We start from the raw sequence: 234,058 nt of genomic DNA on the forward strand, positions 1-234,058 counted from the left end.
TTATTAGCTATATTGTCATTTCTCCATTTTGCCACACTGAATACTGTAAAACATCTGACTTCTACTGCTGGTTTCTGTGTTTTCTTTCTTTCTGTGAGGGTTTAGTGTATTTGATGGAAGAGACCCAGTTTGGACTGGCTGATTTACTGATCACATTCTAGCTTTCATATGATATTCCAGTAAAACACCTCCTTATGCCATATGAAACAGATGTTCTTTCAGAGAATGTATTTTTTACTCATTTTTAATTTTAATTTATTTATCTATATATATCAAAAGTACATTAGAGAATAACTATACTTTTAAGAGCAAACCATACAACAGACAAAAAACAAACAAACAACAAAACAAAAATGTAATGAAAATGCTGTTCCCTACTTAGGTTTATGATAAACCTCTGACTTCTGAAAGTCCTTTGTATTCATTCCAGCATGATCAAAAAAGCATTCAGTGGCACACATATCAAATATGTCAGGCTCAATTTTGAGGAAATGTTATCAAAATGGTACACACATTTTTTCCAACCCTTAAGTGAGACTATTTAACTCTTCAAAGAGGAAATAACACAGTCTTCTTCTTACAAATGAAAAGTTGAATTCACAAGCAATAAAACATATCCTTGTTCAATTTAATACACACAGCTGATACAGACCAGCTTGGCTGAACTGTTATGACCAGCAAACTTTACATAGATAATGCAATGTAACTGACATTACTGAGTCCTCTCCTACTGTTATGCTACATTTTAGCATTGAACATCATTTTGTTATTGTTACATGGGCACAGTATCTGTGTCCACAGGTGTGACTATAAAATATTTAAAAACAATAGGTGAGACTATTTAAAAGGTACTTAAGTGGACATAAAAGGGGAAAACTGGATATTGTGTTCACTGTTCTTGCTGTAGAAAATTCCCTATTTACCACCACCTTTACATCCACAATCTAAGACAAAGATCCCAGCTAGTATACTCAATCAATACATTGGTTACATAGTTGTTTTTATAGAATAACATATATGTGCTTATTGCAAATTAACAACAACCTTCACCTTTGAAATGTTGTCTACCGTAAGTTGGGTATATGTAACTTAAAACATCCGAAGTAGGAAAATATTTTGGGACCACAAACTGGAAAAAAATTCAATAGAAAATATTAGGAGCAGGACTACTTCAGTAAGTAACATGGTTTACAGAGCAAAAGAAAGTATATTTACTGATTTTGGGGTGTATTTCCATCATTCAACCTTTATTTATACAGGGTGGTCCAATGAGAGCACTAACACTCTTTTGCATGGGCACCCTCTTTACAAAGGACAAAAATGTCACCAGAAATAACAAACATTAAGACATCTATTGAAATTTAGAATGCAAATAAGAGATAGGAATACTGTGGTAAAGTATAAGAACAGGAGTAATCCAATTCAATTCAATTTCAATTCAATTTTATTTATATAGTGCCAAATCATAACAAAAGTTATCTCAGGGCACTTTTCACATAGAGCAGGTCTAGACTGTGCTCTTTAATTTACAGAGACCCAGCAATTCCCCCATGAGCAAGCACTTAGCAACAGCAGCAAGGAAAAATTCCCCTTTAACGGGAAGAAACCTCAAGCAGAACTGGGCTCTAGGTGTGCGGCCATCTGCCTTGACCGGTTGGGTTGAGAGAGAAAGAAAGAGGGAGGGGGAGATGGGGGAGAGAGACACAGAGAAGCATAATAACAACAATAATAACAAGAACAATGATAATAATAATAGAGATATGGCTAGTAATAATAATAGCAACAATAACAGGAGAAAGTGTCAAGGCAGGACACCCACAGGACCACACCACCATCCCCGCACCATCCCCGCACCATCCCCACACCATCCCCGCAGCCATGGCCCTCAATGTCCCCAACCTGGACTCCGGATTTTCCTGTAAGTTGTGAAAGCACAAAAACTCCAGGGAAGAAGGCGAGTTAGTAACATGCATTATTGGTTTATGAATGAGGAGGAGGAGGAGAGAGGAGCTCAGTGCATCATGGGAAGTCCCCCGGCAGTCTAGGCCTATAGCAGTATAACTAAGGGCTGGTCCAATGCAAGCCTGGCCAGCCCTAGCTATAAGCTTTCTCAAAAAGGAAAGTTTTAAGCCTACTCTCAAATACTCAATACTACCATACTTTTCATTATACTATATTTACCTTGTTATTTGAAATCAAGGTCAAATAATTCCTGCTAACACCAGGGGATTGTTCAGTATAATGTTTTATTTAGTAAATAATCAGCACAGAGTTTTTATATTTGAGTCCATCATGCATGTTGCATTTCATCCCTCAGCCTTCCTGTCAAGGCGTTGGTGTACAGTACTTGTGTACTCTGTTACTTAGCAGAGGCTGAAAAAAAGTGAATTTACTCCAGAGTCACGTAACTCTTCCCTTCACCTCCTCCTCCTACCTCTTCCTCCTTCCTCCCTTCTTATCAGTGTTTCTTATTTTCCCCACCCCTTTCTGCCTCTCTTCACCCAGCTCTCTTTGAAGGGAGGAAATCTGCACTTTTGCACAAGCAGCAACAGCAGCAGCAGGCAGGGGATGAAGTGATTCACTGTATGGTGAGAGAGAGAGTGAGAGAGAGACAGAGAGAGAGAGACAGAGAGAGAGATTGAAGAGTTTTACACCTCTGCACTGTTTCCTTTCTCATCAGTTTTTCTGTTGTTGGCGTCTTGATCTGATTTGTGTCATCTGCTCTCTTGTCTGTCTATTTACTTCCTCCACTGGTTCTTCATTACTTCTGTGATGGATCTCAGGACTGTTGTGACCATCTCCACACTTTTACTCATGACTGTTGGTGAGTACACATTATTTTTTGGGATAATTATAAAATAGAAAAATAGAGGACCCAGATGCTTGTTTGGCACAGTGTTAACGTTCACCCACTGACATACAGCATTGGGACATCCCAAAGGCCTTAACTGAAAGGTCATAAAATCTTAAAGTATGCAAAATGCCAGTAGCACTACTTAGAAAAAAATGCTCAATATGTATGAGAATACAGAAAAAATCATAATATATCCAATTCAGTACAAATCAGACGAATGAACAAACGGTATGAGGCAAAACAATATAGAATGTGAGGAACGTGCCATTCTCACATTAAGAACTGTTCATTTTGGAGTCAAGGTCTTCCCTTGATAGCGAAATATCATCACAATAGTAATTTAAATTTATCACACCTGGTTACCAGACGCCAAACTCCTGATGAATGATGCACCAGACTCAGCCCTCAAATGCTGGTTTGATTCTGGGTGCCGACAACACAAGCCTAAAGCTACCTAACATTAAAGCTGCTTGCTAGTGCTGACTCACCTTCATGATAATTATAAAGTAAAATGTTGTCATTCTACCAATCATTTCCTGTTTGGTTGGAAAATCACCTGAAGGGTTAGCTAAATTTAATTTGGGTTTTATTCACATGCTGCTCAGTTCAGGAAATACTGTGGGTTTAGCAATTTAGCATGACAGAAGTTTCTTTTCACTGTAAAAAGCGCAAACTACAATAAGGTAGTGAGTTGTTTCTTTCATAAAAGAACTATACATTTAACATTTTCTAATAATTCAAGCTGAAAAATAGGCTGTGTATTTGCTTTAAGGTTTAAATAATAGTATGCTAATAAACTAGCTCTGCATCATTCTTGAAAACCATCACTTCCACAGCTTTCTTCATCCATTTAAAACTACATAATTCACACTGCAATATTTGATTATTCTACTGACATGACAAGGCTTTTCATGTTGTCCTGAATTTTTCTCATTGGTGTTGAATTTATTTTCACCTCATACTGGCAGAGGCCTCAAGTCTCAGCCTCAGTCAGCTGTTTGTGTCCCAGCACTTACAGAACATTTTCACAGCAGACATTTGGACTTGCCAAACACAGACAGGATTGATAATAATGTCTGCATTCCATATATATGTTCCAGTTCTAGGGTCAGTACTGTACATAATGGCTCAATGGCATGACTTAGTAGTAGTAGCAGTTTGGTACAGAAAATGTAAATAAAAAAACTGTACAAAAGGTAACATGATTTAGTAATGAGTATACTTCCTAACAGTGGAACAGAGAGGTGACTTCACTTCATTTGCCTACTTAAGGACCTAGGGCTGTCACATTTTATTTCTCAAGCTTAGGAAAAGATTAAATGCCAGTATTCATTAACTGATAAGCTGTCCAAACTCAAATATCATAGTAAAGCGCAACAGGTTGTGCCTCATACTCCAGCGTGGGTGTTCTTCACTGATCTTTTTAGTCCTGTTGCTCTATCAATAAGCGAAGCAACTGCCGTTCTCTTTGCTAACACAAAACAGAGGAAACTACTGAGCAAAACTCAGTATATAATAATCACACCAAACCATCTGATGTGTGGAAGCCTTTTATATTTTGTCCATATAGTTGGAAAAATCATGGATAAAAGTATGGCTGTTTGTCGCCTTTTAAAAGTGCAAATGCCTTACAGTTACATTACCTCGACAACAAGTCTGAAGTCACCTGTACATAAAGTGAGGTAACTGAAATAAATTCCACCATGTAAGCTCTAGCCCATGTTTGTTGCATTCAAATTCATTCACATGAATTACATTTTATGGTCATTCTTATTCATTCAAACTTGTGACAGATGGCCTTATAAGACCATCTTGGTAGTTATGGCCCTAAGCAGCTGCCTCATGTGCTTCTACTACTCTAACGCCATTTTGAGCATCATAGCAGCATACATATCTAAATATGCCAGCGTTATGATTGTTATAACCTAAGTAACATCATGCAGAAAATATAGAAAGTTCAATACTTTATAGAACTGAAATCTTAATGATGTTAAAAAAAAATGAATTTGACTTTCATTTGAAATTAAAAGTAATTTTGTTTAATGATTCATTCCTCTCGGAGTTGTTGATCTGCTTTATATGGAATTTGTTACCACGGAAATCAGAATTCTGCTCATATAAAATAGTGAGCATTAATTTTTCACTGTAAATTGAAACCAAATATCAGCTCATTGGCTCTCCTCCCTCTCTCCCATCTCCCCCTCCCTCCTTCTTTCTCTCTCAACCCACCGGTCAAGGCAGATGGCCGCCCACCTAGAACCCTGTTCTGTCTGAAGTTTCTTCCTGTTAAAGGGGAATTTTTCCTTGTCACTGTTGCCAAGTGCTTGCTCATGGGGGAATTACTGGGTCTCTGTAAATTAAAGAATACAAAGTTTCAACTTTGTTACAACTGTGCTTGTTGTACTGCACAGCTAAGATTCTGCCATAGGGAATCAAACCCCAGATCTCTGCAGCATTGAACACTAACTTTACTAATTATAACCTATTATTCCTGATGAATTTCAACCTGTTTAAGAAATACTAGGACACAAACACAAATACACACACACACACACGGAGTATGTAAAATGTTTTAGCCTGGGATTGTGCTGTTAATTCATTAAGACACAAATGTAATTGGAATAATTGATGTGGAGAAAAAGTGTTAACAATTAGTAATTTTAGTAATAGAAATGATATGATTGTTTTGTGGGTGCGATGGAAAAGCATGCTAACCAGTGATATACTGTAATATACTGCATAGTATGAGACAGACTGGACACCTACATTACAAAAACTATATAACTAAGTAAGTGGTATGATTTTATATTTGGATTTAATATTTAGTTGGATTTGTTTTGAGTATAAAAATAATATCTAGCAAGACATCTGACTTCATTCAATGTCACTTGTAAATGTCGCTTGTTCTGTCACAATTACATAATTTACTTTTGCATAATTTTAGATACTACCACTGAAAAAAAAACCTACCTTAAGCCAATAGAAAGAAGTCCTAGAAGTATTGCTTTCCTAAAGTTAGTAAGAAAATGGCCGTATCTTATTTCAACCTGTTTCCAGTGCAAAATGTTTTGTAAGAAATAAGGCAGATCAGAATAAGACAGATCGCTGCATTCATAAAACAAACTGAGTGTGCCTTCTTAAGCAAGGAACTTGTTTATCGTGGAAGTTTTCAGAATTTAATAAGCAACAATTAGTGCAGGGGAGACACACTCACAAACATCTTGAGATCTGGGCCTCTGGCCTCCAGCCAAAAACAGAACACATCCTCATAATTAAACAACGGCAAAGGTTGATTGTACCAGCAGTCCAGAACGACCCATAGAGCTCTACCTCTATCAGTGCTTTCTAAAACGTTACAAACCACTATTAAAAAACATTGATTTTTTATGGTGTGACAATGCTGTGGTTAAAGCTGGAGTAGGGGACTTTGGTCTTGGTTAGATTCAGAGAAAGATCATGTTTTGGGTTAATATATATATATGTATATACATATAATATTTATATAGACATCATCTGAACACTTCTGCGGGTCATAATTACTATGGCCACTAGATGGTGTCTGTCACTCAAACGTAACTATATGTAGTTTTTGCCGACTGAATTTACAACCTACCCTGTCATTTTTCTTGTGAGGACGGGCTGCAAACTGTCAGTGTTCATAGGCTGGTGAAGGATCATGTTGCTTCAGTAGTGACTCCTCTTGCTTTATGTTTTTGTTCTTCTTTTAGATTCATATTTTATTGTATTTATTTGACGTTTTATGGGTGAAATTTCATTTCACATGTAGCCTATTGAAAAAAATAAAATATTGAGGACTCTTGTTGAGGCAGGGTGAGATTTGGAGGAGGTAGTTACATCTTCCTCGTTAAGCTCATGTCTGTCTTCACAATTGAAGCATCTTTAACTTCTATTCTAAAATGTCTTATAATCAAAAATCAAGTCTGTTTTATCTGTGTGAAGAACATATAAAAGTGGCTGGTCTTATTAAAATATCAGTAGCTTAGCCTAGTCACCCAAGTGGCAGATTTTTAGCTCGATACGATCTCAAATCTTAAATTTCAGAATACATTTCAGAGCATTTCATATTGTGTATACATATTCTAGGTGCTCAGAGGGTTATTGTTTTATTTAGGCTGTTACAAAAAATGACAGAGGCATATTCAGTGCATTGAATTCTGAGAATTTCAGCTCAACATGAAGAAAAGAAACTAGCTTCATTTCTCTTTTTAGGAAACTATTAGTTTGAAACTCATTAGTTTGAAATTAGAGAAACAGGATCAATACTGTGCTGGTGTCAAATCCAGCCTGAACTGATGAATATAATGTAGTCTGATTAATGACCCAGGAACAGCAGAGAGCCATAGAGCAACTAAGACAAAGACACAGTTCATTGTTTCCACTGAGCCAGCGCTCCAAAAACAAACAAAAGAACAAACACAGTTAACCTTCCTTTCCAGTGGTTTATAAAACTTGTAATAGAAGTTTTATGCATTTGGTTCAAAATGTATAACCAAATGTATAAATTTATCCGTAGTGGTATCCAGGCATGTTGATAGTTTCAGTTTTGTTTGCAGAGGCTTTGAAATACATGCAGCTGAAACTTCTGCTGCCACCCCAAAACTGCGGAGCTGAATACAAACAGGTTTGTGGTGTTCAGAGCATCAAACGGTGACATTTGAAGAACTCTCAGAGCTCACTGTTTTAGTGAGAACCAGCCTTTGTAGATATAGGGTCGCGGTTATGTGCGTATGGCACGTGTGAATTACAAACCACCCTATATAGACAGCTATTTATTAATATAGAAGCTGATGGACGACCGAAAAACTTTTTTGTTTGTTGGTTTGTTTGCTTTTTATGTATTGGCCAATTTGGGTGAACTTGTCCTTAAGTAAATTAAAAAGTGGAAAATAATCACAGACAGATTTAAACACATGTAATGTATTATATGTTTATATATATATACACACACACACACACACACACACACACACACACACACACACACATAATAATTTCTCATCCAATTTGTCAAATCTAATTTTTAGTTCCAATGATTCATTCAGTTCCTCCTTTATAGCGCTAAAATGTGGTGTACCTTAAGGACCAGTTCTTGGCCATATCGTCTGATATTATAACATCTCCTTTCACTGTTATGTAGAAGACGGGCCACACATGGTCATGTGGACTGGATGTTTCTGCAGCTGAACTCTATCGGCTAGGATCACCTCTTTAAACTAAATGCACTTATTATGGCTAATCGTAAGTGTGTTTCTAAGAACTTTTGACAGGGGCCCTGAACAACACACAAAAAAAGAACAAAGAAAGAGCTCGATCTGAGGCCTGTTTACCAAATTTCTCATCTCATCATCTACTCTTGCACATTTCACTAATTAAAAACCAAGATGCCATACTTGCGGCCCATGCTCATGCATGGGCCGCAAGTATGGCTTCTTGGTTTTGCAAGAGCCCTGTGGGACCTGCAAATTTACTTTCAACTTGCAAGCGACATTCATCTGTGAAACATGACGCTGCTACCATTTGTGATCTGCATGTAAGCAATGTTTGCAAATCGCTTTTGTGAAACAGCCCTCATCACCCTGATTTTAATCTTTTTGCACTGGTTGCCAATTTGTATTAGAATCCGTATTAAAATCTTACTAATTAACATAGAAGGCTTTACATGGCTTTAAACTTCTCATTGTTCCAAGAGGACTCTTTGATCTGCTGGTTTAGGCCTTTCAGCTATTCCAGTCCGGGTTCAAATCAAGTTGTGATGATATTTTGCTGTATTGACTCCCTGGCTTTGAAACAGTCGTCTGTTTAGTATTGAGTCTGAGAGTGGGTCTGTTGTCTTACCAACAGCTGTTTCGTTGCTCCATGTGCATAGTCAGGGGGGTCAGCTGGAAAGGGCCCTGCACACATCACAATGCACACACAATCGTGCACATACACACACACACTGGAATGTGTGCGTGCAAAAACACACACAGGTAATGTTATAGACAGGTTTATTATACAAACATTTTCTGACTGTATGACTACTTAGCTGTGATTAAGGTTTAATCCAGACTTTCACAGGATTTAAATGTAGTAATTTCAATTATAAAGGCAATTATTAACCAAAATTAATTTAATTTCTAATTGGTTCAAAAGAAATGCGAGAATACTGTCACTGGCAAAACATAAAAGCTGACAAACACGAACAACACAATGAAGATACTACAATATTATTTTTCCTCACATTTGATACATGACTGCCATATTTCACATTTTTAAATACATGCGAGGCAAGCATTGACCTGAGTCAAACAGCAGATTATAACAGGTCAGCACAGCAGGTGATCTGAAAGCACCGACGCCCCTACCTCCAAAATGGCCTACTCACCTAATGTACCGTATTTCTAAAAAACTTGACAAATTAAGAGGCAGAAACAGACTGTGTGCATAATTGAGACATTTATGTTTTGCATTCACTTTTATCTCTTTCATTTTATTTTTAATCTGATGACTTTGTATGATTATTGAACAGTTTTTGTCTTATTTTAGAGATACTTTGTTGATTGTTTTTATGGGTTTTGAATTGTTGTTGGTGGTGGGGTTTTTTTTGTTGTTTTTTTTTTTTTTTTACTTTTTTCCATTCTATATTTTGTTCTTGCACTTTATTTTACTTTCTTCAGTAAAGGATGTTGGGCTCTTCACTTGAAAAGCGCTTTATATCATATCATATCATATAATAAAACTCATTTAATAATAATCAAATAAATATAATTTTAGATGATCATTAAAAGGATTATCATACTGTTCTAGAGACGTTATTATGAAATTCTGGGAAATTTTTTTTTTTTTTAGAATTTGTTAACACAAAAGTGGTCAAATGTAAACATCCTGAATATCAGGAGAAACAGTTACCTTGTTTAACATGAAACCCATGTTGTTCTCTGTGTTCTCCATACTAACTAATGTCTGTCCCCTATAATCAGACCAAACAGACTCAACCACCACCATGGCTCCGGCCAACAACACCACAAACAACACCACCAACAACAGCAACAGCAACAGCAACAGCAGTAACTGTAACTGCCATAGTACTACTGCTCGCCCCAACACCAGTAGCTCTACATTTGCCCTGGGCTATATCACAATCAAATGGATAAAGACATGTCAAGGAGAAGTCCACATGATCCTCAATAATGCCTCCAACTCCTCCTTACCATTCTGCAACAGCAGAAAGACAAACGTCCAGAGTCTTCTTAGTAATGTGTGTGAGAGCAAGAAAGGTTGTGAAAACGTCCTGCGCTGGGAGGAAATCAGAAAGACGCTGGGTTATAACATAACTGAAAGTGGAGTGAAAATGGAGAAAACCGACTGTAAGACACTGAGGGTCCAATGCAAAGGTTTGGTCTTCTGTCTGTGTGTCATTTCTCTATGAATGTGTGTGTAAGTGAGCTAATTTCATGTCCTGATGTAGTTTGACATTTTATACTCAGAAGCCTTTTAGAGGCTTACAATGATGCAGTATATAACCACAAGAGATACACTCCCTGATTTTGTTATACTGTGCAACAATACAAACTAACACTTTAATATTAGGTCTTGGTATTGTTTGGACATTTTAGTACTGGAGCTGGTGGTTGGTTCCAACACCAAAGACATCTTTTTTTCAGTATCTGACCATTTCAATATCTTTTTCTATAAAGATATCCTCCAGACATGTTTTAAGACATATAAAGGTACTCTGCTTTGAATAATAATTTTTGCCAAATATGTTTTTTCTGTGAAAAAAGTTCAATTATTCTCTTGTGTTTTTCTTCTTGTTCCTTAAGTTGGATGTTGTTCTCTGTGCAGAATGATGCTTGTGCAGTTTGTTTTCATATTAATTTGCTGAAGATGAAGATCTTTCAGCTAATCACTAACTACATTCTTTGCAGTTAGCTTAGACTTGCCTTCTGTCTTTCAAATCTATACGCAGAGTATGTGTGTGTTTTCACAGCAGATGGTTTTACCTAATGTGTACGTTTGTGTGTGTGTGTGTCCAGTTGAAGTTGTCCCAGATGTACAGGGGCAGCTGCAGGGCTACAAAGTAGTGACAGCTTTGCTCTGTTGTGTGCTGATGGTCCTTTTACTAATGCGCTTCACCAGACCCACTATCAAAGCCCTGCAGAGGAGATGTGAGTACACACACACACGCACACACGCACATGCATGTACACATATGCACTTGTTTGCATGCAATCAGGAGTATTTACTGAACACTCTGATATTTTCAGATTAAGACTTGTCAGATTAAAGATAATCCAAGAAAGAGTTTTCTTGAATCAAAAGGATTCTGACAAACAATACAATAGAATGTGTGCTGTTTTTAATCAACCCGTAACAGGTTTGAAATATTTTTATTTGGGTTTTTTGTATAGAAAATCGTGAATTCTTACATTTTCATGGTGTGGTTTGGCTAATTTGGTCTGAAGGTCATGAACCATTGAGTTGCTCTTGAAGGCATTTGGCTCACACACATGTCACTTTTGGTCATTATCAGTGGGTGACTGGCATCGGTTATGTCTTGTCATAAGCAGTGTGTATAACGGAACAATCTGGTTCTGCTCCAAAGGCCTCTTCCAGGAGGAAACTATCTTTGTGTGAGAAGTGCAAAATCAGTGTAAATGATGATGACAATCATTCACATTGCAATCACATGGATAGAAGTACAATTAAAATGCTATTTTTTTATGCTTTTTTTCCTGCTTAAAGGGCAAATTTACCCAAATGTGAAAAAATACTGCTTTCACCCACCCCTTATGGTCTGTCACCACAAAGATAGCTTTGATTTAATGAATTCTGAAAAAATAATTCTTTCATCCCAGGATGATGGAGATAAATGGAAATTCTGCTGTGCTGCTCACACTTCTATGAAATGATGAGAGGGACTTTGGAATATTTTTTGACCTGTGGCAGGTCAGTGTTTGGCCACTGCGCACAGTAGAATAGTGGCGCTGTTTTCTGCCCTTCCAGTGACTCACAAGTCACAAAAAGTGACCCATATGTGTGTTTTGTGGTCTCTAGGCAAGCGGCATACAGGACGTGGAGTCAGTTGAGCAAGAGAGGAAAAAAATCACTCTTAGTGGAATAAGTGGGCTCAGTGGAATAATATGTATTTTTTGTTATTTGGGTGAAATTACCCTTTAAATGAATTATATCAACATATCCTCCAGAAAAAAGAAACTGGAACCATTTTGAGGAGGTGCACATCATTTGATGTATATGCAATATTCACATGCATGTTCAGTGCTTGTTGTGTTGTTTTATTCTCAGTATCAGACAGGAGGCAGAATCGCTGGATTGGCCCAACGCAGAGTCACAGCGGTGAGTCTTACACACACACAAACACACAATAAATTCTTCTACTAACAAGTATTTTTTGTGTATCCAAAGTCTGATATATCTTGTTCCTCTGTGCCATAGACCTCCATTGTCATTCAAAAACTATTAACCCTTTGAATCCTAGACTTTTTTTGCTCACTTTGCAGTCCCTTTATTTACAGGCTTTATAGCACTAGAGCACAAAATGTGCATTAGTCCACCACTGAAAATAGACCCCAACAAATGCACTATTTCCTTCTGTTTGAGTAACGTTTGTGAAAAACTACAGTGACCAGCTGTTTCAGAAAATTACTGAGCCTTTAAAAAAATAAACTATACATTTAAGATTTACATCTTCAGTAGGAACCAGTGAGCTTATGGCATCCTTTTAATGTCTGTCCTTCTTTTTATGTTTCTGTCTGTCTCAGTGTCTTACCACCGAGGGAAAACTGCAGTGAAAAACAATGACGGAGAGAAGAGACTGTCCTACCCTGGTAACATTCACACACACACACACACATGTACACACACACACACACACAATGAGAATGTTGTTAGCAGTCATTCTATTGGTTTAAATCTGCCTGCTCTTCCTATGTGTCAAATCAGCTCTGGAGCGTCTGACAGTCAGTGACAGCAGAGAGCCTTCATCCAACAGGAACAGTGGCTACAACTTCTGACACACCTTCTCCTCCTCCACCATCAACATCATCATCCTCTATATGTGGGCTGAACATGTTTTCATTAGTGATTACTTCTGGATTGTAACTTAATGCAGGAATATCACTTCTGTTTGCAGAGGAATTACTCACCACATTTTTCAAGATCATGTAAAAGTGATAATTGATCTCTTGATACACCTACATTAGCTGTATCACATTCAAATTTCTGTCATGACCGATAGTCAGTACTTAAAACAATCAAAGGGTAGAGTCCAAACCAACCTAAACCATCCTTTTAGGCTAGCCTAAATATGTATAAATGAGACTGGAAAAATACGTCAGAACAAGTTATACTGTAAATATGAAGTTAAATCAAGATGTGATTTTTTGAAGACAATCTTACAATATTTTGGGAAACATACTTACTGTATTTGCCATCATTGTGCTCATTATGTTTTGGTAGCAGCAGTTAGCATTGGCTAACAAGCTAGCTGCTTGTTAGCCAATGCTAACAAGCTGCTGTTGGGTGCAGTGACTGCGCTGGAAATGGAGTTTCCAGTTTTGAGCTCTGCCCAGGTGATTCTTGGATGTATCCATGACTAGCTCTTTTATTAACAAGCTAAAACATGTAAATCACACAGCTTTGGAGTTAAAAGGTGTATTTTCCCTTTTAGCTACTAGCAGTTTCCCCCTTTTTCCAGTCTTGGTGCTAAGCTAGGCTAAACACTTTCAGGATCTCTCCCTCTACTAGACAATAAAACTGAGAAACTGAGAACTGACCAGCAAGAGGATTTAAAGATAATTTCCCAAAATGTCTGGATCCTTTAATCAGAAAAAACATAAAACATCTCATTCACTGACACTGTAACATACTGACATTTATTGTATTATTTCTTTTGTTGATTATCGTTTATGATTTTTGATTAAAGTTGTCAATCTTTAATGTTCAGTATGATGATCTTTGTGTTTGACCTGATTTGTTGTCTTTGAAGTAGGTGAATGGAAAAATTGTGTAGTTTTTGGAGAAGACAGAAAGACAAAGAGAAGTGGAGGAGAGAGTGAGAGACGAAGGTGGTTACTAAGTGCAGAGATGTGGTTTCCTCTGCCGTTGACACCAACTTCCTGTTTGTGTTATTTCTGTCGCAAACTGTATATGTTTCCCCCTCTCTCCATTTCTCTTCCTTGTTTCTTTCAGTCCCTCCTCATTCTTTTCTTCCTTTTTTGTCTTTTTGTTTTATTCTTTGTCTGCTTCCTTTTTTTCTTCCTCCCACTCTCTTTTTGTCTTCTGGCTGTGTGGTGAAGTCAGAGTTGAGGTTAATTCTGCCCCTCTTCATTCATCTCATTCAAACTTTGGGGAAAGCTGCATCTGAACAGTGTTAATGGAAAATCAAGTCAAGTCAGTCTACAATGTACTGCATTCAACATCCTCTATCCTTACATGCTTGATTCTGATAAAAAAAAAATAAATGGGGGAAAAATGTAAGAAACCTAAGGAGAGCAACAGAGGAGGACAGACATGCAATAGATGCCGTGTGTACAGAACAGAGCAAGGTAGCAAAATTGTAGTATGTCAAAACAGAATGACAAAATTCTAGATAAATTGATAACATATATCACAAAGTACTTTGAGGAACTTCCAGGTGTCGCCAAATAGATAGAACCTGAGCCAACATATTCTTTAATGGCAGCGTAGAAAAAGTGAGACTCGTCATCATTCTGATGATTTACTTAAAACAGTCGAGCTTGTTTCTTTGGTCACACTGTGTCTACTCTGTCTAAACGTCACTTGTCTGTCAGTGATGTCACTATGTATTCTCTGTTTAGGGTCAAATTTGAACTAACGTTGAGATTAACCAGTTATTGTGTCTTGGGTTGGCTGAAATGAAATGAGGATTGTTCTGAATTTGTAATTTGTGGCATCAACATCAGCTGGTATCTTGACACTGTAGAGCTTTGTAGGTGCTATGAAGTTTAAATCACTATTAAATCACACTGGGGCTATGTTATGACTGGATTTGTATCAGATAGGGTGTGAAAGACATAAAACAGCTCAGTTGGATAATTAGGGAGTACTGGCCATGTAACGCCCTGCAAAAGACTTGTGGTGACACTGAATAACCTTTAATGATTAAATGATGTGGTGTGTGTTGTAGAGGCGTACAGTAGTAATAGACATGCATCACAAAACAACCAGTTCTCTGTAAAATCTCAGCTGTGCCTTAAAGCTGATTTGCAATCTGCATTTTTAGCAATGCTAGCAGCATGGTGCTAGGGATGGAAATGTCTGTCTCTCAGTCCACCTCTTTGGTTCAGATTGAAATATCTCAACAACTGCTGTATAGATTGCTATGAAGTGTGTTACAAACATTGATGTTCCCATCAGGGTGAGTTGTAATATCTTAGCTAATCCCTTAACTTTTCCATCAGGTAAAATTTGAATGTGTCCAACACTTTGGTTTATGACCAAATACCTGCAAACCTGATGCCATCAGCCTTAGCTGTACTTTGTCTTTAGTACTAATAAGTAAAGTCGATAAAGTGAGTTGGTCCTGTTTTGTTTTTCTTGTACAAGCGAATGAGGACACACATACATGTGAGCATGCACACAGTCCTGCAAATGGTTTCACACTATTTCATTGATCTACAGGTGGCTGTAATGTGCCAAAATGCAGGGAAGATGAAGAATGCAAGCTAGTAAACACTGATGTAAACAATGCAGGATTTAAAATACTTTGCAAATATTTTCTGAGGAGATGTATTAAATAAGTTTGTTGGACCTCATGGATACACACAATGAGTTTTGGTGAGCATGTATGCAAATATCACTTTTGCTTATTCACAAGAAAATCCCAGAAGACCCCTTTAAATGCATGTGCAATGAGGAAAGATACATTCTTTGCAGACAGTCACACAAAAGACACACAAACTGTGACTCTAGCCTGCTGCGTCTGTTTGATAAACACAGCATATGTTTGGGGCAGAATGTGTCACATCTGCACCTGGAAATCAGGTGCAAAAGATGCAATAAATCTGGCCCTTAGTCTTAGGCACAGAGAATTATCACCAACACTGCAGTTAAACTCAGCTCTGCAGAGTATTTTAGTGTCTTTCAAGTCACTGTTTTGGTTTTACAGCTCACAACTTTACTGTTTGGATTCAGTCTCATCAGTTTTAATATGCAGCAGGCAGCTGTTTTCATTGAAAAAGCTCTTATAAATCAGAAACAGACACAGTTAACCAGTAGCTGGTGAACATAGTGGAGCATTTATCAGCTAAACAGCCAGATATTTCCTTCTGGAGTTGGTGTGGAGCAAACCTGAGCTAAAAGGAGAATGAATATTGAATTTACATTCAGCAGGTGGCCAGAAACATGACTCCAAATGTAAGGCAACTGACACTGTTGATCCCCAAAACATCTATCTCAGGTTAAACTGTGGTTCACCGGCCTGCACAAGCCCCTCCCCCTTCACTTGTCGACTGTTCACACACACACACACACACACACAAACACACACATGCACACACACGCACACACACACGGGAAATGTGTTTGTCCTCTTTGTGCCTGTATGTAGCCTAAAGTACATAGTCACATTTCTGTGTGTAAAGTGTGTGTCCATCTGTGTGTGAGTGGGTGTATTTTGCCTTGTCCTCTCCTGGTCAGGTCATGGTATGAGAAGATAATCTGGCCTCATTGCAAATGTCCCATCCAGAGAAACAATGACAGATGACTACAGATTACAGCTGCAGATTATCCCGCAGGGGATTGACATGGGGGGAGGGGGGGGGGGGGGGGGGGGGGGGGGGGGGGGGGAGGGGGGAGTAGGAGAAGAAAGAGAAATATGGAAGAGTATGTGACATATATGAAAACATGTCAAAAAAGGATGAGAGTCACCAAAAGAGGAAACAGGACAAAGAGGCAGTTTGGGCAGGACAGCTTCATTGTAGATCACATTTTTAAATAATAACATGATGTTACATTTTCTAAGAAACAAATATTTGAAAAAAATGAAAAATAATAGTGATTTAATAGTGTTCATACACTGTAGCATCCTGAAAAACATGGATGTTGACATGAACTGACTGTGAACAGATTTCATATCCTCATATCATCAAAAGGTGCATAGTAGTGGTCACAGTTTGATTGACAGGTGATCTACAAATAGGACCCCACAAGACAGTCCACTGTCCTGCTGGGACAGAAATCACCAGTGTTTGTGCCTACTATACTGTATCTGTATACAGATATCATTTGCTTTGACCAACAAGCTGACTTAGAAAATAATAAGGGGGGTCAGATGTTATGTAGCAGGTCACTGAGCAAATGAAATGATAACCTAAGTTGGGCCAACATGACTCAGGTAAATAATAACAGACAGTCAGGAGATACAACTGGATGTAGTTAGAAGCACTGAGGGCATAGAAGAGTGTTATAGCCTCTATAGAATATGAAATATGAGTGATAACTTGATAAGTTACAGGGATTCATTATGAAATGGTGTGGAGGCCCATAGTATGTTAGCAGTGTAGATCTTAGTACTGAAAACATGTAGTTCTAGTTTAACACTGGAGCTGACATTCTATCCAGCATAATTTCCACTAAACACTTGAAATGTGGTGTGATGTAGAGAAACATCTGGACACGTGAAAAGGAACTTGTACTTGTAGAATGCTATTGGAAACAAATCACTTCATTTGAAGTCACAGAGAAACTGTTGCTGGATTCAGGGTGAAATTAGCCCATTAGGCTTCCGCGCTGCTGAAATGAGCTATGGGCTACTGTGTTTGCATTAATTTGTTCATTTGTTCATCTTTCACAATATTGTTTGGTTTTTATTTGTTGGAAATTTAGTACATTGTATCATAGTACTCATTTTCAAAGTACTTTTATTTAGTTGTAGGCTCGTTTATGTCTTGAATAAAAGATTGTCAATTGTCATAGCTTTTGTTGATGAAATTATTGCTCTGTGTATGGACACAAAAAAGGGCCCACAGGGGGCCTTAGGATGATTGCCAACATGGGGCCTGTACAGAGCCTATTGATGCATTTTTATGGAAGTCAAATGGAGCCCACATGTCAGTCAGTGCTGGGGACAACAGGGACATGCTGTTGCTTTTATAATCACTCACTCAAATGTGCAATTAGTGAAATTATCACAAAGCCATTGATACACCTGGACCTGGTGTGCTCGAGGGTCCTGGCCCCAAGACAGTTGCTGTCGTTACCTGATTCCTAAGCCATTCTCACCTGGAGGTACAGTATATTGTATATTTAGAGTAAAAAGAGCAGTGGGGAGAGCACACATTCCTGATAAAGGGGAGTGGTGCAATTTACACCTCTTCCTAACATACAACAAGTGAGAGGACTGTAGCATGTGCACAGGAAATATTGTCTAGATATACCACAAGTGATGTTGTAGCGCAGAGTGTAAGTGTGTGTGGAGGACCAGACGGAGCGGAGGGACAGAGACACTGCTCGCCGACAGAGCACCAGGGATCTCTGGAGGAGAGAGCCGGGGCCAGAGCCAGAGCCTCTGGAGGAATAACACCCAGAGTCACTCCAGATTCTGTTCTAATCCAGAGCCGTTTACTGGCGGGAGTAGAGCTTTTTTAAACTTTTGGGATTAAAAAGTGGATTTATCTTAATTTACTTACTTTCTCTTCACCCATGTTGACTGCTGACTGGAGGGGAAACAGAAATGTCAAGGACATCAGTGTTGATTTTGACCAATGAAAACAGAGTTAGGTGCGCGAAACTTCACAAAAATAGAGCCAGGATGAGGGGTTTTTCAAACAAGCGACACATCGCTCAGCCTGTTCGCTGACACACAGAGCAGGTTAAGACATCTTCACTGGGAAACACTGAAATAATCTGATGTTCGCTCACTCATTTGCATCGCGTCCAGTTAGGTATCAGTATTATAGTCAAGATCCATTAGATCTTCTGTGTCTCGGCTCCAGTTGGTCTAAAATGCTGCTGCCAGACTGCTAACTAATATACAACGTAGGGCACACATCACACCAGTGTTGGCCAACCTACATTGGTTACCAATAGAATGCAGAATTGATTTTAAAATTCTACACAGGCTGGCCCCACTCTATATCTCTGAATTATTGTGTCCCCTGGCTGCAGTGAGATCACTGAGGTCTACTGACCAATGCCTTCTGGCTGTCCCGAAATCTGGGCTTAAGAACAAGGGTGACCGTGCTTATGCGGTTGTCGCCTCTGGAATTGTCTTCCCCTAGTAAAAAAAAAAAGCCAAGTCAGTCAATAATTTTAAGAAGCTCTTTAAAACTCATCTGTCTCGTAAGCACTTTATCTCGTAATGTGTGATTGCTCTCTGTGTTGCTTTCACTGTTTTTATTGTTGTATCTGACTTCCGTGTAGTTTTTCTGGTTCTATTGTTTTTATATTGATTGATTATATTGTTAAACTTTTTATTTATTTATCTATTTTTTTCTTTTTATTCTATTTTATTTTCCTCCCAATTGTTTGTATTGTGCAGCACTTTGTAACTCTGGTTTTGAAAGGCGCTTTATAAGTAAAGTTTACTTACTTACTTACTTACTTACTTATACACTGGATAAAAATTGTAGACTTGGAGATATTTTGCCAATGCAACTGTCAGCAACTGTCATGTGACACTGTGTCACTGTACTTACTCAATACTGCTGCAATCTCAGAATGCAGTGACCTATGACGATCAGTCAAACTGCAAACAAACAAAGCCAGGTTAGCTGAATTCATTTGGGGGAAAAAAAAGTGAACATTAAAATGTCCACGATTAAGATCCATCACAGTTTACAGACTGACATCTTGGTTCATCTTTGAACTACTCACATTTCCGAACACTCACAGTTTTCGTGTGCAATGAGATATTATTACCAAATTTCAGATGTGCTAACTCTCAGTTTTACCTCCAAAGTGTTCTTCAAATGCATATTTGGTTAAACTGTCACCTGGTTAAAAACCTGTACAATTGTATTGTCGTCACATTTTTTTGTCCCTTTCGACTGATATTTACTAATGCTGCCAAAAATAGAACCCAAGTAGTAATGAAACATAGTTCCCTTTAAATACCTGGGACTCCAGTGAAACTTTTTTATCTTAACACTGAGGTCCACAAACTGGATCCTTTATAATTCCTAGAGTAGTTAAAGTGTAGGAAGGTGATATCCTTCAACCTTTGTCAACACAGTCTCTCATAGAACCTGATGGGCACAGACACCAGGGCCACAGGCCTGCATACCCCTGCTCAAGTTCCTGCGATGAGGGCTCACTTCTAATCTGGCTAATATACAGTATATCAGTTTATTTTCAGCATGCAAGACTTCCCACCATTGCATCTGAAAATGCAAAATGTCTAACTTTGAGTCTAATTTTCCCAACAGACGACATATAGTCTTGTCTTATTGAGAATACAACTATGTGTAATACAAGTTTGGTTAAAAGACATCACACCATTTGTTTCTTATGTAATCTATTATTTGCTGCTGTAATATTCTGATTGGCCCACATTGATTTTAATGTAATCTAAGTAAGTAATATATTGCAAATAGAACACAATGCTTTTATTAGAAATACGGAGTGCACTGTAAGTAGGTAGGGTTTGTTAGGGAAATTTCTATGCTGTTTTCGATGATGTTTTTCTTTTTTTCTCTCTCCTCGGTCAAGCTCCTCTCTCAGTGTCAGATTCATTGTACTCTAAGCCCCTTCTGCTGCTCTATTACCTTTCTCTCTCTCTCTCTCTCTCTCTCACACACACACACACACACAGACACGCACGCACACACACACACACACACACACACACACAGGATGAGAAAGAGTGAGAGAAATATAAATACACTGAAAGGGTGCATGTGAGATGGGACTGAGGGAAGATAGAATTGACAAATGAAGGAGAATTGAGGCAGATATGAGACATCGCAGAAAGCAGGATAATACCAATTAAATTAATATAATGTCTCCCACAGTCAAATATACAGCCTTCCTCCTTCAATCTCATCCTTTTCCTGTCCAGGGTAATAGCTCCACTTCAATTATTAACCATTTTGCTTTTGTTTTTTTGGCAGTGGATATAAAGCAAAACAGAGAACTCCATCTGCTGATAGAAGCACATATAAGCTAGGCTGAAGCATCATCTAAGCATTAAATGACTGGCAGAATTATCGAGCCAGATGTCCTGTCAGAGTGGTTTGGATTGGTCAGAAGCAGAGGGTCTAGTTCTCTCTCTTGAAGATACATTTTTCTTTAATGAAGCTATTGGTAAAAAAAAATTTTAAAAAGTGAAATAAAATGTAGTAAACATATCAACAGCAAGTGAGGAGATGTACACACATCCACACATGTACAAACCTGTAAAAACACATTTTATAAGCACAAACCTATCAGATCCAAAATTAGTCAAAACAAGCTTGTAGGCTGAACAGTAAAATATACATTTTGAAAAACTACATTAACAATTACAGGGACACCTAAAATGTTGAAACCAAATGCACTAACCAGCAATATACTACATTTACAAGTATTAATCACATTTTACTAAATTCTTTTTCTGGAATGAGAAACAGAAGATATGTATGTAAAGCTGTATGGCTAAAGTCTGTTATAATGTTAGCCTAATGATTACTATGCTAGATACAGTTCAGCAGAATATTTCTGTTTTCTGAATTTTGGAGGGCACAAATCTGCTTGCAAAATCACATATAAAATAATCAGTTGTGTTAAATGCAATGATAATATAATGATATTATTGCCCAAGATACAAGTGGCATAAATGCACTATTGAAATTTAACATGCTGACAACAAGTCCTCCAAACTAAACAAAAAAAAAACCCATTATTTATCATTGCCTTTCAAAATACAGCATATTAGTGGTTAAAAGAAAGCAACATTGAGCAGTGGTCGGATATGTGAAACAAGCAACAATCAGTCACATGCTTTATTCACCTCTCCGTAATAAAATATATACAAATGTCATGTAACAATGGTCTTTGCTTCTGACAGACCACAGTCATAATTCACATGGTAGACATATTTTCTTCTTCTTTGTCATTACTTAAAGTCCCCCTCCACCACACAGAAATGTGTTTTTCTTCTTGTTCCTTCAGTTGGATGTTTGAGCTTCACTGTGCAGAATGAGGTATGTCCAGAGTTTGACCCCAGAAGGCTGTTTTCACATTCATCTGCTGAAAGTGGAAAGTTTCTCTGAACTCATTGAAAATCTGATTTTAAGGGGCGGGACTCCAAGAATTACTTGTGACATCACAACAAGTTTTGGAAGCCAATCCTGGTCCAGTATGCAACTTACACAAGTGTGATGTGGAAACTTGAAGCCTCCAGTGCACATACACTTAAAATGGACTTTTCATTACAATAGGAGACATCTTGTATCCAGCAGTTCAACTTTTGAAATGAAATATATTTGCATATTCAAAGACTCTGGATTTTTCAATGAGGGAGAAGGATTTTAATGATGTAATTGGACTTTTTTTTGTGGGAAAACCACATCAGACATATTATTCTAAGCGAAGTATGCCTGGAAGGGATCATCAAATGTGGGCCATAATAACCTAAGACCATTATCTCTCCATTTACAAACAATGTCAATGTTGCCGTCTCATACATATAATGTGACACGTGACAGACAGTGAAGTAAAGCACTAATGTGGAGCCGTCATGCTTGTCCGAGTCCAGCTGACAGTGTTAAATATAGGATTTGCAGTCTAGAGCATTTACATGAGACTGCTCTGACAAGCACTTGGCTTTAACTGCTAAGCTTGAAATTGAACATTATCATTTAATGCACAGCCACTGTACAATGTCTGAGGCTTTCTCTAAGCCAGGGAGACAGTTTATTTCTAATTACAGCACACACTACATACACATTCCCAACTTTAGTGTACAATTACAGTTGGTGTGTGATGGAGAAACCCACATACTCCACCATCTAGAAATTCTTTCCAAATACTAGACTTAGTGTTTGGAAAGCATTTCATTTCGAAAGGGTGACCTTTTTGTTGGCAAAACTGATTGAAGAAGAGAGGATGTAGGGACAAAAGATAAGTAATTCAGAGGGGAAGGGGGAGTAAGGGGAGGGAGAGAGTAAGAGGCAAAACCTACAAGAAAAAAAAATTAGATTGTAAAGAAAGAGGGAGGAGGGATATAACAGAAGGGGGGTTGAGGGGGATTATTTACCGTTTTAAACAAATAAATCCGTATTGTGTGAATCTGGCCCAGAGTGGGAGGGAAGAGAAAGAGAGAGCGGAGGTTTAAAGCAGTAGCAGACCAGCAAAGAAGAGCAAGAGAGACAAAAAAGAAGTATATATATATATATATATATATATATATATATTTGTTTTTTTTAAATTAATTTTAACTTGATTTTTTTTATTGGTTTTGTTGTGAAGTATGTATTAAATTCTTGTTGGAAGCAGTGATACAGCTGTTAGTGAGGACGGAGGGATCAACACACTTAAGATACTCGAGGAAAAGATGTAATCTGGAGCTGAAATAGATACAGGTGGGTAAAAGAACGGGAGTGTATGTGTATGACTGTGAGAAAGGAATGGCAGAGAGTAAGAGAGACTGAAGGAGTGAAGAAAAGGAAATGATTTGTGTGAGCATGTGAAACTATATTGTGTTTATGTGTAAGGAGGAGTGAGGTGAAGGGTGAGACGTGTGTGTTGTGTAGAACCTCATGGTAATGTGTCATCTGACCTGTCCTGAGTGATTGCTGTCATGTGGGACCATGCGTATAACACACACATTTTATATATTTAGCTGTATGTTCTGCTGCACTGTCTTTGATCTTGTGCAGAACATGGTGTGTGAATTTAATCTAATTCCACCCAGCTGAGGTGTTTGAGTGTGTGTGTTTGTGTGTGTGTGTGTTCACAGGACACACTGGCTTGTAAAATATTGGTTAAGTCTATTTAGAGTCTCTCTGTGATGCTACATGTGGAGGCTTTGATTGGTGTCCTGTAAAATTCTATTCACCTACAGGTGTTGCATTCCAACACTGGGCTTATAAACAGAGCTGGCCTGAGCTTTCTGGGACCTTTATCACATTTTGACAGCCTCCACCCTATATATTTTTAACTTATAAAACAACTTTGTTTTTAACACTGACATACAGAGCACCCACTTTTGACCTGCTCTTTGTAGGACCCATCAATCAATAAACTAATCACAACTCTTGTTTTTCAAAAAGAAATGGGTTCTGTTTGAAACTATTTTGAACATACCAGTGGAAATGAACATCAGGTAGGTACTGTTGCTTGTAACACAATAAAATGACTTCCTTTTGTCAGGCCCCTGCATCCAGGGCATGTTAACTGTATATCCATCCATAGCTAGCTAACCATAGTAGGCTATGCAGTCATCCATCCATTATAGTATTGATAACAATAGATTTTTACTTAGCTAATGCATCTTGAGCAAGTTAGCAAAACTAACTGGACGCTTCATTTTAACATTAAGGCAGCTTGTTTTGTAACACTCCTTCTCTGTTGGCAATCTGTTGGCTAGTTGGTCAGTGTTTCAGGATAAAAATCAGAGCTATAGTATAGGCAGACAGTTTACTGTCTTACAGTAACTTTCTAATAGTATTTCTAAACACCTTAAGAATATTACTGGATCTATAACATGAACACCATTTCAGCTAACACTGTTTCTAGCTAATTGCTGGAAATCAGTTATTTAGCTAAGCAAAGTGGTTAGGAGAATTAGGAGAAACAGTGTATAGTGGTTTCTGTATGTGCATGTTGTGTTGCCTCATAAGGATTATTGGTGACTCACATTCAACACACTGACAAATTAAATTCATGTGTACAGTAGGCTATACAACTGTTTTGCATGAGCAGAACCTGATTTTGGAAGAAAAAGAGATGCTATACTTGTTATGGCTTTTTTAACACATTGGAATATTCATATTGAAGCTTGATGCAATATACTCAATGATGAAATTTTTCAATATCCACACATGGCAGACAGTATTGGTAAGGTTGGGTAAAATAATAACTTGAAGTTACACTAAAAGATGAAAGCCATGAAGACAAAAGTATGATTAAGGTCTGGTAGGCGACTGAAATGAGATGGCTAATTTTAGGGAAATATGGTCATAGTTGGACATGGTCAACTATGACCCTATTTCTGGTGCTCGGTGTTGCTTCTGGGTGAATATTACAAATGCAGAACTTTTTAATATTGCCTTGATTCACAGCAGTGGTCACATAAAACTGTGTTGCATTAGGTCTGCAGTGATGGGAGATGTCAGCTGGTCTGGTGTGTGGTGGGGCAAAGGAAGAGTTAGGATGCTGTTGCTCTTTTGGATTTTCATAGTAGGTAAGTCTTTACAATGGCAATTAGATTTTTTGTCTGTGTTACATTAGAAAATCAAAGAAGGGTTCAATAGCTCATATTTCTGTTTTCAGAAATCTTTCATGTTCATTCCATCTTTAGTGCTATTGGCTCCTTGTTGTTTTGATTCTTCTGCCCTTTCAGCTATTCGGCAAACATGAATTGTCACATAATTTTCCCTTTTCACTGTTTTCCTTAAATATTAAAATCACCTTCAAAAAGTAGGATAATTGTGCCTATTTTTTGAGGTAGATTTCTGTTTTCTGAACACATCTCAGTTTCTAATCTTTTTGTTTACTCCTCCTCCCTCATCTTCCTCTTTGTTTCCTTCAGTCCCTCCATCTTTTCTCCAGCCTCCTCTCCCTCTGTCTTTGCCGGTCCACATGTCAGTCGTCCCTCCATCCTGGCAGTTCCTCCCTCTGTCCCAGGCAGAGCTGGGCCCTCTCTTCTCCAACTTTAGCCCTTTCTCCTTCTCCCAGAGCCTGTTCATGTTGCCCCCACCTGGCCGGGCCTCAAGACCGGGCCTTCAGGCCTCATTTGGCTCTTACTCGGTCACACAGGTAAGAGGAAAAGGAGAGGACAGATGAGATTTGTAGGTGACTTGAATGAGGATGGCACTGCATGCAAATTCCACTACAACTGCTAAAGCTAACTAGCTAAACACCTCTCTGTCTCTTTCCATAGCTCATATCAGAGCCTGTCCTCCCTCTCTCTCCTCCTCTGTCTGCCTCCCTCCTCTCAGAATATGTGGAGAGAGAGAGGGATGAGGGAGGGCAGGAGAGATTCAGGGTGAGGGCTCTGTTCCACAAGCGTGGTGACGCTAGCACCAAAGGGACCTGCATTACCCTGCATGCATTCAAGGAGACAGAGGTGCACAAGGCCTCCTGTACTACACAGGTGAGGCCCAGTTTCTCTCTCAACCTAGTGTTTCTCTTGTTCTTTCTGTCTTTCTTGCTCATCCCTTTGACCATTTTCCTTTCCTTCCTTTTATCTCCATCACCTTGCTGTTTCCTAGCCTCCTCTAGGACTTTGCGTGGTAGCTCTGACGCTGCCCAGTGACTGGTTCAAAGATCAACACTCTAACCAGTCAAATCAAGATTTGGACAAGTGGCTCAGTAACATTCAACCCCATCGGCGGGTGCAGAAGCGGGAGCGGGACGGACATCATCACGTCAACTTTGTCGACCGTCGGCGTGCGTCTTCTCCTTCACTGAGGTGAGGTTTAAAAGACATTTAGTTAGTTTAACATGAACTTCCCACAAGGTCAGCACAGCAGGGAGTGGGGAGTGACAATAGTTGTTCTTATTTACATATTCTTCTATTCCTCAGTTGTCAGACAACTGACAAGTATGAAATGGTAATTTAATTGCAGCTCATAAATACTACATTTTAAGCAGCAGTCATTCTCAAGATGTTGTGCTGTGGTAACAAAATCAGTGACACAAACTCTACTACCACACAGCCCCCGTCTCTCACTGGGCAGCACTGACATCATTTTGAAAAAAGCTCAGATCTCCACATACACACTCAAACACCAAGCTGGCATTTTAAGATTTATACACTCAGAAGTTGTTTTGGAAAAGCTCTTTTTTGTGGGGAGAAAAACGCAGTTTTAGTCTGGACAGAGGGCTGAAAAACGTGTGTTTACAGTTTTAACTGGCAAACTCTCAGAGCTTACAGGTGGATGTTGGGATGGAGGTGGGGCTTATTAAAATGCTTATGCTATGAACAGCAGCAGTAGCAGCATTAGCAGCAAGTGTCAGCACATCTTTCAGGTCAGTGATGTGGCAGCAGGCCAGGCAACAAATGAGTGGCCAGAGCACTGACGGCTTAGTACTCCACCATGATTAAAAGGGTGCATTGGATATAGTGTATGTTGCAGTGAGAAGAGGATGTCAAGTGAGTGTTCAGTCATTTATCATTGATTTTTTTCCCCTTTAGCAGGCTTTTCTTTATTTTATTGGCATGAGTATTCTGACATGTCAATTTTCATTCCAGTAGATAGTTAGTTGCTAGGAAAATTCTTACACTCAAACAGCTTCCACAGGGTGTTAATATGGGTGGCTGTCCACTTCCCACTTTTGTCATTGACTGCTTTGCTTTAGGCAAGATGTTTTTCAATGTCTAACTTCTCCTGGTCAAACCATTCCTTCTTTATCTCTATCACAACAATGACATGGCAATGACAGCTGTAGTCATTTTGTCTTGTTTTTCTGGTTCTTTAATATGACTACTGACACTGTATTGACACTGATTTGTTATGCTTTTGCTGATTTCTGACAACAGGACTTGAGGCTCCACAGTGTGAAGCTGGGTAACATTTTTGTGAATGAAACTTGTAAGGCATGGATTATGCTAATAATCAAATCTCAATGTGCACCTCCTCATGAATAGGTGGCCTTCATGAAACATATCTGACACTGGTTAAGAGTTTTCCAAATCCAACTTCAAACACTCATGGACAACGGTAAAGAATGTTTGAGATTAGAATACGAAAATGTTCTTGCATGAAGCAAACTGTCTTCAGCCAAAAGAAATAGATCCAGTTTTGACAGGGAAATTGTACATGTACCAATCTGTTTCAAGCAGTTTCCATAGAACCTTCTTCTCCTCCTATAAATTTTAGGCAATGCTGACTCATTTATCAGTTGCCTGTGTGTCAGATTAATTTATCCCTTCATTCAGATACCATCCAGATGTTGATGGGAGCACCCAAGGGGATGTTCCACAGGCCCTCAGACCATACCAACGTGGCCCCATGAGAAACCAAATACAGCTTTACTACTCTTCCTTTGACACAGTGGCCAACATAAAGCTTACACAATCTGGGTATGTTGAGGAAAATATGAGACTCCTTGAGCCTTTAATTCTCTCTTTGCTGCTCTCAAATTTATTTCAGTGTGTTTGTCATTTGCCAACATCTGTCAGTGTCCCTCTTCCCATTGATCATCCATCCAGATGTATGGAGGACAGAGTGGCTCAGTCTCAGAGGCAGCTTTTCCATATCAAAGCAGTGACACTGAGGGATGTGGAGGAGGAAGAGAAGGAAAAGGAGCAGAGCAGGACCAAAGAAGAAGAAGCCTGTTTGAATGAGCAGGAGGAGGAAGAGTTTAGCTTGGATCCACATGTCTTGATTCGTTATCACAGGGGGCCAGTCCTGATAGGACAGCCAATCAGGGTGTCTGTGAATCTGAGAGCTAACTTCAGTGCTGAGTTTGTTGTCATAAGGTAAATGCGAAATGACGTATATAAGCCCAATGACTTCTGTTTTGTATGTGTTTTTTGTTACTAATAATGTGTGCTGTCACAACTGCCATCAATTGATCCACAGGCTGAAAGTGAAAAAGGGACTGGTGTCGATGGTGGCCCAGCGAACTCTGACGTCTGAGCTGTGGGCAGTGACCCTGGAAAGAAGCCAAGGCTCAAAACATGATGTGGTGTCCATCCTCTGCCACAAACACAGCACAATAAAACACACACACAAGTAGGTCAAGAGTTTAATTCCATCTCAATTCATAGTGTCCATGAAACTTTGCAGACAAAAATGTTGACAGTTCCTTTAGCGAATCTTTTCATAACTGAGAACAACACCTCCATCCATACTGACAGTAAAACCAAAAGATAGAAATACAGTGCAGACACCCAAACGTGTTCATTTAAACAAAAACCACTCTCAAATGCTGAAGTTAATAACATTTAAGCACTTTGTGTTGAATGCAGCATTTAGGGTCATCTTTAAGTTCTCACTATGCTTCCAACAAAGTGCTTGTTGGATTGTCTAACCACAACTGAAACACCCTCCCAACACAGCGAAATTATGGGAGGCTGCATCCAGCAGTTTTTGTAAACAACAATCACACAGTGATTGGCCAGGTGTAAGGAGGGGGGATCATATGCTTCTCTCTTTAGCTCTCTTTTTTTATTCTTCACCCAACTACGTCTGCCACTTTTTGAGTGTACAATTGAGTGCAACATCATGAATGTCTTCTAGAACAGACTGGCTGAAAGTGTGCATTGTTATCCTCAATTGTATGATTCAACACGTCTCACCTTTTGTAGAAATACTTTTGTCTTTAGACGTGGTTAGACCACACTTTGTAAGACTTAGTTAGTTTGAAGCATACTGATACCTTTAGACTGTATATGCAGGGTCACCAAAAGAATTGCTTTTCACTGGTTTGAGCCATTTTTATACTATTGGGAGAGCAATGACGGCAAACTTTGCGCAGCACTATCTTGGGAATTGCACACTGCTCTGATTTTACACTTCACTGCTGCGCTCATAGTTGAAATGCTTTGAATTTGAACCCTGGTAGCTACACTAGATTTAGAGCTATGAGTTACAAATAAATGTGTATCGGCTTTTCTTCAGCATAACTTCAGATTCCATACACGCTCCATGCAAGTACATGAAAACACGCTTCGAGCTATGCAAGATCGATTTCACATGTTCTTGCGTTCTGTGGGTATGGATGTGAGAATTCTTAACACAACGCAAGCACAGTCTCAGCTTTGCAACTGGGGCTGCTATAGCATGAAACAAGAGAGGGCTGAACTATTTTGTTTGGGTTCACTTCCGCTAAAAATAATCATGCTGACCAGTTGGACAAAGCTCTAACTGAACTTCGTCTCCTCTTCATTCAAACAGGAATCCTCTGTCCGTCCTCCGTGAGTGAAAGGTTGCACATCACATCTTCTGTGTTTTCTTTTTTTTTGTCTTTGGAGCAGCAAACACAGCAGTATACATTCCTCCACTGACACCATGTTTGTTTACTACTGTGGATATTACTGTGGTCATGGAAATGCTCTGATAAGCCTGAACTAGCCTATATCACTGACATTGAGGACTGAGATTGATCACTTCCACTGGTGCGCAAGAGTGCATGACACGATTATTGAGTATGTTTACCAGAGTCTCATGTTTGTTTTCAGGCCTCTCATTTAGGAGGAAAATGCCAGTTTGCGTTATATAAGGAATCATTTAACTCAAACTAACTGAAATGATTCCTTCATGTTTTGAAAATAAATAATTTATGCTTCAAAATGACTGAAGGTGAATGACATCCTTTTAATGTGAATTCCCTTAAACCCTTAAATTGGAGAATAGTTTGCCAGCAAATTAGGTAGTTTTGCTCACACAAAGATTTGGATCAAAATCAAAATGGTTCATTTGTAGGGAATATGAGACTGTAAAATACACTGATCAGATTTACTTTCAAAACATTTTAAAAACAACATTTCTAGCAGCGGTGAGCCCATGTTCAATCATGTTAACTAACTTTGAAACCATTTTGATGGCTGTAGTTTGAGTAAAATCTGTCTGTCCCCCTGCAGTCCCGCTGTCCTCCAGCAGGTGGTGTGTCTGTCAGTCGACGGCCTCAGGCGAAGTTTTGGTGTTGCCATGACGGTGTCAGCTAATTGGTGGGTGGAGTACTCTGGACGTAGTAACCCTACATTGTCACATGGAGCAGCAGTGAGCATCTTCTCATTCACTGATCGACACATTTTTGGCATCACTCCCGTCACAGAGGTACTTCATTCATTCAGTCCCAACCCAGAGACTAGCATTCATCTAATCTAATTTGTTTAAACATTTTGATTATGTGTTTTCTGATTCTTTGTCCCCAGAGCAACACAATCATCAACACAGCAATACTAACCAACCAGCCTGTGTCACTTCCTGTCATTGTGCTGTCCATAAGCCATGATGGGAAGGTGTCAGATGTCACCTCTGCAGTCATGTGTCACTCAACCAACACGAACATTGTCAAGGTACACATTTTACTAAAAAGATCAGTCTGACATTTCAAAAAATATAGGTATACTTGTTTATCACATCACTCAGATTCAGAAGAATCTGAGGAACATGATAAAGAATCATCAGGACAATTTTAGCCTAGTTTTTACAAAAAAAAGAGTTAACTCAAGGTCCTATTACTAGCTTTTTCCACTAGTAAACATTCAACTCTCAACATCTCACAGTCTTCCTCGGCTGATGGAGTTTGCTGATTTTAGCCTAGCATAGCACAAAGACTGAAATGTGAAATATGGAGCAAAAATTCAATGTCAAACTAGATAGTTAACAATGTACTCATAGTTAGTAATGGTCATTTATTTAAAAATGAACTAATGCTATGATATGCTAATGCTAATATTATACTGCGACCTCTCCTGCGAACAGAGGGAATGTTGAATGTGTAGTTACCTGACTTGGTATCAAGGATAAATTTGACAGTTGTTTAAAGCTGCATTCATTGATTTTTTGACCACTTGGAAGCAGTGCAGTAAGCTATAAACACAAGTCTGACATTATCTTATCACCTAAAGTTTATAAGGTGAACATGTTAGCAAACAGTTGACTATTTACAAATCCAGCAGTCACAAAGAAAAGTTAGCATTCATATTGAGCCAGATAACATTGGCATTTATTTCATTTGAGTCATGTCTGTGTCCCTCTAATGACCTATTCACTCTCCTTTTAGCTCTAGTTTGGTCCCCACCAACACCTATGAAAAATATTTATCAGCTAAATCTCTTTAGCTGATAAATGCTCCATTATGTTCACCAGCTAGTTGCTAACTTGGTGCAGGTGGTTTATTTGATAATGATGGTTCATCCAATCACCTGCCAAGTATTTTTTGAAAGTGCCTGCCTTTTTCCAAACAGTTGCCAAGGACAACTTCTCAGGTTAGGTTAGGTCTGTAGTGATCTGAGCAGTTCCCATACCGGACCAGGATGAAGCCTGTCAGCAAGCTCTCAATGGTGCACCTGTAGAAGCTCGTAAGGATGCTGGCATTCATGCCAAACTTCCTCAGTCTCCTAAGGAAATAGAGCTGCTGGCAAGCTTTCTTGACCATGGCGTCCGTGTGTAGTGACCAGGAGAGGTCCTCGATGATGTGCACACCGAGGAACTTGAAGCTGCTGACCCTTTCGACCTCAGCATCACCAATGTCAATGTGGAGGTGTCCACCCCCCTGCCATCTCCTGTAGTATACAATCATCTCTTTAGGTTTACTGACATTGAGAGAGAGACACTAACTGCTGGTTAGTGTCTTCGCCTCCTCTCTGTAGTCATCGTCATCAATGTCCATGATGAGACATGTTTGTGCGCTGCTGCGCGTCCTGTGTGTGTAACAAGCAGAGTGTATGTTGTGCACCCACCTGTGTAGGCGCACATTACTGTCTTGATAATGCGCCCTTAAACAGTGAAACATTGCGCCATTGACTTAAGACCAGGATTTTGTTGGTCAATAGCGCAATCGCTCTCTGCTGCCTCAAGATAGCAATGCGCCAACAATGCGCCTGACCACACCTTACTTTTAGACCAACATGCCCATGGGCACAAGTGCCATTGCTATTTTAACAACGTGGGCGCTGGACGGGAAACTGCTTCAGTCTTGAAATAGCAAAGAGACTTGTGCTGCACTTAGCGTCGCACTGCGCCGGGCGTAAGATAGGGCCCCTTATCTATGTGCAAGACATACAAAATATAGTCTACAAAGCTGACATGTTAACAGTATGGGTGCAACGGATCACAAACCTCACAATGCGGATCGTATCACGGATCGGATCATTTTTAGGATCAGCAAAAAAAAAAAAATTCTGTAACACACTTACAGCAAGGAACAGCAAGGAACTTTTGCCCATGGTCTTAAATGAAAACAACATTTAAGAAAATAACATTCCAGATGTCCAATGTTGAAATAAAATAAAATATATAAAATATTCAATGCTCAATTATTGTTAAATTAAATTGCAATATGAAGCATGATACCTTCCTCTTTTAAACACGGTAGTGAATGAAACAGCCTGTGTCCACATCATCAAAACCTGGTGATAACTTAGGAACATGAACACGTCTTGTCCTGCAGCTTGTTGAATGAGCCACCAAACAAACATTAACCGGAAAAGTACACTGCTAACGTCAGTTAGCAGCTACATAGCTAATTAAAGCTGCAAGCAGTGTATGTAGATGTCTTCAGACCCGGGCTGTTCTCAGACAGTGCAAGAAGGAGATAAACATCACTTTCTTTGTCCACTATTTTGCCCGCCGTTGGGGCTGCTTTACTGAAATTTCGTAGGGGGCGCTATTCAGCCAGTTTGCATCACTGATGAAACATTGTCATGTACACGTGTTCAGGCCGGGAGTCTTATCAAACATGTAAAGTTTGGTGCAGACTGGAGCATTTACAATAAAGTTATAGCAACTTCCTCTGTCATGGCGAAACATCAAATCTCAATTGTGTGAGGATGAGAATTTTCTGCAGGGTGAGACATGGCTGCCTTGCTCACACCTGTGTCATAAAAATCATGCAAGTTTTGTGCCCATTCACTTGAATTTCAATTAGTAAATTGAAAACCCTTGATGAGTTTGTGTGTAAAACAAATTAATTTCCTAATTTTCATCAAGTCTATTTTTAGGAATGTAAAGACTTTTAACTAGGGATGCACGACATTAGATTTTTTCCGATATCCAATATGCTGATATTTCCAACTCATTGTGGCTGATTGCTGATGCCGATATATGCACATATTTTTACCAGCTGGCTGAGGAGGCTATTATGCATGCGAGCATAGATTATACAATGATCAAGAAAGACAATATATGAAGGAAGAACTTAAGAAGACTGGAGTTCAGTAGCTCAGCATTAAAGTTCTTCCCTCATATAGGCTATAGTCTTTCTTGATCAGTAGTACAATATATGATTGCATGTGTAATAGTCTCCTCAGCCAAGTGGAAAAAATATGTGCATATATCAACATCGGCAACTGGCAAAAATGACAGTCAAAAAGTGATCATGTTAAATAATCATGATCTCAATATTGAACAAAAATGATTGTGATTATGATTTTTGCCATAATCAAGCACCCCTAAAAACAGCAAATTGTGATTTACATACACGCGCACACACACACACACACACACACACACACACACACACAGAGTTTAAATATGTATGTGATAAATTGTAAATATGTATGTAATGAATTGTTTTCTTTAAGAAACTGTTACTTGAACATTTTTCGGTGTGCTCCTAAAGTTATATGTATGCTCCTAATTTCTTTCATTTAGGAGCACATGTACTCCTTGAAAAAAAGTAAGGATTGAACACTGCTGTCAGATGTTACACTAAGTAACTGGAGTGTGGTGCAGTCCAAGGGCTTCTGTCACAGGCATTTAGATGTTTTCAGACCTGGGCTGATAGGCCTGACTTCACCCATCCCCCCCTCCCATTCTCTCTCTCTCCCTCTCAGCTGGAGAGAAGGATTTCAGAGTACTCTTCTTGTGAAATATCCTCATAAATCCCATGACTTTGGCCAAATCCTACATAAAAATCACATTTTTTGTAGGAATTTTCATCACAAATCCATTGATACAGGTTTGAAATTGGTCGGACTTATAGTTTAGATGTAAGACAACCCAGTTTGGCACATAGTCCATGCCCAGAGATTGCCTCCCCATTGGTTTACATGTAAGGTGTAATGTCACACTCCAACTTTCAGGGCTTACTAGATCTAAACCATTTGAGTTATTGCAAAGTTTTTAATAACTTTTGTTCAGCACAGTGTGATAAGTCATGTATTAAAGTTTGAAGCCAATACCATTAACGCCTTAGGAGGAGATAGCATTTATTCAAGGTCCAAAATTGGCACAAAATCGTACTTTGAAATTGAGATTACAGACTTCCTGTTGGATTTAGGTCAGGGATGTCACTATATGATTTGTAGGTCTTGATGAGACGAATAATTGAGTTTTGATTCGATCTCTCTACGACATTCCTACGGGCCGTGGCGGCCTTTTTAGATACATAGGTGGCGCTCTCGAGCACATATTGGCACTTTAGGGGTTAATATTTACATTTTATCAAATTTTTCACCAGACCTGATGTGCGTGCCAAATTTGGTGAGTTTTTGAGCATGTTTAGGGGGGTCAAATTTAGAGTTAAAGTGGCGGATTAATAAAGAAAGAATAATAAGAAAGAAACAAACACACGAAAAACAATAGGGTCTTCGCCCTTTGGGCTCAGGCCCTAATGAGAAAGAAACAAACACACGAAATACAATAGGGTCTTCGCCCTTTGGGCTCAGGCCCTAATAAGAAAGAAACAAACACACAAAATACAATAGGGTCTTTGCCCTTTGGGCTCAGGCCCTAATAATAATAAGAAACAAACAAACACACAAAATACAATAGGGTCTTCACCCTTTGGACTCAGGCCCTAATAATAATAAGAAACAAACAAACACACAAAATATAATAGGGTCTTCACCCTTTGGACTCAGGCCCTAATTAGCTGCTCAGCTGCAGCACATTAAACAGCAGGTAAACGTACCTGCAAATGTCACCTCGGACCCGTTAGATGCTGGTTTGATCATCGCTCTTCAAAATCCCTGTTAGCAACATGCTGTCTGTCCATGACCTGTACTTACAGCAGTTTGTTTAATTTGTCTTAAATGAGACATTAAATTTTGCAATTAATCCGCAGTTCACATGCGTGCCGAACCGTGGGGGGCGATCTGTACGGATCACGGATCAACTATGATGTGTTACACCACTAGTTAGGGACCGAGCCCAAAAGGCAAAGGCCTTACCTAAGGGCGAGGGCCCTATTGTTTTTCGTGTGTTTGTTTCTTTCTTTCTTTCGTTATTATTAAGGGACATCACACCTAGATTTGACCCCCTAAACATGCTCAAAAACTCACCACATTTGGCACGCACATCAGGTCTGGTAAAAAATTTGATAAAATGTAAATATTAATCCCTAAAGTGCCAAAACGTGCTCTTTAGCGCCACCTATGTAACTAAAATGGCCGCAATGGCCTGTAGGAATGTCGTAGAGAGATCAAACCAAAACTCAATTATTCATCTCATCAAGACCTACAAATCATACACTGACACCCTTGACCTAAATACAACAGGAAGTCTGCAATTAGCCTTTCAAAATAAGACGAACAAATGTTATCTCCTCCGAGGGCGTTAATGGTATTGGCTTAAAACTTAAATAGGTGACTTATGACATTATGCTGAAAAAAAGTTGTTAAAAACTTTGTAATAACTCGAGCAGTTTGCCTGAAAGTTGCATTGCCACATCACACCTTACAATGTAAAACAATGAGGAGGCAATCTATGGGCATGAACTTTGTGTCAAACAGAGGCTTCTGACGTCTAAATTATATGTCTGACCACTTTCAAACCTGTATCAATGGATTCGCCACAAAATTTCCTACTAAAAAATATGATTTTTAATGTAAGATTTGGCCAAAGTAATGGGATTTATGAGGATATTTCACAAGAAGTGTACTCTAAAATCCTCCTCTCAAACTGCTCCTGGTGATGTCACTCCCTCAGTGCTGTGAAACATTCCACAATACACACTCATTATAAAATCACAGGAGGAGCATCAAAAGACTTTAAAAGTCAAACTCTAATATCTCAAAAACAGTTTGACATAGAAAAAACATGTAAATTCAAGATTTGTAAGTCAAAGTCTGGTGACTCATTTAACGTTCAAATGAAGTTTGTATCTAAAACTATGTGGAAGCAGTTTTAGAGTTTTCAATTTACCAATTGAAATTCAAGTGAATGGGCCCAAAACTTGCATCATTTTGATAACACAGGTGTGAGCAAGACAGACATGTCTCACCCTGCAGAAAATTCTCATCCTGTCAATCAAACTTTCAAAATAAAAGCACACTATACTTGTAAGAATGTCCCTCATTTTTAAAAAGCAAAATGATCTGATCCCGACGGGCCACACTGCGAGGTCCTGACCAATGCTGCTTGCAGCTTTAATTACACTTGTTATTCTAGTAACTTTAAGCTTATTACTCAATATACAACTCAGCTTAAAAACGAACTGAAGAAATTGTCACAAGCAAGCAGCCAGACCTCCTGCACACTCATTCACTAGTCACACAATATCAACAGGTGACTGAACAACCACTCAATTTAAAACTGGATCAATTCTAAATAAATGAGTGAGTCCAGACAGCTCACAGTAACTTCAACAAGCAAAGTACCTACAGCACATTATATGATCTCTGCTGCATTCTTGTTAAGGAGATAAATTCACACAACAACCACAGAGACATTTAACAATCAGAGATGAAATTAGCAACCAAAGAGACAGAAAGAGAGAAGCTGTATCTGACTCACATTAGTCTATCTGATGTCTTCTTTTTTCTATCATGGAGATGAAGAATCCATGTCATAACGTCCATTTGTGGCTGTTGGTCATCTTGTTAGTTAGTTAACAGAACTTTATGGCTGCTGGTTAACCAGTCTGATATCATTAGCAACAATAACAAACAAGCTAACTCTCCTGGTTGTTTCTCCGGTTGCTTCTCTCTCCAGCCGCTCCCCGGTGGCGTCCTGCTGCTGCTGCGCCACACAGTCCAAATCCATTCTCCGGTTAGCTTAACAAAAGTCCTTAACAGTCCTTCATGGATGTATAAAGACTCCTTGCTACAACTGCTGCTACAACAAGCTAACTGTTGCATTGGCTAATGCAAGAGCTATCTACTGCTCGTTATCTACTGCTGCTACTCTGCTTTACAGTGGAGAGAATTGAAGATGAAATCTGGAAACTATCATTGGACCAACGCAATGTCAATATTGCATTCTGGTTGTTGATTGGTTAGGGAGGACGTCCTCCCTTGGAGCGTCATTTTATATGTCTTGGCCAGTCATAGATTAGCATGAAAAAAATGTACATTAAATTGATGGAAGAGATCCTGCCCTGAGGAGGACAGCAGGCACCCATCCTCCTCTACCCTCCACTCCTCCCCACTCTCCCCCACTACCCTCCATCACCACTTCACACACACTGCTCTTTCTCCTCCTTTCCTGCAGGTGTCGTTGTTGAAATTTCAATGATGGATTGTTTCCAAAGAAGAGATTTTTTTTTTTATAAATGATACTGAGATTTGGTAATGGTTTATTTCAATCAAATATTCTTTTTAATATTTTGATCTCTCTCTTGTCTCTCAAAAAATAGAGGAGCAACATCCTCTGCCTCTATGGATCAGCCTCCACTGATATACATACTGTGCAATGGCAGTTTAATTTTGTCTGTCTTTAATAATCTTTTTTGCTTGTCCTCTGTTCATCCTAACCACAGGTGTCCAGTGATTGCTCCACCCTCTTTGTTGACGGCAGCGAATCAGGTTTGGGCAGCACCTGTGTAGTGGTGGAGTTTCTACTTGGCGCACTCAGTGGCTCTGTGTGTCTGGAGGTGTGGGCTCCCTCAGTGCCCCTGCGTGTCTCCTTGGCAGACCCTGTTCTTAATGCCATTGATGGCTGGAACCACTTCACAGAGAAAGGGTATGAGACAGCTTTGATTCCCTACACTTTGTTTATATGAGTTTCTCTATATAAAGAGGTTCACCCCAGACATGATTATATGAAAGGGTTTAAGGGTTACATTTATGGGTTAATTTGACAGTATGTTTCTTATTTAAGACAGAAATGACCTGAAAGTCCCTGTTAGCCCCAGTGATTCCTTAATGTGTTTAATTCAATATGTTTTCAAGGCTGCCATGTTTGTTTTCTTTCATGTAAAGGCCGTGAAACCTTATCAACCAATGTCAAGCACTTTTTGGCCAAAAGAAGGAAACTGTATATCTGCATATACTGTATCTCAGAATAATCCCCTGTTTTGTGCCTTTTCACCAAAAAGACTATAAATAAAAAGCTACTTCAAATGAATTTAAGGTTACATCCATGATGCCAATCAATCTAGACCACAGTATTAGCTAATGTTGGAACAATGTGAATGTCCATTGGAGAGTTCTGAATTAATCCCCTTGTCATCACAGTTCTCATTTCTTAGAGACCCCAGTCTGCAAATATAGTTTAGCGAGTGGTTATAAGGTCCAAAAATGGTTAATGGCTACATTTATATAGCATTTTTGTCCAAAGCCGATGATGCTACTTACTCATACACACTCACCGCAGCAAGTTAGGAGCAATTTGTGGTTATCATCATCATTGTATCATCAGTTCATTATCACATGGTATAATTGAACCCTGAACCTTGTGATTACAGATGACCTGCTCTACCTCCTGAACCACAGCCACCACCCCTATAAGTAGACTAGTCAATCCACAAGTGGTTTATATAGATGTGCAGACATATTGGGGTGGCTGTGGCTCAGGAGGGAGACCGGGTCGTCCACTAATCAGAAGATCGGTGGTTCGATTCCCGGCTCCTCCAGTCCACATGCTGATGTGGCAAGATACTTAGCCCCAAATTGCTCCTGCTTCCTCTGATGGGTTGTGACCTTGCATGGTAGCCCCTGTATGAATGTGATTTGTAGTGTAAAACTGCTTTGAGTGGTTGGAAGACTAGAAAGGCGTTATACAAGTACAGTCCATTTACCATATGCACAAGTTGGATTTGACCAAGATGCATGTAAAGGCTATTGAGGCCGAGAGCTTTAACTATACTCAGAAATCCAAGGTTACTTTTGGAACTTTTGCTACATTCATAGATAAGACTGGTACTGCAGAGTTGTTCATTTGCACTTTGTTTAGTCCTTGATTCCTCCCGTGTGTCCATTTTCCTCAGGTGTGTGCCAGTGTATCAACGCTCCTCAGTCCAGGTTCTGACTCAATTCACAGCTCAGGACTCCCAGAGCAGAACTACACAACTCCTGGGCTCATCCGATTGGTTTGTGGATGTGACAGAGCTGGTCCGTAACTGGCTGAGAGTAGAGGACCCTCGGGTAGCTTCCCTTGGCACCCAAAACAACCTGATTGGTTTACAGCCTGGAAAGACATCTCTCCATGTAGGTGGTGATTATAGATCAAATCAGCTCAACATCTTAACCTACTGAGTATTATCATCATCAACATCATCTCTCTCAGGTTGTCTCTGAGCAATGGGATGGTGTTTTGGGCAGCTGTGACATCACTGTGACCTCTGACACTGTTACCCCTGGCGACCTGTCTGTGCAGGTGGTCAGCGGCCTTGGCATGTCAGTCAAGACCAGCCCTGCCCACCCCTCTGTCATCACAACAACAGTGACAGCCTACAACATCCTATTCAACCATCACCAGGTGAGAGACAGGTGATTTATGATATCCCTCATGAGCAAGTGGATAGGAAATATTTTAGTGCAGACACTAAAAATTTCCAAAGAAAGCCATTCCTCAAATATTAGCATTGAGTTGTGGCCAGCACAATGCAGGTTGCTGGTAAAGGCTGGCTATAAAGGTGGTTAAAGTAACATTCACTACATTGGCTAACATGGTTAACTAAGCATAATGTATTGTTGTACTGTACATTTTCACAACATTTTTTCCATCAGTTCAACAATAGAGTCGTGTCATACCCACCACTCTGCTGCTCTCAGTTACCATCTTTTGCAACACTAGCAGTATGGTTATAGGAATGGCATTGTCGGTTGGTCAGGCCATCACTTTGCTCCAGACCAAGTGGCAACAACCACGGCTTGAAATTGAAGCCAATGTGGAAGTTCCTTAAGTTCCTCCTTTCCTTTTTAAAACTGTGCTTTTACTTTGTATTCAAGTATTTTTTGGGCCAGTAATCTACTTTTAACTTTGCTACATTTGCCATTTATTCCTTCATTACAACTAGTCTGTTATCTACTTACATTAACCGAAATGAGCTGTCTTCAGAGCTGTGCACACGTGGTTACACAGGAGAGCTTTAACCAGTCTCCAGTGCGGTACAGACATGCACTTGTGCCAGATATTAATGAGCTGGGCAAATGCAAAATTTGAGAAAATCAGGAAAATACCTTTTCAGTTCAAGGTTTGGTTGTTCTACTAATGTAACTCAAGTCCAGTAACGGCACACTATGCCACTGGTGGCTGTGTTGGAAAGCAGCTTGCATCACCCTTTCACAAGCCAGCAGAAATACCTTCAATTTCCATTAATGGCATATTAAAAGCGTATTTAGTTGATGCAGAACAAATGTTAGCTACACACTGTATAAACATCTAAGTCAGATGATCACTGGAGTGATTCTGATATATAAACAGAATCCTCTCATTGCACAGAGCATGGCATTCTTTTTTATGGAAATGAGCTTATTTCTTTTCTCTAATTTGCATTGGTTGCTATTTGTTTTACAGTGATGCCCGCTGGTGAATTCAGTAAATGGAATGTCGCCGGTGATCTTGGCTTTCACTCAGTAGGCCACCAGTTGTTATTTATTCAGGAAATTTTTGAGAAGCATAGGAAGAGAGCAAATATGGGTGAATAGTCACAGGTCTCCCTAGTTCATTCAACAATGGCTGCTCCCGTTTTATTGCCACAATAATTATTTACATTATAAAGATTATGTTCATAGATGCTTTAGGAATGATCATATTGTATTAGGTACCTGTGCTATTGGAAAAGGCAAATCATATGCAGCACCCTTCATATCAAAGAAAGTGCTTTGATTGGCTACATATCCTTATCTAGATAACAACAGATAGGCTACAGGCTACAAAAATAGACTACGCAGCTAGCTAGTATGATATTAAGTGATCTTATCAATACTTTCATGTAGATAAAAAAAAAAAGCAAAACAATTGTCTTAAACAGAAATAGCTAAATCAGAAATAATCAACATGCAAAAGCAAAGTGCATTCCCTAGAAATAACCATGTTGCACAGTGGCTATTTCTAACCTGATGCGCAGCGTATGTAACACTTATTATTCCAAAAAGAGACTTAAGACTGGACTCAGACTCCTGATCAAAGACTTGAGACTTGGCTTGGACTATAACTCAAAGACTTGAAACTTCATGTGGACTTGTATAAATGACTTGTGAAGACACACTAAACACACTAAACAATATTAAGACACAAAGTAACTTGTACTTTGTGGTGATACGATTCAATTTTTATTTATATAGCACCAAATCACAACAAAAGTCATCTCAGGGCACTTTTCACATAGAGCAGGTCTAGACCGTACTCTTTAATTTACAGAGACCTAGCAATTCCCCCATGAGCAAGCATTTGGCGACAGTGATAAGGAAAAACTCCCCTTTAAGGGGAAATAACCTCAACCATCTGCCTTGACCGGTTGGGTTTCATATTGCTTTTTGTGGAACATTGAACTGCAGCGCTAATTCAGCTAGCTTTGTTGTTACATGTTAGCCTGTTTTCCTCCGTGATCCTTTCTGGTATGTGTGTGTTGCTGCTGTAAATTATGTAAATGTATTTGATAGACATGCCATGAAGGTAACAAAACACATGTGAAAAAGAAATGGTCAAACTGCAGGAATTAGTTTGCTTTGCAACATTGTGTGACTGATTGGCACCCAGCAGCTAACTTGCTCAGACAATAAAGCTGTAGTAGCCCACTACAGTATGTAAAGTGTGTGTAAAGTCAAGCCGGGGCTAGTCCATTCTGGTCCACAGATAACACTTAGCAATACTGTAATACTAGTATTAGTGATGCTGCTGCAGCTCTGTTGCAGTTCCACTATGAATATGAATACTGTCAACAGCCCTCGGTCTCTCCTGTTGCAGTCATATAATCTCACATTGTATCACAGCCCGAAAGTCACACTCAGGTCCGGAGTGGAGCATGGGGAGCTGCAGCTCATTTGCATAGACACAGAAACAGCCCATCCAGAACAGGACAGAAACAGAGGGGTATAGAAGCATGCTAGAATGCATAATCTCAGCTGTATTTTCAGCAAAAAATTTAAAAGACATGTTTTGGGGACCTCAGAGACTTATATTAACTTGTTGAAAAGGAGTATAATAAGTCACCTTTAATGTTGCTCGATACCTGCCATGTTAGTTAGCGTGCAGCGCTCAGTGTTCCCAGTAAGCTATCGTTAGCTTCGGTCTGAGGTAGCGGGGTGTGTTTCCAGAGTGTGAAAGGCAACACACAGCACTCCTTGTTTGGAGGGTCCTGGCTCCAAACAGGAAAGATGGCGTTGACTGTAAGCAGCTCCAATGCAAATCAACAGATGACGTCACACATTGCTACGTCCATCTTTACATACAGTCTATGTTCCAGACTGAAATAACTCAACAAATATTAGATGCATTGCTAGGAAATGTGGTACAGACATCTGTGGTCCCCATGGTTCATATAGCACCATTTAAGTTTTTGATTCCAGTGAAATATCTTGGTATCTCAGGGCTCTACAGTGCAAGTATTTCACTCATATTTTCCTCTAAAAACCTGCTGCCAATTGTTTAAAAACTAGTAGGCCTATTTAAACCTGCAGTGCCGAACTTTAACATATAAATGAACATCCGTGACATTCAAGTCCTTGCCAAGCAAGTTCACACATTTCTGATTAAGCCTATCACCGCCAGATAAATCTCTCTGTATTTCACAGTATACAAAGATTTTAAATCTGGTGTCAGGTTTGACATTCCTGTGCTGGCCGGAAGAATGCATACTGGGTGTGCTTTATGGATAGAGCATGTGCACTAGAAACTTCCGCTGGCCTAGCAGCTAACTTCCGGTTAGATCTCTGCTAACTTGAATGGGGATAAAATAATTTAATTATGCAGCTCTTCTGGGGGAAGGCTGTGGCTCAGGAGGTAGAGCAGGTCGCCCACTAATTGGAAGATTGGCAGTTCGATTCACGGCTCCTCCAGTCCATATGTCGATGTGTCCTTGGGCAAGATACTTAACCCCAAATTGCTCTTGATGGCTGTGCCATCAGTGTGTGAATGTATGTGAATGATTAGATTTCCTCTGATGGGCAGGAAATCCATTGCATGGTAACCCCTGTACCCATTCATCGTATGAATGTTGTGAATGGGTGAATGTGATTCGTAGTGTAGAAGCACTCTGAGTGGTTAGAAAACGAGAAAGGCGCTATACAAGTACAGTCCATTTACCATTTACCATTCTAGACTTTACAAATGTTATCAGACTGAATGGATCAAATTCTGATAGTGAAACAAGTCATTTCGCGTTAGCTGTGTGACACTCAAAAGTATTTATCCTCTGTTTCACAGCCACAACTGTAGCGATGGAGTAGGCTACGGCAGAGCCTACGACGTATACAGGTCAACAGCAGGGATAGACGCTAATATTTTTAAGCACTGGCCCCATGGGCCACCAAGCCCCTAAATTTGGTGGCAAAAGTACATTTTTGGTGGCCGAAATGTAAACTTATGTAAAAACAATAAAGAAAAGGCAATTTAATGCAACTTAACACAACCTTCCTTAACTGTGACACATGAATATACCATATAAATAAAAGAGTTTGACAAAGAAATAGTTTTGAAGAACAACATCTTTATTTATATATTTCTTTATATTTATATTTTAAAGCCATATTTAACAGGTGAACACTGGCTGCAAGTTGAATTACTTGAATGAGCCTCTGATGAGTAGATCAAATCCACCTGAGTGTCATCTGAATGCATGCTTCAATGGGAGGGGTACAACTCAAGGAAATCTGACCTTTTGTACAAAGGAGTTAAGTTGATCAATGCCACAAATTTGCATAAATTTGATTGCCGACCTAGGAATAGTGCAGAATCTTAAATATATCTTCTTTATTTTACACGTCATAACTTCTTGTGTTTCCGAAGTTTCTGAATCCTCAAACTTTCTGATTATTTCAAGGTTTACATAAAAATATTATTTATTTTTATTTATGATTTTTATTGAATGGGACAGTGTACAGTTTGAAACATTAAAGATGCACTGCACCAGAGTTAGCTTAAAGCTAATTTGCATCTGTAGTCCCTGACAAAAAACATACAACAGCACAACAACAAACAGTAAAAAGCAAAAAAAATAAATAAATACACCCAAATAAAATTTGCGAAGTTGTACTTTATGGTTTTAACCGTTTTTTAACATGTTTCTTGAAGTTCAAATTTGGATCCAGTGTCACACTAAGATATTTAAAATCAAATTTAATGTACCTTTGATGAAAATATCAGCATTAGGAGGTTGTACCATAGTTTTAGAGAAAAACACACCTTTTGTCTTGTTTACATTTAGACTCAGACATGATGTCAATGTGTGTCAATGTGTGACCCTTTCCAATGTTATTGCTATTGTTCGCTTAGCAGCAGCTAACTCAGCTGTAGTTCTACATCATGACACTGTTGAGGGAGATCATTAATATATAGGCTAAATAATAGGGGCCCTAACACTGACCCTTGTGGAAAACCCATTGTGCACTTCATGTTACTGGACAGTGTGTCACCAACTTTAACACATTGTATCCTATTGGATAAATAACATTAAATCTTTCCCTCACAGAGTTGATTATTTGAGTAAAAGTATCACAGCCATAGTCCAGATCATCAGAGGACAGTACATCATCCCAGTTCAAGTTGTTAATTTCATTGGTAAATTCTTCTTGCTTAGCTCTGAGTATGCATTGAAGGATCATTGTCTTAGTTGCTGTGGTCTTAAATCTACTTTTAGTCAATTTTCTCGCACATAGGATTAGCTTATGATCTGATAAGCCAGTGACTAAATTATAACTTTTAGTTATTCTTTCTGGTTTGTTAGTAAATATGAGATCGATTTGTGTACTGGAGCATTTTGCAATCCTAGTTGGGCCTTTTACTAGTTGTTCTAGTTGGAATTTCTCTGTGATCATTTTTAATTTTTTCCTCTTAGTTTTATCCTCCCAGTTCACATTAAAATCACCCATAAGTAATAACTCTTTGTTGAGATTGCACTCTTTCAAGACTTCTGTGAGTTGATCATAGAAAGTGTCATCTGCAGAGGGGGACCTATAGACACCTATGATGTTAAAAGACATTTGTTGGGATAACATTATTTTCATCCCAACATATTCTAACGTGTTACCCGCATTATAAACCACACGATGATGTGATTTGATGTTGTCTCTCACATAAAAAAGCACCCCTCCTCCTCTTCCATCAGGTCTGTCTCTTCTGAAACACTGGTATCCGGGTACTGTGAACACACTTGCAGGAGTTGTTTGTTTCAACCATGTTTCAGTCAGACAGAGAAAATCCAGATTTGAGTCAGACACAAGATGAGTTAGCTGATTGCTCTTTGCAGTAATGCTTCTGATGTTAAAATGTCCACCGAATAGCCCCTTTGGTTTCAGCTTCAGGTCCCATAAGACTTTTGCACGATTGACAGTTTGGAAGGTTTAGAATAACCTCTGCCTCCTCACTGCAGGGTTTCAACACGCAGCAGGTTTTGTGAGAGAGACACTGTACCTATCAAGATTTCCACAGCCCAGTAGTGAAAAGTTATTCATGGAGCCATCATGCCTGGTGTTAACAAAGTTTAGTCTGTTAAGGAAGAAGCCCGGCTCAGAAAGTTGCTGCTCATTCTTCACTGGCACCAGAGGAGTCCCAGACACACTCAGGCACAAATCAGCATTGAGGTTCTGCAGCACTCCAGGTGTCACTGGTCCAGGATTTAGCTGAACATCTCCAGAAAGCAGGATCAGCATGAAGAGGAGACCTGCTATTCTCCAAAATGGGGTGGCAGATGACCAGTCCACTGGATCGGTGATTCACTCTGGTACCTGGGCTCGTCTGTGCCGCAGGACAGAGGAATAGATTGCAAAATATCCCAGTAAGTTATGTTAAAAACTCACTGTAGGAGCATCAACTGGCCATGAGCCCCTCAGCACCGGCCCGGTGTACCTGGAACCTCCTCTCGGCCTCAGTGGGGAGAAAAGGCCGCCATCCGGGCGGTTAGGAACCCCAGAAGATCCATGTGGCCAGGACCGTTTCCTTCAATGTTGAGATGGATGTACAGATGGTCTTACTTGATGTTTAATCTGATGTTTATGTTTGAAAACCTGGACTGGCCTGGTAGCAGAGTCGGCAGGGGGGTGAGCTGACCATCTCCCCATCCCGTTGAGTGACCCCCAGTCATATGCCATTGCTTCTTGAGTCCAGGATGCATAGAGAGGTTCCAGCATGCGTGGATTACATTTACCAGCAAGGATCCTTCAAGTTTTCCTCGTTTTAAAAAAAACAACAAAAAAAAACAAACGAAAAACAAAACTCTTCTGTTTCTTTCTTCTGTTTCTGCTTCTTTAGTTCTGTGTCTCCTTTGGAATATTGGTAACAGGTAGCAGTTAGCAGTTGACAGCTAGCTAGTTGTTTTGATTTGAAATACATATCCAAAGATGATGTTTTCTCTTCTGTTCTTGCTGATCAATGCTATTCTTCTATAGAGTCCTTTCTTTCTGAAGATTTTTTAGTGTTAATTTGCAAAATGTTCCACTTTTTTGGGTCCAAGTTTGAGATGTAATCAGGAGCTCACTCCCAGTGCAGCCACTCCTCCGGAATGTTAGATCTTAGAGATTAGAGATTTTAGAGATTTTCAATGTGATCTCAGACTTTTGGAGCTCACTGTATATTATTGGTTTTATAAGGATATAATGTTAAATGATAATTGATCATAAGATCATGCAGATAAGCTTCCGCTGATAACATTTTACTTTTTAGACTGAGACTTGCAGCTTTTGTATGATGAAATCTCTGACAGTGCTACAGCGCCACCAGTAGGGGGACCGAGGTGCCAACTTTTCCTGCTCTATCTGCCTACAAGCCCTTACGGAGGGCACACATTACCTGGCTACAAATATGGATGTATAATAAGAGCTGGATAGGGTGCCGCCCATGGATGTATAATAAGAGCTGGATAGGGCGCCACCGCTCAGCATTGCAGCCAGTTCAGCATTGCATCAGGCTGCCCTCAGTGTATTTAAATTTGAGTCTGTTTGCCAAAGACCTGAGCACACCCACTCACAGCAGAAACAGCAGCATTGTTGACAATGGGCTAAAGACAGTAAGACACAGTAATGATTTAGTGTGAAAGATAAACTGCAGAGATGTTGGCCCATTTCTGAGTTAATAAACTGTGTTACTTGAACATTTTTCACTGTGTTCCTAAATTTCTTTGTGTGCTCCTATGTTTTTCATTTTGGAGCACATGTACTCCTTGGGGGAAAAAGCTAGTGTGGGCCCTGTATATCTACATGATGGATTGGCAAAGAATTGGTGCAGGTGTTCAAGTTTCCCCACAGGTTGAACTGTAAAACTTTTGGGATCTCCTTACATTCCCTCCGAAGCCATTGCCTGGTCAAAAATCGTGTTTGTTCGGGCTCTGAAGGGCAGTGAAGTACTCTTTGCATTAGTTAAATGGCATCAGCTGTTTCATTCATGTTTCACTATGAGTGGCCCATTCATCAGCCGTTTGGCTACCAGCTAACTCATGAATAGCTGAATAGTCAAATTCATGCAGGTGGCCATTTATTACTTGACACTTCTCACTATTATTATGTTTGCTGCCACAGCTCCCTCCACCACCCCAACCTCCTCCTTATGTACTGTTTTTTTATATTGTTCATTTAACTAAGATTTCACTAAGGCTCCACTCTTTTCCTTCAAATGTAACTGTCTCAAATGTCTCTTATGAATTTGACATGACATTTCCATGAGCCTCAGCTGTACTCTAAGAGCTTAGAAGCAAATATTAGCATACTCACATGCTGTTGAGTATTATACCTGTTAGTATGCTCACATTTAACTCAAAGCATCACTGTGCCTCATCAAAGCATCACAGAGCTGCTAGCGTTGCAGTAGACTATAAGTCTTGTTACAGAAATACAGAAATTCCATTCACTTCATTCGTTTAATGTTAAGGTTTCAGTATGCTTCAAACTAAATTTGCTCTCTTTTTTCATTCATCACACATCTATTTTTGTCACTTCTCATGCATACAACCACATGCAACACCAGGAATGCGAGGAGAGACTGTCCAGTATGTTTCAAGCATACTGACACCTTTAAACTATGGTCAATATAACTCAACAGTCCATGCAGATGTTTCCCATGAAACAACTACAAGGAAAGGGAGGGATTATGCACTTTTAGCCACTGGAATACTTTTAGTGTGAAACATCTGTGCAGGAAGTGTTGAGTATCATTGACAGTAGCTTAACTCTGAATGAAAAAAAACAGCAAAGTAGACTCAAAGACAGTATTTCTGTTAGAAAGTATGATGCTGTTGTTGTTTTGATTGGTTGTCTTACTCACCATTCTGCTGCTCTGAGTTTCTCTGTTTACCACTAATAGCCTACTGTTCTCATTCAATAATCATTGCTGATCATTTTTACTATGCCTTCTTTTTATAATCGACAGTTAAACATCTGTTGATGAAATTCTTCATTACACAGATGTTTCACATTAAAAACCTACCAGGAATGGGAGGGTTTATACTATTTCAGCCACTATAAAGCTTTTATGAAATGTCTCTGCAGGGAACGTTGGTTTCTTTTTGACAATAGCTTTACAGCAATCAAAAAACATCACAAGTTAAAGTGGTTGCAAATAATTAGCAAGCATTAGCAGCAAACAGCAGATTAAAACAGGAGTGTATTACAGGAGACACAGCTTTTTAAGATATGATCAGAAATATATATAACAACAAATACATTAGAAATAAAGGCCTGTGCCAAATAAGGGTCTCTCTCTGCTGTTGAGATAAATAAAGGCCTTGCAACCATTATATAACTTATAGTAGGCTGAGACTGATAATGGGACACCTGGCTAATCTTTATAAAAGTAACAATGTAAGTATGCAGTTTGCAAAGTATGCAACATGAAACTGTGCAGTATGCGGTCTACTAAATGTTTTCCTCCTCATTCTCTCTCTCTCTCTCTGTCTCTCTCTCTCTCTCTTTCCAGGAGGCGTCCATCAGTGTTTGGCTCCAGTTCAGCGATGACACCGCCTCCCTCCTCTCCTCCTTCAGTGACCTTCCCTTTTTCTTGCATCTCTCCTCATTGGCTGAGACTGTTGTTGTGGTGACGCCTGGCCCAAGCCAACGCATCTTTGCCCAGGGCGATGGAGGTGGGCCTCTACTGCGTGCAGAGCTTCTGGTTTCATCATGCATTGATCAGTCAATCACCTCAAACTCTATCAGTGAGGGCCATGTGTATGTGACAGACACCAGTGGAGGAGGTGGGACGAGGAGGCTGGCAAGGGGATCTGGTTGGATAAGAGTCAACCTGGACTTGGACTTCCTGCAGCCAGTAGAAAACAAGGATGAGGAAGGCGAGGAGTTTGAGTTTGATATTTCAGACACACTGATTGAGTCAGACAGTGATATCTACTCATCTAACTTTGGCGAGGGTGGAGAAAATGTAGAGAGTGAAAATGTGAACACCAGTAGTGACTACTATGACAAAATTAGCGGGAGGATGACTAATGGAATTTGGAACAAGGTCGGAAACAGAGGGATGGTGAGTCAGAACAATCTGGAAAGAGCTGTGCTGATGCCAAGCCAGGAGGAGGGCACTGTGTACTTCTCTCCAAGCCAGGAGAAAGAAGGAGAGAGAGAAGAGGAAGATGGGCAGGGAGCTCTAGAGCTGGAGGTCGGTGTGAGCACCATCCTCTCTCTGCTCTGTCTCTCTGCCGTCCTCTTCCTGGCAAACTGCCTCCCCTGTGCCCTCCGTGACAGGAGGAGGAAAACAATGGAGGAGAAAAGGGAAGAACAACTTGAGGCAGTCACAAAGGAAAAAGAGGAAGAGGAGCAGAAGGAGAAAGAGGTAGCGAACAAGAAGCTCGAGGAGAGGAAGGAGACCGAAGGTGAAGACAAGCTAAACCGGGAGCAGGAAGAGATCAATAAAGAAGATCTGAAAGAAGTAGAGATCGTTTGCTGATACAGTGGAAACCACTTATAGTGATCACGGTTACAGTGATCAACCACTTATATGGATCAAAAAACGTGGGACAGAATCATTCCTATACAAATGCTGTTTAAGTAATTTGCTAATAGTAATCAATTTTGGGTCTTTTCATACATGAAAACACATAGAATTTTTTAAAAAAATAATTAACTAATTATTTAACTAATTACTAACAGTAGTTCTATTTTACTCCCATGATACACGTATGATACGCAATTATTGGCTGCAGCACCATTACCAGGCGTTGCGGCGCCATCCGCAGGGTTGTGTGGAGGTGTAGGGTGCAGTTGAGGGCTTGTTTATTTGTAACCACTGTGAAACAATTAGAAAATAACGTTTTATTCCTCTCATTCACCGGCTTTCTCGCTACCACTGCATGCTAACTTTACTTTTAACGTTATCAAACGAAGAGAAATGTCCTCCCCTCTTCCTAGTAATGTTTTTGTCCTCCCTCATGACAGGGTTATAGCTCTGATCAGTCTTATCACCAGCTGTGATTGGCCACCGCAGCATTACAGGTTGCATTTCTCCAAAAGTTGATTCTGGTTCAACTTTCTCGCTGGCCGCTCTTGCAACTTTCTCGTAAACACACATCCTGCCTGCTTCTGGCTGTTCTGTATTTTGAAACAGTCCATAAAATTCAGTAAATAGCAAAGCTGTCCATTTCATTACTTTATATTCATGTAATAAATATACAAATGTCAATTAGATGGTAATCTGCATTAGAAAAAAAAAATTGGTTTTAATAATCATCCGCATATAGTGATCACTTTGACCTGGACAGATGTAATCACTATAAATGGTTTCCACTGTATATTCAAGAGCCAAGCTAGATTTCAGCTTAAATCTAATTTTCATTTTGACAGGCCCAGAACATTAAGCTGCATTTGAAACATTTGAAAAATATAAACTGAAGTCAAAAAGTAAGTGAAAAGTTCACTAGTATGCCTGACATGACGGTATAGCTAAAGAATTTAAACTTTTGGGCACTATTGGGAAACAAAAGTCTAAAGTGTTTGAATTCTGAAGGGTAAAGGTGCAGTCCCTGTGAATATTCACTCTGTCTCCATTGACTTCAGCAGAAGACTGTACAACTGATTAACTGAAGAATGCGTTTCCTGTTTCGGTGTGATCTCTTGGGCAGCCTTGGCACACTCGTGTTCACCTTTGTTCATTGTGGCCCTGTGAATCGCCACAGTCGGGCTGTTTTTAAAAGGACAACTCATTATTGTAACAGTGTGCTATCACAGAGTTTCACAGCATCACTCTTTAAGACTGGTTACTCCTCTGCTTTGTATTTATTTGTTACCCAATGGAACAGGGACATTACATTGTTTTTGGGTGGTGGGATGGAATTCCTATTGCTTTCTATGTTAGCCAACACGCCAGCAGTGACATCTGGATGCATGTCATCATGGATTGAGTCACAGCGTGTAAATGTCAGGTCACATCACTGTCCTATCTGCAACCATCAATGCTCATCAGTTCCTCAGGAACAGCAGTTTTATCACACTCACACCCCAGATCAGCACATCACAGCCACCATACATTCATCACTTGCTCTGACCACATGTTGTGTCAGCTATGTGCTACGTGTGCATCACTCATGTCAAATGATGCAGCTCTATGTGCTGTGGCTGCTGTTACACTTCAGTCAGGAAATTTTCATTTCAGTGCCAAGCTCAGTGTTTTGGAAGAACCAGAAAATGTGTGTGATCTGGATTCTGGGTTCCATTTTGCATCCTGAAGTACACTTTCATTAAAGTTTGTCTTTCTGTCATTCTTTTATGTGACTGTGAGACTATGGCTATGGAGGTGGGGTGTTTGTCTCAGTGATAAAGCTTTTTTAAACTGTTATAGCACAGATGCAGGGAGTTCACCAAACTCCTAAAAATAATGAGCAGGTCAGACCTAGCTTTGAGACCCCTACATTTGCAAAGGGGCAATACACCAATTTTCATTGTAAAAGTCAGTAAAAATCATTTTAGCAGAAACATCTTTACTATTCCATACATTCGTCTTCCTTATCAAAACCTGAGGCTCTTCTCATTTCTCTATTTTGTGCCTCCTCGTCTCCTCTCTCATCAGTCCTCCTGCCCATGACCTGGAAATCGATCTCAGTGCGTCATGTTTAAGGATATCTCGATTCCAAAATGCATCTGGAGGAGAGAGGAGCGAGGAGAGAGGAGGTTTGCCGGAGGAGCTATGAGCGAGGATACACAGGTAGTCTTTTTCGGCACCGTATGGCACTGTATGACAGAGGCATGACACATAGCTGGAATATACAAACCATTTGTAGTGCTTCACTCAATAAAATATATAAGGGATATATATGTGTGTGTGTGTGTGTGTGCACGCATATGTTAAATAAAATATAACAATGTATGACATCCGTACATTCTTGTCATATTATGCCACGTTGTGATTTGAATTAAAAGTAAATATATACATTGTCATGAACACTGTTATGCTCATCTGTCAGAGATCATAAAATACAGTGGTAGGCTATAACAAAATAATAGATGGGTGATGCAGCTCTGCTGCACGTTATATTTAATTGACATGACGGATCCGAAGCAAGGATGTCTCATTTTGCTAAATGCCTGTTGCCTTGACTCCTCTCTCCTTGTGTCTCTTCCTTGCCTCCTCCGCTTGCATCTCAGGTGGGAGGGACTAAGAAGTGAGGAGAGGAGGTAAGGAAAGAAATCGAGGATGTACAAATTGAGAGATGAGAAGAGGGGTTGGTGTCTACATTACCCACAATGCAACTCAACTGTTGACAGTTCAGTTGGAGACCGGGGTGTGTTATGCTAGTAGTGGCTAGTAGCCTGGAGCTGCTAGCCTCCAGCAGAGAAGAGGAGTGGGCTACAAAGGTACGCTAACCTCACTTTTTAGTTTTCAAACTTGTGGTCTTCAGTCCCAACTGATGTTGACTCAAGTGATATCACTTAAGCAGTTTATCAGATTTCACACAGCTTCCTCTGGAGACACATTATTGAATTTCTCTTTGGGGATCAATAAAGTTATATCTGTCTATCTATCTATCTATCTATCTATCTATCTATCTATCTATTTATCTACAAATGGCTTTGTACAACTTTTAACACACTGGTACACACTGATGTGGAAAATCTGTGGAGTTCCTCTTTAATAAGATACTGTATGTTTTTCCTTTTAGATATCTTTCCTAGACATATTGGCCACATTTTGACAGTATTTTTATATTTACTAAGAGATTGGTTACCACTGATCTAATGATTGTGTACCTGAGAAAGAAAGAAAAACATGAAGTTATCCATAGCAACCATAGCGCTTAGCTGTAAATTTTTCTCCATTCCATTACAACTGTTACTTCCTAGCTTTATGACATCTCAAAATAAAACTCTTAGTTAAGAACTCTCAGCCTCATTTTTGATAACTGTTATGATAAAATACAGTCTCTGGTATTTAACATGGCAGGTAGACTGGCACGGATATGCTTCAAATCAGCAAAATCTAGGGCACTAGTGTTGAAGTGGGGGAAGGTAATAGATAAGCTCTGCTTCTCCCTAGGAGGCATCTTGGTTCTGGCAAGTTAGATGAAGCATCTCTCCCCTGCATTTCCATTTGGTAGACTGATATATGTCCTCTTGTACAGCACATATAATGTTGAAAATCATCAATCAAGAAACACTTGTTTAAGTGTTGTGGTACAGATATTTGAAGTCTTAGTATTTTTCAACAACTACACACATCACTGATGGAGAATAGATTAATTCACATTTAACACTTACAGGCCTCACTGACCTGTACTGTCTCCACTACTATACTAACACTGTAATAGAACAAAAACCACAACATTGAAATGAGAGTTTTTTGGTGGACTCATTACACACCTGATACACTATGCAGTGTGAAAAATCAGTCTGTGTTGGGCAGCTGATGTAGCATACATAAATATATTGAATAATGACTTTGGCAATGTCTAAAGCTAAATTGCTTTTCAGAATACATAATGTGTCATTTTATCAGTTGCCTTTATTTCTGGTTTCATGTGAGTATGTTTAAAATAAAGTGTTCTTTATGAAGCTTTCCACTTCTTAAAGGGTTGCTGGTCAAGGAAACTTCAATGAAGTGGAGCTGTTCACCACCCAAACAGTCACAAGTGAACAGTGAGAAGTAATAAATACTAAGATTTAATAACCCAAATTACCCATTTTAATAACTTAAGAGTTAACAAACATTCATAATTCAAAACTCCAAGACAAATGTAGTGACAGCTTATCCCTATATAATGTTTAACTAGATATGTTTTATGTGCGCTCTGCCTGCCACAAACACCACAGACTGTACCTTCTGCTTAATGCATCCATGGACTATACCAATAAAAAGATATTAACACGCCATGCCCTCTAGCGGTGTGAAGATGGAACTAAATGTAAAATCGACAGCAAGCAGCTCAGACTGGATATTACAGGATATTTGGAAAATATGTTGGTAATATATGCTCATCCACATGATAGTCTGCTCTGCTGGAAGATATTTAAAGCAGTGGATACAGATGTGAGCTCAAACTCTGGAAGTAGTTAACGTTGGCGTTATGTTGTTTATCTCATGATGCAGCAATACTTGCTTCTGAAATGCTGTCAGAAATGGGGTCAGAATGTAATGAAATTGTTACTGTTGTGTATTCAAGTCAAGACTTTCGATAATTCATAGTATCAATCTATCATTCTTCGACCCTTGCCAAAGATCAATATGAAGGTCTCACATATTTTACTTTGTCGTTGAGCAGAGTGGCGCAGCGGAAGCGTGCTGGGCCCATAACCCAGAGGTCGATGGATCGAAACCATCCTCTGCTATCTGTTTTCCTTTCACGTGTTTCGTTACACATTGTTAGACGTGTGCTCTGCAACTGCTGCTCGAAAAACGTAAGTTAACTGGCGCAAAAGGTTTTCCGCGATATTATAAGTCATTGCCCACGTGATGTTAGCCTAACATATCCAAAACATCAACGTGTTTATATAGCCTTTGCACTTGGAAATAGGACGATTTCGTTGAAGACGGGAACGTTATTATACAGAACACAGTCATTAAATTAAAACTTCACCAAAATCTACAGTTTATGGGAACGTCATTAATTACGTGTCATTGACCAGCTGGAATCCCCCCATTAAACTGTCTTGCTGAAAGACTATTCCTGACTTTAATTTTTATCAGGAGGCAGAGCTGCAGTCCTACACGCTTCTCTGCGCTTCTATTAGAGCAGTTACCTACTCTAAACCACATAGAGACTGCGTCTGTCCCCGACCATTTAAATCAATTAAATCCAAAGTAATCAGAAGAGGATTCATTCATAAAAATCTAATAAAAATTAAAACCACTACTGCAATAGTACAACAAAATAAGAGAATTAAATGTGGACTCCTGAACATTAGATCTCTATCATCTAAAGCCATATTAGTAAACAATTTAATCTCAGATCATCATATTGACTTATTTTCTCTTACTGAAACCTGGCTGTCTCATGAAGAATATGTCAGTCTGAATTAATCCACTCCCCCCAGTCATATTAATACTCACATTCCTCAAGACACTGGCCAAGGAGGTGGAGTTGCAGCCATTTTCAACTCAAGCCTAACCATCAACCCTAGATCTAAATTTAATCATAACTCATTCGGAAGTCTTGTTCTTAGTCTCTCTCACCCAACCTGGAAAACTTTACAGCCAGTTCTATTTGTTATAGTGTACCGTCCTCCTGGTCCATACTCTGAATTCTTATCTGAATTCTCAGAGTTTTTATCAAACTTAGTCCGTAGTACAGATAAAGTAATTATAGTAGATGATTTTAATATTCATGTGGACGTCGATAATGATAGTCTCAGCACTACCTTTATCTCATTGTTAGACTCAATTGGCTTCTCTCAGTGTGTAAATAATCCCACTCACTGTCTTAACCATACCCTCGACCTTGTTCTGACTTATGAGATTGAAATTGAACATTTAATTATTTTTCCACAAAATCCTATTTTATCAGATCATTACTTAATAACTTTTGAATTCCTATTACACATCATTAGACAAAAATGTCTTCACTAGATGTCTACCTGATAGTGCCATAGCTAAATCTAAGGAAGCAATTCCATCAGTACTGAATTCAATGCCATGTCTCAATAGTACAGAGGACTCTCATGTTAAGTTTAGTCCCTCCCAAATTGATAATCTTGTTGATAGTGCCGCAGGCTCATTGCGAATAACACTCGACTCCATCGCCCTTTTAAAAAGGAAGATAATAAAATATAAGAGGTTAGCTCCATGGTATGACTCTAAAAACCCGCAAATTAAGGCAAACATCGCGAAAATTTGTAAGGATTTGGCGTTCCACCAAACTGGAAGAATCTCGCTTAGTCTGGCAGGATAGTCTTAAAACATATAGGAAGATCCTCTGTCATGCTAGAGCTACCTGTTACTCAGCATTGATAGAAGAGAATAAAAACAGCCCTAGGCTCCTTTTCAGCACTTTGGCCAGGCTGACAAGGAATCATAACTCTATTGATCCATGTATTCCTATAGCTCTCAATAGTAACAACTTCATGAGCTTCTTTAATGAAAAAATTCTAACTATTAGAGAGAAAATTCATCACCTCCTGCCCTCAACAGGCACCGATTTCTCCCCAAACACAGGCACCTTAGAAACAGCTGTAAATCCCAACATATATTTGGACTGTTTTTCTCCAGTCGACTTTTCTGAACTAACTTCAGTGATTTGTTCAGCTAAACCATCAACCTGTCTCTTAGACTCCATCCCAACTAGGCTGCTTAGGGAAGCCTTACCCTTAGTTGGCGCTTCTTTACCAGATATGCTCAATCTATCTTTAGTGACAGGCTATGTACCACAGTCTTTTAAAGTAGCTGTAATTAAACCTCTTCTTCAGAAGCCTACTCTTGATTGAGGTGTTTTAGCTAATTATAGAATTATCTAACCTTCCATTCCTCTCTAAGATCCTTGAGAAAGCAGTCTCTAATCAGTTAAGTGACTTTCTACATAACAATAGTTTATTTTAGGTTTTTCAGTCAGGATTTAGAGCGCATCATAGCACAGAGACAGCACTGGTGAAAGTCACAAACGACCTCCTAACTGCATCGAACTGCATTCTCTCCATTCTTGTCCTTTTAGAGCTTAGTGCCGCATTCGACACAATTGACCATCAAATCCTATTACAGAGGCTGGAACATTTAATTGGCATTACAGGAACTGCATTAAGCTGGTTTAAATCCTATTTATCAGACCGATTTCATTTAGTACATGTTAAGGATGAATCCTCCATGAAGGCAAAAGTTAGACACGGAGTTCCATAAAGTTCTGTGCTTGGACCAATACTATTCACCTTATATATGCTTCCCTTAAGTAATATTATTAGGAAACACTCCATAAATTTTCATTGTTATGCAGATGATACCCAATTATATTTATAAATTGAGCCTTATGAAACCAATCAGTTAAACAAACTCCAAGCATGCCTTGAGGACATAAAGACCTGGATGACCTGCAATTTTCTACTACTAAACTCAGATAAAACAGAAGTTACTATGCTTGGCCCTAAACACCTTAGAAACACATTATTTAATGATATAGCTACTCTGAATGGTATTACCCAGGCCTTCAGCTCCACCGTAAATAATCTGGGAGTTATCTTTGATCAGGATATGTCATTTAACTCCCACATAAATCAAATTTCAAGGACTATCTTTTTTCACTTACATAATATAGCAAAAATCAGACACATCGTGTCCCAAAAAGATGCAGAAAAACTAGTCTGCGCATTTGTTACTTTATGGTCTAGACCTGCTGTATGTGAAAAGTGCCCTGAGATGACTTTTTGTTGTGATTTGGTGCTATATAAATAAAAATTGATTGATTGATTGATTGATCCATAATAACAGTTAAACACATATATTTTACATCGTCATTTCCATTCAGTCACATGTGAAGTTGAAAATTCCTGAGTGTGGGGTTTGATATGAGTAACATAATTTCCATTTTTTCTTGAAACATTTAGCCAAATAGATATTTTCCAGTGTTCAAAAGACCTGAAACCTGACCCTGAAATTAGAATTATGACTGGTAAGAATTGGATTATTGATATCTGAAATGAGTTTCTCCTAGTAAGAATTCTATTGTAGATATCCAAAATGTTCATTCTAGATATCAAAAATGCAATTGTGGATATCTGATATTGAAAGCCCAATACACATGAATGGCAAAAGTAACATCATTTGTTCTAGGAAGAATGATGTCGTAGATATTTCAAGTGACAATTGTGGATAGGAAGAATGTCATCGTGGATATCTGAAATGTTCATTTTGACTTGAATTGAATTATGGATATCTGCAATGAATATCCAGTCTAGCTATTAAATGTTAAAACGGCTTGCCATAGTCGCTATCAAGTCCATTTGCACTAACCTCAATGGTCTGTAGAGGGGGGCAAGGAGGAGGAAAGAAGGGGAAGGAGGGGGCAGGATGAATATGAATTGAGAAAACTGAGTGAAAATTAAGTGAATTGAAAATTACTATCGACTATGCTGCCCCTTCAGAAGTTATATGACACACCTTTGATCCTGTTAGTTTGAGAAATATGTTTATACATGACACTTAAGAATGGCATGGGGAGCTGTGGATCAAAAGGTCACCAGTCCGATCCCCTACCAGAACATGTCTGTCTTAGCCCAAACTCTTTATGTGTTAGTAATCATTCAAATATCACTTAATAAGTGATACAAATAGAACACAGCTACAGCCAAATAGTAAAACTTTGTGTTGTTTAATGTTCACATAATGTAGAAATGTGATTGTTACTAATGTGAGAAACATTTGTAACAAGCACTGGTCACACCTACACACACATGTAACTTTTATCTTTATTTTTGACTAGAATGTATAAATGAATTATTTTATATTCATATATTTTATGTTTGCATTAGCAAAACAACCCAATTCATTAATACAATTTAATTAACAATGAATTGAATAAGTATTGAGAGCACTGCAACAATGTAATTATCTCTGAATGAATGATGAGTTTGCATGTTTGCATGCAGTGTGGAACTGTTTTTAATACTGTTCTGTTGGCATACATTTTCTTGTCATTTCAATATCTGCTTGAGGTTGCAAAAAGCTAACCTTTGCCTGACTCCCATTTTTACAAATATTTATTAAATATAGTGCAAATTTATTGCATAATGTACAATAAATAATAATAATACATATAATAAATAAACTAAATACAAAAGATAATAAATAAAGCTAGGAAACGCTGCTCTACTGATAATAAAAAAAACATACTAAAAAACGAATTCAGCACACTTTGCAAGGCTCACACAACATTTGTCAGTATGGTGTTAGTCTGTGGGGGAGGAAGGGGGCTGCAAGGACTTGTAGGGTCAAAAACACGAGTGGGCCAATGACAGGACTGTGGTTGGGGAAAACAGGCAAAGGGACAGAGGTAGGTGGAGTTACCTGCTGAGGGAACAACTGCCTCTGAGCTGGCAACCTTGGGTGGACAGACTGTGGAGGATGGGGGTGTTGGGCCAGAGCTGCAGACTTCCTCTTGACCACTGCCTGTCCTGCTGTACTTTGAGGCAAGTGGTACTGATGTTGAGAGCCAGGCTGTGGGGGTGCAAATTCCGGTTTCTTTTTAAGACTACCTGAAGCGTCCCTGTTGTCAGACGCACATGGTGCTGTTCAGCATATCCCACTTGCCACTGGTCGTATGGCAGAAGGTTCTGCCACAGCGCTATAGTGGTACTGGCCCGCTGGTAGTTAAGTGTTTGGCCGGTTGCAGTCCTCAGCCCCACCAAGTACTCTGCCAGGCTGTCTACTCGGTCCACCCCTGGGACACTGCGTGTATCCACATCCTGGTAAATATAGAAGTACATCAAAATCAAAAACACAATAAGCAGAAAAATAACATAGTGTAACTTGTCACAAAAAACAGTCACTACTTACCAGTTGTTGCTCAGGTGTTGCTGGGGTGATGGCTGGTGATCCAGAGGGAGCAGTAGCTGCAGCAGCAGAGACAGTGATTGTGGTGGTCGTGGGGAGAGGAAGGGCGGAAGCTGAGCTAGTGATGACAGCTATACCTATTAGCTCCCCTGGGACAGACAAGAGAATAGCTTTCTGCAAATTCATAAAAAAGACAATTGTATTTTATGAATATGTAAAATAACCTCATCATTAGGGCTGTAGTCTCCTGGTCAACTGGTTGATTAGTTGGTCGATATGCTCTTGTCCGATCAAATTCTCATTGGTCGAATAATCGCCATGTTACTTTCATAAGGAGAAAAGTGCTACATCAATATCCTCCCGGCACTAATCCATTTGCTGCGGCAGGAGGGACAGAGTAACAAATTACCTGTGAAATTGTTAGTTGTTTTCACAACTTTGAACTAAACCCAACCTAATGGAGACTGCCAGGTCCACAAGGCGGTCCCCTTGGCAAGGCCTGTTTATTTTATATGTGTGATGTTAGTATAATAGTACTGTGTTTCTTTTTTTAAACCTTTCATTTCATATTTCACATGTCTGTGCTACTAACGTTATATTTTAGACTACTTTTGTTTGTAATATAGTATTTTAACACTTAAAAATATTTTCCTTTTTGTGGGGGCTCTGGTGGATCATACTACAGTTTCAGTTCAGTGCTCTGCCACTGGTGCTTCCACAGAGCAGAGCAGAGAGAACATCCATTTCTGATCCTGAGGTGGTATGGTCTTCATCATCTTTGCGGGCAGCCAGCCAGGATTTGAACCAGGAGCAGTCTCCACATGTTCAGCCAATGGCAGAGTCAGGAGCAGGGTGGGCTGAGAGACCAGCCACAGATGGGGCAGCAGAGGAGACACAAACAGAAGTTGCAGAGGCAGATGCAGAGGTCACAGGGGTGAGAGGAACAGAGGAGGTAACAGAGGAGGTGGCAGCTGATGCTTCCTAATTTATAAATAAAAAAAGGCAAATATATAGACATGATTACAAGCCACTCATAAGGGATGCTTGTTTGAAGTTTAGTAAAATATTAGTGTGAAGAAAACAATGCTGGACATAGCAGAGGAGTCGGAAGTGCTACTGACGGGCTGAGAGAATAAGAGCACAGTTTACAACATTTTAGATAAAATAATCTATCAATATTAGGTATCACAGTAATGAAGACTAGATCATTATCTTTATGGAAGGAAAATCCCACTATAGTTAACCAGGCATAAAAAGAATAAAGGTGCATATATTGTAAAATCAAATTCAAGATGTGTCATTCTCCTTACATTACCTTGCTTGCATGCTTCCAAGTCAAACTCAAGTTTGACTTTAAAGCAGCACCATGAGATCTGCTGAACCATGGCTTTGTAAAATGTCAAAAAGAAAGAAGTAATTTTAAGTGGAGCCTTGTATTTTTATATAAACTTAGCACAAAAAGTAAGGGAATTTGTGTTTGGTAGATTATTTCTTACAATGCTTCTTGGCAATAAATCTTATACCGTTGGAAAGCCTGTTTATTTCCCTTTTAAATGGTGCCACATTTGTAAGGAACATGCATTTGTGGGATGAGCAGTAGAGCTGAGTATGTGGGTTGCGCCCATGAAAAATTTGCCAAATATTCTCTGCCATTGCCAAAGAGCTTATTCTGCCATTGACTCTTGTTTGGTGTTTGGTAGACTGGATGATTGAAGTTTGAAGAAACAAGACCTATTGGCAATTTAACAATTTCTTCATTTAACAAACAGGAGCCTCAGTAGCATGTGGAAGAACCATACGCAGCCACAACAGCCTGGCACCTTCTCCTCATGCTGGTCACCAGCCTGATCACACACTGCTGTGGGATGGCATCCCATTCTTCAACCAGCATTTGTCACAAGTCAGCCAACGTGGTTGTGTTGGTCACTCTGGCACCAACAGCACGCCCAAGCTGATCCCACAAGAGTTCAATGGTGTTGAGGTCAGGACTGCTGGCAGGCCATTCCATCCTCTCCACTCCCAAATTCTGGAGGTAGCCTCTGATAAACCCCGCTCTGTGGGGGTGAGCGTTGTCATCTTGGAGGATAGAGTTCGGTCTCAGACTGTGGAGATATGGGATTGCCACTGGTTGCAGAATCTCATCTCGATATCTCTCTGCATTGAGATTGACTCCAATGATGACAAGCTTCGTTTTACCAGTGAGGGAGATGCTGCCCCATACCATCACACTACCTCCACCAAAAATGTCACTCTATAGGTGCAACAATCAGCATAGCGCTCTCCGCATCCTCTCCACACTTTGACCCTATGATCATCATAACGAACATGACGTTCCTCCACATGTTAAGGTTCCAGTGCATGTGTTGCCAACACCAGTGCAAACAGGCCTGACGGTGAAGGGCAGTCATGGCAGGCCTCCTGGCAGCCCTATGAGACTGGAGATTGGCTGCGTGCAGTCTGTGTATGGGCAGAGAGCCGTCAGACATATCGTCCTGCAAACTTTGACTGCAAATCTGTAGAAGACAGCCTATGGTACCTAAGTGCTGACAGGGTGAGGAAACGGTCCTCTTGGGACGCCCACTGCACAGCCTGTCTCTGACATCCCCTGTTATATGGAACTTGACCTTCACTTTGGAAATGGTACTAGGGCTCACTCCAAATAATGTTGCAACTTGGTTTTGCGGAACACCAGCTTGAAGTTGCCCTATCGCACGGGCCCTATCCAGATCAGTCAAACGTGGCATGCCGATTCTTGGAGCAGACACCTACTGACCACTGTAGCAGGGCCCATGCTCACAGGTGCTGCCATCACTTGGCGAGTAATCCCTGTATGGATGTTAAAAACTCCTGAAGTAGATACGGAATTGCTGCAAATTAAGCCAAGAAATAAAAATGCAGATTTAGTGAGTGAGTTCTATGGGTATACAGATAACAAATACTCAGAGTATGTGCATATATTTTTTTGATGTTTACACAGTTGAATTGTACGCCATTTTTATGGCTCTAGAATGGATTGACCAATACGGACCAAACAAAGCCCTTATTTGCAGTGATTCTGTAAATAAGGCTATCTAGTCTTAAGTCAAGTATGTCCAATAGTCATCAGGATTTGTTAGTCAAAATAATGACAATTCACTCAAGAGCAATAGAACAAGGCATGGAGATCATATTCTTATGGGTTCCAGCTCACATAGGTGTCAGAGGAAATGAAAAAGTGGACAAACTAGCTAAACAAGCACTTAGGAAAGAAAACATAGACATTTGCATTAAACCATCCAAACAAGAAGAAAAGAGCATTGTATGGGGAAATATCAACATGCCAGAAGATCAAAGAGTATAGAAGCACAAGAGACGAAACTCTGGTGCTTTTTTGACAACTGCCACTAGATGGCGCTTCTGTAGCACTGATGCCATTTTGGACTGAAAACACTGACAAACACCATCATATTCATTCAAATTCATCACATCTTACGTGCCCAAAATCGGCATATCTCACAGCCAAACCAGAAGCGCAATAGAAAATTTTTCAAAATAAGTCATCAGTAAATTGTATGACTCTTATACTAGTTACCTCACCATACTACAATTACCTCTGAAGTTCCACTACTTTCAATACCTGATTTGATACCATGGCAAAACCAGAGATCCCATTCAGGACACACTTCTTTATTTAAAAACTTTTTTATAAACATTAACAATTGAATAGAAACTTTGTGTGTTACGTTATTTACATCATTTATTCACGTTATTTTACAGTCTGCATTAGAATAAGAGTCACAAATTAAATATTGGCCTGTATCCTTCAAGTAGAAAGCAAAGCAGCCCAAAAAAACATAATTTCAAATTAGAGGAACTGTATGAAATGTGATGCTGTAACAACAAATACAGCTGTGTGATTATGTGCTCTCATTTTGGTTTGCAATCTTGTAGGTATGACTGAAACTTTAACGTGTTTCAGCAATAAACAAACACACTCAAGCTACATTAGAATAATAACACTGAGTTATAGAGTGAGGTGTTGATACCAGTGATAACTAAAAACACTGGTATTAGTATTAATTTCTGAATGCTGGTATTGATTTGGTATCTATGTGTCTATGGTAACCATGCTTTGATTCTTGTGACATCCCTAATTATATCCACTTTGTAATGTGGTTTTCAAGTTGTTTAAAAGAATGATTCCCAAACTGGGATCCTTGAAAGGGCTGCAGGGGTTCCCAGCAAAAGCACAAATAGATTAATTTCACTTGAATTACACCAACTTCCAGGAAATGTATCTTCCTAGAGGGGATTTTTCCAGACAAAATCCTCTCAAACATGGGTCTGTGGTCTATTGTGCACCTATTTTGGAGGTCCTTAACATGAAAAAGATTGATATTGCCTGGTTTCTCAAAATCCCAACAGTGCTGTATTTTTCTAGCTTCCATTTATGTCCATTGCTCACTTTTTGCTCCTCTGAAGTGGGGCAAAAAGTTGTTATATGTCATGTTATGTCATGTCTTCCTATTTGGATAGGCACTCAGAATTTGTAAATCTGAACCCATGATTTGAAAGTTTTTGTTTTGTAATAAATTAAATTCTGAATGAGTGTTTCATAAATTTCTGCTTTGATAATACGTTTGTCACCTTCAGACCAATATGGCGGAGGCGGAGCTCTGCTGCTGCTGATGTTGCAATGGAGCGACCAATTAGCTTTCACTTATCAATGTAAGTTCTTTGAAAAGATGGCAGTAATGTGATTACATGGATGCAAGAAGTAGAAGTAGAAGAAGAAGAACAAGCAGAAGCAGCAGCAGCAGCTCTTAAAGTGTATTTTAAGTTAGTTGACTAAATAAAACAACATTGCCTGCATCTTACCTTCATATCTCGGTGGAATAGATTCCAAAGTAACAAAATTCAACAGTGAATTTACTGCAGCTTTTTAAAAAACAACTTTATTGAAACAATACGCAATACTGCGGCTGCTCCATCAAAGATTTTCAGTAGTCTGATTGCAGCCACGGAGGGCATAGATAGCAACGTGGACACCTCATCGGCCGCTGCTATATGTTGCTGTGCGTCTGAGTGTCCGCCATATTGGGGCGGTTAAGATCCGCTGATAAACAAACACAATGCGTACTGAGAGAATCAGACCTCAACACAAAAATGGACCAGAGCTTGCTTAATTTTGAACCGATTTTTATGAAATTTGGTTTGTTATAAACATGAGAAATTGAACGTGATGCTGGTTACTGCTGGAATAAATTCAGTTACTGGGGGCAGATATAATCAGTGCTGTGCCAAAACATTAACCTTCTGAATACCCACAACTTCCTCTGGGATATCGCTGATCTATGAACAGGCAACATCAAGGGCCCTATTTTAACGATCTAATGTACATGGTCTGAAGCGCACGGTGCAAGTGCAGTTAGGGTGTGTCCAAATCTACTTTTGCTATTTTAATGGCGGAAAAAACGGTTGATGCGCCAGGTGCATGGTTCAAAGGGGTTGTCCTTCATCTCTTAATTAATCATAGGTGTGTTTTTAAAAGCCAGGTGTGCTTGCAGCTGCAGCCACACATTTCTCTGTTCTGTATTTCTCTGCTAGAGAAAATAATTTTTGACTGCTTCCAAGAGCCTGGGAGAAGAGTGTGTGAGAAGGCAACTATACTATGATGTAAGTTATATTCAAAAAGTAACATCATTTTTCTGAAAACAGCTGTTGGAAAGGGGGGGGTCTTCTTATAATTAGGGTCGCCTTATATTCATATTATTATTTATATTCATATCTCAAGCCTGACGTTATGCCATCGAGAGCTACTGTGACTAAATGCATTGAAAAACGCTTTGAGGAGAAGAAGGATGAGCTAAAAGTCAAGCTAGCTCTGACCACCAACTGCTGGACAGCTCTCACAAACGAGAGCTGCATCACAACTTTTTCTCAAAAATGAACAGTTAGTTACTGGTCAATGAGATTTAACTGACATCCCTAGCTCAGATATACAGTTCAGTCATATGTAAACATAAAATAATTGGGCTCTAGAGCAACTAGGTAAGAGTTAAAGTAATTCCCTGTCTTGGACAAACTCAATTCCTCTCCATCTCACATTTTTCAGCAATATGTGAACACCTTTTGTTCCAAGGATTAATATCCTTGAAACAGTATATTTTTACAGAGCTTCTTTCTAAAGCTACCACTGCAGAGTGAAGTTTGGCAAGGTGGTAGTGCCTCAACTTGTGGAAACTGCTCACAACTAATGACAGGATGCAAAAGTGATAACTGTAGATGCAATCCTGAGTTCCATTAATATGGTCACCAAGATTGAACACATCCTCAGCTGCTGCTGAAATGTTTGTGGTCTGTCAAATGCAGCGCTCTTCTGAGCACATCATCCTGACAGTACCTACAGATGGAATCATCAGGCCTCCATTGTTCTTCAAGATCAACAAGTGTTAACTTTCAGAAAATGATGCTGGTACAGCATCAGACACCAAACTGTTTCGGCACACATTGCATCAAAGCTGCTTCATCACCTATCAAACAACAAACACTCCATCCAACAAACACACTATATACACCAGTGCATTCTATGTTAGACCCCCGATGTGAGTTGGCAGGTAACTGTGGTCCAGTATCACACCACAGATGTCCTCAGATGGAGAGGAGGCAGTGTCAGAGTCATCAGCCGGCACTACAGATGACATGTTCACAGCAGACAATGAGACTGCATCATCCTGGGCTGTCATATTGCCAGTGTCCCCCAAAAGAAACCCCACAGTGGACCATTAGACAGCAGAAAATGCTCTGGAACTGAACCAAACTCAGGTTGTTGTTCCAGCCACCCATAATTTGCACATTAAGTGACATTATAGTTCTGTATTCGATCATCTAATAAAAAAAGTCCCTTATCCCTCTGAGTTATGAACAGCATTGTGTATTGAAAATGTAATTCCCACCTGATGCCCTGATGGAATTGAACAGGAGCTGTAAATGGTTCTGGCTGAAGCAATATGTGCAGACATAACACTGTGACTGAAGCAGCTCTGGAATCATCAAAGTTAGGGTGTCGATGTTAAAAATGAAGCCAGTCACGGATAAGTACCTTTAAAATTTGAAAATAAATCAAATAAAATTAGTGAAAATTGGCAATAGTGTAAATACTTACTCAATACTCACCATTACCTCAGCCGAATGTCCCCATTTCACTATGAGGATATCATGTAAACAGAACACATTTTGCTGTCACATGAGAGGACAGAAATTACATTTGCTCTCATTGAAAAACTGCATTGATGCAGCTTACTGTATATGTAATGTTTATTTATAATTTTGACAAAATTATACCTGAAACAATGAAACTTTTTTATTCAACAAATCAAATTTCCGTATCACTTGTTTCAATGAGAGGGAATGGCATTTATCCCTTTCCATTTGATAGTCTATTTATTTTATTTAATCTAAAAATGTGATTTTGACTATAACTATATATAGAAAAAAGGACTTAGAAAAAATGACCCTGCTCACAACAGTGTTTTGGTAATAACCAAAAAATTGTGCTCCTGCAAAGGTTCAACAGAGATATTTTAACATACCAATGATGAGACAGGTATGTTGCTTGATGAACATTTTAAACACATCAACTTCATATGACACCCACTCATACCTCTAATTTCAAGTGTCTCCAATTTTTCTGGGGATAGAAAGGATAAAAGGCAACAAAAAAAGGACCAAACTGGAACATCAAACACATTTCATAGAACTGAACATCGAACTTCATTCAACATAGAACTGAACATCAAACAGTAAAAACTTTTAAGTACAGCTTAAGGACAATGAGAGACAAGAGTCAAAATGACTGTACAGTTAAATAAATAAGTATTTTTAAATAAACAAATTTGCTGATGTTGCAAATGAGAAATCAGCATATGCCTGCAGCAACACCTCCATTAAGACCCTGTACTCTAATCCACCTGCATATACAGTATGTTATACATTTTTCAATAGTACACAATAATAAATTAAGTATCATGGGCCAATCAATGCATTTATGAACAGTAGTTTTATATTTGTTATGAAATATGAATCTTTACGTTTACTTTCAATATAAGGCTTGATAATTCCAGTTGTGTTAGCAAGAGATCATTTTTATGCTCATCATTCCAATCAGTTTCCACTATATTGACACTGTTTACCACAAAGAACACTATAATCTTATGACTTGAAAATACACTTAAGTTGTTCAGATGGTCTGGAAAGAATGCAAAGACTGAAGGGATCACACATTCCTTCATGCACAGTTTGCCCAGTTCTGTCAAAATCATCTGCCTTGAAATGACAGCTACAGGGAATTGTAGTGTCATTAGGCTTAAAATCCTTCCGTCTGAAAGCTATGGCCCAAGCCTTCCATAGTCCAGAATATTTAGGGAACCTTTGACAAAACAAGGCCATCTTAAAATTACTTCTGGCATGCAGCTTCATGGTGCTGGTGTGTATTATCTCATGAGCACAAACACATTCCAGCTAATAATTTTCTATTAGGTAAATTATACAAATAATGAAGTCACTGTTAAGTAGTAGTGTAACGGAACATGGTTGAGCCATGATCTGTACGGATTGCCCCCACGGTTCAGCACGCATGTGAACCACGCGGCAACCTCCGGGGCTGAAAAATGAAGCCAGTGTGGAAGTGCCAAAAACCTGCATTCTAGCTAATGGCCAGCAGGGGGCGACTCCACTGGCTGCAAAAAGAAGTCTGATTATATGGCAGTCTATGAGAAAATGACCCCACTTCTCTCATGATTTATTACCTCAGTAAACTGTTTCCTAATGAGTTTATGGTCTCAATCGTTAGTTTCAAGTCTTAGTCAATACAGCATGATGTTTATTTTGTAATTTATGGCCCCATTTAGAGTAAAATAGATGATAAAGCAGCGTATGCTTTAGGGCGTAGCTATGTTGTGATTGACAAGTCGCTACCACAGTGGCAACATTGCTTACGTAATGTAACCATGGCGTATAGGCGTAGCTGCTGCTATTTCATGGTGTGTTAATTGTGACATTGTGGTCGCCTACATAAAATCTTGTTCAGCATTTGGTTGTCGTAAAAGACCCATCAATGACTCAGATGATCAGTTTTTCCAGTGAGTACATTTTGTTTTAACGGTTTTAGGCCTGTTTTTTGCTAGCGACAATTGGCATTAGCATTAGCATTATCACTGTTAACCATAGACTGTAAATCATGGATGTATTATAAGAGCTGGATACCGGACTAAAAATGGCGCCCATTCAGTCCTATAGGAATTGCTTGCCTGGCACATACGCCAAATGAAGTTTCTAGCTTCTGGGTTTGCTTCTGCGTTGTGTGGCCCACTAAATATTCACAGTAGTGTTTCCCCCACTGGCCTCGCCCGCGAGCTCCTGCTTGGCCCATAGACTTAACAATGTGATGACGTCATGGATTTTTAAATCACTTTTCTCAGCTTGAGGAAAGTTTTACAAATATAAAACCTCCATGGATCAAAAGTTCATAATAGAAAGAGTCATAATTGACGTTGTTTGCAGTTCAAGGTGTCCTGTCAACAGTTTTACAGGCGTCTTTTTTACAATGGTGGTCTATGGGGAAAATCCTTTTTGGGCCGTAGGGGGATTTTTCGCTGCAATACCACAAGTGGCCCCTGGGAAAAATTTGCTGCAAGGCTGAGCGGCGGCGCCCTATCCAGCTCTTATTATATATCCATGATCGCTACACTCAAGGCTTCAAAACGGCAGTTCGCAAACCAATGGGTTAGTCTATGAAGTGAACCGCGGATTAATTGCAAAATATAATGTCTTGTTTAAGACAAAGTAAACAAACTGCTGTAAGTACAAGTCATGGACAGACAGCGTTTCACTAACAGGGAGCAACGACTAAACAAGCATCTAACAGGTCCGTAGTGACATCTGCAGGTATGTTTAAATGCTGTTTAATGTGCTGCAGCTTAGCAGCTAATTAGCTGTCTAACTGCTAACTGACGTTAGTGGTGCACTTTTCCCTGGCGAATGTTTGTTTGGTGGCTCATTCAACAAACTAAACTGCAGGACAAGACAGTGTGTTCATGTTTGTAAGTTATCATCAAGTTTTGATGATGTGGACACAGGCTGTTTTTTCATTCCCTACCATGTTTAAAGGAGAAAGGTACCATGCCTCATATTGCAATTTAATTTAACAATTGAGCATTGAATATTTTATATATTTTAAGATTTGATTTAAACAATGGACATCTGGAATGTTATTTGTATTTAAGACCATAGGCAAAAGTTCTTTGCTGTTTTACTGAATGTTGTCTCCCCCCTTTTCCTTTTTTTTTCTTTCTAATCTGAAAAATGACCTGATCCGTGACTCAAATCCGTGAGTTTTGTGAGCCAATGCACCCCTACGGTTAAGTAAATATTACCTTTAGCCCTGGTTACGTTGTGCTTCAATAATTATTCAGTAACGTCATGTTTTCATCAGGTAGCCATCATCATGATGGTGTCAGGTCATTTTCAGGATAGTCTGACGTGATATTTCACATTTATTAACTTAACGGTAAAATACAATAAAATTGCCACTTAACGTTACTTGTGAGAAATTATCCTGCAATGCCTGTTTTGAATGTTTCATCTCTTTGTACAGCCAAAGCATGTCTGCAGCAGTTTTCCAAGCGGTCGCCTCTCTCTGACTCCTGACTGTTGACCGCCCCAATATGGTGACTGCCCACGCAGACACACGTCAAATTTCCATGGATGTATCCATGCAAATCTTGAACACGGCACTGCTTTGATTGGTTTGTGTGAGACAAGAATGTCCACTTTTTCTTCTTCTCTACTTTGCATTCTTCCTTCTTCCACTGAGACAACTTTTCTGCAGATTTATTTATGTGCAAAAGTTCAATAATTATAATTATTGTAACCTCAAACGTGATTTTTTCACACTCATTTGGGTCACAACAATCTAGAAATATTGGAGGCTTTCTTATAAAAATCAATTAAAGAAACACCCAAGAACTGATGTTTATTTACACTGTATAACTCTGTTTAATTAAGTTAATTTAATATTTTCAGTTTAATTAGAAATCTTGATTGGTGGGGAACATACATTATACACATACACAACCACACACATGCTAGAGTGGCTCTCCCAGCTTGTCTGGGAGCACCTGGGGATCACCTGGGAGGAACTTGAGCAAGTTGCTTGGTAAGTAAGTTGCTGCTCCACTTGCCTTTTTACCACCATGAATCTCATCTTGATAAGCAGGTAGAAAATGGATGGCTGGATCTTATTATGTGACTTAATCATTAGGAATATCAACTATTTTACTTCAACAAACAATGATATTGTTTGAGGAGGAGTCATAGTATTAGCATATAGACTGAAATAAAATTAAATTCTCAGTTGTTCAATTTGTTCTTGTTTTCACAAGCTAAAAGTTGCAAGGGATCTGGGAAAGTATGATGTAAGCAATTCAAATATACAGCACATGAAAAATTAAATGCAATTTTCTGCCATTAATCCACATTCATGCTGTCACAAAGGTAACATTTGGCAACATTTTTAAACTGAAACTCTTCCTCCTCCTCTCTTCCTGTCATACACAGACATAACCTTCCCTAGTCTACTTGAGAATGACACTTTGGGCCAAGAATCAAAATGTATATCTTGTTACTTATGTTACCAAGCTTCACTTCTTCACTCAAAGGGGCCTTGTGTTTTACAGCCATTTTCTGTCACTCAAGCCACCATCTCTTTTGATTATGTCCAAACCATTTGTTCTGCACGTCCTCCTGGAGATGAAAATGAGTGCCTCTAGTCACAGGATAGTAGGCCACAGACATTAAATGACAGCACTCAAAAGACACCAAACCACTGGAAAGAGCAATATCCTTGTTGTTTTGGCATGTTGTTGAGTAACAAAATACCATGGGGTTGTGTCCACATGTCTTTTTCACAACATGAATGGCCACTGCACTGCCTTTTCAGTGGTGGGCAAGACCTTAATCAAAGGCTCCAATAAATGAATGATAAAACTTCCCAGAGTTATTGAATGAGAGAGGTAGGATTTAAATATTCTGTTGTGTACAACACACCTAAACATGTGTATGTTAATATTTATTCCATTAACAAAGATATCCTGAACATGATTAAAACCAGGACAAGTTGTAACAAGCAAACAGTGTACATGTAAAACTACTTAATAATAGGCAGTGTGTTGTTGACACATTACAGACCAGGGGCTCTATTTTCATGAACCCAGTGGTGTGCCAAAGATCTCAGATCTCGAACATTTGTACAATTAAAGTGCAGCTAAAATCATCATCATGTGTTTAGTGTCATAAATAATCTCTCTGTTTGTTTGAAGCTCTGTTTTAAAACCAAAGTGGAAATAGAAAGTCTGCAACAATAAAATGTTTTTACTGACCTATAAAATTATGTATAAGAAACCATTCTGAATAAAAAAGATCGTTTCTGCTACTGAAGCAAAGAGTGGAAAAGTAGTTAATGACTGATTAGGTCTATCTGACCCAAATGTTACATTTATAATCATGGGAGTCAATTAACAGTGTGTGGATTATTTTTCTAATAAAAGACAATCTTTTGTTTTTTTCATTTCCAGTTATCATCACACAGTTATCTCATCTTCTTCTGAGCTGCAGTGATGGAATCAGAGTGTAAAATCATCCACACTGTCAGCTCTCACTCTAAGGATAAATTAAACTTTGGACAATTAAAATGCAGCTAAATCATCATTATGTGTTTAGTTTCGTGGACGATCTCACTGTTTGTTAGAAGCCCTGTTTTAAAACCATAGTGGAAATAGAAAGCCTGGAACAATAAAATGTTTCTAACTGACCTATAAAAATATATATTTCTCCTTCTTATTTGTCACTTTATTGTAAACTCAGGACTTTTGTCCATGTCGGGGTCCTGTAGGAATGATGACTCTTTTTTTCCAGTGATCTGATTTGTCAGTGGTTGGAGTGTTGACAGGTTGTGATCTGATCCTCTAAAGTTAACCTACTCCGGAGGAGGATAGCTGTTCAACATAAGTTACCATGGCGATGTACCCCAGTAAGAAGTGAACCACCGTCGTAACCCTGGAAACCCAGGGTTAAACCTGAAGTTACCTCACTAACCCCAAATCCTGCTTCATATACAGGCCTTGGTGTGTTTTAGCCCAGTACAGTCATATAATTTAGTTTAGAGCTCAAAAAAACGTTTTAGTGTGCAGTACCTCTTTAAGTAAATCTGTTCTCCCCATTGACTTCTCCAAAATTTGCCATCGTCATCACATAAGCGAGTCTCTTGTAGGAAAATTAAGTCTGCATTTGAATGTCTACAGAACAGAAAAATAGCCTGCCTTTTAGTGATATTTTGCATGCCTTTGACATTAAGAGAGTGACTTTGAGATTAATAAAATAGTAGTTGCCATAAAAACAGTAAAGATAAAAAACAAGTTTGATGCCTACAAACAGGAACAAGTTAAAGAGAAGATAAGAACTATTACAAACTCTTAACCTTTTGATAGTGCAAGAGTCCACTGGGGTTATGGGTGATAGGGGAGAAGAATCAAGACAATATACTTTTGCTCTTTTCCCATAGGCCTATGTACAAAATCTACACGCCCTGAATCATCTACATCCTCAGAGCTATTTTTCTGGCTCAGAAATAATAACTAATAATAGCTAATAATTCAGGCTATTTTTCTGTACATCCTAACTGGAGCAAAATAAAGAGTAAATCAGTGTCAGTGGGAGATGTATCTATGGGATACTTTAGCCTGTATATAGTACCCAGGTCCGATACATGGGTGCAGGGGGTAGGTGAACTATTACCTCAAAGGAAAAACAGTTACTTCTAGACCCAAGGAGTATTTAACTAAAAACCAGAAGGGAAAAACCACTCACCTAGTAAGATGGAGTCATACTCAATGAAGAAAAGCACAGCTTCTTGATGAAGAAGAAATATTCCCTTTTTATTTGAGTATTACAATATAAATGCTATTCAAAGTCCAAACCCAATACAGGGTTTCAGTATAACACAAAAAATGATCTAAGTGTTCTTCCCCAAGCAGAGAGAGAGCTATTTTTCTTCTTTATCTTTACATACCCAGGCAATAGGAACTCTGTGAGGTCAGTGATAATAGGATGCAGAAAACTCATATATGGACATGAACACTCTGGAAAGTCCCAGGAAGTACTGTAAGTTATCTCGTATACACACACAGCAGGCCATAATGCAACACCCAATACTGTGGCCTTGACTCAAACTGTCATAACACATGCTCTTTTCTTCTGAGGTATAAAATAGTGTAGGAGGGCAACCGCATGTTCTTCAATTGTGTCTAATCTTTGATTCTTAAGGAAAATAAGAGACAGACTCACTGGATTCCTAAGTTCGTAAGAACAGACCCTCGGCCTGCAGAACTGACTTTTGTAACCCTCTAAGTGGGGGTTGATCAGTGATGCTCAACAGACTCGGAAAGACCTTCTAAGAAACCATTTCAATAAGTTGAATTATAACATGACCTAAAAGCATAAACTGACCCTAAGGCCACCTGGACTGGAGAAAAACAACTCCCACCTTAGATGGAACACAGACCGTCTTATCTAACTCAAGCCATAAAACTAATCCACATTCCTGATGACTTTGTGAAACCTCCCTGCAAATCTGAGGCAAACCTGAAATTCATGTAAATTAAATGTCTAATCATTAAGCAACTTATATTATGTTATATGTCATGTAAATACAAGGAGAATGGTATAACTTTCATCATTTTATGACTATCTACTAAAGAGATATAGGACTTAGATTTTATTAATCTTTGCACTACATGTAACCATACTGGCCTCTATTGACAGGAGTTGAATTCCCTTATGTGACGAGTTAATGAATGTTGGGTAACTATGTATTTGTATTTAAAAATCATCCAAGTGTTTAACTTCTGATCCATTAGCCTCATAAACAGTTATATTTTAGTAGTTAAATTAGATAAGTAGTTATATTGAAAGAATAAAGTTTCTGAAGTAATAGGAATGTAAAGATATAATGCTTTAAGGATTTCAGTTTAAAGTTTTCTTTTGTTGTTAAACAATAGTCACATTGAATGCTTTATATTACAAAGTAAGGGTTATGTTGAATTTATATTTAAATATGTTTCCGAAAGTAATCTAATCAGTCAAGTGTTGCTTAACTTTATTTCCTTTCACTATAGTATTAAACTTTTATTGAACTTTTATTTGTTTTTCAATAAATTATATCCGTATTTAATCTTTTATTGCAACAAGTTAATTTGATTTTGTTTTATTAGTAACATTAAGTCTCGTATTTCCACGTATACTAATTTAATTTTGAAGTAAACACGTACAGTATTTTATTTTGAGGTAGACACTGCTGAAGATTTGAGCATAGTCGGACTAAACTTTATTCGGCACTCAACTCAAGTTACTACAAGCCAACCAAAGCCGGAATCCTCAACTTAAACTCCTGAAGAAGAAGGAGGAGGAGGAGGAAGAGGAGGAGGAGATGATGATGATGATGATGATGATGATGATGATGATGATGATGACGATGATGATGATGGCGGCGGCGGCGTGAAACTGGACCTCTGCCTGCTTTTGTTGAGCAACATTGCAAACTAGAAGATAAGCCGGCCTAAAGACTCTTTCAGAGCTGCCTGAAACGGCTGGACTCCTTTACCCACAAAGACGCATCCATAGCCGAAACCTGATCCGGGCTCTTCAATGACAAACACCGCTGGGGATGCTGCATAAGACGACGCTGGATCTATAGTCTATGCGCTAGACCTGCCAAGATGACACCTCTACCACGACGAAACACCTCAACAGTAAGGCATAACATGGCTTTGTGATAAAGGGTTGATATCGACTTACGTTAAAATTAAAAGAATTTAGAAGTTGAATTAGCTTTCCCTTAGCATTCCCCGGTGCAAAACGTAAAGCCTCGAGTCAAACACTTCGAACCACTCTTGCTGAATAATTTTCTTTATTAGTTTTATCACCATTTATAGACCTTATTTAATTATTTATTTCGCTTTCTTTTTATTTATTAATTTCGGTATATTATCTTATGCTTTATCATGTATCCTCAAGACGTTTAGCTATTAATAAATGTTTTCATTTATCCCAAAAGTGTTTGGTTGTTTCTTTGAGCTGCAGTAAACAGAGGTCAAGAACTTACAATTGTGAGACTGAGTCATTGATTAAATTGAACAAACCAAAAAGGAGGTGGTAATTAAATACTAAAGTGTTAATACTCCTACAACAGGGTTAATAAAGTTCAACAATATCATTTAGATAATAAAACTGGTTTTACTAAAACCTAAAACTAGGTGTGAAAAAACATTTTATTTAACTGAAACAAGAATAATACTGATGAATAAATGCAAAACCAATAATTCAGGCATGAAATACAGTTAGTCAGGACTTTTAATAAGGCCCTGGCTTAAAGTTCATTCCTCTTGGGGGTTCACATCCGGCATGGGGTGCCCTCCTTAACAACAGAAATTAAGAATACTCTGAACAATAAGAGTACCAAGGAACAAAAATGTTGAACTACTATAAGGCCATAATATTAATATCAGGCTACTTAGTTGTCCATTTGTCGACTATTCACTTGCTTTGTTTTTATTAACTAGACATCTTAATACTTGGTGATGGCTTCTCGTGCAGTAAATCTCACACCGTCAATGAAGGTGACGGGTCCTTGCCATCTGGTTTTATTTCCCTCCTTATGTGCCTGCTCGAACAGGGGCCACAGTTTGTTTCTGCAGTCTTTCTTGGAGCATGTCAGATCCCCGGCTTTACGGAGATTCATCCTCTTCATGACATCAGCATCGTGTGAGTCCTTCCAAATCTTGTATCTTAAGGTACACATGTTGAACTGTATAATTAGACAGGATGTCTTGTTATCTCTGGGACGTCCAACTCTGTGTGCCATATCAACCAGGAATCCAAGCTTACTTGTATCATCTGGTGCAATTTGGCTCATTATCTTCAGGACTTCTTCCCTCACATTTTAGTTCTCTCTTTCCGGGAGGCTGATGAGACATAGATTCCATTTTCTGCTGTAACATTCACCTTCTTTGGTTTTCCTTTTTAGTTCTTTCATATGCTTGTCCAGCATTTTCACCTTTTCCTCACTCTCCTTTACTTGAAACCCGAGTCCTTTCATCTCTTCTTTTACTTTAATGTCTGCTGTTTTTATTTATTCGTTCTTCTTCTCCTCAATTGCCAAAAGAAGAGGAGAGTATTATATCCGTTCAAACTACACCAACTTTGACCTGCGTTCAGTGTCTCTGTCCACAGAAGCAGCAGTCTGTCAGCTGCAGCTCCTGGGGAGCTGAGAGGACAGTGGCTGGCCAAACTGCCTTCACCAGGCTGACTGACAGCAGAATGAGCTGTTGCAAATTCATATCGCTGCTGGTGTGAATAGTTTTGATGGGAACTTTTCGCAGGTGAGTATTCTGCATTTTCGTGTCATTTATTTGTCACATCCCTGGTGTGTAAAGGCCTTTACTTGGAATCTCAGGAAGGGGTGAGCACAAACCGTAGGTCTCCTCTGGTTGCATTTTCAACACCAATCCTGCTTTTGTGCCCTTCTTTGCGTCTTTCTTGGTAATTTTGGTCCACAAGCAAAATGTTGGTATTAGCTTGGTAAGCTAATTATGTTCCTGGTTGCTGCACATGTTGAGGTTTCAGGGTATTTTCAGCCATCAAAGTTCTTATCTAGGCAGTTAATCCTCACTTGTCAGTGCATCTATCAAGATCTTTTAGTTCAACAAGTTGTTAAACAGCTGGCCTTGTAAAAATATCATAAGGTACTCAACTACTGTTGCAGAGCATGTCGTCCACCACAGTTGCCAGTTCTTGTGCAACCTCCATGTTATGACAGGTGGCAACAAACTGCAGCAGTGAGTGATGTGACTGGGCAATTAAAGAAAAAAGGCAGCCAGTAGTTACTGGGCGTTCCCGATCTACATAAACCAATGATCAATGTTGGTGTTCCTGTACTACAGGACAGGAGCACCCCACCACACTGCAATCAGACTCGTCTCAGAGATTTGGAGACAGGCCATAGTGATTGGCTGTCAATAGAAGATAGAAAGATGGAAACGATGAGATGTGATTTGACGACAGTCTCTCGGTCCCCAGCTACTGCTAGCTGGGCGATGATATCGGTGTCAAAAAATATATATACTGTATAAAAAATCATATGCAGTGTTTGCGGTAGCATTCTTTCATTTGAATAAAGTGAGCTGATGTAGCAAATGCTTGTGGGGGGATGCACCATAATGTACAATTAAGCAAATATTTTATCAAATTAAAAACTGTTCAAACACAAGTACAAATACAGGGAAAACCAGACAACATTTTAGCCCATTTACTTCGAGTCAAGTATAAATTACATTACCACCCAAAACATATCCACCTGTTTTTAATGTAGTTTCCTCCAGACAGCCTTTAGTGTCAATTAATTTCCATATAGCATGAAAATCAACTTGCAGACACTTTTGCTTGAGTACATATACAACCCATCACAGTGCATATCATGTCTGATGGTAATTTGGCACAGACATTCACAGCCCTCTGCACTCTCAGCTGCATCACCTAAATTGCTACGGCTGCCTGGAAGGTTGAAATACATTCAACAATACCGTCTACTTTGGAAAACGGTCAGCAGTAATGTAAAGTATGCATGATGCGTAGCTAATGAGCTAAAACAACATGAAACATAAAACATGCAAAACACTAGTTTGGTTCGTCAACTGAGAGCTAATAGTCATCTTGTGTCAAAGACACAAAACGTTTGAAAAAAAGAAATATGGTCACTGTTTCACATTTTTATTGCTGCCATACCACTAATTATGAACAAAGAAAAGGCAGTATACCCCTGTGTGGATGTTTTTGTTTTTCCAATAAAGTACTACTTGCATTAACAGTCCTGTCCTCCACCACTGATCAGCCCAGTCCTAACTCTACCCTGGCCTGTTGTCCGCAGCCTGTGGCAGACTGCTGGTGCGTCCTCAGGTTGCAGATCCAAGCAAACCTTTTCCCACATTGGTCGCAGCTGAACGGTTTTTCCCCGGTATGAACTCTCTGGTGCTTCTTTAGGTTCCCGGCCTCTGAGAAACGCTTCCCGCAGGTGTCGCAGCGGAAAGGTTTCTCCCCGGTGTGGACTCTCTTGTGGGCCTCCAGATTGGACAGGCCAGAGAAAGCCTTGCCGCAGGCTCGGCATATGTAGCTCTTCCTGCGGCGATCACCGAGCACCACACTGGCAGCTTGATTTTTGTTGTGGTGAGCCAGGAGGCTGGCTTGATGGTGTGCAGCAATGGCCACATCAATACTGGCCAAAGCTGCTGTGGATCCCCTCACTGGTAGAGCTGAGTGACTACTACTGGTTGAACTGATACTAGAGATACCTGTTTTATCAGCGCTGTTAGGATTACTGACAGCAGCTATGGTAGTGGACAGTGGGGGTTGTACAGAGTGAATGTTAGGTTGTTGCTGGGACATCCTGTTGGTGTTACGATGCAGCAGCTGAGCCTGCGCACTTCTTATCATGGCTGGTGTTCTGCTCCATGGAAGCTGGGAAGGTGGAGCCTGCATCCGCAAAGGTATGGACACAGATATTGCTGCTGGCAAGGCTAGGAGCAGAGAAGAAGAGAGAAAGAGTCAGGTTATGTCAAAGTAGAAAGCCAAAGTCCTGCCTCATCTCTGGCAGAGCATGTAACTATTTGAAGTGCAAATACCAGGTTGATACCTTGTTGCATTTTGCTAATTCAACTTAATCTTGCATAAGTCAAGATGGAAGAGCAAATCACTGCCACCATAACTCTCCAGGGTTGTAAAATCCTACAATGCAGTACAGTTTTTGTGTGTTGTAAGCCTTTAAACTGAACCTCCTGGTTTGTAATGTATCTCCTAACTGGTATCTGTACCAGTACTCCTATGTAGACAGATGGCTAAATGTCTTCTTCTTCTTCCTTGTCTTTTGGTTGGAAAACAACAAAATCATCTGCTGGGACAATAGGGCATACAGTACATATTGTGTTTCAACTGAGTCTATCACAGCCCTAGTGACATTCTGTTTCTGCATAACTGAGCACAGAGGGAGGTACAGCACCAAACCATGTCAAGGAAGGCATACATCAAGGTTTTGGAAACCTGTTCAAACTTAACGGCAAGACCAGAATTTTTACATCTGTCCACTCTGGGGAGCAGCTTGGTGTGGATGTAAGGCCACAAGAGAGAAAAGACACTGAAACTGCTGATGAGGACTGTGTGATACAGTCCAAAGCTCCAGAGCAAGCATGTAAGTGGATGTATTTTCAAATTCTGCTGGCTTAGAATGGATGTGGTCTGAGAAACAAGTCGTTAGAAATGTCAGCATTCCTAGCACTTCAAAATCATCTAGTGGCAACCTAAAGTCGCTAAAAAAGGTACAAGATAACCACTTACCTTGTGAGACAGTTGGCTGAATGTGAACTCTCGCATGGCTGGATACTGAGGAGAAACTCTGGCTGCTCTGCCCACTCCTCACTGCTGAAGAGGCTGAACCTTGTGGTGGCTGGAGCACACGTTGAGGTTGCAGATGAGTATCTGCGATAATAACTCCATTCTGGTCACACTCTGCAGAGTCATCAGTGGTGAAAGAACATGAAGGAGCAGCAGGGGCTGTTGCAGAGTCATTATCAGGTGCCCAGCGGGTGAAAAATGTCTCCAGTTCAAACAAGGAGTATTCAGAGCTGAGTGGGTTGCTGTTGCTGGATCTCTGTTGTTGTTGTTGCTGTTGTGTGTTGGGGCTGGCTGGTGTGTTGGTGTCTGGTACCCTCAGCTGGACTGCCACCATACTGCTGGAGTCTTCTGATATCCTGTGGGTCGACTGTGGTGCTACAGACTGCTGAGACAGAAGAGAGCAGAGAGAAAGAACAGAAGAGGTTGAGAGAGATGCATTAAGACCATGTAAATGACGCAAACCATATCAGGGTTCAGAGCTGTAAGGACAAAAACATATCCAGACAGAAAAACAGCCTTGTGGATTTCACAAAAAAATCTTGACTCAAGGTCCATTCACTTGCTTTTTCAGTAGCTTTCAAATGAAACTAACGGTCCTCACAGGGAATGGAGTTTCCCCAGTTGTCTTGGAGAAGATGAGACAAAACTTTAACTCTTAAGACTTCTTGATGATTTAAAAAATCTCCTCTCAAATGTAATGAACAAGTAATTTTATTTTTTGACATGTTAAAGGAATAGTTCAACATTTTGGGAAAACAGTTGGGCCTGCCATTGCAGTTTAGCCTGAGCAAATAAAGTGTATATATAAGGCCGGGTCATGCTGCCAAGTATCTGCCCTTTGCTTGGGTGAGAGTAGGATTCATGTGTGCTTTCTGATATAACTTTCCTGATATAACTATTTGTAAGACCAGTAGAGTGAGATATGTATTAATGGTCCACTGGACCATTAAGTTGATACTGCCTATCAAGCCAGTTACAGCAGTTTTCCCTGAGCAGATACAATGTAAATGTAAGGCTAGGTCAAGCTGCGGAGTATCTAGTCTTTGCTTGGGTGAGAGTAGGACTGAAAGGCAGCTTAAAGGTAAGTTAAGTCAGGGTTAGAGAATGGTGTGGCCTGTCATGGAGCCCAGTAGATTTATGACGGCACTGCCTGATATCCACCACTACAGGGTCTCCTTATAGGTCAAAACATAATTTAACAGGAATGCTGGGCTTCCATTGGAATGCGCACCCAACCTTTGGCACATTTTACTGTAACTGATAATCAGAGCTTCTTTTTCTTATCATCAAGCATAGTTCCAACATTCTAACCCCTCTAAAACCACAAGTTGTTTTTACATTTCTGTTTGTGTGTAGATTTAACAAATAAGGTACAATGTGTTAAGTAGTGATTTTTGTTCAGTGAGATGTTTGTAAGATGTATTTTGGCGTTTGGACAGAGCCATGCTAGCTACTTGCCACTGTTTCCAGGCTTTATGCTATGCTAGGTTAACCGGCTGCTGCTGCTACTCATTTTTAGCATACAGACGAGAGTGGTATCAATCTTCTCATCTAACTCTCAGCAATAGAGTAAAAAAGCATTTTTCCTAAAATGCCAACATATTCCTTTAAATGCTGATGTTTGCTTGGTCAATGAGCCCTGAGGAAGACATCTTAAAATTGACTGAATACAGTTTATCTCTAGTCTGCCCCACTTTACAATAGGACAGTGCTCGTTCTTAAAATTAATTATTTGTGAGGAGTAGTACGAGGGACTCTGTGTCTTACCACAGCTGTCTCACTCCTATAGTATTAGAGCACATTAAGGACTAGTTCCTCAGGTAATGTGGCTGTATGCAAGTGTTTTTGTATATTTTGGACATGGCTGAAAATCTACATAGAACCACTTCATTTTCTTAAATTAAGCCCACAATACCTCCAGAAAAAGGTTGAAATGAATTTCTCACAACCACTCTTGACTACATCTCAGCAAGCATCCAACCAATTTTATTACAACTCAGGCAGCAACTCTCTCATTTCTTTATCTCTCTGCATGTTCTTATTTTGGCTTGAAAACTGGGTAGGAATGTTTCTTTCTCTCAGGAGCAGAATAGCTTGATCCATGGCTTATTAAGGTGCGGCTGCTGCAGTAGTTAGCCTAATCTTTTAGTTAAGACTATGCACGGTATGACTTATAGATTCCGTGATAATATTGTGTCACAATTTTGTCATAATACTGCCCTATATGCTGGAGTAATATATTATTGTATAATAAAAACACAAATTCACCAATTATATTTTTAAAAAGTTTAATTATTTACATTGCAAACCTTGGACATTGAGGATTTTACAAAATTGTGACACAATAGAAAAGGCTAGTCTAGTGTTACATTTACAGTATATCTTTATGCTACAATGGCTTGTATTTTACATGATAATTAGACTTTAAAATTACACATTCATTATTTTTGTAGATAACAATCTGATAAGGATCGAAGATCCTGAACTAGCAACAAACTCAATTCATTCTCATTGGAAGAACAGAAATAAAATACATTAAAAATGCACACATAATTGACTGAAAATCCCCCAAACAGTGGCTAAACATGTGAACTGAAAGAGTGTCATATACCTACCGAGTCTGAAATTATTGTTTGGCTTGTTGTGGAGTTTTGTTTCTATGTCAACACTCAAATACTTAAAATACAGCCAAGTAGCTCGTAATTTGCTATTGCAAGTGTGAATGTAAGAGATTTGGTACATATTGAACCCACAATAACACTGTGATACTGCAGATTGTCAAATAGTGGCTTAGGGCCAGTATATAATATATTTGATAAAATATAAATTTTAATAACGAACTTCCTGTAACTTTCTGTTTAACTGTTGTCTCAATGAAGTCAGTATAATGTACATTTACACAGCGTTATTTCTATCAGTACAACATAGTCATGTCATACTCACCACTCTGCTGCTCTTATTACCACAACTGTTTTTAGTCACTAATTATTTTCAACCACTTCCGCTTTGATGTTTTTTGATTGCTGTAAAGCTATTGTCAATGAAACCAACTTTTTCTGCAGAGATATTGCATATTAAAAGCCTTATAGTGGCTGAAATTAGTATAAACCCTCTCATTCCTGGTAGGTTTTTGATGTGAAACATCTTTGTAGGAAGTATTGATTTTTCCTAGATGGTAACTTAACCATGATCTAAAACAAAACAAAAAAAGGCCAAGTGGGGTCATGTTGTACACTCAGTTTATCTCCTAAAACAGAAATACTGTCCTGAGTTCAACTTAACTGTTTTTCTTGTGTGATGTTAAGCTACTGTCAGAGAAACAACACTTCCTACACAGATGTTTCATATTAAAAGCCATCCAGCAGCTCAAAGGGCATAATCCTGGTAGACTTTTAATTCAAAATTTGTGCAGGAAGGGTTCAGTTTCATTGACAGTAACTTGACTGTCGATCATAAGAAAAAGGCATAGTAGAAACCACCGGAAGTGATTAGTGAATGAGAAGAGTATTAGTGGTAAACAGAGAAACTCAAAACAGCAAAATGGTGAGTATGACAGGAAATTAATTATACTGAGGCTGTGTCTGAAATCACCCCCTCATTCACTCATTCAATAATCCCTATATATTAGACACTCAATAGTTATTCAATAGTGAACAGTAAATTGAGATTATTTACACTTCATAATCATCATCATTTTGTGTCATCACTGACAGCTGTAGATTCAGTGCGATGTGAGATTGTAAGGAGAAAGTTGTGCCAATGGACATTACTCTTACACACTTTAAATTTGGACATTTATCTATTCATAAACAATTTTCATTTCATGTTCAATTGAAAATTCATGCTAGTTTAGAGAAATATATGACATATTCAAGCTGTTTTGGTACTGTAAAAAATGGTGTGTGGTGTCTTAAAAACCTACTGTTTTGACTGACATTGGGGATAAGAAGATAAATGTCTTAGCTACAGGACAACAAGCTAGATTTGCTCCTTATCTTGCTATTGATTTTGAATTTGGGATTTGATTTTGAAATATAAAGGTAAAATTGACTGTAATGTTGTTAATGTGATTCCTTAGGGGGTTTTGAAAAGTGACACTAGCAACACACACCATTCTCCATGCAAGCGCCCTTGACTACATGTCTACATGTGTGGGTGGTGTCTCTTTTGGTGTTTTTTCAAGTTGCTGGGGTCAGAAAACCTCTCTGGGCAGAGCGAGCACACATACGGTCTCTCCCCGGTGTGGATGTTGCGATGGATCTTCAGGTTCCAGAACTGGGAGAATTTTTTGCCACAGATGCTACAGCCATATGGCCTCTCACCAGTGTGAGTCCTGAGGTGGGATTCTAAATTTGCTGGAGAGCTGAAGCCTTTCCCACAGAACCTACAGATGCAAACCCTCTTCCTGTGGATTTTCTTATGCATGTCAACGTTGATAAAAGTGCCCTGACCCTGACTTTGACCATGGTCCAGGAACTGTTGGGGCCCCGGACCTGAGAGCTGCACATCCTGCATTTGACCTGACACCTGAATGGGGCTGGACTCCTCTGAAAGATCAATAACAGAAGCCTGTGGAAAGGACACGGAGGTAAGGAAGCCTCTAGAGCTTTCACCAGCCAATCCCCTTCCAGGTGAATTCTCAACAGCCAATCCCCTTCCAGAACTGCCAGGTTCTGCTCCAATGAGTGTGCTGGGCAGGTATGAGAGGGGGGCGCAGTGCGAGGATGGCCCTGGGAGGCTGTCGCCATGACAATAATTATCCCCCCCATTAGTCCACAGCGAAGGATGGCCATAGCTGACCTCTGAGAAGCCTGGCCCAGACTCCTGCAGGTCAGACAGCTGATTGGTAGAGGTTTGTGTGGTTTCATCAAAAGGCAGCACTCCTCTGTAGTCATCTGTGCTCGACTCCACCAACCCTGGATACAAGAGAAAGATTTTCTCTTACAGACACTTCTAACTGTACCAGCTCGACAACATTATATCATGAAACATGTTTGATTACAATTTATGAGAGAACTAAAAGTGATAATTGGTGTAAGTTACCAATATTGTGAACAAGTTGAGGTTTAAAAGTAATATCCTTCTTCTCTAATGTTTACCCTGCTTTTCAACTGTAAAGGAAGTGGATGCTTTATTTTGAAATGGGTAACAAATTACTACATGCTTGGTAAGGCAGCTAAAAGCATGATTTGGGGATCACCAGAGGCCTGTAATACGAAGCAAGATTTAGAGTTAGCGAGGTAACTTCAAGTGTAACTCTGGGTTTTCAGGGTTACGACGGTGGTTCACTTCTTACTGGGGTACATCACCATGGTAACTTATGGTGAACAGCTAACCTGCTCCAGAGGATGTTAGTTTCAGAGGATTGGATCACAACCTGTAAACACTCCGAACACTGACCAATCAGATTACTGGGAAATAAGAGTCATCATTCCTACAGGATCCTGACATGGACAAAAGTCCTGAGTTTACAGGACTTTACAAGTAAAAAGGAGAAATATATATTTTTTATAGGTCAGTTAGAAACATTTTATTGTTCCAGGCTTTCTATTTCCACTATGGTTTTAAAACAGGGCTTCTAACAAACAGTGAGATCGTCCACGAAACTAAACACATAATGATGATTTAGCTGCATTTTAATTGTCCAAAGTTTAATTTATCCTTAGAGTGAGAGCTGACAGTGTGGATGATTTTACACTCTGATTCCATCACCGCAGCTCAGAAGAAGATGAGACAACTGTGTGATGATAACTGGAAATGAAAAAACAAAAGATTGTCTTTTATTAGAAAAATAATCCACACACTGTTAATTGACTCCCATGATTATAAATGTAACATTTGGGTCAGATAGACCTAATCAGTCATTAACTACTTTTCCACTCTTTGCTTCAGTAGCGGAAACGGTCTTTTTTTATGTGACATTTTCAGAATGGTTTCTTCATCATCCAACTAAATAGCAAAAAATACTCTATAGTTAAGTCATATATAATAATTTCTACATGTATTTTAAGCCTTAGCCTATTTTTAATATGTAGAAATGATTTCTAGTTTTTCTACATCATCTTATTCTGTTATATGATTACAGGCTATCGTTTACATTTCACTTCGTTGAATATTACTTTTTGCTGTCTCTAAAACAGAAGTTTTCCACAGGTACTTGGTATCACTGTTTCAACATATCATATGAAGCACTTCATTCATGGTTCTGATGATGTTGCTCGTAATTAACAGCCCCACTTCTTTCACATGAAAGCGCTTGTAGCTGGAAAACCCAGAGCTGACTGAGCTAGTTGATAACCAGCTTCATAGTACTGGTTATCTGGACAGCCAATGTTAGGCTCAGTGAAGCCAGCTAACAATGATATCCTGGGTATGTTGAACTTGCTTCATTAAACAGGCCCCAAATAAGAATGAAAGACACTCCTTTTGATTAAAAGGAAAGGTCTACTCGCTCACCTTCCTGTATGCTGAGGCCTGGCTGGCTCTGGGCTCCCGTCACTAGCTCTACCTCCTCCACCTTCACCAGCACCACATCTGGTTCCTCCTCCTTCTGCACACACTAAGAGAAAACAGCTGATGTTAGACACACAACGTAATCACACATGTACAGTGAGTAGCACTGACAGGCAGCAGCTTTGTAAGTTTGAGGTATGTGCTGGGGAATAAATGTCAAACACACTGTCAATACTTGACATAACAGTGTTTTCTGAACTGATTTGTGAGTCCCATTCTGATTAAACTGTAGGGGAATGCTTAGTTCAACTTCTACTCTTCAATCTTTCTTTTCAAATGAACTATTATTCTTTGATTTTGATGTTATACTCTTAATACACAATAGGAAATTGAACTGGTGCTGTATTGCTTTGCTGATTTATTTGATTGTTTTGATGTTCTTGCTATATACACACTATGACTCAATGCCACACACATGGATACTGGAATGCTTGGAAATGTACAACATCAACAAGACACTAAAAGCTTTCATGAAGAACTCAATGGGGTGGTGGAAAACAACTCTGGAGGCCCACTCAAAGCCAATTGCACAAGTTACCATCAAGTGCAGCATATACCAAGGTGATGCACTATCCCCACTGCTGTTCTGCATAGGCCTGAACCCCCTCAGCCAGATCATCTCAAAGAGTGGCCACAGATACCGGTTCCAAAGTGGAACAACCATCAGTCACCTCCTCTACATGGATGACTTCAAGCTGCATGCCAGGAATGAGGGAGACATCGACTCACTGATCCACATCGCCAGGATCTATAGCTACGACATCGGAATGTCATTCGGACTACATAAGTGTGGTCGGATGGTATCGAAGAGAGGGACGATGATCAGAACCGAGGGGGTTGAATTACCAGAAGGCAGCATTGCAGATGTTCAGGACAGCTACAAATACCTTGGGATCCCACAGGCAAATGGGAACCATGAGGAGGCCACAAGGAAGTCAGCCACAGCCAAATACCTACATAGAGTAAGGCAGATCCTGAAAAGTCAGCTGAATGGGAAGAACAAAATACGGGCCATTAACACGTGTGCCCTGCCAGTCATTAGATACCCCGCTGGTATAATAAGCTGGCCGAAGGAGGAGATAGAGGCCTAGATATCAAGACAAGGAAACTCCTCACAATGCATAGGGGGTTTCATCCCAAGTCCAGCACCCTGAGACTGTACACTAAGCGGAACGAGGGAGGCCGAGGACTGGTGAGCGTCAGAGCCACTGTCCAGAATGAAACAACCAAGATCCAGGAATACATCAGGAAGATGGCCCCCAAAGATGAACTGCTAAGTGAATACCTCAGGCAGCAGAAATCTGATGATGCAGAGGAGGAGGAGGAACCATCATGGAGGGACAAGCCCCTACGCGGCATGTACCACCGACAGATAGAAGAAGTGGCTGATATCAAGAAATCCTACCAGTGGCTGGAAAAGGCTGGACTGAAGGACAGCACTAATCATGGCAGCACAAGAACAGGCACTCAGTACAAGATCAATAGAGACGGGGATCTACCACACCAGACAGGACCCCAGGTGCAGGCTGTGCAAAGGTGCTCCTGAGACAGTTCAGCACATAATAGCAGGGTGTAAGATGCAGGCGGGAACAGCGTACATGGAACGCCATAACCAAGTGGCTGGCATAGTGTACAGGAACATCTGCACTGAGTATGGGCTGGAAGGCCCAAGGTCAGAATGGAAGACACCTCCTAAGGTGGTTGAGGATGACCAAGCTAAGATCCTGTGGGACTTCCGGATACAAACTGACAAGCTGGTGATGGCTAACTAACCGGACATCGTGTTGATCGACAAACAACAGAAGAAGGCAGTGGTGATAGACGTAGTAATCCCAAGCGTCAGCAACATCAGGAAGAAGGAACATGAGAAGCTCGAAAAATACCAAGGGCTAAAAGAGGAGCTAGAAAAGATGTGAGGAGTAAAGGCAACAGTGGTGCCAGTGTTAATCTGAGCACTGGGGGCTGTGACCCACAAACTGGGAGAGGACCCGAGCTTGAGGAAGACACACCACCACCACCCCCCATGGGAGGGGAATGAGAGAGGGAAATTTTTGTATTTATATGTATTTATAGTTAGGTTCCTATATATTTGGACACTGACAAGTTTTGTTATTTTATGTTTCCATAGTTATATAATGAATACGAGCTTAAAGTGCAGACTCTCAGCTTTAATTTGAGGGTATTCACATCAAAATTGGAGGAAGGGTTTAGGAATTACAGTTCTTTAATATGTAGCTCTCTCTTTTTCAAGGGACCAAAAGCAATTAAACAACTGACTTAAAAGCTGTTTCAATGACAGGTGTGGGCTATTCCTTCGTTATGTCATCATCATTTAAGCAGGTAAAAGATCTGGTGCTGAGTCCAGGTTTGCATATGGGAGCTGTTGCTGTGAACCCACAACAGGCGCTCAAAGGAGCTGTCAGAGCAAGTGAAACAGGCCATCCGTAGGCTGCAAAAAAGAAAATATCCATCAGAGAGATTGCGAATACATTAAGAGTGGGCAAATCAGTTTGGTACATTCTGAGAAAAAAAGAATGCACTTGTGAACTCGGCAACACAAAAAAGCCTGGATGTCCACCGAAGACAACAGTGGTGGATGATCACAGGATCCTTTCCATGGTAAAGAAAAGCCCCTTCACAACATCCAGCCAAGTGAAGAACGCTCTCCAGGAGGTAGGCATATCATTATCCATGTGTACCATAAAGAGAAGACTTCATGAGAGCAAATAAAGAGGGTTCACCTCGAGGTGCAAACTATTCATAAGCCTCAAGAATAGAAAGGCCAGATTAGACTTTTCCAAAAAACATCTAAAAAAGCCAGCCCAGATTCTGGAACAGCATTCTTTGGACAGATGAAACTAAGATCAACCTGTACCAGAATGATGGGAATAAAAAAGTATGGAGAAGGCTTGGAACGGCTCATGATCCGAAGCATATCATCTGTAAAACATGATGGAAGCAGTGTGATGGCATGGACATGCATGGCTTCCAATGGCACTGGGTCAATAGTGTTTATTGATGATGTAACAAATGACAGAAGCAGTTGGATGAATTCTAAAGTGTATAGGCATATACTGTCTGCTCAGACTCAGCCAAATTCAGCAAAGTTGATTTGATGGCGCTTCACAGTACAGATGGACAGTGACCCAAAACATAAAGTGAAAACTACCCAAGAGGTTTTTAAGGCAAACAAGTGGAATATTGCACAATATATAAGGCAGAAAGACCCATGAACACCAACAGCTGAAGACAGCTGCAATAAAGGCCTGGCAAAGCATCACAAAGGAGGAAAACCAGCATTTGGTGATGTCCTTGGGTTCCAGACTTAAGGCAGTCATTGCCTGCAAAGGATTTTCAACAAAGTATTAAAAATTAACATTTTATATATGATTATGTTAATTTGTCCACTTACATTTGAGCCGCTGAAATGAGGGGACTGTGTATTAAAATGGTTGCAATTCCAAAATGTTCCATACATTATTTTTGTTCAACCCCTTGAATTAAAGGCCTGCAATTGCATCTCGATTGTTTCATTTGGCATACAGACCCAAAATTGTGAAAATTGTGTCACTGTCCAAATATTTCTGGATCTAACTGTATATATTTGTCTCCGATCTTTCCCTTGACTTGTTTTATCCTCAAAATCAAAAAGAGAGCTAGTGGTAAAAACCGCCCTGCCCCCTCTGTCCTATTTAATTTTCTGTCCATATTCTCTGCTGGCTGGCATTCTATGCTTCATCCATACGGTAAGGAGGTGACATGTTGGGCAGGTGCTTTTTGATCAGGATGATTTAGACATTGAAGGCTTTTTGGTAGGAAATATGCGTCCATGTGTCCACTCTGCTCTCTAGTAGCTTCTTACAGCAAATTTGCAAAATGGAAACTGCGACTTGCAATACAAGATCATTTCCTCTCATACAGTTTGACACATTTCACTTATTAAAACATATGCCATACTTGTGATCCATGCATTAGCATGACAGAGTTTTATCTGCAGTTTGAGTGACAATGATGTAATGACAAGTATTCATTGTAAAATAAGATGGTAATGAAATAAGACTTAGTGGTTCAATAAGCATATTTATTCCATAAATGATATTATGCATACAAAAACTTACATATTTCATCAAAACACATGACCACTCCTAAAAGTGCCCTCAAACATTTACAAGAAGTACATGGACACGATTGTACAGATCCAGTAAGAGTAACTGAATACTGGCCAAGACTGAACACCTCACAAGTGATTATTATTTATACTAAATATCCCATTATAAGCAACACAGAACAGACCAGGGCCAACACATCCTAAAGTTAAAGTAGCTCCTAGCTGGCCGAGTTAGGAGAAACTCCTAAATATTAGGGGCCTGTCAGTCCTAATGTTAGGACTCCTAAGTTTTTGGGCTGAGAGTAATTCACAAACCATTTTAGCTTTTAGCTCCTCAGTCTGAGAGAAGTTAAGGAAATCCAGAGACTTGTAAGTCACTGAGACCTGCTCACAAGGTACAGGTAGAGGGCCTCCTTGCTTCAGGATCTTGGAAAAATTCAATGATAACGAACTTTGTGAAGTATATTTTGATGGTGGGAATAAGGATCTAATCAGTGTACCAATATATTATAAAACAGAATAAGACCAGATATAACGGTTTAAACACTCCATCAGAAAAAAACAGTTTGGTACGGATGAACCCATAATATAACCACCATCTGTCAGAATTGACATCACGCCAAAATACACTCTTCATGCTTTTGTTTGACAGCTGAGGTGAACATTAAATAATCACCAACTGCAACAAATAAATGGATAAAGCTGATTTCCTGGCCATCACTGGACTACCTGGTTAAATAGGCACTATATAGAGAGTTATCCAATCAATGAATGATCTTTTTCAGTCAACTAGAAAAAAAAAATCTCACTATCAGTAAGTAGATGGCGTTTGTCAGATACAATCAACAGAACAAGTAGCCTAATTAAGTATTAATCAAGTATTTTACCTTGTTTCATTTATGAAACCTATCTTGTCACACTGTATGTGTTTATGAATGTTCTCCTAAACATTCACTAACACAGCCCAGTCACCTGTCAACCAATCACTGTGGAGATAGTGCTATGTCAGACATACCAACAGGGTCAACCCTGCCCCATCTCTTCGCTCAGGAATTTCTCAGGTCCTTGCTGAAAGTGTCTCTCAACAGCTTTGCTTTGTGAATCGGTCTTAAGAGGAAACTCTTTGTTAGGAACTTTTAGGACTTCTAGTGATAGTGATCCGTTGTGAATACGGCCCCAGTACATGTTTCTGTATTATTTCATGTAACAGCTGAAGAGGGAGTGTCCTAGTGATTCAGATGCATACCATGCAGTATACTGTATCACTGTGTCAGTTTCTACTGTCCACCTTTGAATAAAGACAAAAATGCACAAAAAATAAAAAAAAACAGCTGAATAAATTATTCAGTTTGGGACTGTTGGATGTTGGACTGACACACTAATATGTTATGATACTGAAAGAGACATGTTCCTTCATCACCATGAAGACACACACTGCAGTTTGTTTTGACTCAGTCCCACACACACACCATCCTGCTGCCAGAAAAACTCACTGGAGCATCAAACACGGATTAATCCGCCACTGAAAATAGTCCCCAACAGATGCACCATTTCTTCTTGTTTGAGTAACATTTGCTAAAAACTACAGTGACCAGCTGTTTTATGAAATTACTGAACTTTTTAAAAAATGAAACGATATATTTGTGAGGCATTTTTTAAGATTTACGTCCACAATAGGAACCACAGGCAGGCTAGGGAAGTCAGAGAGGGAAAAAGAAAGAGACAGACTAACACATTTTTGACATTGTTTTTTCATGGAATTAGTTGACAATAACAAAAATATACAATGCCTTTTTTTTAGGATGATTCTGGGAAATGAGGTCCAGGAAGAGGCAGAGTGTGCAGTGGGTCAACCCAAGCATGCGTATAGGACACTGATAAACTGCAATTGTAATTCCTTTTATTTAACTAAGATTTCTCTCTTTGAAAACACATTTAAAAACACTTCTATTGTTAACTATTATGTGAAATATTTAAAAATCTGTTCAGAAAGTTCTTATGAAGGTCTTGTGTAGAACAAATTAATTCTGTTGAGCAGAAAGTCACTTTCCACTGCCAACACTGAGTCAAGAGGTCTTTTCTCTTTCCTTATTACACTCTAGACTGCAGGTAAGAAGACAGTTCAGTTGTGTTCCCAGGTCTCCTCTTCAGTATAAATTTCAGGATGGCTCTTTTGCTGATGTGTTTTGAGGTTTCTTATCCAGGCGAATCCCCTGCCACACAACCCACAGCTGTACGGTTTCTCCCCGGTGTGAACTCTCTGGTGTTTCCTCAGGTTCCCGGCCTCTGAGAACATCTTCCCACATGTGGAACAGCTGAAAGGCTTCTCTCCTGTGTGGACGCGTTGGTGGATCTCCAGCTTCTTGGGCCGGTTAAAAGCTTTGCCGCAGTAGCTGCACACAAATAGTCTTTCCTTGGCACTGGCCCGATGACAGGCTTTGCTGCCGTCGCTGAGGGGCTGAGACAGGGGGAAAGTGGGGCTGTAACGGGCCCAGCCATTAATACTGGAAGAGGTTGATGGGAAATCAGCTGCAGCCATCGTGTAAGAACAAGACAGCCTCCTTCCTTCCACTTCAGCCGCTGAAGTCTCGTCAAAAAACTCTTCAACTAATGAGTTAGCACTTTTATTGTCACACAACACGTCAAACTGTGAGTCATTGCTGCCATCATCGATATACTGGTGAGAGTTTATCATTTCCTGCTGCGAGTCTCGGTCCTCTACAGAGGCACTGAGTTCAGACTTAAGGAGAGGAGAGGAGCCACTGACCTCCACTCCTCTGCTGCCGCTGCTGCTACTATGCCTCGTCCTGCTGCTCTGGATCTGGGTCTGGGACTGGGACTGGCTGGAAGTGGACTGGGTGTCCTGCTGTTCAAGAAAGGGTCTCTGTCCTGCAGCTCCACAGGGAACACACTCCACCACTCCTTCAGGACACAATGTGGGGGGAAGGATGGAGAAAAAAACATTATAGTTAATAATAATAATACTTGTCTCTTGATATAGATTGTGTGAGCAGAAGAGAGAGAGAAGCAGCACCCTTCTGCAGAAAATAAGGCTCAAATGGTAAATTCAGTAGGGATGAAAATCTTACAATTCGATTTGGTTCCAATTCTTAGTGTCATGATTGAATTCAGAATCGATTTCTTAATTCGAAACCGATTCTTGACTTGATAAATAGGAAGAGGGCACTATATTTAGGCTCTTACTCCTGTATCATTCACTCCTCTGTCCTCAGTCTACTGAAATGCAATATGAAACATCACTGACAGTTAAATTAATTGGTCTTGATGAAGGTCACTGCCTGGCCAACAGAAAAAAGCGAAGTTTCCTTTGCTTTGAGTGAGTGTGAGAGTATGCAGCTGTTCGATTTAGAAAAGTTAACTGTATTAATTGGGAAGCATCTTACAGTCTATTGCATTTATGAGAATAAAGATGTGCAATTTACTGACCAACATCACTAGTTCAATGCTTTTTATAAAAACAGAAGTTGGTGTATAAAAAGGACAGAACTCCCCATGCACAGCCAGTATTTTCAGACAGGTGCTGGTCGGTCGCAGGAACATATAAGGTGAAAATCAGAATATACCACCGCACACTGTAATGACTTTACTGTGACTTTATTGAGAGCGAACCACGCATTTCGCCTGTAGCTTCTTCAGGTTTGCTCAATACGTTGGTGTATATTCGAGAGAAGGCCATCGTTATCCTAAATGCTGTACGGGTGCAAAGCCGTACAGAATCAAACAGAATGGACAGAGTTATTTTCTTCACCCCATTAGAGTTGGTTTAACTTTTGTAAAATGCTGTAGTGTGTGTTGGTTGGTTGACTCGTTTGTTAATGCTGGATTCGGTCTCTGGGCGATGGGATACAACATAATACGGGTGCAACTAACAATTATTTTCATTATCGATTAATATGCCCATTATTTTCTCGATTAGTTGATGAATCGTTTAGTCAGATAATTGTGAAAAAAATGCTCTTATAATTCCTCAAAATCCAAGGATGGTAAATGGACTGCACTTATATAGTGCCTTTCTAGTCTTCTGACCACTCAAAGTGCTTTACACTGCATGCCTACATTCACCCATTCACACACACACATTCATACACTGATGGCTCCCATGCAAAGTGCCAACCTGCTCATCAGAAGGGGAATTTAATGCATTCACACACTGATGGCATAGCCAATGAGAGCAATTTGGGGTTCAGTATCATGCCCAAGGACACCTGGGCAAGACATGCTGACTGGAGGAACCGCGAATTGAACCCCCAGTCTTCCGAGTAGTTGATGACCTGCTCTACCTCCTGAGCCACAGCCACTCAAAGAGATACATTCAAGTGTCAAACAGTCCAAAACCCAAAGATATTCACTTCACTATCATGTATGACACAGAAAAGCTTAATTTAAGAAGCTACTAGAAAGACCTGTGCCTCTTGTGCTTCACTAATGCCACCAGCGGACTCCCATGTCATGCTTCTGCTGCCTCAGCTGGCGGCACTAGGCAGAGGCCACTGAGTCTGTCCTCTCCCTCCATGCCAGCCCAGTGACAGCTGAGGATGGTGTGTCGGCTTGGTGGGAAGTGTGGAAGCCCCCAATGTGCTCCCCCTTTCAATAGGAGGGGCGATACAGGCAGGCCCGTTCTAGCCCTCCCTGTTGAACCCCTCGCCTTGCCGCTCACGGCTCGTCACCCGGTGTGGGTGCGGTTCTTTGGCCCTCTCTCCACCTGACGAGACAGAGCTCTGAAGAAGGGCTATGCACTCCAGTTCTGCCATCGACCTTTTCCTATGAGCAGCCTACTTCTGATGTCTCCATTCCCACCAAGACGGCAGCGTTGGAGAAGGAAATAGCCGCACTCCTCTGAAAAGGGGCCATATCAACAGTTCCCCAGTTGGAGGCACAGAGGGGCTTCTTTTCCCCATATTTTCTAGTTCGCAAGAAATCAGGAGGCTTGAGACCGATACTGGACCTGCGTGTCCTGAACGGTCACATTGCACGCCATTCCATGTTGACGGTCAGACCGGATGGGTGAGATCTGCCGCCTTGGTCCCAGTGGGGATTGTCATGTTGCTGCTCGGGATGATGTCAGCAGCTCACCTGTTGGTACGTATGGGGTTACTGCATGTTAGAAACCTCCAACAGTGGTTCTTGTGGCTTCAGCTGCACCTGAGCCAGGACAAACAGCACAAACTCCACATCCCCACACTGACACAGAGAGACATGATGTTTCAGGACTCAGCCAGCTGTCTCTGTGATGGGGTGCATCCCTCATTATGTCCAGGTCTTCATGTACGCATCCCTGGCCAGTTGGGACAGGACCCTTGACCAAGCCAATGTGGGAGGCACTTGGTCGAGCTTACCCTGCCACATCAACCTGCTGGAGTTCACAGTAGTTCAGAAGGTACTTCACCACTTTGACTCGCAACTGACTGGTAAGCACATCATGGTGAGATCAGACAGCACCACAGTGGCGGCCTACCTGAATAAACAGGGGGGTATTAAATTCCTGGCCCTGCACAGGTTGGCGGTATCCATCCTGATCTGGGCAGATCGTCACCTCCGCTCCCTGAAAAACCACCATGTTCCAGGGTCCCTCAACGTGCGGACGGGTGTGAGGTCACGGACCTCAGTCCATGCTCATGCCCCCTAGATAGGGAATCCTAGATTTCCTACAGGGCTTATTCATCAGTGGTTGTGCTGCATCCACTTGCAGCAGCAGTTACAGTGGGCCACAACAGTTAAGTTCACCTTTTGTGCAGTCCAGGGATCGAGACTGTTGAGCCTTGGCTACAAGTTTGGCTATCAGCAATAATTAATGATTATCAAAGATAATTATTAAAATCAATAAAAATTAGTAATGAGAATTAATAATAACGGGCACAACCCTGGAGTCAGGGAAAAAGATAGGCTATTCAGTCTCAAAGTGTACATATCTATCAATTTGGAACTTATACTACAAACAAAATCACAATTTCAACAGCTAGTTATGGATGACGGATTTTGGAGTTCTTTGCAGAGCAGAGGTTGGCAAAACTCATTCTTGTGCAACATTAAAACAGACAACAGGTATATCCAAAAGCATTTATTTAACAAAAGGTAAAAGAGCAAAACACACAATATTAATCTAGCTAATTGTACCTATATACAAGATGTATGTGTGTATATGTGGGGAGGACAATGGCAAGATTTCACCTGGTGACCAAGCACTACTACAGACAACTACAGAGACAAGAGGCCAGACGATATGGTTTCTTGAACCACATGTGCTACGTGAAGCAGAGTGTGCAAAGTTGGGTCTTAAACCTCTTAACTGTGTGGTTCTCTGTTTAAGGCCAATTGGTGTAGGCTAAAGGTGCCAGGTTAGGAAGAGGTTAGTTGTATGCAAGGCCTAGTTACTGGATGTAACATGTGTTAAGCATGCTAACATTAACTTAGCGGTGTGGCTATTCTTGCTTAACCGTGCTGTCACTATATGTTGCTAGGTTATGCCCAGTTGTTACCAAGTCCATGGAGAAAGAGATGCTTTGTGGTGTTCTGCTTCTTAGCTGGTGAATCCGAGGATGAGTCAGGCTACAAAGAGTTTGGCTCCAAAGCTGAAGGATGCAGGCTTTGCTGGGTAGACAGTGCTCCAGCCGTGCAGGTCAGAGGGTCCAGGTCACTCCTTTGTGCAGTCCTTATAGAATTAGCGGCAAGCTAACTCTGCTTCATGGCTTCTGTACTTGTTAAATCAGCCAGCAGACTTGTGTGGTAGCTGCTGACACTAGACAACTTACTTACTGAGTCTTAGGCAGGCTCTAGTGTCTCCTGCCGTAAAGAAAAAGGGGTTTGTGTGTGTCTGCTGTGAGTAGGCCACACAAGAGAGCAGAGAGCTGCTCCAGCAGCAGCTGGGGAGGGAAAAAGAGTGAGAAGAGGGGGATCTCTAATTTTGTTAACCTGAGTCCATAGATGGAGTTTCACACTTAGGTGCAAACAACCAAGGACTGAGGTTTCTTAGAGCCTTGAAACATGTGGTCAGCTAGTGAGACCCAACAAGACTAACAGCATCCTGTCATCCTGGGGACAGTGGAAAATGTGTTTGGGAAGATCTTTCCTGGAACGCCTCCAGGACGAAAGGGATGCCCTATTATTTATAATTTTTCATTTCCTTGTTTATTTATGTTAAACTATTGCTTAACAAATGACAAACTGAATTGAGCACTGACTACAACAGAGCGCATCTTCTCATGCTGTTACTATAACTGGCTGGCTACTCAGCGCAAGACCTATTCCTACTGTACCAGTCCATCTATCCCTGTCCGTCTACTTTAGATATGAGGATGCTTTGCTTTGTATAATGATCTCTCCTTTCATCCAGCCTCTCGTCGCCATACTTTCTCTGTCTGCAGTCTGTTATTATGAACATGCTTACTTGTAAAAAGCTGATTAGAAACCTGGTTACACGTATGTATAGCAGAGAAATCAGTGTTTTCCATGGAGTAAAATCTACCTGTGGAAACCAGGTTTCTCTAATCCCATACTCCAATTACAGAAAACAGGTTTCTTGTTCACATGACAGTTAAGAAATCAGCTTCTGGATAAAAGCAACTGACACCTGGTTACTCAAGTGCATGTGAACACACTGCATGGTAATACAAGTCAGTGATTTCTGTCAAACCTCGCTTCCCGAAGTCAATTTAGTATTCATCACTCTCCACAAAACATGCATCTTACCAATCACTACAATAATACAATCTCAATTATTTTGGCCTAATGTATTTTTATGTATGTATATATACACACACACACACACACACACATTTTGTATATATTATTTAATTTATCTATGTTTTTTTCATACATTTTATTATTTGTTTTTCAGTTGAATTATATTTAAAGTTCAAGGAAATCCACTGTTAAAATGACAGGTTTTTTTAAGTTCAATAAATGCATGACGTTTCCAAAGGCAGTGAGTTATCATGTTAAATTGTTGTGATGTCAATATTGACCAAAATAATCATAATTATGATTTTTTGCATAATTCAGCAGCCCTACTTGGTGCACTGTCTGGGGTGCCTAGTCTGGAGCAGACTGAGACGTTGGTAAGTGTTCCGCTTGTTCACTGGTTTTTTGCAGCACGGTGCAAGACCCTCTGGCAGGTGGTGCTCGACCAATGGACTGCTGCTGTTTTTGGTAGGCTTTTCTCAGAAATGGAGCCTCGAAGGGGTAAACCAATAGTGAGGCCTGTTAGAGGGCTCTGCACGTACTCACAGAACTGTTACATCTAGTTACATTCAGGTAACTACTATTTTCATATTGCATTTCAGTGAGCTGAGGACACCTGTGAATGCTTTGGCACAAGTAAACTGGAGCAAGAGATTAAATATAGTGCCCCCTTTTCTATTCATCCAATTGAAAATCAATTCTGATTTGAATCATGACACCATGGCCCTGTTTACGCCTGGCATTAACATGCGTCTCGGGTGATCTGATCACAAATGGACCGCTTTAAGTATGTCTGTTCATACTTGGTATTAACATGCATCTCCACATGCATCTTGAGTGACCACTTGTGATCGGATCTCACTTCCCTGCCCTATGCAATAAACATGTACATCATTACCATTTGCAAAGACACATTCATTCTTTTTTAACCGGCGGGAGGACCGGGGGTCTGTGTATCCTCCGTCCAAAGTTGTGTTCAACTTGTCTGATAACAGGATAAACAAATATACAATGCATTGTGTGCCCCCTCACGAAAATCAAATGCCTATCCTGTTGATTTGCTCTAGCGCCATGTCGGAACACACACACACACACACACATATATATATATATATATATATATAGAGAGAGAGAGAGAGAGAGAGAGAGAGAGAGAGAGAGAGAGAGAGATATATGCAGCAATCTCCCCACAGCTGCGTCTCCCCATTGAGAGACACTGTGCGCATTTACGCAGGAGGCACAGCAGCGTAACTTCACTGATTTTTTAAATCTCAGACACGCCAACAGGATCAGTCAGGATCTAATGTTAATTAATGTTCTGTGTTCTTCTACACATCTAGCGGGTCAGCTGTTATTCGCAGTCTACGTTCATACAGTGAAACTGTTTGGTGTAAAGCAGCCACCCTCCTGATAAATCCTGAGCTTCATTATGTCAAGCAGCACAGTCAAACTAAAACCTGTGGTTAACTTGACAGGACAGAGGAAACTATCCAGCAACATTTAGCTTCTGATTTTTTTTTTTTTTAAAAGACAAGTGAAAAACACCATTTGCTGGTTTTGGTTTAATTTCTATTCCACTTGTCAATGTGAAGGGGAAAATGGGTTAGGGAAATGGGAAAAACGGGGAAAAATGGGAGGTGGATTACATTTTTTTAATTCACATGAAAAACAGAAAAACAAAATAATGCATTTCTTTATCCTGTTATCAAACAAGTTGAACACAGCTTTGGACCAGGAGGCAGCAATGCAATTCCTGTGCCTAGTCTGCAAGAAAATAGAGGATGTCATTGCGTTTACAAAGCTAAATGAATGTGGCCACATGCGGCCCAGACCCCTCCGAATGTGGTTTGAGTGATCGGATCTCAATGTGTCCACAAAGCGTCTTGGGTGCGTTCATGCTAGGGGTGCAACGGATAGTAGTGGATCCGTACAGATCGCCCCCCACAGTTTGGCAGGCATGTGAACCGCGAATTACTTGCAAAATGTAATGTCTGATTTAAGACAAAGTAAACAAACTGCTGTGAGTACAAGTCATGGACAGACTTAGCGCGCTAACTGGGATTTTGAGGAGCAATGACGAAATCAGCATCTAACGGGTCCGAAGTGACATCTGCAGGTATAACGTTATTTACATGCTGTTTAATGTGCTGCAGATGACCAGCTAATTAGCCTTCTAGCTGCTAACTGACCTTAGTGGTGAATGTTTGTTTGGTGGCTCATTCAACAAACTGAGCTGCAGGACAAGATGTGTGTTCTTGATGTGGACACAGGCTGCTGTTTCATTCACTACCATGTTTAAAAGAGGAAAGTATCATGCTTCATGTTGCCATTTAAGTTAACAAAGATATAGATAAGATAAGATAACAAAAACATAAAAGGGTAATCCTGTGATTTAGTATTTTTTGCACTTCTATAATTCTGGGGTACTCAAAAGAGACTAGAGATTAAAAAAAAGACGAGAAGAATAGAAAAAAGAATGGAAGCATCAAAAGCTGACATTTCCTGACCTTTAATCTCTCCTATAGATATGTACCAGTATACCATTTCTACTGTATACTGTGGTGAAACATCTGATGGTATCAACCAGGGTCCGAAATTAACACCCACCAAGCACCAAACACGGGTAGATTTCCCGTTTGGCGAGTAAATTTCGGAAAGCTATCAAGTCATGTCACAAAATATCTGCCGTGATGGCTCAGAGGAAATTACTCATGTTTGGCCCTCTGCAGTGTAGCTGCAGAGGGCCAAACATGAGCACCATATGTGGTTTTTACGTGTGTCCAAACGGTGCAGCAAAACTGTGTCTACACAGAAAGCACAGCAGAGCAGCAGCGAGTGCTCCATCTGTGTGTCTACACAGGAGGCCTTCAGATACAGTGTTAAGCGTAGATCACCCGCATTTTGGAAGTGTTTAGAGCCCAATCACAATGATTGTAGTTACACATGTAAAACAGAGAAAAATAGACTTAAAGCCTAAAAAATATGCTTTGGGTTGGGGCTGTTGAGCTGTTAGGCCAGCGCTGTAGACACAGCTATATTGATTACAAATAAGCGTACTGTTCTGTCAAACTAAAATAATTTTGCATTCAACATAATAGCTTATTATCTCAATGAAATGTACTAAAACAAGTGTGTATGCGACACAAAAACCCTTGGCAGGTGAGTCAAAAAGTTAATTTCGGACACTGCTATCAACACTGCTAACCATTTCCCGTAACCATCATTACCATGATTATCATGGTTTTCAGAAAACACCGTGAACACAGAGCAGCTCTCCTGCCTTCAGCAGCAGTTTGATTTTGTTTAGCCACAAGTGGCCTGTAAGAGCCCAGTATAACTAATATTTACAAATGTCTCTTTATTTTACAAATTAATTTAACACCCAGCAGATAAAACTTATTACAAAGTTTTTGCACTCCAGAAATCAATCCATCAGTTTTATCTGGAAAAATTCATGCATTTTTAATGAATGAATGAATCTATGTGTGTAGAATCTAAGAGACACTGGGCTGCATTTTAAGTTCTTTCCAGCCAACTGTAAAACTTTGAACAACCTGCTTTTGTTTATAGTGTTTAAACTGTTTTTGATGTTATTTGTATTGGAGCATACAGACCGCAGATCAGAGAATAAAATCCCAGGTGATCATGGTGTAAAGTCATTTAACTATGTTTTAGCACTAATAGTAGGATTTCATGGAAACTTTGATTATCATCATGTAGGGTTGTAACACATCACAAAACTCATGGTTCGGATCGCATCATGGTTTTGAGTCATGGATTGGATCATTTTTCAGATCAGCAAAAAAAAAACGGGACAGAGTGCACAGTAAACTCGGCAGCCACACATTTCTCTGTTCTGTATTTCTCTGTTTTTGTGTCTTCAGGTTATGCTAACCCATTGTTGCTAACCCCCTTTACTTTTCCAGCATTTGGGGAAACAACAGACATGACTTTTTAGCATTTATTAACTGACACACTGTAGTCTGTACTGTACATTTACTGCCAGACTGACAACTTACTACTAACCTTTTCCTCTGCTCCGCTCGTATCCACCGTCACTTCTCTGCCCCTCGCTCTTTCCCACTCACTATGCAAACATATTCCTTAACGAAGCCACGCTACCAATAGCTTCCCAGGCAACGACAGAGGTTGACTCGTACCAGAACAGCACTACACAGTATCGATTTCCGCATGAATGGATATTCATTCAGATATCAAATATAAAAAAAATTTTTTTTTGGCCTGGTGGGGGTTCTCGTTGTGTCATTATGGAGAAACATAGATTCAGTAAACATTCAGTACGTTCAGTAAATGTTGAGTACAGTTAGACCGAGCAGTCTCCATTAAGTTGGGTGAGTTCAAAGTTGTGAAAACAACAGGGGTGTTTTGAATACACCCCCGTTTTGTTAGTCTATCCCTCCCGCCACAGGAAATAATGGATTACTCCCGGAAAGCTACGGATGTAGAACTTTTCTCCTTATGAAAATAACACAGAGATTATTCGACCAATAAGAATTTAGTCAGACGAGAGCATATCAACCAACTAATTGACCAGTCGACCAGCAGACTACAGCCCTACAAATATCCATACTTCCCTTTTTTGATTATGTGATATTTTTACCTACAATAATCGTAGCATGAAAATTTGATACCAGCAAATCCCTACTCCAGTATGGGTCAAACTTCGAAAACACTGGAACCTACAATTCTGATAAGGCAACTTGATAGCGTTTTGTTAGACGGTCCACATGCACAGCTCCAGTTTAAAACCGAATATTTGTGTTAAAAATTTCTCCAAGCCCAAGCAATGATCCTGAAGACATCACTATGACATTATCAAGTTTATTTTCTCAGTTGTTAACACTCCTCCAGAGCCACAGGGGACATTATAAAACTGTTTACACAGGCTGATACCCCCATAACTAATAAACTGGCAATGAGTAAAATCAGTGGATTACCCCTTTAAATAAGAAACTATCGGATGAATGAATAAGAAAACAGGAATCTGACCAAGCATCAGTATCATTTTCAATACTTTCTCTCTGTCTCTGTACACTCACCATCATCTCTAATGAGTGGCACATCTTCTTCTATTTCTTCATGTTGTGACATGTTTGCCTCCACCTTCTCCTCCTTCACCAGCAGTGCCTCTGGCTCCACCAGCTCCACATCTGGTGACTGCAAGGCAAGTTTGTCACTTGGCCAGCAAAGATCTGGTTCATGCTCATGCAGCTACAGTGCACGCACTCACTCACTCACTCACTCACTCATTCAGAGCAGCTATCAAAGATAACACTGTTGGATGTTTACAGCTGAGCTCCTGTGCTGGACAGTTTGCTCAGCAGCCAACCTGTCCCCATGGATTAAAGCAAGAAAAGATTTGTGAGCCTGAAAAGTTGTCCTGGAGGAAATGTATTGAATTATTACAGAAATTTAAAACTGCTCTATGCCAGAAATCAGGCACGGTGCCTGAGAACTTTAACCACTGTGTCCCATCCCTGTATGTCTGTTACCCCAGCTCTGACTTCTGAGCTTCTCTGTGTGCGCAACATCTCCTGACCTCAACAGTCACCCTGTCAGCCCTCGTGGTATGCTTACTTTACTTTGGATGCTGTCAGAATGGATTGGCTCACTGGTTGTGTCCCCTTCAGTGGCTTTGCCAGACCACAGAGCCACATCCAACTGTCGCTCAAACACACCACCTACAAAAAACAAACAAAAACTTCTTTTAGACACACTGACGTACATTTCCATGGTCAGTATTGACAGTGTCACCACATTGGAAGCAGAGAAACAGTTGTCTTTAAATAAGTGTAAAAATAAACCCAAGCTGAATCAAATGACAATGTGTTACGTGAAAGGGGTCACTCGTCATGTAGAAATAACAGAAAAAGATCACCCAATTCTTTTAGCTCACCGTACTGGCTTTTAATATCGTCTATTGGCAGAAACTTGAAATAAATGCTAATGTTGCTCAGTGTCTGCTGAACGTGTAACTAGGCTACTGTTTGGTAACAGATCTTTACAAGCTCATCAGATTTTTTTTCATGTTTTCTACACCTTAGTGCCCCCTACAGGCTCTATATGTCCAATTAAAAACTCTGTTCCCATCAGCCTTTATTCCACCATGTTTTTTTTATTACTACACCAACTGTTCCAACAAAGCTAAGTGTAAAAACTTGATTTGTGATATTAATGCATTCATTCACATTTGGCATTGTCTTTCAGATCTTTAATCTTTAAATTCAAACTGTGGAAGGAAATATTATTATTTAGAGAAAATAAACACAAAGACAGTCCAGGTGCTGAACATTGCCTGCCATGGATTAATTCTGCTTAAATTACAGTGCTGAAAGCAAAAGGATAAACAATCTTTCACCAATGTAACTACCTATATTACAATGTGACAGTGTTGCTTTATGTGTCTGCATTTAGATTCAGTTCAGCTGCTATTATATATATATATATACGTATACACACACACACACACACACACACACACATCAGTGAAAACTGGTCCATAGAGGCAGAGGAGGTTAATCCTCCTCTAATTTTTGAGAGGCAAGAGGGAGATCAAAATATATAAAAGACTATTTGGTTGAAGTAAACCATTACCAAATCTCAGTATTATTTATAAAATATTTTTTCTCTCTTCTCTGGAAAAAATCCATTATTGAAATTCTGTTTAAAATGCTTCAACAGCGACACCTGCAGGGCAGGAGGAGAAAGAGCAGTCTGTGTGAAGTGGTGGTGGGAGGCAGTGGGGGACAGAGGAGGATGGGTGCCTGCTGTCCTCCGCAGGATGAGATCTCTTACATCAATTTAATGTACTCTCCTCACCCCTCGCCTGAACCGGAAGTTGTTCCTGATACGCCATTTTGACAGGCGATCTCTGAGGAGCAAGGAAACACGAGAGCAGCCTTCACGGAAGTCTTTTACCGGCCGACATACCCTCTTGTTGGATATCAGTTATTGATTGGACGCTGCAGCTGATCTGACTGACCTGATACATCACTGCAATTTCATACCGAAGTGGAGACAGATTACAGATTAAATTTAAGTGTATCACTATCAAGTTGCCTCTGAGCAGGACACAGGATAAATGCAGAATGCAGGTTTTTATTTAGGTGTTTGCTAAACAGGTAACAGGCTGCAGAGAGGAAACAGCTGCTCTAGCGGTAATAGCTGTGAACCTTTATTAGTGTCATCACAGTGCACGTGTGCAGACACAAACTCCATCAGAAGTTTCTACAGCTTGTTAAAGCTGGCTGACAGCTGTGATCAGCTGTCTCCGTCTTCAGAAACTGACATCGCTTCACATGACGCTTCAGAGGAAAGCACATCTCATGTCTCTTAAAACAAATTTCCTCGTTTCCTCTCTCCTCGCTTAAAGACACAAGTGAGGGAAATGTGGATGCAATTTAAGAGACTTGGGATGCACTCTATGATTGGCCAAGACACATAAAAACACAATCCAAGAGAGGGCGTCCTCCCTAACCAATCAACAACCAGAATGCAATATTGACATTGCGTTGGTCCAATGATAGTTTCCAAATTTCATCTTCAATTCTCTCCACTGTAAGGCAGAGTAGCAGGAGTAGATGGCTCCTTGCGTTAGCCAATGCAACAGTTGGCTTGTTGTAGCAGCCTGAGGGACTCTTTTTACATCCATGGAAGGACTGTTAAGGACTGATGTTAAGCTAACAGGAAAATGGATTTGGACTGTGTGGCGCAGCGGCAAGAGCGACAATCAAACCAGCATCTAACGGGTCCGAAGTGACATTTGCAGGTATGTTTACCTGCTGTTTAATGTGCTGCAGTTGAGCAGCTAATAAACTACATAGCTGCTAACTGACATTAGTGGTGTACTTTTCCCCGGTTAATGTTTGTTTGGAGGCTCGTTCAGCAAGACGTGTGTTCATATTCCTAAGTTATCATCCAGCTTTGATGATGTGGACACAGGCTGTTTCATTCACTACCGTGTTTAAAAAAGGAACGTATCATGCTTTATATTGCAATTTAATATAACAATAATAGAGCATTGAATATTTTATATATTTTAAGATTTTATTTCAACATTGGACATCTTAAATGTTGTTTTCATTTACCATGGGCAAAAGTTCCTTGCTGTACCTTGCTGTAAGTGTGTTACAGAATTTTTTTTTTTTTGCTGATCCTAAAAATGATCTGATCCGTGACTCAAATCCGTGATACGATCCGAATCATGAGTTTTGTGATCCGTTGCACCCCTACTGTTAACATGTCAGCTTTGTAGACTATATTTTGTACATCGTACATATAGATAAGAGTGTGTAAGTCATGTATTTGATACATGCATTAATACTTTCTAATGTGAACCTACACTTTTAGATCTGTGAACGTTTTAAGTGTTCAATCTTTCTTGTATTCAGCACTGATCTGAACCTGTATCAGATTATAAGCTTTGTGGTACTTTATGTATTTCTGTATACTAAGAAAATACATAGGAAACACATGTAAATCATGTGATATGTTGTCTGTTTTTGATAACAACATAAATTTATTGTCACAATAGAACAATACTACAAATTTGAATTTTTTGGTAAAATGACACATTCTGAACCACTCCACGGCTAAAATGAGCACTTCTTTGTTTAGAAACAATATGTATATGCTGACTGTCTTTAAATAAGTAGCCTTTTCACCACTCAGGGGTTTTTGTTTTTGAAAGCAAATTGATTTATTGGCATATAAAATTGCCCCCCACCCCTCCGATTTCATCAGGTGGGGGACAATGATATGGTATGATGCGGTTTATTGAAAGATTCCATGTTGGTTTTCCTCCTGTCCTCCCCAATTTTTGAGGCACCAGCCACCACTGATACACTTATAAAAGATGGGTGGGTAGTAACATGTTTTATATATTTTACACAGGCCACTGTTGATCTAATGTAACAAATCATTGGAGCTTAGTAAGTAAGTAATTAGTCAGTTATTACTATGTAGGTGAACTCCTGTAAGTTGTTCTCTCATGGAAATTAAGTCAAGGAAAGCTCAGTTGACAATTTAAGGCCAACTTTAGTCAACTTGAAAGTGTTCAGTTGTTTTTATTTCAATCAAATTCGATCAGCTGGTACAACAACTCTCTTCCACTAAAATACATTATAAAATACATTCTGGTGTGTGAGAGTCATCAGTATGAATTCACTTCAAACAATGAAAATAGGTTACTGTTTTGTTGTTATGTGAATGCTGACTTTAGGTCCTAAGATTATAAATTGGCTGCATCTGTCTGTTTATTTTCTTTAACACATAAAACACACACTTTAATATTTCTTCTCATCTTACCGGGAGCAGGCGAAGGTTCCTCGAGCCTGTCGTTATTTATCTGGACCCTGGGTCGGCTAACGTTACTGTTCAAGGCGCTCTCCCGGAGCCTCCTCTCGGCATTTCCTCGAGCCATCTTTAACTCCAGCAGATGCAGCTTTCTCTTCAGGGCCTTGTTCTCCCTCTGGCACTGAGACATCTGTAAACTCACCACCGCATAGTCGTCGTCCACCAGCTTACAGATCTCCGCCACCGCTGCATTAGCAAGGACCTCCATGATGGAGGCCAGCTGGGTCTGGAAGGCCAGACGGTTGGACATTGTTTCTCCAGGTGGTAACTCACTGGCTGCTACGTTGTTTTGAAAATACCTTTTGACTCCTCTTGCAGGCTCAAGAAATGCTGAAGGTTTGTTCAAGCCATTACAGCAGTAGTGGAAGACATGAAAACTGAATAGGTATTAACAGCTAAACTACATTTAGCTTCTTCTCTGTCCGCAAGCCCCGACCGCAAACATTTTGCGTAATTTCCGGCTATCTCTTTCTTCTTCGTCGTCGTCGTCGTTGTCGTCTTCTTCTTTGGTATTTTACGGCAGTTGGTATCCTTTGAGTTGGATCACTGTCTCCCACTGGTTTTATCCGTCACTCTTTTCTGTTACTACACTATTTCTGTCCACTCCTACTTTACTGTTACCATTGCCTAATTATTTACTTCCACACTATGCTTTCCCCTCTGATTTTGACAGTCAATTAATATTCACTAGTTCTCCCTTGACCCGCTCCTTTGCTAGCTTGTCTACCTTTTCATTTCCCAGAATCCCTAAATGGGCTGGTACCCACATGAACTTTATGTCTTTTCTCTGACTGGCTAACTTTGAATCAGTAAACAACAATTCATAGATTAAATCTTGATGATTATTGCCTACTCCTGTTTTGTTACTTGACTATTACTGATTATCGCCACCTACCGGACTGGAGTGTGGAACAGTAGATTGGCAGACAAAAAAATTCTCTCTATTAATCTTGTTTTCTTCAGGTACTGGGGTGAGGTGTTGGGGAAGTTCATTGAAATTCAAGTAGTTTCCTGTACACATAAGAGTAGCATGTTTCGTGCACAACCTAGTACTAGAGGGCATAAAGTTGTCCGTCTTGACATTTTTTTATTTGCACTGGTTGTTACTGACTGTTTAGCCAATCGGAAAGGTAGAGGGGCGGGATGTAGAGGGGACCCTGTAGAGTAAACAAACAGTAGACAAACAGAGGAGCTGTGTGAAAGTTGTATATGCTGCTGGAGAGTGTTTATGTTCATTACATTGGCAGATGCAGAGTTTTATAAAGGGGGTGGCGGCTGTGGCTCAGGAGGTAGAGTGCCACTACATGCCCATACTTTTGGCACTTAAAGCACCCAATATATACTTTGGACTATTGCTTAAGTTAGTTGAATCAGGTTCCATTCACCAAATGAGGCACCCTTTAACGATTACAGCCTTTCTTTAATTTCAAACTGAGAGACATGGAGAATGCCTCACCCCGGCCTGCAGAACTGACCTTTGTAACCCTCTAAGTAGGGGTTGATCAGTGATACTCAACAGACTCAGAAAGACCTCTTAAGAGACCATTTCTGACCAAACATCCAAAAGTTATGGCCTGAACTAAAAGCATAAAACTGATCCTAAGGCCACTTGGACCGGAGAAAAACCAAACAACCCCCAACTTAAATGGGGCACCGACTCTCTTATCTTACCAGACCAAAGCCATAAACTCTAACTCACATTCCTGAGGACTTTTGTGAAGACTTCCTGCAAATCCGACCCAAACCTGAATTTCATATAAATTAAATGTCAAACAAAGATTATTTTTCCATAAATACTTTTCCAAGAAATAACTTGATGATGGTCTGTGTATTGAAACATTGTTCCCAATAAATCTCCTCTAATTGCAAGCACAGAAGACAGTGTGTGGGAGTTCTTTGTTCAATTATTGTTGGCCCATGGTCTTCTGATGCACCTGTCTAACTGCAGGTGTGCAAAAGTTCTGCTCCTTGATGTAAATTAAAGGTGTAATCATTATGCAAGTTTTATAATGTTGTTTGTCATGTAAATACACAAAGAATGGTATAACTTAAATAGCTATGTGAATATCTACTAAGGAGATATTAAACTTTGATTTTATTACCTTTTTCTACATATGACCCTACTGCCCTGTAGTGACAAGAGTTAAATTCCCTTATGTTAAGAGTTAACGAATATTTGGAAACTATGCAATTGTATTTTATAATCACCTAAGTGTTTAACTTCTGATCTATTAACCTCATAGACAATCATATTTTAATGACTAAATTAGATAAGTCGCTGTATTTAGAGAGTGAATTGAAAGAGTGAATTTTCTTAAGTAATAGGAATGCAAAGATATAATGTATTTGAATGTTTTTCTATAATGAAGTAAGAGTATGAATTTATATTTTAATATGTTTCTGAAGGTTTAATCTAATCACTTAAGTATTAACTTTAATCATATATGGATAAACACATTAGATAGGAAGTCGCCTTGAATGCTCGAAGTTACAGAAGTAATGAAATAACTATGTTGAATGTATATTTGTTTCTGAATGCTGTGTTAACATAAACAAATTGCTGCTTTAACTCTTTTATTCACTGTAATACAGCAGGACTGTTATGAATCAGAAAATATCATGAAATACTTGAACATTATGAAAAGAATGTGTTTACAACTTTAATGTGAAATAGTAAGCCACAGTGACTTGAAGTGTGATCTCTGCATGTAAAAGCTCAGAATTAGATTTCTCCAAAAATTCATTTATTTCAGAAGATCGAGGCTGCAGACACCAGCCACACCTGGGGGGTGTTCCATCAAGCTGGCTGACGGGATAGCCTGGCTTATTTCGATAAGCCTCATTAATTTAAGTGAGAGTTCCATTCCATCACTGCAGCTTATATGAGTCCCAGTTTAGTAACCATGGTAACTTTGTCAGCAGAACTAGCCTGCTCCATGGCAGGCTAACGGTCAAGCTTAACTCAGCTGTGTGTCAAAGAATGTCTGACTGACGGAAACAGACTCTCAAAAGACGGTTCCATCAAGTGTCTTTTCACACTCACATCACTTGTCTGTGTTCAGGGAACATAGAATAGAAGAACTGTGAGGGACTTTTACAAATATACTTAAGTAAATCCCCATTTTATTTGTGGTCACTCATGTATTGGACTGGACCCTTTAATTTAAAAGCTTAGCGTTTATAATTTAAGAAATAAAAGTGTGCCAGTGTTATTTTTAAGTTATTTATTTATTCATTCACTCATTTTGTTCAAGCTGTGAAGACAAAAAGAAAATGAAATAAAGGCCAAACCATGTCCTTCTGCTGTATTTAAATGTGTACAGTATTAACTGCTTATAGTGAGTAAAATTCACAGCTCTCTTCACCTTTTCTGCCGCTGGGGAAAAGAAGGAACTTGTCACTGGCAAAAGTCAGAACCTGCTGCTTCAAAAATGCTCACAATGTGTTTGAAACAGCTGTACTCTATTTTAAAACAGTCAATAAAATTCAGTAACTCTATATTCATGTAGGGTAATAAATATACAAATGTCAATTAGATGGTATTCTGCATGAGAAATAAAGAAAAAAAAGGTTATGATATTATAGTTATATTTGACCCGGACAGCCATGATCACTATACGCGGTTTCCACTGTATTTATATCCTTTTCCAGTTTCTTTATCTCCAACTGCAACTTAATTTTTAACTTTCATTGACGCTTTTTAATGGACATTTTGTGAAAGAGAAAATGTGTCAAAGAGTATGATAATGTTGGTAAGTTGGTTCTCTTAAGTTGCCGACACTATAATTTTAATTATACATCTTATATTATCTAGCCTAGTGATAATATAACCACACTGATCTGAAGAGCAATACTACTGAATGCTCATTTATTAACAAATAAAGATAAAACCATGAACAGGGACAAGCGCTGCTCTTCACTTTCCCCACCCAGCCTCATCAAGCCGAATGCAGGGCTTGAACCATCAACCTTCTGGTGATAAGTTCACTCCTCTAACCTTTAGGCTTTTTGGTGAATACTCCTTTATATTCTTCATATAGTTTCATCAGCAGGTTTGTTCTGCTGCTGAGACGAACACCGCTCTAGTTTTCTCTTCTTTTTGCAACATAGTATCGTCTTTTCTACAATCGACTGTTCTGGGCTGCTTATGTACACGCGCACACTTCAAGCTTATTCCAGTCTGGCTAGACTTAGCGTTGACTAGATGCAGCTAAGCTGCACTAACGGCTTGAGCCTCAAGTGAAAGTTGACGTTAATTCTAGCCAGGCTTTTTCAAGTAAGCGCAGCTTTCTTTAGCTGCGTTGATGGAACACCCCTCTGGAGTTCCTCAAACAAACAAAGAAATTGAATATTCATCAGTAATTTGGTGCGAAAAAAAAAAAAACACACCCAAACTCCACCTGCCTTTTCCTTAGCAAATAAAAGTCTCCAAGAGGCATCGCTTCCCAGAGCTGGCCTCCAAACTCGTCTCTTTTATTTGTTTTTCAGCCAAGTATATGCGCATTTAATCTTTTATTGAAACAAGCGGGGTGTTCCATCAACGCAGCTAAAGAAAGCTGTGTTTAATTGAAAAGGCCTGGCTAAAATTAACGTCAACTTTCACTTGAGGCTCAAGCCGTTTCACTAACACAGCTTAGCTGTGTCTAGTCAACGCTAAGTCTAGCCAGACTGGAATAAGCTTGCAGTGTGCACATGCACAGAGTACATTAGCAGCTCATAACAGTCGATTATCAAAAAGACGATACTACGTCACAAAAAGAAGAGAGAACTAGAGCGGTGTTCTTCTCAGCAGCAGAACAAACCTGCTGATGAAACTATATGAAGAATATAAAGGAGTTTTCACCAAAAAGGTCAATACTGCTGCAATTAACAAGGTGAAGGAGATGGCTTGGTACAAAATTGATGACAGATTAAATGCATGGTAGTGATAGCCTAAAGGTTAGAGGAGCAAACTTTTTACTAGAAGATTGACGGTTCAATCCTTGCATCTGGCTTGATGAGTCTGTGTGGGGAAAGTGAAGAGCAGCACTTGTCTCTGTTCATGGTTTTATCTTTATTTGTTAATAAATGAGCATTCAGATCAGTGACTATGGTTATATTATCACTAGGCTAGATAATATCAGATGTATGTTTAAAATTATGGTACAGGCAACTTAAGAGAACCAACTTACCAACATTATCATACTCTTTGACACATTTTCTCTTTCACGGGATGTCCATTTATTTGTGTCAATGAAAGTTAAAAATTAAGTTGCAGTTGGAGATAAAGAAACTGGAGTAAGATATAAGAACAGTGGAAACTGCTTAGAGTGATCATGTCTGTCCAGGTCAAATATCACTATAAGCAGATGATTATCATAACCTTTCCTTTTTCTTTATTTGTCATGCAGAATACCATCTAATTGACAATTGTATAGTTATCAGCCCACATGAATATAAAGTTACTAAATTTTATTGACTGTTTCAAAATACAGTACAGCTGTTTCAAATGCAGTGTGCACACATTTTTGAAGCAGCAGGTTCTGACTTTTGCCAATGATAAGTTTCTTTTTTTTTTCTTTTTCTTCTCCTTTCTTTTCCCTGGTGGCAGAACAGGCGAAGATAGCGGTGAATTTTGCTTAAAGCCCCCCCTTTTGTTGTCATTAGCTTCGAGTAGACTATGTTTGTCATTGAGAGAAAATGACTTTCTGTCTCCATCATGATTTCAGTGTGCGCAGCAGCAGCCGCTTATCATGGGAGTAAAGTACAAAAATAGATTTTCGTAGTTCAAAATGTTTTTCCATATATTGTCATGTATGAAGACACCCAAAATGAACACTGTAGGTGTACTAGTTGATTTCTACAGGCGACTTATTTAAACAGCATTAATTTTGTATATGAATGATTCTGTCTCAGAGCTTTTTGATCCATATAAACAGCTGATCACTGTAACTGTGATCACTATAAGCAATTATCACTGTATACATTTAAACATAGCAGAAGGTCATGGTTTGGACTTTATTTAATTTTCTTTTTGTCTTCACAGCTTGAACAAAATGAGTGAATGAATAAATAAATAAAATAATGCTGGAACACTTTAATTCTCAAATTATAAATGCTAAGTTTTTAAATAAAAGGGTTCACTCCAACACAGAAGTGACCACGAATAAAATGGGGATTTACTCAAGTATTTTTGTAAAAGTTCCACACAGATCTCCTATTTTATATTTCTGAACAAGGACAAGTGATGCAAGTGTGAAAAGACACTTGATGGAATCATCTTTTGAAAGTCTGTTTCCATCCGTCGGACATTCTTTGACATGGAGCTGAATTAAGCTTGACCGTTAGCCTGCTACTGAGCAGGCTAGTTCTGCTGACTAAGTTACCCTGGTTACTGAGTTCGGACTCATATAAGCCGCAGAGATGGAACGGAACGCTCACTTAAATCAGCAAGCCTTATTGAAATAAGCTAGGCTATCCTGTTAGCCAGCTTGATGGAACATCCCTAAGTTTAGTTTGTTTTAGTTTTTATTTGTAAAAAAAAAAAGCCCTACAGAGCATTTTTGCATCTTTCAGCTCATTGCTTCAGTTTTACACCTAGCATTTCCACCAGCAGCAGGCAGCTGATTTCAGTGAAAAATAATCCCACTGTACACTACCTGCCCAGCATGAAACAGCAGACATTAGCAACTAGCTGGTGTACATAGCATTTAGCAGCTAAAGAGCTAGATATTTCTCTCAGGGGTTGATCACTTGTTTTGTGGACCCAAACAGCTAAAAGGATCATGAATATTGGACTTACAGTCATCAGGTGGCTAGAAATATGACTTCAAATGAATGGTAATGTTGCTGTATCTGCTGGATGTATAAATAACACATTCCGCATAAGTTATAAGGTGTTAATATGTCAATGTTGTGTTTATAGCTTGTTCCGCTGCCCCCAAGTGACCAAAACCATAAAGTCCCCAGCACGTTTCAAAGACGATATAGTGCTACATTATTCACTTACTAGTCATCATCAGTAAGGTGCATACTGTGCATTTGATTGCCTTAAGACTTCACTGTGACATCTGCTCAGTTTAACTGTAATAGCAGGGGCCATCATGCTTTGGTCTTGTATACAGTATGCTTAAGCAGCACCTCACCAGATTGGGTTGGCACAGGTATCCTGCCTTGTTGATTAAAACTAATCTCTGTACTACAAAAAGCAAAGGGCTGACTCACACCCATCTCCACCCTCAGAAATTCTGTGCACACAGACAACATACAGAATTTTTCCAATGAAGTTTTGCTGGTTGAAAAGTTACTTTACCAGGAACACGATATTTTCTAATAGTATACAGATGGGATTTTCTTGTTTAACTGTAGACAGCTTAAACATGTTCTTGGGGTTTTCAGTCCAAGTAACTTAAATTGTACTATCCAGTATAGTTGTAGAAACCCATTCAGCTCATAACATGGACAGAAAACCACACAGAACTGATGACTGAAAAGGAAAACAAGTTTGTTTTATTTCATTCTGAACTAAAAATGAAACAGGGAATAATAATTGCTTTGTTAAGAATGATTGTGCAGTTCACACTGACTTAAGATGAACAAATGGCACATTTTAGCAGATCATGGCTGCTGGCATCTACTATGTAAAATAAAATGGGACACCTGACTGAACTAAAAACAAACACAAGTTGTCCATCATATGCATAATTATTTTGATGGAACTAGACAGTCTGCCAAAAAGTAGCCCAAATTTTGGGACATCATTTAACATCACCGAAAGCAGCCCCTGGGCTGGATGACAGACACTTCTTTTAAGGTTGACACATTAAAATCATCTGCTCAGCTGAGAGAGGCACTCCACTGATTTTGTGCTTGTTTGTAAGCATGTACAGTGAGATGTGTGTGTTTGTAATTTCTCTACTAAGGTGTATGCTTTGAGATGAGGTTTTTTTGCCTTAGATTTGCAGTTTTTAATAGAGTGAATGGTTTTTGTTCTAGTTTGCTTGGTATTTTTATTTTATTTTTTATCTTAGGCCAGTGTCTGTACGTGTTCTTATTCGATGTGTTTTTTTATGTAATGTTTTTGTTGCACCTTCAGTTCTTGCTTGTTGTGGGCTCTCTTTGCCTTCAGTCTGGTCCTCAGCAGGTGGAATGCAGATCAGTGGGTTTGAGATCATGTGATTGACTCAGCCAGTCAAGAATATTCCACCTAATCACCCTGAAAATCTCTTTGGTTGACAAAGTGGGGAGAAAACACCATTTGACACTATTTTCACCATCAGTGCAATATAGCTTATTAATTTCACCATGCTTGTTTGTTTGGCCATAGGTGCAACATTAATCTGTAACTTGTAGACACATACTATCCCGGGTTTGTTTGTGGTTTGCATTGTGTTCGGTTACAGTTCACATACCAGCAACATTTTTGGTTAAAGTAAAACACAGACAAGTGTTAAGTTTAGTTATTGTTTATTGGTTTAATTCTGCAATCTGTAAGTTAATCATTTTCTTTATTACTTACCATACCCACCATGTGTTCCACAGACAAAAGGAGGGGTCACCCAACTACTTCCTGTATTTATACACTGGGTAATATCATCAGTGATGTCACTGGGGTAGACCAAATATGGGGGATTTTATGTTACTTAGTTAAATGTTTGGTTTACTATCTATATTATTTGTACTTGTTTTGGCTCAGGTTGAGGTTTAATACTGTGGATGTGTTTTGTGTAAACAATGTTGGCTGATACAAGTAGCATTGTTATAATGCCAGGTGGTATAAGGGAAAGGACCCCCCTGCAATAAATATGGTTCTGCCTGGTAGATTGGAGGGCCTATATAACGAGAGAGATATAGGTTTAGGGGGAGCAGAAATTTGGGGATGACAGTGTAGCTGTGTGCTCCTAATAATGCCTTAGTTTGCGTTAACCTGAGTTAAGCTAGTTAACTTTGATTTGCTTGTGTCCATTTCATTTTTTGAGACACCTTTTGTTTGTTTTTTTGGTACACTGGACTGAATAAATCAGTTTTTACTCATTCAATAAAAGTCTGAGTCTACCTCCTACCACCTTCCTAGCCACTATGGCCAGGCTTCCTCACAGGTTGCTTTGGCTATGTTTAGGATGGTTGCCCTGCTGAAGGATCAAATGTGCTCCAATGAGTTTTGATGCATTTGTCTGAATGTGAGCACACAGAATGCTCCAGTATACCTCTGCAGTCATCCTGTTGCTTCTGTCAGCAGTGACATCATCAGTAAATTCAAGTGTGCCAGTTCCATTGCCAGCCATACATGTCCAAGCCACAACAGAACCACCATGTTTGACACGAGGTGCTATGCTTTGGGTCTCGAGCTGTTCCTTTTTTCTCCACACTTTACTCTTTCCATAATTTTGATAGATGTTGATTTTTATTTCATCAGTCCACAGAACTTTGTTCCAGAACTCTAACGCTTTCTTTTTCTACATTTCTGTGAACTGCAGCCTGCCTTTCTGTTTTTGAGGCTTACCAGGGGTTTGCATCTTGTGCTGAATCCTCTGTTATGCTCATCAAATCTTCTCTTGATCGTTGACAAGGAAACATGTCTGCCTACATCCTGGAGAGCATTCCTGACTTGCTGTGCAATCATAAGGGTCTCTTTCTTCACCATGCAAATGGTTTTCTGCTCATCCACAAGACTTCTGCTCCTCATTCTACAAGCCTCGTTTCTAGTTTTCCTGTGTGCACCTGCTTTATTAGAAGTATCCAACTGTTGATTGTGGCAAACCAACTCCCTTTAATTCCCTTCTCTTGCATGGTCACCTCTTTACTCCTCGTATTGACAGAAAACTCCACCTCAATCTAAATGGGAACTCTCAACTATCAATTGAATCTAAGCCACACCTGAGCTCTTTTGTGCAGAACTAAACGACACACTAAACTTTGGACACTATGTGTTAAAAGGGCTGTATCTCCCACACAGTTCTTTCTATATTGATATAAACCTACTCAAATTTAAGCTGAGACTTTGCACTTTAATGAAGTGTGCATTTTTTTTTACAATTTACAATTGAATGGGCTCAAGCAGAGCCTGACAAACAAAAATGTGTAACTGTTCAAATGCTTACTGTTGGGACTGTATATTTTTCTTTACCTCTCATCACCCTGTAGACAAGTCAAATTCACATACTGTACCTTCTTTACTTTGTCAATTTTAAGACTAATAACTTAAACTCCTATGAATGTCTTTTGATATGTGAATGGTTGAAAACATAACATTCCCACAGAGAGTCCAGATTAAATAGAGGCTCCAGTAATTTGCACATGAGATAACATCACAGAAATTACCCGCAGCAGACCAAAGTTCATTGCAAACAAACCTTTTACATGTTTAATAATAACCATACATTTTTAAACACTGGAACATGTCATGAAAGAATACTAAAAAGCAAAATAGTTGTTATAGCTGTGCAACCTACAGCTAGTGCCAATTACATCCAAACACCTACACATACAAACAAGACTCTCTGATATATATACTTTACATTTTTACAGTCCTTTGTTCTTTGATATTTAATTGGGAAAAAGATGATTGAAATTAAAAGGAAGTTAAACCTCAGGGGTTCAACCTGTGAAAAGATGAGGGAGGGGGATTAAAACACAGTACCTTGCACCCAAAAACTAAAACTTTAGGGTTAGGGTTATTTCATATCCCAATTCTGAAAACAGACCTAGAAGTGAATCTTCTGGACAGCACATTACATGTTTTCCTTTGTTCTTAAGAAATGAGGTGCAAATAAATGTACTGATAATCAATGTGAAAGACGTAATCATGTACACACGTGAAGTGCAGGCCTGAACTACAAGATTTAATCATGCCAAAATGTACCATTCAAGGCTAATGCTCAAGACCTGGCTGCTTTAAGAAGGCCACTCATTAATGACACTGTTGCAATATGAACAACACCGACTATACATGATAAATGACATCATGAAAAACACATGACTAAATTGTGTATCAGCACTGCCCCCAGATTTTGTCATTGTCTTTAAGTGAATGCAATGGGAACATTCAAAGAGCCTTAATGGGAGAGCCCTACATTTTGGAAAATATATTTAATAGTCGTATTACTCAGACAGAAAAGAAGATTATTATAATTTAATAGCTGAATGTCCAGTACAGATAGGTTCAGGACATGGACAACCTAGCTTGGTGCAAAGACTGAAGGCAGACATAAACAATTAGCTTGTTAGCTAGCTACCTTATGACATCCAACACCTCCAAAGATGTCTTATATTGATATCTTTTTGAATTTCTTTTTAGCTTGCAAGCTAGTCACTAACACATCCTAAGCTATCCCAAGCCCAGGTTTAAAGACAGTGCTCAAATATAGCAACCCTGTTATGAAGACAGGGCTTCAGAAATGCTGCTGCATGCAGTTATTGTTTAGCTCCACAGATATCTGCTCCTGAAATCACAATTTCTACTTTTTCATTACTACATACAGTATGTTGAGTACATAAAATACAGTATGTCAGTAAAGACAGTTTTGGAGTTGTTGGAATGTGTAGTTTTGCAACTTTGTACTGAGCTAGGCTGACCACGCTAACAGGTTTCCCCTGCCTCCAGTCAAAAAGTGTAAATGCTTCAATTAGAACTCCACTAAGGACGTTTCTGCATCCTTTAATGTTGGCATATGTCTTTGCAGTGTGAGAAATGAAATCTTGTAGTGCAAGCAGTCCCTAAAACAAACAACAAAAGCTGGAGGTGTCTGGAAATGTGAATCTGGTTGTAGAGATTACAGTAAGATAAGGCAAATATAGATTTATGTTGTTGTGCTCAACTGCTCATGTATTTCTGATGTGTTTCTGATTACTTAGATATTATGGAGCTGTCGAGAGTTCAAAACATCATTAATCCTACTTCATCAGATGGCCACTGGACAGATCCAATATGAACCATAACCCTCTTCTGCAGGATCACCTTATGTGTATATATATGTATATATACAGTGTACTGTATATATTTTCTGGATAGTCAATCAAAGTAAACAAAATTCTTTTTGACAAACGGATGGATTGTTATCGCACTCTTTCCAATACTGTCTCAGGCACTCTTTTACAGTCCATTCCGTGATCCTCTCACAGTTTGAAACAAGGAGTAAATAAAGATTGAGAGAGCTTAAAAGCAAAATCCACCTTAAGACAGAATTCACAGATTACTGCTAGAAATCTAGAACAAATATTATCTCTACATGTCATGATATCACAGGGCACAGCGTTGGTTCTCCTTTAATCATGCTTACATAAGATGCATGAATTCCCCTGTTGTAGGATTTTGATCCTACTTAGTCCAAACTCCAGATGCCATCCATTTCTCTCTCTCAGTCTACAGGCCACACTGAGACTGCTGCCGGTGTCTGCGAACGCTACACATTTGGCTGAAGGACTGTCCACAGCGGGAACAGCTGTAGGGCTTCTCCTGCGTGTGGACCGTGCGGTGCCTCTTTAGGTGGCTGGATGAGATGAAACTCTTCCCGCACAGTGTACATCGATAACGTCTCTCCCCAGTGTGGATGAGGAGGTGGACCCGCAGATTGTTGGGCTGGGCAAAGCCCTTTCCACAGTGGGGGCAGGTGTAGGGTCTCTCCCCTGTGTGAATCCGTTGGTGCAGCTCCAGGGCAGCAGCACTGGGGAAGACACGCCCACACACAGCACACACCACAGGCTCTTTAGCAGCAGCACTGCTCCTGTAAGGCCGCCTCTGGCTGGTGGTGGTGGCAGAAGGAGCTGTTGGGGGAGGGGGAGGGGGTGGAGGTGGCGCAGCTACAGCAGCAGCTGCAGCAGCAGCTGCCATGTCAAAGGAGGCGGCAAAAGCTGCCATTTCATGAGCACCACCTGGGAAGAGCATGGTTGGAGGGCCATCTAGACTGTCTCCTCCTCCCTGTGTAGGGAAGGAGGCTGAAGGGTGGCCAGTTTCTGTGTTCCCCAAGCCCAGCTGTGCTACAGCATAAGCAGCACCAAGATGACTGACCCTCTCCTGCATCCACGCCAGGTCCAGGCCCAGGCTGTTGAGGCGGTCGGGGCTGGGCTCATCTGAGGCTACAGGGGCCGACAGCTGAGAAGGGTGAAGCTCATCTTCTGTCGCATTATCAGTCTGGATCTCTGGCTTCAGAGCTTCATCTGTTAGGCTCCTTCCAAGGTCCCTGCGTGCTGCCTCAGGGGCCAGGATCCCCCCACCACTCACTGTCAAACTGTTTCCCACAGGCTTGGTGGCCTTGCGTTTTGCTCGAGGCCTGCAGGTCAGGTCCATTGTGGTGTCAGTGGGGGAGGAGGGCTGGGTGGTGGAGGAGGTGATGTTAGTGACACTGGTGTCAAGAGCAATATCACTGGGGGCGGATTCCACACTGGACTCCAGGGCTGCAGAAGGAGAGACAGGCACAGGGATCAGGGTGAATGGATTCATGCATCTTATATTTTTATTTCACTCAAATAAAAATATATTTAGAAAAAACTTCTGGTCCCTGGTAGTTATTTGCATATTTTGAGGTTGTCACTTTTGCTGTATCTTAATTCTAGGAAACTGGTTAAATAAATATCTTGAGGAGATGATGTATATGGTAATGTATACATATACATGGATACAGTACTGTGTAAAAGTTTTAGGCACTTTAGATGTTTAGATTCTTATCCATAATCCAATACCATCAGGGAAGTGTCTGATTGGTCCCAAATTTATTCTGCAGCATGACAACGAGCCCAAACATCCAGCTAGAGTCTTAAGAACTATCTTCAGCAACAACAAGAACATGGAGTCCTGCAAAGGATGGTAATGCCCCCACAGAGCCTTGATCTCAAAATCATGGAGTCAGTCTGGGATTATATGAGGAGACACCTAAATCCACAGAAGCACTTCTCCAAGATGCAGGAACAAGCGACCTGCCAAGTACCTTGAAAGACTGTGGGCAGGTGTACTGAGGAGCACTGCTGCAAAGCGTGCTCACTCCAAACATTAATTTAATTTAGGTTTCTTCTGTTTATTGAACTTTGTATCAATTTAGTTGATAAATTTTGGAAACATCCTCACTTAACTTTTATTGCTCTCTCTCTCTATATATATCCTTCCAACAATTAACCCTCTTTCAAAATAACTTAGATCTTTTCCTCTTGCCATCTTGATACAAAATCAGAATCAACTGGGCCTGTTCAGCATTTTTATATATGTCATAGAGTATGATTTGAATGTTAATTTTCTGCTAATTTCTGCTAATAATATGACCTAAAACGTAATCAGATTTCCACACAAGTCCTAAAACTAGACAAAGGGAACCCAAATAAACAAAAACATCAGACTTATTCATTTATTTAATTGTGGAAAATTATCCAATCTTACATATTTTATGTAAGGCAAAAGTATGTGAACCCTTGCTTTCATTAACTGGTGTGACCACCTTTTGCAGCAATAACCTCACCTAAATGTTTCCAGTAACTGTTTATCAGCCCTGCATATTGGCTTGGAGGAATTTCAGCCCATTTCTCTTTACAGAACAGTCTCAACTCATGCACTGCATGAACTGCCTGCTTCAGGTCCTTGCCTGGCATTTCTATAGGATTAAGCTCAGGACTTTGACTCAGCCATTCCAGAACATAAACTTTCTTCTGCTTTAACCATTCTTTGTTAGAATGACTGTGTGTCTGGGTCGGTATTTTGCTGCATGACCCACTTTCTGATGAGCTTCAGTTCATGGACAGATACCTTGACATTTTCCTGTAGAATTTGCTGGTCAATGATTGCAAGCCTTCCTGGTCCAGAGGCAGCAAAGCAGGCCCAAACCATGAAATTCACCAATTTTTCAGCAATGGGATAAGGTTCTCATGCTGGAATGCAGTGTTGGCTCATCACCAAACATAATGCTTCTCATTCAAGCCAAAAAGTTCAATTTTGGTCTCATCCGTCCACAGAACATTTTTCCAACAGTCTTCTGGCTTATCCATGTGCTCTTGAGCAAACCATAGATGGGCAGCAATGTTCTTTTTGGATAGTGGCTTTCTACTTACAACTCTATCATGTACACAATTGATGTTCAATGTTCTACTGATGGTGTACTCATGAACACTGGCATTAGCCTCTGCAAGAGAGGCCTTTCATTTCCTAGATGTTACCCTGGGAACCCTTGTGACCCCCCAGACTATTACACAATGTAGGATAAAGTCCTGCATGCTTCGAAAGCAGACAGCACAAGCCTCAATCAACAGACCAGCTCTTTCTTCAACACCCCAGGCATGCTGGCAAATAACATAAGTGAGAGTCCCAAGGTCCTCACTGACCAGACCATCTAAACAACCTAATGCAAACAGAAAGAATGAGACAAGTGAAGAGGAATACACATTTGGTTTGGAGACTTGATAATCAAGTGACGTCTGAGACAACCCTTTGATCAAGCATATGCCAGTTGTGTCCTTCCTACCTCCTGACCCCTGCTGATTTGACCCCTGCTGTTTTACCCCCTTGATTTGCCTTGATCTTATATGCAAATGCCCTCCCTTCCTATCTTCTGTTCACCATTTGTTGGTCACTGCTTTGATCCTTCCTGTACAAAATCATTCCATTTCTTCTGCTCTGGGTCAGTCTACTGTATCAGACCAGCTCTGTGTCAGTAAGCTCTCCACATTTCCGGAATGCTATTAAACCACTTCCACCACAGCAAACTTTGAACAAGGACTTGAGTTGAATTTTCTTCAACACAAGGAACCCTCCATCTCCTGCATGGTCACAAAACCAGACCACTGACCCAAACCACCTTTGATCCTTCAAGCTACAAAAGCCAGCAAGATGGGAAGACCAATTCACACCCCAGTGTGAATTGATAGTACCATTTGTTTAAATGACCCCACCACTGGCTATCATAACTCACCTCTAAGAGCCAGTCACACACAGAGATGAGCTGGCACCAACTTAAATCCCACTGTGGATTTTGACTTTCAGGACTGGAATGACCAACCCAAGAACTGATTACTGGGCAAACCAGCATAAGGCACAAGACATGCTGCACAAGATGCCATGCTCCAGTAACAAACAGAACACTCCACATCAAACATGTGGACACACACACACACACACACACACACACACACTCAAATTACATGGACCCCTGCCATGCACAGTCAGATCAAGGAGAACAGAGGACTGTAAAAAACCCATGGAATTACAAATGTAGTTTAAGATTTTGTCTATAGAGAATTGTTATTGTTGTTAGTATGTGTGTGTATATCACATTTTGTGTTGTTATGTACTTAAGTTAGACTTTTACATTATTACATTGCCTTTAAGCCAAGAAATGTACCAATAACATAATCCCTCATCATCAATGATAACACTATCATGTTTAGTACTATTCTGCTTGTTTCACTTTCAGAACACTAAAGCTACTATCGAAATTGCAAAATTAGGAATCGTGCAATTGTTAAATTGTAAATACTTTGATTAATGGAGGAACTATATGCATGAACTGAACCTGCCTGTCCATGGACAGGAGGGGATTGACTTTGCTCCCCCAGAACTCTGCAACCCCTGGGATTGGCTAGGATGCACCTTCTGGGCACCCCAGCTCATCGGACTCCATTCTCTGCAAGAAGCCACCCCAGGAAGCAAGCAAGTATTCGTACAAAACCTTCTTCAACATGATTTTTAATTTCAATTGGCAATTCAGAACTAAGCTGTGGTACCGTTGATTTGACTCGCTGCTTCCCAGGCAACAGTGATCTCATCTTTTTATCAGGTTTCTCATACCAATTACACAATAGATAACTCTACATCATGCATTTCAATCATTCACTAGCCATAGTCTTGTGCACCAGTTTCCCTTTCCCTCTTGTGTCTTGTCTGTAAAATGTTGTAGTGTTTAGTACTTGCAGCTGTGGTATTAGTAATAAATGTGTATGTAACTAAAGTGGACTTGTTTGTGTTTTCTTGTGCTTGCATCTCAGTGATTTAACCTTAAAAGACCTATACCCTTGCAAAATCATAATTATGATTAATAACAATCATAATTCTAATTGGCCTCTTGTGTGACCAATGAGGAGGACTATTTCCCTAGTATTATACATACTCTAATATGAGTTATGTCACTGGACAAATAATTTCATGTTGGAGTTGTGCACAATAATAATTTATAATCCCCCCATAAAATCATTAAGATATTTGAGTGCACAAATTCCTACAACAACTTGCTCTTAGTGTGATCTTTGTTGGTCGACTGATCCTGGGGAGAGTAATAATGGTGTTGAATGTCCTTCATTTGTACATGATCTGCCTGGCAGTCTGCTGGTGGAATTCAAACTCTTTAGAAATGGTTTTGTAACCCTTTTCAGCCCAGTGAGCATCAATAACTCTTCTTCTGAGGTCCTCAGAACTCTCCTTTGTTTGAGCCATGACACACATCCACCAACCTGTGTTGTGAAGCTCAGACTTTCATAGTGAAGACCCGAATTTCTCTTTCAGGGTCTCCCAGATTGACATCTGATTGGCATCCCATTGATTGAAACACCTGACTTTAATTTCCCCTTCAAATGAATTGATAATCCTTGATGTCATATACTTTTGCCACACAGAAATATGTAACATTGGATCATTTTCTTCAATATAGAAATGAACAAGAGTAAGGTCTTGTCTCATTTCTTTAACTGATGTCTCTTTATCTAGTTTTAGGGCTTGCATGAAAACCTGATCACGTTTTAAGTCATATTTATGCAGAAATAGAGCAAAAAAGGGTGTGTGTGTGTGTGTGTGTGTGTGTAATACATATTAAGAGATCAATATTTACAGTAGTTACAAACAATTCAAGTTCACACTGTAAAAAACTTACTGTGATTTTTACAGTAATTAACTGGCAGCAATTGACAAGTAACTCACTGTAAAATAATCACTGTAAATCACTGTAAAATAAATTACAGTCAGTTACTTGTCAATTGCTGCCAGGTAATTATTATAAATATAAACAGTAAACTTACTGTGGTTTTACTTACAGTAGCAATATTGTAACTGTAAAATGAAACACTGTAATTTAATGGTACTGTACTTAAAATCACAGTAAGGAGATCATAACTGTAAAATGAAACAGTAATATAATGATACTGTATCTACTGTTACAGTAGCTTTATGCTACTGTAAAATAAAATACAGAAATTTTATGTTACTGTGTATTGGATTACAGCACCGGACGTTTTGCAGTAAATTAGATTACGGTTATTCATATAATGCTGTAAACTTTCATACCACACTTTTAAATTTCAATAAATGAGTACAGAATCAACTCTTTAAATGACATTTATTGTTAACTGTTGAACAGCAAATACTACATTTTATTTATTTTCATTGTGCGCAAGGATTTTGCATACCATGTATTAAAAAATCTAATGGCCTTCTTTCATATGGCAGAAATACCCTAGCTGAATAGTGAACTGCGGCAATAATATCTGTGATGCACAGTGCAAATGGTTTTCCCTCAGACAGGACAGCAGAACAAAATAAGTTGTTTACCCTTAATGACATAAACTGTAGCAAAAGAGCCTATTTGGACTGCATAGGCTTATGTAACACAGCTTAACTGAACACAGTAAATAAGAATATAGTAAATAAGAATGTTTTCTCCAGTATTTCCAGTTCTTATAAAAAGTTTTCAACTGTATATATTACAAAAATTAGCAAATATTACACAAAATGTTGAAAATCCAATATGTAAAAAGCTTGTTTAAATCTGTAGCCACAGTTAAATCTTCATGAAAAAATAATACTGATGTCACTTCTTAAGCCAACTACAAGTTTTTAAAAAAAAATCCAATCACTCAACTTGATACACACACACACATATATATATATATATATATATATATATATATATATATACATACATACACACACACACACATATACATATACATATATACAGTAGACACTGTTATTTCCTTGAAACAAAACACTCTTGGGTAGTCTAAACATAGATATTCAACTGTGGGAGATGTCAAGTCCCCAGGTACTCAGGTGTCCATAGAGTCTTTAAAATTGTGTTTGTGGATGCTACTTGTCTGTAAAGAGTCCAACAGCCCACCTCAGTCCACTTTGCATCACAAGTCCGCTGGGCCAAAAGGCTTTGGATCCTTGCATCAGGAGCTGCTGCTTTGTGTTCTTCAGCAAACTGAATGACAGCTACTGTAGATGACAGAAAAGAAAAATGTTTTATTATTACTATCAGTGTAATAGTCAAGCAATGACCAAATACACATTTTTAAGACTGTCAAACAAAGTAAACTTTTGTATAATAGGTTACACCTAACAAGATTTTAATTAGCTATTTTAACAAACTTTTAAATACATCTTAATAGCGATCATAACAATCACACGGAAAATGCAAGTAAAAAAAATCTACATGTGATGTAAAAATGTTGATGAGCAATACCTTTTGAACAGACTTCAGATAGAACTGTCAACGTATAGCAAGATGTGAAGAGGACAGCCAGGGCGGTGGTGAAGTCAGGTCTCCATCAACAGCATCCATTTGGTCATACACAGGATCTCAGTTTCAGGTTCTCCTGACGACTAATAATCAAACACTAACTTGACAACAATTCTATTACCTTCAAGTACTGTTTTGTCTGTGAAAACTAAGAAACTTACACTACAGAGATAACATTGTTTGTGTGAGTTAGTACATCAGAAGAAATCTAAGCAGATGACTGCTGAGGTGCTTGTGGTTAAGCCAAAAATAAATATAAAATATAAATATAAAATATCTAAAAACAGGCACATAGTATAACAAGCCCAACTACAACAGCAAGAGCTGACTAACTTGGCTTTGTCTGTGGATCTTACCTTACACAGTGAGACCTGGGATGATGGGAGATCCTGGACTCTGGCATCAGCAGGAGTGGTTATCAGCTGTGAGGAGTAGAAATAAGATGAAGAAAGGCATAAGGGTTAAGAGCCCTGCTTTGGAAAACATTATTTTTTCACTGAGAGATATACTTCTTGGAACACTGTAATTTCACACAGTTTGGTGGTAGACCATCAGATCGTCTTCTTTGCCTTATTTTGCCATCACTATCAGAACTAACGTTAGAGTAATTCATTGTTAATTTAAAGAGATGACAAAACCAGGGTGATGTTTTCACAGTGAACTGGTATAACAGTGCTGAGTTAGCCAGGGGGTGACACAGGCTAAACACACGTAACAGTGCTCTCACATGTCCTATAAACACAGAAGATACAAAGCTAACATCTGTAACGTTAAGGCATGTTGGCAAGTTAGTTTTGTAACATGAAGCTGTTTCAGTTTAAGACAATGCAATCGGGGTAACTATGGATTTCTGTTAGCTAACGGACTAGTTAACATAATAAAGTTAGCACAACACACTTCTGAGCAGCCAGATTGAGAGATTGATGTGAATGATTAACTACAAAACTAGCTTAATGTAACGTCTGATGTTAGTCAGGACCAAGTGTTTTAATGTTGAAGACACTTACTGATCAGCTGCTGATGTCGGTGACTCCTGCTGCTTCTCCGGACTGACCGCTAACGTTAACGTTACTCCTCACCACGCTGCAAGAAGTGCACTGTCCACACTGCAAAAAATATCTGTTGTACAGATGTCTTTGTGGTCTTCCATATGTTCCAGAGCTCATTTGTGAATGTTCTGAGTTTGTTGCGTCATTAATTTCAGAGTACTCTGCAGTTAAATGTTAGCTGGTGAAGTTAGCTGTAGGATGTCAGAAAGTCCACATTATCCATTTATGATATCGTCTGACAACTTTACACCAAGCAAAAACAGACAAGAACACGAGCACTCTTAAAAAGAAAATCCTTTAAGGAAAAAAAAGAAGATAATGTAGTAATCCAAAAAGCTGTTAAATCCCAAACCAGCTGCAGTGAAGTAAGTTACTTTTGCGCCCAGACTGCCAAATTCGAGATCATGTGATGTTTTTCTTTGGCTCAACCAATCAGCTCATGACTTCATTGACACAACCTGTCATGACCTGATAAACGCTGAGACAAATTTAAAAACTGAAAGTAACAGCCTGCAGAAGCATGAAAAAACAAGGCCATCTTGAAGTATTTGAATTCATATGAAAAAAATAATTATTTCAAACTAATGTTTCAGTTATTTAATCTGCACCAAGAATTAGAGGGTTTTATTTGAAAGTATTACAAAATAATCTTCAAATTAGTGATTTTTACTGTGATTTTCTACAGTAACATAATGGTTACTGTGGTTTCTACGTAATTTCTATGTAATGTAAACTATGATTTTCTACAGTAGTGGGATTATTACTGTGATTTTCTACAGTAGTGTGTTCACTACTGTGATTTTCTACAGTATAATATCAACTGTGTTTTTAGGCCTAATACACAGTATTATACTGTAAAAATATTCACAGTAATTAACTGTGCAGAAACACAGTAAATTACGATGGATTTTCTTTTTACAGTGCAGATGCAGAGACAATTTGATCTACACTCATCTCCATGAGATCACCTTATTTGACTGCCCAGTGTAACTAGTGTAATAGTTTTATATTAACTGATAGCAATATTTAAATTTACAGGGCCATTTAGCCAAAACTTAAAAAGAAGTAAAAACATGTTAAAAAATTCCTTGGAGGGTGGATGAGGCAAGCTCACGCGCAAAAAAAAGCATCTCTTATAAACAACAAAGTTAGCCAACTAATGTTAGCTTGATAACAAAAAAAAGGCCAGAGAAATAACTTAAAACAGCTCTGTACCATGAGAATTTAATGTGTACACAGTTAGCAGGTTAATATTAGGTAGCTACTGAGGTATTAGTATGCTAACATAACTTGAATCTATTGTTGACTCAGAGAACATTTCTGTTGTGAATCGTATTTCATTCACTCTGAGGCAGTTCTTCCATTTTGTTATACAGTACCGTCTTTAGGAAACTGAAAAATTCAACCAGAATCTTGTTTCTCTAACATTCCTTTTTACTGCAGATATCTTGAGAATAGGTGGAACTAACAACATTAATGATGGCTATGTTCCAGCAATTTTTGCAATGCAATTCACTAATTAATGATGTTATAAGTTATTGGACAAGTTTGCCCAAGCTTAGAGGTTCATTCTTGAACTTGGGAACACATATCCGGGGGTGGAAGTAATGAATTACCTTTTTTTGTGAGTACTTGTACTGTGAGTTTTATCAAATAATTTTATTATTTTTTATTTTACTATTTTTATTTAAATTTCAGTAATTTTAATCTGTCGTTTTATTTTTACTTCCTATTCCTTTGAATGAGAAAATGTGTCCAAATCTTTGACTCGTACTGTAAGTGACAGTACTTTTACTTGAGTAAAATACTGTAACACTCTTTCCATTCCAGCACCTATTTGTGATAAAATATTCTAAACCCCTTTGCAACAGAAGGCCATGAAATACTGTCAAAGATCCACACATGGCTCCTAAGAGAGCCCTGAGTTTACAATGTTTTATCACAAAGATGTCAACGAAACACTGATTTAAATATGTACAGAGACACACTCACCAGCTGTCAGCCCACATTCTGCCCTGATGTTGACCTCTACCTTGAGGTCCAGGTTGCAGTCATCTCTCTCCAGTTTCTCTTGTTTCACCAGTGGTAACACCGTGGTTTCTTCCTGCTGTGACAGAGTGACAATCAGCTTTAACATGACACAACATACCTGAGAGAGATTGCACTAGTTAAAAGCTCAGGTGGCAGTTCAATTCATTTTTATCAATGCATGCTGACATTTCTAGGTGTCAATTTGAACAATTTCCAGTTAATATATCAGAACACCTGAGAAGTTTGGCTACCTGAAATGCATGGTGACCCCACCTGAAATGACACCCATGTCTATTATGACTAGGGGTGTAACGGTACACAAAATTCACAGTTCGGTATATATCTTGGTTTTGGGGTCATGGTTCGATACGATTTCAGTACAGCAGAAAAAAAGAAAGGTAGAAAATAGCATTTTGCTCTTTTATTTAGAAAAATGTAAACATCCAACAATGGCTCATCGGCTATAACTTTTACTGACACAGTTTAGTTGTGCTGCAGTGGAAACTATTACTGAAACAGTTTAGTTGTGCTGCAGTGGATAACAACCTTTCTGTTTCCTGCAAGAAGTCGGGACACCTGCTGACAGCTGAGCATGTGTAGCCCATGGATGTACTATAAGAGCTGAATACCGGACTAAAAATGGTGCCCACTCAGTCCTATAAGAATTGCTCGGCTGGTGATATGCCAAAAAAAGTTTCTGGGTGTGCTTCCGCGATATGCGGCCAACTGAATATGTGCGGTTGTGTTTCCCCCACTGGCCTTGCCCGTGAGTTCCTGCTCGGCCCATAGACTTTACACTGTGATGACACCACGGATCACTTTTCTTGGCTCGATGAAAGTTTTATATATATATATATATAAAACTTTCATCGAGCCAAGAAAAGGGGGGTTGAGCCATTTTAAAAGATATTTGAGCTGATTGGCCAGGTATATGTGTGTATATATATATATATATATATATATATATATATATACACACACATATACCTGGTTAGAAACTGAACAAGCATTACACGACATCGTACATTTATCAGACCTCCCATTTATCAGCCAAACCATCAAGCAATACTACTGTTACTTCAAAATATAACCATCGCTTCAACTCTGTCAGCTTGGTGGAAAGCACTTCAGATATCCAACTCCACAGTTGTACCATCCTTCCACTCACCAATTTGAAACAACCCAGACCTTATCAATACCAAAAACATTGAATTTCACTACCTGGAAGGATAAAGGAATTACACATTTTCACCATATCATTCATACTATTACATATGAGGATGAGAATGAGGAGGATGTTGATGCTGATGCATTATTATTATTGTTGTTGTTGCTGTTGTTGTGTTGTTGTAGTGATATCATTATCATCATCATTATTATCGTTATTAAGACAGACTGGTATGTAGGGCCAAATGTATGGTCATTTAGTTGGTCAGTATGTTCTTGTTTGACCAAATTGTCATTGGTCGAATAATCGCTGTGTTACTTTCATAAGGAGAAAAGTGCTACATCAATAGCCTTCCAGGATTAATACATTTTTTTCTTGCAGCGGGAGGTACAGAGTAACAAATTACCTGTGAAAACGAGTGTATTCAAAAGACACCCATTGTTTTCACAACTTTGAGCTCGCCCAACCTAATGGAGACTGCTAGGTCTAACTGTACTCAACGTTTACTGAATGAGTGTTTCTCCTATGATTGTAACAATGAGAACCCCCCGCCAGGCCAAAAAAATATTTTTTAATGCCAGAAATAACGCCAAATATCCTTTCATTCAGAAATCAATAGCGTTTGGGAGCCTCTGTGCAGCGCTGTTCCAATACATGAGACAACCTCTGTGTTGTTGCCTGGGAAACTCTTGGTAGCGTATCTCCGTTAAGGAATAGGGCATTGCATAATATGTTTGTGTAGTGGGTGGGAAAGAGCGGCAGAAAATAGACAGTGAACGTGAGCGGAGCAGAGGAAAAGGTTAGCAGTAAGTTGTCAGTCTGGCAGTAAATGTACAGTACAGACTCCAGTGTGTCAGTTAATAAATGCAGCAGCTTGTCAAGTCCAAGAAAACTCACGTCTGTTGTTTCCCCAACTGCTGGAGAAGTAAAGGGGGTTAGCTCCAAAGTTAGCAACAATCGATTAGCCTAAACAGAGAAATAGAGAAAGGAGAAGTGTGTGGCTGCTGGGTTCACTGTGTCCCTTAACATTCAACAATTTTTAACCCCCCCCAGATGACGATTATGATGTTGATTAGTAGTATTACTATTACATAGATTATTATTGGTAGGTTGAGATGGGTGACGATAATGCGATTATTAGTATTAAACAGAATACTATTATTAATATTGCACAATTTATAGGACGGTGATTATTATGTTGATTAGTATTAATATTGGAAGGTCAAGATTGGTGATGGTGATGATGATGATGGTGGTAATTATTACTATTATGCTTAAAAATGATTACACTGATTATTTCTAATAGTACGATTATATTGAGTTTTATACAGATGATTATGTGTATTATTTTTATTGCTATTACACATTTTAATAGGATGGTGAAGATGATGATGATGTTAGTATTTTTTAGTTCTTTTTTTGTTTTGGTTGTTTGTTTTAACTCATTACTATTGTTATAATTTGCCTACTATCATTATTATTGACATGAATCTGGGTGGGGGTGAGTGAATAGGAAAGTCATAGAGTGGCTGTTCCTGAGACATCACTAGCATCCCCTACCAAGAAAATTCAACTTAATTATTCTTTTTAATTCCAAAATTTCTTTTTCCCCTTTCTTTGTTCCTTTTCCATTCCTCTCCCTATTTATTATTTATTCATTATTATCATCATTAATTTTTTCTTTCTTACACTACTCACCCCGATTGCTCTTCTACACTTACATACACAGTCACACCTACACACAAGGAAATCTTGTACAACAGACTGCCCTACACTTTCCCTAACACACACATTTCATATTATAAGTACTAACGTTTTTTTTTTCTGCTGTTACTGCTGTACATCCTCAATGCATGTTTTGTCTTATCACGCAAATCCTGTCCATGTCATCCATTCTGTCTCGTCTTATCTTGTATCACCTGTTTTGTCTCATCTCACTAAATAAAATTAATGAATTAATTAATTAATTAAATATAATAAAATAGACGAATAAAAAGGGGATAAAACAAGCAAACAAACAAAAATAAAATGAAAGGAAAAAAGGAAGGGAAAATAAATAAAAATAAAATTCTGCACCTCTTTGTCCTGAGAGCCCAACCAGAGATGCCCTCCTTTTCTCTCTTTTGTTTTAGTTAGTTTGAGTCTAGCTTTCCCGCTTGTCTTGTGCTGTGTCATATGTTTTGTTTGTTTGTTGTCATGTTGGTCACTTTTACTGCACTATTTGTTGGTCATTGTTTGTTTTCATGTTGGTCACTTGTATTGCATTGTATTGACAAGTGCAGTGCCCATTCAAAACGTGCACGTTCGGAATGGGCCGATTTCCCAGTACCTAGAGAGAATAGCGCCTTTACCCTAAATGCCTCAAATGCAGGCTATCAGTAGACGCTGCAATTTATTGATGTTCCCTAAATGCCTCACATGGTGGCTGTCAGTAGACGCTATAGTTTCCCTTTGTTCTCTAAATGCCTCACATGCAGGCTATTGGGAGACACTACAATTTACCGATGCTCACTACATACCACACACGCAGAATATCTGGAGACTACAATTTTGAGTTGAGCTGAAGTTAATCGGATGAACTGTAGTGCCCATTCAAAACATGCCTGAGACATCCTGCACTGTCTGTCTTTGTGCATACAAAGTTCCTGCGCGTGAGGAACTTGAATACTAGAGCTTAACTCTGAACTTTTTCAATTCATTCTCTGTGGTAGTTCTTATCACTACTGATGTAATCCCATCTCTGACCACAATGTGGGTTGCAATGGCAGAGTGGCGCTGTCCGTATTTCCGCTCATTGAATCTACATGCAGAAGAAGAAGCAGAGGCAACGTTGTTTATGAGGTATTTTTTTACATATTTCTAAATGTGAGACATCTAGCACTAACTCTTGAACGTTCATGCCAAGTTTCATTCACAGTACACAGTTCAATAGTAGAGCTTAAGTCTCTTAAACTTTTTCAAGTCATTAACACTAGATCACCTCCGATCACAATGTGGACTGCAATGGCAGAGTGGCGCTGTCCGTATTTCTGCTCATTGACTCCATGGGCAGAAGAAGAAGCAAATCAACCTTGTTTATGAGGTATTTCTACATATTTCTCGAGAACCACTCATCCAAACACACAGACATGGTACTTCCTTGATTCCCCAGCAATCAACCTGCCAGGTATGAAGTAGATCGGATGAATGGTTCTTGAGATATGCAAAGGACAAACATACATACAGACAGACAGACAGAGATTCCTTGCTTTATATAAAGAGATGACGTTGACCTTGAGGGCAGATGGAACACTACCAGTTTGAAGGGAAAGGCTGACAGTTTGGGTGATCAGGGGGTTGAGAATGGGGATGTATGATTGAGCAGAGCTGTGGGAATGGGGTCCAGGGCATAAGAACAGGGTTTTGTCTTCCTCAATGTGGCTCTGCCTGATGCCAGTAAAATGGAGGAGAGACAGCAAGCTCTCAGACAGAGGGTCGATGACAGGAAGAGATAGCGAGGAAGAGCTAGACATCAGAGAGCAGATGTTGTTGACCTTGGCTCTGAAAAAGTCAATGAAGCTCTTACATGCTCTTCTGTAGCCTAAATTGGGGCTTCAGGAGATGATTTATGGTGGGAAAAAGATGCTTAGGGTTGCCAGGGTTGTTATTAATTAGATTGAAGTAGAACCGTTACTGAGCATCTTTAAGGGACTTTGAGTAAGTCCTTTGATGTTAACGGAAGGCCAGTTTATGGACAGCGAGCCCAGAGCATCTGAAGCATCGTTCCAGGAGATGTCCAACTGTTTTTATTTTCCATAGGTCATGAGTGAACCAGGGAGCAGAGCGTGAAAAATTTACCTCACACATCTTCTCTCCTTTTCATCCTCTTCTCCTCTGGTCTGCTGTTACGTCTATCAGCAGGTCTCAATGAGGGGAGTCACATCCACCTGCTGCATGACGCACATTACCTTATTTGGACATCACTCCCTGAATTGGGGGTGTTCCCCAGAGATAAAGCTGAGCCACTGACAGGTGCAAAGTGATCCCAAGGCATTCTCCATAACCTGTTATTCCTCTTCTCCTTTCCACAAGGTTAGGTTGTAAAAAATAGGCAATAAATGAAAAGTGCAAAGCAACAATTGCCTTTGTACTTCTCTACACATTCCATGCTGTGCTGTCTCTGTGTTATGGTAGATATTTTAAGATAAGATATTTTATATACTTTTATGTATTTTATTCATAAACACTTATTTTAACACTTTAAATTCCTAAAATTAAGAGTGTAATAAAAATAAAAATTGGATTTTTGCGCCTATTTCCACTTTTATTTGAATTCAAATACAAATATAAATAATTTTGCTGCCTCAACAAATATAGATACAAATACAAATACTGGGCTCTCTGCACATCCCTAGTATGGACATTAACATTTTAGAGCAAGGCATTCAATAGAGCAAATCAAGCATAGGCAAGGGAGACAGCTTCAGTTCAGCCCGGTGCATGATTGCTAAACCACCGCCACTGCGAGAGCTGCAGGCTTTTTCCATGTATCTATAGCCAGGAGGGCAGGCCTCATTAAGCAAAGAGTAGTCTCTTGGTTTATGCCAGGTTTTAGTTAGGCACATGACATCAAGTCCCTTGTCCAAGATGTGGTCATGTATGAGGAGGGATTTATTGGTGAGAGATTGTGTATTAAATAGTTCTATGGTGGCAGGAGACAGAGCTGAGGATGGAAGTCTCTGCAAACTCTGCAGTACACTGTGATCCACTCCATATTTTGTATCTTGCCTGGTACAGGGTAGTCTTGCGACATTTCCAACAATGACGCGCAGAAACGAGGTCTGTTTCTTAAAGTCCCAAACTCTTGGCAGCAGGTTAAAAACCCTTTATCAGGTGTAATTGGGAAGCTGTGTAAACTCCGTAGCTGTGTGGCGGTGTAGGACATCATAGCAAGCAATTGCATCATTTGGGCAAAATGGCAGCATTGGTAACAACCACAGTCGCAGTCTGGATCATTACAGCAAACATGAGGAGAGCTTCAGTTGAATAAAAACCCCAGTCACTAGAGTTCATCAGTGACAGCGCAGCTCTGGGTGATTTCCGTACTGATAGAGAGTGCAGGGAAGCCGGACGGGGCTTTGTAGCACACCTGAGCTGAAAGGCTGGGGAAGGAGACAGCCACTGTCCTCCGGTGAAAAGGGATCCCAGTAGGCAGCACTTTACATTGATTAATCCAAAGTCTGCCAGTTCAATAGAACGTATTCCAACGCAGGGAGCGATCAAAATACACAGACAGAAAACATGAAAAGCTTGAGCAAAATGCAGGAAGGTCACGTAAAGCATAAAAGCAGTGAAATTCAGAGTCAACTGTCAATTTGGCAAAGAGGAGTGGCAGCCAGTATGTGCCAGCATTCCCTAGTGATGCACAGTGGCCCCCCTCCCACTGAAACACATGCACCAAAAATGACCTTATGTTTCATAATTTTACTTAAATAAAAACACTCAGTGTGTTCATGTGGATTTAGTGGTTAGGTCTACATGCATTAACATTGCACCACAGATCTCCACTGCCTTCATTTCAATGTATTCAGAGGATTGAACACATTCAACACATACAGTATAATCCCAATATTGAGTAGCTCTGTATTCAGTGCTCACAAGACTCAATACAGCATATTTAAAAGCATTATGCTGATTAATCTTTACCTTTGAAATTTGATGAAAGGGTCTGTCTTCAGAGGTGGCACAAAGAGGCGGCACCGAAGCCTGATGGTCGTCAGGCCCTAAAAGAAAAGCACCAACACTGAGCAATTGAGTGGTATTAAAGGCTTTTTCTCCCTTTTGAACTTGTGGGGTGAGACCGCTTCATCATTTACCATGTACAATCCATTTCTTTAAAGTCACCAGCATTTCTAAAGCTCACTAAGATTACCAGGTAATATCTTGTTTGTTTAGTGTGATAACAACTATTATAACAACTGGAGACTCCAGGAAGTTACTTGTTCAGCACAAAACCCCCATAAACCAGCAGACAGACATTTTCAATTAAAGAAATGAGATACATGTTAATTAATAAACTTTATAAGTGTGGTAGGTGGGTTTTGTTACCTTTGGACAGAGCCACGATAGCTGTGTCCAGAGTGGTATCGGCCTTCTCTTCTAACTCTGTCAGAAAGCAAATTAGCATATTTCCCAAAATGTTAAACTCCCATCCTTTAACATTATTACACATATTACACCTCATATGAAACTGTCCAAAACTATATTAGAAGCTTGGATTTTAAAGGTGTCTTGCAGCTGTTGGCCACTTGGTGGCTGCAGAACAGTGTAAAAACAACAATTTACATATTATCACTTTTTTTATGGTGATCATGTTAGCCTATGTTCACTTACGTAATATTGCAAAAATCAGGCACATCCTCTCCCAAAAAGATGCAGAAAAACTAGTCCACGCATTTGTTACTTCTAGGCTGGATTATTGCAATTCCTTATTATCAGGCTGCCCTAACAAGTCTCTAAAGATTCTCCAGCTGGTCCAGAATGCAGCTGCAAAAACTAGAAAAAGAGATCATATTTCTCCCATTTTAGCTTTGCTATGTTGGCTTCCTGTAAAATCTAGAATAGAATTTAAAATTCTTCTCCTAACTTACAAAGCCCTTAATGGTCAGGCACCATCATATCTTAAAGAGCTCATAGTACCGTATTAGCCCACTAAAACACTGCGCTCCCAGAATGCAGGCTTACTGGTGGTTCCTACAGTCTTTAAAAGTAGAATGGGAGGCAGAGCCTTTGGCTATCAGGCTCCTCTCCTGAGGAACCATCTTCCAGATTCAGTCCGGGGTGCAGACACCCTCTCTATGTTTAAGAGTAGGCTTAAAACTTTCATTTTTGATGAAGCTTATAGTTAGGGCCGGCCGGGCTCGCCTTGGATCAGCCCTTAGTTATGCTGCTATAGGCCTAGACTGCCAGGGAATGATGCACTGAGCTCCTCTCTCCTCTCCCTCCTCTCCATCTGTATGCATTCATGAACCATCAATGCATGTTACTAACTTGGCTTCTTCCCCGGAGGTTTTTGTGCTTTCTCATCTCGCAGGAAACCCTGGGTGACAGTCCGAGCCTTCGTGGTCCTTCGCAGTCCTGTTGGTATCCTTCCCCGGCTACTGCTGCTGTTATTGTTATGATTGTTGTTATTCTTATTTTGAGTAGAGCTGCAACGATTAGTCAATTAATCCATCCCTTCGTTGATCGACAGAAAATGCATTGTCATCTATTTTTGATGTAATAATCATTTTGTGTCCTTTTTTTTAAAGAAAAAATGGCAAAATTCTATGGTTCCAGCTTAAACAAATATTTCCTGTTTTTTTTAGTCTTCTATGATAGTAAATTGACTATCTTTGGGTTGAGGACTGTTTGTCAGGACAAAGCAACATTGAAGGACATCACCTTGGGCTTTGGGAAAAAGTGATCAACATTTTTCACTATTTTCTGACATTTTATGGACCAAACAACTAGCAAACAAATTACCATTAGTTGCAGCACTAATTTGGAGTCATGTTAATATACAATATTCATTCTCCTTTTAGCTTTAGGTTTTCTCTCCAATAACTCCCGTTAACCACCTAGTTGCTAACTGTGTCTGTTTGCTACGGAGCAGGTAGTGTACCCACAGTTTACCAGAGCTTCTTTGATAAAAAAACAGCTGTCTGCTGCTGCTGGAAACACTCAGTAGAGCTGAGGAGCTGTAGTCAGGTGTGGGTGCTCTCACATTACTCCTAATCATTTGACCCATTGTTAATATAAAAACATTGATTAAGTGCAGTTTTAAGGTATGTTTCGTAGGACTGTAGAAGGCTGTAAGAAAATCTTGGTCGACTGAAATCGTACATAATCTTCAACTAATCGATTAGTCACGGGGCAGGGGGGCTTGGAAATTGTTGAATGTTATGGGACAGAGTGAACTCAGCAGCCACACACTTCTCCATTCTCTATTTCTCTGTTTAGTGTCTTCAGGTTAGGCTAACCCATTGTTGCTAACTTTGGAGCTAACCTCCTTTACTTTTCCAGCCAACGGATGTGACTTTTCTTGGACTTGACAAGCTGCAGCATTTATTAACTGACACACTGGAGTCTGTACTGTACATTTACTGCCAGACTGACAACTTATTGCTAACCTTTTCCTCTGCTCCGCTCACGTTCACTGTCTATTTTCTGCCGCTCTTTCCCACCCACTGCACAAACATTTTATGCAATGCCCTATTCCTTAACGGAAATACGCTACCAAGAGTTTCCCAGGCAACAACACAGAGGTTGACTCATATATTGGAACAGCGCTGCACAGAGGCTCCCAAACGCTATTGATTTCCGAATGAAAGGATATTTGGTGTTATTTTTGGCATTAAAAAATATTTTTTCGGCCTGGCGGGGGTTCTCGTTGTTACAATCATAGGAGAAACACTTGTTCAGTAAATACTCAGTAAACACTGAGTACAGTTAGACCTAGCAGGGTCCATTAGTTTGGGCGAGCTCAAAGTTGTGAAAACAACGGGGGTGTTTTGAATACACAAGTAATTTGTTACTCTGTACCTCCCGCTGCAGGAAAAAATGTATTAATCCTGGAAGGCTATTGATGTAGCACTTTTCTCCCTCTGAAAATAACACAGCGATACCAATGAGAATTTGGTCGGACGAGAACATATCGTCCAACTAATCAACCAGTTGACCAGGAGACTACAGCCCTAATGTTGCTACAGTCTCTGATCCCCGTCTTAAGAAGGTTAGCTTGTCAAGATCTAGTTTTACTTGTTTCATTGCTTCAGTTTTACGCTCAAATCTAACTACCACATAGTGACTGGGGCCTGGTAGTACACCAGCACAAAATAGCAGGTAATCTGCGGGGTGCAACGGATCACAAAACTCACGGTTCGGATCGTATCACGGATTTGAGTCACGGGTCGGATCATTTTTCGAATCAGCAAGAAAAAGAAAGAAAGAAAGCAGGAGACAAATAAAACTTTTCTTTCAATATATTCTGTAAAACACTTGAAGCAAGGAACTTTTGCCCATGTTCTTAAATGAAAACAACATTCAAGATGTCCAATGTTTAAATACAATCTTAAAATATATAAAATATGCAAAGCTCAATTGTTAAATTAAATTACAATATGAAGCATGATACCTTTCTCTTTTAAACATGGTAGTGAATGAGACAACAGCCTGTGTCCACATCATGAACACACGTCTTGTCCTGCAGCTCACTTTATTGAACGAACCACCAAACAAACACCGCTGACGTCAATTAGCAGCTAGAAGGCTAATTAGCTGGTCATCTGCAGCACATTAAACAGCATGTAAATAACGTTATACATGCAGACGTCACTTCGGACCCGTTAGATGCTGATTTGGTCATTGCTCTTCAAAATCCCAGTTAGTGACGCGCTGTCTGTCCATGACTTGTACTTACAGCAGTTTGTTTACTTTGTCTTAAATGAGACATTACATTTTGCAATTAATCCGCGGTTCACATGCCTGCCGAACCGTGGGGGCGATGCGTACGGATCAACTACGATCCGTTTTACCCCTAGGTAATACCTGATAATGTCATAAAACCTGGACGATCAAACTGGAAAAATGTCTGCAGAAACATGTATTTTGTGATTCAGCTGAACTGACTCCTCCATGCTGGTAGTCTAATTCAACTTGAAAGCAAACTTTCCTCTCAGTATGACTTTTCCTTTACACAGCCTGTCATCCGTTGCATTGATATGTGCTAGAGAGACTGTATGCCTGTATGATGCTGAGGACCACATCACTGCGTGAGCCATTAGAGCACAGTAATGTCTCAGTGCTCAGTTATGAAGTGAAGCAGTGACAGCCACTACATGCTGCTGTATGGCCTCATATTGATCAAAGGCTAATGCATCAGCTTATCAATGCATGTCTCAGGACATTTCTGTGTCGTCTCCCTCACACGTCATTTTGCATAGTGAGTATGTTTCCAGGCCAGCTGCTGCACCATGGGTTTACCTTCGGGTGGCCTAAAATGAACGGCGTGCATTTCTTCCCGCTGACTCCGTCTCCTCATCTTCCTCTCGTAGCTCCGCATCTTCACGTCCATTTCTCGCAGCTTCTGCCGCAGGGCATCGTTCTCCTTCTCGCTCTTCTCCCTTTCTTGGTCCATCTGGGAACGCAACGCCGCGTAGCCATCGTCCACCAATTTGCAGATCTCCGCCACCGCCGAATTAGCCAGTATCTCTATGATCGAGGCGATTTGTGCTTGAAAGCCGACACAGTCCGCCATCATCGTCAGGTCTCTATAATGTGCTCCCGCACGGACAGAGGCGCGCGGCGGACGGCTGCTGCTGCTGCGGCGGCGGTGCACGTGACCAGATCCACCGTGGAGGAGACTGATGTGTGACGGCGGACATGCAGAAAGCTCCGGTGACAGGTGTCTGGACCACACGTTCTGTCCCTGTCCGCCTGATGTGCTTAACAACGTTATGGCTCTTAGGGGTGCGAGAGTCGCCTGCTGATGACGTCAGTTTGTTGTTCAGCGGCTCTCGATTTGGATCTAGTTAAAGGTTGCTTGATTTTCTCAGTTTTTATGACACTATATGCTACTGTGAACATGCTAAAAAATAACTGATAATGATTTTCATGTTATCCGCAATTTGTTTTGATTCACAATCAAATTTCCCTCAAAGCTAGATAAGTTCGGTTTTTTGTTGACCTTAAATCACAAATACAGTCTGAGATTTATGTCAACAGAAAGAGCATAAAGTTATACATAGGTTGATGATTATTTCTCTTTGTAAACCTTGCGCTGTGTTCGTTTTGTTGTTGGTTTTCTTTTTCTTAACATATCTGTCTTAAAAAAATCTGACTTCTGATGTAATGGTGTACTGAATTTATCTCATAATGTTTGGCTTGTATTACGTCATGTCTTTGTTCTATATTGTTTCCTCTGTGTTCCTTTTTTTTAGAAAAGAAGAAAAAACAAGCAGCTCTAAATGTTTCAAACGTCTGAACCAATTAAGAAGTCTGATGTAATTAGCAAAAATGTAACGATTAAGAGGCACTATCTACATTAAACTGTCAGAATGAAGTTGATCAAAAGCCAGAGAAGCAGAACAACAACAACAATAGATATATGACTAGCAACAGCAAATAGCAGCGACGGCTGGAGAAGGACATCCCCGCAGCAAAGGCCCACAGCCCGGTCTCTGGGGTTTCCGGCAGATGAGAAAGTGCAAAGAACTCCGTGGAAAAAGCCAAGTTAGTAACATGCATTAATGGTAAATGAATACATACAGATGGAGAGGAGGAGAGAGGAGTTCAGTGCATCATGGGAAGTCCCCCGGCAGTCTTGGCCTATAGCAGCATGACTAAGTGCTGGTCCAAGGCAAGCCTGGCCGGCCCTAACTATAAGCTTTATCAAAAAGGACAGTTTTAAGCCTACTCTTAAATGTAGAGAGGGTGTCTGCCCCCTGGGCCAAATCTGGGAGATGGTTCCACAGGAGGGGAGCCTGATCGCTGAAGGCTCTGCCTCCCATTCTACTTTTGGAGACTGTAGGAACCACAAGTAAGCCTGCATTCTGGGCAAATTCAGTGTTCTAGCAGGGTAATAGGGTATTATGAGCTCTTTAAGATATGGTTGGGCCTGACCATTAAGAGCTTTGTAGGTGAGGAGAAGGATTTTAAATTCAATTCGGGATTTTACTGGAAGCCAATGAAGCAAAGCTAAATATTGATTTGATTTATTGAATGGGACAGTGTGCAGTATTAAGCATAAATGATGCACTGCACTGGAGTTAGCTTGAAGCTAATTAACTTCCGTAGTCCCCCAGAATCAAATCATACAACAGCACAACAACAAACAGTACAAAGCAAAAAACAAAAAACAAGAAAAACACACCATACAAAATACAAAGCTACACACAACAGCACATCACATACACCCACAATGTCAATTAAAAATTAATAATGAAAACTAGGCTCAGTGGTCACACAGTGGATTTGTCTTTAGTTGATTTTTTAATTTGGCCTTGAATGTATTGATAGAACTACAGTTCTTATCAGGTAGGGCATTCCACTGAGTTGTGGCTTTCACAGAAAAAGCTGACTGCCCAAATGCAGTGCGACGAAATGGTATGGTACAATCTTGTATAGAGGATATTCTGGAGGATCTAACAGAACTTACTGAGCAAGTGTACACAAAGTCACATAGTGGAGGAGGGGCCAACCCATTTAAAATTTTATAAACTAGGCACAAATTTGAGAATAATCTAAAATTGTCAAAGCTTAGTAAATTGTATTTCTCTAGGACCCCACAGTGATGGACATGTATTGGCTTTTTGTCCAGAGTTTTTAGAGTTTGTTTGTATAAGGACTCATGAGGTTTTATGGCTGTTTCTCCAGCCTGACCTCAACATGTGATGCAATAAGACATATGGGAAAGAATCATAGCATGCATAAATATCTTGGCTGCGTCCAAAGAGAGACAGTTTCTAATGTCTAAAATTTGCTAAGTTTTACTTTATGGTTTTAACCATTTTTTTAACATGTTTATTAAAGTTCAAATTTGGATGGAGTGTCACACGAAGATATTTAAAATCATTCACCATGTCTATTTTTTTCCCTTTGATGAAAATATCAGCATTAGGAGGTTGTACCATAGTTTTAGAGAAAAACATACCTTTTGTCTTGTTTACATTTAGACTCAGACATGATTGATCAAATGGGAGAAATATGATCTCTTTTTCTAGTTTTTGTCAGTATACATGCAGCTGGAGAGTCTTGAGAGACTTGTTAGGGCAGCCTGATAATAAGGAATTGCAATAATCCAGCCTAGAAGTAACAAATGCGTGGACTAGTTTTTCTGCATCTTTTTGGGACAGGATGTGCCTGATTTTTGCAATATTACATAAGTGAACATAGGCTAACATGATCACCATAAAAACTTTATAAAGTGATAATATGTAAATTTAGCTTAGAAGCTTAGAAGTAACAAATGTGTGGACTATTTTTTGAGAAAGGCTATGCCTGATTTTTACGTAAGTGAAAAAAGGCAGTCCTTGAAATTTGTTTTATGTGGGAGTTAAAGGACATATCCTTATCAAAGATGACTCCCAGATTCCTCACAGAGGAGCTGGAGGCCAGAGTAATGCCATCTAGAGTAGATATATCATTAGATAATGTGTTTCTAAGGTGTTTAGGGCCGAGCACAATAACTTAAGTTTTGTCTGAATTTAGTAGCAGAAAATTGCAGTTCATCCGGGTCCCTATGTCCCTAAGGCATGCTTGGAGTTTAGTTAACTTATTGGTTTCACCTGGCTTCATTGATAAATATAATTGGGAATCATCTTCATAGCAATGAAAATCTATGGAGTGTTTCCAAATAATATTGCCCAAAGGAAGCATATACAAGGTGAATAGTATTGGTCCAAGTAGAGAACCTTGTGGAACTCCATGTCTAACTTTTGCATGCTTGGAGGAAACTGAAATCGATCTGATAAATAGGATTAAAACCAGCTTAATGTAGTTCCTGTGATGCCAATTAATGCTCCAGTCTCTGTAATAGAATGTATAATGGCAATTTTCATTTTTCAATGTCCTTTCCTTTTCTTGTTTTCCTGTTGCCATTATTACACAGGTAAGTTAGGTTGGAAGTGATCTTACGCAGATTCAAAAACAGATTTTCCAGTCGATTGGCTGCCGTTTAGTTTGTTGTTTTATTGAGGTATTTGTACAAGCCATGAACATAACAGGTTTTCTGTCCTGCCATCTGTAGTGTGTGTCTGTTACCGGTCTGGTAAGAACTGTATGTGCTCCCCCTACCTGTGCCTACTGTTTCCTATCACCTATGCCCATACATATACAACCCTGTGCATCTAATGACCGTCACCCAGTGTCCAAAATAATACTAAAAGTTATCACTAAACAAATGACATGCCAACAATCAACATAAATGGCTCCTACAGAATGTGATGATTAATTGCGTCAAATGCGGCACTAAGATCTAACAAGACAAGTATAGAGAGAAGTCCTTTGTCTGATGCAGTTAGGAGATCATTTGTGAGTTTCACCAGTGCTGTCTCTGTGCTATGATACACTATGTAAAACACTTAAAGCAAGGAACTTTTGCCCATGGTCTTAAATGAAAACAACATTCAAGATGTCCAATGTTTAAATACCTTAAATATCTTAAAATATATAAAATATTCAAAGTTCAATTGTTAAATTAAATTGCAATATGAAGCATGATACCTTTCTCTTTTAAACATGGTAGTGAATGAGACAACAGCCTGTGTCCACATCATGAACACACATCTTGTCCTGCAGCTCAGTTTGTTGAATGAGCCACTAAACAAACATTCACCGCTAACATCAATTAGCAGCTAGAAGGCTAATTAGTTGGTCATCTGCAGCACATTAAACAGCATGTAAATAACGTTATACATGCAGATGTCACTTTGGACCCGTTAGATGCTGATTTGGTCATTGCTCTTCAAAATCCCTGTTGGCAACAAGCTGTCTGTCCATGACTTGTACTTACAGCAGTTTGTTTACTTTGTCTTACATGAGATTACATTTTGCAATTAATCCGCGGTTCACGTGCCTGCCAAACCGTGGAGGGCGATCCGTACGGATCACGAATCAACTACGATCCGTTGCACCCCTAGTAACTACTCTTGGAGCACACTGTGCACGTAGCAGATGTCCATGTAAAAAAATCCATCACAAACTGATGTCAGCTCGGGCCAAAAGTAGAAAAAAACATTGGAAACTTAGCATTCAGAGCAGCCTGAAGCTGCTGCTTTTTGCTCACAGGGATTACTGCTACATATGTTTACCTCGTTATTTGACAGGTTGGCCACTTTTAACATGAATATCCGACATTGTGACATTATATATATGTCTGAAAAGAAGGAAAAGCATAATACCTCCCCTTTAAGTCAAATCTTTGGTACTACTTAACTTTTTGGCCAAACCGCAACAGCGGGGCTAGCCCTATAAATGTGAATGTCCCTGACTGACTGACTGACTGACTGCTTGACTGACTGACTGTTTGACTGACTGACTGATGAAGTTACACCATTAGTTGTCCAGTCATATAGTAGGTTTTGACCTAGTCTTGTTAAACTGAAAATTAGATCAAAACTCAAATTGTAAATTGAATTCATATCATTTTGTATTTTTACTAATGAAATGCATGTCATTAATCATATTCCTTTATTAGTAAAATTCCATACGCAAAATTGGAGCATTATATTATAAATTTGATGTGACATTTACTTAACTCTTTAAATGTATTATATTTCTTTATTGGTTTATTATTATTTGTGCACTACGTCAAGCAGTCCCTTGTTGTTGTTGTTGAAATGGTAAACCTGTTGTGATGTCAATTTTGTACATAATGCTGAGTGCTCCACTGGACTGATAGGAATAACATTTTCTTAGCAGACTAACAAAATGATATTTCTTGGCTATGAGGACTTTCTCAGATTTGAAACCTTTCCTGTTATATATAAAACATCAAATGGTAATAAATTAAGTTATTCTACAACTGCTGAGATGCCATTTGATGCAACGAGAGTTGCAAAAACTGGAAGCTACAACTACTATTTTATGTGAACAGAACAGTTTGTTTTTTTTAATTATGTTATGTGAACAGGAACTCCCATTTTTCTGATCTCCAGTGGCAAAAACATGTGTTAAAATCTTACATAATTTATATTAGGACTTGGTTATATGGAAAAAATCAACTATCATGATATTTTTGACAAAATACCTTGATATCAATATTGCGACAATATTGTGGGGATGACTATTGGTGCTTTCACAAAATATTTACAGAATTAGATTTTTGATAAATAATCATCAGTAATATGGATATAATGAAAATATAACTGGGTAAAAGCAAATAATAGAATAGCTAGAACAGTCTGGTATGTTAAGAAAATGACATCAGTTTACTGTAATGCAGCCTTTAAAACCTGGAATATACAACACTTATGCCATATCACAGTATTACAATATCCAAAATCTAAGAAAATATCTAGTCTCATATCCCGATATCATTATATTGATATATTGCCCAGCCTTAATTTATATCTCACCTACTCCCACCATATTTTAAGATTTGTAGCGTAGATGTGATTTTTAAAAGATGAAACTGACACAAACATTTCTTATGACTCTTAACACGTAACAGCATTCTGGAGGAAAGTAAAGGATTATTTTGCTCAAACAAACCAATCACACAGTTAAGGTAGAGGCTAAAAATGTTACTTTAACAACTACAAAAATACAACTGTTCATTCTATTCAGTAAATTTCCAATTCTTTCCCATCTCTTGAATCATTCTTTGACTTTGGAAATAAAAATACTGTTGAGTTTATTTATAATAAGAAATGTGAACATATTGATCTGCTTCAGAGGTCATTTAAAATAATCTGAGCAAGATAACTATGTCTTTTGCACTTGTTTAATTAATTAATTTACTCTTCATTATTTTTTTTTAGTTTTTTAAATTTTGTATTATTGTTTTATTTTTTTCTTTTATTGACATTTATGGCTTGATTTAATGAATGAGCAAGTACTATGTGTACTAAAATTCTGTTTCAGGATGTTCTGTCACTGTTCTGTCTCCAATAAAGTTGGAAAAAAAATATAAACATGCAGCACTCCACATTCACAAAGTAAATGTATTCAGTCTCACTGGCATAATCAAATATGACTAAAAGGCCACTTTTTCATGTTTTATTGTAAACACAAGGATACATATATACCAACACAGGACAATATTCAGTCTGTTTAATACTTTCTAGCAGCAATACTGACCAAAACATCTACTAAAACATCCACAACAGCAGCATGTGGCTGCTGTTTTTGTTTCTTCACTTGCTGATATGAACGCTCTGATGGCGGACCAGGTTTCCCAGCACAGAGAAGTTCTTTCCACACTTGGTGCAGCTGTAGGGTCTCTCTCCAGTGTGGACTGCTTGATGGACCTTGAGGCTGCAGGCCTGTGAGAAGCGCTTCCTGCACAGGCTGCAGCTATAGCGCTTCTCCCCCGTGTGGACGCTCATGTGTCTCTTGATGTGGCTGGACTGGGAGAAGCGCTTGCCACACTGAGTGCAGCTGAATGGTTTCTCCCCAGTGTGAACCCGCTGGTGGGTTTTGAGCTGGTGTGGGTGGATGAAGGGCTTCTTACAGAGGTGGCAGTGAAAGATCCCCTCCCTGCCGTGCGAACGCTGGTGTACCACCAGGTCTCTGGAGCTGGAGAAGAGCTGAGCACTGTGGGCAGCTGAACACTCGTTCTGTGCTGCTGGGCAAGCCTTTGCTCCTCGAGACAGAGGAGGAGTTACTGAAGGATGGCATGGCATTTAAAATGAAATCTAACACAATTAAGAGCGCAACAAGTGAAGAGGTATGAATACTTTCTGAATCCATTGTATTTAATACTGGTTATATATGAACATAATAAATGGAAGAAAAGGTTGCCAAACACATTTATAGATAATGTGCACTTTTCAGTCATGGCATCTGTACCATTGCTGGCTTCATTAATCTATACAAATAATAGCTTTTGGCTTTCAATGTAGGTTTCTGTTATGTAAATATTGTATAATGGCTCGATTCAAACATGGGACAGGACTATAATGGCTACAGCTGCAACTCTCGGGTGATATTTGGCACCTGCTGTGCACATTTACTACCACCTCTCTCCCTTTATATTAAAGTGACTGCATTCAATTCAGACATGTGCTGGAAAGGTTACTAGATCTGACCTTGTAAGATTGCTGTTGTGACTTTTATGGCAAAGTGACTTGGAAGCAAGAGACTGACATGTAAAATTGACCGCACATTTATGTTCTAAAGTGCATGTTGAAGGAGGGTTCAGTTAGCAAGTTACAGGCTAATTTACTGAGCGGTGTTCACTCATGTTAGAGTTTGTTCATGCTTACTGCTGCTACTCGGGGCTGTCTGATGGTCCACCACACTGCAGCTTGTCTGCTCCTCTTCCAGCCTTTCCTTCTTGATTACATCCACCTCTGGCTCCACTGGCTGCACGGTCTCAACCACTGGCTGAGGGACAGAAAATATATAGAATAGGCTTAGGTAGGTAGCTGGTTAGGAAGGTATGGCTCTTTCTGTGGGGTATTGGTTAGGATTAGGTTAGGTATTCCTTTCAGGATATTTATTAACGGCTCTTAATCCAGCTACCTTTGTACAGTCCAGTAACTTGGTATTTGTAGTAGTGGGTGTAAAAATACGAGCTGTATTTGTGTGTGTGGTCTAGAAGAGATACAGAAATGGAAATACATAAGTTAAGATGTAAATAAACAATGACTATCTAGTCACCCTTTTTTAACAAAATAAGGTATACTTTATTGTCCCCTTAGGGGAAATGGAAAGTCTGTAGTGCTCTTGCACTACAAATTTGATATGTGCTTAGCAAAGGTTATAAGCAGCCAAGACTGTTCAGGACGTTTTTTTGTTTTTCATTCATTAAATTCTTTTAAATTCCTAATTTTTTTAATGGTGCTTTCACACAATCTTTACTTTCAATGGTTACATTTAACTTGCAAGCAACTTTATGTAAACACTAATGTCATTTTTCCATTTGGCATTAAGCTTTTACACAGTAAGGAGGGAGATGGACAGAAGAAGAGATAAAGTAAGACAAGCTGACTGTTGTACAGATAGCAGCACAGACCCTGGACAGCTGACTGTCTGTATTCTCCAGGCTTGTGGACTTGACATGTCTTCTTCCACTGGTAGGATCTTCTCCAAAGTGGTGATCTGTTCGAAGAAAATCAGAGGACTTTGTTGCATATGTATGTTACACTATTGCAAGTTACTGCATGTGTATTCTCTGCCATGTACCTTGTACTTACAGAAATACAAACAGCAAGTGGTAAAGATTTTAAAATATAATGTATATTAAAGCACAGACTTTAATTTTTTTTGTTTGTGTGTGGTTTAGTGTTGTTAGCTGCATGCATTCATGTCCCATTAATGCATGTTACTAACTCAGCATCTTCTCTCTCCAGTAGTTTTGTGCTTTCTCATCTCTTTCCTGCTGTTGCTTTCTGCAGGTATTTCTGCCTCCAGAGCTGTAGAATCTGGATCTGTGATTGCAAGCCACCCACTGCCCCCCTGATCCTGCTCAACACCCACTGCTACAATTATTAGTATTAGTCTTATTATTGTATGGTCTAGAAGAGATACAGAAATGGAAATACATAAGTTAAGATGTTTACATAAGTTAAGATTATTAGTATTAGTCTTATTATTATTATTATCATCATCATGATTATTATTACTATACATCTCAATGTGGGACTTGCATTGTGCCATGCTCACCTTCTTCCTGCTCTCTCTCTCCCCTCTCCCCCTCCCAAGGAGTTTTTCCTTGCCACTGTCGCCAAGTGCTTGCTCATGGGATAATGTTAGGTCTAGACCTGCTCTATGTGAAAAGTGTCCTGTGATTACTTCTGTTGTGGTTTGGCACTATATAAATAAAACTGACTTGACTTTACTTAAAGGTTTACACATGTAGCACAGATGTCACTAATGTCTATGTCTTCCTTTTCAGTCTGGATAAACCTTGCTATCTTTCTGATAAAATCTGTTCAAACCAGAGCCATCACACACAAGGTGACATAAATCTAAGTTAATGTAAAATTACTGACAGTACTGTGCAAACGTTTTAGGCACTAAAAGTAACGTGAGGATGCTTACAAAAATAATGCCATGAATAGTTTTTTTTATTTATCAATTAACTTGATACAAAGTTGAGTAAACAGCAGAAACATACATGAAATCAATATTTGGTGTGAGCAGCTTTGCCTTTAAAACAGCAGCAGTTCTCCTCAGTACACCTGCACACAGTTTTTCAGGTACTTGGCAGATAGGTTGTTCCTGCATCTTGGGGAAGTTGCCACAGTTCTTGTATTGTGGATTTAGGCGTTTCAGCTGCTTCTGTCTCTCATACAATTCCAGACTGACTCCATAATATTGAGGTCAGGGCTCTGTGGGGGTCATACCTTCTGTTGCAGGACTACTTGCTCTTCTTTATCTGAAGATAAGACTATCTTGGGCCATCTTGTTTGGACTCATTATCATGCTGCAGAATAAATTTAGGACCAATCCGAAAACCTCCCTGATGGTATTGCATTATGGATAAGAATCAAAACATCTTAAGTGCATAAACCTTTTGCACAGTACTGTATGTCCTCAATATATCCTCAGTCAGCTTGATACTGTAGCTTTTGTTGCAGACACAACAAAAAGAATAATACAACATCACAAGCTCAACTTTTGAATAATAGAAAAGTCGGTGTAAAATTTGGTGTAAAGCCGAGCCATTTTTACACCAAGCCTAAATGCATGGATCACACAGTGATGGAGCATTCTCCCTCGAGACAAATTTAAGCCAAACTCCTTTAACATCTTTAAATATAACAGCAGTTGCATGTGGCATGGAGACAATGGGCAAAGACACAAACTGCTGAAAGACACTTTCATTATAACAAGAAATGTTCATATGTCGTTATGATGAAAAAAGATCCAGTCAGAGCTTAAAGAGAAGACATTACAGCCTATATTGGAGAAACTGACAATAACTGGTTAAAATCATTTGATGTAAATAATTGTGTTTTGTTTTATTATTTTATGCTTGACAAGACACTGTGAGAATCTGCTGTTATTGAAATGCTGAGTCTGTTGTGCTGAGGATTCAATTTCCTCCAACCAAATGAAAATGCATTTGAAAAAGCCTACTGTTTATTTTCAGTAAATTACAGTAAAATGCTGAAAAGTCATCATACAGTACATGGCAAAAAGTAAAACAAATGGACAACAATCTGCTGCTATAACTATACATTAACTGATCTGATCAAAGATGCAGATGAAAGCCACAACTTTGGCTCCCAGACCTAATTCAAATGTCTCTCCAGTACAACTTTCATTTCAAATGATGTTATTCTGTTTTTCCAGCAGTTGGAACCTGGCTACAGGGATCTGCTCCCTTTCAGCCAGCTGCCACTTGAGGCTGAACTAACTGCCATTACACTCACACACACAGTAGTACTTTGTTGTAGTGTGCTGCAGGTGTAACTTATGAACTCAGGCACCCAAGTCTATACTATTTTTCAGTACTATGCGGTACTTTTATTTTCAGTACACATACTAATTCTATAATAGTAGCCCCACATTTTTAGAAGTGTATGCAGTATACAGTGTCCTATTTAAGCTTCGAGTGGATGATTTTCGAAAGTATCTAATTATAATGAGAAAAAAATGTAAAAAGCAGGGGGGAAAGATTAGAAAAGACAGCAGCTGTTTTTCGGCAGTGAGAGACTGTAAGGTCATGTTAAAATGTCACATTTATTGCATGGAGCCTGGTGTGCAATTTTCTCCATGCATGACACAAAGTTCGGATGGAGCAGGCTAACCTTTACTGGTATGTGTCACCACTAGCGCCGGTATGGGCTCCATCAGCCGCAGTCTGCTCTTCAGTGCCAGGTTCTCCCTCTGACTCCGAGATATTTCCAACCTCAGAGTGTCAAAACCATCGTCAACGAGCTGACAGATCTCTGCCACCGCCGCGTTAGCTAAAACTTCCATTATTGACGCCAGCTGACTGTGGAAATTGACACAACTCGCCATCCTGTGAAACGGTAACGTTACTGCTTGCAACTCGACGTGTCTCCCAGCAAATTCACTGTTTAGTTGTTTGCGCAAAGTTAATCAATACATAGAAGTTATCAAAAAATGGAGGGAAACAGTAATCGTCATCCTCAGTAATGACTGCCCTTTATAAAAATGCTCTTATCAATTAAATTGTTGTTTTTTGTTTACTTGTGTGTCGCAAAGTTGTTCCTTGGTATATCGTAATTATTGGAAGAAAGACGAATATCAAATTCCTTGGACCTTTCTCACGCCTGGGACACAGCCTGCGTGAACCTCAGCAGAGCATGTGTATCGTTGAACTGCTGCGTCTCGCACGCTTGCAGCGTCCACACAGACAACGTTTGTTTCATATCGCAACGCATGTTTCATATCATGTCATTTCATCAATAAATTTCATTAAAAAAAAATTTTTCAAAAAAAATTTGATTATATTAATCATTCCGCCAGTTAAACCCCGCTGTCACCGCTCCAAGTGAAGAAAATCCCTCCAGACGACACCAAGTTCCCTAAGCGAGCCAAACACACTCCGACAAACAAACCTCCAAACTGTCAGGAGGGAAACTGACAACAAATAAAGAAAATAACAACATCAAATCTCCGCCTCGAAGCAGGTGAAACAACAGGCAGGAGCCCCTGTTTGAACTAATATCACAGAAAGTGACAGGAGTTGAGAGAAGAAGCTCCGTGTGTCACCGACTCTCCGTACTGGAGTTCCCCGCCAGAGAGACTCCCTACCCCTGCGTGCACTGCCCAGGCTGACATTTCATGCCTGTGACATACTCTACACATATAAAGGATGGTAAATGGACTGTACTTGTATAGCGCCTTCCTAGTCCACTCAAAGCGCTTTTACACTACGAATCACTTTCACCCATTCACACACATTCATACGCTGAATAGTACAGGGGCTACAATCCAAGGTCCCAACCTGCCCATCAGAGGAAATCTAATCATTTATACACATTCACACACTGATGACACAGCCATCAGGAGCAATTCGGGGATACGTATCTTGCCCAAGGACAGATCGACATACAGACTGGAGGAGCCGGGAATCGAACCGCTCTACCTCCTGAGCCACAGCCGCGACATTGAAATCATAGTGAAAGGTGTTATTTTGCTGGTATGATGTCAATATGACTGTCAACAGATCATCTTCTCTGCCTATTTTTGCTGAGAACGGTGTGTGTCACACCTGGGCCACACTGGATGCGTGAGCAGCGTGTGTGCGTCGCGGAACCTCTTGCGCTTGGGACACACTGGATGCGTGAGCAGCGCGTGTGCGTCGCGGAACCTCTTGCTTTTCATTTCGGTGCCCATGTTAACAGGTTAGAGCGTCTCACGCGAGGCTGCTGCGTCGCTTCATCTAGAGATTCGAGGTCTCGCCTATTTTCTCCGCGTGACGCGCGCGGTTCTCAGCAGAAATAGACCGGGTAAACGAGAAAGATAGGGCTGCCAGTGCCAGACGCGCCGCAGCAGACACGCTTCCAGTGTGGACGCTGCAAGCGTGGGAGACGCAGCAGTTCAGCGATGCACACACACTGCTGAGGTTCACGCATCCAGTGTGTCCCAGGCGTTATGCGGAATAAATAGGCGAGACCCCGAATCTCTGAATGACGCGCCGCAGCAGCCACGCGGGCTGTGTGGCTGCTCTAATCTGTTAACATGGTCGCCGAAATGAAAAGCAAGAGGTTCCGCAACGCACACGCGCTGTGTGTCCCGGCTGGAATGCGTTGGGGTGTTATGTGTGGACTACAGCCAGGACCATAATTTTACAAACATTGGTCAGGCCAAATTTAACAATTGTGGACTGTAAATTCCTCCCAGTTTGCTAAAACCCTACAAAGGTCATGACCACAGTGTCCTCTGGCTCTGACCACAGATTTCATTAGACAAGATTTTATTATTGTTTTAATCCATTTTTAAATAATTTTCTGGGCTTGATCTCAGCATTAGAATGGCAGATAGTGGGTGGACACGTGGACATATGGGTGGTTTCATCAGATTGTTTCTGCAAACACAGCCATAGACTGTAAAAAATATGGACATAGTCACCATGACGTCACCCATTGGTTTGTGGACTGCTGTTTTGAGCAAGCTCCCAGGAACAGTGCTGGGCTGTGAAGCCAATTTGACATAGCAGCCAAACGTCTGTAAATCAGCAGATACCTGAAGATGCCTTTGCTAACCTGCTCCAGGCTGACCCTCCACTTTTCAGCCCATGTCTTCTCATTAATTTAAAAGCAAAGTCAAAAAGAGCAAATGTAATTCACGAAAATTTAAAAAAAAAACCTTAATATTTAAAATGGTAGGTTCACAATAAACCTGTCTTAAAACAAGTCAGGTGCCTATATGACCACTAACACCTTTTTCGGGCTGTAATCATTCCTCCTGTTCATACTGACCATTACAAGATCCCTCCATAATGCACTTATAATGTAAGTGATGGGGCACAAAATCCACAGTCCTCCTTCTGTGCAAAAATGAATGTAAAAGTTTATCTGAAGCTAATATGAAGCTTCAGCCATCCAAATGAGTCAAATCAAGTAGATCAGAGAATTGTCTCCCAGTTCTGCAGTTTCCTTCAGCTCTACAGAGCATTTTAACATCTTTCAGCTAATTTTTTGGTTTCCAATCCCACAATTTTACACTAATCAGCTATTTTCAGTGAGGCATCTATGATAAACACAGTGTACACTACCTGTCATCACTAAACGCAAACAGACACAGTTGCAACTAGCTGGTGAACTTAGTGGAGCAAAGGAGCCAGATATTTCCTTCAGGAGTTGATGGAGACCAAAACAGAGTTAAAGGCTTTTGTTGCTCTGAGTCAGCTGGGTGTGTGAGCTGTTTGCTAACATGTAAATTATATCAGGCTTTTGGCTGCTACCAGGTGACCAAAACAACAATAACAAAAACTGAATTCATGCAGCTTGTGAAGGTGAATACTGGACCATGACTGGCTCCAAAATAGTGGTGATGTTTCTAAATTTTCAGTGAGCACAGAGAAAGTTTCCGCCCTCAGCAGATGCATGTGTACACAGCCTTCCAGTGTCAGACTCTGCACATACATCATTCTGCACAGTGAAGCTCAAACATCCAACTGTAGGAACAAGAAGAAGAACACATTTTTGAGTGCAAGTGGACTTTAAGCTCTCACTTTAAGCATTTCCATTTTGCATTTTTTCAAAATTTTACTCCCCATTTCCAAACAGCCAATTTACACTTTCCATTTATCATTTCAATATCCAACTTTGCATTTTCTTTTACACATTTAATTCAAACTATATTACATTCAGTATTAGAGAAAAATAGTATCTTATTTACCATTTCTCTTTCTGGGTCAAATGATCCTCCATATTCAAGTAGTTTGAGGGCAGACAGCTGCTTGTGCAAGCAGTATTTTGTTCTACTCATCAAGCTTGTTTTGCCTTGAAGCAACTAGCTGAGTAAATGTTACATTTACATGACCTCAAAGTGGTCATGATCAACCATGATGACAGAAAAGGTGTTGTGTTTGAATTTCTTCAAATGTTTACACACCAGAATCAGCCCTTATTTCTGCCACTCTACCCAGCAGAAATGATCGAGAACAATGCTCATTTTTCATCAAACCTTTTCAAAATTAAACCTAATTATGATGAATTTAGTGTGAAGACAAAAGTCATTTTTCAAAAATATTTTTATTGACCAGGAATGCTTGTCAAGACTTTCCGAACATTTTCCAAAATAAATCAAAAGGAAAAAAATAGTAGCATGGATACTTCCCAACAATATAATAACATTGTCTGGTTATAAAATAATAACCAGAGGCAGTAAATTTCAAATATGAAAAGACATAATGACCAAATGCTGTGAAAAGCACATCAACAGGGAGTGGACACAATAATGTGAACACCTGAACATAGCCTTAGATGGTTGTGGTGTTGACCTGGACTGCATTATATTATATACAAGTGAATCCCACTGGTTCTTTTGTAACATCCTCTACTTGGCAGTGTGTAGAGCTTGGTGCCTGATGAGGTTGCTGAGGAAGGAGAAGTTCTTGTCACACTTGGAGCAGTGAAATCTCTTCTCCCCAGTGTGGACGCTCTGGTGGACCTTCAGGTTGGTGGAAGTGGAGAATTGCTTGCCGCAGTGGGGGCAGGGGAATGGTCTCTCCCCCGTGTGGACCATCTGGTGGCGCTTGAGACTGCAAAATTGGCCAAAGCTCTTCCCACACTGGACACACTGGTACGGCTTCTCCCCTGTGTGGACACGCTCATGAATGCGCAGCTGGCACTGGTGAGTGTAGCGGCGTGAGCAGAAGGTGCAGGCATAGGGGAGGCAGGGCTGCAGCTGCATTGAGCCAGACTCTTGGTCCTGACTGATAGATTGTTGATAAAGCTGGTTTTGATTGGGGAAATTATCTGTTTGCTGAACTCCAGACCAAGAATGCTTATTTGAATGCATTTGTTGTTGGGAGTCCACTGTCCCCATGGCAACAGGGGGGTTGTTAAAGGTAGAAATGTGATTACTGTAGGCTCTGTTATCTTCAAACATCACCTCAGTGGGTGGCTCGTTGATTTGAATACACAGCAGCGGTTGATACTGTGACCTCTCACTTGCATTGCCCTGATCTCCGAGGGGTGTTATGTCTTCTTCCTCATGGCCACCTCGTACAGACAACAATGCTGCACTGCAGCTGTCCTCCACTTCATAGGGAAGCGAGTTGATTACAATTACATCGAGCTTAGATGCAGCACTTGTCTGGTCAGTTTTGGGAGCAGTGGGGAAACCGGAGACAGAGTTTGCCTTTATTTGGCTAAATGATGACTTTCTTGATACGGTTTCTGGTGAGAATGTGGAACAAGATGGTTGCTCCATAGGTTCGGTCTTGTTGCTCTCCTGCCACTCCAGCAGCGTTTGGGAAGGACTGTGTTTCTCTGCAGCGTCACCTGATGAGCCAACAGCAAAGAAAAAAAATTAAGCAAGACCATAGTGGCTGTATTGTTTTTATGTGCAGTGCACTACATAAGGTTTTACATTATACATATAGCATCTTGCCTATAGCTTTCTCATAGGTTAAAGGAACATGCAAGCTGCGTGTATCATCCTAATAACTATAACTGCATATTCCTGATATCACTGCAGACTAGCAGTGAGCAGTAACTGTGTTGAAAACTGTGAGAAAATGCTGCAAGGATTGATATAATAATAATAACAATAATAATATTTAATTTATACCTCACTTTTCATTTGTAGTAAAACTCAAAGTGCTACAGCATTACACACAACATAAAATAATAAGAGTTAAGGTGAAAAAGCCTTCCTGAATTTTTTTAAGAGTCTAGGGTCTGTGCTGCCCTCAGATGGTAAGGAAGTTTGTTCCACAAGCGTGGTGCATCAGAGCAGAAGGCTCCATCCCCCATGGCATTAAGTCAATTTTTATTTGTTTAGCCTAATATCCAAAATCACTAATTAACCTCAGGGGGCTTTACAATATGTACAGCAATACAGGATCCTCTATCCTTAGACCTTCGATTCAGATAAGGAAAAACATTTTAATAAGGAAAAATGGAAGAAACCTCAGGAAGAGCGACAAAGGATGGCTCAACATCAGGAATCATCATGTAGTATGGTCATAAGACCATATTATATCAACACACATGCTAGCATACAGTAGTAATTGTCCTTGTACAAAAATCTAAAACTACATTTCAGAGTCCATGTGTTTTCAGTCCTTTGTTCTCTTTGGTCTGACTGCAAACTGCAGGGGTTCAGGCTGTGTGCTACGTCTGTGTGTGTGTGGCTACACCACGTTTACTGTGGAGTGTTCTGTTGAATGTCTATGAATGTCTGTGTGTCACTGGGGCATGAACATGTTGTGCAGCAAATCTTTTCTTTGTTGTTGGTGCTGATGACTTGCAAGCTGTCTGTTTGCTTTTATGCTAGTTTGTCCAGGGATCTTCGTTCTTCAGTTCTTTGGTCAGTTACTAGAGTCCACAAAAGTAGGACAGTAGGATTAAAGTTGGTCTCAGCTACTCTCTGTGGATGACTGGTTCCTAGAGCAGGTCCTGTTGCTTCATGGTTTGCTCTGTCTGCATTCAAAACACAAGGGAACTTTCCCCTACAGTGATTTTAATAGAAACTTAACTGGAGGATGTGGTTGAGGGTGCAGTAGGAGATCAATCTGACTACTGAAAGAACAGATCACTTCATTTTCGTGTCTGGCCATTTACACGACCCTTCCCTCAGGGAATTATTCAGACACATTCTGGCGTTTAAACCCTCCAGCATCCAATACACATGACGCTGCAGCAGATATCCAACAATGATTATACATCAAATATATGAACACAGAGCACAAACACAATATACACATCCAAACAAAACAAAATCTACATCTCATCCAAGACATAGTCAGATAAAACCTACAATGACCAGATGTTTTAGGGATTACTGAACCTAAAAAAAATGGAACTATATATTTTTAAAGATTGAAACAGCCTTTTTTGCCTGCTATAAAGCATAGCAGCTGAAAATCTCACAGTTTAGCTATGACTACACTGTAGTAAAGATGAAATCACCTTCACAGCCATTGGACAGCCAGTGTATGAACCGTTCGGTGCAGTTTGAAATGATTGAATGGAAACCTACAGGAAGGGATGTGACAGGAAAATAAACTGATACCTTGCACTTCCTCCATCTCTTCCTCTTTGCTCTGAGGGCTGCTGGTGTTTTTCATACATCTGTGGCCCTGGAAAGAGGAGGGAGGTGTTTAGGAGGTTATGACATGAGTCCTCCAGTCAACAGGTACAGTCAGTAGTATTCTTTAAAACAGGAGACATTGAGTTGGTGTGTTTGTGCAGTTTCATGTTAGATATGACATAATAATTTTATGGAAATAGCTTACATGTTCATAATTAAATATCATTAAAATATAAGAAATATAAATAATTTAGCTGAACGTATCACAGATGGACCCTCCTGATTAAAACTTCATACGCTCACAATATAGTAGTCATTCACTTTGTGAAAATCTTCCTTCAAACTGCTGCAGCGAACTGCTGCTTCTGCTAAATACATAAAACAAAAACGAAACATTCAAACATTTAAAATATGATTTATTGGCATATTTACACTTGTTGGTATGGATACATGAGCACAGATATATGTGTCACTTTCTCTTCCCTCTTTGGTGAACTGAGAGCTCAGATTAATAAATACATTCAAATGTATAAACATATAAAAAAATCTCAATCTTATAGGATGAGTGACAGAAAGTCACCAGTGTGAAAGCCACCAGGACATAATACTGCATCCTCAAATGCTGCCAACAGGCTGTCAATGCTCACACACAGTATTCATGTATTCTAAAGTATCACCACAACTGTGATCACACTTGATTAACATGAGCAAGAGACACAGGAATTCTCATCAGAAAACTTTATGATAAAACTAATCTGTGCCATTCAAAAATATTTTAAAATATAGCCACAAGTGGCAATTGGCAGGTTCAAATCTTTTTGTGCTCAACAAGCAGGTCAGTCAGCCAAAATTAACCTTCTTGCTGTCTTCCCGTCAACTGTGTGACTTTTGTCCTCTCGGGTCAAAACTGACCTGGTCTGGTTTGACTGTTTATAAAGCATTTAGTATAAATTATCACCCAATTCTGTGTTACATGTTTTTAACCAATATCATTCCAACTCAATACCACAAGTTTTACACTTATCTGTGGAATTTATGGCCAATAGACCTCATTTACATGAAATTATACCCCATTTTTGAGTAAAAAAAGAACAGAAATTATGAATTATTTTAATTATATTTAAGATCAGAGGGGAATATGTCAATTGATCATCACAGAGTGGTATATGTAAAAGTTTAGTCAGGATACTGTTTTGAAACCATTTCAATTTTTTTATGGCAACACATAACACCTATTGTCCTCCCTTGTCAAAATTGACCCAGTGTTGTTTGCCTGTTTATTAAGCATAAAATATATGCAATTTATGGTTAATAGACCTAATTTATATGAAATTATACATCAATTGTGATGAAATCAGGTTTACAGACCTGTAACTTTGAAGTTGTGTGAGTGTGTTAGGGTTGTGCCATATCATATTGTTATCATATCAGTATAATTTTTAATATGATATAAAAATGAATATCATGATAATGGCAATGTTCCGACTTGCTGACATACCGTTACGCACAGCAAGAAGCACGGCTGGAGGCAAAAGTAACATTGCTAACGACTCCTGGTCCATAGAAGCAGAGGAGGTTGCTCCTCCTGTCCTTTTTGAGAGGCAAGAGGGACAAAATATAAAAAAGAATATTTGGTTGAAATAAACCATTACCAAATCTCAGTATCATTTATAAAATATTTTTTCTCTCTTCTTTGGAAAAAATCCATTATTGAAGTTCTGATTAAAATGCTTCAACAGCAACACCTGCAGGGCAGGAGGAAAAAGGGCAGACTGTGTGAAGTTGTGTGGTGGCAGGGGAGGGGGGAGGGGGAGGGGGGGTGTCCTCTTTAGGGCAGGATCTCTTACATCAATTTAATGTACTTCATTTTTTGCATGCTAATCTATGATTGGCCAAAAAAAATGACGTTCCAAGGGAGGACGTCCTCCCTAACCAATCAACAACCAGAAGGTAATATTGACATTGTGTTGGTCCAATGATAGTTTCCAGATTTCATCTTCAATTCTCTACAACTGTAACATACGTGAGGGTGATGAACTGATAAGAGAAGAAGACCGGTAAGATATAGATAAATTGATAGAGTAGCATATTAGAAAATAAATCATAACGTGCAAATTGTGAACTATATTTTTAGACACATCAGTAAAACATTACGTCTTATTTAGGCCCTTTCAACAACCAAATTTCCTTTTTTCATATTTAGCAGTGAGATTTCACTTCTTTTATCGTGCAGTAGATAGCTGCTTCTGTTAGTCAATGCAATAGTTGGACTCACTCATTCATTTGGAATTGATCCAGTTTATAATTGAGTGGTTGTTCAGTCACCTGTTGATGATGTGTAATTTATGAATGAGTGTGCAGGAGGTCTGGCTGCTTGCTTGTGACAATTTCTTCATTGTTTGTTTTTAAGCTGAGCCGCATATTGAGTAATGAGTTTAAAGTTACTAGAATTAAGACTTTTTAAACACTAAAAGTAACTAGAATAACAAGTGTTAACATGTCAGCTTTGTAGACTAATTTTGTATGTCGTGTATATAGATAAGTGTGTAAGAGTGTGTAAGTCATGTATTTGATACATGCACTAATACTTTTTTAATGTGAACCTACACTTTTAGACCTGTGAATGTTTTTAGTGTTCAATATTTCCAATATTCAGCACTGATCTGTATCACATTATAAGCTTTGTGGTACTTTCTATATTTCTGTACACTAAAAAAATACATAGGGGACATTTGTAAATCATGTGATATGTTGTCTGTTTTTGATGAGAACATAAATCTGTTGTCACAATAGATTAATACTAAATTTGAATTTAACTTTGTAAAATGACACATTCTGTGAACCACTCCACAGCTAAAATGAGCACTTCTTTATTTAGAAACAACATGTATATGCTAAATGTCTCTAAAGAAGCAAGCAGCCTTTTCACCACTCAGGGGTTTTTGTTTTTGAAAGCAAATTGTTTTATTGGCATATAAAATTGCCCCCCACCCCTCTGATTTCATCAGGTGGGGGACAACGACATAGTATGATGTGGTTTGTTGTAAGATTCCATGTTGGTTTTCCTCCTGTCCCCCCCAATTTTTTCGGTCAGCAGCCGCCACTGGACTCCACGGTGGAGGAGTTAGTGTGGAGGTGGTCTGGTTATAAAAGATCAGATGTACAACAAACTATGGTAATATGTAAGAAGTGCAAGAAGACTGTAACAACAAAAAGGGGCAATACAACAAACTTATTTCACCACCTCAAGCAGAAACACCTGGTTGAGTACAAGGAGAGCCAAAGATCCCGTGTATTTTGTCATATCATCAAGAATACCATTATCGCTAACCTTATGTGCCAAATGCCCTCGTAACACAGAACCATCTGAGAAGTCGTCCTTGGAAACTGTTTGGAAAAGGGCAGGCACTTTCAAAAAATACTTGGCAGGTGATTAGTTGAACCAACTGTCTATCACCGTCTCTCACTGTCTTACTTTAAGAGGCAGCTGGATCTGCAAAATCTCAAGATCATGCAACAATCCTCATAAGACGCTGATTCCTCTGAACCACCAGTGGTTCAGGAAGGGTCTATCTGCAGTCTTGCAGACTTACACGACACACCCACTTCACTACGTGACATGCCTTTACTACACGACACACCCCCAATGTTGTCACCCTAAGGCCGTATTCAGACCAAATCAGGCGGTGCGGCGAAAACACCAGTTCTCCCATTCATTTGAATGGGGGTAGAATGGGGGTAATGGTGGGTGCGGTGCCACAGCGGCCAAAATGGCCGCAGCCAAGCCGCACCAGACTGCGGCCGGAAAGTTGAACCAGAGTCAACTTTTGGAGAAACGCAATCCGACATCACTGCGGCTGAAGGTTCCAGTGATCAATCACAGCCAGAGATCAGACTGATCAGTGTTGTAAACTCTGCCATGAGGGAAGACGTTACTAGGATGAGAGGAGGACATTTTTCTTCACTTGATAACGTTAAAAGTAAAGTTAGATTTTGCTGTCTGCTTCCCAACTCATTTTAAAAAAGACGAGAGAAAAAGAGAGCGAGAGAGCTGAGAGCACCAGCGAGAGAGAGAGAGAGAACAGCTGTGGTCGAGAGAACTAGAGAATGAATGAAGAGAGGAAGCCTGGTAGCAAGAAAGCCGGTGAATCAGATCAACAAAATGTTATTTGTTGATTGTTTCACAGCGGTTACGTTGTAGAGCACAAATAAACACACCCACACCCCCACACACCTCTGCTCGACCCTGTGGCTGAACGCTGCACTGCCTGATTTGGTCTGAATATGGCCTAACGGCATGCTACATGTCCTCCCCCCAACCCCTAACCTTAACCTTAACCATCCCCCTCCTCATGCCTAAACCTAAACAAGTGGGTGTGTCATGTAGTAAAGTGGGTGTTGTGTAGATACTGCAAGTCCAAAGATCGACCTACTTGGGTGGTTCGGCAACAGGCGCATAACTTTAAGCCTGAAAAGATGGATTCTCGCGTGATCTCATGATCTTGCGAATCCAGCTGCCTTGTAAGTTAAGACAGTGATGGATAGATGGCATCGCAGAAATACCCTGAATATTGCGGTATTATTTTAAGGCCATATCGCCCAACCCTAGCGTGCGTGTGTATTCATCTGCTGGAAAGCACAATAGTGTGACCAATTGCCCCATTGGGTCTCAGCTGCTCTGTGTGTGTGTGCGTTGTCTGGAAGCTAGGGAAAGGTTGTTATGAAATCAGGTTTACACACCTGTAGCTTTGGAGGATGCTATACATTTTAATAAAACACCGAAAATTCAATCAAAGTAGTGATCATTAATTTTACTTGCAAAGAGTGTAGTATGGAACCATCCACGTGATTTTCAGGCAATTAGATGAAAGAAGTCCATATTTCTGATACAAAAACATTTGAAAACGGATCAAATTTGACCCAGGGTCAACAGGAGGGTTAAAGCTGTGAGCAGCAATGGGTGGGTGTCAGGCCTCACAAAGGTAAATAACAAAAGACAAATAACAACAACGACAATAACAATAATAATAATGATAATGATAGACCAGCACAAACTTAGATGCAAAATAGACGTGTATGACAAAGAAGCTTAACACCTGACTCCATGATTCCGATAGAAGCATTCTATTTCGTGGACGGCTGTGGCTCAGGAGGCACAGTGGGTCGTCCGCTAATCGGAAGATCTGTGGTTCCATCCCTGGCTCCTCCAGTCCGCATGTGGAAGTGTCCTTGGGCAAGATACTGAACCCCAAATTGCTCCTGATGGCTGCGCCAGCGGTGTGTGTGTGTGTGTGTGCGAATGTGTATTAGATTAGATCCTGATAAGCAGGTTGGCACCTTGAATGGCAGCATCTGCATGTGTGTGTGAATGGGTGAATGTTGACATGTATTGTAAGTGCTTTGAGTGGTCAGAAGACTAGAAAGGCAGTCCATTTACCATTTAAAAATACACAAAGCTGAATTCATGCTGACATGGTAACAATCTGTCAAATGAGGAGCAGTAAAGCATGCTAGATCTGAACTGGGAGAAACATTAATGACGGGCTATCTTTTTATCTGCTATCTGGACTTTACACTGTACTGAAGAACTGACCGGTGATTTCACAAAATATTTCTTCATTTAATGATGTATTGGTGTAGATGCTTTTCTACAGGTGCTGCTTTGGTGTCTAACTTTTTGGTGTGCTATAACTCCAACAGTGAAACTGCAACAGTTTCATAAGCTCTGGCAACCTTTCCTGCCATTTCACATATAGAAAAATGAAAAAAACAACAACATATACATTAATGTAGTAAATGTGCTTTTTGTTCCTTTACTATGTGATTTGTATTTTGTCTTCAAATGATGAATTCAAACTGTCTCTGTTTACTTATGTATAGCAGCTGGCCAATCAAGCTGCTTCTGCTGTGATTATTGATGGCAAATTTCTTTTTGTATCATTAAATCATGTTTAGTTTCTCTGTGTAAAGATGTTTTTCAGGTAGCTATAGGTTTTAGTTAAGCCTATAAATCCTCAAAGATATCCCATTCTTCAGAACCCAAACTAAAGGCTTTATATATATATGTAAAGACAAATATTATAAATATTATATAATATTTGTCTTTACATTGTTTACATTGTCCTCATGGTCACAGCTTTTTGCAGGGAACTCATCCTACTAAAAAGGATTGTGTGTGTATCCAAAGTCTGATATCTTATTCCTCTGTACTGTAGACCTCCGTTGTTGTCCAAAAATTATTAAAAACACATCCATGAGCCACACTGCTGCACTGAGTGACATGTTCCTTTGTCCCTGAAGAGAAACAGACGCAACTGAGCATGCGGGGGAACGTGGTTGCACTTACAGACCTTCACTAGCTTGCTGTGCTAAATATCACAACCTCTTGACTGTATACTACATTATAAATTTCTCAAAGAACTTCAGTACAACTTGGATATACTTGGACTTTAAACAGTTATTTATTTCAAACCGTGTGAGGGGAAATGTCTCCTTGGTGGAAATGCTGACAACTCAAAAGACATCTGAAACATGACAAAGAGACACAAATACACTGCTATTTTTGTAGGGGGCCACATGCCAAAAAGCTTGGGAACCACTGGTTTAATCTTTGACAATGCATTGTAATTTATGAACTTGTTATGTTATTTTATGTAAAATTTGATATCTGAAAAGTAACTAATAACTAAAGCTATCAAATAAATGTAGTGGAGTAAAAAGTACAATAATTCCCTCTGAAATGTAGTAGAGTGGAAGTATGAAATAACATAAAATGAAAATACTCAAGTAAAGTACAAGTACCTTAAAATTGTACTTAAGCACAGTACTTGAGTAAATGTACTTAGTTACTTTCCACCACTGCATTTAAATAATTGAAACCAATTTTCAATTTAATTTTTACTGAAATGTATATTGGTTCTTAATATCAGTTATTGGTCTCCTTGATTACAAATAATCTGTATTGCTATCAGCCCTGAAAAAAAAACATATTGGTTGACCCCTTGGTTGGTTCATTATCCTGCCATTTAATCAACCCTCAACTTTATAGGCCCTGGAAATCTATTTTCTCAATCAGCTTCTCACCATCAGTGAATGGATCATATGTGTTCTATATACACACAAGCATTTCATGCTTAATCATATACAAGCACATATTGTATATGATGATAAGACTCTGAGACAAGTAATAAATAGAAGTTTACCACTGGGTGTAGTTACTTTTTGAAGACAAAAATTTTTTGGTGTATTAGTGTTTTTTTCTTGCTTTTCTCACTGGTTTGAAGTGGGTGGGGCTCAGTTGGAAGACTGTGATATCATAAATTTCTGTGCACCAGTCAGAGTTTAGCTGGGTTTTTAAGTGTTAAAAATATTTATATATAATATTTTATAGTATAATCCTGCCATCCAGAGAGAGACACACTGAGAGTAAGTAGAGCAGGCAGAGAGCGGGAGAGTTTCTGCCAAAAACAAGCAGAGACCCAGGGAGACATGATAGCAGCTGCTCGCTAATAGCTACGTGTGTTTACAGCAGAGAGCAGGAGGGAGGACAGATGTCACATTCCTTTACTCTGTGCTGCGACTGCTGCTGCAGACAGTCAAGGAGCAGACACTTTCAATTTATAACGGTAACGTCTGTCACCCAACTAAGTAATGATAACACGCTTAGTATTTTACAAATTAGGGTTTTTTTATTTGATGAAGGTGGGCACTGATACGCGAAAATGAACTAAATGGGTTTTATTCCTATAAAAAAAAAATGACAGTGAGGTTGGTGGGCAAGTAATATAATCGGTGTATGCCTGATCACCATGTCTCACTAGAAACAACTTTACACACAGCAACACGTTTTGCTCCCACGCCCCACTGCCGGGCCAAACAACTTTTCTGGTGGAAACCGTTAATGACAATTTGTTTCTTACAATATGATTTAAATGATTTCTGTGATCGACTGATTGATTAATTGACTCATCATTTCAGCTCTATTTGATTTTGATTGCTAGCATTTTCTTTCTGTTTTTCTTCCCTCTCATGCTGTTTTTAATGAACAGTGGAGCGTTCTGAAAAGTCTCAACAGGTATAAAAAGTCAAGCAGTAAGTCTTGTGTAAAAAGGCTGTATCTAGTCGTCTTCAGGGAAAGGCTGTGAAACCTTGGTGCAGGAGGACTGTGAGAGCTCTGATGTGTCTGATCAGTGCTGTATCTTCTGGTGTCTCTTGAGGTTGCTGGGATGGGAGAAGCGGCGGTTGCAGATGGAGCAGCTGAAGGGCCTCTCGCCTGTGTGGACATTGCGGTGGATATCCAGTTGGCTCTGGCACACAAAGCTCTTGCCACACACCAGACAGGTGTAGGGCTTCTCCCTGGTGTGCCTGGCCATGTGCTTCTGCAGGTCAGACTCCAGGAAGAAGCGCTTGGTGCAGCTGGTGCAGCCGTATGGTCGCTCCATGGTGACAGCGTGGTAGAATGCCAGGTGGAGGCCACTGGAGTAAGGTTTCTGGTAGCTGTGGTTGGGGTTGGGGTGGGTGACAGGGCGGTGCAGAGCGATGCTGGATGAGTTGGCTTGGTGGACTGTGTGTGCATCACTGGAGGTAGTTACGCCACTAGATGTTCCTGGAGTATCATGACGGGGGAAAACGGACACTGCCACCTGCACTGAACTCTGTCCTGCTGATTCCAGCCCAACACACTGAATTGTGGGTGATGTATTTTGTTCATGTCTGTCTCTCCGTCTGCCTGTTTCTCTACTGCTCGGGTCTAAAGCTGTGTTCCCTTCATCTGACCACTCACACTCTTCTGCCTCCTTGTCTGATGTGCCCCCTCCATCAATGACTATCACCTCTGACAGGGAGGACTTGGAGGTGAGGCTGCTGGTGTCTAAGGCAGCATCATTATCTTTCCTGCTATCCGTTACATCATCACAGGAAGTCGGAGTGTCTGAGCTTGCAGGTGGCTGACTCTCCCCTGCTCTGACATCACCTTGTGTTAACTCCAGCTGGGGACTGTGGGTAGTGTTGCTGCTGCTGTCTGTTTCAGCTGTCCTGTCGACAACAATGCTGACGATGTCGGATCCACTGACCTCCACTTTGCTGTGATGTCTGGCTGGTCGGGCATCCTTTGAGCCAGTGTCACCGTTTGTGCCGGTCTCCAACGCTCCCTCCACCTTGATGATCAGGAGCTCCCCCTCCTCCTCCTCTTCAGGCTCTGCTGACTGAATGGACAAACAGAGAGGTGCATTAACAGGTAATGTCCACATTTTTGAGTACTGAGGACTGAAGACAAAGCTGATTATTTCTGTATACAATACAATGACAGGCCACATAACATATTCAAGATATGCACTTTTCAGCAGCAGGTATTCTTCAACCACTATTTTTTGCATTAATCTAGCAAACACATAATGATGAAGCGGAAACCTAACAAAACTATAACAATAAAAATGCTTTGTAAATTACTATTATTAATGCACTAAAGTCCTGGTGGTTATACCACAAAATGACATTCACTTGTCCAGGTGAAATAGGGGGGCTGGAAGCTTGGTAACGTAGTGACTATCAACTGCAGCCAAGCTAGTGCTCATCAGTCACAGTAGCTTCCATGCAGGTTCCCTCTACTGTTCTGTTTACTTCACCCAAGCATCTCACGTAAAATGTTCCTGAATAAAAAGTTACTATAGAGGGAAAATAAATCTCTTGTTAGCTAATGGGACAATAACTTCACAGTTTATCAGCTATGGATTTACTTCATCACAGTGAACCAATCCACTGATTGAGGTGATTCCATTGGAATGAATTTAACCTTTTTAAATCCTAGTGTATCCAGGCCTCAACCCTATTAAAGCGACATGAAGTTTGATTGACAGAGATTTTACACATTATTATATACAGTATCATGAATCTGCATCTTTACCACAAAGAGCTCTGTCATTTACTGCCTTATCTTTGATTGATGTATAACTAATCGTTTTAAGAAAAATATCAACAGTATCTTAAAATGCAGATTTTTATTTAAACTTTTTCAGCTCTAGGTATTGTCTGTAGTTGCATATAGTCTCAACAACCAAGTCAGAGGACGCTGTCAAAGTGCTGCTTCCTCTACCGCAAGTTTGTGTGCTTGTTCACTGCCTACAGTTATTATGAAATCTTGTGCAGTAGAGCACACCTCCCTGCAGATTGAAGCATGGAAGCTGCATAATGAATTGCAAAATTTTCATTTTGATTTACTCAGCCCATATTCACAGTGTAAATTACACCACTGGGTACAGTGTATGTGATATACATGTGGTGTAATCAACTACACAGCCTGCATGTTTGATCAATAAGCTTAAGAATGTATACTGATATAAATGACTGCAAACCATTTATTTTTAGAGTGAAATTTTTTTTTGGTTTTCATCAGTAAAATTTTCTGAAGGAGCTCATTTATCTTGAACCCTGGCAGCCTTTATATCATCTATGTATTATTGTTGTAATAGACAGTGTGGGCCAGATTTACTAAAACATGTTCCTTACCTCAGAAAAGGAAGAAAATAATAATATATGCAGTATAATTATATAAAATTTACTGCATATCACCTACTGAAATAAGCCAGTGTAATAAGGGAGTGGAACACTACTTTATTCTGATTCTAGCGATTAAACTACATGTCATGATCTGCAGTACATCCTTCCAGCTTCCTTTCAATTGTGCATACAAGTAAATCAATTACCACATAAATGGTCCAAAAAAGTCAATAAATAATCAAACATTCAATTTGAAACTGCGCCAGCTCAGTTTAACAGCCCAGTTGCTTTTCTGATATTGACCAGCAGCTGCAGCAAGTTCATGTTCTCCCCAGGAAACAGTTTAGCAGCTGATCAGCCATCCAGATCCAGGAAACCCTCATGTCAAACTTAATTATAAGTGTCTGAAAACTTACTTTCATATCTTATATTCTTCCAAAAATAGCACAAAAAGTAAGGAAATTTGTGTTTTGTAGATTATTTCTTTGTTGTAACAATGCTTGGCAATAAATCTTTGACCGTTGGAAAGCCTGTTCATTTCCCTTTCAAATGGTGCCACATTTGTAAGGAACATGCATTTGTGGGATGAGCAGCAGAGCTGAGTATGTGGGTTGCGCCCATGAAAAATTTGCCAAATCTTCTCTGCCAATGCCAAACAGCTTATTCTGCCATTGACTCTTGATGATTGAAGTTTGAAGAAACAAGACATATTGGCAATTTAAAAAATTTTAAAAAATGTATTCATTTAACAAAGGAGAGCCTCAGTAGCATATGGAAGAACCATACACAGCCACAACAGCCTGGCACCTCCTCCTCTTGCTGGTCATACACTGCTGTGGGATGGCATCCCATTCTTCAACCAACATTTGTCGCAAGTCAGCCAACGTGGTTGTGTTGGTTACTCTGGCACGAACAGCACACTCAAGCTGATCCCACAAGTGTTCAATGGGGTTGAGGTCAGGACTGCTGGCAGGCGGTTCCATCCTCTCCACTCCCAAATTCTGGAGGTAGTCTCTGATAAACCCTCCTCTGCAGGGGCGAGCGTTGTCATCTTGGAGGATAGAGTTTCGTCCCAGACTGTGGAGATATGGGATTGCCACTGGTTGCAGAATCTCATCTCGATATCTCTCTGCATTGAGATTGCCTCCAATGATGACAAGCTTCGTTTTTCTAGTGAGGGAGATGCCGCCCCACACCATCACACTGCCTCCACTCTATCGGTGCAGCAATCAGCCTAGCGTTTTCGGCGTCTTCTCCACACTTTGACCCTGCGATCCAACTGCCGTAGGCAGAATCTGGACTCATCGCTGAACATAACGTTCCTCTACATGTTCAGGTTCCAGTGCACGTGTTGCCAACTACCGCGCAAACTGGCCTGACGGTGAAGGGCAGTCATGGCAGGCCTCCTGGCAGCCCTATGAGACCGGAGATTGGCTGTGTGCAGTCTGTTCTGTTCTGCAAATAATGCCGCAACTTGGTTTTGCGGAAAACCAACTTGAAGTTGCCCTATCGCATGGGCCCTATCCAGATCAGTCATTACAGTGGCATGCCGATTCTTGGAGCAGACACCCACTGACCACTGTAGCAGGGCCCATGCTAACCTGGGGGTACCGCCAATCAGGCGCCTGATTGGCAGCACCTGGGGGTACCGCCAATCAGGTGCCTGATTGCACCTGGGGGTACCAGAAGCTCAAAACAAGAGTCAATAGCAACAGCAAAATAAGCTGTTTGGCATTGGCAGAGAAGATTTGGCAAATTTTTCCACAGTCAGTACATACATTTTCTTGTGGATAATGTGGTATTTGACAATGATCAGTTTTCTCTTTGGCCATCTTTCCCTTTATTGCCAAAGAGAATGGTGTGTCATGGCTTGATGCCCCTCCCTCTACTGGAGGAGCTAGAGAGGTGCTAGCGCTGGCTGATGACACACTCAGGCTAGGAGACCACAATACATCAAACACTGAACATTCTTTCAGATTGACACTGTGCTGCCTTAAATCTTTGGTCAAATTTGATGTGCAACCTGACTTACAGCTAATTGACATCCCACATACATTGCACTTTGCCTTGTTGTTTTCTGTGTGCTCAAAAGTGAAGCCACGCTTTTGAGCATTTACCATGGTCCATCTTTCACTATTGTTGTGACGGATCTAAACAAAATTGACACGCTGTTGTGTTGATTCATGACATAGACAGGTCCTAGCAGATAGCCATGCCCTTGCAGATATGTAGCCTTTGTTTGCAATAATACAGGGTTATCGCTTTTAAGGAACTGATAAGTAGAACCAAAATTCAAAGCCATGTGCACAAAACAAACAAAACAAGGGGAAAATGACTACATTGTGCTACTAGAAGAACTTTTAGCTGTGACTGTACCATGGAGTAGCTACCTCTGTTTTGGTGGTGGTGACGACCTCCTGATCAGGGTCCTGGTCCAGGTTGATGGGCTGGGTCTTCTGCACAGACTGCTGAGCCCCTGGACCTCTGTTCAGAAACCTGGTCCTGCCCTGCAGGGAGGGGCCTGTTAAAAAAATAGAAGAATGATCAGTCACTAATTTAGCTCAACTCTACATGACATTATTTGTAAACAGGACAGACTCATTGGCCCTCTTTACATTAATATGCGTCTTGGGTGATCCGATCGCAAGTGGGCTTTAAGTGCTTTAAGTGCAGGTGTGAATGCACCCAAGACACATCGAGGACACATTGAGATGCGATCACTCAGAACACATTCGAAGGTGGTCTGAGCTGCATGTGGCCACATTCACTTAGCAGTGTAAACGTTCAACATAATGGAGCTCAGGATTTATCAGGAGGACGGCTGCTTTACTCCAAACAGTTCCACTGTATAAACCTGGACTCTGTGTGTGTGTAACAGCTGACCTATTGGATGTGCAGAAGAACACAGAACATTAAGTAACATTAGATCCTGATCGATCCTGTAAGCATATCGGAAGATTTAAATAATCAGTGAAGCTGCGCACGAGGCACAGCGGTTAACAGTTAACAGTTTTGTTAACCTGGGTCCATGGGTTAGAGTTCACACTTGTGTGCAAACAACCACAGACTCTGGGGAAACAGAGTTTCTTGAGAACTCCCTTTATTTCTTAGGCCCTGTTTACACGTGGCATCAACATGCGTCTCGGCTGATCCAATCACAAATGGACAGTACAGGTAAGTAAGTAAGTACAGGTGTGAACGCACCAAAGACATATTGAGGACGCACTGAGATCCGATCACTCAGACCACATTCGGAGGTGGTCTGGGCTGCATGTGGCCAGATTCACTTAGCAGTGTAAACGCAATGCGTCCTGGGCCACACTGAAGGACCGCCTACTCAACTGACATCCTCTATTTTCCTGCAAACTAGGCACGTGAATTGCATTGCTGCCTCCTGGTCTACAGCTGTGTTCAACTTTTTTAGTAACAGGATAAAAGAATGCATTATTTTGTTTTTCCATTTTTCATGTGAATAAAAAAAAAATGTAATCCACCTCCTGTTTTCCCCATTCCCCTAACCCGTTCTCCTCTTAAAATCGACAATTGGAATATAAATTAAACCAAAACCAGAAAATAACTTTTTTGCTTGTCTAAAAAAATATTTCAGAAGCCAAACATTGCTGAATAGTTTCTTCTTTCCTGTCAAGTTGATAACTACAGTTTTTAGATTTGCTGTGGTGCTGGACATAATGGAGCTCAGGATTTATCAGGAGGATGGCTGCCTTACTCCAAACAGTATGAATCTGGACCCGTTGGATGTGTGGAAGAACACAGAACATTAGGGCTGGGCAATATGACCAAAATCTGATATCCCGACATAGGTAATTTCATATCCTGATAACGATACCTTTCCTGATATAGCACATTTTTATTCAGTGAATAAATAGTTGGTCTGTGCCCCTCTCCTTCCCCCCACTGTTTGTCCATCCTTTGTGCAGATTAAATTAAATTACTCTTCTTGGCTTTTTACTCCCAAAGCTTTTGTTGCATTTACAGTGATGTAACAAGTGAGGTTGTCGTCAACTCGAGTACTTCACAAGCTTCACTGTCTGTGTGCAGCACACACAGAGGGCTCAGCCCCGCCCACAGTGAACCATAGAAAGCAGAGGAGAGTAGCGCGACCAAAAATGACAGGAAAATGCTGCAGAGACTCTCACACTGAGCTGATATTAAACGAGTGCACATACATTTGGTAAATAACATAAATAAAGAAAGTCTCTACTGCGTTTTACTAATAATAGTCTGTCATACTGTCATTTCGCTGCTTCTCAGTGCTTTCTTAGAGCAGGTGGGGCTGAGCCCCCCCCGTGTGTGTGTGAAGTGCAGCAGAGGAGACAGACAGCAGTGGAGAGTTGGAAAGTTGACAACAACTAAACTCGTTATGTTACTGTAAGTGCAATAAAAGCTTTGCGAGTAAAAAGCCAAGAAGAGTAATTTATCAATGTATCAAAAAGATGGACAGACTCCAAATTATGAAAAATATTTCCGTAAAGAGTGTGATTTGCATCACAACAAAATAAACTATAGAGCACATATATATCGTCATATCGCATAGCCCTACAGAGCATTATATTTACATTAGATCCTGACCGATCCTGTTGGTGTGTCAGAGATTTAAATAACCAATAATGAATGAAGTTAGACTGTGCCTCATGTGTAAATGTCTCAATATAGGCACAGCTGCAGGGAGCTCACTGCATATAGCTCTCTCTCTCCCTCTATATATATGTGTGTGTGTGTGTGTGTGTGTATATATATATATATATATATACATATATATATACATATGAATGAAACACAGGTCGGAGTCAGTGTAGAGTCAGTGTAGATTAAACAGATAGAGCACGCTTACACACCGCTCATGTCTCACTCACGTCTCACTTGTACTATGAGAGTGAGCTTGGACTTTTAGGGAGGGATGAAAGCTGAGCGCTGTAAAGGAAAGAGGTGCGCTGGATTTATAACACAACGGAATGCGGCACAATAATCATTTCATCTCAATAAGCTTGTGTTCATAATCGTTGGAAGCCAAAATTGTGACTGAAAATAAAATTCTATTCATCGCCCAGTCCTACTGCAGCATTCTGCATAATTTAATATTTTGTCAAACTCTTGTATGACAGCAGGTTTACAAAGTGCTACAATCATCTTATATGGTAGGTTGGGACCTTGCATTGTAGCCCCTGTACCCATTCAGCGTATGAATGTGTGAATGGGTGAATCTGATTTGTAGTGTAAAAGCGCTTTGAGTGGTCGGAAGACTAGAAAGGCGCTATATAAATGTATAAGTACATTTACCATTTTGTGTAAAGACGAACAGCATTGTCTCTGTATTGTTGGTAGAAGTGCAAGCAAGAAGCAACAGTAGTACAAATCGTGTGCTTGAGTCTGCAGCCATTACTGAGTGTATCCATCCGTTAATATAAACTGCTCTGTCTGAAAATTTGGAATATAGGGCAATTTGAAATAGAGCTGGGCAATATCTCGATTTTATACAATATGTATAAATCGAAAAATCAAATTACAATATACAGAAAAAAGTTATTTTAGCCACTTTTTGAAAACAAGAAGAAAACTTAAAAGGCGCACGCATGCTGGAGCCTCTCTATGCATCCTGGACTCAAGAAGTGATGGCATATGACTCATCCCCCTGCCGACTCTGCTACCAGGCCAGTCCAGGTTTTCGAATGTAAACGTCAGATTAAACATCAAGACCATCTGTATATCCATCTCAACATCAAAGGAAATGGTCCTGGCCACATGGATCTTCTGGGGTTCCTAACCGCCTGGGTCAAGCCTGCGTCAAGTTCAAAGCAGTGTTTCATCAGCAAAAACACCTGGGCTGTATTTCATGGAGTGCTTTTTGGACTACTGTTGGTACTCACTGCTGTATTGCCTGTATGTGTCTGTCTGGCCAGAGCAATCAACATTGATGGAAAACAGCTGGGACACAGTGATTGAGTGTGGGACGAATGCTGGCTCATGGCCAGTTGATGCTTCTACAGTGAGTTTTCATCATAACTTACTGAGGTATTTTGCAATCTATTCCTCTGTCCTGCAGCACAGACAAGCCCAGGTACCAGAGTGAATCACCAATCCAGTGGACCGGTCATCTGCCACCCCATTTCAGAGAATAGCAGGTCTCCTCTTCATGCTGATCCTACTCTCCGGAGATGTTCAGCTAAATCCTGGACCAGTGATCCCTGGAGCACTGCAAAACTTCGATGCTGATTTGTGCTTGAGTGAAGGTCTTTGCACACCAAGTCCGTTTTTTCGTCTGAAATTGTTGCACGTTAAAAAATAAATATGACGTCACATTGTGTCAATTATGTTTACACACCGACTCCGAAAGTTTTGTCTGTCATTAAAGTTTTCGGAGCAGCTTTGATTTTCTGCATTTTTTGCATCCATCAAAAGCCTTTAGAGTTGTTTGACCACTCAGAGCCACTGTACACGCAAACAACACAGCCTCGAAACACTGATACTATCAGCTCTAGCAGAGAAGTTGTACACAGACTGATCTAGCCAATTTTCGCAACGAATATAGTAATAAAACACATCGGACTCAGCATGCAAGGTTTCTGTGCGATTTTTGTCAGATGATGGATTAAAAAACGCAAACGAAAAACAGACTTGGTGTGCAGTGACAAATGAGCAGCAACTTTCTGAGCCGGGCTTCTCCCTTAATTAAATGAATAACTTTTCGCTACTGGGCTGTGGAAACCTTGACAGGTCCAGTGTCTCTCTCACAAAACCTGCTGCTGACACCACTGTGTGTCACAACCCTGCAGTGAGGAGGCAGAGGTTATTCAAAATGTTCCAAACTGTCAATCATGCAAAAGTCTTTTGGGACCCGAAGTTGAAACCGAGGGGGCTATTCGGTGGACATTTTAACATCAGAAGCATTACTGCAAAGAGCAATCGGCTAACTCATCTTGTGTCTGACTCAAATCTGGACTTTCTCTGTCTGACTGAAACATAGTTGAAACAAACAACAAATATCTTTTAACATCATAGGTGTCTATAGGCCCCCTTCTGCAGATGGCACTCACAGAAGTCTTGAAAGAGTGCAATCTCAACAAAGAATTATTACTTCTGGGTGAATTTTTAGGGGTGCAACTGACTCACGGTTCAGATCGTATCACGGATTTGAGTCATGGATCGGATCATTTTACGGATCAGCAAAACAAAAAAAAGTTGGGTTGGAGGGACAAATAAAACTTTGCTTACTATATATTCTGTAAAACACTTACAGCAAGGAACTTTTGCCCATGGTCTTAAATGAAAACAACATTCACGATGTCCAATGATTAAATAAAATCTTAAAATAAATAATGCTTAATTGTTAAATTAAAATGCAATATGAGGCCTGATACCTTCCTCTTTTAAACATGGTAGTGAATGAGACAACAGCCTGTGTCCACATCATTGAAACTGGGTAACTTACAAACACAAACACACGTCTTGTCCTGCAGCTTAGCTTGTTGAAAGAGCCACCAAACAAATATTCAGCGGGGGAAAAGTGCATCGCTAATGTCAGTTAGCAGCTACGTAGCTGATTAGCTGCAGCACATTAAACAGCATGTAAACATACCTGCGGACCCATTAGATGCTGGTTTGGTCGTTGCTCTTCAAAATCTCTATTAGTGACACACTGTCTGTCCATGACTTGTACTTAGAGAAATTTGTTAACGTTGTCTTAAATGAGACATTAAATTTTGCAATTAATTCACGGTTCACATGTATGCCGTACCGTGTGGGGGCAATCCATACAGATCATGGATCAACTACGATCCGTTGCACCACTAGTGATTTTAATGTGAACTGGGAGGACAAAACTAAGAAAAAACTAAAAATGATCACAGAGAAATTCCAACTAGAACAACTAGTAAAAGGCCTAACTAGGATTGCAAAATGCTCCAGTACACAAATTGATCTGATATTTACTAACAAACCAGAAAGAACAACTAAAAGTTATAATTCAATCACTGACTTATCAGATCATAACCTAACCCTATGTGCGAGAAAACTGACTAAAAATAGATTTAGGACCACAGCAACTAAGACAATGATCCTTCAGTGCATACCCAGAGCTAAGCAAGAGAAATTTATCAATGAAATTAACAGCTGGAACTGGGATGATGTACTGTCCTCTGATGATCTGGACCATGGCAGTGATACTTTTAATCACAGAATCTACTCTGTGAGGGAAAGATTTAATGTGAGGATACAAATGAAATCTACAAATCAAAACAATTTCCCATGGTTTAATAAAAATTTGTGAAAACTAATGAAATCTTGAGATGCTGCACTAAGGAAGGCTTAATTAATTAATTAAAACTAGAAAAGACACTGGCATGCTGATTTATAATGGTTTAAGGAACAAAGTTATCCAAGAGCTAAGAGATGCTGATTCTCGTTTTTATCTCAATATGTTGAATGAGGCAAAAGGCAACAGTAAATTGATCTGGAAAAACATCAATAATCTCACAAGGAGGGACCAAAAATTTCTAGGAGATTTTAAACTCGAAGTACAGGGAAAGTTAATTGAAGATCATCTCACTATTGCTGCTGTCTTTAATAATTTTTTTCTTGAGTCTGTATATGAGTTAGGAAAAAAATGTACAAAAAGGAAACTGGATATTGTTCCTATAGGTGCTACAGGCCAGGTTTTCAAGCTGGTAGAGACTAATGAGTTACAAGTAAACAAAATCATCAGCTCCTTAAAAATCTCCAAATGATTTGACACTATGTTTGTTAAATCACACAAAGATATTTTAACTCCCCTATTGCTCATTTAATTAACTTGTCTTTTAAACACAGCTCCTTTCCTGATGACTGGAAATGTGCCATTGTCAGACCTATTTTTAAATCTGGAGACCGCCTTGATGCCAGTAACTACAGACCAATAAGTATACTGCCAGTACTCTCAAAGGTTGCTGAGAAAGTGGTCATTAAACAACTGACAACATTTCTTAATTAATTAAGAAACATTTCATAATTTTGGTCTACATTGTATGCAATTTGACTTTAGAGAAAATCATTACACCAAAACTACTACCTTGCACTTAATAGAGCAAATTAAATCAAGACTTGACAAAGGAGTAGTTGGTGCTGTATTTTTATATCTGCGTAACACATTCGACACAGTCAATCGTGATGTTTTCATATCAAAACTCTCTAAATTTAACTTCTCATCTAGAGCACTGGCATAGATGTTGTCATATTTATCTAAAAGGATACAATGTGTTAAAGTTGGTGACACACTGTCCAGTAACATGTGTTAGGGCCCCTATTATTTAGCCTCTATGTTAATGATCTCCCTCAACAGTGTCATGATGTAGAACTACAAATGTATGCAGATGACACTGTTGTGAACACACATGCAAAAACAGCTGAGTTGGTTGCTGCTAAACTAACAATTGCATCTGAGTCTAAATGTAAACAAGACAAAGGGTATGTTTTTCTCTAAAACCATGATACAACCTCCTAATGCTGATATTCTCACCAAAGGTGAAAAGACTGACATAGTTACTGATTTTAAATATCTTGGTGTGACACTCCATCCAAATTTGAACTTTAATAAACATGTTAAAAAAACGGTTAAAACCATAAAGTACAACTTACCAAATTTTAGACATATTAGAAACTGTCTTTCTTTGGACACGGCCAAGATAAATATACATGCTATGATTCTTTCCCATATGTCTTATTGCATCACATGTTGGGGGAGGGCTGGAGAAACAGCCATAAACCCTCTTGAGTCCTTATACGAACAAACTCTAAAAACTCTGGACAAAAAGCCAATGTATTTCCATCACTGTAGGGTACTAGAGAAATACAATATACTGAGCTTTGAGAATTTTAGATTATTCTCAAATTTGTGCCTAGTTTATAAATTTTAAATGGTTTGGCTCCTCCTCCACTATGTGACTTTGTGTACACTCGCTCATTAAGTTCTATTAGATTCCCCAGAATATCCTCTACACAAGATTGTACCATACCATTTCGTCGCACTGCATTTGGGCAGTCAGCTTTTTCTGTGAAAGCCACAACTCAGTGGAATGCCCCAACTGATGATATGAAGAACTGCAGTTCAATCAATACATTCAAGGCCAAATTAAAAAGGCAAATCAGCTCTGTGACCACTGTCTGAATTTCATCTGTGGTCTTCTCATTAGCGCAGGTAGTCTTGCTTTTAATTTGACAAGTTTACATTATTAATTTCTAATTGACATTGTGGGTGTATGTGATGTGCTGTTGTGTGTAGCTTTGTATTTTATAAGGTGTGTTCTGTGTGTTTTTTACTCTGTACTGTTTGTTGTTGTACTGTTGTATGTTTCGATTGTGGGAGACTACGGATGTAAATTAGCTTTGAGCTAACTCCAGTGCAGTGCATCTTTTACGTTAAAAACTGTACACTGTCCCAATAAATAAATACAACCAATCACCCGTAAACTGTGACGTCACACGATTAGTTACACTACATGAGCACCTGCTGCTGCTTACAAGACTGTGGTGACTCCTGGTGTCGAGCTGTCTCTGGTTATCTCGAAGTCAGTTTAACGTCCCATCTACATGAAGGACGGACTGAAAATTGCTCTGCACACTGATCTGTGCTCTCAGCTTTCCCTCCTCAATATTATGCTTCCCTCGTGTATGTTAATGGCCATATTCAGAACAGTTTTGGACGGAGTTTTGTATTCGTGGTATGTGCCAGGGCTCCATACCAGCCAGTGTATCCCTGTTGTGCCGGTTGAGGAGGCGGACCCCGGGGAAGCGGCTGCTGATGGAGCCCTCTGCTCCCTTCACTCTCTCCGCTCGGTACCTGGTGACCTGCAGCTCCAGCAGTTTGATTTTACGCCGCAGGAACTCGTTCTCCTTCTGGCTCCGAGACATTTCCAGATGGACCACGGCGTATCCGTCGTCCACAACTTTGCAAATTTCTGCGACGGCCGCGTTAGCTAGCATCTCCATGATGGAGGCTATCTGTGAATGGAAGTCCATGGCAGTCGACATTGTCATTGCGAGCTCAAACAGTCTGTATCTTTGTTAGAGGAAACGGGCGTTTGTCCAAATGACACTGACGGGAATTTAAAAAAAAAACGTTGCAGCGCTACCTGAGATGCATAACTGGTTGGTTACACTTGTTGAAAATAAAAGAGAAAAACCTAAGCACCCAGGTTGCAGAATCTTTGTTCTTTGTTTGATGTGTTGGCTGCGCGGAAGCACACATTTTGCCAGTAATTTTCCGACAGAAACGATGGATACAGTAAAACAGCGCCCCATCTGTCGAGGAGCCGACCTGCCACACAGTACGCGAACAGTACACTAATCTAACTATAAAGGGTGCAAGAATCTTTTATCAGTGTCATGAAATGCATTTTCAATTTAATAGCATTTTCTGAATGCAAATGCATTTTAATAATGCATATTTGCACAGAATGATAAATGAAGATCTGGTCCCCCATCTCTTCTATCTCTCTTTTTTTTACTATTTCATTTAAGGTTTTTCAAAATATTTACATCCACTGAATTAGACACTAGATCATCCCAATCAACCCATCCACCGAGAGCAAAGCAAGCAACAAGCAAAATAAAGAAAAATAAGACAATCAGTGGTAAATTTAATTTAAATTCCGCCTGAACCGGAAGTTGTTCCTGATGCGCCATTTTGACAGGCGTCCCAAGTCTCTTCCACGTTTCCCGCACTTGCGTCTTTTCCTTGCGTCTTAGTCCCTCCCACCGTGGATGCAAGGGGAGACGCAAGGAAAACAAGCGAGGAGAGAGGACACGAGGAAATTTGTTTTAAGAAACATGAGACGTCCTCTCCTCTGAAGCGTCATGTGAAGCGACGTGCGTTTCTGATGACGGCGACAGCTGATCACAGCTGGACCAGCTGTCAGTCGGCTTTAACAGCTGTAGAAACTTCTGATGGAGTGTGTGTCTGCACACATGTGCACTGTGCTGATACTAATAAAGGTTCACAGTTATCACCGCTAGAGCAGCTGTTTTCTCTCTGCAGCCTGTTACCTGTTTAACAAACACCTAAATAAAAACCTGCATTCTGTATTTGTACTGTGTCCTGCTCAGACGCACGGGAACCATTTCTACTCGCAGAATGCGTTATTTATTGATATTTGTATCTGTATTTTTTGATAATCCTGATAGTGAATTCATCATTCAATAACCCAGAATATGATCAGGGTGTCTCCTGAACACTGGAAAATATGTATTAGGCTAAATGTTTCAGGGCAATGGAAATGATTTAACTCATACCTGACGCTCAGGAATTTTCAGCCTCACATGTGACTGAATGGAAATGATAATAAATTACGTAAAATATAAATGTGTTTAACTGTTATTATGGATCAAATTAAAGTCAGGAAGAGTCTGTCTGTCAGCAAGAAACAGTTTAATGGAGGAAATAACATCGTGAAAAGACAAATCTTTCTTATAAATGAAGAAAGTTGTTTATGGTTCTTTTGTTGATTAGACCGACAATTAGGCCTAAGATTTTTAACTATCATGAATCAGAAAACAAATAAAACATAAAACTTGGGAATGATACACTTAAATTGAATCTATAATCTGTCTCCACTTCAGTATGAAACTGCAGTGATGTATCAGATCAGTCTGATCAGCTGCAGCGTCCAATCAATAACTGATATCCAATAAGGGGGCGTGTCGGCCGGTAAAACACTTCCGTGAAGGCTGCTCTCGTGTTTCCTCGCTCCTCGCTCCTCAGAGATCCGTCCTCGCTCCTCCGAGCAAAATAAGAGACTTGGGACGCTCGTCAAAATGGCGCATCAGGAACAACTTCTGGTTCAGGCGAGGAGCGAGGAGACATAAAATAAGAGACATGAGACGTGCCCTCTTATTTTGCCCCGAGGAGCGAGGAGCGAGGAAACATGAAAGCAGACTTCCCGGAAGTCTTTTACCAGATGACACGCCCCCTTATTGGATATCAGTTATTGATAGGACGCTGCAGCTGATCTGACTGAACTGATACATCACTGCAGTTTCATACCGAAGCGGAGACAGATTACAGATTCAAATTAAGTGTATCACTCCCAAGTTTTATGCTTTATTCGTTTTCTGATTCATCATATAGTTAAAAATCTGTTAATTGTCAGTCTGATCAACAAAAGAACCATAAACAACTTTCTTCATTTATTAGAAAGATTCTTCTTTTCATGATCTGTTATTTCCTCCATTAAACTATTTCTTGCTGGCAGACAGAGTCTTTCCAACTTTAATTTTATCCAAAGTAAACAGTTAAACAAATTTATATTTTAAGTCAATTATCGTCATTTCCATTCAGTCGCATGTGAGGCTGAAAATTCCTGAGCAGTGGGTTTGATATGAGTAACATCATTTCCTTTTTTCCTGAAACATTTAGCCAAATACATATTTTCCAGTGTTCAGAAGACAGAAGAAAAAGTCTTCAACTCTTGGGCAAAGGCTTGCTGTCGGACAAGCTTGATTATCACAGCTCTTTCCCGTTCTTTGATTGTCACAAGGTCACTGTGATGTCCCTGTTTCGATTTCAACCTCTTAATTCTTGCGATAACTCTAAGGAGCTTTGTCCAAGAAGAGAACTGACTTAGACAGTCAAGAATGTTAGCACAATCGCTAACTTTAGTTGCAGATACCAGAACTGTTTTAACTTCTGGGTCACCAACAAGCAGCTCCCTTGAGAAGGTTTTGGATGTACTTCTTGCTCCCAGAGAAACTTAGGCCCTGAAATCCAACTTGAAGCAGAGATATGTGCAGCATGAAGACCTCTGGGAGCATAATTGGATCATCCCATTCAATGCCTCTGCAGCATAGCTCTTGTAGTATAGATTTTCCAGTTAGAGCAAACGGTGCAATGAACCCAAGTGGATTGTACAGAGAGGCGACCACTGACAGGATACCTTGGCGGGTTGAAAGCAAGTCCTCTGGTCTGACATTAAAGCCAAAGGTATCATGGTCTATTGACAATTGAATGCCAAGAGTATGCTCTGTTGGAGTTGCATCCATCTTCAGGTCAAGAGGTTCAATTGTTGCCGCTCTTTCTGAAGGATCCACGCAGTCAAGGACTTCTTTCCAATTGGAGTTGAACTTATGGAGACGTATCCCTCCTCCCTTGCACAACTCCTGTGCATCAGTGATCAATGCCTTGGCTTCTCTGACTGATGCAACACTGACTAATCCGTCATCGACATAGAAGTTTTTCTCGACAAAGGCTGATGCTGCTGGGTGGTTAGCTGCATGTTGCCGCGCCAAATACTTCAGTCCAAAGTTGGCACATCCAGGAGATGAGGCAGCTCCAAAGGGGTGGACTGCCACCCGATAGTCCTGTGGTTCCTTTTCTAATTCTCCATGCTCCCACCATAAGAACCTTAAATAGTTTTGGGATTCAGGAGTGACAACAAATTGGTGGAACATTCTCTCAATATCACAGACTATGGCCACAGCCTCCTTCCTGAAGTGACAAAGGACTCCTACCAGGGGGGTGATTAAGTCAGGTCCAGTCAGTAGAGAGTCATTCAAGGAGACACCACATAACTTTGCAGAGCAGTTGAAGACAACTCTTAGTTTATCAGGTTTGTTAGGGTGATAGACATCATGATGAGGGAGGTACCAGATAGTCTCTCCAGCAATTGGTGTAGGTGCCAATTCTGCATTACTTTTACTGATTATTTCCTCCATAAATGTTTTATGGTGGTCATGATACTGTTTATTGGCCTTCAACTTCCTTTTCAGACACTGAAGACTCTTGTTATTTGGCAGCGAAGGTGGGCTGCTGTTCTTGAAAGGAAGGGACATCTCCAAGTGTCCATCCTCCTTCTGTCTGATGGTGTCACTTAGAAATGAACATCATCTTGAGACACATACTTTTCTTTAGCAAGTCCTTTCATTGAAGTCTAACTCCAGACCCACTCGTCAGTGGGTTTCTTTTATTCTAATACGATGCACAAAGCTTTGACTTCCCTGCCTGTCCAGATGAGGTTTATATAAGCCTATTATGCTCCAGCCGAGCTCAGTTTGCTGTGTGAAGGGTTCATTTTCACCACCTATGACAACTTCAAGCGGGGCCAGTGCTGATGGGCAGCCATATCCAAATAATAGCCCTACTTCACAGTCTTGAAGTGATGGTAGTCGGTCTGCTAGGTGTTTGAGGTGAGGCCATAGTAGTGCTGTTTTCTTTGTTGGAATGTAAGACTTATCCACTGGGATAAAGCCACGGGTGTAGGCTTGCTTTACTTTGAGGTGTTTTTCAGAATGGAGTCCTCAGACTTGTAGACCACGAATGCTCTTACTTGACAAAACTGTGTTGACAGCTGTCATTGTACTAAGTTTCAGCTTCACTGGTTGAGGCTCAACATTCAAATCTTCGAGCAAATCTTCGAGGATGAATGTTGAATCACTCTGCGTGTCAAGTAATGCATAGGTAAGAACCTCTTTCTGTGGCTCCTGTACTGAGGACACCAGGACTGGAACAATGTTTGAGATAGCCGGGGCATATTGTGTTGAAGCATAGGACACGACATTGTGAACACTTGTACGGGTGTCTGCAGAAGCTGAGCCATTCTTTGTTTCCACTGGCCTTTGTCTCCACTCTTCATGCAAGCAGGTTGGATGGCAGCAACTGCAAGTGCTACAGGTATGTCGCCTTTTACAGTCTTTGGTGGTATGTCCCTTCCTCAAGCATCCAAAACAGAGGCGATTTTCATGGATGAATGCCTTTTTATCTTCCATGGTCCTTGAAGAGAAGGTGGGGCATCTGGCAATGCCATGTGTTTCATCCTTGCAGACTGGGCATGGTGGTCTTACTTTATAATTGGATGTTTTTTCTGTGTCTCAGTTGGGTTTCTTTGTTTGGGCGCTTGTGTTTAGGGCTCTGGCTCTCTTGAGTAATCTTTCATCTGTAGTCTTAGAGGTCATCAGGAGTGTGGAGGTAATAGGATTGCAGGCTATCCGGGCTTCTTTGTTCAAGAACACTGTGAATTGCTTAAGATCTGGATAATTTCCGGACTTATCCAAGTCATCAACAATAATTCAGCTCCACTTTCGCACAATCCACTCTGGTAATTTTTTAAGCAATTTGTGGTTCTCTTTACAATCATTCAAGATTCCCAACCCTTTGACATGTGGGATTGTTTCTGCACATCCTTGCAGGAAGTCTGCAAACTCTCTAAGTGCTAGAGTACCAGTTGCACCAATCTTAGGCCATCTAGTGAGTTTGTCTCTGAAAGCTTTCTGCACAATGAATGGGTCTCCAAACCTCTCTTATAGGACTTTCCAGGCACCTAAATATGCATCCTCTGAGTTCCTGTAAAAGAATCCTTCCACAGCTTTACGTGCTTCTCCAGTGAGGTAAGTTTTCAAATAAAACATCTCCTCACTAGCTTGGAGGGGCTTATGGTCGATAAGAGTCATAAAAGACTTTTTCCAGTCAACAAATTTCATAGGATCTCCATAAAATGTCATCGGTTCAGGCACGGGCAGGCGGTTTATGCTTATGAAACTTGCTATTGCTTGGGCTAGATTGACAGTCTCCTCGGGGGCTGTTGCTGCAAGAAAAGCTGGTCGAGGTTGGAATGATGGAGCACTTGGGTTCAGCTTATTTTTGATTTTGGCAGTTTCAGTACTTCATATATTCAACCATAAATGGTAAAGGCAAAAGTATTCATGAATATTGATCTGTATATCTTTCTTTCGCCGCACAAATCAGTCTCTCTGTCTTCAGATGCCTGACCAATCAGTGTTGAGAGTCATCATACGTGCCCTCTTGCTCGTCACTTGCACTGGGCAGCTGCAGCGGAAGGACCTCACCAGCTGTGAACGGACCTTTACTGTTTTATTTACCCATTTTCTGACTTCTTGAAGTTATGTGTGTAACCCAAAATAACCACATACAACTACAATAAACATTCCTGTGGATCTTAAAGTCACTTAACCAGACATCTCTGGTTAAGTTCTTAGCGGACACCCTGCAGTGGGCCAGTTCCCAGTTAACTAGTTTTAAGTAGTTTTTACACCATACACTCAATATATAGTCCAAAATCCAGCGTACAGGCATTTCTCTGATTTACACAGTCCATATATTAGTGCAGTTGGTGAAGATGTGCCAGTGAGGTGGCTGGCGAAGGCAGAGTGTGTGGCAGCCACTGCGGTGTCTCCAGTGGCAGCACAGTCATGTTCACTGCAGCAATTTTACACAGAAAAACTATATGAAAAACTAAAATCATACCTGGTGATATATGCACAGTATTAGAAGATATGATTAAAAATATATTAGTGCTCTGTTCTGCAGTTATCTTTAAATAACATTTGTTTAAGTTATTTGATGTCATTTGGGATTTCTACAACCAATGATGATAATTTCAACAATTAGTTAATGTGATTGAGGTGAAAAATATCATTATACTCACCCTTAATATCAGGGAAAGGCAAGCCAGACTTTCCTGCAGCTGCTGTGCTGCTCCACAACTGACCTTCTCCTCTGCGCTCCTGGTGGAGACAACACTGATGAAATATTGAGCAGACTTTGAAGATTAGAGTTGGCTTATATCTTCTCAAATTGAAAGGTGCTTATAGAATAGTTATAGCTCACTACGAGCACAAGTACAGATAGCACTGCTGGTTTGAATGTTTTTGATAATGTGGATATATATTAAACGTTTGATATTATGTTAAATAAAATGTGTGGGAGGATTATTATACAATCTGGCTTCAATTCACCACCTCACCATCTGGGTCACCAATTTCCCCTTCCTCTAAATGTTCTTAGGCATAGGTCAGAATTTACGTACAGGTGCGCACATTGGGCCTCATTTACTAATATGTGCATAGAAATGTTCTTACTTGGTGCACAAAATAAGTGCGCATGCAAAATTACCGTCAGATTCATGACATGTACGCACAGCCAATTTTGTTCTTGCCACCATACTAACCATATGTTAGTGAATCAGAATCATTCTAAATTGACAGGCGCGTGCCTGCCATCGGTAATCAGCATACATTTAGCCCTCATTTCTCTTTATAAGGAAAGCTCTGTTGGAGCGGTGCAGCTGTGCAGAGAGCTGTCATGCTGTTTACCAGCCATTGCAAAGAGTGTGGTGATGGTAAAAAGGTAGAAAAACTGGCTGGTAAACATGCCATAGGCACAACCATATATATATATATATTAAGCTCCCTCTCACCCCCCTCCCATGGGGGGGTGGTGGTGTGTCTTCCTCAAGTTCAGGTCCTCTACCAGAGGACCTGCGCTCTTCTGGACAGAGACCTCACATGTTGTACCTGGAATCTGCTGGAGCCACTCTCCCATTTTGTGGGTCACAGCCCCCAGTGCTCCGATTACCACTGGCACCACTGTTGCCTTTACTCCCCACATCTTTTCTAGCTCCTCTTTCAGCCCTTGGTATTTTTCGATCTTCTCGTGTTCCTTCTTCTTGATGTTGCTGTCGCTTAGGATTGCCACGTCTATCACCACTGCCTTCTTCTGTTGTTTGTCGATCAACACGATGTCCGGTTGGTTAGCCATCACCAGTTTGTCAGTCTGGATCTGGAAGTCCCACAGGATCTTGGCTTGATCATTCTCAACCACCTTAGGAGGTGTCTTCCATTGTGACCTTGGGACCTCCAACCCATACTCAGTGCAGATGTTCCTGTACACTATGCCAGCCACTTGGTTATGGCGTTCCATGTACGCTGTTCCTGCCTGCATCTTACACCCTGCTATTATGTGCTGAACTATCTCAGGAGCATCTTTGCACAGCCTGCACCTGGGGTCCTGGCTGGTATGGTAGATCCCCGCCTCTATTGATCTTGTACTGAGTGCCTGTTCTTGTGCTGCCATGATTAGTGCTGTCCTTCAGTCCAGCCTTTTCCAGCCACTGGTATGATTTCTTGATATCAGCCACTTCTTCTATTTGTCGGTAGTACATGCCGTATAGGAGTTTGTCCCTCCATGATGGTTCCTCCTCCTCCTCTGCATCATTGGGTTTCTGCTGCCTGAGATATTCACTTAGCAGTTCATCTTTGGGGGCCATCTTCCTGATGTATTCCTGGATCTTGGTTGTTTCGTCCTGGACAGTGGCTCTGACGCTCACCAGTCCTCGGCCTCCCTCGTTCCGCTTAGTGTACAGTCTCAGGTTGCTAGACTTGGCATGAAACCCTCCATGCATTGTAAGGAGCTTTCTTGTCTTGATATCAGTGGCCTCTATCTCCCCCTTTGGCCAGCTTATTATACCAGCAGGGTATCTGATGACTGGCAGGGCATACGTGTTGATGGCCTGTATCTTGTTCTTCCCATTCAGCCTACTTTTCAGGACCTGCCTTACTCTGTGTTGGTATTTGGCTGTGGCTGACTTCCTTGCGGCCTCCTCAAGGTTCCTATTTGCCTGCGGGATCCCAAGGTATTTGTAGCTGTCCTGAACATCTGCAATGCTGCCTTCTGGTAGCTCAATCCCCTCGGTCCTGATCACCTTCCCTCTCTTCGATACCATCCGACCACACTTATCTAGTCCAAATGACATTCCGATGTCATTGCTGTAGATCCTGGTGAGGTGGATCAGTGAGTCGATGTCTCACTCATTCCTGGCATGCAGTTTGAAGTCATCCATGTAGAGGAGGTGACTGATGGTTGTTCCACTTTGGAACCGGTATCTGTGGCCACTCTTTGAGATGATCTGGCTGAGGGGGTTCAGGCCTATGCAGAACAGCAGTGGGGATAGTGCATCACCTTGGTATATGCCACACTTGATGGTAACTTGTGCAATTGGCTTTGAGTTGGCCTCCAGAGTCGTTTTCCACAGCCCCATTGAGTTCTTGATGAAGGCTCTTAGTGTCCTGTTGATGTTGTACATTTCCAAGCATTCCAGTGCAGTCAGTTTCTTTAGCCAGTAGGTGTGGATCATGTCCGGGCCCGGTGCTGTCCTGCTCTTCATACCTGACACTCGTTCTTGGATGTCTGCCATTGTAATGGTTACTGGATCTTGTTCTGGGAGATTGCCGTGGTCTGCTAGGTCCACTAGCCACTGAGCATTGGTGTTATGTGATGCCTCCTTCTCCCATATGCTCTTCCAGTATTGTTCAGTCTCAGCCCTGGTTGGATCTATTCTCATGTTATTACCTTGCCACTGAGAGTACACTTTGGATGGTTCAGTGGAGAACATCCTATTAATTCTCCTGGCTTCTGCTTCTCCTGTGTATCTCTTCAGGCGGGTAGCCAGAGCTGTGAGCCTTTGCTTGGCAGTCTCCAGTGCCTCGGGTATAGACAGCTTGTTGTACTTCCTGGGTATTCCTTTCATCCCCACACCTTTCTGTAGCTTTGAGAGTTGACTAACTTTTCTCTGTGTTGCCTTGATCTTGGCCTCCAGCTTCCTTCTCTATGGAGGGTAATGTTCTTTGTGTTTCATCTTAGCCAAGCATCTCTAGGATCACTGTTGCTGTGGTGTATATGGTCCTAGTAGGGATAGTACATAGCGCTGCATTCACATCCTCTAGCAGACTTTCAGAGGGTACTTTGTCACTTAGCCTTGGTAGTCAGCTACGGGGGTGCTGGGTGTCCAGCTTAGTTATGATAGTCATTCTTAGGTCAGTTACGACCTTGTGTTTAGGTCGTAAGGGCTTGGTACCCAATCTCGGAGTGTGGGGAGGATGATGATATCTCCCCTCTGACCTGTCGTCCTGGCTCCCCCTTGCCGTAGCATGTTCGTTGTACCTCATCAATCTCTAGTTGTGATAGCAATTAGATTGCATTGAGAGACACTGTGCACATTTAAGCTTGAGGCACAGCGGCATAACTTCAATGATTATTGAAATCTCTGACACGCCGACAGGAACAGTCAAGATCTCATTTTAATTAATGTTCTGTGTTCTTCTACACATCCAATAGATCAGCTGTTACACATACACAGTCCAGGTTCAAACAGTGAAAGTATTTGGAGTAAAGCAGCCATCCTCCTGATAAATCCTGAGCTCCATTGTGTCCAGCAGCACAGCAAAACTAAAAACTGTAGTTATCAACCTGACAGGACAGAGTAAACTATCCAGCAATGTTTAACTTCTGAAATATCTTTTTAGACAGACAAGCGAAAAAACAAGTTATTTTCTGGTTTTGGTTTAATTTCTAATCTAATTGTTCATTTGATGAGGAAAATGGGTTTGAGGAATGGGGAAAATTGGGAGGTGGATTATGTTCTTTTAATTGACATGAAAAACGGAAAACAAAATAATACATTTCTTTATCCTGTTATCAAAAGAATTGAACACAGGAGGCAGTAATTCAATTCCTGTGCCTTGTCTGCTGGAAAACAGAGGATGTCAGTTGTAGTTGAGAACTACTTGTAGCCAAACTCTTCTCAGCCTGACTCATCCACGGATTCACCAGTTAAGAAGCAGCACGCTACAAAGCATCTCTTTCCCTCCATGGACTCGGTAACAACTGAGCATAGCCTAGCAACATATAGTATAGCATAGCACAGCACAGCTAAGCAAGACTGTTTAACTAAATCAATGTACTGTACATGCATTGATTCAGCTAAAGTTATTCATTGAACTATTGTTGTGATGTCCAATTCATGGTCAGGTTATTGCATAATCACACTGCTAAGTTAATGTCAGCATGCTTAACACATGTTACATCCAGTGACTAGGCCTTGCATGCGACTAACCTCTTCCTAACCTGGCACCTTTATCCTACACCAAATTGCCTTGAACAGAGACCCACACAGTTAAGAGGTTTAAAACCCAACTTTGCACACTTTGCTTCAGGCAGCACATGTGGTTCAAGACACCACATGGTCTGGCCTTTTGTCTTTGTGGTTCTCTTTGTCGGCCATATGTCTGCAGCATGCCATGTGCTCAGTCAGGTGACTTCAGCTGTCTTGCCATTGTCGTCCCCCCCCCCCCCCCCACACACACACACACACACAAACACACACACCTGTGTATAGGTACTCCTGCATAGAGCAGTTTATTTCTTCTCTAGCATAGAGCCTAGAACCTGGCTACCCTGAATTCAGCAGCAGGTTGAATTTCAGTGAGTGCAGAAAAGATAGATTCACTACTCAAAGTCCAACGTCCATGGTAGTGCTAGCTTAGTCTCGCCTTCACTGGAAATTACTTCACAGTGTCCTCACCTTAAAGTGCTTGAGCTTATAGCTAAGGACATTGAACATTTTGACCCAGACAGCTGTAATCACCACATCGAAGATTATTTTAGAGATCTAGAATACAATCTAGTTGACTTGCCCCATGCAACCCAAAGTGAGAAAGACTTGTGTGGAGGACCAGCTCTGAAAGTATCCACAAGTTTATACAATCACAACGTCCCAGTCGGAATTGACTACCAAGAGCTCTGTCAAGCACTAATAGAAGAATTATCTTCTACTGCTGATGAGACCACATCAATGGTTGCAGCTCTCCAAGTTAAACATTCCCGTGGTGAGCATCCCAGAGATTATTACCAACATTTGAGGCATGCGTACTTCCAGGGCAAGAATGCACCAGGCTTAGAAGAAAACCTCACCTTCAAGTCCTTGTTCTTGCAGAACGTTCATGCATGCGTACGCACTAACGTTGTACTTATGATGCGCCAAGGTAACCACTCACTGTGCGAGATAAGAAAGATGATACAGGTGGCTTGGGAAACTGTTGTCACTTTCAAAGCAGGAGGGAAAACAACTGAGCCTGCCAGCTCAAACACCAAAGCCTCACCCAGGTCTATTGTCTCAAAAGATCACCTCACAACTGTCGAAAGGGGGGTGACAAAAGGCTGCAGAGGGACACTGAGTGTAACCACCATGTCCACCAACTGTGTTGAGATAGGCATTCCCACAATAGAAACTTTAGGAGGCCATACGCAGAGATTCTGGACCAGAAGAGTGACCAGCCAATGGACAGATCAGAAGATGACTGCAGCATCTCTGACCACAGTTCAGTACATAGTCACCATCAATCAGACAGTGACAGCACCTCTGAATCCCTGTCTCCCTCTGGCTACCCAGAGCGTTACAGCCCTGAGCCATGAGTTAAAAACTTAAGGCACAAGAGCTCTAGAGCTCAGTTCTCATGATCATCGCTATCAACACAGTCCACCCCTGTACATGTTACATAAACAAACTTGGGTTGTTAGCAACAGTAGCAACCTCAGTAATTCCTCCACTCACCAGCATCACAAAGACCCAACCCTTCGTTCCTGGTGGCATGCAGCAACTCTCCGTTCCTGCTAGTGTGCAGCAACCTCCTGTCCCTGCTGGCGTGCAGCACCTCCTGTCCCTGCTGGCGTGCAGCAACTCCCTGTCCCTGCTATCATGCAGCAACTCCCTGTCCCTGCTGGTGTGCAGCAACTCCCCATCTTGGCTAAAGTGCAGCAACTCCCCGTTCCTGCTGGTGTGCAGCAACTCCCCATTCCTGCTGGGCTGTTGCAGCAACTCCCCGTTCCTGCTGGGCCGTCGCAGCAACTCCCCGTTCCTGCTGGGCCGTCGCAGCAACTCCCCGTTCCTGCTGGGTCGTCGCAGCAATCTTCTGTTCCTGCTGGGCTGTCGCAGCAATCTTCTGTTTCTGCTGGGCCGTCGCAGCAATCCTCTGTTCCTGAGCTGCGTCAGTCCCCCATTCTTGAGCTGTGTCAGTCCCCCGTTCCTGAGCTGCACCAGTTCTCCATTCCTGAGCTGCGCCAGTCTCTCGTTCCTGAGCTGCAACCATCCTGTCCCTGTCCACCTGAAGTCATGGAGTCACTCATTGTGTTCCATCTCCTTGCTCTGATTCTGCCTCTGTCTGGCCCACAGGCCTTCCACCTGAACTTTTGCTCTGCCCCTGCTCAGTCCCCGGGCCGTTTGCCTGGGGCTCCTGGCTCTGCCCCTGTCCGGCCTGAGGCTGCCCATCTGAGTGCTGCCTCCTAGGTTCCCAGTGTCCTGGCTGCCTGCTCAAGTGCCACCTCCCTGGCAACCTGCACCTTGTCTTGGCCTTTGGACTGTCTGTTTTTTCCTGTGTTTATGGTCTTTGTTCCTGGTCCCAGTGTCTCCTGTGACTTTTGAGTTCATTCATTAAATATTCAGCATCGTATCCAACCTGCCTGCCGTCTCTGCGTTTGGGTCCACCTGCTCCACTCACCCACCTCCCTGATACCAGTGACATACATACACTCACAGACATTTACCAGAACACACACAAGCACTTCTTGTCATTTCTCAGTTTGTACATCCTCAATTCCTTTTCTCGCCTCCTCTCCTCGCGTCTTAGTCCCTTCCACCTGAGATGTGAACAGAGGAGGCGAGGAGGAGACACGAGGAGAGAGGAGTCGAGGAAATAGACATTTAACAAAATGAGACATCCTCGCTTCAGAGCCATCATGTCAATTAAATATAACATGCTGCAGAGCTGCATCATCTGTCCATTGTTTTGTTATAGCCTGCTGCTGTATTTTATGATCTCTGACAGATGAGCATAACAGTGTTGATGACAACTTATATATTTACTTTGAATTCAAATTACAACATGGCATAATATCTCTCCTCGCTCCTCTCTCCTCGAGATGCATTTTAGGAATTGAGACATCCTTAAACATGGCGCACTGAGATCGATATCCGGGTCACAGACAGGAGGACAGAGGAGAGAGGAGACAAGGAGGCACAAAATAGAGAAATGAGAAGAGCCCACACACACACTCACAAATGGCAGTCAGATCAAGGAGAAGAGAGGACTGTAAAACCCATGGACTTACAAATGTAGTTTTAGATTTTGTCTAAGAACAATTAATATGGTATATTGATATGTATATGTCTATCATATGTGTGTTGTTATGTGCTTTAGTTAGACTTTTATTCCACTGCCTTTAAGCCAAGAAATGTACCACAAACATAATTCCATCATCCTTGACAACGCTAACATCATGTTTAATACCATTCTGCTTGTTTCACTCTCAAAATGCTACGGCTACTATCAAAAATGCAAAATTAGGAATCATGCAATTGTTAAATTGCAAATTACTGTGATAAAGGGAGTAACCGTAACTGTATTTAGGAGTTGAACCCACCTGTCCGTGGAAAGGAGGGGACTGACTCTGCTCCCCTAGAACTCTGCAACACATGGGATTGGCCAGGATGCACCTTCTGGGTGGGCAGACCGAAACTTTAAAACAGTCTCTTATCTGAGACTCCAGACTGGTTTTACAGGCTGTTTTTTCTTGCTTTTGACTTTGTCTTCTTGATTTCTGCCATGCTGGTTGAAAACACTGAAGATGTGATTCGGAACATTAGGAGATGAAACTTCAGACATCTAGAGTCATGAGTTAAGGATCAAAACTAGAGGAGCCTAAACCAGGAGCTCTCTTCCAATGGGAAGTTTTCAAATCCGGACTTGCTGACTCACTTATCATTACAGGATCCAGTGAGAAGCCACCCCAGGGAGCAAGCAAGTTATCTGCAAAGCTTCATCAACTTGCTTAAACCCTGGTACTTTCATAATTTGAAATTTCAATTGGCAATTCAGAACTAAGCTGTGTTACCATTGATTTGACTTGCTGCTTCTCAGGTAACAGTCATCTCATCTTTTTATCAGGTCCCTCATACTAACTACACAATAGATAACCACATTATTTGATTACATTCAAATAATTCACTAGCCATAGCCTTGTGTTCCAGTTTCCCTTTCCCTCTTGTGTCTTATTTGTAAAATGTTGTGGTGTTTAGTACTTGTAGCCGTAGTATTAGTAATACATGTGTATGTAACTAAAGTGGACTTGTTGGTGTTTCATGTGCTTGCATCTCAGTCACTTAACCTTAAAAGACCTTATACCCTCACAAAATCACAATTAAGATTAATAACAATCATAATTCTAATTGACCTCTCTGGTGTGGCCCACAAGGAGGAATATTTCCCTATTAATATATATACTCTAATATGAATTATGTCACTGGATGAATAATTTCATGTTGGAGCACAATAATAACTCATAATTCCCTCATAAAATCATAAAACTATTTGAGTGCACAAATCCCTACATCAGCGATGAATCACTTTGAACTGAATGAGTTGAGCTCTAACATTTACAGAACATAAATGTATCCTTTTCAAACTTCCTTCCCATACACTACTATTTACATAAAATTTAACATTAAGTTCAACAAAAGATGCAAACTCTTGTCTGATGTACAGATCTCTGATGACTGTCAGCTCTTTCTCTCTCCATTATTTATGGAACACACTGTCATTGAAAAAAGGGATGAAATTATGATTATACCAAATTGGGGGCATTAATGAGAATGTACCTTTAACCTGTCTCAATATTCTCACATAACATCTTTTTTTAAAACTATTGGAAGATTCACGTTTCCATAGAGAAAAAGATGATGAAGAAGAAGTGCTGACAGTGAACCCTTTGTACATGAATGAGCCCTCGTATGTATCCATTTGGGTGGGTGTGGGGCAATGGCAACAGATCCAGAGTTGTATGTTTGTATGCATGAATGATAATGCTCTGACATTTTCTGCTAAGCAGTAGTGTCTGACGTCTGGAAATGAGTACCTTCCTAACTTTTTTGGCTTTTGCAGATGTCCTTTAGATATATGATGTGACTTAAAGCCCCATATCAATGACAGCACAATGGAATCAATTTTAAGTTAACTGTTAAAGGATGGGTTCACAATTTTTCAATTTTTCAAGTCTGTCCTAAAACAACAGTCAATAGTAAGTATGAGATTCCGTCATATAGTGCACTTTCAATGTAAGTGATTAGGGCCAAAGTCCATAGCCCTCCTTCTGCAAAAATGTATTTAGACGTTTATCTGAAGCTTCAACCGTCCAAATTAACCACACCAAGTCTGTCTCTTTTAAAGTTACTGTCTTTTTAGTACAAAATTCCCAGTTTTTATTATGATCCTTCACCGCAGCTTGACAGGAAGAGACTGTTTGTGGAGACACAAAGAGGGAATATTTTAGTAAAAAAAAAAAAAAAAAAAAAAAAAAAAGACTTTAACTGTGGAAGATACCCACTTTATTGGACTAACTCAGACTGCTGAAGCCTCGTATTATCTTAAGGTAAACTTTTATGCTTTTTTTTCTTAACACAAGGACAGTGGATTGTGTCCTCTATCACTTACTCTGTGATTACATTGGCATTTGGAGATATTCCAATGGTTAGTATGAACAGGGGGAATGATTACAGCAGACAGAACCAGAACAAACCCCCGCCCCGCATTGGCTCTCCTCCTGATGCCCCTGCACTCCAGTCCAGCAAGCGGAGGTAGAGGCACAATAACAATGCTGAACTCAGGAGGAGAAAAGATTAAGAACTTCGGGATAGTCTCGCGACGTTTGCGTCTGCAGCCGGCGGGCCGCACAAGGTCACTGCTGTCATCCTGCGGTGACCCGAACCGAGCCGAGCAGAGCCGAGCCAAGACGAATAGAGCGGTCTGCTAGTGAGCGCTTTCTAGAAGCGACGACTGAACTCTGCGGTGCATTTGTCAAATTGATCCATAAAGCTAACTTTCTGTTACTCAGAGATGGCTAGAGGAAACCGCAGCCGTCCCACAGCTCCAGCCAGGTAAAACACTTGCCTCAAGTCAGTGGTGTTGTAACACTGTAGCGGATCTCAGTTGCGTATTTAAAGCGCAGGAGTTGCGCTAATTCAACATTAGTGTCAGAAACATTTTAAACGTTAAAACAGGCATGCCTTTGTCAGTAAAGCCGAGATAGTTTGTCTAGTTAGGCCAATAACTACCTTATACAACTATAAAGTAATTCAATTATGGTTACGTCAGAACTCGAGTCAAAAGTGAAGTTAGGTCTCGGCAAGGTCACTACGCAAAAGGTAATCTTTTTTTTAGGCAAGTCAGAGAGCTGTATGGCTGTGTTGTATCCTGAGATTTTTCTGAAGAGAAATAGTTGTGTAGTTCTACATCTCTATGCTTACATTGTTACACTGTTACTTACACTTAGAGTTTTATGTGTTTTAGTTTTGGGCTTGTGAACAAAGACAATAATAATGTTAGACTGAAAATCTTCTGCAATTGTTTTACCACAGTGGAGAAAAATTGTATTTCAAGCGTATTGTAAGAGTTGCGTACTTTCACAGGGGCCCAAATGTATTAAAATGCTTTTGTGAACTGTAATGTGACAAGTAAATGTCACTGAGCATTACTAATGTCAGAAACAATTTGTTTTCCTCAATGTGGTTGTTAGGTAACACTGTGGATAACAGTTACTGCAAGGACTCTTGTTCAATCATTTAATCCATCATGACAGTTTGGTGATTGTTTAAAGTATTTATCAAGCAACAGTTCTCTTCTGCTTCTCCAATGCAAGCATCACATTATATTATAAATTAGATACTGTTGGGTCTTACTGTATTAATTTGAAAACTCAACTCTCGGCTCAGTTACCTTGTGTTAGACATTTGACCTTATCTTTGAAATTCTATAGACTAAACAGATAGGTAGGTATTTTCTCTGCAAATGATGGTCTTGCATGAGGATATACCCCATACTAGGGCCCAACTGATACTTGATTTTTTGGGCTGATGCCTATACCAATGTTAGGCAGTAAAAAAAATTCTGATATCGATGTATCAGCTGTTAATCTTATACATAACAAATATATACATAAACACACATTTTTTGCAATGATTCTTCAAATGTGGTTATCAAACATTTGTGACAAAGATATGTAATGGAGGCATGATAGTTTACAGTTTAACACTAAACTTTATTGTATGAAATGACATCAGTGATCTGAAATAGTAAACTTCACTGGGAATTTAGTAATTATAAATAAAAAAACATGTATGTATATATTAAACTTGAATTCAGATAAAGGATCAAATATAAATAAAATGCTGCCTATACAACTTTAAAAAATAATAAATAAATAATAAAAAAAAAAAAAAAGTACTTTAAGCCTCTCTAATGCACAGGAAATGGACTGTTTTTGTTCTCTATGTAGCCCAGCTCCATCCCATGCTCCGGCCCCCGTTCACCCACCTCCAGCCGCCCTGGCCCCGGCTCCAGCTCAGTCCCAGGGACCAGGCCTCATGGCCCAGATGGCTACCACAGCTGCTGGGGTGGCAGTAGGCTCAGCTGTTGGCCACGTGGTTGGCAGTGCCCTTACAGGAGCGTTCAGTGGGGGCAGCAGCAGTCCAGAGCCAGCCAAACCTACATACCAGGTAAGAGGTAGAGTCTCCTCAGACAGAAGATAGATACTTCACGTCCGTCCCAACATTTTGCAAGTAGTCAAGTGGCTACTTGTGTGACATATTTCCGATTACTGTCACAGTGCCCAAGTGCCTGTTAAAACCTCTGGAAGTTTATCAGAACTCACTGGGACTCTCTTGATTAATGACGTCCTGTCAACCACACAAATACAAATAGGCCACTGTCCATGACTTTGAAGTAGTTGGATCAACCAAACAGTATTACAGTCAGTCAGATGACAGAAAAAATGCACATTCAGGAGCTGAGAGGAAAAATATAAAGCAATTACATCAAGTTATCTAAAATCACATAGGTTTCATGTACATTAGATATAACACAGTGTTATTTTGAATGATTTAAAATCTAATATGTCATAAATTTCAACTTCTTGTCTGTAGATTATTGTTAGTTCTAAAACCAGCCAATTGGCTAGGGCTGTAGTCAACCAAAGAAAATCTTGATCGACTGAAATTGTACATAATGCTCAACTAATCAATTAGTCGCAGGAGGGGGGGGGTTCACAGGTAATTTGTTAGTCTGTCTCTTCCACCGCAGGAAATAATGGATTAATCTTGGAAAGCTATTGATGTAGCACTTCTCTCCTTATGAAGATAACACAGTGATTATTTGACTAATGAGAATTTGGTTGGATGAGAGCTTATCGACCAGCTAATCGGTCAGTCGACCAGGAGACTACAGCCCTACAATTGGCACACTACCACAAACAGCTGGACTGGTTTAGCACAATATACCATGGTGAATTGTGCGATACACTTGGTTCTGAATATCGTTTCAAAGCAGTATTAGGAGAAGTGTGGGTTGAGTGCAGTGTGTGTTGGTATATTTCAGATGTGGGACACACTTCCCTACTTGCAGTGCGTGAACATGCATGTAAGCCCTCAAGACCACAAGTGTGGGTATTGGGACAGACCCCTAGTTTGGCTTTAAAATGCCTATATGGTCTTCACATTTTCTCTGAGGCCTTGCACTTCGGTCCGGGTCTGTGTTTTAGTCTGACTTATTTTACTTTAAATACAAAGCCCAGAAGTTAGATTTCTGAGCAACAAAAATAATCTACCAAGTCCATCCATACTTTCGTTTTGGCCACTAAATCCTACTCTTCCTAAAGTGGTCAGGTATGACCACTATCTGGCTGAGAGTATCAAAGAGGTGTGAACAAAGGTTCCACTGTAAGGGCAGACACACTCCATAGCAGAAGGTGGAACGGACACCAACTGGAGCATTTACAGTTTCAAGTAAGATAAAAGAAGTAAAAACCAGCAGGACAAAAAAGAAAGTGACAAACGGTCACGATTAACCGTTCATGGTCCAACAATAATAAAATGTAAAGAAGAGAAGCAGCTGACTCTGCTTTACTCTACCACTAACGTTACTCCCAACATCAGCTGTTCAAATGGAAGTGTCATGTGTAGATTTTTTCTGTTATCACTGATTGTTGCTGCCATTCAGTATCCTAACATTAGCAGGCTGACTGCTACAATGCACAGTTGGCTAGGTAACATAGGTAATGTTGTTGTAGGTAATGTTCTTTGCAAATTGTCACACTCACTACCCAATGAGATTGTATTGTATTGTATTTATTGGGACAATATACAGTTTTAAACATAAATGTTAACATTTGATGCACTGCACCAGAGTTAGCTAAAGGCTACTTTTGGCTTCCAACGATTATGAAAACAAGATAATCAAGATAAACCGATTATTCTGTCACATTCCGTTTCGCAATGGTGCTCTGGTTTTGTCTTGTTATAAATCCAGTGCATTAAGTGTCGGAGCAGCAAGACAGCGCAGTGAGAGACAGACAGACAGAGCGGTGTCTTCCTCACAGCGCATATGTGTCTGAATTTAACAGTCAAACGTTCAGCAGTGGAAACTGACTCATTGCGACATCTACAGGCTACTTTGTTTTAGTTTCAGTCAGACTTTGGATGCTATTATTTAAGATGCAAGGATGTTTTGCTCCGTGTAATGATCTCTCTCCATTCATCCAGCTGCTCAGAGCTGCACTTCATCTGTCTGCAGCTGGGTTTATGTTAGCTGGCATATGCCGGCTTTTTGCCAGTATCATGTGTAGTTGTCCGGCAGATGAAAATATCAACGGCCAAAATGTCTGGTGGGAAATATGCCGATTGCTAAATTCATTAATAGCACATTAAATAGCTTAATATTGTGTGACCTATAAGATATGTTGCCAAAATAACTTAAATATTAACTTATATTATGCAAAAGTTTGGTTTTGCCTCCACTGTTAAGACATTGAGAGATTCACTGAGTGTTTGGTCAGATGTGACTAAGTGTAACACGAGATTGAAAAGCCAGCATGCACTTCAGGAACAGTCCTGCGCTTTGGCTCAACAGCAGTTAACACGACTCTGAAAAGTAAATGGTAAATGGACTGTACTTGTATAGCGCCTTTCTAGTCTTCCGACCACTCAAAGTGCTTTTACACTACGAATCAGATTCACACACATTCATACGCTGAAGGGGTACAGGGGCTACCATGCAAGGTCCCAACCTGCCCATCAGAGGAAATCTAATCATTCACACACATTCTCACACTGATGGTACAGCCATCAGGAGTGATTAGGGGTTAAGTATCTTGCCCAAGGACACATCGACATGTGAACTGGAACCACTGATCTTTCGATTAGTGGATGACCCGCTCTCGGTGAGAGGCGGGCTCAGGCAGACCGCGGCAGGTGGAGGTGGTGGCGGAGCTGCAGCTGCAGACTGCCCGCATAGTAGCATTAAATTAACAGCAAGCCTATTTATTTGATTTGATTGTATATGGACTATATGCTCAGTTCACAGAGTTTGTGAAGAGTTCATTCTGCTGACTTAAATATATTTGTTGGATCATAGTGTTTGTGTTTTTGTGTTTTATTGCTGTTTAAATGTAGGATAATAGTATAACAACGGTAAGATTCATATTGTTTTGTTGAATGTTTGATCAGTGAAAATGAGTTAACATGAGTTAACAGATAGATAATGGTTTGCTACAGATGGTAGCTGGCCAGCTAACATTGGCCTTGCATTTGGCAATTTTGTTCGCTAACTAATTAGCAATGCATTTTTTTGTTAAACGGCCAAGAGCCATTGTATCACATTGGCTCTACTTTGACATGCATTCTCGTTAGTAAAACTGGTTTGTATGCTACTAAAAGCAATGTGCCATTGACTGTTGTAACCTAGCCAGCAAACCATATAGACTATGCAAAGTTTACATCTGTTGCTGCAGGGATTGAAACAGCTGCACAGACAACTTTATAGGCTACGTTTAACAGCCTCTGTGGCAACAGCCCATCCTCTGATCATAATAGCCCTACCTCTCGTATTTCGCTTTTCATCCCAAAATGCAAAGTTTAGTAGGGCCTACAGAATAGTATCATTGTTTCATGTCTTGAAAATAAGCTTTCCCTCTATTTTTATCATTGTGATGTAATGCAGACAAGGCTGCAGCAGCGCCAGATATGCAGCAGCACCAGATCCCCTAACAATTTAATCTCTTTGCACCTTTTCTCCATCACCTCCAAACATAACAATCAATTATAGCATAGCCTAATACCTTTGGCCTAGTCTATATTTATTTTTAGGCTATAGCCAATATTCTCGAATGTCTAATCCGTCTACTAATTCTGAAAACGAATAGGCTTGGCTTTCTATGTACATTCAAAATATGATTGAATAAAGGCTATAATCACATAATCTTTTATTTAGGCTAAATTAGTTTACAATATCAATTCTTCAATGGAGATGGATCGGATAGCCTAATACTTAGCCCAATAGGCTATCCTATTACTATTAGACAGGGCCTTCTCTTAGGCTACTAATTAAAGCCACAAACTGAAAATCATACACATCGTTTCTTGACAATATAACAGTACTATATACAATAATGAAACAATGATTATAGCCCCATGATGTAAGCTATTAAAGATGAATGAGGATTAATGAATCAAATCTTGGCAGACATGTGCACATTAATGTTAACTGCCTACATAAGCCGACATTAGATAAACACCAAAATATAGATTTATAAACGTGACAAAAACCCCCAAATTATAACAATCTTAATATCCAGTAATCAATAGAAATAGTGATAGCAATAGAATAAAGTTAATCAAGATTGTATAATCAAAATCAAAGTTAACAAGGAGCAAGAAGCTACAGTTCCAAAAGGAGCAACCCGCAATTTCACCACTCAAACAAACAAGAAGAAATCAGTCATTTTGCAATGACCCATGGCCTATGTTCCATCCAAGAATAATCCACAAGGAAAGTTTATTTCAGCAGCAAAGAATCGGGGCAGTTTGCAATTAGATGAGCCCGAACGCTGTGTTCACCTGTGTGCGCACAATTATTTCCCCTCATCCACTTTGTCTGTGAAAACGTCCAATTGGTCTGGTAAATAGAACACAGGAACTTGCCTTTGGCCTTGAGGAGTTGTGGCATTTATTCACTGACGAATAGACTAAACTGTACAGACACTGCACTGCTATGTTCACAGCTGCTAACTTCATAGTCTGTCACACACACACTCTCACTCTCTCTCTCTCCCCCATCACCTCACCTACTGTTAAACCCATGTGGGGAAAACATGCACAGAAAGAATATATTTATTCGTTTAAGTGTTTATGTAGTTATTAGGCGCTAATGTTTTCCTATTGAACGGATTATCAGAGGTTTACACCACCCCTCTCAACCTGATTGAAAATTCCTTCCGATCGGGCCAGTCTATTCAGATTGAGGTGGTTACATGAGGCATTTTTATTCTGATCGGGCTATTATTCCGATTATTAGTGGAATATTAGGGCCCATGGTTGAACGTAGTTGCTGCCTCTGCTTTAAAGCAAAAGTGTTGCTGCTTCTAGTTCTTCAGTAATCCTTAGTTGTATGTTGTATATATTCAAAATAAAATAATCTTAATCTTTTTTATGTCAAACAAAAAATGGAATGAGTAAAATAAAAAAATCTCTGGTTATCAAAATATTACAAATTGCATGACATATTTTGGTTTCAGTTGTTTATTCATTTAGATAATTTCCTAATTAAAAAAATATGGTTTTATAAAATAACAATCTTATTTTAAGTACGATATCAAAAAAAAGGCCTTTGCATCAGCTCCCAAACTCTGATATCATATCAGCACAAGCATGTACCATGCAATACCCAGCCCTAGGTGTAGTATACTAAAAGTTGAGACATTTCCTTTCGCTTCATGTATTCACAGGATGTACAAATGATTCACCAAGTAACTAATATTTGAAGATACTTTAAATACGCTTATGAAAATGATCCCACTAATACCCAGACTGTTGCTTAAAAAGTTGTGACCAACCAGAAGCCTCAACATTCATTTCTAACTTTCTAGCTGCTCTGCTGTGGTCAAATATCATTACACCTCAGATGTGTGATGTGTTTCCTCCCTTGCTTGTATCATTCTAGGAGCCCCTTCGGCCTGCTCCAGCCCAGCCAGGCCCTTGTCACTTTGAGGTCAAACAGTTCCTGGACTGTGCCACCAACCAGAATGACCTGAGTTTATGTGAGGGCTTCAATGAGGCACTCAAACAGTGCAAGTACTCCCATGGTGAGTCTGTGGTGAATGTTTGTTAGAGCTACTTTATACAGCACTGCTCAAAGCAAGCGTGGCTTTAACTCAGATAACTGTGGTCATAGCATGAGATTATCTGTTTTTGATTTCTATAGAAGTATTCATATAGCTTCATGTAAGACATTCTAACTAAATTCGGTTGCCATAATGGCATAACAAGCTTTGTTTGATCATGAATTTGTACTGTTATTATTTATGATTTTTCTGATAAGGAGCTACAGCAAGTTGTTGCACTTATGTTTAGAACACTATCCGTGTTTCCCCTGTAATTGTACAGGCCTGATGGGCCACCAGGCCAACAAGAGGCCCCATTGGGCCAAAAAATATTTTCTTTAATGCCAAAAATAATGCCAAATATCCATTCATTCGGAAATCAATAATCATTTGCGTTTGGGAGCCTCTGAGCCTCTGTTCTGAAACGTGAGTGAACCTCTGTGTTCTTGCTTGGGAAACTCTTGACGTGATGTGAGTGCCTCGTCTCCTTAGGGTTTTTTCGGTGCATACCACTGGGCCTGAAAAAAATTCTAGGGGAAACACTGAACATGATATGAGTGTTTATTTATGTTGACCTGTTGTTCCTGTTTTTCTGTAGGTGTGACATCACTGATATGAAGGATGAGCCCCAGCTGTCACGATGGACATATTTCAGTAATGAAACACATACTGTAGACTGTCGTGGACACATACCCATATGATTTAATGACTCAAAAATGTAAATGCTGTACCTCAGGCAGTCAGCATTCTGGTTTGTTTTGTATGACAACTGTGAAATATATGGAATGTTTTTGGTAATGTGTACAGTGATTAAACTTTAATAAATAGCTGCTACTAGCAAATTCTGTCAACATGTGTTGTATTGATTTCTGTCTGTTTTACCTAAAATTGACCTAAACTGGAATATTTATTGTTACTGTTTATTTTCTATGTGCTGTTCATTTTCCAATAATGTCCACAGACATCCACAGACAGATGTCAATTTCCTTATTTCTTTGTTCCTCGCTTCTTGATCCTCGGTTGACCCAGAAATCATTCTGGTCTGCCATCATAAAGGCTGCTCTAAAGTGCTTATTTCTGCTCTGAGGAGCGAGGAGAGATCCCTGAGGAGGCCTGAGCGAGGATACATGAGATCAGCCTTTATGGAGTCTAGTCTTTTACCAGCTGACACACTCCTTTATTGGAAATCTTTTAGTAATTGGACGCTGCAGCGGATCACCACAGTTTTATAGTGGAGTGGACAGATAAATAACAGATTCAGCTGAAGTATATTACTCGCAAATTTTATCTTTTGTTTGTTTTCTGATTCACCATCAAGTAAAAATAAAAATCCAGATCAGTTCAGTACTGGATCTGGGCTGGTGCCAGATCAGATGAAAATCACTCTATTTTCCTCAAATATGGGCTGTATCTGAGGGCTGGATCTACACTACCTCTGGCCTCTTTCATAACTATGTAGTTTCAGTCCCCATAACACGAATCTATACAAAAATATAGATTTATCCCATTACTTTCAAAGTATTCAAATATATATTCTTATACAAGAATTACATCACATTTTATCACATCTGTTATAATACTTAATATAATATGTATAATATAGTTAAGTTTTTAAGCAAAAGAAAAACAATTATATGTCTCAACAGTGATTAAAAATGTTACCACAGAAGAGGTATTGAAAAAACAGTAACATTATATTCAAATGTGTGAAATTATCTTTCAATTGAATGTACAATGTGTGTGTTTGTGAATTAAATTTTTATCAGCAAGGCTATAAAATGCTCAGACTACAGACAGTTAAAATGATGTTTGACAGGAGATTATTTTGATAGTATAAATCATAAATATAAATTAAAGCCGCAAGCAGCATTGAACGGGCCTTCGCGCCCTTGCACACTTCGGGCCGCGGCGCAATCGAAGGGCTTCTGTGACGGGCATGTAGATGTCTTCAGACCTGGGCTGTTCTCAGAGAGTGCAAGAAGGAGATAAACATCACTTCCTTTGTCCACTATTTTGCCCGCTGTTGGGGCTGCTTTACTGAAATTTCGTAGGGGGCGCTATTCAGCCAGTTTGCATCACTGATGGAACATTGTCATGTACACGTGTTCAGGCCAGGAGTCTTATCAAACATGTAAAGTTCGGTGTAGACTGGAGCATTTACAATATAGTTATAGCAACTTCTTCTGTCATGGCGAAACATCAAATCTCAACAGTGTGAGGATGAGAATTTTCTGCAGGGTGAGACATGGCTGCCTTGCTCACACCTGTGTCATAAAAATCATGCAAGTTTTGTGCCCATTCACTTGAATTTCAATTAGTAAATTGAAAACCCTTGATGAGTTTGTGTGTAAAACAAATTATTTTCCTAATTTTCATCAAGTCTATTTTTAGGAATGTAAAGACTTTTAATGGTAAATGGACTGTACTTGTATAGCGCCTTTCTAGTCTTCTAACTACTCAAAGCGCTTTTTACACTACAAATCACATTCACCCATATTCATATGCTGAATGGGTACAGGGGCTACCATGCAAGGTCCCAACCTGCCCATCAGAGGAAGCTAACCATTCACACACATTCATACACTGATGGCACAGCCATCAGGAACAATTTTGGGGTTAAGTGTCTTGCCCAAGGACACATCAGCATGTGGACTGGAAGAGCCGGGAATCGAACCGCCGATCTTTCGATTAGTGGTCGACCCGCTCTACTTCCTGAGCCACAGCCGCCCACTAACTAGTGATGCACGACATTGGATTTTTGCCGATATCCGATATGCTGATATTTCCAACTCCAACTCATTGTGGCCGATTGCCGATGCTGATATATGCACATATTTTTACCAGCTGGCTGAGGAGGCTATTATGCATGCAAGCATAGATTATACTATGATCAAGAAAGACAATATATGAAGGAAGAACTTAGGAAGACTGGAGTTCAGTAGCTCAGCATTAAAGTTCTTCCTTCATATAGGCTATAGTCTTTCTTGATCATTAGTACAATATATGATTGCATGTGTAATAGTCTCCTCAGCCAAGTGGGAAAAAATATGTGCATATATGATCATCGGCAATTGGCAAAAATGTCAGTCAAAAAGTAATCGTGTTAAATAATTGTGATCCAATATTGAACAAGATAATCGTGATTATGATTTTTGCCATAATTGAGCACCCCTAAAAACAACATAAATTGTGATTTACATACACACACACACAAAGAGTTTAAATATGTATGTGATAAATTGTAAATATGTATGTAATGAATTGTTTTCTTCAAGAAACTGTTACTTGAACATTTTTCAGTTTGCTCCTAAAGTTATATGTGTGCTCCTAATTTTTTTTCATTTAGGAGCACATGTACTCCTTGAAAAAAAAGTAAGGATTGAACACTGCTGTGAGAAGTGTAGAAACACTAAGTAACTGGAGTGTGAGGATTGAACACTGCTGTCAGATGTGTAGAAACACTAAGTAACTGGAGTGTGGCGCAGTCCAAGGGCTTCTGTCACAGGCATGTAGATGTTTTCAAACCTGGGCTGACAGGTCTTACTTTACCCATCCCCCCCCTCCCATTCTCTCTCTCTCCCTCTCAGCTGTAGAGAAGGATTTCAGAGTACTCTTCTTGTGAAATATCCTCATAAATCCCATGACTTTGGCCAAATCTTACATTAAAAATCACATTTTTTGTAGGAATTTTCGTCGCGAATCCATTGATACAGGTTTGAAAGTGGTCGGACTTATAGTTTTGACGTCAGACGCCCCAGTTTGGCACAAACTCAGGCCCTAAAAAAGTATAAATGGACATCAGTTTGTGCAACAGGTCCTGGTGTTAAAGATATCCCAGGGAGCTGGCAGCTTCTCAGCCAGAAATGAACAGCAGCTAATGGAAAAAGTTACTATAGTTTAGTGTATTTTGACTGCTTGATTCTCCTCTTAGTCCTACTTCCATTGTATTCTTCAGCAGTGTACTATAACCATGTAAACATTTGTATTGACTAAATGTATGACATTTCAACACTCAAAGGATCAGGCAGGTGTTATTCAAATGATTTCCCATTGTCAACAAATCCTATGAGGACCATCTCAATACTTGTTTGCAGGATCAATTGGTTATTGGTGCTAAGGATGTTATTTACCAGCCTTATCCTTTAAATTATTGAAATGTCTTTCTTAGTGAAAATATAAAAGCTGATCCATATTTTCTTTCCAAAACCTAGCTGTAGAATTGAAAATTGAGATATTTTCAGAAATAAGCATGGTAAAGGGTGACTAATTTGAAGAATTTCAAATATACTTGTAGTATGTATTACGACTCGGTTTATTAGAACTGGGGTCTTATTTTTCATAGTTTTGTCCATTATTCTCTCAGTTATGACAACATTATATTTACCAAGTTAATTGCTGAAATATGCCGAACAAGAAGCCAGATAGGTCAAGAAGAATAAGCAGACGATCATACAGGTTAGAAAAAAGCCAAACGTTTATTTAAACCTTGTTATTTGGAGGTATTACTGAAAGGGAGCACACCTGAAATGTCAACTATGACCCCAAAACAGGAAAGAAAGGAGTAAGTGTGTATAAACTATGATGCATGTTCAGAGCAGACAGTAGTTTCTTGTTTTCTCCTCCAAATAAACAACCGGGGCTTTGTTTAAAGCCTGTATTATTGTCTGCGTGCTTGTCTTTTTGACCTGTCAGATTTCTGTTATTGTAACTGACAGAAATGACGACCCAAGTTTTAAAAACACAATGAAACACAAAAATAAGGAGAAACCTCAGGAACAGAAGAGGAATCTGTGCTTATTTGTCAACTGTTCAGAACAGAAGTTGTATTGGTTGTTTGTGAAGGCCCTCTTGTAATTGAGGAAATTATTATTCTCTATTATTATCATTATTATTTTTCCAAAAGAAACACATCTTTGAGGGTCTAAACATGCTCGGAAACTTATGAAACTTTGCACATTTGTCAGAAGTGGTGAAAAATTTAATATTTTATGGGTCTCTGGGGTGGGTGTTTCAATTTTCAATTTCAACTTTGAAGCCACTCCTTTCAGTTTAACGTAGATGAACGAAACTTGGTAGGCACATGTATCATGGCCAGACGCACAAAAAAGCCTCTTTGAGCTATGCCTTAAGTCCAACAGGAAGCAGTTTTTGTCATTTCCAGGCCTAGCAGGTTGACCTGATCCACCTCAAATTTGGTCAAAAAAGCCTCAAGACCTTGATGATACTATACTGTGAAGATTGTTAGTTTTGGTTGAACAGTGTTGCAGTGGCAACAAAACAAATTTCGAACAAAGTGTTTTAACTCAACCCCACATCGTCAGATCTTTCCCAACTTTCACATGTTTGATAAGAGTCCTGTTCTGAAGACATGTACAGGCCAATATTTAATCATAGTAATAGCGCCACCTACTGGCAACAGGAAGTTATAGGCCCCATACTTTTACTAACTACTCCTAGCAGGTTAACCAGATCCACCTAATTTTGGTCAGCTAAGTTGTAAGATGTTGTTGATGCTGAATGGTGAAGCTTTTGAGTTTTCATCAAAAGCTGTTGCCATGGCGATGCATTATTTGCGATGAAACAGGAAGCTGTTTTTGAGGGGCTAGAGATGCTTGAAAACACACGCATCAGAAGTAGCGAAACATGATATCTGATATGGGTCTTGGGCTCGGACAGTCTTGACGTAGGTGAACGAAATTTGGCAGGCAGATGTATCATCTCCAAATGCACAAAAAAGCCTCTTGAAGCCATACCCTAAGTCCAACAGGAAGTCAGCCATTATGAATTAACTTTTGCTCTGTTTTTGCCATTTTGGAGGCATTGTTTTTTAACCATAGACTGTGTAAAAATATGGACGTAGTCACCGTGACGTCACCCATTGGTTTCTGAAGGGTGGTTTTGAAAAGTGAGCCCCTCAAGCTGTCGCCGTCTTGGCAGTGCATGACTCTGCCTAACTCCCAGCCAATCAAAAATGGGCAAAGAGGCAGGCTGAATGGCTGAAACAAGCCACCTAGCTGCTAGCGGACCTGTCACTCAAAGCAGCCATGTCCTTCATTATGCATATCTTTACAACTTCATAAAATTTAAACGGGTGAATTATAAAAAAATTCACCCCCTGTTCAGTTGTCATGAAAGGGGAAATTAGCTACAGAGACCAAAACCATTTTTTGTACCAGGCTGTAAACATGTTTATTTCTGCTGTAAAGTTGGACATTTTAACATGGGGGTCAATGGGGATTGACTCGCTTTTGGAGCCAGCCTCAAGTGGCCATTCAAGAACTGCAGTTTTTGGCACTTCCGTATTGGCTTCATTTTTCAGCCCCGGAGGTTGGCGCCTGGTTTTAACAAACTCCTCCTAGGGATTTGAACCGACCGACTTCAAATTTGGTGGGTGTCATTTTAAGACCTTTGCGATTTTTTGAAATATATTAAAATCATGAGTTTTCGTGGAACACCCTTGACAATTTGCTTGTCTCACCATGAAACAGGAAGTTGTTGTAACTCCACTAGACTTTGTCCAATCTGGCACAAATGTCATAAGCTTAATAAAAGTCCAGGCCTGAACACATCTGCATATCAGTATTGAGAATGTTGCCACCAACTGACAACAGGAAGTCAGAGGCAATTTTGGAACAAAGTTGCTTTGATTTTCATGGAATTTGGTGGGATCATTTCTCTCATCATTCTACCCAGAAATACATCCTTTGGTTGCGCAAAAACTCATGAAAATTTGCAAGTATGTTTGTACTAGTAAGTATTTCGATTTGATAGCAGAGATGGGCTTGGGCGTGACACAGCTCTATGGCGCCCCCTGTTACTTTTAGCATATTTGAGACATTACATGAAGCAAAGCGTGTGAGCTAATTAAGGCAACCCAACTTGAGTCGCCACTCCACTCACATGGCACACTCTCCTCACTGTAACATATATCCAATGCACCCTTATAGTCATGGCAGCATACTTAAGCCGTCAGTCCTCTGATCACACTTTGCTGCATGCCTGCTGCCACAACGCTCACACAAGCTATGGTGCCACTTGCTGCCGTTCATATAGCATTTCAAAAGCCCCACCTCCACCCCGATTTCCACAGGTAGGCTCTGAGTCTATCTTCTATATCAAGCCATTTTAACATTTAATAGCTAGAATGTATATGCATTGCAGATATCCGTAATTCAATTCTTCCTAGTCAAAATGAACATTTCAGATATCCACAGTGTCATTCTCCCTAGGACATATGACGTTGCTTTTGCTATTCATGTGTATTGGGCTTTCAATTTCAGATATCTGCAATACATGTCCAGTCTAGTGATTAAATGTTAAAACGGCCACTTATTATTTTTAAGGATTTTTAGATATCTTAAATTTATTTTTGACAAGTACAATCAAAGTTGTAGATATCTTGAAATACAATTTCTGTTAGTAAGAATATTATTAATTACCATAATTACCATTCTGACTAGTGAGAATAAAATTTTGACTGGAAGAAATGCTATTATGGATATCTAAAATACAATAACAGGTAGGAGTGTTCCATTAAATGTTAAAACGGCTTGCCATAATCTTTCCCTTGGGGGGAAGTTAGTATCGTCACTTCTCACTCCCTGCTATGCTGAGCTCACTGTTTCCTTGTGGGGAGCGACAAGGTCAGAACACTTTAGCAGGTCTCCTGGCTGTGGTGTCTCAGTCAGTCAGTTCAATGTGTCAGTGTCCACTGCATGTGAGCATTTTTTGCTGAACTGGTCCGGCTCACATCGTGAGGAATTTACATGAAAATTATCAACGCAATTACCTGTATTCACCTAGCACATTATTAGGATCACCTGTGCACCTGCTTATTCATGCAATGATCCAATCAGCCGATCATATGGCTGCAGTGCAATGCATAAAATCATGATGATACAGGTCAGGAGTTTCAGTTAATGTTCACATCAAATGTCAGAATGGGGAAAAAATATTCTCTTAGTGACTTTGACCATGGCATGATTGTTGGTGCCAGATGGGCTGGTTTGAGTATTTCTGAAACTGCTGATCTCCTGGGATTTTCACACACAACAGTTTTTGAATGCCACAGCCTATCTGAGTGTCCTTGCTGACCATGTGCATCCCTTTATGGCCACAAATTACCATCTTCTAATGATAATGCGTCATGTCACAAAGAAAAAGCCTCAAACTGATTTCATGAACATGACAGTGAGTTAAGTGTACTTCAGTGGCCTCCCCAGTCACCAGATCTGAATCCAATAGAACACCTTTGGTATGTGGTAGAATGGGAGATTTGTAGCATGAATGTGCAGCTGACAAATCTGCAGATGTGATGTAATCATGTCAACACTTCTCAAAAGAATGTTTCCAACAGTATTGGGTATCGGGCTGGATTTAATAGTCTTCTCAGTGTACAGACACTGTATAACTAAAGCTGCATGACTTTGTGAAAAAGCACATCAACAGCCTGTTGCAGGACATTTTGACCTTCATCTTCACCACTGATATTTGGACTAGCAATGTCAGCCCAATGTCTCTCATCAGTTTAACTGCACAGTGGATTGATGAGGATTTTACTCCCCAGAGGGTCGTTCTACAAGCAAAGCAGTTTTGGGGTTCACACACTAGCCAAGCCATTGCATTTGATGATATCCTTCAGATGTGGGGCATTCCAAAAAGTTATGCTCACGTTATGCTGTGGGACAATGCCAAAAACATGATCAAGGCCATGAGTTATGTGCTGTACTCCCAAGCCTGTTGTGTGTCGCTCATATCCTCCAGCTGGCTATTAATGAGGGTCTTTTGGCTCAGAGTGTAGCTAATGCGGTGGCAGTAAAAACTTGCAGCCAAAAGAGGGAAAGGAGCCCGATGGGGCTCAGGGACACTTTCGGTCAGCATCACCCGTCACTCAGGAGAGTTTTCGGTTATCTGGATGGGACATCAGAGATCGATGGGACGACAGGACAGACAGGCTGCAGGAGGAAAATAGGAGACTACAAGTGGAGCAGGAGGCCCTCCTCAAATCCATGCAGCAACTGAGACTACATAATGAGGAATTGCACAGGCAGTCGAGGCATAGTGATTGCAGAATGGAGCAGCTCCACTGTTATACAACTACAGAGACAGAGCAGCCGTGAGAACAGCTGAGACATCTGGGTAGCATTATCCAGCAGCTAGAAGGTTATCACAAACTGTTGCCCAGCCGCATGCACTTGAAGTTGTATTGGCCAAGGCGGGTCTGATATACCCATTAAACCCTACATGACAGACAGGAGTCTAGCCCTAGACACCCCTGCTAATCCAGAACCTGCTGCAGCGGACAGAGGGGTAAAAAGGACACTCTGGATTTTGGTCACTCTGTTCAGCATCAGGTGCCACTGCTGCATCATATGGACCCCCCACCCCACTCAGAGCACCATCACTTACCAGATCAGCATAGCGCTGAATTTTCCATTCTCCATCAGGAAGACAGCATGCATCCTCTTCAGGTTATCGTCACTCTTCAGGGAGACCCTATGACAGCTCCCCTGTGTCAATATACAGATCTGACAGAGCCTCGCATCAGGTATTTGCCTCCCATTATCACTGTCCACTGCGGCATGACTATTTTCCTACAGTAATTCCAGACACCCCTACGCTAATACAACGGCTGCCCTTAACCAGCAATACGGGCAGCCCCACCAGTTGGCCCTACAGTGGATTGCAGAACTGATGGATGGCTCACATGTCATGTCTGGTGACACCAAGGCATTCAGAATGTTTGCTCTGAAGGTGCGGTCGCTGGTCAGTGTGGCCAAAGATGGGTAGGAGAGGGAAAGTTTCACAACTATGCCACCTGGGGAATTGCACCCCAGGAAATGCACTGATGAGTACCCTTAGTAATAAGAGGTCACACAGATTCACCACACAGAGGATGGGAGACAGACTTCCAAATACAAAAATTTATTGGTTAAGATTTACTGTCATTAAAAGAACAGAAAGATGTCACTGGTAAACAGCCTGAGTGCCAAAACAACAAAGTCATTTGCAGTATGAAAATAAATAGTAGGAACAAGGCTAAGGCTTAGTTAGTGGGCAGACTAAATAAAAAAAATGGGGGGGGGGGGGCACAACTCAAACAAAAAAAACCCCACTACAAACCTGCCGCACACCTTGCCAGCTCCTGTCCTAAAAGAAAAGAAACAAAATTATAATACCGCTCATAGGGGGACATTCAGGCAGATACAGTAAATTACACAGTTAAAACAAGAGGGCTATACTAAAACACACACACAGCACTCACACCCACATACACACAAACAAAAAAAAGAACCAGCAAAATAACTAATTCAATAACTAACACTAACTAAACATATACAAACAAACAAACAAAAAAACACACACACAAAGTAGCAGATAATAACAAAACAGAATTAACCCAAACTCTGCTGTGGGCAGAGACCAGGAGTGGTAGCAGCAACCCCAACAGCTAATATTAAACTAAATAAATTAAATAAAAAAATTAACCCACAACAAATAAATCAATAAACAAAAAGAAAAGAACTGAATCAAAACAGTAGTTGTGATGGGATGGAGAACAAAAGCTGCAGAAGCACACTATGCACTTTAAGCAGCGTGTGTGAATACTGGCAGCAGCAGCAGCAGCAAAGAAGAGGGAGAGAGACATAGCGGCTGCACCGGGACTGGAGGCCATGGAAAGTCGTCCTTCACGATGCCCAGCTGGCGGCACAGATCACCTGGCTGCACGATGCAGCCCCACACAGAGCGCAGGGGGAGAGGAGGCACAAACTGTGGCCTTAACAGCTACAGCAGACAGAAAGCAGGATCGTTTTAATATACAGCATATAATAGTTATAAATCAATCAATTTTTATTTATATAGCGCCATATCACAACAGAAGTCATCTCAAGGCACTTTTCACATAGAGCAGGGGTCCGTTTCACAAAGCAGGTTCAACAAACTGAGTCTAATCCTGAACTCTGAGTTGATCTACTCTGAGATAAGAAACTCTGAGTTTCCGGTTCCAGAACAGCTGATTTGAGTCAGTTTATTCAACTCGGAGTAGTTTCACCTGGAGTTAAGCGCGTGCACCACAACTATAAAAAGCCAGCATCAATGGAGCCCCGATTCAACGAGTCACCATGGCAACGGAGAAGAGGGGGGCTGCGTATTTCGCCCCACCAGAATTAGAAATCTTAATGCGATAATACGGCGAGTTTGAACATGTTTTCAAAAAGAAGTGCAACACCGCTGCAGCTGCAAAAGAGAAGGAGACGGCGTGGGAGAACATCGCTGCTCGGGTCAATGCGTAAGTTTAAATGTAGTCCTTTGCAATCACAATAATATTACAGAGGAAAACTGCTTGATTGGTCGCCTATTAATTTATTTTATTTAGGTCCAATCCCGCGAGGGAGAAGCGCACTTGGCAGCAGTTTAGGATAAAATATAAAAACATTGTTCAAACAGGTGAGACCTCGGCATAATCTCATGGGGGTACCTCACTTTGATCATTTTTTTACATTGTAAAGTAAATATTAAGTGGCTGTTTGACTGTGCAGTTGTTTTATCCCCAACATAATGCTGGTTTCACACACATAAATGTCTTCTCATCTACATCATGTTCTGTTAAATAATTAATCCTATTTAAATTAACACAGACTTCTACTCAGCCAACAGAAAGACGGCAGATGTCCGTAAAACGGGTGGTGGTCCAGCACCGCCACCTCTAACGGAGGCAGGGGAGCTGGCCCTAAGCCAGAATTTAGGAAGGCCAGTGGCTGGCCCCGACACTGTACAAAAAACTTCCGTTTGCAAAGAAACGCAGCGCAACATACATCTGCTGGGATGTGAGAGCATGATTACGATTAGTAATGTTGCAAATGTAAGGACGGATTAGGTTTTGTATGTAGATGATGGACTGTGACGTGAAACGGTACCGCTCAAAAAGATAATTGTCTGGAAATGCTAGAACATCTATGCGTGGTCTGATAACCATCTCTCAACGAATATTTAATTCTCTGCGCAGTAATGCTGCACCTTCATCCACGGGATCGTTATCAAAAGGACATGCCATGTTAGTGAAAAAGTCGCCACCTACTGTGCCTAATGGACTTCTAATATACTGACTCTGATTTTTTTTAATGATTTTTCTAAATGACAGACGGCAGAACTAGGCTACGCCAAAACTCGCCTGCTGACTGAACGAATAAGGAAATCAAATGGAGTGTGTGGCTCTGAAAGAGGGCGGAGACTGAGAGAAACTCGAGGTTCATTGAGAAAAACCTGGTCCCGACCAGGTTAGGTTCATAGAGTCTGTTACTACGGTAACTGACCAAGAGCTTAAGTTACCCCTCTCTGTGAAACAGGCTAGAGTTATCCCTCTTTCTCTGGTTTGAGTTACCTCCCTTTTTGAAACGGAAAACTCAGAGTTTCCCTCACTTCAGGGTTAACAGACCCTGAGTTTTCACTAAACCTGCTTTGTGAAACGGAACCCTGGTCAAGACCGTACTCTTTAATTTACAGAGACCCAACAATTCCCCCATGAGCAAGCACTTGGCGACAGCGGTAAGGAAAAACTCCCCTTTAACGGGTAGAAACCTCAAGCAGACCCCGGCTCTTGGTGGGCGGCCATCTGCTTTGACCAGTTGGGTTGAGAGAGAGAAAGAGAGAGGGAGAGGGGGAGGGGGGACAGGAGAGCAACAATCACAACAACAACAACAACAACAACAACAAGCACAAGCAGCAATAGCCAGGGAAGGATGCCATCAGGACTGAAGAACCGCGAAGGTTCGGCCCGGGACTCAGGTTTTCCTGTGAGATGAGAAAGCACAAAAAACTCTGGAGAAGAAGCAAAGTTAGTGACATGCATTGATGTTACATGAATGCATACAGATGGAGAGGAGGAGGAGGAGAGAGGAGCTCAGTGCATCATGGGAAGTCCCCCAGCAGTCTAGGCCTATAGCAGCATAACTAAGGGCTGATCCAAGGCGAGCCTGGTCGGCCCTAACTATAAGCTTTATCAAAAAGGAAAGTTTTAAGCCTACTCTTAAACATAGAGAGGGTGTCTGCACCCCGGACTGAATCAGGTAGATGGTTCCATAGAAAAGGAGCCTGATAGCTGAAGGCTCTGCCTCCCATTCTACTTTTAAAGACTGTAGGGACCACCAGTAAGCCTGCATACTGGGAGCGCAGTGTTCTAGTGGGATAATACGGTATTATGAGCTCTTCAAGATATGATGGTGCCTGACCATTAAGGGCTTTGTAAGTTAGGAGAAGGATTTTAAATTCTATTCTAGATTTTACAGGAAGCCAATGTAGTGAAGCTAAAATGGGAGAAATGTGGTCTCTTTTTCTAGTTTTAGTCAATACACGTGCAGCTGCATTCTGGACCAGCTGGAGAGTCTTTAGAGACTTGTTAGGGCAGCCTGATAATAAGGAATGGTGATAATCCAGCCTAGAAGTAACAAATGCGTGAACTAGTTTTTCTGCATCTTTTAGGGACAGGATGTGCCTGATTTTTGTGATATTACGTAAGTGAAAAAAGGCAGTCCTTGAAATTCGATTTATGTGGGAGTTAAAGGACATATCCTGATCAAAGATAACTCCCAGATTCCTTACGGTGGTGCTGGAGGCCAGGGTAATGCCATCCAGTGTAGCTATATCATTAGATAATGTGTTTCTAAGGTGTTTAGGGCCAAGCACAATAACTTCAGTTTTATCTGAATTTAGTAGTAGAAAATTGCAGGTCATCCAGGTCTTTATGTCGTTAAGGCATATTTGGAGTTTGTTTAACTGATTGGGTTCATCTGGCTTCACTGATAAATATAATTGGGTGTCATCTGTGTAACAATGAAAATTTATGGAGTGTTTCCTAATAATATTACCTAAAGGAAGCATATATAAGGTGAATAGAATTGGTCCAAGTACAGAACCTTGTGGAACTCCGTGTCTAACTTTTGCCTTCACGGAGGATTCATCATTAACATGTACAAACTGAAATCGGTCTGATAAATAGGACTTAAACCAGCTTAATGCAGTTCCTTTAATGCCAATTAAATGTTCCAGTCTCTGCAAAAGGATTTGATGGTCAATTGTGTCGAATGCAGCACTAAGATCTAACAGGACAAGTATAGAGACAAATCCTTTGTCCGATGCAGTTAGGAGGTCATTTGTGACTTTCACCAGTGCTGTCTCTGTGCTATGATGCGCTCTAAATCCTGACTGAAAATCCTCAAATAAACTATTGTTATGTAGAAAGTCACATAACTGATTAGAGAGTGCTTTCTCAAGGATCTTAGATAGAAATGGAAGGTTAGATATAGGTCTATAATTGGCTAAAACACCTGAATCAAGAGTAGGCTTCTTAAGAAGAGGTTTAATTACAGCTACTTTAAAGGACTGTGGTACATAGCCTGTTACTAAAGACAAATTGATCATATCTAGTAAAGAAGTGCTCACTAAGGGTAAGGCTTCCTTCAGCAGTCTAGTTGGGATGGGATCTAAGAGACAGGTTGATGGTTTAGCTGAACAAATCATTGAAGTTAGTTCAGACAAGTCTACCGGAGAAAAACAGTCCAAATATATGTCAGGATTTACTGCTGTTACTAAGGTGCCTGTGTTTGGGGAGAGAACGGTGCCTGTTGAGGGCAGGAGGTGGTTAATTTTGTCTCTAATGCTGTCAATAAAATAATAATAAATAATAATAATATATGCTGTCAGTCTTACCCAAGCGAAGAGAGCTTAACACCCGGTCCAACATACAATCACCACTTCACGATGTAGGTGGAGAGCAGATGCCACGCTCCCTGAAATCCTCACCGCTGCACACCAAACCAGCTCGGCCAACACTGCTGTAAAATGGTCACACAACGGCTGCTGTCACACAATAATGTCCCATAAAACATGTATAGCAGCGCCAATACTTACTTACAAGTTGTTTTGCGCCGTCAACTGGAGCACGCCAGACAGAGTCCTCACCCAATCAATGCCAGGCACATCTGAGCGCGCGAGTGAAAGCAGGACTAATAAGCCAGGTGGCACCGCAGCACAATCAGCCGCAGGTGAGACTAATTGGGAGATTGCAGTGGAGGTGGAGCAGCACTCAACCTGCCACATCAGCATGTTGGCCCAGTTGGGGATGAAAGGAGAGGTGGAGCTAGAATGCGGGTTCCATGTCTCGAGGCTACTTGGGAAGTTGCCACACGATATGAGATCCAGTTTCTGACGATACATTCATCCTCAACACATCCCCATTCCAACCCTCCACGACTTCTCGGACTGGCTCGAGTACGAGTTGCAGGTGCAGGTTGATACTTCCAGGTTAAGTGCGAGGAGAGACATGACTCATAAGAGAGAGGAGAGGACAAAGCCTTCCATCAAGACAACCACTATTCTGCTGAACATGGAAACGCCAGCAACTGGACCCACCACCACACCAGTAGCCACCGGCAAGGGAAGGAAATATTGTCCTTACTGTGACAGCCCTAAACACTCCCTGAATAATTCTTCCAACTTTGGTCAGCTACACACAGCACAGAGACAAAGATGGATAAAGGACAACAATCGGTGTGGGAGAACTCACCGTGCTGCAGACTGTGACTTGAAGATGTTTTGTAAGACTTGCAACAAATGCCACCTCCTTGTCCTTCATGAGGTCAATGATAGGCCTATCAGCAAGGGAGAAATAAACCTAACACCTACCTCACACAAGCTGATACCCACACCTCACGGCTGGGGGAGGAAGTGCTGTGCATCAACAAACCCCCAGGGGGACTTAACGTTTTGCTGAAAGTTAGTAAGGTTCTTCTGCGGCATGGAAATTGGACTCTAGAATCCTACGCCATTCTGGATGATGGTTCAGAATGGATGATTCTTTTACATGCAGCTGCACAACAGTTAGGTCTTGAGGGCCAGCCAGAGAACCTCCCTCTGAGGACAGGACTTCCACGTTCTTCATGGAGAGGCTGTTTCCTCCCCTACCTTCCAGATCCAGCAAGCTTTCACTGCCAAAACACTCGATTTGGCTGAACATACACATCCAGTGAATGCCCTTAAAGGGAAGTATCAACATCTCAGAGGTCTGCCACTACAGACCATCGATCATGCCAAACCACTGCCACTGATAGGATCAGACCAGCCTCATCTAATCACTCCAGTGAAGCCCATCCGCCTTGGACCTCCTGGGGGGGGCCAGCAGCTGTTAAAACATGTCTGGGCTGGACACTCTAAGGCCCAGCTCAAGCCATAACCCACCATTTGACTGAGCAACAGTGCTACTTCACCTCTTCCCAGTCACCAACTGCCGACCTGTTCAAAGAGGTTGAAAAACTGTGGCAGATGGACGTGCTACCATGGCATTGTGCCAAAGCTAGCACCATGTCGCGCCAAGACCAGGAGGCAATTAAACTCCTCGAGGAGATTGACGAAGTCTCCTGAGCAACCCCTCACCTGGACAGCAGAGACCCAGAGACTAGTTAGGGAAGGCTATGTTGTCAAACTTGACCCTGGAGTTGAAGAAACCACAACTAGCTGATATATTCCGCACCACGTGGTGCAGCACAACGGCAAAAATTGAGTCGTGTTTAATTGCTCCTTCCAATTCTGGGGCCAGTGCCTCAATGAACTTCTCCTTCCTGAATCCACGCTGGGGCCATCCCTTCTGGTGGTGCTGCTAAGATTCCAAGAACATTCTATTGCTGTGAGCAGCAATATCCATGGAATGTTCCACCAGGTGAGGCTTTTAATGGAGGACTGTCCTCTGCTCCGATTCCTCTGGTGAGAAATTAAATGGGAGGAGCCCCCCAGTGTCTATGAGTGGAGGGTCCTCCCCTTTGGCACCACGTGTAGCCCGTGCTGTGCCATTTTTGCTCTTCAAAAACATGTGATGGACCATAGTCAACTTGGGGAAGATGTCCAAGAAACTGTGCTGCAGTCATTTTACATGGACAACTGTCTCCAGAGCCTACTATCAGAGGACCATGCCAAAGCTTTAGTGGACAAATTGTACAAGCTCCTAACAGAGGGAGGCTTTGAGCTTCAACAGTGGACTAGCAACCAGCCATCTGTTATCAGTCACCTCCCCTCAGAGGCCAGGTCCAACAGCGCTGAGCTTTGGATAGCACAGGGCAACCCAGATGCTGAAGAGTCAGCACTTGGCCTCCACTGGCACTGCCCATCAGACAGGCTACGCTACAAGCTGCACCCTGTCATCCATTCCCAAGTGACTCTGCGCACAATCTATGAAGTTCTAATGAGTAAATATGATCCCCTTGGCTTTATTGTCCCAAACACCACTAGGGCTAAAGTCATAGTGCACATCCAGTCCTGCCAACGTGATATCCACATATTTTGTGACGCCTCAGAGCGCACTTATGGGTCGGTGGCCTATCTAAGGACCAAAGACATAAGTGGGAAAGTGGAAGTTGCTTTCCTCAATGCATGTTCCCAAGTAGCCCCAAAGAAGTAGCAGACCATCCCCCGTCTAGAGCTATGTGCGGCACTGACTAGAGCCCAGCTGGCTAAGGTCCTCGCCACTGAATTGACAATTCCTATCCACCAGGTTGTACTATGGACCAACTCCACCACAGTGCTTACATGGCTTCAATCCGACACATGCCACATTTCTCCCATTTTAGCTTCACTACATTGGCTTCTTGTAAAATCTAGAATAGAATTTAAAATCCTTCTCCTAACTTACAAAGCCCTTAATGGTCAGGCACCATCATATCTTGAAGAGCTCATAATACCGTATTATCCCACTAGAACACTGCGCTCCCAGTATGCAGGCTTACTGGTGGTCCCTACAGTCTTTAAAAGTAGAATGGGAGGCAGAGCCTTCAGCTATCAGGCTCCTCTTCTATGGAACCATCTACCGGATTCAGTCCGGGGTGCAGACACCCTCTCTATGTTTAAGAGTAGGCTTAAAACTTTCCTTTTTGATAAAGCTTATAGTTAGGGCCGACCAGGCTCGCCTTGGATCAGCCCTTAGTTATGCTGCTATAGGCCTAGACTGCTGGGGGACTTCCCATGATGCACTGAGCTCCTCTCTCCTCCTCCTCCTCTCCATCTGTATGCATTCATGTAACATCAATGCATGTCACTAACTTTGCTTCTTCTCCAGAGTTTTTTGTGCTTTCTCATCTCACAGGAAAACCTGAGTCCCGGGCCGAACCTTCGCGGTCCTTCACAGTCCTGATGGCATCCTTCCCTGGCTATTGCTGCTTGTGCTTGTTGTCGTTGTTGTTGTTGTGATTGTTGCTCTCCTGTCCCCCCTCCCCCTTTCCCTCTCTCTTTCTCTCTCTCAACCCAACCGGTCAAAGCAGATGGCCGCCCACCAAGAGCCGTGGTCTGCTTGAGGTTTCTACCCATTAAAGGGGAGTTTTTCCTTACCGCTGTCGCCAAGTGCTTGCTCATGGGGGAATTGTTGGGTCTCTGTATATTAAAGAGTACGGTCTTGACCTGCTCTATGTGAAAAGTGCCTTGAGATGACTTCTGTTGTGATATGGCGCTATATAAATAAAAATTGATTGATTGATTGATTGATTGACATGCCGATATAAAGAAATCCAAGACCTGACAGACTGTGATGCCTGGCACTATGTGGATTCAGATAACAACTCAGCCGATGACATAAGTTGGGGTAAGTGTCTGTCTGAGCTGGGGATGCAGAGCCGTTGATGTCGAGGTTCCGCCTTCCTTTACGGGGCTCCGGACCAGTGGCCTGCGAAGCCAGATCCCACACCAGATAGTGGTGAAGAGCTGCTAAAGCCATTTACCTGTCTGCATATTGTCTCAACAGTAAGCCTGTCCCTACCTGATGCAAATCAGTTCCAGACATTGCAGGAACTCCTGACCACCACAGCACAGGTGCTTCATGGGGCGGCTAATACCCCTGTCTCTGCTGATGACTATCAGAATGCAGAAACCATGCTCCTACAGAAGGTGCAACAGGATTGTTTTCCATCAGACCAGACCCACTTGAAGGAAGGCAAGCCACTATCTAAGTCCAGTCGTCTGATAACTCTAGTCCCCGAATGGGACAATACCACCAACCTCATCCGAGTAGGAGGCTGGCTTTGTCAAAGCCCTCACTTTAACAAGTCAACCATACACCCTGTTGTGCTTGACCCGAAGCACAAAGTCACCAAGCTAATTATCAAGGATCTGGATGAAAAGTTATGCCACCCTGGCGCAGAGAGAGTGTTTGCCGAAGCTAGGCAGAGATATTGGATACTGCAAGGGAGAGAGGCCATTAAGCGCCTCCAGTGGGGGGGGGGGGGGGGGGGGGGGGGGTCTGGAGTGCCGAAAATGGCGAGGCCAACCAGAAATACCAAAGATGGCTGACCTGCCCCCAGCGAGACTCCGACTGCATCAGCCGGCCTTTTACTCAACAGGTATGGACTGCTTTGGCCCCTATGTCATTAAAGTGGGTCGAAGAAACGAAAAGAAGTGGGGCATCATATTTAAATGTCTGACTATTAGGGCAGTTCATCTGGACCTCATGCCAGCTATAAATACAGACTCCTTTCTCATGGCCTTTCGCAGATTTGTAGCTCACCGGGGCAGGCCAGTTGAGCTTCTATCAGACCAAGGAACTAACTTTAAAGGTGGGGAGCAAGAGCTGAAAGAGGCCTATTAATGCACTGCAACCTGACCTGCAGGCCATGTTGGCTGCCCAACAAGTGGAATTCAAATTTAACCCCCATTCAACCCCCCTAGCGCTCCACACTTCGGGGGCTGCTGGGAGAGAGAAATCCGCTCCTTGAAACAGGCACTACGGACAACCTTGGGATCTCAAACTGTAACAGAGGAGGTCCTGCAGACTGTCCTCATTGAAATTGAGGGCATTCTGAACTCAAAGTCCTGAGGTTATACATCATCTGATGTTGTAGACCAAGATCCAGTGACTCCCAACACTCTGCTGATGGGGCAGCCTGATACAGCCTTTTCTTAAGGGGTCTACCCCGAGTCAGAGTTGCTCAGCCAGCGGAGATGGATGGCCAGATACTGGCTGACCATCAAAATTGACCCGAGGACAACGGGAAGGTTAAGTACTCATATTGGTACACAATATCGGCAAGTACCCAAATGTAAGTACTTGTACTTGTGCTTGGTCTGAAAAAAAGTGGTATCGGTACATCCCTAGTATGGTGTTCCTAATAAAGTCCTTGGTGAGTGTATAGTCACCTTCTCTCTTCTTTCCAACCTAGATGATAAATGGAGTCCACAACATCATTTATCTCGGTGGCGAGATCCAGAGCCAACTTGGCAAGGATTTGGATAAGCCTCTCTCTGATGTTTTGGCCTCTATATTCTTTGAGGCTGGAAAGACAAAGGTTCTAACATCTTTTATATTCGTCTGCTTCCAACACTCTCTCTTTGAGAGCTTTGTGATCTTTGAAAAGTTGAGCCTTCTGATTTTCTAGGACTTCGATTTTGGCTCTGCATTCCTTTATCTCTTTGGAGTTTAGGTCCACACTGTGCAATGGCAGCTAGCATTGCTGGATTTTGCTTCTGCTGCGAGCCAAAATCCTCATTCATAGATTTAATGTTGTTGACCACAGTGAGGATTTCAACATTTATGTGTGGTTTGTCATTTTTGTCTGTCTTCCCCTTTTTTGGTTTAAAGTGGGCATTTGTTGATGACTGAGATAAAGGGCATCTAACTACCATATGGACAGGTTGAGAAACCTCAACTGGTGTGCAGGGGGTGTAGTCCTTCCAAAGGGCTTTAAGAGTTATTAACAGTAAGTATACCTAGCTTTAACCTAGCTTTAGCTTTAACTAGCTAATAAACCCTTATGAAAATAGACAGATCTTAATGTTATTTCACCAGTGTATTGCCAAAAAATGTTTGAAATGATTTAGGAAATATTATTAGCAACCATACAACAGTGTGTTTTATAGATCTAAAATAGTTTTAGAAACAGCTTCACAGTAATAACACAATAACTAACTTTAAAAAGACTTTGCAGTATTTCTTAAGTATAACATTAGTGTGTGTCCTTTCGGCAATGGTGAAATAGGAATGTCCAGAGATGTGTGACGTAACATGATGTTTAGTATAGGCCAATAATATTACATTGATGTAGACATGGACATGCACTCTGGTATACATATGTGGAGATGGGCCTCAAAGTAGTGTATGTACATTCCAAATTTACATCAAGTACATTATATATTACATATATCAAGTACATTATTTCAACATTATATCTCTTTATTTGAGGATGGGAAAATGGGAAACAAGAAATATGGTCTTTATGCCAATTTCTAATAAAACATTCTTTTACTCATTGCTTATCAGATAAATGTCTCTAATTCTTGTTGTAAAAGTGCATGGTTGTTTGATATTGATCCTGTTCAGCTGTAAAATGGTTGGAGTGACACAGCTTCTGAATGTTACCAAATTGTATTTATTACCATAATAAAGGTTGAGAAAATACATTGTCCCTATTAACATGTATAGAGATCAATAGAATTATACCCACAGCCAATTAACTTATACACCAAGTAAATAAGCTCTTAAAGGTCATATTAACTCATCACTATATTTTGCTGAGATTAATGGGTGTCAGTACAAAATGACATCTAATGATATTTAGAGATTGAGAGAGAGTATGATTATATATTCATTTTAAGAATGACTAACAGTATCGTAGTAATTTCTTGGTGAAACACTTACTTATCAATTAACATTCTCCCCAGTATACCCGTTACAATGAACGAGACTATAAATACACAATTGCTATACAGCACATATTGGAAGGATCAATATTAATATTGGTAGGCCTATCTGAAAGACAGAAAGATTACAATAAAATGATACAACTATCACAGAGGATGGAGTAGCCTATGTTAATGTTTCACTCTAATCTGTTTCTATCATAATTAATAGTTTAATAATACAGATATTTAATATTTCAAACATCTGTCATTGATACAATACACACAACTCGTTTAAAAGACTGCACAAATCATTAAAAGTCGTTTCTGATCAGCAAAAGAACCATTGAAGGATTTGCATGATCTGTTATTTCCACCCATTACATACGCGCAGACGCAAATATTGGCTAGTAGCTGCGTCAAGCTCCCAGCGGTTGGCTACATCCGGTTTTGGTTTCAAAATAAATCTGTATACAGGTTCAAAATATTTCAATTCATCTTCGATCCAAAAAACTGATCGTCCCTTCCTTGGTAATCAATGCATTATTAATGGCTGTTTTCACTGTGTCTGTGAAAGGTTTTACTTCATGACAAAAAACAAGATTCTGCTTTAAACGCAAATTCAGCAACCATTAAAATGATTAAAATGCAAATGGTATGTTATATATTAACATTTCACTACAGAATGCCAAGATATTAAAGTAGCAGCAAATGTAATAAATGGTTAAAGGAAAAAGCGAACCAGATGAACACAACTTTAACTGAAAGCTCATTCCAATGCACGGCACGCATTTTGAAATTTAAACCGGAAAAGTAGGCTTCGATGCTCAGGAATTTTCAGCCTCACATGTGACTGAATGAAAATGACGATAAATGATGTAAAATATAAATGTGTTTAACTTTAACTTTAATTTTATTATGGATAACATTAAAGTCAGGAAGACTCTGTCTGTAAGCAAGAAACAGTTTAATGGATGAAATAATAGATCATGAAAAGAAAAATCTTTCTAATACATGAAGAAAGTTGTTAATGGTTCTTTTGTTGATCATGTCGACAATTAATAGATTTTAACCATATGATGAATCAGAAAACAAGATAAAGCATAATACTTGGGAGTGATACATTTAAATTGAATCTATAATCTGTCTCCACTTCGGTATGAAACTGCAATGATGTATCAGATCAGCCAGATAAGGTGTGGCGTACAATCAATAACTGATATCCAATAAGGGGGCGTGTCGGCTGGTAAAAGACTTCCGTGAAGGCTTCTCTCATGTTTCCTCGCTCCTCGCTCCTCAGAGATCCCTCCTCGCTCCTCGCTCCTCCGAGCAAAATAAGAGACTTGAGACGCTCGTCAAAATGGCGCATCAGGAACAACTTCCGGTTCAGGCGAGGAGCGAGGAGCCATTAAATAAGAGACTTGAGACGTACCCCATGTGTCCAGTCGTCGCAAGAGACTTCACTCAAGCATTGTCATCAAGATGCCTTTCATCGACATACAGAGTAATTTAGGAGCCAGCGCTTTCTCCGAGCAGTTCCTGAAGAAGCTGTGCTCATGCACCGCGGCTGCTCTGGGAAAACCAGAGGACGTGAGTGTTACATTTCTAGTTCTAGCAATGTTCAATGTCAAAGCTGTGTACGGCTACCCCGTATCTAGACAGCAAGCGTGTAAGACGCGTTTTTCACTCGCACGTCACACGCAACAGATATGCTCTCATTGAAAGCTATGCAGACTTGGAAAACTTTCTATCTATAAAAACAGGTCAAATAGTCATGCTTTCTGGAAGTGATATCTTCATTTATTTTAAAAATAACTCAATAGACAAAATGTTAGCTTTTTAATCCAACTGTTTATAATTTTTGGCAAATTCCATAAAATACATAAAATGAATGGACCAATAGAAAACCAAACTTTACCTTATTTGTAATTGATATTAGCCTCTATAGTCAAGATGACAAATAGAAAAGCAGCAAAGATTATTATTAATTATTAACCTGTGCCCCTTTATTTATTTATTTATTTATTTATTTATTTATTTATTTTCCAATATGTTATTTTGCTTTTAGTGAATGTAAAAAGCTTCATGCGCAATCCCTTTTCAGAATGTTTTTTTTTATGTCATAATCGAATTCCCTGGCACTGTCCTCTCTTTTTGTTCTTTAAACTGTTGAGTTTGACTGTTATCAATAAAGTTGGAAGAAGGAAAAACAGAAAGAAAGTTATGCAGCTGTCTGACCGTGGTGACTGTAGTGACACGCGTAAAACGGGGGAAATAAAAACGCGTTTACGCCCGTGAGACACGGCTGACACGCGAGCCTGCACGGAGCCGGTGCAAAGTTCAACCTAGTTCAACCTAATTTAACTTTGAACTTTGCGTTCGTATCGAGACCTCGGGTGGAAAGCCCTATCTTGGAAACAGGTTTCCATCCAAGTTGGCATGTCAGATGTGTTTTAATAGTTAGGTAGCTTGTTGTAGGTAGGCAATATGGGTAAACGTAGCTTAGGTTTGTTACGTGTTCCCCCTCAATAGCTCTACATACCTATAAAAGTTTCTTAATTGAGGTAATGAGGTATAATTTTCATAAAAAATATTTTGTTGTTACAGAAAACTTATCACATTTTCTCCACTTATTTAGAGGATGAATATAAAAGGTGATGGAAAAATCTCAGGGACAGATTTATTAAGATATTAACTTTTTAAAATGTGAACATCTACCAGCCACTGACAAGGAGATTCACTGGCCACTCAATAGTAAATCATTATTTTGTGTCTGAAATCTACTAGCCACTTTCATATTTTACCAGCATTTGCCTGGTGGCTGGTGCTAATTTCCCACTCTGCTTTTGTCAGAGACTTGTTTTTCATCTCCCACCACATGCACAACCTCCAGTTTTTAGATAAATATGCTTATATGGCACAATGAGCTGTTAGAGACAGTTTTTCATCAATAGCTGTCTAATAGCTGTTCAACACAAAAGATACTATAGGATCAGCACCAGCAACTGCACATTTGATAAATCATTAGATACTACAAATATTACAAAGTTAACCAATCTTGCCAAGGTTTTTAAATTAGTAGTAAGTATGTGCCAGAGGGTGGTTGTGTATTTGTAACATATTATGGAAAAAAAAGCGTGGGTTGGGATTGATGATCTCACTCAAGACTTAATTAGGATGAACCTGGCCTGTCTGAATATCCAACATCAAACTGTCTACAAAATGGTCCAGTGTTGTTATATGCTGCTGATTCTTCTTGAGAAGCTGACTGCCTAAGGTTCTGAAATCAAAGAGACGTTGAGAGAGATTGCAGAATTGGAAGCTTTATTGTCCATCCAAACCAGGGTTTCCACATTGCAAACAGTACATAATCTAAAATTAGTAATACAAGCCAAATACTAAATCAAACTATTACCCACTGAATTGCAATTAATAATCTATAACTCAAAGTATCATTACAACAGATTAAAAGAAAATGCAACTAAATACAGGTAAACATGACATGCTTACATTCTCTGTAAAAGCAGTGTGGGCCTTATGTAGTGGCTGTAAGCCCACCTGTTTGTAATTTGTCCATCAAGCAGGGGAAAGAAGTAGGTCAAATTGTAGTAGGTATTCTGTCCACCAGGAGCTGACATCCAGCCAGCATGAGGGTTCATTCCAGAATTCACAACAGTTATGATGATCCATATTTGACTGCTTTACCCTCCCTAATGTTGGTTCTGTTTATTGTCTTTCAGAGGATGAACTTGGTGGTGAAGCCCGGGCTGCCAATTCTGATAGCTGGCTCTTGCTCTCCGTGTGTGATGCTGTCGGTGTCCGCTATAGGTGTGACCGACACTGCTGACAAGAATAAGGAACACAGTGCCAAGATCTTTGAGTTTCTGACCAGAGAACTTGGTCTGACCGAAGACAGGTGAGCACTTTGGTGGTCATTGCTTCTGCCAGCATTTATATACCATCAGCTTACGTAACAAATGAGGTTCACACTGAAGTACAGGTACAATCTCTGAGTTGTTTTGGCCTGCACTGAATCTCAAACTTCACTGTTTCTATACCATTGGTATTACTACTTCCATGCACAATTTCATTTGACTTTCTGAATTAAAAAATAAGGCATCTGTTTTCTGTATGTCTTGCAAATGCATTCCATGTATATAACTGTACATAAACACATAGATAAAATACAAGTAAATACAGAGGCTGGCTAGTTCAAGTATTCAATCAGAACAATAATGACAAAACAAAGATAAAGAAAGACTTTGACTGTTGATATACTAAATAATTAAACTGATTGAACAACCCCTTCAAGCTGCCTGGCTATATTCACTTTGGGCAAGTTGTATTACTGCATATAGTGGTTTGACTCTTCCTGTCAGTTGTTAGCAGGTGTAATTTATTGTTAGCGACTGGTTGGACCAGAATGTGACATAGTGAAATTAATTTGAAAGTTTTTGTGTAATAGGGGGTGTTGGACTTGACATTGTTACTATTTGTGGGGCTAGCTGGTAAACTAGTTTGGCTGGGGGGCTAATGATAAACAAGTTGGCACTAGCAAGCCAAAATAACTCGCAACACTAGCTGCTTGTTAACAGTTAGCCAACTAGCTAGCTTGGTTGCTAAGACAGACAGTTACACATTCAAGAAATCAAGGACACATTTGAACCATTCAATCCTATCTAATGGCTAACAGAGCAGACCATGCTGTGTCTATTTTGTGGAGGAGTTTATACACCTGCTATAATCATCAGAGAGCAGGGGAGTCCAATCCCCTGCTCTCTGTTGCCTCAAAGGTCAGCACTGTCAAGAGATGGTTTTCAATTGGTCAATGGTGGAAATTTGCATGTCCAAAGTTGAACTCTTTATGAAACCACAACAGAGATGTACAGTATTTCACGTCCTGGAAAGAATCCACTGATCACAGCTGTTTAATTAAAGTGAACAGATTTTGAGCTAACATTTTGCTGTTACATATACTGTAAATGCTGTTCTGACCAGGTCCGAACAGTAGAAACACAACTCTGAGTTATCTCTTTTAGCCCCACTCTGTCTGTATTGTATGGGGGTTATCTACAGTATGGTATCTGAGCCAGACTGTTGTTCCCTGCTGCCAGCATGAAACATCCTAACCCATTTTATCGTGCTTGGGATGATCTGTGCAATTAACAACAAGAAATCAGAGCAATCTCAGACACTTCTTTATGTGACACAATGATGTGATGAAATGCTATGTTTCAGCTTGACTTCAATTCACCAAGTACAGTATGTGACCTTGTCCTGCTCTTATCATTCTTTGATAATTTGGCTACACTTTTTTGTAGATCACCAGAAGTCAGTGTGGTGCAGAATAGACTGTCCCAGTTAAAGCTACAACATACGATAACATCCATGACACTACAGATTCACTCAGTGCAAATTAAATTCTGCTATTAGAGTAGCATTCCATAATCCTTTAAAGAGAGACTTATTGAAAAGCTGCAGTATTATCCTCCAAATTGTGTTATTTTCATATTTGAATGAATGCAGAAATGAGTAAATGATTTTTTTGACTTTTTAATTCACAGGATCGTTATTCAGTTTCACGCGCTGCAGCCTCACCAGGTCGGAAAGAAAGGAACCGTCATGAGCTTCTTGTGAAGGACTCCATTGTTTCTGATAGTACTCATTCCTCATTCATCTCATTCCTAAATGACAATGAAGAATTAGAAGGCTGATTTGATCAATATTACTCACACTGATGTAGAGTTAGTTCAGGTATGCTGTCCAAATCATGTTTTACCCATCTGCACTTAGTCTGTTCTGAAAGCTGTAAAACATTATGTTAAGATTAAAGAATCGCGTTAGGCAAAGCAGCACGGGCTGTTACTGTTCTTAAAGTCACTTTTATTACATACTATGTGGCCTAATCCTCTTCTGGAAACAAGACTAGAAATT

At 40.3% G+C, this 234,058-nt stretch overlaps 9 protein-coding genes and 1 long non-coding RNA gene across 14 annotated transcripts in view; 5 read left to right on the forward strand and 5 right to left on the reverse strand.

The window, feature by feature from the left end:
- Positions 1-2,449: 2,449 nt before the first annotated feature.
- Positions 2,450-13,355, forward strand: LOC122979362. Its single transcript, XM_044346740.1, has 6 exons — positions 2,450-2,824; positions 9,835-10,248; positions 10,891-11,022; positions 12,161-12,211; positions 12,637-12,702; positions 12,818-13,355. Exons 1-6 carry the CDS (start codon positions 2,773-2,775, stop codon positions 12,886-12,888), a joined length of 786 nt encoding a protein of 261 aa, XP_044202675.1. The 5' UTR covers positions 2,450-2,772; the 3' UTR covers positions 12,889-13,355.
- Positions 13,356-24,958: 11,603 nt separating this feature from the next.
- Positions 24,959-51,194, forward strand: tmem132a (transmembrane protein 132A). The gene is made up of 13 exons (XM_044346749.1): positions 24,959-25,220; positions 25,569-25,795; positions 25,920-26,132; positions 26,251-26,450; positions 27,921-28,064; positions 28,164-28,463; positions 28,567-28,719; positions 30,570-30,765; positions 30,864-31,007; positions 38,357-38,559; positions 39,806-40,025; positions 40,105-40,296; positions 49,885-51,194. The coding sequence occupies exons 1-13, from the start codon at positions 25,007-25,009 to the stop codon at positions 50,857-50,859; spliced, it is 3,381 nt and encodes a 1,126-aa protein (XP_044202684.1). The 5' UTR covers positions 24,959-25,006; the 3' UTR covers positions 50,860-51,194.
- A 28,518-nt stretch (positions 51,195-79,712) lies between these two features.
- Positions 79,713-110,084, reverse strand: si:ch211-89o9.6 (Krueppel-like factor luna). Of its 2 annotated transcripts, none has more exons than XM_044346712.1 (8): positions 109,049-110,084; positions 105,320-105,423; positions 104,782-104,899; positions 94,791-94,945; positions 87,859-87,961; positions 86,203-86,318; positions 81,346-81,787; positions 79,713-80,531 (listed from the first exon to the last, which is right to left on the reverse strand). In XM_044346712.1, the coding sequence occupies exons 1-8, from the start codon at positions 109,344-109,346 to the stop codon at positions 79,846-79,848; spliced, it is 2,022 nt and encodes a 673-aa protein (XP_044202647.1). In that variant the 5' UTR covers positions 109,347-110,084; the 3' UTR covers positions 79,713-79,845. The 2 variants fall into 2 exon arrangements, with proteins under 2 accessions (XP_044202647.1, XP_044202648.1); XM_044346713.1 differs by having other exon boundaries at positions 81,346-81,784; positions 109,049-110,076.
- Positions 110,085-119,411: 9,327 nt separating this feature from the next.
- LOC122979349 (zinc finger protein 853-like) lies at positions 119,412-143,296 on the reverse strand. 3 transcript variants are annotated; one of them, XM_044346716.1, is made up of 5 exons: positions 142,810-143,296; positions 138,895-138,951; positions 138,493-138,569; positions 131,601-131,712; positions 119,412-122,467 (listed from the first exon to the last, which is right to left on the reverse strand). In XM_044346716.1, exons 1-5 carry the CDS (start codon positions 143,084-143,086, stop codon positions 121,437-121,439), a joined length of 1,554 nt encoding a protein of 517 aa, XP_044202651.1. In that variant the 5' UTR covers positions 143,087-143,296; the 3' UTR covers positions 119,412-121,436. The 3 variants fall into 3 exon arrangements, with proteins under 3 accessions (XP_044202651.1, XP_044202650.1, XP_044202652.1); XM_044346715.1 differs by having other exon boundaries at positions 131,601-131,715; positions 142,810-143,294; XM_044346717.1 differs by lacking the exon at positions 138,895-138,951 and having other exon boundaries at positions 131,601-131,715; positions 142,810-143,295.
- Positions 143,297-149,340: 6,044 nt separating this feature from the next.
- LOC122979355 (zinc finger protein 271-like) lies at positions 149,341-154,848 on the reverse strand. 2 transcript variants are annotated; one of them, XM_044346726.1, is made up of 5 exons: positions 154,248-154,848; positions 151,505-151,590; positions 151,012-151,083; positions 150,753-150,873; positions 149,341-150,130 (listed from the first exon to the last, which is right to left on the reverse strand). In XM_044346726.1, the coding sequence occupies exons 1-5, from the start codon at positions 154,459-154,461 to the stop codon at positions 149,682-149,684; spliced, it is 942 nt and encodes a 313-aa protein (XP_044202661.1). In that variant the 5' UTR covers positions 154,462-154,848; the 3' UTR covers positions 149,341-149,681. The 2 variants fall into 2 exon arrangements, with proteins under 2 accessions (XP_044202661.1, XP_044202662.1); XM_044346727.1 differs by lacking the exon at positions 151,012-151,083 and having other exon boundaries at positions 149,343-150,130.
- A 3,301-nt stretch (positions 154,849-158,149) lies between these two features.
- On the reverse strand, positions 158,150-182,995 carry LOC122979348 (zinc finger and SCAN domain-containing protein 12-like). The gene is made up of 5 exons (XM_044346714.1): positions 182,400-182,995; positions 174,060-174,190; positions 170,247-170,378; positions 161,158-161,224; positions 158,150-159,422 (listed from the first exon to the last, which is right to left on the reverse strand). The coding sequence occupies exons 1-5, from the start codon at positions 182,692-182,694 to the stop codon at positions 158,473-158,475; spliced, it is 1,575 nt and encodes a 524-aa protein (XP_044202649.1). The 5' UTR covers positions 182,695-182,995; the 3' UTR covers positions 158,150-158,472.
- An 11,943-nt stretch (positions 182,996-194,938) lies between these two features.
- On the forward strand, positions 194,939-195,783 carry LOC122979139 (protein piccolo-like). The gene is made up of 2 exons (XM_044346367.1): positions 194,939-195,194; positions 195,321-195,783. The coding sequence occupies exons 1-2, from the start codon at positions 194,979-194,981 to the stop codon at positions 195,564-195,566; spliced, it is 462 nt and encodes a 153-aa protein (XP_044202302.1). The 5' UTR covers positions 194,939-194,978; the 3' UTR covers positions 195,567-195,783.
- Positions 195,784-198,971: 3,188 nt separating this feature from the next.
- Positions 198,972-207,330, forward strand: chchd10 (coiled-coil-helix-coiled-coil-helix domain containing 10). Its single transcript, XM_044346755.1, has 4 exons — positions 198,972-199,208; positions 200,606-200,825; positions 206,320-206,461; positions 207,078-207,330. The coding sequence occupies exons 1-4, from the start codon at positions 199,168-199,170 to the stop codon at positions 207,095-207,097; spliced, it is 423 nt and encodes a 140-aa protein (XP_044202690.1). The 5' UTR covers positions 198,972-199,167; the 3' UTR covers positions 207,098-207,330.
- A 9,057-nt stretch (positions 207,331-216,387) lies between these two features.
- Positions 216,388-222,366, reverse strand: LOC122978846. Its single transcript, XR_006402754.1, has 2 exons — positions 221,186-222,366; positions 216,388-217,264 (listed from the first exon to the last, which is right to left on the reverse strand). It is a non-coding gene; the product is annotated as an uncharacterized LOC122978846 (long non-coding RNA).
- Positions 222,367-229,497: 7,131 nt separating this feature from the next.
- ddt (D-dopachrome tautomerase) overlaps positions 229,498-234,058 on the forward strand; it is a 4,684-nt gene continuing 123 nt past the window's right edge. The window contains exons 1-3 of the mRNA XM_044346756.1: positions 229,498-229,714; positions 231,865-232,040; positions 233,689-234,058. The exon at positions 233,689-234,058 is cut by the window's right edge and continues 123 nt beyond it. Coding sequence (XP_044202691.1) covers positions 229,607-229,714; positions 231,865-232,040; positions 233,689-233,761 — 357 coding nt within the window. The 5' untranslated portion in view covers positions 229,498-229,606 and the 3' untranslated portion in view covers positions 233,762-234,058. The remainder of the gene's footprint in view (positions 229,715-231,864; positions 232,041-233,688) is intronic.

This window comes from Thunnus albacares, chromosome 3, assembly GCF_914725855.1.
Source record: "Thunnus albacares chromosome 3, fThuAlb1.1, whole genome shotgun sequence".
NCBI lineage: Eukaryota > Metazoa > Chordata > Actinopteri > Scombriformes > Scombridae > Thunnus > Thunnus albacares.

Excerpts from the sequence above, each read along its gene's own strand:
- LOC122979362 (XM_044346740.1), top strand. The coding sequence starts at position 2,773 with ATGGATCTCAGGACTGTTGTGACCATCTCCACACTTTTACTCATGACT. Across the intron at positions 10,249-10,890 it reads ACTGAGGGTCCAATGCAAAG|TTGAAGTTGTCCCAGATGTA; the intron begins GTTTGGTCTTCT and ends GTGTGTGTCCAG. Across the intron at positions 12,703-12,817 it reads GAAGAGACTGTCCTACCCTG|CTCTGGAGCGTCTGACAGTC; the intron begins GTAACATTCACA and ends GTGTCAAATCAG.
- tmem132a (XM_044346749.1), top strand. The coding sequence starts at position 25,007 with ATGGTCAACTATGACCCTATTTCTGGTGCTCGGTGTTGCTTCTGGGTG. Across the intron at positions 26,451-27,920 it reads GCGTCTTCTCCTTCACTGAG|ATACCATCCAGATGTTGATG; the intron begins GTGAGGTTTAAA and ends CCCTTCATTCAG. Across the intron at positions 31,008-38,356 it reads CCAACACGAACATTGTCAAG|GTGTCCAGTGATTGCTCCAC; the intron begins GTACACATTTTA and ends TCCTAACCACAG.
- si:ch211-89o9.6 (XM_044346712.1), bottom strand. The coding sequence starts at position 109,346 with ATGTCCAACCGTCTGGCCTTCCAGACCCAGCTGGCCTCCATCATGGAG. Across the intron at positions 104,900-105,319 it reads CTGACAGCATCCAAAGTAAA|TCACCAGATGTGGAGCTGGT; the intron begins GTAAGCATACCA and ends CTTGCCTTGCAG. Across the intron at positions 80,532-81,345 it reads TCAGCCAACTGTCTCACAAG|CCTTGCCAGCAGCAATATCT; the intron begins GTAAGTGGTTAT and ends CTCTGCTCCTAG.
- LOC122979349 (XM_044346715.1), bottom strand. The coding sequence starts at position 143,086 with ATGATGGCGGACTGTGTCGGCTTTCAAGCACAAATCGCCTCGATCATA. Across the intron at positions 138,952-142,809 it reads TCATTTTAGGCCACCCGAAG|AGTTAGAAGAGAAGGCCGAT; the intron begins GTAAACCCATGG and ends GCTTTCTGACAG. Across the intron at positions 138,570-138,894 it reads TATCGTGGCTCTGTCCAAAG|GGCCTGACGACCATCAGGCT; the intron begins GTAACAAAACCC and ends CTTTTCTTTTAG.
- LOC122979355 (XM_044346726.1), bottom strand. The coding sequence starts at position 154,461 with ATGGCGAGTTGTGTCAATTTCCACAGTCAGCTGGCGTCAATAATGGAA. Across the intron at positions 151,084-151,504 it reads CAGACAGTCAGCTGTCCAGG|ACCACACACACAAATACAGC; the intron begins GTCTGTGCTGCT and ends TATCTCTTCTAG. Across the intron at positions 150,131-150,752 it reads GACAGCCCCGAGTAGCAGCA|GAGCAAAGGCTTGCCCAGCA; the intron begins GTAAGCATGAAC and ends CTCTGTCTCGAG.
- LOC122979348 (XM_044346714.1), bottom strand. The coding sequence starts at position 182,694 with ATGACAATGTCGACTGCCATGGACTTCCATTCACAGATAGCCTCCATC. Across the intron at positions 174,191-182,399 it reads CAACAGGGATACACTGGCTG|GCCCCTCCCTGCAGGGCAGG; the intron begins GTATGGAGCCCT and ends TTTTTTTAACAG. Across the intron at positions 161,225-170,246 it reads GACATCACAGCAAAGTGGAG|GGCCACAGATGTATGAAAAA; the intron begins GTCAGTGGATCC and ends TCCTCTTTCCAG.
- LOC122979139 (XM_044346367.1), top strand. The coding sequence starts at position 194,979 with ATGCAGCAACTCCCTGTCCCTGCTGGTGTGCAGCAACTCCCCATCTTG. Across the intron at positions 195,195-195,320 it reads GGTCGTCGCAGCAATCTTCT|TTCTCCATTCCTGAGCTGCG; the intron begins GTTCCTGCTGGG and ends GAGCTGCACCAG.
- chchd10 (XM_044346755.1), top strand. The coding sequence starts at position 199,168 with ATGGCTAGAGGAAACCGCAGCCGTCCCACAGCTCCAGCCAG. Across the intron at positions 200,826-206,319 it reads CAGCCAAACCTACATACCAG|GAGCCCCTTCGGCCTGCTCC; the intron begins GTAAGAGGTAGA and ends GTATCATTCTAG. Across the intron at positions 206,462-207,077 it reads ACAGTGCAAGTACTCCCATG|GTGTGACATCACTGATATGA; the intron begins GTGAGTCTGTGG and ends GTTTTTCTGTAG.